Source organism: Rhopalosiphum maidis, chromosome 3 (genome assembly GCF_003676215.2).
Source record: "Rhopalosiphum maidis isolate BTI-1 chromosome 3, ASM367621v3, whole genome shotgun sequence".
NCBI lineage: Eukaryota > Metazoa > Arthropoda > Insecta > Hemiptera > Aphididae > Rhopalosiphum > Rhopalosiphum maidis.
Window position 1 is genome coordinate 35341071 of NC_040879.1, and position 257746 is coordinate 35598816.

Sequence of the window (257746 nt, forward strand, 5' to 3'; positions counted from 1 at the left end):
TCATATTGTAGCGTAAATAGTGTGTTGTGTTAAATAGCGGCAATATTATTTTTTCATATCACAACAATAAATCAAATAATTTCTATTAACTGCAATAATAGGTACCAATACTTGTATAATAACTGGCAGTTACAATAACATTATATTTATCATTATACTTTTATGTTCTGATTCAATTATAATAATATGTGTACTACGATAATGCGCACATTACACACATTCGTCAGAAATAATTTATCGCGAATCAATGTACAATTTAGCTTCATTAATTATAATTTATAGTAACGCATAATATGATTGTCTTTTGTAATTATAATGTAATATGTTAAATAATAAATATACAAAAATACACAAAAAAAATTAACAGGCATATAAAAATATATAGGTGGGAAATAGCTATATTATATAATATTACTCTGAATATAATTATTGTAAATAAAAGTTATAACTTAAAAGAAAACGATCATGATTTATAATATACCTGATAGGTATGTATTAAAATAAAAACTGATACAAAAAATTTATTAGTACGTATAAAGATTTCATTCGATAGTATTTTATTTTAGAGACAACTGTTGAATCTTATCGTGTCAGTAAAAAAGATATATAAGGTACCTATACAATATTACAATATAACAATTATGATAATTATATAATTTGTAACAATTATTAAATTTTTCATGACATTATCACTAATTCAGTATCAATTAAAATGACTGCAATGAAGTATTTTAGAAAAATTATTATAATACTGCATAAAAACTTACCTATTATTTTTTTATTTTAAACAACTTAAAACTTTTTCTTCGTATAATTCATTTAAAAGTGGATAGTTTAAGCAGGTCATCGAAGTTGACAAAATATTTTATTGCAACAAGCCGTATAATTTAGTAACTAGGTACGTATACAAAAAAGACAATGTAATAAAAATAAAAAGTCTAACCTTAATATCCAAAATATACTTAATGATTATTGAAATTTCATTAAATATTCATTATACTACTGGAAAGGCTTCAAAATCATGTATTCAGTTTCGATTAAGGTCACTCAAAGATATTCCTATTGATGTGTTAAATTGTGCAAACTTTTTTTATTTTAAATGTAAATTTACTTTCTTGTTCTCCGAAAAAGTGTTATCTTACTAGAAAAGAAATCTAATATGCATTAACCATTACTTATACAAAGTTATTCACCAAGCATACTCAACCACTATCATTTCCTTTAATTATACATTTATATACAAATTTTGATTTTTTAAATTGCTAAATACTTGTTGCTAAATAGGAACTTGAAAAGTTGAGAACATTTTTTTAAAATATTAACTACCCTATTTATACCTAGATTTTTAGATGCTAATATTTTAACGATTTTTATGTACCTACTTACATATAGGTCTTTGGATAAATTTAAATTTGAACGAGAAGTATCTGAGTTATTAAAGCTTATGGTCTATATGGATATACAAGATAATAGTATGATTACTATAATCATTATAGGTTTAGAAAATATATAAAGGCCATATAATATGATTTGAACAATAGGTGAGCATACTTGGTGAATCATTGAATCGCTCTGTACATATATTACTCAATTATGTACTTTTTCACAAGAAATTTTAAATGTGTGCTGTACCAAGCAACATAGCAGAATTAAACTAAAAATATATAGGGCATAATAATATATGCTTATTATATAGGTATAGAAATAATGAATAATATTTTCAAACCATTATTATCCCTAATTCAATTTATTCTATAGAATTAATTAGGTAATCATAGTATATCAGTATATGTGTATTGTATAGTAAAATTATTGGTATAAAAACTTAAACTATATTTATAAATATCGAAAGAGTATTTCTTTATAACCGGATGCTTTCATTATTAGTTCAGTAATAACCAAAGTCCATATATTTTTATTTTTAAAATTCAAACAATCGGATGTGGGAATAATATTTTCTATTCAAATAACAGTGTGGGAATAAAAATGTCTGATAAGAAAATAAACTAATAATTAGCATAGTTATACTACAAATATATGAATGTAAATAAAGAGAAAAATATTTTAAGTTAATTTTTGTACTAAATTTATTTATACCAACAGTAGAATAATATAGAAGTTTAAACTTATTGAAGTTAAAAAGAACATAATTGAACATAATGTATAAATTAGAACATAACTATATTTTATTTTTAAGGACATAAACTGATTAATAAATACGCAGCCTTTAACGACTTACAAAAATGCTGTAATTATAAATAATTACCATATCGATTAACGACTACTCACGACTCACGAGTAATATGTCGTAAACTCATAACGAATCGTCATAATATACAAAACAATACGTGTTGAATGTTGATGATACATGACTCTACCTTTAACTGCAGATAAATACTAATTTCTATTAACTCTCATCAACGTACGGGGTTATTGTTTTTTACGTCAAAACGATCAAAACGGTTGTATATATACCTATTTATTTATTTATTTATCAATTTTATAATTTATTTTTTTCATGACGTATATAACACTATAACTGCAGTATATACCAGTTGGCAGTTATACGCATAGAAGATGACGTATAATTTGCACTGTTGCACTATGATTTTTCATATAACATTGTAAATTGAAACCTAATATAAGTAAGATGTAAGTAAGTATATACAATATTATATTAGTAATACGTTACCACGGTACAGGCGCGGTTAAAAACGAGTATATAATAATACGACGGACATCTGTAATAAACTCGGGTTTATTGCGTTTTCATTACATAACAACAATTAGGAATACGTCATAATATTACATTGGTAGGTATATATTGTTATGAGTGAGTACGCGCGTGTGTGTGCTTATGAGATTTCACGGAGTTATTACTCGGTATATATAACTATTTTAATATTATATTGTTGTATTATGCAGCGCTGTGTGTTGACGGGTCGTCTTCGTCGTCAGTAAACGCCGCCGACGGTACGCTATATACTATGTAGTCTATATTCAATAGTATATATAAGCATAGCACGTAGACGAGATGGTGCGCGCGCAACAATAATAATTAATAGTAATTGGTATGTATATATATATATATATATATATATGTATAGAAATGGAAAGCCATCGCGCGCGCCGGTGGCGGTGATTTATTGTAATATATGTAATGCGCGCCGTTGTCGACGACGACCGTAACGGGGCGGCGCAGCGGTCTCTCGGGGGTTCCATCATCATCCGAATCTGTGCGCGCGGGGCCGGGGGAAACGACTCCCCTCGCCGCGCGACCGACCCATTTTCCAAAGCGGCCGCGGGCCCCGCGGTCGAGTACACAGCCGACCGGGTAGCTATCCGCCACCGCCGCCGCTCCGACGATAATAATTAATTCATCACCGTCCCCGTCACCCCCTCCCCATTACCGCACCCGACGTCAAATACCCCTCCGCGTCATCCCCCTGCAGCTGTGGAACAGATTGGAGAGATCAAAATAATAATACTACTACTACGCGCCACCGCCACCGCCGCCGTTTACTATATCATATATATATATACACGCGTATATACACATAATAATATACCCGCAGTCGCCGTTTATGCGCCACTAATCATTATCATCGGCGGCGGCGGCGGTGGCCTGAGATTTTCATCGAGTGTGGGAGGCGGCGGGGTGGCCCACCCGTTTCCACCCATTTGTCGGCTCGTCGGATATCGCGCATCCCTAGGCGGGTCGTCGCTCGGCCACGGCGGTACACGTGCGTATGTATTGCGTGTACATATATAAATGTGTGTGTGCGAGCACCGGACGGCTGTCGAGCGAGCTTTGGCAAATAAACGCGACGGCGGTCGCCACTTTAGGGATTTACAGTTGTTGTACTTATTGTTGTAGTATTATATATGTATATAGCTTTTGTTCATTATTTTTTTGTATATATAATTATATCTATGTACCTTATATATACCGCGGACGAACCTAAGTTTTATTGTTTCTCTCTCTTTCTCTGCAGTATACACACATATATTTATATATTAAATGTAATGGGGAAAAAAGGCAAAACGTTGCGGCCCGCCCAGCTATATTTCATAGATCGCGGTATACCGTACACACATCAAGCAATTGTTACAATGTACGTAGGTATGCACATATTATGTTTAGAACACGGTATAACGTGATTATAATAATATAAGAAGTACATAGCGTTATAATTTATACCTATTAGGTATATTATAGTACTATTATAATTAGTCAGTATATAAATATTTCTAAATATATTAGGTATATAAATGAAAAACCCCCGTTGTAATTGATTGTAATGATTTGTCGTTATTGTCAGTGATTTGATTTCCCGCATTTCCGCTACGTTTTGGCACGTGAAACCGAGAAAACAGCACCACTTTGATTCGTTCTGTATATTAATTGTATATCTAGTCGTAGAGTCAACTCATAATGAATTATAGGTGGTTTAGATATGTCAAAAGTATGTTCCGAAAATCCACTAAAAGTATTCAAATATAGGCCCTAAACACTTGCCTACCTGGCTACATATAGATAAAAGTTGAGATATTTCCTCGGAATTTTGAAAATATATATGATACGCGTATATTTCGTATGTTTGATAAAAACAACTGTTCACGGTAAGCTTTCAAAAATAATTTTATACGGCCTTAGGCAAACATTTTAATTTTAAATCTGACGTTTTATACCTAAACCATAACATATATATATATATATAGATTAAACCTAAACTTATTATAGATTTAATACTCAATAATGATATGTTATGTTTTAATACATAAGTTTATTTTTAATATATTTTTAAACAAATAAATAGTTTCAGCTTTCTAAAGATATTTTTAATTATGACGACAGCTTATATAAGCTAACTATAATGCCCAATGCGTGACTATAACCCGATTGGCAATTATAATCAATTTCTCAATATGAAGAGTAAAGAGAATGATACGTATTTGTATACATGCAATACACTAAACTATTCTATGGATGTATTGATTTTATATAATCTGCATAACTGACTAATGACGGTTAAAAATTTCAAAACATATATGAAATACAACAAAATATGTTCAAAGTTATATCGTTGTTTCCCCACGACACGCGTGGTGTGCAGCAGATGTCCGCACGACAACAGCGTGATTTGTAATAATTATTTTAAACATTTATTTAATAGAGTGACGAGTACAGCGCAGTGTTTATAAAATAATTCTAAAAAGTCGGTCTCGGCAGTAGTATTTTATAACTGTCGGGGGGTAGTAGTGGTAGGGGGGGAGGCGTACAAGCAGGTGCGATACCACGTATTCGCGCGAGTTGCGTACATAAAGTCAAATTACGTGTCGTCGTTTGTGTGTATGTGTGTGTATATGCAACCATTGACCGGAACCGGCGACGTCCACCTCGACCACTTCCACGTCCGTTATTGCCGCGACATATGGACTGCCGGTGTCCGAGAATTACGAATAACAAATCATCGTGACTGGTAACAATTATGGAAAAATTAAAAAGTCAACAACGCGTCAAGTCCGAGTTTAAAGGTCGGCGGTGACGGGAGGACCAACGTTACGTGTTTAGGCTGCAAATTATTGTATATATATATACATTATATAATATGTATACAAAAATGCAACACACACGACCCTTGTATACGTGTATATTATATTATTACCTATACGTAATACGTTTTAAAAGTTGGATCTATTCGCTGTACCTATTATATATACATATATATTTGTGTGTCATGTGCGCGTGTGTGTAGGAACTCAAGACATGTGAACTCTGTTCCTCGTCCTTCTAGAACTCAAGGCTTATGAACTACGGTGGATATCCTGCAATAGACAATAGCCATCCACGCGACGAAAGTGATAAATCGATGCATCTGGTAGCGTATAATTTTAATAAATGACCTATTACCTCAGGTATAGTGTAACGAACAGTTATAATATTGCATTTGTTCGCTTTTTTTTTTAGTTAATTCTTAAAATAAAGTTTGACGCCACTGTTATATATAATATTATATATTAGTATATATAGTTATAAATATTATATATATTTATATATATATATGTGTTATATACATCAAGCACAAACTTATAGAGAAAGAGAATTCGCTTTAATAAGAAAAATATTATCGTTCGAGGACGGCGAGTCGCGTAGTAGCCGTCATAAACTGTTCTCCCTTTGTGTGCTTCGACGTATGCGACCACTATACACGTCGGTCAACACGGCGGCACGTAAAAACAATAAATACTGCCTCGCGTATTTGTTGTCGTCGTATATAATATTATATATATACTATAACGTCCCCTAAATATCGGTCTTTTATTAATATATACACGTAGGTGTATATATATATATATACAATATACTGTCGTTCTCTAAGGGTGACCACCACAAAACCCCCGCCACCATCAGTTGCCGGCAATTTCGAGTGGCCGCCGACGGTGTCGGCGGCAGCGGTTTATTATTATTATTTATTATTATTTTTTAACCGCATGTGTCTTTTTTCAACGACCCATACGCTCCACCGTACACATAATATACGTAAACGTATACACTATGTGTAGTACTGTATATATATATATTAATATACGCACTCATCACACACAAACACAGGCATATCCTAAAAAACCATGCCATATATACACAGCACTCGTGCTCACATTATATACAATAGGTGTACCTAACACGTACGTTGCACGACGTATATATATATATCGTAGATATTTAAATATATATATATAAACACTCGCACATATAATACCGCACATCGATGTATATAATATAATACATAATATTCGAATATAATAATATGTACGCGCGAACACACCGTTCACCGTTGATGATGCGTATGTATAGCTGCCGGGTCGCACGGTCGTTCTCGTCGTGGGTCTCGGGAAACGACTACGCGACGACGACGGAGCGGTTTATTATTATTTATCTACCCATTTAACCCAACCCTGTTTTCCTCCGTGCGAGCGTTTTTTTTTCCTGTTTTGTTTCCACGAACTGTTTGAACAACAACAACGCGCACATAGTCGTACCTATATACGTAGGTTATATATATATATATACGTGACGGCGAGTGAGTGGTGCGAGCGAGAGTGTGTGCGCGGTGCAGTTTCTACCTGGGCCGCCGCCGTCGCTGACAATCTCTCTTCTTTTTGTCTTTATACCCGCCGCCACGCCGTCACCTGCTTCAAAAAAATAAAAACCCATCCCATCACCCATCGGCCATCGCGAGTGCCGTACCCACCACCACACCGCAACCCACTGCGCACGCCCAATATCGCATTATTATATACCGCCACCACACAGGTTTATACGTATATATTATATTATATACACCTATAGGTACGCGCGATGACGAACACGACGACGCACTTTGTTTGCTCGCCGTGTGATCATGATATTTCCTGTTTGCCGGTGGTTTTTTTCTCTCAAAACTATTATATTTTAGTGTGTGTAGAGATATGAAGACGGCGATGACGGTGACGACGACGATGAACATCACTAAAACGTAGGTACCTACCTAATGTATACTATTATACAGCCCGCCACCTATGGTTGTTGACAAAACGGCGGCGGGACCGTGTGAGGTCTGCGGCAGCCACTCCTTTAGATCGCGGCGGCGGCCTACACGATGACTATATATAATACCTATATAATGTATAGTATATCTGTACATTGAATGGTATATACGCGTATGTATGGCGTACATACGGTGAACGATGGTATATTTTTTTAAATATTTTAGAGAGTGAGAACATAATGGTGTATTGGTGTATGTATAGTATATAAGCGTATATTATGTTTTATGTATATTTGACCAACGCGACAATGACAATCCCTCCACCGCACGGGTATACATTGGTACCTACCTGAGATATTATATGATAATTTAATGATGTATAATAACAAAATAATATTACATTATTACATTATACAGTTACAATGGCTGCAGTAGCGTTAAACGGATTGTGTGACGGTGACACAAGACAACTCGCGTCGCGGCATAACAATATACCTATATATACATATACGCACACACACACACTCGCACACACATGTGACGTGTTTAATAATATACTCTATATATGTATAATATAAGAGGCTACGGAGACGGTATTGTTTAAATCGAGAGCGCACGCGGCGCGTATTACACACGTATATAACAATAATACGTCGTATAATAATAATAGGCTTATCTCGGGGACATATGAGAGCGCTCGGCGTCTTGTTTTCGTTTATCGCGCTGCTCTACGGTTTCGTCGGTGTGTGTGTGTGTGTGTGTGTGTGTGTGTGTGTGTGTGTGTGTGTGTGTGTGTGTGTGTGTGTGTGTGTGTATTTGCATTTTGTATCTGAGAGCACGCCGAGAAGTTCCGCCGGCAACAGATAAAACCCCCGCCGCCTTCGTAAGTTTTCGTTGCCGCTTCGATACACGTATAGTATAGCGATGGCGCGGCGGTGACGGGTAAAACGTGAATCGCGAAACTTTCAAATGCCTCTGCCACTCGGTGCGGTTGTAACCGAATCGTCGTCGTTATCCTTTGTTCGCCCCCATTCTATACCGCCGCCGTTATAATCGTCGAACAATACAATCGCGCTGATACGATTTCAGTGCCCGCAACTATATTATAATATATAAAATACATTACACAATACACGAAACTTTTACAGGAGCATATTATTTTCCTCTGATTCACGAGTAGGTATATATTATAAACCAGCCTTTTTAGTTTTCTTAACTTGCGGACTACATTCCAAACAAATTTATATTTATACTGCGGACCGTGTATTATATACTTCACGGTTTTATTTTGTACATTTTGATAAAATGTACAATATATATATAATAGTGTTTTTATTCACTTATCGAATTTATGGCTCTAATCGTGCGTGTTTAAAGTACTGAATACTTCCACGCTAGTCGCTAATTTGTTTTCGTCATTAAAAATTGGCAATTGCAAGTTCACATTACATTTTGTTTGCAAAAAATACTAAATTAAATTTTAATTCTTCAAATGTTTCAAAATAAAAAGCACAAACTTGTTACTGAATATCGTGTTATCAATGATAATTTGTAATTTTTAAAAGCTTATTATAATTATTTTTATTTTTATTTATAACTATAAAAATTTCTAATTTTTATAAAATTGTCATGGTCGATTAAAATACTTTTACGGGCTACCGGTTAGGCACGCCTGGTACATTTTCCAATATACCCGTATTCAACCAAAATCATTTGATTAACCAACCTAAACAATTCCTATATGGAAACTAAATTATTATAATTTATAAAATTTCTATTTGAAATTTTATCGAGTCAGATTTTTATTGATTTATTCACGGAAATACAATAACTTATAGGATTTTCCGTACAGAAATGAATATTTCAAGTTTTTTGTTTCTTCAGTCCGGTTATATAGGCAATAATGATATTGCTATTGCCTATATATAATTCCTAATACTGTGGGTATAATATTCTTATAATTATTATTGTAAATATTTTAATCAAGTTAAAACGATGACCAATTAACATGGGACAATACTGTAGTGTATAAAAATGCCCATCAGCTATAGATCAACGTCATTTGATCGCACTATAGGTACTGTAGACAGTGTAGACATGTAGTCGTCCAGGTCCAGTTTGATTTCATTTGACTGTCATTTATAGTTAATACACACACACATATATATATAATCACTAGTGATTATAAACAAAATAGACGAGTAGTTAAAAATCTCTTATAGTTGTACGATAGATTTTAATAATATCGACCGACGAAATACCTACCTAGTACAAATTTCGTATGGCGTATACCATCTTATATTCAAAAAAATAAAAAAACTCATCGAATTAAATACTTGAAAAACATCTCATATCACCATATATATATATATATATATATAATTTATATATATTTGTATTCTATATTAAACGGCTAGACCTTATACTACCTTAGTATATAGTATACACGCGTGCACGGGTGGTGTAGGCTTAGCGGCTATAGTATAGCCGATACAGATATTATAGCTATTATATATCCTATATAGGTACACGCACGTTTGATGCTCTAAAAAAACATAATCGGCTAGTTGCAATAATAAAAAAAAATCATGTACGCGTGCATCGTTCACGCAATTCGTTTTTCGCGTGTCTATTATTGTTTATAAAATGTTATTTAATTTTCGCGCGCACGCGAATTTACAACGACGACGACGGCAAACGCGCGCGTGCGCATTTTATTTGTATTTTAAGCCGCGCGTAATATATATGTAACGACTGCGACGACGGCGCTCATCGGCCGTTGCATATTTGTTTAACGAGATTGCCACCACCGCCGGCAACAGATCACCACCGCCAAAGGATAAAAAAGGGGTTAGGTTTACGGCGGCCTTTTTTTTCAATTACATCCGGGATTCATCGTCACCATCACATATATCATCGTCGTGTCCACGCCACCTCATCATGTGAACTTGTGGATGTGCATGTATACGCAGGGAGGTATTCTGCAGATTTAAGGGTTGTTGGAGAAATGCACTGTATAGTAGTGGTGTTGTTTTAACGCGATCGTGATCGTAGTGGGTCCACCACGACGGCCGGCGGCTGCGCACGCGCCTCCTGCGAGTAGGATTACAGCCGTTTAACCATCGTCGTTATTATTATTATTATTATTATGCACGTGGCGGCGGGTTTCGCAAAAAATTGTATTCTCCCTCATTACATCGCTTGTTGATAGTGAAGAAAAAGAAAGATAATATTCATAAAAAATAAAATTTGTATAAATATAACGTCACATAATATGACACATCGTGATCAAGATCGGACTTATTGCTGTATTTAGTTTTTAGTTATTAAGTATATACTAAAAAAAATTATCAATCTATCGCGACAGATACTCAACAAAACCGTAAAATCGTGAATATTCTACATTACTTCTTTATACCTAGTATAGTTGGTACATAATATTATTAATATTATATCATATACAATATCAATAGTAGAAATGTATAACCATGAAAGCCAATATAGTGCAAGTATTCAGAATTTGTTGAAGTATTTTATCCCAAATACCTTTAAATACTAATTATCACTTGAAAAAAATGTATTCATTATGCTTCGATCAATTTGTTATTAAGTAAAACAAAAAGTACGGTTTTATAATATAGATGTATACAATGCTTAGTGTTTACTGTTTGTCGTTGTCTTAAAAATATAAATAATATAAAGTTAATTTTAATTAATCATGTAAGATAAATCAATTATCCTTTGAACTGTTAAAGAAAAAAATAACAATATTGATATTTCCAAATATACACAAACTACAAGGAACTGTTTAAACCATTATCTATAAATTTATATTCGATTAACCATAATATATTTTAAACATCTATTCTTAAAATAATAATAGATAATATTTTAAAAAAAATTCGCAATACTTGTTCCTTATACTCTTTTGATACGATACCTATTCCAAATAATTAAATTATGTATTTATGTACGATATAAATGATTTATAAATCATAAATAATATTTTGCTACATTTGAATATGAAGTTTAAAAAAAACTGTTCATTGAATTCAGAAATAAAATCATTATTGTATATAGTTAAATATTTACATTCGATTTCGCTTATTAATAAAATATTAATTTTTTTATATCCAAATAATAATAGTTTTGTATAATCAAATTTATATTTTACAACATTATTATATATTTATATTATTAATAGTGACTGTTTTATAATAAAATTTAATATTAAACGGTCAACAGCCACTACGTTTGAAATGCAAATATAATATAGAAGAATAAGTATATGTCCAGATTAATAAATAATATTATTATCACCGGTTCCAAAAACAACACTCTTCAAGTAAACATTTATCAATAAACTCATTTTTAAAATGTCTGCATTATAAAATAAAAATAATTTCCATACACAAACGTACAATATTGAATGTCACGTTGGTATATAATATGTAAATGCCGGCGATGCGGCGGCGTAGCAAAATACGAGGTGTTCAAGGGTTCCATCCCCTCTCACCCACAGTAGTATTTTTTTTTATTATTATTGATGAGTATTTGTTTTCTTATCATTTTAATTTTATTACGCATAAAAAAGTGAAAATAATATTGATAATATATTATATTATATAAGATTATGTATAGGTAGGTACAGTACCGTGTCCAACAGGGGACAAAGAGGGCAATTGACCCCGGCGTCAACTATTTTTAATACCAATAACTTATTATTTGAAAAATGTATTTTGCCCCCGGCGTCTTTAACTCTTAACCCGGCGCTGGGTAGGTACTTTTTACTACAATATTATGTTTTATTTTATATTTGCTCTTTTACAATAAATTAATTAAAATCACCCATCCATTACTTCATTAATTCCTCACTTTACCGTAGGTACAAAATAAATTATTGTACATTATAGAGTTGAACGTGTATACTGTATAGTAGGTATATAGAAGATATTGTCTACTTTTTCCATTCTGATTTCCAATAAAGCTCAAAACCTCGAGGGCATCATAATATACCTTTTAATCGTCAGAGAATAATGTGTAGTTATAAGTGCGTTATCGCAATTCAACTCGCGGCATACCAATAATTCAGACGACATGTACTGCGGAAAAACTTCGCAAACCCAATAACTCCTCTAGCTCAGCTACGAGTGTCGAGTAAAGCTATAAATTATAATATTTATTCGATATAGACATACAGTAGAATATAATATAATCAGTCGCGCGCTATTAATATACGATGACAGAACTCCGCTGAAAATGTATAGTAAATTGTATTATTAAGGATATAGTACGATTGTATAATAACAATAAATACACGATAATACAATATGTATATTGCACTCACACACACACACACACACACACTACAATTATAATACGGCCATATTATTATGTACACTATATAAATATATATTATAATATACAACAGAGGTGGACATGTGTACACCGCCGCGGGCGCGTGTGTAATTAAACGTTTTATTGTTATACGCGCCGCCGCCGCTGACGACTACGAGACATGTTGTTAATAAGCCGGCGGGGCCGCTTTAGCGGCGGCAGCGGTTGATTGACAGGCGCGGCCGCCGACGCGCGAGTACGAACGGGCGGCGGCCGCGTAAAACGGCGCTGGCTGTGCGCGTATATACATATATGCACGGCCGGTGGAGGCGGGAAAACTCAATAAACAGCAGTTTAAAGGGATTTTCGGGACGGGGGGAGGGTAATAACGAATACACAATGTGGGTGCGTGCGTGTGTGTGTGTGTGTGTGCCGATGCTGGTGTTTAAGGGGTATTATATGTGTGAGTGTATGTGGGTGTGAGTGTGTGTGTGTGTGTGTGTGTGTGTGTGTGTGTGTGTGTGTAAAGTCCCTACGCGGTATACTTGCTGTTTGTGCGGATGCGGAGGCGGCGACGAGTCGCCGCCATCTGGCAGGCCGCGGCCGCGCATATTATATATCGCGTGCGCGAAAGAGCGAGTGAGCAAGTGGCGTCAGCGGCGGTGCTCCGCGCGCGCGTTTTAAGCTTCTGCTGCTGCCGCCGCCGCCGTTCGAGGACGCGACCTGCAGGACCAGTGGGTAGAGACTCACTTTTCATCCCCGCGGGGTGACCTTGTTTTATATTGTGTGCCCGGCGAGCAAGCGGCCGCGCGCGCGTGTGTGTGTGGAGATTCATGTGTGCAATGTATATATACAATAATAAACTGCGAGCACGGTGGTTGAACTGCTGCTGCATTCAGTATCTCGTCGCGCGATATAAACTCTCCTCTTCGTCCTAGGGCTATAATATTCTCCGCACCGAACACAATAGTATAAAACAGCATCAACTAGTATGACGGGTATTATTATATTATATTATATACTATATACAAACGTATATTAATAATATAGGGATAAACACATTATTCAAACGCCGGTGTTTGATTCTAAATTCTTCTAAATATTATAGTATACATACATACTTTAATTTTCTCGAGGCACCCAACTTCGATTATAGGGTCTCAGTCGCTTGTGCGAAAATCACATGTTGAGTGGTAGTAGTGGTACGAAAAACCGGATATTATTATAATATATAATATATAGGTACGTATTTAGTAATAATATATTATATTGTGACGAAATTAAATAACAGGTGTTTTCGGAGGAGCGAATGTTGATTTAAATGTATTATGTATTAGTATGATGATCAAATTAGGTAGGTTATACGGCAAGAAGTATTTAGGCTATGGTATATTTGCGATATTGATATGTATACAAAATTATCAGCTCGTTATATATTTTGTTTACATATTATATTAAATCTCTGGAATTAGGTATTTTATTTATTTATACTGCATTACTGCAAGAACCAGGAAGTAATATGAATAGTATCTATGTATAACGTTTTATTAGTGTAGTAATCTATTTATTCAATAGTATATTTTTATGAAAGAAAGAAAGAAGCATTTAAATTTGCTAATGATAGCATAAAATTGAAAAGTGGATAGTTTTTCTAATAATAAGTGACAGTTTTATACATTATACATTACGACACATATGTATAATGGAACGAATTAAAGAGTAGGAAAATAAAGAACTTCACAAAGAATATATAAATATAATAAAGAAGGAGAGTGAAGCTTTCCACTTAATAGTTCTTTTGAGAATTAAGATAATCAACAGTCTGTATCAACTATCAAGGTATACTAAAGTATAAATGAATGGTGTCACATAGTAGAATTATTTAAATATTATCAAATTTTATTTATTAGTTATATAAATACGCAGCATAATTTCTCCAATCATTAGTGATGAGTACATTTTGGTATACTAAGTAAAAAGTCATAACCGGAATAATGGAATTTTGCTAAGTAAACCATTGTAAATTTGTAAATAATTAATAGCGTACTGGTACTTAGTACGGATATCAACATCAAAATAATCTAATGAAATATAAAAGTTTAAAATAAAATATTGAATAGTCCCTTATATTCATTAGATATATTACTATAAGGTTACTATAAGTAGGTATTTAAGTATTTTACTAAAATAAAGCTACCAAACATTAATAAACATAAAAATTAGTTTTTCTCAAAATGACATGAAACTTTAATTTCAACTTTCTTTTTTAGTAGGGCACAATAATTGTCATTGTATATACATTATAAATATATATATATGTATACTTGATATACTAAACGAATATTTTATCGAACAACACTCACAATAATTTCAAAATCTATTTATGTTTTGTTTTTTTATAATTTTAAATCGAAACAAATAATATTTACTAAAACAAATATTATATTTAAATTATTTTGTATTGTTAGATATCATTTTTTAAGTTTTTACTTTTTTGAATAAAAACATAAGTTTATAATTTCATATTCTGAAACAGAATATTTTTCGGAGTATTTCGATACATATACAAATTCAGACGAATATGATTTATAATTTATAAGTATTTAAAGTTTAGAGTGAGTGGATGAGTAGTAGAACATTTTGCGGGGTACCTTGTACCCTATACAACTCTACTCCAATCATCTAAGCTTTAAACATTTATAGCTTATAAACTACTCGCCCAAATTTCGATTTTATGTATCAAAATCACTCTAAAAAATATTCTGCTTTAGAATAAAAAATAAAAATATATATTGTCGTTTAAAAAAGTAAAATTCTTAGAGAATTATTACAAAAAATATATTTATTTAATAAAAAATGACGTTTTATTTTCACTGGATAATTATTAAATTATATAAAAAATATTTTCAAAAACATTGATAAATTTTGAAATAATAAATGTTTTTTGATAAAATAACTACCCTGTGTATTTATTATGTGGCTAGTGAAAAATAAATTTACTGTCCTAATTATTGAAATAATAAAATCAGGACTCACTTTATTAAATAATAATAAAAATTACGTATTTATTTTTGAAAAAAACAACCACAATATTCCTAATATCAATTACTACTCCATGACTTTTATTGTAATGTTTGTAAAATGTTGTTTAACTAATAATATGTGCCTTTATTGAATGCTCATATAATACTATACTGTTAATTTAAATTAACTATAGGTGTAAAAAAGTGAATCATTTCCCGCATATATCTCACGATCTATAAAGGTATTTTGTCCAATTAATTTTAATAAAATACATTTTAAAAAGAACTTAAGCTAACGTAATAATATAGTATATTTACACTATAATAACATTTCTTAAATGTGCAATCAATTATAAGTAAATTCTAAATTAATTAATGTAACAATACTATGTAAATAACTAACTATAAATAAACTGCTTAAATAAATAAAAAAAAAAAATTAACTACATTATTCAACTTCAGATTAGGTACTTGATGCATCCTTATAGGTATTTATGTACTTAATACATTTAATTCATAATATAACAGGTATATTTATAATATTATGACTTAGTATGAGTGAAGTAAACATTTCCCAATGTTGACGAATTTGTATTTTAAAAAAATACAAACATAATTTTTATAATCAATTAACATTTGTTCAAACAGAAAACTTGCTTTGTTGACAAGCAATACAAAATTATCATTTCTGCGTGTAATGAAACTTCAATAGCTTGTTTGCGAGATCATAAAAATATTATATTATGTAATATATATGCATTATGAAAATTTCTGAAGATAATAATTGTACAAATATGACAAATAGTTAAATGAGCATTAACTAGTTTGAAGTTAAAACTTTAATTTATTTTTAACCTTTCAACTTCACTACCTATATATTAGATAATTTTCTAATTGATAACTTAGTTGGCTATCTAGTTAAAGTATCCATATTAAAAACTTAATTTTTTCATGTTATAATTTAATATATTACACATTAAAATCATGTTTGTAGATATCTATAAGTTATAAAAACTGATTAATAAATAAATTACGTTTTTGTTTAATGACACTATAATACTTACTTTATTTAAATAAACAAATAAATATGCCTTGATTGAATAATTATCTGACTCTTTTATTTTTCTAAGCCACTATAGCTTTTATAGTACAGCAAATAAGAAGGAATAATAGATATAGGGTGCATTTTATAATACATTAAAAGAAATCGAATTATTAATTAAAAATGTTAAATTGTCACAATCGTTATGTGTAACAATTGAGAAAAACTTCTTTTTAATTCATTTAATAATATACTCGTCGTAATATTTTTATCAATACTAATTTTAGAGTAAAATTCAACTGCTAGTTAACTAATAACTTATAACGATGGCTTTATAAATTTATTTTATTTTTACTATTTGAAGATTAATTTTATTAATTAGATATTTACATGAAAATTATATTTTCCACGAATCAAACTTTTCATAGAATTTATTAGCTCAAATTGTCTATATGTATTCACCATAATACTAATAGCTAATAAGATTAATACACGAGATACTTTCTTTAATATTATAATAATTAATCATTTAATTCACCGTACTGAAATATATTTTTAAGTATAATATCAAATATTAAAGTACATATTAAAAACCAACTTGATAACAATTATTTTTTTGGTTAATCTTTACATCGAATATATTAAAACAATAAAACATAAGTCAATAATAATAACAATATCAAATATTTAATGGAATGATATATTGTATTAATATTTATTTATTTATTTATTATTTTTTAATACTAATTTCCACACGGCTTTGTTTACAATAACTGCATTAATATTAATATAAAATTCGTTTTTAGCATAGAAATATGATTTTACTAAAATTTACTATCACGTTTATAGTAGAAAAATTTAAAATGATTAATGATTACAATTTCTATAATTAATTCAGAATTCAAACGTATAATTCAAATTTATTAATAAAAAATATGTTCTCATACAATTGTATACTATATCTAAAATTATAATTATTAAACCATGGAAATAGTATTATATTTATAAAATAATTATACTTAATTATAATTATTATTTATATTGACAAATAATTTAAAAAAATTAAGCTTTAAATAAAAACCAAACAAGAATTTTTTTTTTTTAAATAACACTAAACAATTATTATTTTTACTTAAATTGTTGACCATAAAAAAAGGTTAAAATTATATACACAGTCGATACCTTTCATTTTTTAAATAATTTGTCATTTTATTTCCACAGCCCATAGGTATCTTTAATATTTATTTATTATTTGTTTTGCCATTTCCAATAATATTAATTATTAACAAAACACGTATTATTCCAATTTATATACCTATATATTTGTTGAAAATACCTTGAAAATCCTAAAAATAATTTAAAGCATTATTATGATGATTAACGTAATCGAAGACCGATTTTTGAACAAAATTCCATTCAAACAATTGTCGTCTAATCATTTATTATAGGTTATATAATCAGCTGTACTCTGTACTGTTACATTATCTTCAAAACGTTTTGACGGTTGTCAGTAATTTTTTATTATCTATACGTTTTATCCAACTAATGTGGAAATTGAAAATTATTCTATCGTAATAACACCTACACAATATATTCACGATATTTAAAGTTGCTATATAAAACTTTATAGCCATATAGGTATAGATATACTCAGAATCCAAACTTAATGATAACATCAAGTCATGTATCGATTAATGTTTTTGTTTGATTACATAAAAAATGTTACATTATAATATGATATAAACATTAATGCAGCTCAGTACAACTACAACCGTAATGGATTATTGTTACCCAAATTGATACAAAAGTATTTGATAGTAGATGTGTATGTGCATACAAATGCGAATATATAATTAACATGTTTATGTTATTAATAATTACTATAGAATATGTCTATATAAGCTGTGCATAAATAAATAACCTGAACTATGCTTTGTAGTTTCGATACACCATCGGTCTGACACAATTCACAAAATCGTATCTATCTATAATATATTCATATATATATATATATAACACACATATATATAACTATAATATTATTATGTTTCATAATAATTATTAGTGATATATTATTATTATGATCATTATGGCACACTTCACGCAAGACGATAGCAATGATGACGGACACCGTGGTCACCGCCAACGTACAGTCGCTATTAAGTGTAGAACCTTCGCAGCAAAGGATTGGAAAAGGGCTCATGTGTAAACACTAAAGCACACCACTGCACAAACAGTCCCTAACAAGAAGTTACACGCACATGACAATGTATATATAATATATAGGGGATAACGCAAAACTCGGCGACGACGACGACATGCAGGTCTTATGTATAATATATATATATATACTTATATTATATATGTTATCTTCACTTGCATACCGTAAGATTCTTTGTATAAGTGGTCAGCTGTATAAAGCAGAGCGGAAACTGCAGTTAATTCCATCGGACTTTGCATGTGTACCCGACATGGATGGCACGAATAACGCCTATATATTTAGGTATAACTCGTATATATAATATAAATACACTCACACCTACAGCACAACTTGACACATACAGTGTACATATAATATATATATATAATTACAGTGGCGTGATTGTATCAATAGGATATAAGTTCCCCTCTAAATTTTAGCGATAGCGTAAAGATATCTTTTTGCCATCCTTAAAGGTTATATGATTTCGATTTTGGTGAATAAATTATTTTACTCAACTACTCCCCTCTCCCCCTACTAGTTGTTTTACCAAGTTATCCTGCTGTATATTATAATATATATAATATATACACCATAAATACGTACATACACATATAATATATATGTATATATATATATTGTATATACGTACTTGCAACTTTGCAAGCATACACACACGCACACATATATACACACACACACTAGCTGGGGCTCGCGCGCGCGCTCCAACCAAGTACCTACGTGGACCGCGGTCGATAAAAGCACACGCGAAATCGCGCGCGACGACGACTACGCCGCCGCCGCTGTGCCGCGTCCAGTCGGCGAAACTGGTGCGGCTCGATTATTATTCGTTGTCATACAACGTAGCTGTCGTCCCAAACCTTTTATTCGTTCATATAAAATATTACGCATAAGACTATTATATTTGTCAATATCCGTATAGTTGGTCGTCCGTCGGCGGACGTCATCAGCGCGCGGCACCTGTGGTTTTACAACGCGGCGCGTGTTAAGAGACGTGGACCGACCGGACCACACACCGCCGCCGAACGTGTATAATATTATATTACTATTATATTTGTATATTATCATTATTGTACACCGAAAATCATAATATGACTCCGGCAATTAGTGTTTGTGTATATATTAGCCGCGCGCCCGTACGCGCCACAGCTTATCGGGTGGTTTTATTGATGTGTGAATGAATTTTATGACTGTGCGTGGTATATATACATGCGTATAGATAGGTACATTACACATATTATTTTATAGGTATATATAAATAATATAATTGTGTACCCGCCGCCGGTTGTCTCCGGCACTCGCCTACTTGACGTGTGCGTGCAACAAATTGACGGCGACACTGTGTTATGATGCAGTTCACGCGACGCACTGTACTACACGGCGAATGCACCGCGTAATGACATAGCGTCTGCCAGATGTTAACGCGGGGGGCCAAGATGTAAGCTTCCCTGCATCCTCCTCGAACACATCGTACCTATATAGAATGAAATGATTGCAAGCGACTTTAATATGATTCGCTTCGGTATGTGTAGGAGTATTTATTTTATTTTTTCATATTTTACTAACTCCTATAAATATATTTTTAGTATATCATATAATGTACATACAATATATTTTTATAATGTTTGTTTATCCCTATAAATAGGCAAGTGGAAATCAAATACTGTAATTTTAATTAACTATTTTAATTTTGTTGTTTTTATTTTTGATTATAAGTCTATACTGATGATAGTATCACTCAGGGAAACTGATTTCACAATTGTTATTGACTTTCCAAAATCTCAATGTTAATTAATTATAAAAAGTATAAATGTTAATAAGAAAGAATTTACTAAGAGTGTAGTTGGTGTAGTATCTTAGCGATATTTATTGTTAATTGCTACCTATACGTAGACAGTTTATTAAATATTAATATATTATAAAAATGTGGCGTAAAAAAGCAATTAAACTTTTAAAATTACAAATCATTTCTGTCCAATACCTATTGCAAACTATTACAAAAATTATATGTTTGCAATAAAAATGTTCAACTATTTTATCTTTATTTGTATGTAAAAATGTAACATTGTTATTAATATTTGTATATTGAAAAGTGTTTGTTTCTATTTTGAAAAGAAAGATATAAACAATATTGTATATTAGCATAATGCATAAACCATTTACGAGATCATCTGATTGTGATTTACCTCGTGAGCATTTTGTAATATCGTAATATTATTGTTGTTATAGAATACCTTCCTACTAAAAATTAAATGTTTTGATTTCTAGGAAGAGTCATTGTACAGTTAATTGTTTACACGTAGAAATTAAAAAGCTAGTTTAATGGGACGTTTTATATTCTATTGATGTTTATAATTGTAAATAAATATTGCATTTTATAATGTACAATCGGTCTTTTTTTTTTTAAGGGCGAGGGCGCAAAGGACTTTTATTTACCTAGGGTGACAAATTACAATATATATAATAATATATTAATCCTGGTACGATCACACCATTAACATTAGGAATCCACCTGTTATTTACAGAGAGGAAATAGTGCAACGAAATGGACATTTAGACAATCAGACATGGTCTGTACGATGAACGATATTCACGGGAGTTTCGGGGACGTTAATGTAAAGTCTGCAGTGTCGTGGGGGGGGGCTCAAAAATGATTATTACACTGTGTCTAAATCTAGAGAAGATTGTATGCAGGCGTACACGCGAATACAACACGGTTTGCCGGTAGTGTGTATTATGACATACGTTTTATTATTATTATTATTATTATTAATCTCAACAACCGTGCTTGCAGTGCCTACCTAATATTATAATATATTACATTGGACAAAAGTGAAATTACACGCCTATATATCGCACGGCTGCTGCTCTGCGAGTGAACAGTATAATATTAGACAATAACGGACGACTTAAACAGTGTGCCTCGCGAGGGGAGAGAGGTGCCGCCGCTTCGGCCTTGTATATAATATATACGATATAATAATATTAATAATACAGTTAATTCGGAGGCTCCGCGCGATAATAGGTGACGATTGAATAATAATAATATAATGATAAACGGCTGCTGCAGCCGCCACCATAACTGATTCGTACATAATAATATAATATAATGTGTGTATATACATACATATTATGGTGTTTTGGTGGGCCGCGCGTAACAAATATGTTTTGAGCGCTCGTCGTGGGGCGGTTTATTTGGGGGGACGGCCCGGGTGGCTAATAGAGCGAGCGATAGAGAGGAGGCCGGTGACGGCGGCGCTGCATCGTAATAATAATAATATAAAGCGCAGTGCTATATGATGTTATAAAGCGGCGGCAGAGATTATAATTTGTACGACGGGTCTCGTTCGGGGGAACAATAACTGCCCCGTGGACGACAAATCTATTTGGCCGCGATACTACGACGAGCCCCGTGCGTAGTTTTGGGGGTGGCGAGCGAATAACTAACGAGCGGGTGGTAAACGCGGCGGGTGCTGATGGCGGTGGCGGCAGTGTCGGAGGATTAGTCGATACACGGCGGCGGCGGAGCCGGCTTCGACGAGGACGACTACGACGACGACGACGGCGACAACACTATACTACTACTACTATGGTAGTAGTAACTATAATACTACAACTCTATGCTATATACGACTGCGATGTATATATATATGTATAATAGGGGAAAACAACAGTTAATAATCAATTGTATGTGTGTCTGCTCACAATGGGATCAATGTCAAACGGGTGGGTGCGCTAAATCGACGGTCAAAGACTATAATAAAGACTATAAATAAACGGCAACAAACGCATGGTACACATCATCGGTCGGCGACGGCGGCGGCGGTATTGTAATAACGTTTTGTCGAATCCAATTTAGCGCGTTTTGATTTTTTCGCCCCCCTCGCTCGCTTCCTCCCTCAGCCCCATCGTCGGCCCCGATTGCGAGCGCGGATTTGTTTTTTGTTCGCGCGGCGTTTTTTTCTTCTGCTCACGCGCTAATCACACGCGCCCGCAGACGGATTCGCGTTTGCCGTGCAGTGCGCGTAATATGCGCGCAGTTGTATTATATACAATAATAATCGTGAACGCGACGACGGCAACGACGCGCGTAACGCAGACACGCCGTGTTTTGATTTAATTAATCACACATTGTAATATATTGTTGTGCGCCGCTGTACCGTGATAACGACAATATTAATTCATCAACGCGATACATAACAACAACAACAACAACAACAACAACTCGATAATATATGCGTCGTGTACATGTATACGATTTACACATCAGCGTTCGATTGCCGTTGGCGATTTATTTTAACGACTGTAGTAGTCCGTCGCATACCGCCGCGCCGTGATATGCTGCGGCACGGCGGGCGACGGCGCGGCGGACCGACGCAATAAAACCGTAGTGGACGCACGTCGGACCGTACTCGCGGACTAATCCGTTGAACTCGTGTCGCGGCACGGTCAGCCGCCGCCGCGGATTTATATAGGCACTGCTGACCAGCGTGCCCCGCAGGGATTCAATTTTCATTTCGTCTAAAAATCGCACGGCTATACACAATCCGTCTCGAGTCCGAGCCGATTAAATCGCGGCGTGTTCGAGTTATATATGTGCAGTGTATATGTATAACTTTGTCGCGTTCAGCGCTTTCATCAAGCTTACACAGCGGCTTAACAAATAGTACATCGATACGTGTAGTACACTACTGCACTGTGTGTATGACGTGTTAACTACACACTATATTCTGATGGTGCTCGTATATTATACGCGTAATGACCTTAGGGCGTGCGCGCAAACCTCTCGGGCGTGGAGAATAGAAATATAATGACTAACACAATCCGTGGTCAACTATATTGTAGGCATTTTTTAAATATAATTTAAGGATATTATATAAGATTGCCCAACGTCGTTCATGTACCTACCTACTAAATTTGGAAAAAAAAAATTAGCCCACAGCACGCCTATGTCTATAATACTTATAATAATATGATCTAACTAGTTGTATATTATATAGGTAATATTATTATATATTATTATATATCAGGGGTGGCGAACCTTTTTGGGGTCAAATGCCAAATTTTCCTAATTAAAGTTTTGAAAATTTTTCACGTGCCCAAAAGAAATTAAATTTTCTAAGTTTAAAAATAAAGTTATTGATGTATTATACATTATTTTATTAAATAAGCACATCTTTTTTTTTGTTATTATTATTTTGAAAATGTATATAATTTGTTTCTTTGAATTTCTTATAACAGTTATAATCAAAACATAGCATAATTTTTAATAGTTTAAATTTTTCACGTGCCACTAAAATTTGGTCAGCGTGCCACCTTAGGCACAGGTGCCGTAGGTTCGCCACCCCTATATAATATATATGATTAAAAGAGTTTACATTTATTTTTCACGACCTACTGAATTATAAATTTTTTTTTTTTTTGTTATTGATATATAGTTTGATACGTATCACATATGTATCGGTGGCCTAACAAAAAAATATGGTATCTATACCGGCCGGAGGTGTGCAATGTGTGCTGCACGTCGTGTAACAATATTTCTGTATTGTGTTCGTTGTGTATGCCAAATAAGTTTTTAGCAAAAAAAATAACACTGACATTGCACAAAATTATTTTAAAGTGTAATTTTTTTACTGTAGCAAGTACTATAATATAATATATATATGACTGAAATGACGTAATTCAAGATTAGATTAAAATATAATGAGAAAATTACGATAATACTATTGTGACAGAATATTATACTAATATAATATAATTTAGAGGTGCTTATATATATATATTTAATATTATATTAAACGACAATTTTTTTTTATTTACCTTACCTCTATTTAAAACCACATGGCTTGACAATATAGTGTTGTTAATCACTAAATCACATAATCAAACTAAATTGTTATAGGAAATATATATATAAGTATAATTAAGTTGGTTTCGTTGAATTAATATTTACCAACATATTATAGCGTACCTATTATAAAATATTAAAATGATCTGCATATAATTTCATCAAATACGTTGATTGTATTATCTATTAAAACAGAAATTGAAATAACTCTTGGAGTTGGTTGGGATTTTTAAACATTAAATTTAATAATTATAGTTTTTTTCTGAAAAAAAAAACCGTTTGTTATAATATTTAAGTCGATTTCATAAACGCAATTTAATTTTATATAAATACGATACCTAATATCCCAGGTGTATATATTACTTAATAATATAAATTCGGTGTTCATTACCGCGTAAATAAACCCTTGTGTATACGCGGTAGGATTATTCGGTAAATTGAATTATACCACCCACTTGACCCACTATCGTTTACCGTAGGTACTTGTATATAATATTCCTAACGCGACTTTAGGCAATTGTTAATTACTATCATCTCAAATGCATTTATAATTCGATATATCTATAGAAAACTTATGTCCCTTTTTAATTTTTTAATTTCAAACGTACGGAGTGCTCAACATTTATAACTATATTAAAATAGTATACATAATAATACATACGCATAATGTTATACTTTCTTGTTAATAAATATATTATATGCCAGTCTTTAAAAACATATATATTATACAATACGAAAATTTAAATCTTGAAAAAATTGTATTCGTACATATTAAATTATTGTACTTCTTCCAAAGAAATGGAATTAAATTTCCGATAAAACACTAATTATAAAAATTTTCAATAACGTTCAAATAGAACAGTATATATTAGACTATAATATTACGCATTGACGTATAATATAAATAAATATATTTATATAATGTATACGTATTGTATAATTTAAATCATAACTATAATTTTTAACATTATTTATTAAAATGTATATATTTATATGTTTGCATCATGTTTACTTGTACCTATCTATCTTTGTAATTTATTTAAATAAAACACGCTTGTTTTTTGTGAATAAAACATTTTTTCAAAAATGAATAATACGTCTATTTTAGTAGGGAATAGTGAGACTGTATACATTTTCTTAACGCATCAAAGGGGTATTATATTATATTATGCATATATAAATATATATTTATTTATTTATGTATTATATTATTTTAATTTTATACTTACTTGAATATTTCTGTAAAAATAATTTACATTTATTTTACCACTTGAAAAATACATAAATTTCATTTATACATATTTTTTCTTTTTGTTAATGGAAAATTATAGATTCAGCAAGACTGCTTACGTGTATAGTGCTATAAGTACAATATATAGTAATCAAATTTTAAATTAAGTTATATTAATTCGATTTTATTAAAGCATGAGAGAAGAAAGAGAGGATTCGTCATTGGTTTACTGATTCTCCTTAATAAAATATATCGATATACATTCATATTACAACTGTACAAATTGTATTCTACATTTTATTGTAACTTATAATATTCATTTAAAAAATTATAACTTGATGAAATTGCTAGATTATTTATCTAGATTATTACTCAAGTTTAATAATATAAAGATGAGATGATTTATTTTTTTAAATTGTATTCTGTTTGTCTACGAATGTCTATTAATTTTTTTTTCATTTTGATAATCCGTTAGTTTAGTAGTCAATATATATTGATATTGAATATGTACCTACTTAAATTATTTAATATTTATTTTATTAATCGTGGTATTAGGTACATTATGATATGTCTGTTCTATGCTCTATATAGATACCTATTATATGTATAATAGTATTTATGTGTCTTTCATTTATAAGCTACTTTTTTTTTATATACAATATTTGTAAATTTCCTACGGAAGTATGTACAATCAGAAAAAATGCTTTCCTATTACTATCTGACATCTGTGTACAATACTCTGATTTAGTTTCTTATTGTTATATTACAATTATTGTAGTATACATGAACTAAGAATCTTAGTTCATGGTAGTATATTACGAATATAAAAATCTTATCGATTTGGAATGACTAATATCCTGGCGTTTTTATAAACATTAATACATAGCAGTTTTAAAATAGCATTATAATAATTTACAGAAAATTTTGTAGGTCTGCAGACCTTTAGACTTTGCGATCAATACGGGCGCTCTAATGATGTGTTGACGTGTGATTCCTATACCTTTTGTACATTATACAATGAACGCCTAACCTTTGATCGATGACAATAGGTTGACAATTGAATGTTGATTGTTGATAACGGAATATTCACCGGTCTTCATCAGTCTTCATGCGATCGCATGACACGCGTATATGTTTACGCGATTAGGTATATTTCAGTTATTTGACCAAAATAAACGAAGACCGTCATTGAACCAAATAAGTCGATAACAAAAAAATGAATCATCAATGTGAACCGTCCGGTGACAATAAAATAGAAAACGTAAATGCCGTACAAAATCGGTCAATTGCGTTTTCCTCTGCTGGTTTTTTTTCGTATTTTATAGATTCCTATAAACATGCACTATATTGTCTATGTTATAGTTAAAGAACCAGTCATTGGTGCAAAAAACTTGCGTTTATCCCTCATCATTAACGAACTTATTTTATTTTGTTAATGATTGTACAGTGTGGATATAGGAATATATATTATAATTAGTATCGAAAACTAACAAAATGTATGTACTTAGTTTTATTATTTCTCGAACGCATATTACTATAGTAAATATATATATATATTAGTAAAATATTATTGTACGATTAATATTACGTATATTACAATATATTATTATTATTTGAAATTTTGAACATTTATCATAGGTAATTGGTAATTAAATGAAGTTTTTTCTTAAAATTTGTTATTTTGTAGTTATTTGTAATATCTAAGCAAGAAGAATATGAATTTATACATTTACCCATATTCATATAGTAAAAGTAATAAGTATACTGTATAATATAACTGTAGCGTATGTCGTTTAACCAGCAATCGCAATACAGTTTGACCACCACCCTTGTTGTCTTCATAGGTAAATGTTGTTTTCGTAAATGCGAAAAGATAAATCATAATTCACTATATGAGAGGCCTAATATATATGAGAGTGCTTCTCATTTAGTAATTAGCGCATCGCCGCATCGGATAGGTCAACACGAATTTGCAAAGCAAATCAATATTTCTTTTATGATTAGCAATTTTTAATAAAATCCTTGATATAATATAACATAGGTATATAATTAAATTATTTTCTATTATATTCGTGATATATTAATGGAGATATTATGTTACACGACTACTAACGTAGTAACGTGTTGTTTTGCCGAAAACCCTATAGGGTTATAGCTATAGCTCGTTATTTGAATCGTGTTAGTTTGTATTGTTTCTAATAAATAAGTTTGAAGAATAATTCATTTATCTGTGATATAATAAATATTAAATAGTGTGAGTATAAAGTGCATTGTATTATATTCAAACTATAGATACCTATCTATACACCTAGTATAGTACTCTATAACTTTACAAGCTTTTTCCACAGCAAATATTTTTTTGTAAAACGTTCGTTAAATTACTAATTAATGATTATGTATCCCATGGTATTTATTCTAAACAAACTGCCGTATTTAAATGTTCATATTCTAATGTGTACATAATAGGTGCTTTATAATTTATAATATAATTTGATATATACATATTTAAATTGTACCACTAATAAACTGTTAAATCAACCACGAGTGTTTACGTAGAGGCAAATATCAAAGCATTCAGATATACTAATATAACATATGTATCTAGTAAATACATTGTGTAAATGTTAAATATTATAAAATACAGGTATGTATGTGTTATTTACTATACGCGCATGTAGTTATATAGTAAATATTAAACGCAAATTTTCAGGACTAAGAGTAAAATGTTGGTCTACTAAATGAGGTTTATTCGAATATCAGCACAAAATAAACCCCCCTATATGTGTATTTATCCCTATTTTGTAGTCTTAAGTTTTGATAAAAATTAGAAATTGCACAGTTTGTGATGAATATAACCTATGTATATTTTTTTAAATAAAATGTATTAATATACTTTGAAATAATTAATAAGCATGACGGAATATTTAAAACATCTAAGACTTAAAGTATTTTAAAGATTATTTTTTAGAATTTGTGAAAAACTAACAAAATACACCAAAACAGTAAAGTTTAACTAAATTTAATTTAATCACATCATATTATTAAATTATAAATTGTATACAATATTGTATCTACCTTCAATAATTTTTATCGTAATAATTATGATGATTTAACATTTTTATTAGTATGGTTATAGATTAAATAATATCTAATATCTAATTATTTATTAGTATATTAGCTATTGATATATGACGTGAAAAAACCATGACAAATATCCGGTTATTACTCGGATGTGTTTTTCAAAAAAAAAAAAAAAACTATTATTCAATTTTAATGAAAAATTCTTGGAATTATTATCATCTGATACTCTTACAACTAAATTACATTAATTAAAAAAATAAAGTAATGAAATAGTAAGTTTATTATATTATTAATATGGCTAATGCCACATAGTATATAATAATATATTATACACGCATATAATATAATATAAAACATAATAAATTAAGCGAGTCAGTAAATTGACACGAATTTCTATAATTATATATAAACATTATTAACAGGAACGTAAATTTAATGTTAAGATTATTTTCATAGAATAAAAATTAAATAAATAGATAATATAGGTAAATAATGTTAAAATATTTATTTTTCAGAGAAAAAAAGTTCTGATAAGTTTTTGTGTATTAATACATTTATAATACCTATTATAATAAAATGTGCTCAAAACGTTCATCAAAAATACGAACATGTTCACGTTCACGTACATGCAAGTTTTTTTAATGAACAAGGTCACTTTGCGTTCTTTAAAAAAATAAACGCATTAATTTGATCGTTCATCATCATTACAATAAATTACATGTATTTGTTTCTCACTCGATACAAAGCATTATATCAACATTATTATCTATATATTAATATGAGAAGGTTTGATTAGTTCTATGCACATAATTCTTGAAGCTATAATATTTAAATGTATATAATATATAACATATACATTTAAATATTATGTAAAAAAAAACAATTTGTTATCTACTAGTTATTTTAAATTTTTAAATTTTAACAATCATTATAATAATATCCAGTTTTTAATAATTTGTAAGTTTATCCAATAAAATAACCTGTCCTTTTTTTCTTTGTTTAATAATTATCATTAATTTTGGTACATATATAGGGACTTGATTAGAATGAATAATTATGTAAATAATAGTTTAATAAACAATAATTAAAAATAATGTGAAATATAGTGAAAATGTAACATATGTTCCACTGTCACAGTGACAATGTACATGATTTTGATGGTTCGATATCACTCAAATATTAAGCTGATTGTAAAATAATATTTGTCTCATTTAAATAGTTAAAAATGTATAGGTACATATATTTAACATTCATTAACTAATAGTTTAGTTTAATTTATAATTTAGTTTATTTTTGTTATCATTCACGAAGTTATGCTAACAAATAAAACAATAATATAAGAAAGGTGAAGGGGGTTAAGAAGATAGTGAAAATAATATTTAAATAATGTATTGACGTATTATATTGGTATTTATTTTTTTGTTTTAAAACTTTTTTTTTAATTGTTGTGCAAAATAGAATTACCTAATGAAAATTAATTTTAAAACATTTAAAAACTGCGTTCAAATTTTATTATATTAATTTCGTACACAAGTTCACGTTTTCTTTGATGAAAAATTGGTAACATTCATGGTTCTTTCGCCAATACAAAAGTTAATGCATTGAACGCTTTCTTAACACATGGTATTTTAATATTTTAAATAATCAGCCGAAATCAATATAATATAGTACAATTTAAATAACTATAGCTGTTTAATAATAATCCAACTTCGTCCGCGGAAAAAATGAATAAATATAAAACACAGCGCTTTATTGATATGTATACATAATACATATAAAGATTTAACGTTCACGGGTAAATTAGCGGTGTGCCTCGTTCTGTGAACTAATTCGACAGAGAGTGGCAATTCATTTATATTAGATTGGATATATGCCTATAGAACTAGCACATATATTTTGGAACGTGGTTTAAACTATTCTTTAAACTTTTCTAATACTTCTAAGAACAATCTTTGAAACTTTCGTCAAAATCGATCGATTAGTTTTCGTGGCTTTGTGTCTATTATATATATATATATAAGCTTCACAAACACAAGGACATTGCCTTTTTTTGTGTACGGGAACAACAAGCAAACTTATACGTGTATAGTAAATCAGCATGACGATAGTGATGCGTACACATATTATATATTATTATATTAGACTATAAAAGGAAAACGATATGGCACTGATTTTGTTGCAGACATATTTTTTCGATCGATTGAGCACGTTTGTATAACCCACTGCAAGTCTGTATAACTTACAATATAAGATACAAGGCGAGCATAGCATTATTATATTTAATTGTAAAGTCAGTTTATGTACGGTTTGTGTAGCAACTATAACGCAAAGGTTAATAATGATTCGCATATAATAATATAATATAGAACTTCGCTGCTGACAAAAACCGATCAATACAAACATAAATATACACTCTTCGAAAATAAATAATCCTTTTTCGAATGTTTCCCGTGTCCCAAGCATACACAATAATATTGCCTATATATTTAACATGTCGTATAGGCGCTTATACATAGGAGGTGCCTATTATCATGTACGATGGTCCGTCCGCGAAAGCTCTAACTACGCCGGCGGGCGAATACCCGTCATGTACATATAGTATATACGTATTTTATTATTTAATCTAATACATTTCACGATCCACATATAATACTTAATATATTATATGGCATGTACAATAATGTATACAATCAATAATACATCACTGCACGTTACACGCATTATACGTGTTGTACAATGTGTGTGCGTGTGTGGCTGTCGTGTGCAAAAATGTTTGCGAGGCCCATCGTCGTCGTAATCTTGTCGAGTACATGCCAAACCACGTCGCCCGACGTTTGTCATAATGTTTGAAAAAAAAAATAAATAATATATAACAACAACGGCTGCTGCACATAATATTGTTACATTATGGATTATTGTGTGCGCGTACGTTCGCCACGTAATCCGTTTGAAGATGCGCGTTATTGCAGCGACAAAAAAAGAAGAAAAAAAAAAAAGGCTGCGCGACGTAAGCATATACACATTGTTGTGGAAAATTTCACGGACACACACACACACACACACACACACACACACACACACACGTCACACGTTCGCGATACGTTAGTCCGTGTGTCACGCGTCTATATAATATGAAAAGAGTAATAATAATAATAATAATAACAATAATAGTAATAATCATAATAATAAAAACGTCGTATACCACCCAAGTCGTGGCGGTGGCGGCGACCGTCATCGCTTATACGCCGGGCGGCGGCGCAACGCTATATACATACGCGTCGCTGACAGGTGGTAACCGCAGTGTTTCCCTAGGCGCGCGTAGTAAGGGCTGTTTGACAATTTCAAGTGGCGCACTCGACGCGTTTTGTCCCCGCGGCGGCGGCGGGGCAGCAGCAACCACTGCCGCCGATATATTTATATATATATATATATATATATTATACGCGCGTATATATACGTACAATAATATAATATGATATGATCGACGACGACGACGACGACGATTCCCGTACTTGTTGTTTTCATTATTACTATTATTAATACATATATATATATATATATACTCCACACACACACACACCGCTTCACCCGAAGGCCCGCCGACCGGCCGGCACGCACGCACGTTCCTGCTCCCGCTCCGCACACCGCCTGCACCGCGGCCACTCGAACGTCCCACAACCATATATACACGTATATAATATAATATTATAATATTATATACGTCGTCAGCCAGCTCGCGCGCTCTTATGATCGGGAGCGCGCGCGCGCTTGTGTGTGTGTGTGTGTGTGTGTGTGTGTGTGTGGAAAAAAAAAGTTCGAGTGGATTATTTGAACGGTTCGAAAAACGGTCGGACGTCTTGTTGTGCTGCCGCCATATAACATCGCTCGAGAAAGTGAAAATCCCTTCTCGCATAAAATATTATACGCGTACCATTATATCATATTATTATTATATATATATAGTATTACAATAGGCGATCTGCCGCTGAGTTCCGCGCCCGTTTAATATATATATATATACATGGGTACGTATCGGTCCTGGTGTGTGGGTAGTGCGCGGTTTATTTATTTATTTTTTTTTTCTCATATTATTTCGACTATAAGCGGTGGCGTTTGCAGTACATATAGAGCAGCTCTCCCGCCGGCGACGTATAATATATAATATACACTCGTAATCCTCCTCCACGCGCACGTTATCCCATATATATATACATGTACACACCACACACGTACACACATAAAATATCGCATACCACCGGCGCGGGTTCTTTTCACTGCGCACAGCATAATATTAAACACGAGCATTATAATAATACGAGTAATATGACGTAAACTATATCGTCTCTCGCCGATGCAGTAGTGCGAGCGCCCAAGACCGCGCGCGACGGGCTCTTTTCCGCCCCGTGTCTCGAAACCGCACGTACGTCGTATACAATAATATTACGCACACCGATGTGCCTACGTACATTATCATATGGCATAATATTCCATAATCTATATTATTATGATATATGCAGGTATTTTCAAGGTATATACACGCACCGTCGGGGCGGTTTCGCAGTCGGTGGAAAAAACAAAAACACGCGCGCATCCGTCGGTATGTGCTATCATACCTATATATTTCAATGTACGTGCCGCGATTACCCGATACACACACACACATATATATATATATAGTTTTATATGCGGTGTGTGTGTCCGTCCCGTGAGGATTTACTGATTTAAAACGGTGTGTGTGTGTGTGTATACGGAGTGTTTATGTGAAAACAAATCGCGTTTAAATCGCGCGCGATTCGACGCGATACAGTTATTACACACACACACACACACACACACACACACACACACGAGCGCGCGCGCGCGCGCACGCCATAATAATGTTATACTGTATTTGTTGTAGAGCTATATCGTTATTTGTCCAATAACGATTCGATAATATTTACAAGCTTCAGTGTATATACGCGCGCATTACAAATATATATATTATATACACTATACACGTATTTATATATATATACACATAATATGTGTGTATCGGCTGTATAGGAACAAGACTATACAGTGGCGTATATGTATATATATATATATATAGTGCGCGCGGAATTAAATATTTATACGGGGAGGGGTTATTAACCGTTAGCGGCGGCAATTAAACGTCTGCTAGGTATTATGTATACTTGTGCATTTGTTTTGTTATACACATTAAATAGGGTATAATATTTTAATAAATAAACGCTCGTTTATATATATTATATTATATTAGTGAGCGTGATCCTTGTATGCCAGCGCGCGCGCACGCGCGCGCGCGTGTGTGTGTATGTGTGTTATAAATATTTGTCAGTCAACACCGCGACGGTGGACACGGTGACGGTGGCGGAGTAAGTTGAATTTACTCGCGAGTAATGTGATTATCCGACAAAAACAAACAGCAGTGGCTGCGGTGGCGCAAACATAAACTCACCTCCACAACACTGATGATTATCAAATAAATATTTATTGTTAAATATTATTATTATTATTATTGTTATTATTATTATTATTATTATTATTATTATATTGTGTGCGGCGTTGTGGTGCCATGTCGCACTGGGTCGTTGTTTAGAAAGAGTAAACGACCGAGCGATAAATACTACAATGGTATTTACCGCGGATGGTGGATAGGGTGGCGAGAGGGGCGGTCGGTTGATGACCGGGGTTTGCGTGATTTGATTTCCGCTGGGAAAAAACGACAACCGAACGCGATTCGCCGCGCCGCACAATCAAATAATTTGACTACAACGACGAACACGTCGATGAATCTTCAACGAATGTCACAAAGTACAAATAGTAAAATTAAAACTAATTGGACGATCACAGCAAATCGCGGGACGCAATGATTATAATAATTAGACGACGTGTTTTTAATATAATAATTATTATAGTATACGTTATAGTATAGCCAAATATACATATAACATATAAGTACTAAAGTACGGCCTAAACGGAACAAGACTCTCGGCGGTGCAAAGACGCGACGAGCAGCCATGGAAACGGCGGCGACGACGGCGGCGAAGGCAAAGGCAAAGGCGAAGGCGTACGACTATAATAGTCGACGACTGCTGCTGTAGGGAGGGGTGTAGGTACACTTGAAAATCGCAATCTCGACGACCGTCGTCGTAGTCGTCGTTGTCGAAAACGCGTCCCTTAAGCCCAACGGCAAACATAACCGCGCCCGGTCCCTGCTGCTGCCGCCGCCGATCCGCACGCATATAGTTTGGCGGCATCCGGCCCGCAGGCACTTTTTCCCCTACTCCTCCTCTACGACGTTTCCCGCGTTTGGGGTACTCTCTATAGCACACAATCAAAACACCCCCGACCCACTACCCGCACTCTTCCAAAACCCCTAGCCCCCTAGCCCCACCCGACGGCATAACGTCGCCGACGAATCGCCCCGCAGACGACCCGTTTTTGAACGACGTCGATGATCGCCCGTCGTCATCGCCGCCACGACGACGTCCTCCCTGCAGAGCTCGTCATGCGTCCTGTATAGTCCGTCATCCTATCCTCCGCTCGGAATCGCAGTATATATATATATATATGCGCACACAAAAACGAAGGGCCCGAGGACGAATTGGCGAACCCGTGCCGCTGTGATTCGAGCGTAATACGCGTGAAATATTACTATATATATATATATATGTATATATATGATATGGTGGCCGGGCGTCACGACGTCTAATTTCGTACGGTTCCCGGCGTGCAATTTGCAGCACCGCTGCAGTGATGGGTCGTGGATGGGAAAAAGGGAGCACGCGCCCCTTCATAAATCTCGGTTTTATATTTTTCACATGTATATATATTATGTTACTACATAGGTATAATATATTATACAACAACAGCAAAAAAAGTTACAATGTTATACGTATAGGTACCTATAATATTATGATTTATTGTAATTTAGTTTTTATAAATTCGTAAAATCATTTTAGAGTACGTAGGTTCATACATAATATTTATAACAATTCCTAACAATATGTTATTATATTACAAGTACTTAAATTATTTATTATACGTGACGATGAACAGTTATAAATTATTATGCCCACCCATCCACCGTGGATTCGAATAAAGAACAAAACAAAATATGGTAACGTTTACTGTAAATAATTGTTAAATGCGCACAATACATCCCACAAACGTGTATATACTGTGTATATGGCGTAATCGATTAAAATATACATTTTAATACGCGCGCCATATTTACGTCTCGCGGCGGTGGCGTCGGTGGTGGCAGGCGGCACGTGGCGGGCCGCTCGATAAAAGATGCGCGTGCGATATCATCGCACACTATATTACTACTCGTCTCTCGCGCGAGTCGACGGTTATTCATATTTTTTCGGTTATATCGACCGAATATTGAAAATATGAAATAATTTGAAAATGTTGTTGAATTTGGACAAAATATAAACTTTAAACGCAAAATAATCGTGTCTATGTATTTAAAAAAAATTTAATTTCTATAATATCTTACATAGATTTTTATATTAAACTTTCAAGCTTTTTTACTAAGCATAAACATTTTTATCAACAATTCAAAGTAAAAAAAATTAAAAAATTAAAATATTTAAATTTTAAATTGCCTTTAAATAGCTTTAAATGTGTATAAATATTTTGAAGATTTCACTGTGTACAAAGTTATAATTTAACTGATGTTGGTATATTTCAAATTTCTACAATCAATATTTTTCGAATAATAAATTAATTGCAAAAATCCATTGAAAATAAATCGTAAAAAAATGATAATCCAATGTTCTCAAAATGAGAACCTTAGTTGCTCATAATTTTTTTTGTGAATTAACTAAGTTTTGATTCTATATGCGAAGCGAATGTATTGATTTTACTATGATGTACCTAAGTGTAACCTATATGTTTCTTGCTTTCATTTAAATCCATTGGTTTTTATATTAAAATAATTTAACTTTATAACTAGTTAAATAAAATATCAATAACTATAAATTCCCCAATTTCGTAATTTGATCTTTTTTTAAATGAACATTTAAATTTTTATATTATATAGATATTATGGATTAACAATGTATTCCAACTTATAATTAAAAATTGTAAATTTGTAATTTATTATTTTTAACTTTTGTATATATATTTATGAGTTTAAATTTTTGTAGTAACCAATACTACATACAAAAAAATTATATGATTATAATGATTTATCATTGATTTCAAATTTTTTAATAGTATTAAAACACTAAATATGATATATTTTTTTATCTTGAGTCTGATACACAATATTTTATAGATATAATATAGATATTACAATTCTACTTTATATTTTATATTTTTAATAATAATTATATAAGAATAATATTCTAATTTTTTATTATTTCCAATTTATAAACATATTTTAGATTTTGACTTTTAAAGTCAAAGAATTATATATTTATATATAATAAGATTGCGAAAAAAAAAACTCGCTGTAAGGTACACACAACTGGCATGACCAGTTATTATTGATTATTAAACTTATCGTTATTAACTGAGACGAATCCCAAACATCCGGTGTTTGTATCTGTCAGCCTTTTTTCATTGAGTTTTTATCAAGAAATAATTGCAACTCGATAACCATTACAGCTATTTAATGACAAAGGAAACAAAATATACTGTTATAGACTTACAGTAAATACGCAAACATTTAAACATCAAACATTGATTAATATAATTTTATAATTGGAGCGCGAAGGTTAAAATGTTAAGTAGATTGATAATACAAATATATTATACCTTCATTGTTAATAAAATAAAAAGTATTTACCTTTAAGTTAATATGACCTACAACACAGAGAAGTCAGGAAACATAAAAATAAGTATGTATACACAGACAAGTTTAAGATAAAGCATACAGTGAATTTATAATTTATATGATCCTTATGAATTCATTATTTTATTTTAGTTAAAACGATTTATATTCTACTTCGTGTATATAATAATAACCAGTTTTAATCATTTTATCAAATGTCTAGATATATATACTCATCGTTATCTAAACAAGGATACATTTCCGTGTTGTTGATATTATATTATAAAATAAAAAATGTAAATTTTATAAACAAATAAAATAGTCGTTCTTTATTTAAGACTGCCAGTTATAAATAGATAATAGATCTTTTACTACTTCTAGGGTACAGTCTTTCCATAAAATAATAATAATAAAATAAAAACAACACATACGACATACCTATCATTGTAAAATCAATACTAAATACGTTCTTAATTCCATTCATGATCTAAAAATCATTTTTGGGTAATTTAAATGTTATTATAAAAAAATTAATCATTCAAAATATAAATTAAATAGTTTCTCATTTTTTTGAATAATTCTGTTGACGATCACTAAGGTAAAAAATTATATGTATAAATATTTTTTGTATATCTATTTATATATTATAATAATAATTAAATTTTTTCACAAAAAATACATTGATATTTGTATTATTTAAATTCGCTACAAAACGTAGGTTATACCGGGATTTAAATCTTATTTTTAACCATTCGTCAGTCTTGTATACGATTAATTTATTGTACATACTCGTACACTGTATACGCACAGGTGTATAATGTTTATGTATATATATATTTTGTACATAAATTCGCGTGTAAAATGATAATATATAATATACACATTATGTATAAATTGATATTCAATTTTTTATTATAACTTGGTATAGTAAAATAAGTTTAAGAAATTGTTGTCCGCGTTAACAATATAACAATAATATTTAATATATTATTACCTGTATGTATATGTGCGTGGCTGCTATACATTAATATAAATATATTGTTATGTAAACTATAAAGAAACGTTAACACTGTTGGCATAAGCGGTTTAGATAATAAACACATCATCGTTTTTGTATAAAAAGGCGTTGTAAACGTTATGTAATATTGTATCGTGGAAAAAGTTATTATTATGAGCGTAGGCTTCCGCCGTCATTTCGACATTTACACACCCTCTGTATCGTACACATACAGTGTCGAAGACGTGTGAAAACGTCCCCCGTGCATAATGTATACGTGGTTGATATATAAAAATAAAAACGAAAAGGCAATATTATATATTATACGGAAAAAAATTACCGTCGCGCACCCGCGCCACCGCTTAGATAATATAGGTATACATATTATATAGTATCATTATTATACTGACTACCGGTTTCGTCGATTTCACGCAGTGGATCCGACCATCACACATTGTATATTCATACACACATTACCTACAAACACGCACACGCACACAATACGTAGGTATATATTCGTACAATAAATCGCGGTGCCTATATAGTCGGGCTATTTATCGCGATGAAGGGTAAAACCACGAAGAAAAAATTACCGTTTTTTTGCCGTATCGGTTTTGTTTGTATGTGCCGTGAGAATATTTTATTTTATTATTATTATTATTATTATATTTTTTTCATAACCCACGCAAAAAAAAAGATCAATAAAATGTGTACCCGTGAACCACCTTATCGTATATATGTTTAGTATACAATAAACATGTATGGTAGTAGGTATAGTCCGACAATGTACACGGCTGTAGACCGGCGACGGCATGATCTGACCATATTGATATTATTGTGTCCAACAATAATCAACAGCCGCGTATATGTATACCGTTGGCCCGCAAAATGCATCTATTTATGTGTATATATATATATTAGGTATATTTACATAACTGATAGGTAGTTTAATTCGTATTTTAGTATAGCTTTGAATATAAGGATGATAATCTGCCCCCAATCTCCTATTATTCGCCAACGACTTTGTATACGGCTTGTAATACTGCATGCTTTTAAAGGCAGTGATATAAAACATCATCTTTTGTTTTTTCAATCGGGCAATTTAATATATTTTGTAATATTAGTCGTATTATATTTCTGCTATCATATTATGTTATTGAGACCAAGTCTGCCCCCTCGACTAGTTATTAATGTTACTCACGTTATTGAAAATTTACTTTTGCAGTATCCTGCATGACTGTTTAGTTTATATATACTGATAGGACCTCCGAGTCTATATCCAATCTATATCTATATTCTATATTATGAATCATAGATATGTCAAATAACAGTTGAGTAATGAGTGGCCTTAGCTCAATATTTCTTAAAAATAAATACACCTAGGTATATCAAATTAAAATATATATTTATAGCATTGTAAATGCAATAAATTATGAAGTATATATAAGATCGAGTGTTTAAAATTTTAATTTTCATAATAAAATGTACTTACATAATGTTTGCAGGTTGCAGGTATATAGGTACATTGTATAAAATATAAAACACATAGTTCTATAATAGATATATTAGCTATCTATATAAATTTTATATTGTTATAATGTTTTAATTAATTGTCAAGTTTACTACAGATAAATTCATAATAAACATTTTACAGTACAAATTATTAGATTCCGTTGGTTCTAGCCTCATAACGGCAAGCTACTTTATCAAATTAACATATATTTAATACATACATGTATGGAAACTATTATGAAGTTTTTTTAGGATGCGCGTGTATTGGTGATACATTTTTAATTTATTACATAGAAGAAAAAAGAAATTGAAAGTTTTATATATAGGTCATTAAACCTCGTGATTTAAAATAATCCACAATATACTAACTACTACTACATAATTTGGTATACAGATTTCGATATTTATAATATAATGAACATGTTTAAGAGAAGACGTACCTACTCTTATGTAAACAAAAATATTTTATTACAAAACATTGTCCTTGTGCAAGCTAGTGTATGAAATAATATGTAATAACTAATAATACACTTTTTCCTTAGTATAAATAACGCCACTTATATAGTATGTCCTCGGAGACTAATAGAAGCAAGATTCTACGAAACCAGTAAAACTAGAGCAGCTTCAACCCTATGGCTTTCAACTGTACATCATTACGGATGATGAAATATATACTCGTCAACCACATCGCCACAAATGTTCATTCTATTTCTGTATCTGTTTTATTTTACTTATTTTATATACCTTATTACTAAGTAGGTACTAACTTTGCGTTTAACTTAATAAACATATACCAACATTATTAACCTGCAGTACATCAGTATTTATGCTCCTAATAAGTCCTACATGTGCGGTAACCAATGCACCTTAGGAAAATAACGGTAGAGATCAATGCTCACATAGAAATGAGTTAAATTTATTTTACACAAGGATATCTTAGAATTCACTCCTGTATTTTAGTACAACTAATTAACAACTATTTGATTTACTCGGTATATATTAAATACCCTAATAAATGTAAGTATATTCTGTAAATATTTAAATTGTCCAAAGATATTATAGTGATGTTTCCATACGTGTAAATTCTAATATCATATAAATACAAATATACAAATAACAATTATAAGAAAACGATTTAATCCTTGTACATTTATATGTACATTATGTACTTATAATAAGTTCGTTTAAACACACCCACAATAAATTTAGCTCTTAGATACTTTTATTATGTCATTAAAACATAAAACTGCATTGGAATCGTAAAATCAGTTAAGTAGTAATTTTATCAACATTTTCGTATTTACGTACAGATATTAAAAACAAGTATAGATACATATATATATATATTAGGAACGTTTTACAAAAAATTATTAATAATCCGTGGTCCTCTCAGACTCATATTAAAGTATTGTAATCTAATTTATTATCAAGTATATTGTATGCTATGTGTATACAAACTGTTGTTTTATAATCAGTTTTCAATACTATTATATATACTATTATTTTTTATTTCAAATTATTTAGCAAGACTTAAACCGATCATGTACTCTACACTTTAATATCAAATATTGCAGGGGTGGCGAACCTACGGCACGCGTGCAAAGGTGGCACGCTGACCAAATTTCAATGGCACGTGAAAAAATTTAAACTATTGAAAATTATGCTATTTATTATGTTTTGATTATAACTGTTATAAGAAATTCAAAGAAACAAATTATATACATTTTCAAAATTATAATAACAAAAAAAAGGTGGGCTTACTTAATAAAATAATATATAATACATTAGTAACTTTATTTTTAAACTTAAAAAATTTAATTTCTTTTGGGCACGTGAAAAATTTTCAAAACTTTAATTGGGAAAATTTGGCATTTGACCCCAAAAAGGTTCGCCATCCCTGAAATATTGGTATATAAATACAGATTTATTAGTTTTTATTAGTTATAATACTATTAATTATGGGGCTATAATTAAGAAAGATATCTATATATGAATTTGAAAGTGCCCATGCAGTCCTATGATTTATTTATTTTACATAAAAGAAATTTAATTATAATGTTTAACTTAAATTAATAATTACAATCGAGATAGAAACACAATTATTGTATAAAAGATACTATAGGTAGACATATTTAGTTTTAATTATCACTTATTAATCTTTATCTGTACCTACAATACCTAACTATATTTTATTCAGATTAAAAGCTATAGTCATCTTCATAATCTAAATTCATTACTCGTTTTATAATTATTTATCAAAACTCCATAAAACATGTAGCAAATTCAATTATGAATAATAAATATTTAAAACAATAACTTGTTCCATTTTTTCTTCATTTTATTTCCTATTAAGAAGTTTGAATTAATTTTATTACAATTAAAAACAATCTAACTTTAGTTAAAACTTAAAAATATTTAGTTTTTTTAAACTATTATTAAGGTTGTTTAATAGACTGACTTTAAAAACAATATACTCGTATTGTAGGGAAAATCAGTAATTTTAACCATAATAGTAATATATATTTAGCATAAAACACATGTTTAGAAAAATAAAAATATTTCTTATCTGGATGCATATTATTATATAACGTAAAAGTTTAAATACGAATTCAAGTAGTTACATTCCAATAATACAAAGTAAATTAAACGCAAATTATAAAGCATTTTTTAGTAAAAAAATTAAAAAAATATATTTGTGTGGAAAAGAAGAAACTATACGATGGTCTCAAAGAACGATATATTAAAATAATATATGTTTCTTATAGGAAATTTGAAAAAACACGTAAATGGCATAGAGTTTTTGTATACTGCATTATCGATATTTGTATTTTGTACGTCCTGTAGATTGATATTATTATAAATTATATATTTTATTACACCTGCATTATTATCACTCTCCTGGTTTTATGTACAGGTCCCTGTCACGTCGTAAAGTTTACATTGCAATAAACACAGATAGGTTAGGCACCTAATTTGAGTATACTTTTTGACTCTACGTCCCCCAATTTTCTTTTATCTTTCTGGTTTTAACAGTGCAGTAAACAATTTATATCTCTGCAATCAACAAAATGACACTTATTTGTCATATAAATTATAAGTACTCATAACACTTACATTTCTCGCGTTCAGTATAATGTCGTTCTGTTATATATGGGAACGTCATTATAATTTCACCATTTTGCTTTTGTAAGATATTTTACTTGATTAATGCTTTTACAAGTACCTAAGTATTCTGTAAATATAAAAAAATAATTTCCATTTTAAAGTGTATGCAAACTGCCTAAGTTTTCAACTAGTTATTCAAAGTATTATATATTTATATTATACTATTTAACTATAGTATACGGTTTATATGTGTAAGCTGTGCGTTGGCACTTATATTTATTATTATTTACTAGTATTTATATTCCATACCCAAACTAGTAAACTGTAATCAATTAATTCTTCTTTTATACAAAAATTACCAATTAAATGACTAATTATTGACAATAGAAGTCTATAATATACAATAATTACCGTGTATAGTTGCAATAAACTGTTTTTAATCACATGTTAAATACTAATAAATTATTAGGCATAATTATTATTTATATACTCTAATAAACATAATGAAGTTTAGTATTAAATAAATAATATACATTTAATTGAATAACGTTTGATATACGTTTATACAAGTGAACTAGTCGGTCTAGACATACTGAAATGTTCAAAGAAGCGTGCACAATCTATTACGTATTAAGCAAAATGTAGAACTAATAAACTATAATAACCGATAATATCTTTGTACATAAATGAGGCATATACATAGTTTATATACTCAACCTAGTTTTTAATCGTCTATTTCAATAATTATTTATATAGGGTATAGGTATTTCAATCGATTTTGAGTCTATACCTATCGATAACCATGATAAATCATACCATTGCAATTTTCAATCCAGGGAAATAAACTCGACCATAGTATTTTTTGGTAGAAAGATCTTCGTAATCTCTACACGAGTATCGATTAATATTATACGCATAAAAATCGGATTTCCTCGAAGTCCCCATATTTACAATAGAAAACATACATTTTCGGTATGAATATGGAAACGACGCCGGGGTACACACGTAACACGTTTGTCTGTGAAATAATAACTATAGGTAGATAGACTACGCGCAAAAAAGCTGTTAGATAGGTTTACCCATACGGCTGCACAAACCAAATATCTACTTGTATTCCTGCAAACATAAATGTGCAGCATGACGCGTAAAGAAATAAACGTGTACAAAACTCTATACATCGTTATATACGCGCTGTTGCCGAGAAAAATGTGGTTGTAATGTCATGATACACGTACCTATACATAGGTTATAAATAATAATTTGTGTTTAATTTGCGCTCGTATGTGTACACCGTAAATCATGTGAAAATGTCTGTACACACGATAACCTGCACACGCTCGACCGACACACACACACACACACACACACACACACACACACACATGCGCGCGCGCGCGCCATCACGAGGACTTAAAGCTTATGACCCGGTTTTTTGACAAACGTATATAAAATTGACGCAATTTCATACTATTGTCACCATCATATGTGATCGACGTGAACTCAAATACACATTATATTACTTAAGTATTATTGTTGCTGTATATACATGCGCGCTGCAGTATATAGTATATACATTAATATACAGGTATATTAGGCGCGGGAGAGATATGTATATATATATATTTGTTTTTCAGTTATTGTGCGTGTGTGTATATTTGTATTTATGTGTATGTAATGTATATATAGATGTATATATTTGCGCGGTTACAATACGAGACGGTTTCAACAACCCTCTTAAAGTAGTGGGCTTATATTCGTTGGCTTAACGGTAGACTTGATGTATCGTCGTTAATTTGTTCGATTGGTCGTATAATGTAATATAATAACCGTTTGTGTATAATATCCCGCATTTACGTTTGTTGTGGCATTTACGAAATAATCCAATAACGCTGTTACTGACTGACAGATACCGTAACGTATTTTGACAAAACAGTGTCGAACCGACAACCTGTTCAAATATATATATATAAATATTATATATTATATACACGTCGGTGTCATGCGGCCAGGTAACCTGCATATAAATATAAATCTATATACAACTATAAGTATATAGTAATGTGCAGTACATGGTTTATGCCATGCCATCACCAAAGCGCACAGGTCTCCGGCAGAAGCACATAGTGCGTATTATATTATGTTATTATTATATTGAATATGACGTATAAATAAAATAATATAGCCCCGGCAATTCTTGTGCAGCGGTTGTATTGTACTGTATATTATATGCGTATATAGGTACACACATCACATATTCCGTCTCGGTCTCGCGGTCTATTGTCGAATCGTTTTCATTCATCATTACACAATTATTTTCATCTGCAACCGAAGTCGAGTACGTCGCCGCTATATTATTTTCTTTCTACATCTGCCGCGTTTTACGTATTTTTTTTTTTTTTTTTTATTATTACGTTTTAGCATGAACGCACAAACACTTGACCGCCACGAAGTGATTTTTGATGTTGGCTATTCAATTTTAAATAATAATTACGAAAATAAAACCTATTAAAAGTCATATATATATTATAATATTAATATATATGTATATTCTACACTAGAAATTATGATCGTGCATTTACAGGTTGAGCTGCAGGATATTTCGAACACAACAATTATAAATATTTTTAGTATATGAGTATAGATGCGTTACATTTATGGCGACAATAGGTCAATATTATTACGTGACACAGTTCTTTCTCTATAAATATGCATGTACATTTATATTATTATATTATTAATTGCTACAAACGTGTAATGGACTTTTTAAATATAATAATAAATTGGTTTAGTTATATAAAACGCATAATACTATGTTATAGAAAAACATAACGGAAAGAAACGCTGATGCATTTTAAATTTCATATAGTTGGTTCGTCGCCCCTTTATCTCGTTTATTTCCGTGAATATATTTATATATATATACGATGTATATATAATATGTGTATAATAATAGCCTCCCAATACAGACCGTGTGTCGGCCTATTTGATTTGGCCATGGCTGCTAAAAGGGGGCAGGTAAAAAGCTTTCATACATAGTGGTGATGGTGGACGGTGGTGGTAGTGCGAGAGACCTCTGTGTAAACAGGAATTTAATATAGTATAAGAAAACAAGGGGACAGAGTTAAGGGTAAATTTACCTCCGGGGAATATAGAGTAATAAACATGAGCACAATATTGCAAGAGCATAATATTATCGGTTTGGATATAATGTATATATGTATATACAGAATATACATAAATATATTATATGGTCAAATATATCCCGATGAAATACAAACAATGAATGATTTTTCATTCGATTTTTAGGAAGAATAAAAAAAATATTTATATATTACACGAATAGTGTAATTCGTATATTCGACTTTACACAGTTAATATAATAATATATTTATACATATAGATTATGGGTACTGTATAAAACTACGAGATAAATAAGAATAAAATGATAACGTTTCCAGAACATGATGTGATGCAGTATTATTGGCATTGCTACAGCGATCGTATGCGCTAACATTAAAATTGCATTGAAGTATACGTACATAAATATTAGGTTAAAAAAACGGGGTTTTTTTTAATAATACAAAACAAACGTTTTATTTGTTTATAAAAGGTTGTTTTTTGTTCTAAACGTTTTAATTAAAGTTTTTTTTTTTTGTAATGTATTAAATTATTTATAAAAAAATGTTTTTAATTTATAACAATTATGCTTTGTTTCAAGTGTGATGAATAGGTAGTTACATTATAAAGTAACATCATTCTTAAATTATCTAGACCCTGATGGTTGTAAATATATACCATGATCTACAAACAAAATATATATTTTATAGAAAAAACGAATTTTATAAAATTGATTTTATGATTTTTTTTTTTTAAAAAAAGTTTAATTAAACATTTTCAAAACATGTTTAACATATTTGTTTAAATTCATTTCAATCATGCATATATAAGAGGATGTCTATAACCCATTGTCTTCATATTCTACAAACACAGTAAATTTACGTCCAGTTGTTGGTACCAACTGTATTGTGTAATTAGCTTTAATAACATTATAGAATTGAAATATTATCAATAATGAAGGTAAGAATATTATCTAAGACAACTTACAAATAGGTTTTTATTGATGTATTTTAATTTTAAAGTGAGTTACTAATAAGGAACAGGTTATAAATTATTAGTTACAACTATATAAAATATAACAAATAACAATATTGAAATACTCATAATTCATTATAAAATTAAAATATCAATAAAACATATATACCATTTGCCCTAGATAATCAATTAATTGATTTATTATTTAAATTATTCCAATACAATACCAAAGCTAACAAGTAATTTGCAATAACAAATTTGATATGTTGTATAGGTTTGTAAGACGCGAAGACAACACTGGACACGTAATGCGAGTTCGGTGTCCTCGTAAGGGGTTGTAATAAAATAATAATATAGCAAAAATTATGAATGGACAAACAAAAGTTCAACGGTTATTTGTTTTTGGTTTATAATGATCAATAGGCACAAACAACGCAATACTATAAAATCCATCGAGGGCTGCATACCTATGTATAATGTCTAAAAATATATATATAGAATGTGTATTGTACATTATTTTACAGTATTATACGTAGGTACAAATATTAATATAGGAAAAAATTCATATCTATCATAAGATTACAATTTATTATTATATTACCTATACATTGTTACTGTAAACACAAGCAATTTATTCTCTATATACATTTTCATATTTTTTATTATATGCAATTTGAATTTAAATATTTTGTTTTTATTGTACATACATATATATACACTTTTAAACCTCAAAATATAATTGTACGATTTGTACGGCCACCTTGATAAATAATAATATTAATAAAATGATTATATTAGGTAAGTATACATAGATTTTTAATAGGACGTTTTATAGTTAAATATTACTATATTATATAATCTCATAATATTTTATTGATATCATTATGTCATTTAATTTGTTTACTGGAGACATTCAATTTATCAAGAGGCGCGTATATTATGCATTATTAATACTTATAATTACATGTGTATACATCATAATATTTGATAAAGAAATAATAATATTGTGACTTGAGAGCTGCGCTGGCGAAAATCGTATATATGAATCAGACTTTAACAAAATATGCACATAACAAATAAGCGACCGTATTTTTATTAAATGTTCTAATGATAATTTAATGATTATATCTTTTGTGTGCGGGACAAGACCGAAAACGACAAAAATCATAAAACGAACATTGTTAGATCTGATGCAGTTTAATCCCACGCCATCATGCTGGGGCGTCCCTAGTAAGGACCAATGGCACTTACTTGCGCGCGCACTCTAGTGTATATCAGCATTAAAATATTGATCTTTAAATTTGTGCCCGTGTACCAGGGACTACAGGTTCTTTTCGTGTACAAACACACAGACACGCGCGTTAATATTATATCAAACAAAAGTATAAAATATTACTTTACTATACAATGTATACAAATAGGTAGATATATAGCGCACCGCGCACGATAGTCATGTATATATACATCATTTACGCATATTACAGACATGGTAAATACCTCTATACGAAATAAAATTGTACATTTTATTAGTTATTCATTTTTTTTTTTTTTTATCATTGATTATTATTATTCAAAAACGAATTTATTATTAATATTTTTATATTTGATATGTTGTACCTATTACCTTTACTAAAATAGACAAAGATAGACAAAAGTTATTGCAAATCTTTTAATTTATACCGCAAAGTTGTAATGCTTTAACGTAAAATAATATAAAACTCTGTATTAGTCATTACTCAATAGACAATAAACATGTTTATTTTAGTAATTTACTTTTACCAGTTATACCTATCTACTTTATGTACGTAAAAATGATAATGTTTGTTATAGCCATCACGGTGATGATATAATATATTGTACACGTGTAGGCATTTAGATTGTAGTAATACGTATTAAATATATACTGGGTGAATCATTTAATATAAAACACTCGTTCTTTTAAAAACTATTAAAGCTTTTGGAAATATTCTTTACACAATTTTAAATTATTAAAAACAAAATTTTTCTAAAATTCTGGTAAGCGGTCATTTTATACGGTCCATTGTTTAAATTTCATAACGCGGACACTTTGTACTATTATATACATAAAGTACATATTAATGTATATACTAATATACCTAAGTGTTATGTGTATATAATTTAAATTATTAAAATGTAAAAATTAAATATAAAAGTAAATTTATTAAGAACGTTATAAAATATACTATATTAATTTATAGGTACTACCTATTAGTCAAAATAATCAGTTTAAATCAATTAAAAACGTGTACAATATAAACAATTAAACATATGTCAAAAACGAGAAATAATGTTAAAACCAACATATATAATACATGGAATTTAAAAATTCAAAATTATTTCTTTGTTTCGGCGCTGGTTACATAAAGTTAAAATCTTATTATTTTCACCAGAATTAGATTTTTGTTTCTATTATGTAGCCTATTGACACATTCGTCCAATTATATTGCCCGCAAAACTGTCCAGAAACTCGAAGAATGTATAAAATACTTAGATTTAGCAAATAATATTTAATCTTATAACAATTTTAATAAAATTGTATATGTAATATATACATATGTATAATGTATATACTTTATGTATATAATAGTACAAAGTGTCCGCGTTCTGCAATGTACTTTTTTACCAGACCGTACAAAGTGACCTAGAACCTAAAAATCTATTACTTTACTATTTTTTATTGTCATAATTTATTTCACTTTTACTTTTTTAATAACAATATTTATTTTAAATTCCTCATTTCATGTTTTTAGTATCTACTTCAATATATAAACATCGAATTTTGAACGAGTAGTTTATAAGTTATAACATAAATATTTAAAATAAAAACGAGCGGAGTGGAGTGGTACAGCGTAAAATATTGGTCCGCTATAGTATACTCTCTTTCTAAAAAACTTTAAATACTTACCTATATAATTAATAAACTGATATTATACGAAATTTGATTTTTATAAATCTAAATTCCTCGAATAATATTTCGCTTTACCTTGAATAAGTATAATATGAAATTAAAATTATAAATATGTTACAGACGTTACACAGTCCTTTAAAAGAATACAAATCTTAAAAAATGATAATGATAAAAATAATCAAAAATGTATTAGTTATGACTTAAAACTATGCAAAACAAATATTTTGGAAAACGTTAATTTATATTATAATATAACGAGTGTCCTTAAATGAATCACTCTGTAGTATATAAGTATAAATTGTGTGCTTTAAATAAATCAATATGGTGTCAAATAAGTAATTTAATAAGCAGGACTTATAATAAAAATGGTTTGGTTATATTTTAATATATGAGTACATTGTACATTGTACGTTGTACATGTATTATTATACATAAAGCGTATAATATGTAGTGCGTTTTATTCGGGATTGCAATTATATAATTATTTATTTATATGTATATTGTATAGGTGTATTATAATTATAATAGGTAAATTATTATTTATCTTATGTTTATTCCATACAGATCCATATATATATAGGTATCATTTTGTACTCAGGGATAAGTATAATATTATAGTATTATATACTATACATTTATGATATATGTAAGTACTAAAGGAGGTACCTATGCAGGCATCACGTTTTGATCTCGTCTGTACTCTGTATATAATATGTATAACATGCAGCTATACGTAGGAAATCGACAAGTCGTGTATAGGTTAAAATGTTAAAATTAATGTCCAGCTATATTATTACCGCCGACAAAAGTAACAATATATATTAAGTCTAAATAAATACTTATATTATATATATATATATATATATATTATAAGTTAGCTTGTATTGTTTTGTCGGAACAAATAAATCATTTCCGCCGTATCGGAATTCGACCATTTACACTGTAATTATCATTGTAGAGACATCACGGTGTGTGCACAGAGCGATATATTATGTATTTGGGTAGGTACTACAAATCAAAAGAACGTGAGAGCTAAAAGATAAATTTGCCACTTATTTTATAAAATATAGCTGTAGGTGGTATATATTGGATTTCGTTACAGTATAGTCCACAAATATAATATTGTTTTAATAAACCGTATGTGATGTCCTTATGATATTATTGTTTGTTTTTCTTCTCGTTCGTACTTCGGTTTATGCCTTTAAATATCTAATCGCTACTATTTTTCGTTATTTATGACTTAAAATAATACCGTCACCGATCTCGGTTAAATTGACCGAGTTCACAACGTTATCGCATTTACCTATAAAATATTATACAAGTCACGAGTCGGCGGCACAGTAGTTGTCGCCGCTATGGCGGACGGTCTGTTTTCAATGTTTACACTGCCGCGAAGTGTATAGGTGCAACAGCGGGTCGGGCTTTTTGCGACTTACGCCTGTTCTCATAACACGACGCATACGATAAATTTCCTTTACCTGTGTGTAATCGAGGTCATTCATGTGCGCCGTCAAACGTTATTTATCACCAAAAATGTAAAATATATTATATAATACATAAATGGAATATGTACGATGTTGTGCACGCATCGAGACTGCTGCAGTAGTGACGGTAACATGCTCATTGTCCAGATTTAATAATATTGTTATGGGTATTAAGTACTCGTATAATAACTAGTAATCGTCGATGGATCAAGCCACTTGTCGACATATTATATGAAATATGCATGTATAAACTTACTTCTTAATTTCTTATCCTTACTATTAAAAACACCCATAAAATACGGGATATTTTGAATTTTTTTTTAGATTTAAAAAATAGTTTGCGCTGTAAAAGTTCAAAATCATTAAGGCATATTTTTAATAATTCAGTTATTTAATTGATAAGAATGATGTACTTATACCCATCAATCAAAGGCACCAAGTTTTAAAAAATTAATGGGTGCCTTGGTATCATAAACATAAATGTACAATTTGGCCCTCAATCAATATAATGTCCACGTAAAATTCAATATTCTAATGCAGTGTTTCTCAAACTGTGGTATGCGTACCCCTTGGGGGTACTCGAAATTATACCTAAACTATGAAAAAAAAATAATATGATATGTAGTATTAATATTGGTTATTATAAAAAAAAATATACGTACCTTTTTAACTACTTAAGTAATATTTTCATAAGTATTATATCAGTATTTAAAATATTCAATTATAATATTTAAAAATGTAAAATGTTTGTGTTTTATTTTAATTATTATTGAATCATCGATTAATTTTCCATAATATGTAGATTTACTTAATAAATGGTGATATTACTGATATTATTCCTTAACGGAGAGTATGTAGTTAAATATAACTTTATAGGTTATGCGTATGCCAATGTACTCAATATTATATTAATGTCCAAACAGATGTAAAAAAACGGAACTGTTTATTTTTTCATTTGCACGGATCTATAATCTGCAAGTATTTGTTTTTTGACCCCCTAAAGGTCGTAAATCGTAATCCGTACTTGAGTACCTATAGGCATTGCTTAGTATAAAAACTATTAATTACTAAATTGTAAAATATCTGCTATATAATTCATCGGTTCTCGAGTTTTTCAATTAATCGAAAAATACGGCACCCACATGCGAAACAGGAACGTACATTTTAAACTAAAAAAATAAAAACGAGAAATATCATGATAACCATCACAGTTTACAATATTTATGATATTGAATTTGTTTTTACATGAATGTATTCACGCCCTATGAACCTATGAACACCTAGATCACTCTAGCTGAACCCTACAAATCCACGGAGCACAATTTAGGATCCACTGTATTAATGTATCATTGTATAAAGCCTTATATAACCCTCATGCAGAGAAAACATAAAAATTTAAATTTACTATGCTACTCGTTGGCAACGATTAATGATCGTAAAATAGAAACTACCGTGGATTATTAAACGCCTGCAGTATAGGTTATAGATATACAATATATATTGGCGTATTGGCATATTGGTACACCAATAATCCATCTATCTACGTAATAAATATTAATACTTAATATTATATTATATTATACTGTTGTGTAGCAGTGTAGGATTATAATATTTAATTTGAAATTCCGGAAATCTAATCGTGATTTATTATGTAGGTACCTACTTCATTTCTTTACATATCAGCGAGTTTGTGAGCGTGTTTATTGCTGATAAATATGAAACTCTGATAAAATATAGCATTTTTTTTATACACATTGTTGTATTGTATGTTGGTACAAGCAACATACAAAGTACAATAGTTCTAAAACTAACAATATTCCTATAAAACTTTAACTATGTTGTTTACTGTATAATTAATATGTTAATTATTGTGTTTAGTGCAGGTATAAGTACATATTATTTTTTCATAACTTTAAAAAAATTATATTACTGCTATAATACTGCCTACTATATTACTATTATAACAATAAAATAAATAATTGTATTAATTGAAAGTTACATACTGTAATATACTACAATTATTTATTTAATACAAATATTTGTATTCAATTTCGAACATTTAATTCAACTGTTTGGAACATACAAATGGTACGAACCTTCTATAGTATATACCAGTGTTTCCCAACTGGTGTTCCGCGGAACCTAAGGGTTCCATCAGCCGGCACCAAGGGTTTCGTGAGAAATCTGAAAAAATATAAATTAATTAACAATATTTTTGATTTGAATTATGATTTTAGCATAGAATAACTCCAACAATTATATGGGGGTTCCACAAAACGTTCAAGCTCCTATAAAGATTCCGCGAGTAAAAGAAGTTGGGAAACACTGGTATATACCATATATGTATACGATAGATACATATAGTCGTAAAAATACCAAATAGTATGTACCTTGTACCTATCTACCTATATACATAGCTGATAAGTGATGTATTATGGTAATTCAATTTATTCGCCATTCGGTCCGTACAATATATAATACAGGTATCAAATATAGGTAGTCAAATTATTTATGTTAAATGTTTAACAACTATCTGTAGTTAATAGTTATAGTTATAGACGAGTATAGAGGTAAAACTTAATACCTACTGTGCATTAAAATATTATATAACACGTTTAAAACAATAGATAGTTTATAGGTATATACAATGATTTTTTTTTAGATATCGGAGTTGTCATCGAGCATTGAGCAATAATAATAATGTGCCTATTGGTATATAACATAAACTCGGGGATACACTGCTGTTTCCTAACGTAATTTTTAACGAGTGAAGTATAACCATATTATTTAAAATACATTTGTAGGGTACATAGGTAAGCCATACACGATGGAATTTAAATCGTTGACAGCATTTCATTAGACTCTTTTGTATACACTTGAATCAACAAACTTCTAATATACTTGCCAGATGTAATCATCACACCTGTATTTGTTCTTCTACTATCCCTCCCGTCTAAATTATCTGACTACTGACTATTCATCAATTTTTAAACAATAATTTGGGGTTTTTTTATGTTAGTGTGTGGTGTGTATGTGTTTGTGTGTGTGTGTGTGTGTGTGTGTGTGTGTGTGTGTGTGTGTGTGTGTGTGTGTGTGTGTGTGTGTGTGTGTGTGTGTGTGTGTGTGTGTGTGTGTGTGTATGTCTCATTACGCACTGTTTATTATATCTAGGTTAAGTCACCGTATACGCCCGTACAATATGTTTAGGTACAAGTGATATAATATGTAGGCATGTATGTATAGATAGGTACATAATATTATATGCACTGTTAAACACTGCTGCATAATATAATATACTTACAATAACTAGTCTATTGTCGCGAACGTACAATAATAATTGTTAATTCAATTCGTACAATATGACACGCAGTTTAAGCATCAACGTTAAATTAATGGGTATAATAGTTAGAGGAGTATTATACCAATTATACAGCGTCGTAAATAATATATATAACAACCATAAGCGGCACAATAATATACATATATTATATAGTCACATAAATGGACCTTGTGTAGTTGTGTGAAGTCTGGTGGTGGGGAACCATTGGTCCGCCCAAAATGTTAGGATGAATATATTATAATAAATGTTTATAATATGTACCTATACGTTGCGGCAACGTAATACATTGGCTAGTCTATGTAAGTACTTATACATTGCCCGGATCTTAAGAAACTCATTAAAATACCATTTTCCTACGTAGGATAATGCGTAGTCCAGTCAAAGAATAATTTTTCTATAGCAAATTGGGCGTTGTAACTTTATAATACATTTTAAATTTAAATGAAAAAAACATACTTATTGCACACAAATGGGCAAGTACTATAATACCGATGAATGTATATTAAATATTAATCCTAATTACCCGATAATCTACTTTTACTGTAACAAAATATTATAATACACTATATTCTTTGAAAAGTAAAATTACATATTCTATATACATAATTTACTACTATAGAGTAAAAGTCTACTTTCATGTATAGTTTCACTTAATGTAAAGACTTTAATGAGTAATGACTGATAACATATTAATGCAGGTTATTTTGATATTTTGATACTATTAATCAGTTGATTTCATAAAATACCTTTGTTTAAATTATATTTTATCGTATACTTATAAATTAAAAAATTCAGCAAGTAAGTTACCACTCTAATGTATACCTAGTATAGGTTTCGAGTTTACCTCGGCATTGAGTAGGATGAGTGGCTTGCTATAATATACGTGTAAATTTGAATTTAATGATACATCCAAATCATCCAATGATATACGATAACTGATGAGAAAAGAATCTGATCGAAGACAGACTAATTGATTGGTAAGTTCGAGGTTACTAATCAATTATTTTAATAATATTATTAAAAATTTGTTAAATTTTTGATATTTTTTCTTTGATTATTTAAAGTATTAAGATTTTGATTGTCTCATACAGATCCAATTTTATATATTAGAAATCTCTAGTCTAAATTATTTTTATTAGACAGTGTCTTAACACGCAAAAATAAATGAATAAAAAACACAGGGATTATCGTACAATTAATAATACATTCTTTGTTCATATCTGAATTAGTATAGGTATATACATTTAAAGATACCTCATGAATTATTATATATTATTGATGAAAAAAATGTACAATAAAGAAAAGTCAGTTATTGATTATGTGCATAAAAACATCATCAGATATTAATTTTCTGTGTATCAGCTTATAAAATCACATTATCACGTTAAATTTAATCAATTCTAATTTTAACTACAAACTATAGGTAGTTATAGATCCATTCAGAGCCGTGCCGTGGGGGCCTAGGGGGCATGCGCCCCGGGAGCATGGTTTAAAGGGGCGCCAAAAAAATTGAAATGCATAATGATTAATAAAATAGGGGGCGAATATTTTTAATTTTGCCCCGGGCGCCAAATCTTAACGGCATAATGCACGGCTCTGGATCCATTCAACTATTAAAGTTGTTATGACGACGATTCAACTATCCAGTGCACAGTGATTCAAATAAAAATTACATTTTACGATAAAACGAGTGTGAATAGTTTATTTAAGTATTTTTTGATTCAATAAATGGCTGATTCGATAATCTAGTGGTCACGTTAAGCTGAGCTCACTGTATCACGTTTGCGAAATGACAATAGTATTATCATTCACTGCAATGTATATATACATATATATATATATATATATATATGTTGTCGTCAGACAACACGCTGTTGTGGACACAACTCGGAACTCGGTGTATAAATATGTACGGATAAAGTACAACAACAATCGTCTATTTATTCTCAGTGGTTTGTGATTTGTTTTTTATCAACTTTTGCAGACACTATATTAACATTAAATGCTAATACAGTGACAAAGTCCAAATAAATGTTTATTCGGTCGGTACCTATATCAACTTGTGCGCGCGTGTACCTATACCTAATATAATATTTGATTTGGAATCAAACATAATTATTAAGCCCGAAACGATAGGTAATTATTATTACTATTATTATTATTATTATTATTATTATTGTTAATAGTCCGACACGATTTCGTTAATTTATACAAACACGCGTCTATTTAATATTTTCATCCTACGTACAAGATAATGCGATGTATTTAATTGGGCTTAATTATATGATAACCATATAGGTACATATATTATTGTAAAAGTGTATTATATATACAAACGATCGGGCGTTGGCTGTTTGAAAATCCTATTTACCCACACCCTTAAACGACGGCGCTGTATGTGTGCATGTATGATATGTATTATTCACATTAATAATACATATTATGTACACACACACACACACACACACACATATATATTTATATATATACATACACACAACGTTTATATTTTGTTTTCGATGCAAACACACTTAATAATAACATTGATTCGGTAAATTTGGGTATATATACCTACCGCCGCGCGTCGATATATTACTGCAGTGACATTGCGGCCAAGGGGAATATTATATATATAGGTAACCGTCTTGGTGTTTTGTGTACTTGTGCCGTTGTACTTTTCAAATGGATGTTCTTTGCCAAACATCAATATTTGTCCGTAATAAACCAAAAACGAACCGCCGCCGCCGCCGCTGCCCAGGCCAAGTGCATGCGACGCGAGAAGAATGCGCGCGACTGTGGCGCGGCGTCGACGCTAGATTGCCGTACTTACACCAGACATACCGCGGTACACGACCGTCGTGGTCCACAACCCACACGCTATGAAGCGGCGCCGGGATCATCGTGAATTCATAATAATCCGATACGGCGAACGGTGGAGATAAGCTTGGGATAAAATAGCCAAAAGGTGATGCCTGATCTTAGCTTGCCTGGTACGACGATTGCAGCCTCGGCGATTGCCGGTCCACTGCCATCACCACACAATAAAACTTCCATAATAATCTGACTGCATTGGATACGTGAGTGGGATATAAATACAGCGTAATTGAATATACGTTGCAACAGTGCATCACCGCAGGCACGCCGGAGAAGATTTCACCACCCTCCCCCGACATATTTTGCAACGCAGTACTTTGTTAATAAAATAATTTATAATATATTTATTTTTATTTCTATTTTATTAATCTAGATAATAAATTCTTATTAACTATATTAATATAATGTGATATTTTAAAGCAAGTATATATATATATATATAAATATATCTTTAAATTTTGTATATAAATAAATGTAATAACTTGTGTAATAAACTGAAACTCCCTCATCCCCTCAAAAAGTCTGGTTATACACCACTATACGTTACGATACACAGAGTTGAAAATTCTATTCTTAACTTTGCAGATTGCACTAGCACTATACATTATTTATACCAAAAGCGGCTAAACTTTTTGGATGAAAATCTAAGGAGGATATTATATGTATTATAAAATCGACTTTGAAATGGTTTGAGGCCACTGTCGACCGTTTGGTCGCCCTTCATATATAGATATGGAGATGTTATTTACTATAATATGATTTTTACTTTGAAAGATGCTCGTATGGTCTCTGAAGAAATTTAAATGTATATTATATGATAATACTATTATATGCGATATCATCATTAACATAATTATTTATCGACAGCATGTATTTCTATATATATAAATATGGAAAATGAAAATATTTGTCACGCATGTTCTCTGAAACAACTCATCCGATAATCTTGATGTTTTTTAAATGAAAGAATATATTACGGAACAGGTTTTAAGCCTATTTTGGAATCTTTTAAATAACTGGTGGCAAATACGCACAAAAAGATATTTTTTTTCATTCATGTTACTAATTATGAGTTGTTATTAGAAATAAGTATTTTAGTGAATAATTGATATATAGTATAACATACTATAACATACATTTCATTGTTTTTGGTTCACACTATTGAAACTTTATGAGCTATTGGTTTTTGGTTCAAAATAAAAATAAAATAAAATTCGGGTCGTTCAACAAAAAAAAAAAAGAAAGAAGAAAAACAATTTTTTAAAAATGCTGCTTTTAAATTGTCATCATAAAAAAGCAACACTGGGCGGGATATCTATACAAAGTTGATATGTCAAAAATATCATCTATTATATACGCTAAAAATATTATTTATCCACACGCATCACACTAAATGTTAGCAAAAAAAAAAAAATTTACCAAATTAAACACGGATGTATTTTGTATATAGGATATAGCCATATATATAAAAACCTACTGGACGGAAGAATATTTTATTTTCTCGATCCAGCGTATTGGACGCACGCATGCGATGTATATATACGTATATAATATGATACAACATATATATTATTTTCTTTGTGTGTACGCAGTGTGTAATGTCGTCGTTACAAAAAAAGGTCTCGTGGAGAAAAAAAAGGCGAGAAAAACGTATACAAATATAAAACGATCGATTCGTATACGACGACTGTATAAGCGAGGTTTTTGTTTTTTAATGAAAACTCAAACAGTCAAACAGCGCGCAATGTACAAATATTATATAAAAGCACAACAGCGTACAATAACATATATAAATATATATGTTATATATTACAGTATTACATACAGTTGTAGACTCTACGGTGTAGTGTGCCATTTACATGCATATAGTGAAAAATTTATCGAGTATTTTCGTTGGTATTTTAAAATGCGAACTCGGCTTTGACAATTTTTGTTAAGAAAAAACGGGAAACCATGATATTCCATTCATATACACTATAAAGTATATACATTATACATACTATATATCGTATCTTTTTTAGTAAAAATCTAAAATTCTAAAATATCGTAATAATCGAGAGAAATAATGTAATAATAATTAGATTTAATATTTGGTCAACGTAATAAATAGTACATTCAATGCCATAACTTATAAAAAATATCGTGCCGAGGATGAAAAATGATAAAATAAATAAAATAATTATAAAAAACTATATAATAATAAATAATATATTTTAAATTTTTATTTTTTATTTTGTATTTTATTCAAATTTAATATAAAACGGGTTTAAGACCCAAAACAATAATAAAAATACAATGGTAAATAACTATAGGTAATTATATGTTCATGTATAGTTCCATATCATCAGCCAACACTAGTATTCTTACTTAAATAAATACAGAGGATGCAATATTTACCAACAGAGAAAAAAGATTTTCCGAAAATAAGAAGCTAAGACAGGCAATAATATTCATCAGGTTAAATAGAAAATCACTTGCAGTAAAAAATCGGCACAATTATCAACAATGTATATTTATTTTTTGTTTTTTTCTGATTATTTTGAAAAATACTATACATATAGGAAATTTTTATATTTCCTATAACAATCTAGACTCAACTTGCAGAAACCAGTAGTCTAATATTAAAGATTTTTACTGTTCTTAAAAGTGTGGTCAAACACAAAACTAGATAAATAGAAAATAAACAAATACAAATCATTGTAAAACCAATGGACGTATTCATCGCTACGCTCAGATTCTAAAACATTAATATTTATCGAGGTGATTTTTATTAAAAGAATCATAAATCATTCTGGATATTTTATCAATAATAATTTATCATTATCACTATACCCTGACAAACTGGCCTTGTTTGCATGTAGATGTCGTAACTATTACATAGCAGTGGCGTAGCCAGGGAGAGGGCTGAGGGAACTGCGGCCCCCCTGAAATATCAAGAAAATTAAAAAATTATTTTAATTTTTAATGGTCTATGAAAATCGTTACAAAAATCTTAAATTATATTTTACAAAAATTGATCCCTCCCCGAAAAAAAAATCCTGGCTATGCCACTGTTACATTTAGAAACGTTTTTCAACGCACAATTATCACAAATAGGTATAATATATTTTATATTATCTCAATAAATTTCAGTTTATGGACTCTACAGTATATCGTACACAACGTAATCCGTTGGGAATATTGTACTAAGTATAACACTGGTAATAGAGTGTTTAATAATGTTTACTCACGTCACTGTTAAATATATATTATATATAATTGACTATTTAATATTTGTGAAGCCTAATCTTTTTCTACAATAGGCCACACTAAAACGTTTCTTTCGTACAGGTCTCCATTAATAGGATTATTTAAAATATTACATATAGAAATACATAGAATATATTTTATATTATGTTTTGTGTCAACCTAAAAATATTCCTATGACCACCTTTAATTTAAACTTTCCTGGTCTAGGGTTAGACATCTACTGTTTATATATGTGATCACACTGTAAGAAATTAAACGTATAAACTATAGTCGTTAAAAAATTTTAGTAATATTTTGTTGTTAAATTATGTAAAATCCATAAAATTTTGTAGGTTTATCTACCTATTATATTTCTAATGCAAAGTGTGCAGACGAGCAGCTAATAAAAAGTAAATTTACTATTTGAGATTAAGATAACTTTAACATTTCGTAGGACAATTAACTTAAATACAAAAATATTTTAGGTATCTACAACTTTTATTTCTTAAAATTATGTTTTGTCACATAAACACATAAAATAAAAAAATATAATATTTATGAGGTTATTCATTTCCCCATCGACCTATATTCGTCGTTTGTTTGACCCAGCTTTACTTGAGTACATAATACTTAATGTTAAAGTAACCCAGTAAACGTAGATAGAACCATTTAGAATTCTAGAAGGGGAGGTTAGATAAAGAGTTGCGGCTATAGAACTCAATATTTTTAGAGATTCGGCCAATATAAATAATAATAAAGTTTATATTTCTCTTAATTGTAATTGTTTTTCGATGGTTTTTATATAAATATATAATTACAAAAATATATTAATAGTATATTACACGTATAATACATATTTATTAATATTAAAAAGTTGAATTTTTAGTATACATTTACTATGATCTGTTATCCACATATTTTTATTTTAGAATGTACCTATACATCAATTTAAAATGGTCAATATAATACTATATAAATCGAATCTACAGGTAAAACAATTATTATTGAATTTTTTAAATATAAAATTATTAGGTAATATTCTATAATCTTTTTAATCAATCATATAAACGCTCTGTAGAATTATTGGTAATATACTACATTATAATATGTACATTAAATATTTATATAATTATACTTAATCTTAACATTAAGCAATGAAAAAGTTTTATTTAAAAATAATGAAGAAATTATGTTACTGCGAATTTGCATTTGGGTTAAAACATATTAATTTTGAAAATTAGTTTTGATAATAATTAAAATCAAAAGATTAAAGTGATTGAATCATTTGACGCAAAGTATATAACTAACTTGGTATAATTAAGTTGTTTGATATCGTACTGAAACTTAAATACTAACAAGTTAATAAATAATGCAAATATATACGGAGATAGAACTGATTTATGTAATATCATATGTGTGTCTTATTTATGAGTTTTATCCAATCGAGTTAATTCCACGCTAGATTAGCGACTACATCAAAACAAATATCTTATAAATTCGATATTTGAAAAATGTTGATTTGAACTCTTCGTTTTCCAACCACTAAGTCTTGTCAAAATAAATCAGTCACAAAAAAAGTAAGCTCCGAGCCTAAATAATTTACCTACCTACTATATACAATACCAATATATATTATTGTTCTCTATCTGCGCAATAAGGGGATCCCGTACGGGATGGAAAGTAAAATTTTGTTAACAAAATTACTAGACGTGCTTGATAAATAATAATAATAATATATAAATTGAAAATCTCCGTTATCGAAATAACGTACACCATATATATAATATTATCGATTTGTCGTGTTTTGTTGTCTTTGTGACTCAATATATAAGAACGACATGACAAAACACACACACACACACAAACAGACCGCTGCTCGACACAGCTGTCTTGAAGCGTCGGCGATCACCACCCCTGCACACCCCCTCAACGCCCAAAACACATAAACACACACACACACACCGTTGATAACGGTGTCTCGGCTGGAGGGCAGGGGCAGGACACGATACTCGCTATGTTATTATTACGGCGCAAACGTCCAATATCCGACGACTCTCCTCTCCTGTGTACTTATACACACACACACACACATATTATACATATATATCATCGTACTTGTACGTACAATTTGCAGAGAGCCCCGCATTACGCCCCGCACTCGGGCCAGGAGGGTCGTCAAGTTCGCGTACTGCAGGCCAAACGCGACCGTATATATAGCGCGGCGGCGGCGGCGACGACGACGTTTATACAAGTCATATAGGGGTCGTGACGGGGAGTGTTTGCAAACATTCACAATCGCCCTACACGCACTAACGTGTATTATATATGTGTAGGTATACATGCACACACGTCGTCGTCGCCTCTCACTCGCACAGTCGCACTCGTCTGTTTCTCCGCTCTCTCGCGGTCTCTCGCACACACGGCGAACGCGCCCATGTATAATATCCTGCTTTTCTTACGCACGCACATGCTATACATGTATATAATACATAATATAATAAATAAATACGTGTATACATACTTCCGCCGTGCGTCTCTTCCTATTGTACACGCCCGACACCCATCACCTGGATTGTGCGCGCGGGAACGTCGCTGGACATCAGAATAATATCACGCCCTATATAAATACAACAATTTTAAATTCGTTAAACATATATTATATTTATATTATTGTTGTCGTTGTTGTCGTTACATTTAATACGTTTTTGTCAAAACCCTGACGCCGATCGACCCGACTGCTATACGGTATAATATAATGTGTGTCGCAATAATGTGCTTATATGCCTGTGTACAACAAAATAAACACAGTGACTTGTTACGACCCGGGACAATAATTTACTCATCTATTAAATCGAACCCGTAACGTGTGTTTTGGCACATTATATATTATATCATAAAATATTTAATTGAAATTTTAAATCCCCGAGATCGCACTTATTTATTTTATATTAATAATAATAATAATAATAATAATAATAATAAATAATAATGTTATAGCAATAATAAATCATAATAATTAGTGATAAACTGATAAACGTAATCAAATTCGGTAATTCGGTTAATAAATATAGTAAATATGAATATTACAAGTGTTTAAGCGTTTTCTTAGACCAAACTACCTTATAGCCATACCAGTAGTATTGGCACTTTAAAAATACCTATAAATGTATATAAATATTAAATTTATATTTTTATAATTATTATTATATAAATACAATTTGGTATGATACCTTTAGCAGCAGTGACTATTGAGATTTCGGAGCATGCAAAGGGTATGCAAAAGAGACAAGAGTTAGCAGCATCCATGCCTGTTAACTATGTGGGTTAGAGCAGACACTTTTTTTAGCGTGTAATATGTAAGCAAAGTACCGAAATAACTCAAATAACACGTTTAAGAAAAAAATAATGTAGCCAATGTAGGTAGGTATAATTATAATTTATAATCAATATATACATGGCTTAATTATGTGACGAGAATTATGAATAATAAAATATTTTTTAAATAAATGTTTTTATTTTTCAACACAAAAAAATATTGTTTTTCCTAACAAGAAGTAGAATATTATAGTAATAATAAATAGTTCTAACAATAGCGTGAGCATTTATTTAGGGGCATCTGAAATTTTGGAGAACACATTTTATCAGTCACATATCCTGTGACCAAAGTCTACGTCTATGTTTGGGACTTTGGCCGTGATTCGCAACTCACACATATTTATATTTACACATGGATTACATAATATACTATAAACAAAGCACGCATATAACACGATGAAAACGACTTAACATAATAAAATGGTCAGTTAAGAGATACTATTGTAATATAATATAGTCTATAGTTTGTTTGTGAGTAAATCGACACTGGTAATGGACTTAATGGCGGCGAAGATATAGAGTCTCACTATATTCTATAATCCTTAAATTACTGAATGCTCAACGATGTATTAGTGCCATTTTCAGATATAAGTAGGCACTACAAAATATTAAAGTTGGAAAATGGTATACAGAAACAATGCTCAATTATAATTGATAACATTATTCTATTTAATAACCTTAGTTTTTACGTAAACAATTATAATTTATAATAATTGTATTACAAAACTACATCTCATCTCATAATCAACTATAATAATGTTGTTATAATATAATGTCAAGAAATTAAATATTAATTTAATCAAACGTCGTGGAAAAAACAGTACAATTAATAATATAATTAAGAAACAGCTACAGTAGTAACTGCTAACTGTTTATTCAACGACTCGGTGAATGCTGAAAAAAAAATAATGGTTTTAACAGATACGCAGTCATTGTTGTTTGTTAACATATAATTTTACATTGTTATAAAGCTACACAATGATGCATGTATATATCTGTATACATGTATACTGTATACTAATATAATAATAAAAATAGTTATATTTTATATACACTAAGACTTATGAATATGTTTATAACATCACGATTTTAAAGTTTTAAACTTAATATAGGTATTAGTTTGCATTGCTATATTAATAGATAGGTAGACAGGTAGGTAATAAAATAATACGAGTGGTTTAATTATAAAGTGAATTAGATTATACTTTATAGTTTTGTTTACAATAATTTTACACTATTTACTTATCAACTACATCTTGGATACATAGATCGTTTTCATAATTACCATTCACCAGTAAGGTACATTTAATATTATTTACATTTATCAAAACATGACAGTTTATACAATTTTAATGTTTGATTTTACCTTAATAGATATTAAGTGCTCAAAATTAATGACACCTATATATAGTAATCATTACTGAATGAATTCGCCAAGAATAAATACAAACAAAGGTACATAGAAAATCAACTAATAATATAATATTTTCCACAAATAAATACACAAGTACGCTATATACACTTACCCACATAGTTAAACTATATGCTTGTAATGTATCTATAATTTATTATACTATTATATACATCAACTAGCAATTATTCGTAGTTCGTTATGCGTTAAGAAGTTAATCGCTCACATTGAGTATTTTATGTCTATATATTAAAAACATAAGAATAAATAATTACAATATTTAAAATAAAAATACGCATTGATATTATATTGACATATAGAAAATATAATATTTGTCTACAAACTAGTACATATTACACATACAAATTGACAATGGTTGTTAAGTATAAAATATTAACTCAAACAATAATTTGTAATGCTTTGTTTGCAATTAAAATGGTGTGTATTATACTTTAAACACACAATTCTAACAAATCTATATTGCTTTGTTAAAAATTATAATTGAAACTATACGTATACATTATGCCTTGATTAAATGTTGTTGTGACAATATTATTATGTACGTTATGTGAATAACTGTATGAAATATCGAAACATATATTTCTATGTTTATACAGGTTTAAACCTATATATTAGATATACTCTTTTCCGTAAGAAATCAGCAGTTTTCCAATGTGATTTATTAAATGTAAAAACTAAGCTAATTACTTTTTTTAGGAAAAAACAAACGTATTCAACGTATAATAAATACGTGTGTCTTTAATACTTTTTAACTATTTTTTATTTGCAGTAGGTAACTGCAAGCCTATAACTTTAATACGGTAATTTGTGGCTGGTATACGAACGGTATACCTAATCTATTTAATAAACAATATATGTATATATATATATATAGTACTTATAAACTGTTTTAGGTTAACTTTAATTATTTAAATAAAAATTAGTTTTGACCTTAAAATGTATTTGTTAATAGTTAATCAGTGAAACTGTGGAGACCAAAGTCATCTTTTTATCGTTAAAATTTAATATTTTATAAAGAGACCTTATCCATTTACATAGGATCAAAGTTTCTACGATTCTTATTGTTACTACGTTTACACAAAACAGCATCTTCAGAAGTTTACAATGTGTACTCAATCTTTGTCCATGCATAGACGATAATACGATATTAACAAAACTATATTTACATTTTAAATATAATGTAGATGAAACATAAATCATTTATACTATGATAAAACTTACAAAAAAATTAATTTGATGAGTACGAATAGATAGGTACACATCATTTAGTTCATCATTAAGGTAATTCATTTAATTTTAACTATAGGAGAATCTTGTACAAATGATTGATATTTTCGTTTTAATTTATTGACTAAAATGTTTACCTATAAGTGCATAACCATGATTCACTGTGTATAAAATAATAAAACACATTAGAGCTGACTTAATAAAACCAGCATTGTAATAATTTTGTTACCTTTGGGTAATACGTGTAAATGTGTAATATATATGCACATAATCTCCTTTTATAGGGATTATTTGTTCGCGGTCATTGTATTGGTGGTTATCTAATCCCTCACGTTAGCACCTTTTAATGTATATGGTATTTTGATCCTATTAAAAAGCTGCTGGAAAATTATCGCGGATATTAAGAATCCCACTTTTAGTTTTAAATTATTACGATATTTAGAACATAAATGGTGATTTTTTTTTTAATTAACTTGTATGAGCTTTTTTAGGCTCGCAGGATTCAGTATAATGGTTATTATAACAATATAATGAGATTATTGCAACAAAAAATTATGATTGTGTATAGAAAACTACAAATTAATATACCAAAAGGCAAAATATGGGATTTAAAAACTAGCAGTTGCCCAACAAAAATATATAGTATTAGGAAAAAGTTACCATTAAAAAATTACAGTTAGCCCATTATTATAGGAAAAAAAACCCGGAAAAATATTTAATTGAATAAATTCCAAAAAAATAAACACACTCCAGAAAAACATTCCGTGGAAATAAATGTCCATGCGAGTTTCATCATACGATTTTTTTAGCCGCAACTACATAGGTAAAAATTGAGATACTTTTACTGATCTGAATAAGGTAGTTAAGTTCACTTAATTTATATTGTTAGACATCAGTAATGGAATCAATGGCATCATATTATATATAAGCCATTACCAGTGGCGCAACTAGCACTAAATCTTTGGGGGGGGGGAAGGGTACATCCCTACCTCAATATTAAACCAAAGTTAACCTGTGGAGACTTAACCCCCCCACCCCTCAAATATCTTAAAATTTAAATACCACAGAAATATCAACATTTATTTTAAATTATAGTATGTAACATAATAGTCGTTAGCATGTTATTCAAGATTTATTTTTCTTTTATTAGCGCAATAGTATCAATATTTATTATTGAAATATAATTCTTGATTTCTTTATTAAAAAGGTACCTAGGCAAGTGGACAGTGGCCAAGTGGGTACTCTGCTATACATTATTAGGTGTCGAATGGTTCACAATTGTGGGTGTGTTGAATTTTGAATTTAATGATATAACATTGTATATACGAAAAACGTTGCTGAGCAAATTGTCTCGAAACAGTTTGTCAACTCATATCACTAATTATATTTCCTAAAGTATATTTTTGCTACATATTGCTATAGACATAATTTACATAAAGTAGGTTGATATAGTTTTTTTTCAAAATATTTTATTTATTATATTATTAGTATTTAACTCAAAATGTAATTTCATCTTTCTATAAATACTGTGAAACAGTAAAAATAGGTTCACAGTATAAATAGAAAATATCATTGTAGCATATAATACATTTCATAGTTCTATAATATATAGGTACGTAAAAGTTTTAAGTTCCCACGAAAATGTTTTTAAATTATAACACATGAAGTTCCGTCGCTATATGAATTATTCCCTTGAGAATTATCGATTTGTGCCAAAATAAAAAGGATATGTTTTCTTCTGACAGCCTAATTGCGCCAAATTTACCTGCGTTAACATTTTATAATAATGCCTTGATGTAATACATATTTATTTTAAAGACACAACATCGTTCAAATTTGATTTTGAAAAAAAAATAAAGATATTATCAAAATTTACATTTTAATGATTATCAATTTTTATTTATATTTTTAAAATTATATAATAGTTATAATAGTGTAAAATTTAAATAAACGTTATTTTTAAAATAAAAATAATATAATAACAATATTCTTTTGTTCAAAAAATCTTAATTTTTACTGCAATTAAACGCAAATATTTGTACACATTAATAACATGTTAATTTCATGTTTTTATAATTTATTATCGATTGCTTTTATAATTTTTTTTTTAATCTTGCTAATCTGTAAATATTTTGTAATGTTAGGAATATTTTTAAGACTACTTATAATATACATAAATATTTGTTTGGACTATCTATTGTGATTAAAATTTATAAAAATGTAAAAAATATTAGAATGTGAATTATGGAATTGTTCATTAAAATCAGCATGAAAAAATTCATAATTATTGTTAGTTCAATAGTTAAATCAGCTGCAAATGTCAACCAAATGTTTGGAGGAAAATTGACATTTTTTACAATGTTTAGTTATTAGTTAAGTACATGTACTAAATAATTTATACATTCTCGACATTTTGAATCATCAGGAATTTTCGAAATTAAATCATCAACTAAACAATCTGAAACTTCATTTGGAAAAAATTAAGCCAAGTGTATATATTATAACCAATTTTATAAGCTGATATTAACTCTAGTGCTTGAATTTTTCTGTACCAATAAGCTTATTGAGACAAATAAAAACGATAGCCTATAATAATTACTGATAGATAATAGCCATACCGTTTTTATAGCATAATGTCGTATGGCTAGTTTGAAATCAATAATGACATAGTTTGGTTTCAAAATTAAACTGAAATTTCGCATTCCTTTATTTTTAACATATATGAAGCAAGTTCATATGTTTCCGATGATTTATCATTTAAAATACAAAATTCCAAAGGTACATAATATTCGTTGATAAATCCACGAATTACAAATAACAACAGATAATAATAGTTTCCAATACTTACATAAAAATTGTAAATATTCGTTACAAGTAAATATGCCTAAAATTATAATAGATAATTCGTCGTTAATCAATAAAAAATCTTCGTTTTTAGAAGCAATAAAATCTATTTAATTTAATACTTTATGAACATCAGACACCGATTTAGGATTTAAAGGAAAACATTTTTTCGCGAGCATGCTAAATACTTTTTTTGTATTGCAGTGACTGTGACTTCAGATATAGTAAAATTTGAATTAATACTCATTTCTGATAAAATAATTTTCCTAGAAAGAATATTTATGTTTTCGAAAGCCATATGCTTATTGCATGGTGTATACTGTAATTATATTTTGTCTTACAATCGTTTTACACAATTCGTGATCATGTGCATTTATAAAATTAAAATCATTCATGATTTGACAGCATAAAATTTGAGTAAATTTTGTTACTATTATCAGAGTAGTACCAAAATAATACATAAAATTTAAATTGAATATTGTGAAAACAGTTTATTTGTTTTGTATATTAGGTAGGTATATTAATATTTATTATTTATTATTTATATATAATTTTATATTTACATATTTCATAAAATAAAAGTAAATGTTTGCAACATACCATGCCTTTAATAATATGTTTCCATCTTGAATAAATATCTTTTCTGAGCATATTTTATTTGAACAACGACACCGTTCAACATTTTTAGAAGAAGTATACGCCGCAAATATATACTTGTGATTATTTTTACAACCATTTTTTCCCTTTTATGCTTGTCAAAAACTCCATTCTAATAATTTATAATTTAAATAATTAAATTAAAAAAAAACAAATTACAGACGAAAATATTGTTAAATTATGTTTAATATGTAACGTAATAACGAATGTCTAATAAAATCATGATTTGATGAATAACGTTATACGATAATGTAATTGCATCGTACAACATAATAAAACACTAATACAAAACGTGTTTTTAATCTGTCTACTCAATTATGTACAAAACTTTAAAATCTATAGATTTTATAAAAATAATTTTATTAAACGTATGTCGTGTGTTTTAAACATGAAATACACCAAGTCGTTATTGTACCTACAATGTTTGACGCAGGTGAATTTGGTACAAATGGATGACTGTACCAGAAAAAACATACCATTTGTATTTTTAATATAAATGATCAAAGCTACTTCACTCAGATATGCACGTCACTATTGCCCATCCATTAATTATTCTTATTGTTAAAGAATATTTGATTACAAATTGTATACATTTTTAATAAAAAAAAATTATAATAAAATTAACATTGTTATTTTATTGTATAAATAACTGAATAAGTAATTTCATCTAAAATTGAACTTAAAATGTCTATAAAAAATAATTGCTTATATATTTTTAGATTTTACGGCAAGAATAAGTACTTATGAGGAATCTTGTAGGTATTACATTTTTAAAACTTGGGTATAAAAGAAAAGTTCTTATGAATTCTAAATACTAAACAGTTTGCAATTTTTGCAATATTGACGAATTTTATCTAAGTTCTCACTATTAATAAAATACATTTTATATAAACTATTATATTTTTAATATGTTTATGTAGATATAAGAATATAACTTATATTGGATCTTGTATTAAAATTTGAAGAATTTTAATTCAACGAATAATTTTATAGACATTTATAGAAAAAAAAAAACTAAAAGTACTAAACATTTTTTTAATTTTGACTTCTCCAAAATACAAACTAGATCCAATTTCGCATCCCCAGAGGTGATAATCTAAGCATCGTTTTATCCACTACTTATCGTATACACATACACAAACAAAAAAAAAAAATAAATAAATAAATAAAAACACACATAATTATAAAATCAATACATTCGTCGCCTGACTAGACTCGGAGTCTAAAAACCATATTATTCAAAAAAATTAATATTCATAATAAACCGCATATCACCTATACGTAGGTACATTATTGTGATAGACACCCGCAGCGCCTATATCCTATATAATATGATCGATGCGATATCGTATATACATAGTCGCATAAAATATAATATTGTCACAGTGATATTTCAAGTAATATATTATATATTAAATCATTATATTATTAATAAAGAACGTTTTATTTCTTTTTTTTTGTTATTATTATTATTATTTTCAAAAACGTTATCTGCGGCGGTGCTCTGCCGCTATATTATCATTATAGACCGTATAATATAATATAATATAATATACGCTGCGTATGCACTACTACGGCCGTGCGACGTGTGTGCGGGTGTGCACGCGCGCCCGCGCGTTCGTTTGTATGTGTGTGTGTGTGTGTGTGTGTGTGTGGGTGAGCTGACGAGATAATGTGAATCATTGGGTAAACACCGGGCGGCACCCCATGCGACTACGACGACGGTGGCGTCGCCGACGTCGGCCGGCGGGCGGGGTTGCGGGAGTGTTGATGATGGATGAGTGAGGGAGAGACCGCGAACGAGAAGGCGACCGACGGAGATAGAGATAGCACTGCCGACGCGTTATCAACGATTATTATGACCCGACTTTCCGAACGCGTTGTATTTACGCGGTGATTAGCTCTTATCATCCGCGCGCCTCACCTATTATACAGGGCCATTGTTGGTGGCGGCGGATAACGCGCGGTTGACGGATGTCGTTTGTTAAAACCGTCGCATGACTACGAAACGCTTCAGAAGATTAGTTAACCCTACGAACGCACACAAACGCACGCACGCCGACTTGTGTATACGCGGTATCGCACGCACACACACACACACACGCGCGCGCGCGCGCACACATAAATTATACACGATATACCTATATCCATGTGTTTACTTATGTAAATACGCCACTCGGATATATATATACATATACACCTAGATATATATTATAATATACGGTAACTGGCGATTTTTAAACAGGTATATATGCGTTATGTAATAAACTGCAGACATACCTATGCGGTCGGTTATCTAACACCTCTCGTGTGTGTGTGTGTGTGTGTGTGCACCGTTTAATATCATCGCTGACATTATATCATAATATAATATACAAAATAATAAGTAGGTATACGCGTTTGTCTGTAATCTTATATACGGTTTTCCAAACGATTACAACACATAATAATATGTACATACGATATCGTACATATACGAGTATATATATATATATATATATATATATGGATATGCGTGACGCGGTACACATACCTATACGCATATCGCCTAACGACCGTGTCATGCGGGGACTTACGTGGAACTGTGAAAGTGTGTAACACGCGACGTAATACACGAGTGTGCAATGCATTTGTTTCAAAATAAAACCGAAATTTCAGAGTTACCGATTATGAGTTATAACTCAATAATATTATAACAATTTACAACCGCGACCAAACAATCACATTCTGTAATGGTATAATTATACTGTCGAAACAGATGGTAGTTGATAAGCAGCCCTAAACTAAAGTCGGTGCGACATTTTATATAAAAACAGAACACAATTAACCAATTAAGAATAATAGTGAGCTCTATTAAACTATTATTTTAAAGGACTAGTCTATACTCTCTTGATTTATCCTAGTGTAGTAATAAACAGTTCAATAGCTATAAGTGTACCGTGCTCTTTTTAACGGTATTTTTCATTCTCTTTTTGGCGTAAATTTCAAAAAGTAGTATTACGTGCGTTTTCAAGTGACCATAAGTAAATGACCGTAAACAAAATCAATAATCACATGTTAGGGCGCATGTAAATTCCATCGGTACCTATACACTTATTCTTTATATACCTATCTAGTTTTTAATAGCTTGGATGGTTTATTAACCAATGCCTTTGCAGGTCTGAAAAAATTGTACACAAACACTTCAACGCATTCAAATAAAACTCCATCGCGATAAATCCAATGTATCAAAAAATGTTCACACACGGAATCTAAATAACCGAAGTTAATTCGTAAATATTGTGTTGAATAAATACAAATATTTATATAACGATAATATATTTACCGATGTTAAGTCCTCAAATACTATAACGTAATTTTATGTGTAGTTAGCTGAGGTATCCACTGATATTAATAGACATCGTCACGTGCACGCATCATCTAGTAAATAATACAAATTAAATTAACAAAATTATAAAATTTATGCAAATTTTTATTTCAATCTTACGGTTTTATTTATTTTTATTTTTATTATTTCTCCGAACATCGTATACGGCTATTATTGTGGTTTAATGCATCCGTTTACTTTTGTATCTCCGGTATTTCAAACACGGCTGACAGGAATTTATGATCTCATTGTGCTCTCTTTGCATCCGGCATTGTCATTACTTATACATATTGTATGTCCAACATGTATTATTATTATTATTACTATTGCGGGGTTTCGCGTACAAAAGTAGGGTGGCGATCTACAATTGGCCGTAAAATTTGTACCCATTGTGTCGCTAAGCTGCGTTTATAATCGGCGTACATGTAATAGGCTAGTTATATCAGTTTAGCAACAAGAAGTCATCTCCACGCGTCGTTATACTGACACATTATTATATAACAATATCAAACGGGAAACGCACACCGTTCCATTATTTGTCATTTGACTACAATAATACATTATTGCTACCCGTGTTTTGTAACCAGATTAACTTTAGCGTGCATGTTGAAAATCCGACTATACATCATATTGACAGAAAAATACAACAGGAACAAAACTGATGCACATAAAAAGTGTTGGTCTTACATACAACATACCAGGTGTTTTCTTTTAAACGCAATATACATAAATAACATTATAATAACGTTTATTATTTTTCAAAAACCTACAATAACGAAAGAAAAGATACATATATTTTCAGTAGGTAAATACCCTATACGGCTATACGTCCTACGAATAATATGATGGATACCGTATTGTGTTTATGGTATACCCATATGAGGTATTCTTAATAATTAGGTACCTAATTCATTTTTTAAAGGGTAATAATTCTTATAATCTATATTACAATATAGTATACTTACATAATATTTTATTTGTTTACAATCAGATCATTAGTTCATTACTTTTAGGATTTAGTTTAAATATATTATAACTGTGTATTTCCTATATTCAGTATATAATCTGGGAAATCAAATCACTATAATAATGGACATTTTAAATCACAAATAAACATAAACATACACATTTATATTATTTATTATAGATTATTATGATTTAATTTCATTATATTTATGATGATTAGTGATTACCTAAAACAATAAATACAAATTTATCACATTTTCAGCCTAGTGGTTATATTTTATACATAGAAATAGTTTTAAAGGTATCTACTACCTATTAAATTATTTCAAATTGATTTGAATTTTTATCATTTAAATTTTATTACACAATATAAAATTTAAAAATATAAAACTAATCATAGTAAAATCATAAATTATATATACAGAACAAGTTTTGTTTAATTTAATTGATTCAATTATCATATCGCTCTTATTAGTTCTACCATTGATCTACTATAGTAGTATTTCATAGTTTCATACTAACCATTGATTGTATTTATTGTGTAAGTCATAATTAAATATTATAGTATAGATATACAGTTTATGTTGAACAACTTAATGCATTTCAATATAATCATCACTTTACATTATTTAATATTTTTTATGGTATATTTGCGTTGTTATTTGGTTTATTCTTTAAAATTGTTTATTTAATGAGTGATTTAAAAAGAACGTTAACTAAACATTCGTGATAAGTGCTATACTGTGATTAATAATAACTAATGACTGGTATTATATGTTTATTTATTTTATTCAAATTATTCTTATATCTTTTCTATTAAACAATATGTTTCATACGATTCACACAATTACATATATACTTATTAAGATTATTTAACGTGTCAGTTTTATGTTAATAATTATTTTTTGACAATTTTGTTATATAATTGAATTCGTTGAATTTGCATTTTTGCCAAAAATGTTACCTAACCTATAATAATTCCTATTAAGTATACTAAATTAAATTTATAATGACATTGAAATTAAAATGTATAATTATTTCAATTAAATATTTCAAACATACTTTTAGTATATTCTTTATAACTTACAAGTGTCGTATTCGTATAATTCAAAATATCTTTAACTTATATGAGTAGTAATAAAGAAATATGTAATAATCATATAAATGCATACATTTAATCAGAGTTTTTGATCATGTTTATTTCTCTTGATTTATATATCTAATTATCTAAATATCTTTAGAGATTATCTAAGTTTTTTTTTTTGCTTATACTAATTAGTAATATTTTATTTTAAAAGGTAACCGGTACCTACAAACTTTAAATAATAATTGTCTTTTTAAATAATTATTTAGATTTTTAATTTCGTATATGGTCATCAAGTGCTGAAGTATATATTATATAGTATACACAGTTAATATTGCTATATAGTAGATTGTATATATATATGCGTGTGTGTGTGTGTGTGTGTTGGCATGCTACAACAGTATCATACTTTTATTTTTATAATCAAATGTAGACGTAGACTCGACGAGAACACAAACCATATACGGAAAATCTGGATTGACCATTCATTGATAATTTTTTCTGTTTTTTCTATTTATCGTTCAGGCTCGATCGTTATTTTTTTTCCACATCCAGTCTGTATCTAACGTAATTTTTACTTACAATCGAGTACATGAATTCAAGAGCGCTGAATTTATATTGGTTTATAATGAAAAAATGTCATAAACAAATCAAGCGGATGATACTTAGCAAAATGTTGCGTATAGTATACCTACAAAAAGTTTGAATATATTTATAACATTAGGTTCATAGAAATATAGAATATAAGCATTTAACATTTTTTTAATATTTCTAATGTTTCTAATCATACATAAAAAACTAGGCAATGATGGACCCATATCATTGACCAGTTAAATTATTCTAACAATAAAATGTTTGTTTAAATGGTTATAATTGCTAATAAAAATACAAATTGCGAAAAGGTTTCTTGGATAAAAAACTGTGATTTTAAATTTAACTTTATATAACAAAACATGATCATCGAGTTTGATATTAATAATTTAAAAGAGAGGATAATTAATTGTTGAAAATAAAATATAATGACGTAGGTATAATAACTATAATCTTTTATTTATTTTATAATGGGTACCAAAACAGAATACTACCTAACGAATTGTATATATTATTATTATTATATTCCTAAATAAATATCAACGTTGAGTATTACTTATAATAATTAGTTCGTATATTATGTACTTTCCTTTTTTTTTAAATAAAATTCAGAATATTCCACTGGTTATTGTGAAAATTTGTATTTTATGTAGTATGTACCTATATAAATTCTAAGTTATTAGTTCTAAAACTGTTCTCATTTTACTAAATGTCTCTCTATTTGACCTCGGAAAGGATATTTCTATTGTTTATACTAGAAACTAAAAGCAAATTATTTGTAATTAATTTCATTCTTAAAGTGTTATCTTTTTTTAATGAATATTATTAAAGAAAAACAATTAAATAAATGCGTATATAATTATATAATAAATATAATTATTTATAACTGCATTGTCCCAAGTTTAAATAAATACCAGATAGGTATTTTAACCTTTAGTTATCAGGTATTGACAACCATTATTTTAAATATAATTGTCATTGAGTTCTAATTAATTTTAAAACTAAAGGTGAACATTAATATTGACCGTTGATACGAACAATGTGTACCTAGTGTCTACACTCTAATAACCGGCAAGCATAATTTTCATTATTTAAATGTTAAAATGTTATATTATTATATTTCAAAAATTGTACACAAGTTATATTTATAAAATGATTTTTTCTAAAGTTGAAACTATGCAATTTAATTTTTTTTTAATCCAACATTACGATTGAAATTTATTATTGTAGCTCATTTCAGCATAAAACATATTACCTACTTGAAAACAAAAACGAAAAATGCTTTTGAAAATTTATCTTGAAGGTATGAGCTAAAAATATAAGTATATTGAACGTATAGGCACACTAGCTAATAGTATCAGTAGATAACCAATATGTTTCAAAATTTCAATATTAATAAAAACTTATTTTAACATAGGTTTTATACATCAGTAATAAATAAGACAAATCCAATTATAGTATTATTGATTTAAAAAAAATGTCTAATTTAATTTTTTAAATATCTTTTTTAACCTACCTATTTAAAAAATTTTATTGAAATTGTAATTTCAAGAATAATAGTTGTTACTTATTATAGTAAAAACTAAAAGTCTGCATTTTTTTAAGTTAATCTTGTTTTTATAACGTCTATCTTATTATGAATTATATGATACTTATTAAAGTTAATACAAATATATTTATATATTAATATGGGTCTATTTTAGTGTAATTTAAACTAAATAGATTTTTTTTTAATTCGCCCATCACATTAACTCGAAAATAAAAATTTCCCTATGTATTTTTATAAAATCATATAAGTGTATGACAGTTAACTGTTTAAATAAAGTTTATTTTTTATATTCTCATTTAAAAGCATTTCTGCCATTTTCTTAAAATATATTATATTTGTGATTTAAAAAAGTTTAAACACGTACACGATTTATGTAGAGAGCATTACTATGACTAATTTAATCAATAGGTTATTGATACAGAAACAGAATACTAATTAAACTATTGTTTACACTGTAATGCACGATATGAACCAAATTTTAGAATTTATATAATAGATATGTACCTATTATAATTCCTAGAAAGTACAATCAATACCATTGTAATTGAACTGGTGCTGTACCTACTTATAACTTTATTGGTTATCAAATATACCAAAACATAGGTTCCTATACTAATATATCTCAATTATCAAAACGTTTTTATAAGAGTTTACACTTTGCTTATAGATAAATATAAAAATAATTATAAGTATCCAATAGTCGCGTTTTTTAATTTCTCAAGTTGATTTAAATGAAACGGTATCTATTATTTAATGGTTTTTTCTTATTTTATAATTATGTCTGTATAATAAATTACTAATTATTATTAGTAATAAGTTATATCTGTTAATCGTTATAGTGGTATGTTTACTGAAGATATATTCGATTTTGTTTATGTATATATTAATATTTGTATAGTGTATAACTACTACATAAGCGATTTTAGGATAATTTCCACAGATGAATGCATTACTAAAAATGTATATTTTACTGAATAAAGTAGCTTAATTATATTAAAAATAATCAGTCATTAGTTAGTAATAGAATATCAAAAAATAATAATATTCAATATATTTTAGAATAATGTTTGTACGTAAAAAAATGTTAAGTTATAGTAATTGAAGGTTTATGCAATATGATTATATTAATAAAGTATCTATTATTTTATGCAAACTGTATAGGGTGGATTCAATAGCGTGGTGGCATTGGGTCACGTGTCAGTCACGTGCATTTGCGTAAGTACCGGATATTAAAAAGTATAAAATGCCCACTAGTCTCATAAATGTCACATAGTGTTATTGTTAGTGAACAATTACGTTTGTATATAATATTTATCATTAATCAATAAAAGAAATATGGTTTACCTTCTAAATTAAAACAGAAACATATTATAAATTTATACTTACAGGTATTAATTTCTATCCGAATTATTTTAAGTGTTAATGAAAATAAATAGGAATTAGAAATATTACATTTTGGCATATGTATGCAATAAATCACTAATAAAACATATGAACGTGGCAATTAAATTAATAAAATCGCTATAAAAGAAAACTACTTATTTGAGCTACGCATTTTGTATAAAGAATTTTGAAAACAAATATTATAAGTTAGTTAAGAAAAAATGTAATCTTAAATAGATAATTATTTATTGTACCTAAGTGATTTCCAAAATAAGAGATAAATTAAACTTTTGTATATATATTAATATAAGTTAAATATTTTTCTGTATTTAATTTACATATTCTTAGACTACACTTGCAATGAAATAATTTAGTATGTTATGGGGGATATTTCCTTATTTATCTCATTTTTATCGGTTTTTGCCATTCAATTGACAACCGTTAGGTATTTTTTTTTTTATAATTTTAAGGAAACAAAATAATGTGTAGTACTGGTAAATTATTGACGCAATGATAATAAATTAATAGTTGAACAGATAGTTACACAGACGCGTGAGCCTGTCATTATAAGATGTGTAGGTATGTAAGAAGTGGCGTGAGTGTGAGAGAACATACATTATTATTATATATATTTGTATTTTTAAGTGCGTGCTATTATTGTTTATTCTTATCTATCGAATGGAAAAACGCTGATGCTTGTATTCATATGCAGGTGATTGACCAAGTATTTATGATCATCCTCATTTTTCTTTTAATAATAATTTTGATATTTGGAATATTAATATATTTAAGGACCATAATATATCTAAATATACTTATGGTTTTTTGTATACCATTTGACTATTTAAGGAATGTCCAGTGCGATACAAACTTATTTTTCCCAAATAAAATTAAAATATAATATGATAAAATACCTATATACGGTACAATTTAATTTTGGTTATGTAATTAATTAAAATATAGATACAAACTATTAAAAAATCTAAAAATTGTTATTATTTTATTTATAAATGCCATCGAAATGTATTAAAAGTTGTGAATACATACTATTGTTCAATTAGCACAAGCATGTCTATAACAATGACTTAAACTACATTCAAAAAGAGTCCAATATTTTATCAATTAAATAACGACAGTAGACAGTAGCTAAATTGTATTATAATTAAATGAATTATAATTTTGAGTGTTTTCATTTTCTTATATGCTTCTGTAGATAGGTATATAAATTGAATATACGCCTTATATTTACACTCTAACGTTCTTTATATATTAAATGACGATGACTATAATATATTTACATATTATTTATGTGCTTATATATATATATATATATAAGGGCTATAGAAATACAGAGAAATTTCTTTCTTGAGACATGAATATTTTTTTTCAAATGTCATCGAAAAGGTGGGAGAGCTCTGAGACGTTAATTCAGGTACACGTTATAAAAACTATGAATGAAATAGGTTTATAATGGTTCGCCTTATATATTATATTATTATTATTATTATCATTATACATGAACGGACTGAATCCAAGAAGCCGGCGCAACGTCGTGTGAGGTCCCAGGTGCCTAGTCCGAGGATGTGGTTTTGTTTGGACACTCGGGCACTCAAAAATTATTTACACAGTCACTCTACACTTCTCTATACCTCACTAATAACAATAAAACTCGAAACGGGACACCCCTTCCTTAGTACTTTATGCTTTTTATTAAATTATGACCGTTGGCGCGCATCACACGATTTTTCAGTTGTATTAATTCATATCTATACTATCTGCACGCCCAACACCGAAAGCACTTTGTTCTTAAAAATTCCTTTTTTATATATATATATATGTTTATCGAGTTACCTATTTTAACATTGATATTATAATAAATATTTCGAATTAAATAAATGCCTTGAAATAAAAATCTAAAAAACATTTATAATATATATATATAGATAGAGGAAAAGAGTTTGTCAATAACGTGGTACTCTATTTGCAAGCTTTTATCTTCTACATACATTGAAAAAGGGTCATTCATAATACAACTAATATATAATCGACCACGCCAATAGCCAATCAAACAGAAACCTGGTAATATTTACTTACTTGCAAAGCGGATAATAGTAGCCATTTCCGTTTCGTATGAAAAACAAAGATGGGAGTTCGGTATCATGTTTCCGTCTAGTCGAGTACACATAAAAGACTCGTCCTTCGTTTGCTAATGGATATGTCGGTTAAGCGAAAACGAAAATAAAGTAACTTCAGACGTTCACAACTACCCCTTGGAAGTATATTTAGAATGTTTTACTATATACCTACTACCTATCTTTTAATTAAATAATCTGTATTGTTTACCATTATTAATTTCCACCTCATATTGTTTACACATGATATACGCGACGTACACCTTTTTGTTATTTTGTGTTATTATTAATATAATGTATATATTTATATAGTATTAAAATATTGTTTTAAATAGGTATTAAATACCTATATGGCTATATAATAATGTTCGTACGCATATCTATTAATAAAAAATGAATTATGATACTTCAAAATTGAACTTACATAGAGTGTAGGGCGTATATCTCTAAAAACGCATTAAAAATATTATATCCGTATATTTTCTGATTATATGATATGTTTACTCGTAACTCATATACCATCATAAGTACACATTTATATTTAATTAATTGTATCAATCCATACAGAATAGGTTAAATAATAATTTAACACCATATTTTTAATCAAAAAAAAAAAAAAATACAACATAAATACACGACAAAATATTATTATTAATTGTATATATAATCAAACAAACACGGTCTCATTTGCATATTACAAATAGACAATAGACAATAGTAATGAATTATGACTAATGAATGTGTAATAAATATTAATAAATATTGTTGTATCGATATCTGTGAGTAGGTACCTACCTACTGAACGCATTGAATATTACATTAATTCTTATAGACGATAATAATTACAAAACTTGAAAGTAGAGAGTTGAGACAATAATATAATACATACATAACAAATCTTAAACAACTCTACTTACATTCAATAGACAATAGATGATATTGACAACAACAAAAAAATAGGAAAATTAACGTAATTTAGTAAATAGTAGGTATATACTATAGGTATAGTACCTATCTATAAGCAATTCAATTCAAATGTCAAGTTACTAAAATGGATGTTTGAAAGCTTCAAAACTATAAAAACATTTGCTCAAATAGTCAGATACCTGATAGAAAAGGCGAGTTAAGAGGACGCCATACCCGCATGTGTTGTCGTTGTTTTACTAACGTACATCATAACAAATTTTCGTTCAGCAAAATATATTTTGTGATGTTAGACAATGACATATACTTTTATTAATATTATTATTTTAAAATGAGTTATACCTATGTAAAAAATTACAACTTTAAAATGATAGTATCAATAAAAGCATATGTCATTGTCTAAATAATATTCTTACCTTTAAATTTGATAATAGGTAAATTTACTCTAATATTGAAGCTAAAATCACAAAATGTATTCTGCTAAACAAAAATTTGTTATGATTTACATTAGTAAGACAGAGATAACACATGCGGGTATGGCGTCCTCTTAAGAATTAGTAATAAACTAATAAAAGAATTATACAAGTAAGACTTTATTTTAAATTCTCGGGTAAATGATGATTGCATTGTTTTAACAATAATTTCTTTTTTTAAATTAATTTCCTTTAACTAGCGGATAAATACAAAATTACGAAAAATGGGAATAGGTTTAAGTATATAATAATATTTACAAAACACTTGTTTTCGATAAAATTGTTTTTTTTTTTATTATTATTCAAAAAATGAATTAACATGTAGTTTCGAATTTTATGCTAAATATTTATAAAAATTATTTTCTAGTTATACCAATTTTCAAAATATTTTAGTTTTTTTATGATTTATATAGATATTTGAAATTTTTGAACTTTTTTGATTTATGTTGACAATTTTTTTATCTTAAGTTCAAAAAGGTTGAAATTTAGTCAAGGTTCACTAATTACTATACCAAGCGTAATACGTAAAACAAGTTTCTAATAAATTTTACATAATTAATTTTAAAAAAAATTTAGCTTAAAGCCACATTATATTTTTATGAGCATCTAAAATAATTTTGATATATTTGAAAATGTGTAGGAAAAATGAGGACTTCTTAGTTATTTTTATGAAGTTTAAAAAAAATATGAAACATGGAAACTTGAAATATTCTATTTCTACTTAAATTATCAGTTGCTTTCATTATTCAATAACATACTTAAAATGCTAATGTATCTATTTATACTTAAAATTTTCAAATGCGCGAATTTTTTGAAGTATTGAAATTTTATTTAAAAACCCATATAAATTGCTTTATAGCAATTTTAAAATCGGAAATACAAAAACAGTTCTTTTTACAAGCGTAAAAATTTTGAATTTTCTTCACATTAAAAGTAACATTTTTATCATAACTGTAAGTCATATTAAAAAAAAAAAATCATATAACATATTAAAATATTATTATGTATTAAATAAAAAAAGAATTTCCTAACATAAAGAATTCATGAAATCGCGCATTAATATATGCCTATCTTTTTAAATACCTATCTATACAAATTCTAACATTTCGTGTTTCATTTAAAAACACAAAAAAAACATGCTCTTCTGAATTGGTCCACACTCATTAATTATTATTTTTTTTTTTTTATGTTATTAATTTACAATACCTAAAAAATAAGTGAGTTCTTACCAACAAATAGATAGCGCATAGTAAAGAATAAAGATTATGCTATTTAATATTTATAGAAATAAAACTATTTCTTTACATTAACTACGCCTTTAACTGCTCCGGATAGGCATTATATACTATTTGTATTTTGTATGGTAGTACAAATAAATAAAAATTGGTTTTACTTGGTTTTGTTTATATAACTATATTATTTATACATGTTACATATGTCTACTTTTATTGATATAATATTTTATGTCTGTCATTGAGGTTATAAAAATGCTAAAAAAAGGTTTAATGTAGTTATAGGTACTTTTGTTACATATGAAAAATTTTATAGAAATTAAACATTATTTCAATTTCTAAATAGTTTGAAAAATCATAAAACATTGTATAATTTGTATAGAAAATATATAAGCAAACAAGTTATATGTTATAACTAAACTTTGATGAACAACAATTTATTGCAAAGCCGAGCTTTTCTTTAAATTATTTTTTAAATGTTACGATTTATGATTAACATTTGAATGTTAAGAGGATTTCAGCATAGTATTTGTTATCTCTCTCTCTAACCCACACGCAATATAGAAAATTTTATGTTCACAAAAATGACTATAACCATATTAATTTCTCAATAAGAGTGAAATGACCTATAAAAAATGTAAAGTTAAGAACATTATCTAGGGAATCTTATAAGCATTTTATTATATTTTTATTTAAAGTAAGTTTTGAGTTTTTTAAGATGTATAAGCAATTTACAATTTTAAAATACTCATAACTTGTTTTAAAATAAAAATATAATAAAACGTTTATGAGATTCCCTAGATAATGTTCTTAACTTTACATTTTTTATAGGTCATTTCACTCTTTATTGAGAAATTAATATGGTTATAGTCATTTTTGTGAACATAAAATTTGCTATGTTGCGCGTGGGTTAAAGATAGATAACAACTACTAACAACTAACTTAAGAGGATGCTACGCTGGAATCCTCTTAGGTGTGTATATCAACTATAGATATTTAAAAAAATTCAACTTTTTACCTTTATTATTTTAGACTTTTAGTTGCTAAATAAATTATTAAAAAAATTATCAAGACATATTGATATAATTTAAATACACAGACTATGTTAACTTATGATTAATATATATAATATACATTATAAACCTGTAATAATTATTTTTAAATCAAACAATTAAGAAAGAATCTTAGTAACTTATACATTTTAAAAATAAGGATCTAATTAAACAAGTTGTCTAAAGAAGTTATAAGGTAATTAATTATGAATTCAATTTTTATATTTTATGCAGAATAAAGAAATAGTGAAAACTAGTACTAAGTTACATGGTTTTAAGATAATTGTGATCCATCACTTAACATATTTTTATGTAATAAACACAGACTGTATCTAATTTTCTTAGTTTTAAACCTAAAAAAATACAAATCAATTACTGAATGCTATACTATATGTTGGTAAACAAATTTAAATAATTCAAAACCAAACATTATATTATTAAGAAGTTATAAACATTTTTTCAAAAAATTATACTACTTTGTTTTGGTTGAATATTTTTAAAAATCCAAAATTTCCTAACCAGTGGCAGTTCTAACGTATGGGCAAGGTGGGCAGCTGCCCATACCAAAATGTCTGATGCCGCTTATTTAAAAAATGTAATTTTTATTATACAAAAATAAGATGCTTTATTATTTGACCTAACCTTACACAGTTTTTCCACCATGCACTGTGTTGATATATATTTAATAAGCAGCCTTACACTATTATCAATTGATACAGAAAACTCAGACAAATTATTAAGAGATCCAACATGCTGCCCCTGAAGTATTTACAAGCATGAAAAACAAAAAAATCCAATTTCAAATTTAGCTTTTACTATTTTTTTTAAAAATTAGTCTAAATTATTTTTTTGTCAGTTAAATTTAAATATATTTAAATAAATATAATTATGCTTAATTACTTAAGAACTAAGGATTACTCTATTTTTATATTTAAAATATTTATTACCTACCTATTATTATTAATATAAAGATTTTAAGCTACATACTATAATGTATCTACTGCTAATATATAAGGTATTTGTGAAAGCTATAAGCATAAATATTTTATTAAAAAAAATTTGTGGAGAGGGGGAAGAAATGAGGAATATTATTTGCAGTTACAACCTAATTATCAATCTACTGTTTCCCATACAAAAACGTAATCCTAAAACCGCACCTGTTCCCATCTTAAAATTTTCAAATAAAATAAAGCATCTTCATATTTCTTGAAAAAATAACACATTTATATAGTTAATTAAAAATATCAGAAAAGTTTTAATGCAAAAAATATAAATGGTAAAAATTATTTTATTAATATCTAGTAATAAACAAAACAAATTTAAAAAGTGAGTATAACAAAGAAATAATTTTGATTTTTGACTATGGTGAAATTAATATAAATACATTTTTTGATATTTTTAATAAATAACAACAATAACATTTAGTTTTACATAATGTATCAAACATTTAATATCATCCTACAAACTTAGTATGTGAACCTTGAGCTAAGATAACATTATCATCTTTCCTTAACAATGTCACTTTTAAAAATGCTAAAGTTCTTCCAAGTTTAACAGTTTCAGAATTAATTACTACTCGGTCACCAATTTTTGCTGAATTTAAATACCTAAAAACAAAAAATAATAAAATTAATAAAAGTTATGTAATATAAATTATAACTTATTTATAATTAAAAGCTTATAATAAATTAAATTATTAAGGAGCGGATGTTTATGAATTTATCATATTTTTTAATAACATCTAAATTAATACGGAGTAAGATAAAAATTTGTTTAATCACTCAAAGAATTCAAACTTATCAATTTAATTTTGCATATTTTTGCACTATTTGTTCAATTTTTACTTGTTTGATCATATTTCTATATTCATCATGCTTTTAGTGCATATTTGAGGTTTTTCGTATTATACTAACGAACTTGGCACAACTAATATTAATAGATCAAAACCTGCCACGGCTGTAGATCTATATGTAATATTCACGCCAACCGGGAATAGCCAGTTTTTGCTCTTATCGGTATTTGGTTTCTAAAATATACCCATAATCCATATATATTATTTTCAGATTAACAAATAATTCAACAACAGTTTGCAAACATATTTTTTAATTTTAATAATAATAAATTTTATTTTATTTTTTAAATTATTAATAGTTCATTATTTTTAATTTTTAATAAATAAATATTAGGTATTGATGCATATTTTTAATAAATTCTAAGCATATTTTTATACTTTATAGTGCATAATTGCATGCATATTTTTAAATTTTTAGGGCATAAACATCTGCTCCCTAGTTATTATATTGATTAAAAGCAAAAATGTAATAGTTTCAAACAATTTAATTATGATTTTATGTATTATTTTTTGTCACTCCCACAAGAAGATAATGGAAGCTTCACTGAACAAGCTTGTACAAGGGCACTAATATATACTAATATTTATAAATATATATTGATCATGGTTCAAACACCAAAAAAAAAATAAGACTTATAAACTTAGAATAAATTATATTTATTTTTACTTTAAATATATTAAAAGAATAAATTGTAACATTAAGAGTATACATACGAAATATGAATATCAACTGAAACACCACTGTTAGGTGCCGAATCAATGTCTTCAACAACTCGTGGATGAGTCAATACAGCAATACTAGACAAAACATCTACAACGGTAGCTGTAAAACCTCCATGAAGTGTACCATATGAATTGGTATGTTGTTTTTCAACAACCATCTCAGCAATACATTTGCCATTTTCAGCTGATATTATATTCACCTTTATAAGTATAGAATAAATTTAATTTATCTTTAGTTTATTATTTTATTTTGAATTTAACTAATGCCATTAAATATAGGTACCTACATCTATAATTAAGGAAACCATGTATACCTTATTAATATTAATATTTTTTACATCCAATAAAATTAGATGTTTCAATTAATCGATTACTATTAAGAAATAGTTGGATATTATCTTATACATTTTATAATTGGATAATATATATACATGTTAAAATTATATTGATAATTTAAAATAGCTCATTTTTTTGAGTGTTGAAAGGTTGTTAAAAACTTACAGTGAAAAACACAAGGGTAGTTATGAGGGCTGAATGAAATGATGCTTTACTCTTTGAATTTCAAAAAAAAAAAATTTATTTTTATTTGATAGTAGATACCTAGTTCATTTACTGAAATATATAATGGGCACTTTATAGTTTCTAAAGTAAATGCTTACAATACTTATTAGTTATTATGTTTATAGTTTATGGCTCATACATTTTTGAAACTATAAGTTTTTATTTTCAAATCTGTGATACGAAAATGCCCGCTAGGACCTGTGAGTCTATTTACCTATCCTTTGAGCCGGACCTGGATGTATGTAAATAAATAGGTACATATTTTATGTCCAAAATTATCATTCAAAGATCCAACCTTCAAGTACCTACAGTTTCACTATGAAATAGATATTAAATACTTAATACATAAAGTACATATATTTATTTATTATACCTCCTATCACAGTCAAAATTAAAATAATATTAATATATTAACAAGTTAAAATATTTAATTTTACTCAATGTATTATAGATAATAATATAACATACAATAATTAATAAGAAAGTTAGTCATTAATAAATAATTATTTAACAAAATTAATCATACCTTATCTAAAATTCTATCATGTCCATTACGTTTGATTGAAAAATTCAAAAATTTTCGTACTAATTCTAATACTTTGTTGTTGTTCATTATGATTTATATATATATATATATATATATGCGCATTCAATAATAAATTCTGATTAAAATTTTATACATAACATTGTTACAAAGAAGGGCTTAAACAAATGCCAAACATTAAATATTTTTAACGATTTAGAGAGTTATGTTTAAAAATTTTAATCTTTCGCAGTTCGTTGATTTTCTAACTTACTGTAGTCATTAATCAATATTCATTAATAACACCATGACAAATTCATTGAACTCTACGATTATCATATATTAATATCAATATTATTTATTATCATAAATTAGATCTAATTTGTTATGGATAACACATGAATATGATAAGTAATCGTATTTATCACAGCATAAAAACACCGTGTTCTACGCATGTTACGATAGTAAGAGACTATGAAGGCTAATGATAATAGGGCAAACTCTGCAACCTATTGCACGAAAAGTAGTCACTACTCACTAGTCACACTTCCCAGATTGGAGTCCATGACTTTTATACTAATTTAATGTATAATGTATGTATAATATTATACTCTATACTTTATCCAATTATCCCATAATATATGATTTATTATTGTTAATGGTAATTTTAGGTAGTCTATCAATTCATAGACGTGCGTACAGGACGAATTTTTACGGACCGAAGCATGCAATATGTCCATCAAATTGCCCTTATATTGATTTATAAATAAACTTAAATAACCAATCAATTTTAGATTATAATTGTACAGCAAATTTGAAAAATTAGAATAATTCACTGTGTGCACTCTGTAGTTGAAAGTTTGTATACAGTAATCGTATGATCGTGTAATGGATAATATTATATAATAAAAATTGTTATGAGCTATTTGTGATTGTGCATTGAGAAACCAATTGTTCAGTGGTTTATTTGAGAGTTGTGATTATCTATTATTGACAACATTATTTATATTTTTTTCTTTGTGGATTGTATATTAACTTTAATGTCAATCCGCCACGACTTAGTAACTAGTAAAGATAGTTCTTTAAAACGATGTTTGATGTGTGCAACTTGTATTTTTCTGTTAGGTACATTAAAAATTAAAACCACATTAAGTTCAAATAAGTACAATACTTTTAATAATATACCTATTATAATAAAATATTATTAATATATATGGGCACCACACCACTGTCACCACTACTAACTTTTAGTTTTCTCACGCCAATGAATAAAACAAATTACCTACGAGTTACAATTGAATATTTAAAAAACTGTAATATTTAAACTAAGGTATTTTTCCAAAAGGTAAAAAGCCAAGAAACAATAATTAGGTACAAACAGTTTAACAGTAAAGTTCAAAGAATACTACTTCGACATGGTCTATTACTGAGAGGTAAGAGTAAACAAAATACTGATATTTCCCGATGGATTGTTAAATGAATTACATTTTCTTACCTATTTAATATTTTCTATCAGCCTAGTATTTTTTATAAGCTTCTAAATGGTTGTTGAATTAGAATATTTTTAGTTTCCATGATTTAAAACAATATATTTGATGAATGAGTTATCAACAAATAATAATTGTAGTATTCACATATCTATTAGCCATTAACCACTTTACCCATTTATGATACTAGTATACTTGCTACCTACCCTTTGTTAAAATCTAAAAGTATTAAAAAGTGGGCAAATAGCTATCGTTGTGCTGAACTGCTGACGTGCTGTTCAGTCGTAGGTGTCGAGTGGACTTTGTCATTGAGTAGATCACTGCGTAGATGGTCTAGATGTGTTTAATTTGAATTCAATGATAAATTATCTTAAGTGGAGATGATCAGTCAACCTATATTACTAAGTATGTATTTGTATTAGGTATACAATTATATCGCTATTATAGTAATTTATTTTACTATTATAAAATGGACTAATTTTTCCGAAAACATAAGATCTATTATTTGATATTTATAAATTACTAAAATTAGTAATATAAAGTATTATTTCTAATTTACATCATATATTATCATGGTTATTATCCAACTTTTAACCGAGACGGCAAGACTTACCATAGAATGGTGTGAAAATATTCGTAGTAATAGCCGTATAGCTGTATAGGTACTTACAACTTTATAAGCAATACCTAAATACTTTGAAAATATCATTGTGATTGTGCATTTAGTAAATTATAATAATAACGTTTAAATTGAGTATCCAGAAATAATATTATTAAATTAAGCAGAGATAACTAAAATCATAATTCTTTATTTTAAAAGATCTTTTTTAAGTTTATTTAAATTTCAAATGTCTATAAAAAAACTAGGTTTAAAAATTCTGAAGATTTTTAGGTTTCAAAAGGGTCTATACTACTGAAAAACCTCCTATTAATTTATCTAGCTTAGCTATAAAAACTGAAAATTGTATACAATTTAAATTTAATTTAACTAATTTTCACTATAATTAACCAATTTTATTCAAAAATATGATATTGACAGATCGTAAAATTACGTTAATAAAAATAATAAAATGCAAAAAATGCACTAATATGTTGACAAATTTTAAATACCTAAGTACTTTTCTAAAAATATTAGGTACCAAATATGTAAAAATATGCAGTCAAACTTTGTATTTAATTTTAACAAATAACATTTCATAAAACAAATTTACCTATATCTTGCCAATTATATCTCATTTACGAACACCATAAAAACATAGGTGGACATTTAGTTTATGTTTTAAATGGACTCTAATAATCCAATGTAAGGTGACCCGCGGGGGCCTCGTCCCGGCACCCCTTTTCTATACACAAGTATATCTAACATATTGGGTAGGTATCTTCGATTTTCTGGGGTCTATTGAAATATTTCAAAAATATGTAAATACAAGATGGGCCAAATCCTAAATAATAAAACATGATACATTTTAAATAACAAAATTGTTGGCATGTAAAACAATAAAAATGCAAATTACAAACCAAGAGTACGATAACACAGATTAGAATAAGGATTTACGAACATTTTTTTGATTACCTATTGTTATGTGGATAGGTATAATTATTTTTTTTGGTTACGAGTTTACGACATCAGTATGGCCGTCCACCTGTTACCACTTAATTGGCATTTGGCACTTATACTTATAAGTTATTACCAAACAATTTTTATCTTTAATCGTTTTCGTTTATCTTCAAGTAGGCAGGAATTGTTGTCTAAAAAAACAACATTCAAAACTCAAAATGGTCTTAGCACCTTATCAGTTATCATATATTATCAACTATCATTATCGTTATCATTATCGGTACGCGGCATATATTAATGAATTATGCAATTATAGGAGGCTTAGAGGCGACAGCCGAATTTCAGTAACATTTTAAATTAAAACTAGTTGAAAACCATTTTTTATTGCTCATAGATATTATTACAATAGTTTTACATTAAGTTTCAAAATAACTGCATTACTAACGTTTACATTTTCCATGTTCATTATTAAAATTAATTATTATTTATTATGCATTTAAAAATGTATTTTTATGTTATTTGTAATTTATATTTAATTTTTAACATAAGTTGAGTTCAGATTTAAGTATGGGAGAAAGAAAATTCACCAAAGGCTTAGGGCGGCCAGGAATGGCAGCTCAACTTCGAGAAACTGTATCTCAAGTTGTCCGTGATAGTTCAAATAACGTAAGTCTTAATGAGTAAATCTATTTCATTTTTGTAAAATATATTTTTTTAATTTCTTGGTATACAAAATATTTTTTTAAATTAATTAATGCTAATTTAGTTATGGAACTAATTTTTGATCAATTATTGCTGAATCTATTAGGTTATTTTATTTAATGACTTTAGACATATTGTATAATATTGCTTTTTATTCAATATTTTGAATATACTTTTGACAAGACTTTTTAATATTAATAATATAAGTATTAAAGGTAATTATTCCTTAACTTCACCTCTTTATTACATAATAGAATATAAAATAATTAAACTGTTAAATAAAAATTTCTCTACCCCGGGCCATAACTGTCCTAATTTTACATATTATTATATCATTAATTTCTATTTATCTAATACAATTATTTTTTCTACAGATATTTTATGATAGCTGTACAATGGTTAATTAAACATACAATTAAAATATAAAATTCTGATTTTGTATTTGAAAATAATTCAAGTAATTTCAAAAGTTTAGGTTAAAAAGTTCAGTTTTAGAGTTTACTTTTGATTTGTTTACTTTTAGATTAGAAAATAAAATGTGTACCTAATCAAACAAATTCTAACAAATTCTTATCTATTAAAATTATTAATAAAATAAAATAAATATGTAATTTATATTGTTATTTTATAGTTATTTTTTTAAAAATTGTTATAAATTTTAATTATTTTATTTATAAATAATGTATAAATAATATTATTTTATTTTTGACAGCAAAAATGTTTTCAAGTAGATCCATTAGACTTTGAAGACTATATTGCTAAGAATCATACAGTTTTTCAAAATGATCCTCAAAGAGAATTATTACTTTATCCTTCTGACGATGTTTCAGTAAGTCTAAAACTAAATCAAATATTTCAAATTTAAATTACATTAATTAATTATGTAATATTTGTTTGATTGTTAATATATATTTTTTTAATAAAACGAAACTTTTTTTTATATAGCAAGTGGTTTTACCAAGAAGATATCGTACTATGGATCCCAGTATTCCTTCTAACGCAGACACAACAAATTGCTCACTTTTAACAAAAAGATGTATAGAAAGTTACTTAGCTAACTGGAATGTTATACACTATAAATATAGTGCATATTCAGGATCATATATTCAATTTCCATCAGAGTAATTATGTTTATATAATTGTTTCGTATAAATTTAAATAGTATTTATCACTCGTGCATACTCAATACTTATTCAAATTTTTTAGGGTATTCAAAAATGACGATTTCAAAGAAGAAATTTATGAGATTGATACAGACCTAGATGGATTAGATAAAGTAATACAATTATTGTTATGTGGTATAATATTATTATATTGTATAAACTATTAAACTAATTTTTATTCAAAAGGAATGGAAAACAATAAAAAATGATAGTGCTTTATTCAAACAAGGGTATTTATATAAAGGTCCTGATGGTGGTGGTGGTGCTTCAGAACGAATGTTTGCTAATTTAGCTGGTTCAAAATCATTCAAACGACGTTTTTGTATATTGAAGTAAATTTATATACATCATAACTAGGTTTTTTTTAAGTAATACTGTTTTAACTAAAACTAAAATATTTTTTAACTGCTATAAATATAAATATATAATTTATTTGCTTATAATCTATTATTTATTTTTAGACAACAAGTGGATGGAACATATATATTAGAGGTTTATAAGGATGATAAAAAAGGTGATACTAAAGCAACAATTGTTATGGATTTGTGCGACAAAGTAATTCGGGTAAATATTTTTGATTATTTACTTTATATTTTACTTATACATGATAGTGTTTTTATAGTATAATGTCTTTACATTTTTAGAATAGTAAAAAAGGCCGATTTTGTTTTGAATTACGGATGGCTGATACCGATAAAAGCTATTGTTTAGCTACAGATACAGAGCCTGAACTTATGGATTGGATGATCAAATTACAATTAGCATTGCAGCACAATAGTGACAAACGAGAAGACAAAATAACAGAAAATAATAGTAAGAAAACTTTAATTTAATCATTAAGAAGATGTAGTACTCACATGTGTTGTTTCCGTCTTACACACGTACAACATAGCAAATTTTTGTTCACCAGTTTCAATATTGCGCTGTTATTTTTGATATTTGAGTGAACTGACCTATTATAAAATTTAAAGGTTTATCCAGAGTCCCGTGGAAGCTTTTTATTGATATTATTATTCTTAAATAAGTTATGATCTTTTTGAAACTGCACATTTTAAAATGATCATAATTTATTTAAAAATAATCATATCAATAAAAGGCTTCTGTGGGGCCCTGGATAATAATCTTACCTTTAAATGTTATAACAGGTCAGTTCACACTAATATCAAAACTAACAGTACAATATTAAAACTGGTGAATGAAAATTTGTTATGTTGTACATGTGTAAGTCAGAAAAGTTTAATTTATATGTTTAAGAGGATGTTATACCCACATGTGTTGTCTCTGTCTTACTAATGTAGATCATAGCAAATTTTTATTCAGCAGAACACATTTGGTGATGTTACCTTTAATATTAGAGTCAATTTACTTATTATCAAACTTATAGGTAATAATTTTATCTGAGGCATCTCATAGGCTTTTATTGGTATTCAATTTTTAAGTGAGTTACAAGCATTTTAAAGTTTTAATATTTTACATAACTATAACTCACTTAAAAATTAAGATATCAATAAAAGCCTTTGAGATGCCCTAGATATTATTTTTACTTTTAAATTTGATAATAGGTTTTAGGTAAATTTACTCTAATATTAAAGCTAACATCACAAAATGTGTTCTGCTGAACGAAAATTTGTTATGATCTTCATTAGTAAGACAGAGACAACACATGTGAGTGTAATGTCCTCTTAAACTTTAAAACAGTATAATTATGTTATTTTAAGATATCAGACAGTGGTGCTATTTCTGGGGGATCTTGCACTTATACCCTTTGTAATTTTTATCCATAATTTGTCTTACTCTTAAATATTAATCGAGACTTTGGCCTTGCTATTTCAGGCTTAAATGTTATTTTATGTATATTGCATATTAATATATATCATATATCTCTACTATTTAGCTTTGCCTGATTCTGACTATTTTTTTTTTTCATACTGTTAATAATATTTATAATTAGATATTAGGCATAATTTGAATGCATTCCTGTTTTGTTTTAAACATAGGTATAAATACCTTAAATTTCAAAAAAAAAAATGTTAATTAAAAACATGGGCATTTCTTACTATGCAATTTTTTTGATAAAATGGTTGCAATCCTTACACAATAGTATAATACTGAAATGGAATCTCTGATATTAAGATTAAATGAAATTTTTAAACTTTCTGCTTTTAGCTCTAAACTATACTATACATTTTCAAAAATGTACATTACATTTTCAGTATTGTAATTTAGAATTTTAAAATAAGAAAGATAAAAATATAGTTTAATTTTAAAGCAAACATTAATAATTTGATTGTTACAATAACATCAAACTTTTTATAAACAATACATTTTATATCAAAATCAGATAGAAAAAGCTATGAATGCTTACATTTTATTCAGAAGTTGATTTACCTTATTTAGTAGAAAATACAGTAAACTCTCAATTATCTGTAGAATAATGTGGTGCAGCAACCATGGATAAGCAAATTCCCACATCGGGAGTCAAAAACTTGACAAAAAAAGTATTTCTATTTTCTGATTTTATAACCCCTGGGTAGGATGGGGCATCGTTATCAGAATTACAGCTTTTCAGGGTTAGTTTTGAATAGTTTTCTAATGATTTATTTTATTATATACACATAAACATAATTCTTTGGTTCAGTGAAAGGTGACGGATAATTGAGAGTAGATTGTATCACCTACGGTCCAAGGGCGCATTATATTTAATTAGAATTTTAAAAATAGCATTTTTTTGAATGTGGACTGCAGAATCATAATTTTTTCTATCTTAGTCTGGTTAAAAACAAAACCAATGGTCCAGGTATAAAATAATGAAGCTAACCGGGAACGTATATTATTGTATTCACACATTTCTAACAGTGATTAGGTGTTTTGATTTAATTCATGTTTGAAATTTGTTGAAAAGTATTAGTTATAAATATATATTTTATGAATTCATTATTTTATATTTTGAAATTAATTTTAGTTGCTTTATTTTATACCATGTTTTCCATATATATTTGAATACTTTCCAATTAAAAATATCTTTCTTAATATTAAGTAGGCACCTCACTAAATATATTTTATAATGTAATATGTATTGACTTTACATTACTGAATTATTTAGAAGAAATCACTCCTAGTGACAAGAACATATCGAGTATACCATCTAATGATAGTTTTGGTACATTAAAAGGCTTAGAACATAGTGTAAATCCTCAATTGATGAGATACGCTAGAGAAACTGATTCGTTAAATGCACATGCACGTCAAGAAAATAGAAGAAGACTTTTTGCTGTTTATCCATTTTTACAACAAGTAAATAATATTTTTATTATATATCAGAAATTTTTATTCACGTTTTTAAAATCTTTTAATTTTTTAGCCTAGTAGTTATATTAGACAAGATGTTTTAAATCAACCAGCTGATAGTATATCAGAGCCATACAAAGAAAAGTTTGGTCAGAGAGTTCTAATTGAATGCCAAGCATTGAGCTTTCGATTACAAATAAACAATGAGGAAAACGATGGTTCAAATCAAGTAATAATTGTTTTTTATTATAAAATAGTTGCATACAATCATTTCTGACTTATTTTAGTGTAGAAATTTATTTAAAAAATATTTTTTTAAGTACCCAGTAAAAAATTTAAAATGTGTCATTTAGCATAGTTTTAACATATATAATCTTAAATTGAAAATTGAATACTAATCGTACATATAAGTAATAATTTTTTGAAATTACTTATAGTTTGTTTTTTAAAATAAATAAACAATTTTAATTAAATACTAATAGATCTTATAATTTTGTATCTTAAGCTTCCAAATTTAATTGAACTAAATAAATAAAAAATTAGACAAAAATATTAATCATGAACAATATTGGTAATATAATAATTATAATATTGTACTTTACATTTTTAAGCAACAATTCTCAATAAAATGTAGATACTTATTTCTTTGTTACTATTTTCTATAATATATTCCTTTAAAGTATGTAAATACTATGTAAATATTTAAATAATATACAATTGCATCCCTTATCAATCATTATTTATAAAGGTATTATTAATGTTATTTACAATAACTTTTTAATTTAGTTTTTTTTCTTTTGTTTAGGTTGAACCATATTTTACAACAATGGCATTATTTGATATACGCGCTGGTAAAAAAATATCGGAGGATTTCCATTTTGATATTAACCACGACAGTATGAAAAATCTACTTAATCATGATAATCAAATTGATGGTCATAAGTTTATCGAGATATCAAAAAATTGTAAAGTGACGAAGAATTGGTTATTTAAGCAAAAACAAGTAATTATTGTATATAACTACAAACACCTAAACCTCTAAGGTTAATGCAGAGTAATTTCTTTATAATGATAAAAAATCAGTACTTATCGTTTTATGGTTTTTCAATTTTTATTTGAATTGCTGTTCTGGAATTACTGGTTCATTAAAAATAAATCTTCTTTAGGTAATATAACTATAATATATATTGATACAATTGAAATTTAATTTAGTTTTTGGTAAGGGTAATTAAACAATCCCATTATATTAGGTCAAATTTATGGTATGCATTGTTTCAGATATTACAAAAATATAAATGATAAATAATTACATTTAAATTAAATGTTTTTTCATAGAATGAATAATGGATGAATATATAATATTAAACAAATTGTTAATGAATTACCACTTATTTATTCATACTATTATAATATATATATATATATATATATATATATATATATATATATATATACATTATTTAAAAGAATTTTTATTTTATTTTTAGGCAATAATGTGTATATCAAAACCCCATTCAGATATATTCTTAGTTTTAAGAATAGATAAAGTACTTCAGGGTGGTATAGTACGTGTTTCTGAACCATATATTAAAGCAACAACAAATAATAAAGATAATGGTTTAAAAGTATTCAAAGCCGTTAAAAATATTTGTCATAGGTAAGCCAAAAAAAAAAAAAAAAATGGTGAATCTAAGTATAGTTAAAATAAAAATAAATTATTAATTTGTTTTTATTTTTTTAGGTTAAGTAATTACCGAATGCCATTCGCTTGGTCTGCTCGACCTTTGTTTCGATTATATAGTTGTGAACTAGATATATCCTCCGATTACATGACCTTGTATAGGCAGGAACTTTCTAAGCTAGGAGATGATGATATGGTGAAAATACTAATGGAATATCGCAAGTAAGTTTAGTTTATTATAGTTTTGTTTTTGTTTTTTGATGTTTTTATAAAAAAAACTTTTTAGACCTGAAAAAATGAACAAATGTGTTATAATTCCTGGTCATGTCCAAATAAAAATTCAACAGTTGACCAGTACTCCAGAAAGTAAGAATCAATAATTAATCATATATATTTTTTTTAACACATAATTATTGGCATCTTTTAAAGTTTAAGGTATGTAAGATAGGTGGTGGTAGACATTTATTATGTCTTTGATTTTTACTTTTTATCTATAATTTTTATATGATTATTAAACAAATTTGCATATAATATTTTGATATTATAATATCTAATGGTGTGTTAATAAAAATACTATATAATTATTTAACAAAATTCATCATTACAATGGCTGATTTAATAAATTTTATAAATTCTCATCTGGTTTTATTTTATGTTTGCTCTTATATTATTTGTACTAATTATTTTGTATTGTTTAGATGTATTGACTACATGTTGGACTGCAGTTAAACCTTTTCCTATTCCTCCTAGTCGAGATCATCCAATCATTGAAATTACAGAGTTATATCCAGATGCACATCCTCAAACAACTTATATTAATCACATATATGTGTATCCGCTGTCTTTGGCATTCGATACACAAAAGCATATTCCTCGAGCTCGAAACATTACGTGTATGGTTCAACTATTTGATAGTGATAATATTGACTCTAAGCCTATTAAGGTAATTTTAAATTTAAGATGTTTCTCTCAAAGTTAATTTATAAATTGTTTTTAAATATTACTTCAAAATATTATAGTGCATTTATGGGACACATGGTCAATTATTGAGTTCTATGTGTACTAATGTTTTATACCATAGTACAAACCCAATTTGGTATGATGAAATTAAAATAAGATTACCAGTGCACATAACTCCAAAACACCATCTATTGTTTACTTTTAAGCATATTTCGGTAGATGGTTCACGTAAAAAACAATCAAATATTTCAGTAGAAACAATAGTAGGATACTCATGGCTACCTCTTATCTTCAAATCCAAGTAATAATAAATTTATTAAATTAATTAATATATTTATTAGTATTTTAAATTGTCTCATAATCTCAATTATATTTAATTTATTTAGAATCAACGTGGATGCCAAATTTTTACCTGTATCTGTAGGTTTACCAGCAGGGTATTTATCAGTACAGCCATTTGGTCTTGGAAAAGGAGTAAGCCATTTATTTTCTTTAATACAGTTAATTGTTATTTGTACATATTATAATGTAACTTGAATAATGAATGTCTTACCTTAAAGGCTTAAATCAATCACTCTGTTATAGGTATATGTAATTAATAATTACATATTAATAATTAGTAATATGATAAAATACATTTAATATAAACATTTGAATGAATACTTAATTATTTATTTATTTATACCGTTGCCTATTATTTATTAAGTATCTTTTTCATTTAATTATATAATAATTAAATAGTTGTTATTTATGTCAAGGCACATTTTTTCACTGTATGTAATCGAAAAACAGTTAACAGTTGATAGTTTTCCATTCTAAACATTAATATAATTTTAAGTTATGTTATTATCTTCTTTATTTAATAATTGTAACTAAATGTATACATAATTAAAATATTATAAATTATGTTTTTTTAATTTTTTTAAAAAATGTTTTAATTCATTTAGTATTGTGGACCGGAAGTGTGTTGGATAGACGGACAAAAGCCTTTATTTTCATTCAAGTGCCATTTGTTATCCAGTATATATTCATCAGATAACCATATGCAAAACCTTTTTGCACATGCAGAACGTCTAGAACATAGTAAAATAACCACCATTATACCTCCTGAAACAGAAACATGTAAAATATTAAAAGTAATATATACTTCTATTAAAATTAAATACGTGCAACTGGAACTGATGACAATGCCTATAAAAGAAAGTAAATTATATCACTGTACTTGTTATTATTTCCTAACGATATCCGACAATGATGATTCACATTACACAGTAAAATTATATATTTAAAACAGGCAGAAAAAAATATTTAAATATAATATAAAAACTGTTAGCTTAATTTATTGTTTTAAATATTTCAATTTAATTTGTGTATGTTATACACAAATACCGAAATGAATTAGTATAAATATTAGTGTCATATTTACATACCTTGTATAAATCATTGTTGATTTCTGTTAAAACCGCTAATACATTTTTCCATAAGCACGATCGGTATTAGGAATACTCAGATACTGTAATATTCTCACACTAAATTTATTTTTGAACCTATTTTTTCTAAATTTTGTGCAGATGATTGGTATATATATATATATATATATATATTAAATATATTATATTTTCGTTATTAACTAAACAAAAATGTTAATTATAGTTATTTTTAAATATTAAACTAATAAACTTTTTTTAATCAAATTCTAAGTCACAAATACACAATGAACACCATTTTCTTCGGTTTTTTTCATGTTTTGATTTTAAAATACATTTAATATCTTTCTCTAATTGCAAAAAGCCAACTTCATCTATCGTTTATTATTGATGCTAAACTTAAACAAACTGGATAATTGAACATAGGACGGACCAATAAAACTCATAAATTTAAGTGATAGTTATGCAGAAATTAGTAGCTCAGTAGCTAAGTATAGGTAATCATTACAGAATATTTATTTTTTTAGTATACATTTTTAAATTAAAAGTAGAACAATTCCTAGGCTTTCTTAGACCTAATTCTTTTTTTGGAATTGTCATCATTTCCTAAACTGTCAACATTTCTAGTAACATATTTAAGTTATTTTTATATTGTATTTCATAGGCATCGCATGCAATTGATTTGATTTCTGTAATCAACTTTTTACCAACATTATTCAATCAGTTATTTAATTTGCTGGCATTTACGTCTTGCACTAATATTGCAAGCAATATAATTAGGTTATTGGTTCATATAGTAGATTCAATTCAAGAATCTGGTAGATGTGACACATTAAACATTTACATTAAGGTATGTGATTTATTACTTTATTTATATTATTTTATCAATTATTGTTAGACAATAAATGATATGATTCATTTAATGTATATAATAAATTATCTCTCTATTATATAAAAACAACATCTGTGTTACAGCTTAAATTGAATTATATAATTAAATTCTTAGTAAATTTTATAAATCGATAATTTTAAATAAATTATGTTTTTAATTGTACAAGTATTACATAAATTTAGGCTTACTAAGATGTATCCTTGTTAGTGTATCTATTGATCCATAAACTAGTTTATAGAAAGTAAAATTAAATTAGACACTTCTTAATAAACAAAATGTATGAGTTAAATACAGTATTTCTTTTAATTTTTAAAAATATTTAAAATGTATTAGTAATCATTTATATAAAACTACATATTTTATTTCAATTGGAAATCTTAGCTTTTTGAAATATGTTATAAAAATGCTAAAATTAAAATAAATTTTAGATTTTATAAGGTATAGAATTTTTGAGAAGTTTTATAGATTTAACCATTTAACTAGAAGTTTTAGAGAAAATTGCAAAAAAATGTAATCAATAATATATAATTAATATATCATAGTCCATGAAAAAATTATATTATAATAATTTCTTGTTTTCCTAACATTTCAGGAATACTTTATAAAATATATTTAAAGTTAAAATGTTAAATGTTAGTTAAATAGTTTATAAGATAATTGTTTTAACTGATAATTATACTGTGTAATAATAATGTAAATCTTTGTTATTTAAATTTTTCTTATGTATTTCAGTATGTTTTTACTACTCCAGCCACAAATACACCTAATAACACTGTGCATGATCAACTCCTTGCTCATTTACCAAGTTTACTTAACCCAGATAACACAGATTTTTTATTAATCAATAAATTTCTAATCAACTCAAACTTTTTCTTTCAAATTGTGATAAAGAGTATGGGACAATATTTATTGACATCAAACAGAATTAAGGTACAATTATTATTTTATTAAAAATAGTTTTTTTTTTCAAATTCCTCTATCCTTAGAGTATGACAGTATGTTAATATTGTTTAAGAAGAATAACAAAATAAACAAGAAACTTAAATTTAAATAATTGAACAATGTACATACATGATTAATAATTAAAAATGACTGTTTCATGAAAAGTCACTATATTTAAAATTATTATTATGATTGTTTAAGTGGTTACTACATAATGATTCTTCTATTATTATAATAATAATAACACATTAATACTTTATACTTATGGTACTTATTTTACCAATTTTTATTCACAAATAACATAGTAATATATAACTCATATGTATTTAATAGTTTATGTTGTGTACAAGTACAATATTTTTCAATCAAATTGCTTCTAACCTGTATATTTTTCTTCAAATTAGATTAAAAAACTTATCAGAAAGGTTTTACTTAAATTTTTTTTAGATTTTTTTACTTCTACAGATGCTTTATTAAGTAACCTAGACTTCAGCCCTTCTTCCTCATAAATCTTAAACATTTCTTTTTAGAATTTTTCCTTAGTAATCTTAATATTTACAAACCAACTGGTCCAACTGTGATAAAATTGTTATAATTTAAAAATTATAAACAGAAAAAAATTATTCTCTTATAAATAAAATAAATATTTTCTTAACTTTAAAAAAAAAAGTATACTTAAAAGTGTAATACCAATATAACTGTATAATCTTTAAAATTGCAAAAATATTTTTCACAGATGCGTCGTAATGAAAGGTTTTCTTCAGAATATCAGTCTCGTGTTCATCATATGTTAATAGACGTTCTATTGCCGTATGTCACGCTTAAACACAAAGAAATGCCATCACAAGTCGCCAAGTTGAATATGGCTGCAGCTCATTTCTTAAAGAAATGTCTGACGTTTATGGACCGAGGATTCGTATTTCGACTAATAAATTTATATATTAACAGCTTGTCGACTTGTGATTCAACTTTTGTTAGAAGTGCAAAATTATTATTCATGAAGATAGTTATATCACATGAACATTACGTCTCATTTAATTTACCTGTCCAAAACGGACAAACGCCACAAGGATGGTCACCACATTCTCAATACTATATGTCGGATGAATATTGTCGTCATCATTTCTTGACAGCAATATTGTTGCGTGAAGTTTCAAATTCGTTTTGCTTGCCGTACGAATACCGTCATTCAGCTATCGCGTGTTTTCGTGATTTACTTGCCAAACATGAACTTGATGATCGATATCAATCGAAGGTATGTAGTAAAATTCTTGTATTTTTTTATTATTTTAAAATTATTTGTACTAGTTATTTGTTAGCTTCATGAAAGACACATATAATGAGTATTATAATACATTTTTTTTTTTTTTAGATTTGAGTCTAAATATATTGATTTTAAATTAAATATGGTTATTAAAATATATTTATAGATCACGAGCAGTGTATTTAGAGTATGATGTCACTTATTATATTTTTTTCAATCTGACACTCATATTGAAGAAAAAATAAAATATTGAATAGAGACCAATGCACACACAGATAATGTTCTACATTTTAAGTTTGACAATTTGTCAATTAACTTTAATATTAGATCTTATTGTTAGTGTATGCAGGATTTTAGCAGGGTTGTTCTTACCTAAGATTATCCACTGATCTGTGACTTCACTCTCATAAGTTTAAATTAGTACTTTGACTTTGTTATATCATCTTTAAACTAGAACCATATTTTTAAAAATTATTTACAATATATTGTGTTCAATTAAAAAATGATAAATTTATAAATAATTTGTTATTTATATTCATTTAATGTTTATTTAATATTTATAATCATTATTTCCTATTATTTTTGATGTGAAACATCTAATAGCGCAGTACGGTAGTGAGACCGACTGTTGTGTGGCGACTCCCCACTCATGGCTCGTCAGCTCAATTTGACGAAGCTTGGCAAAAAATTAATAATAATAATAATTAAAAAAAAAAATAATAATAATTTTCAACATTATAACAAAAAGAAAATTGTTGATGTTTTACATCTGCTAGGCGTCCCGCGACGGTTCAGTTTTATGTTATTATAATTCTTAGTAAAATGATTGATTAATAGTATATTATTTATTTTATAGGGACAAATGGCCCGAATCGCGTCACTATATTTACCCTGGCTTGGAGTTGTTATAGAAAACATTGGACGTTTAGATTATAGAAAACGAATAATTAATCAGGTCAAACGTCCTGTACATTTATCTTCACCAAGGTATTTTAAGAAATAATTTGATTAACATATTTATATTTATATATACAATTACATAATTGATTACAATAATTTTAAAATTTGAATTTTAGACCCAAAAACCTTACTAATGATATTGGTCCAAGAATGTCTTTGAACTTGAGAGATTCTACATACTTTGCAGCTATTGCTAGTCACTGTAAGTTTTGCTTATTATAATTTTAAATATATTAGAAATATTAAAAAACATTTAAAAAAAGTGTTTTAAATAGGAATAAGTATACAATAATTTAATTAAATATGGCTTTAAATAATAATCATGTGGTATACTTAATGTATTAAAAAAAAAAAATTATAAATATATATACATTATTTTGTATATTTGTTTAAAGTATTAAGTTTCTATCATAACTCAATATTATATAATTACAGTGTAACTATAATAGGTATAAGTTTTTTCATTAATCATATTTTTTGCTATAACATATAAAAATTAAAATTAAAACATATTTTTGTTATTTAAATATTATTTATATTACTATACATTATATTACAGTAATGTGGAAAATCTAAGCATTCTATACATTACCCAATGCCTGAGTATGTTATAAAATACCTGGAATTTTTGAAGAATTATTTAAAAAAAATTTTAGTGCCTGGATATCTTAATATAATACCCAATAATTTAAAGAATGTTTGTTATATTATAGGAAATATAAGTTTTAAAAATTATTTATAATTTCCATACAGGTACTATATTATAGGTATTTTATTTAGTGTATTACTGCATATAATAAGTATTTGTCCAAATAAATTATATTGTTGAATTGAACAAAATTATCGGAACAATGGAACTACAATTTATGTATTATTTCCAATGTATTTCTTATTAATAATATTATAGGTACCTACTGCACATTTATATTATAAAGCTAGATGATTTTATAAATTTATAAATGTCTTAAAAGTAATCTATGTTACAATAAAAAATTATAATATTTAATATCATTCTATAAAAAATAATAATAATATAGGTGTTAGTGGTGTTACTTTCAACAATTTTTTTCTTTAGTTTGTAATTATACAGAACTAGAAATAAAATTTCATATTTTAAATTGTTTTCTGGATCTTGGTCATTATATACAATTCCTGGGCCATATGTGATAATTTTTACATTTCTCACCTACATTGAGCAATGGTCATCCTACTTCTAGACATGTTTTTATAAAATTCCAAGTTTTCTATTTTGCTTGTAATGTATATTTTATATCTATATAGGTAGGATGAATAGTAATAATGTATTATTATTTTTTTAGTAACGCCGTCTAAAAAGTTAATCAACCTGGATCATCAGCAACAAGATAAACTGATTAAAACAGATTCTAATTTAAGTATAAATTCCTGTGCTTCCAATTTATCTTCTCCTGATCGAACAAATTCTTTGTCAATGTTTTCACAAGAAACGGCTGTTAGAAGAAATTCTTATGTGTCTGAATCGGATGTTCCAAATAGAAATCGTCATTCTAGATCTGTTAGTGGCACACAGACGTTTCACATTACTACAGACACTTCAGTAAATGTAGTAAGCAAATTGGAACCCGCCGAAGTCAAAGATGTCCTTGTGTGTTTTTTGTTTGTTTTAAAATATTCATCCCAAGATCAATTAATATCCTGGTGGCGTTACTGTACGGAACAAGAGATTGTGGCATTTTTTAAAATTATTGAGTAAGTGAAACTTACAATTTATAAGTTTTGACTTGATTAATATTTTACATGGTACATGTCTGCTTAATTTTTATTATATAAGATGTTTTTTAAATGTTTTGGAATATAAAACGCATATTTTTCATTTTTTACGGCTTACTGTTTTATATAAAATTAAATGATATGATTTTGAAAATTAGTGGTTAAAAACTCAATTCATATTATTATTTTAAGAGGATGCTACCACCTATAATATGTATTCACCTATGTGTACTCTATTTTTCGTCTTACAAACATATAACAAATTTGTATGAGTGGTCGACTGATAGGTGCAATGGATGCTGCTCACACAATACCCAATGAAAACCATTTATTAATGAGGTTTTATCTTAACGTAATTGGAATATAATAGTTTAACTAATTTTAAATGTTATATAATCTGTCCTACAACAATAAAATGCTTGACAAGTAAGAGATTGGCATGTAAACTTTCTTGTTTTTCAATTTTTAGAAATTTATTAATTGTATGCAATATGTATGTATAATGTATTTTATTTTCATTTTCATTTAGTGAGATAGACCTCTGAAACCAGAGAATAGATTTTATTGTTTGAGGTCTTGTTAGATTTACATTGGCTAGGAGAATTGCAGTGAAAATTTTCAGAACTTTATCTTTTATAGTTAATTCATTATAGAGCTTCAAGAAAAATTAAAACACATTTTATTGGGTGTTTTTTTATGTTTTTCAGCTTTATAGCTTTGTAGTGAGTTAACAATTGAAGATAAAGTTCTGAAAATCTTCACAGCACTTCTTCTAGCCAATGTGACTAACAAGACGCCAAATAACAAAATTCGTTCTCTAGTTTCGGTAATCTACCACGCTAAATGAAAATCTAGTAAAAAATAACTATTATTTTAACTGTGAAAAATTAAATTATTTTTTTTTGAAAATTTTTAATCCCACATTTTGTATCTACTTAATAATCCCTTTTAATGAGCTATCAACCAACTTTTTAGCTATAATAGTTTTGGAGAAAAGTTAATAAATAGAAATTTTGTGATTGTTTACGCCGACGTTTTTGTGGATTCAAATCGTTATACCGCTTGGGTGTGATATCGAATCTTTTTCATTAATATTTTATATTAAAGCTAGCTTAATTATCCACCTACTTATTACAACTGAGTTACATTTTTATCATTTTCCTATTTAATAAAAATTCTTGAAGTTTTAAAAATTCAGACTTTTTCATTTCAATAACCATATTTACTTGATTAAAAATCAAGAAAGTAAAACACTACTCAAAATTACACAATAATACGTAATATACTGTAAGGGGTATATATTTATATTATTAAATTATAAGTAAGTATAAGACATATAAATTTATAATAATGTATGTTTTAATGTATAGGTTAAGTTTACAAGAGTTTCGGTATATGGGACGTCGATACATAATGGAAGAAACATTAGCTGCAAATAACCGAGATAATGCACAACCAACTTCTACTACTACTACAAAGAAATCTATGACATTACCTGCCCGAATGCAACCACCATCTGAATTTAATGTGGATTCAACAGCTAATTTAAATTGCCAAACACAAATATCTCAATTAACACCTCCCATATTAAGTAGCAATGGTACAGGCAGCATTGGTAGAGTGGAAAATTCAAAAAAAGGTTCTTATTATTATATATTTAATTTTTTTTTTATCTAATCAGTTTAAACTTTTTAGTTAAGTATTTATAAAATATTTATGTTAATATTTGAGAACCCTTTAAATCACCTTATAATATTATTAGATACCTACCTCCTAGGTATTTATGTTAGTTATTATATTTATAATTTATATACCTTATGAAATTATTATTTTTTGAGCATATAAGTACATAATTATTTCATATATATATATATAATGTTTATATTTTTTTAGATAACTCGACTAGTGATGATAACATGGCATTTCGAGTACAGAGTGAAGCCAATCTTACTGCAGAAGTGGGTTTAGTTGTCCTTGATGCTCTTTCATCTTATTGTGTACATTTTAAGGATACTTTAATGGCGTACAATGGTGAAAATGACATAATGGAGAGTGTTTTTTCCACTCTCATAGCGTTTTTATGCATTCCACAATCTACATTAGTCTGTGGACATGTGTTTGCTACTCTAAGATCGTTCATTAATAACTTTTCTTGTGTATTGTTTAAAGGTAATCAAAAGTGATAATTTATCTAACTAATTTAAAACTATTATAAATTGTATTCGTAACTATTATATGTTAAGGTACTGCTCATTTAGTTGGCAAACTTTGCTCCCAATTATTAAATGGATGTAATAGTCGGTCTTCTAAAGTACGACAAGAATCCTGTGCTGCTCTTTATCTATTAATGCGAAGTAATTTTGAACTTTCTTCATCAAACATTACCAGAGTTCATTTGCAAACTGTCATTGCCGTGTCACAGTTGTTAGGCGACTTGACGTCTGCAGGTCTCAATAACTCACGTTTTCAAGAAAGTCTTTCATTAATCAACAGCTACGCCAATAGTGATAAAGTAATGAAAAATACTGGTAAGTACAAATTAATAGTTTTAATAAAAATAAAATAAAAAATTGTGTTTTTTTTCTATAAAAAACACTTACAATCTTAGAAATTAAATTTTTAAGCTTTAAATAATATTTGAATGTTTAGTTCAATAATATTATAATTAATCAAATTATTATTTTTTTTGAAAATTGGTCCAAAACTAGATTTTTAAGTCAGCAATTACTTAGGTTATTTCACGCTTAATTTATTATTTAAGAGGATATTAGCGCAATATTCGTTTTTTTTCTATGTAAAAAAAAAATTCATAAAAACGCACTTATATAAAATCATTATCTATGATTTTTGAGTAATCTAATAATAAAATCACCTATTTTAATAATTGTAGAGGATATTTTATTTTTAAGGTTTGACATATCGGTTATATATGTTATAGTTTATTATTATTATTTGTTGAACATAAAATATATAAATTTAAATGGATATTAAATTGTCTTCAGACAATATTTAGACAAATCAATCATCCTTTAAAAAGTATTATTTCCTATAATTTTGTAATGGGTGATTTTATTATTAGATTACTTAAAAACAAATGACTGGGTGAACACTTTGCCAGTATTGTGCGTAATCCAGAAAGAGAAACAAACAATGTATTAACATCTTTCTTTGACAATTTTTTAATTATAAACTTAAAAATAATTCTTATTTATATTATTTTATTTTATAAGAGTACCTTATTATGAAATATTATTTGTATATTATAATACATTTAATTTTAACTAGGCCTGTAAATAGGACCTAGCCAAGGTGCCAGGTGGTCAATTTCCAAGGGGTGTGGGTCCTGATGGAAATTTCGGGGCAGTAATATGAGATATTTTTGTGTTTTTACCTATATAATATAGCATAATGTAAATTTGAGATTACGAGCAGAGCGATAAATGTATTGATTTTACAATGATGTGTGCCTGTGTAAATAAGTAGTTGAAAATATATGCTTCGATCTTTAACATTCACGGTGGTTTATAATAGCAAATTGGATCTAGTATTCTAGTATATACATTTGAGAGAGATCAAAATAAAAAAATTCCAATAGTTTTCAAAATAATCGGAAAAAACAAACAAAAACTTTAGGAAAACAGGAATATTTACGTAAAACTAGTTTTTGATAAATTGAAAAATTAATAACCATAATTATTCAACATTTTCACAAAACATTTATAAAAACATTTTCTTACATAGTACAGTTTTCAAAAAATGTTGACTGAGATATTTTTATACATAAGTTTTTAGTTTTGTTTCTACGAAATATATTTATTTCTAGTATAAATGTTTTCGCTCAGCCAAAAAGATTGAAAGTATTTAAAAAAAGATCTCAAATAAGTTATTTTAGCTATAAAAAATATTTAAAATAGATAGGTCCAATTTATTTTTAAAAGCATTTAAAGTTAAAAAATTTTTTAAATCACGAATATTTATAAAATGTTTGATTTTATAATTAAGGTTTATAAATTTAATACAAATGTTGACTTAAGCATTTCATTTCAAAGTAAAAAATCTAATAAATAGGTATATGAGTAAAACTTTTTTTATACATTTTTAATACAAATTTGAATAATTAATATAACAATTATTTTGTTTTAATTCATATCACATTATTCATGGGAACTTACAACTTGACATTTATTATGAATTTTACTACTTACACAATGATATTTTCAAAATATGTAGATTCATTTTAAGCCGTTTATACTATAAACATGAACCTATTCACATTATTTTACGGTAAGGTGGTATTGACTTAAAATTTGATATGAATAATATTATAATAATCATACATCAATAATATAAGTGCCATGTTTTCAGCAAAAATTAAATAAATATACCGTAATACTAATAGTTAAATAAATATATGTATGTTTTCGTTTTGTAGATTTTTAAGTAGAAATTTAAAAAATAAGTAAAATATTTATATCATTGTTAAAAGTGGTAAGAGTAAGCAAATGTATGCAAATGTTACCATTATATTATGATTATTATAAAGGCAGAGAATTTTATACGTCTTATTAACTTATTTTTAAATACCTATGTATAGTTGCAGTTATGCCAAACTCAGAGGCACAATTTCAATGAAAAAACTGAGGATGCTGAATCTCCTCTATATTTTTTTATTATGTTATCTTGGGTTATGGATACCTGTTACTATTAAAATCTAAACTAACATGAAACAATTTGCTGGTGCTAATTTCAAAATTGGGGGTTCTGAGCACACCCAAACCCCCTCAAATTGCGCTTATGGCCAAATTACCATCAAATGACTTGTACAATTTGTAAATTCTAATAGGTATATTTTAAATTTTCGTTAAGTTTGAAACCCAGTAGGTATTTAAAAATAAATTTACTTATAAAATATTTCACATTTTTTGATTACTTCAAAGCTACTTGTTAGCTTCTTATTTGATGTTTTTAAACAATTCAATAAGTACAAATCAACGCTTTTCAAAATATTTTTTTGTGAATGAAATAGGTTTTAAGTTCTTTGAAACCGTCTTTGAAATTTTTAATGCTCCCCTGAATGCCTACAATCCATGGACCACACAAGCTTGTCTGCTCATATTTAAAACATTTTAAGCAATTATTATTTATTTTATTTTTACGATTAGTTGAATTATAAAATAGAACACTTAAATACAACTGTACTTAAAAAAAATATTAAAAATTCAAAAATATGCTAAATAAATTTTATATAAAGAGTTGTAAGATCTTAGATCATAGAATACGTTTTGGAAAAAACATATTTTTTTCCAAATAATATAAAAGATGCAAAACTTTATGTTAAATATTTGTCCTAATTATTATTTCTATAGGTATAATTTACAATTTACATTCATAAGTCTAGGTTTGGCTGCGAATAATAGACTATATCAGTTTTGAATAATATAGCGTATTGGTATCTTAATAAAGTGTTTCGGAACGGTCAACGGTCAATTATACCAAAATTAAACTTCAATAAGTATTAATTATTTTTTTAACATTTTGTTTTATTAAACATTGCTTGTAGAAAAACAATATTGAAATAATAAATTATAATATGAACAAGTTGAGTAGATATTTCTTGATTGACGAATTGTATTTTAAAATTATTTTTCAATTGCATTATGTATTTATATTAAAATACGTATGTTTATTAAAACTTTTTAAAAGTATATTCATGTATACCTTTTTACTAGTAACTGTAATCAGACGAGTTTGGGTCTTTAGGGTTTCCAATGCAAGTGAAGGACTTAACAAGACGCGTGAGGACTGTGTTGATGGCGACTGCTCGTATGAAAGACCTGAACCACGACCCCGAAATGTTGGCCGATCTCCAACACAGTTTGGCGAACTCGTATGCGTCAACGCCCGAATTGCGTTTAACTTGGTTACAAACCATGGCTCGAAATCATGATGACAACGGAGACTTTTCAGAGGTTCGATCACAGTAATAACGATTAATAGTATTCAGGATTTTTAACATTTTCGTATTACTTATAACGACGGTAATGTTGATAAATACTTGTATTTTTTTCAATCATTTTTTAACCATATTATTTTAATAATTACTAATTACTAATTAGGTTTGGTTTATAGTGCTTTTATATAAATTATTACCAAACCCCGCTTATAATAATATAATATAAGCAGTAGAATGTATTTACTGTGAATTGTTTTCAGGCCGCCTGTTGTAGGCTCCACATCGCAGCGCTCGTAGCGCAGTACCGGAAACTAAAGGGAACGCAGGGATGGGGTGCCGAAGCGTTCGGGAAAATATCGTCGAATATTGCCAGGGACGAGACTGGCCTGCAGTTGGACTCCGGCGGAGGCAGTGTGGCGGCAAATGACACGCTGTACGGTGAGCAGGCCTTGCTGGAGCGGCTGGAAGCGTGCGCTATCAGTCTACGCCGGGCCGAGCTGTACGAGTGTTTCGGGGAGCTGTACAAGCTGGTCATACCTGTGTACGAGCACCGCAAAGACTACCATGCGCTGGCTGACTGTTATCGGACCGTCGGTAATGCGTACGACACGGCCGTGTCAGCCCGCCAGTCGGGCCGCCGGATGCTTGGCCGTTACTATAGGGTCACGCTTTTCGGACAGGTATATAGATTATAGACTATCGAATAAATGTAAATGTACATTCCGTGTTACCGAAATATAATGCGACTTTATTAATAGTATAAAGCAGGATGATTCACTGTTTAATATGCTTTATTTTTATACATTTAATAAAATATTTTGGTTTTGAATATAGATATTAGGTATTATCTATGTACTAAACAATTTAAAATAAATGCATTATTATTATGCAACATAATTGGACGTGAGTAATGAGCTTAAGCTTGCTAGATTGATCATACGGTTATGAATTATATGATTCACCATAATTATAGAAAAAATAGGGGAATCTAGGCTACTTCAACTAAATTTAAATTACCTAGTTCTGAAAATAATAATTTAATTATTAAAATTGTATTCTTTGAATTGAAAAATTAATATGTAAAAACATTTTTTTTTTTAGTCAAAGTCGATTTCAAATTCGTAAGAATTATCGAAAATCTATTTTTATCAAAATAAAGAATTAGGTACCAATATTCTTAATATTATATTTTAATATTTTATAAACTTAAAATAACTAAAACCAAACCAATTATTTATATAGGTATATTATTTTATTAATATTTATATATTAACGAGCTTATTTAGTTATTCTTTACTTCTTTAGTTTTTCAGACATTCAGTTATTCTAATAGGCAATATAGCTATTATTATTATTTATTAAGTAAATAACAGCTAGAGATTATAAACATCTACGCCTTTCCATATGTATATCATATAAAATATAATATAATATGTATTATCTATTTATATTTCACGAAGTTCAATATCATATTATTGTCATTGTACTGAGTACAGAAGTATAAAAAAACTTATTTCTTTTTTGCTTACATTTTTTTGTTAAGGCATACTTTGGTGACCAACACGGCGTTGAATTCGTGTACAAGGAACCAAAACTAACACCTTTATCAGACATATCTGAACGTTTACTGTGTCAATACGGTGACAAATTTGGCCGGGACAATGTACGCATAATTATGGATTCAAGTACCGTAAGTATTATACAAAAAAATCTTTCAACATAAGTATAACATTTAGGTTTAATAGACGATAATTCGAATAGTTTTGGTATTGAATTCATTTGATTTCTCTGTTTTTGTTTTATATTATTACTATAAAAAAATATAATAATACTTGTCTATATAGATTTCCATATCTGACTTGGACGCGAAATTTGCTTATATACAAATTACTCATGTTGTGCCATACCACGGAGAAAAATACATGGAAATCGATAACGATTCAGTTTCTGAGTTTGAACGCAATCATGACATTGATAGTTTTGTTTTTGAAACACCGTTTACACTTGGCGGCGGTCAATCTCAAAGTGGTCCGCGCGATCAATGGAAACGACAGACTATTATAAAAAGTAATATTTCAATATGCATTATTTTATAAAAAAAAAATTAAACAAAAATAGAGCAAAACAATTTATCATCCAAAATTATTATTCTTTAGCTGAGTATAAATTTCCATATGTCAAGAAACGTTTACGGGTATGTGCTAGACGTGAAATAGAACAATGTCCTATACAAGTGGCCATCGATGAAATGTGTCAGCGAGTTCGTGAATTGAGACAAACTGTATCTGCTCAGCCAACGGATGTAAAAAAATTGCAGCTACGCTTACAAGTACACATTTTTATTAATAATATGTTAATAAATAATATATAATTGAATTAAAAACATATTAATTAAATAATACTAAGTAGGTTCTTACATACAAAGGTTTTTGTTATATTTGTTGGTTTCAGATAAATTTAAACACTAATATTAATGAAAAATAACGTGTATATATATAAACAAGATAGAAAGTGTTATGATATTGCAGTTAATAACAGTATTAATTATGTTGGCTTATAAGTTTTTATACAACTTACATTTTTACCATTATTCAATTTACAAATATTACATTTATACAATATTTATAAATATATTATCCATCACTCCTCGATGGCTCAATGATATAATATGTATAACAAAGTAGTTACCTATTTCCCCCTCGTTTTTGTTGTTGTTTTTCCCATATATTTTTCAAAGTAATGAATATTTTAAATTTTAGTCTCCCATAATTACCATCCAGCACTAATTTTCTATCAGAAATCATTTTCTAAAGTTGAATATTAAAATTTATTTTCTACTATAATTTGTGTTAAAATAAAAATCAATGCATTCATCACTCTACTCAGATTACCTAAAATATTTGTGCATGCGTGAGTTTTATTTTTATTGCACAGGTAGGCACATACTTATGTTTAAACTATACTGTAATACACTTAAACAAAAATTATGTAATACTTATTTTATATTCACAATTAATTAATATTTAATAGCACATGTGGTATATTAAATGTTTTGTTAAAAAACATATGTTTAAACCTAATTCTTTCAGTCATTTACCACATCTACCTAACTATTTATAAAATTAATATAATAGTTTTATACATTGTGGAAATATATTAGTTAAAAGTATTTGTCTTAGATATTATAGATATGGGCATATTAAACAATGTCATAATAGATTTGTTTTTAAGAGATTCAAGGCATTTTTATGATACTCCTTAGCTACTTTATGTATTGTTTTTATAGTGTTTAAATATTTTAGTATAACAAATTATGTATATAACTATACAATTTTCAATGATTTGTCACATTACAGGGAAGTGTTTGTGTTCAAGTCAATGCTGGTCCTTTGGCATATGCTAGAGCGTTTTTGGAACCACAAGCTGTTCTTGAATTGCAGGCCGACAAAGTTCAAGACCTCAAAGATACATTTAGGTGAGCTTATAAAATACCCATACCTAAGCAACACACGTGTATAATAAATAATATAATATGATATATTCAAATATATTCTATAACGATACTATATAAAAGGTACAAGAATAAATGTATAAATTATTCTGATCCAAAGGCAGAAGGAGTTCACGTGGATATATGATGCGCCAAACCATATTTTATTTTAAGCAAGTTGTTTTCTTCACGTGAAGTGAACGTTTTGCTGTAAAAGACGTAGTCGAAATTGTGATTATTGACATTTGTAATTTTATAATTTATTTTTTAATTATCAAACTCAATAGAAGACACTAGCTGTGAGTATATAGGTCAAATTATATAGGTAAATGATGATGAAATTAACTGCAGCTAGTAGTCGGAGCACAAACTGCACAAATGTTTACTTCAAACAATTATTAAAACTTAAAATCTGAAAGTTAAAGATATTTTCAAAAATAACTATAAAATCAATACAATTACTTACCTCTAACGATGATTATAGTTATCACCTGTAATATATAATATCACTTCCGACTTATTAACAGCCATTTATTTTTGTTCTCAACCGTTTAGTTTTTACATTTTACTTAACATCAAGCACCAACATTTTTCAGTTTGTTTAAAAATAAATATATTATTATAATTTTTAATTGTTATTTATTTTTTTATTTTTTAAATTTAGAGAATTTATCAGCGCATGTTTTGATGCGTTGAAGTTGAATCGAATGTTAGTGTCTTCCGATCAAATTGAATATCAAGATGTGATGCAAGAAAACTTTTTGAAAATGTGTCGAGAACTTTCCGAGTGCATTGAAAGTGATTCATTGTGGAGAGACGTGTTGCAATCTTGTACATCTCCCGGTAATGATAGTCGGACACTATTTACTGCAATTAGTGGTGCAAGTCAAGATTCATCAAATGCATAACACTTATAATAAAGTTCTAATTTAAACAAAGTATAATTTTTATTCTTCAAATTGTTACTAACCTAACCTAATTTAAATTATTTCATGTTATTATTATTATAATTATTACAATATGACTATTATTATTATTATTATTATTATTATCACTACCGCCATTGTATAACTATCGCCTCTCCAACTTTTGCCATTGAGGCTTTGTTATTATTTTAAGTATATAATATAGATAATCTATTTTACCTGTAATTTGTAAGTTGTAAATTATTTAGACTTCTCAAAGTTAGATTAGGCTTATTAAGTTTAAATATTTTGTTCGACCATATTGAGTTAATCAAAGTTATGGATGCAAGTATCCTTCTGCACTAAGTTTACAATTTTTATCAAATTTAAATATTTTAGAATAAGATCAATTAAAATTAATTTTTATATTGTATTGTAGATATATTATAGACATTTTAATATATATAACATTTGTATTTTGTATGCTTTTTTTTTTAGATTGCATTAATAATTATTGTTATATAATAGTTTTAATGATAAAATATTGAAATTTATAACTTATTAAGAAGGAATACGTTTGTTGAAAAATAAATAAAACATAAATTGTTAGATACAAATTTGATATTTTTCATGACTTTTAAGTCATAAATTATGACTCATAAAGATACCTATCTAGATATTTAACTATATTTTGTACTTGTCCGTTAATAATAACACTTTGATTTAAATTTTGTTCAATTTATTGTTTGATACTCTGTGTAATTGATGTTCATAACTTTAAAAAAATAAAATAGAGTATCTTATAATTTATATTCAAATAATGAAATGCATATGATTTAGTAATAAATTAAAAATATTAATTTGTAATTGTAGCAGTAGAAGAAAGTCAGACATTTACCTGTCCATGGCGGCAAGTTTATGTCGAGATTAAAATCGTTAACCAAGATGTTCATAAAATTACGTATAAAAAAACAACAGATCTGTAATCTAACAAATCCAAGCAATAATAGTTGTACAAATATGACATGAAATGGATGGTTTTGACCAAATGTAAAATGCAGATCTAAAATGTATCTATCATAGCTAATGGTAACCCTCTTTAAACACAATATTAATCGCTTGATATGAGCCAAAAATCATCAAACTGCAAACCCATGGCGAGTTCCTCCATAAAAATGAGAATTCATCTAAATCCTTTATTGATACGCACTTACATTATGAAACAAAGGTACTGTCAAGATTCAAATCACTACCTATTATAGTTTTGGCTATATACTCTAAGCAGTGGTTTTCAACCTGGGGGTCACCAAAAATAATAGGCGATATGATTTTTCCAAATTATTTAAAAATAAAATAAAGTAATAATTTTTATTTTATGCTACATCTATAATCATATAACAAATATTGGACAAAATTAAATGTAGAATCCGACTTAAGACTTAAGAGTAGCAGTCTCTATTATAAAAACTAATATTATGGAATCAATAATATTAAAAGTTCAAGCTCAAGTATCCCATTAACATGTGAATAACAAGTTAAATTGTATTTATATATTTTTCTTATATTTAAATGTATTATGAATGCTTAATAATACGTTTTAAAATAATGTTGTATTATAAATTAATTACATTTTTATGTGTAAATTAATTAAAATTGTGTACCATATAAATAAATATATAAATATTTTATCAGTAATTAAATTAAATTTTTGTTAAATAAAACAACTTTTTTTTTAAAGAGGTTGCATTACAAAAAAATAAAAATGGAGGAATGCGATCCAAAAAAAAATTGAAAACCACAGCTCTATAGTTAGTAAAAACAAATTTGAATACAAGAATTTGCTTTAAGTATTTCCATTAATTAACTGCTTATATCAATCAATTAAATTTATTTTAGTTAAATTATATAGATAATTCACATCAATTCTCTGGGACTGATTTTTCTAGTTGTGCCATAATGTTGTAAGAAGTTTAAAAAAAATTTCATTTGCTGGTAATATTATGTTCATAGTTTAAATTTTATTAATTAAAGACTGTTCATTAATATACATGAATAAATAATACACAATAAATTACATTTTCTTGATCAAGATTAATTTATTTAAAAAAAATTATAATTAGTATAAAATTGTTTTTGGAAATCATTTTTCAAGCGGCGCATAATTGAGAAGTTTTTCAATTAAATCAACATGACCAAGTAACATACGTCTACAACAATATCGCTTAAGTCCAAGTGCATCCAAAGCATCACTGAAAAAATAAAAATAAAATTTATAGGTAAATCAAAATACATTAATAACTATAATCAAAATAAAGTATACTCATAATTAAACAAATTTTAAATTGTTCATATTACAAAAAAAAAGCATAATTACACAATTTTTGAATGTTTGAAATTATTGCAAATCTTCACGTGTTTAATTAATGGTTACTTGAGTATGTAAACGCATAAAATAATGTATAAAGGATGTATAATATCTATATATCTATATAAGAAAAGAAAGATAATCGGGAAATAAAAAACTTACCCAATGCCCACCAAATAGACCAATTTATTAATATTTAATGACAGACCTTTTTTTAATATTATTAAAAGTAAGTTACTTTACAAGGAGTTAAGATATTAAGTGCTGGATGTTTTGAAATAAATATTAATCATAGAATTAAATTGTTAAACATTATGCATTGCATTGCTTTTTTAAACTATGATATTTTAAGTGTTAAATTAATTTATGACTGATAGACAAATTTGTACCTATTGCATTTATTACTTAATGATCGAAGGCTAGAATAACTATAGAATGATTATTGGTAAACATTAACATAAGCACTGAAAAACATAAAAAAAAAAAAAGATAAGAAAAAAACTATTATAGACTACTTAAATTTTCTAGACCGTAAAATATCAACAATCCACTCCTGCATAATATGCATTATAAATAATGTATAAATTATCAAAAAAAGAATAACATAAGCATAATAATGGTTGACGGAAACATGTAAACAATGAACTCATCATTAATTGTCATCATCAAGCTGGGAAAATACTTTTGAAATAGATTTTATCAGTCAATCAAATAATCGACTTGATTATTTTATCGATTATTAAAATAATATTATCTACTATAAGACAAAATGTTAACATAAATTATTAAAGTTTGATTCAAAAAAAAATTCACTGTACCGAAACACTTTTCTGGACAAAGGGCACTATAGCAAGACCGGCATAGTTCCAAATAAGCCAGGATGTATGACATCACTTCATTATCTCATAATTGATTTATTAAATTTTCAGCAGTTATCAATGTTAATGTGTTAATGCTTTCCTTAAAATAAATAAACGCAGGTCCCAAGATCTTCAAAATTTGTTTAGTATCAAAAGATTATTACAAATATGAGATGAACAAGACCAGTTAAATAATATAATACATTCACTTATATACAAGAAAGAATTAAAATTGTATACCTATATTCTATGAGTTATTATATTTTCATATTCAGTAAGTGCTTATTAAACAAAAAATTAATATTGATGTCGGGGCTCCAACGTGAAGTTAGCTCTTTCCTAAACTAACACACATTCATTACAAATCTAACTATCCAACCAATATTCATACAAAACATTAGGCATTTTAGTATAAAATAATACATATTATACACTCACCCTTCTGTGTATTCGGCTTGTAGTAAGCCCAGATAACTCTCCCATTTGTTTGCTATAACTTTTCCACACGTAAAGCACCGGATCGGAATGATCATTTTGTTTGATTTACAGCAAAAGTTTTTTCAAATTTGTTACACGAAATGAATAAACACAAAATATACAACCGTAAAATATTACAGATGTTAATATCGTTATTCGTTATCTACGAACTAGTCGAACTACAAGTGCGGGTTATAGATGTAATCAGGAGAATATGTACAATGCTACGACCGATACGTTCCGTTTCAAACAACAGTGCGGTGTATCGATAAAAACGTGGTTTATTGGTTTACGAACACGCACGCAAGCGCACTTCAACAACTAACGTGCCGACACAAGCCTCCAAGCCTATTGCGCATCAAATAATAATAATAATAACTATTTCCCTATCACGTGCGCCCCTCCACAGATCACACGAGAAGCCGTGAGCACAGTGTTTATTTCATCTACCGACCGTCGGCGGCGGAATACGAGTTTTTAAATAATTGGGCGAATCAAGACTCGTCAGTCCGTTCGGTATTTCCATCGGTCGGCCATTTTAACGGACAAGAATAAGTGTCGACAACTACATCATTTACATTTCATGTTTTTCGCGTCCATCGGTACGATACAATCCGCTGTGCTGCCAAACGCTACGTAAAATATCCTATTTGAGTACCGTAACCGGCTATTATTTATTTTTGTCGTTGATCGCGTTACAATATTAACACTTGAACTGCATAATCCGGTCGGACAAACACCAGTATTACATGAGCGCATTTCCGGTCCTGTCCGGCCGGTGATATAAATGGAAGACATATCGTTCGCCGCATTTGCAGCTGCAGAAGCGTCCACATTCGCAGCAACCGCGGCCAGAGAAGCAGCAGCCGCTGCCACTGTAGCAGCCAACGCCGCCACATTAGCTGAAGCCGCGGACGCGTCGAAAGCGGCCAATATATCGGCCTCGATAGCGGTAACCGCAGCCGCCACAGCAGCAGCTGCCGCCGAAGCGTTAGCGGAAATCGTGGCTGAAGCAATACTGATTGAAGAAGAGCTGTTGTCCGATCGCACAGCAGCTGCCGCATAATCCAGACCCTTACATCCGTCTCCTTCGTCTTTCCGTCTAGTGCACCAGGTATTCAACTAATTAAAATTCTTAATTGTGTTCACCTACATAGCCAGTGTCCCGTCCATTTTAATTTTAATTATGTGTTTGTTTTATATCTAGTGGCAGAAAGTAGAACGAGGACTACTATAAAATCAAACATGATTATCAACACGCCCGTAAGTATTATAATGTGCCCGTCCTCAACCAACATCTAACACAAGTTCTGGTTCTCGATGATTAAACCTTACTTGCATGATTTGTTCATTTAGGTCTATTCTATTTTGGAAAATGTCTCTTTGGATGAAAACAATGAGGAATTTACTACCGCCCCTTCAGTGTATGAACCAGCTGAAGATACCTTTCTGATGTTGGATGTTTTGGAACTAGATCTGGAGCAAGTGATAAATACCCGATTGTCAAAAAATAACACAGTTGTTGGTTCGACTACCAAGTGTGGGCCACTGCTGGTCGTTGAATTGGGTAGTGGTTTTGGCATCCTTACTGCCGCTATATCAATGGCTTTAAATAATACTCTTTCATCAATTGCTGTTGGGTCTCACTGTATAGCTGTAGACATGAACCCAATTGCTTGTCGCAAAACCGTTATGACATGCAAACATAATGATGTTGAAGTGAGTGTATAGTTATATAACTATAAGTATTTTTTATTGTGACTCACCTATATTTTTATATCCAGGTGGATGCAATACGCGGTGATCTACTCACATGGATGCGACAACCTGAAAAAACAAATGCCAATAATGACTCCAACAAAGAAGTGTATGGTCCTATTGATATACTTTTATTTAATCCGCCCTATGTTCGAGGCCCAGAGGGTGAACAAGCACCAACTCCTAGAATAGCAAAAATTGATACTAAAGATCAGGTAGCTCATGATCGACAACTAGCAATAATGGCAGATGCTGCTTGGCTGGGTGGTGGTCCAGATGGTGTAGATGTGCTTAAAAGGTTAGTATAACTATTATAATGTTCTTAATAACTTATCAATATCTAACCTTTTTTATTTATTTAATGTAGAGCCCTGCATCAGGCAGCTGATCTTCTTTCAGAGTTTGGAGTATTTTATGCACTGATGATTGATTACAATTATAATGCGCTGGTGCGAGATGAGATGCAAGCCCGGCGTGACCGAGCTGATCAAAATATTTACTATGATGACTTAAATAATATAGAGTTGACAACTTTTGGAAGCACCCCTGCTAGCAGACCTTTGATATGCACCCGTATCTTGTCCCGAAACGTTCCTGGTGAACGCTTGGCTGTATACCGAATTTATAGGCCTATTGATTTTAATTGATTTTTTTATTCCAATTTATGTCAGACAGACTACTAACATAGTTATTGATTTTATTAACATTCCTTTATATTTATGTTTCTTTTATTTTATTTGGCATATTATTATAATTTTATTTCATTATGGGCACTTACTATGTCCCATTCAAGTTATTTCTGTAATACCATGTATTATACAAGTCAGTTCAATTAAATTATTTTAATTCAGAGTTTATTTAATACTTGCATAAGTAAATATTATTTTATACAATATTGTAAAATAAAGTGCAAAAACACAATAAAACACATCATTCATTAAACTTTTTAACTTATTTGTGTTTTATATTTTTTAATCTCACTTATTTTGTAGTTTTTATCAATTTTATTATTTATTAAATACTGTGTTAAACTTTGAATCCAATTGATTAATGAACATATTATTATTATTTATATTCATTTATACTCTAAACATTTTTAATTACTTATTTTATATTCATTTATACTCTAAACATTTTTAATTATTTATTTTATATTAAAAATATAAACATTTAGTTTTCGAGAAATTATTTGAAAATCCAAGTGGGGTAGCTACATTTTATTTCCAATGAAAATTAAATGTATTTTAGTTAGTACGAATTATAATTTTGTCAAATACCAATAGGTATTATTTTTTTTTTTCATCTTGAAAGTTGAAATATTTTTGTGGTATATTTTATACTTTGTTAAGTAATTAAAATATTTTTTACTGCATTTCACTGTTTTAAGATATATTTCAAATTACAATAACCTTTAAGTACTTAGTACGTTTGTTTTTTAAGTGAACAACTATCTATAATAATATATTATGTATATTAATAAATTACTTTGAAAAAATGGTGATTATTTGATTAATTAATTTGATAAAAATTTCAACTCCTTATATCTATTTAAAAAGCACTCATATCACTGACTATTGTAATAAAAATTCAAGTTCATTTTAAATACTTGTTCATAAGAGAGTAAGATTTTATTATGGAATACATGTATTAAATAGATCAATCAATAAAAATGTAATGTATGTAGATTAATTCCTCTGTGTATCTACTAAGCCTTTATTTGGAATTGAAATATTAATATTGTTTAATAATTTATTACAATCTTTCTAACTTTTTACATCTCTAATTTTTTTTACCCGTGTTAAATAGTTTTTGATAGTCATAGTTTTGTTTCTATTAATATTTTAATGATTAAAATTACATATTGTTGTTAATTTTTGCTCTCGTTAATTCGTTAGTATACATTTCAATATTTCAGGTTTGACATTGGAAATTAAAGTTTAACTTCTTATATGAGATAAACCTTAAATATAATATTGTATAATTTCTATCCCAATTGTATTTTTAATCGTGGTTTTTAATTGGGTCAGATTTATTTATCAATATGCATATTTTTTTTTGATTTTTGATGAAATAGTTTTTGTATTTTAATATAATAATTTTGTACAAAAATTAATACTTAAAATATGAACAAATATTTCAAATTTAAGTGGAGTAGAAAAAATGTAGTTATAAAATTAAGATATTTTTTAATTATTTTGAATTGCTAATATTATATGAAAATTTACTGAGCTATAAATATTATTTTATTTCCTTAATACCAGAAGGTAAGCATTAGCTAATAGACTACATTAAATCATTTCTGAGGATGTTTCTCCTGGTTTCCATTTAACTACATTTCTTAGGGGCGAAGAAGTAGGTTAAGTTGTGTGATTGTAAATCGTTGATATAACTTTATTAAGCCCTCTTTCAAATCTTAATTCCTACTGTTAATTAGTTTATTTTTTTTAGCTTAAAGTTCTGTTTGTGTAATTCATTGTATTTCATTCATTAATCTAAACACAATGTTATAATAACTGTGTAAGTTATTAAATGTAATGTTCCATTATCAGGTTCATTTAACAAATTATACTTTTTACTTTTTGAATGATAATATATTAGTTTCTTGTTTTAAAGAAAATAATTTATGGAATGTTTCGATATATAATAATCAAAATTTGGAAAAGTAGTTTATGAATTATAGGTATTATAAGTATTTAAAATTTGTATGAGCAGAATAATGAAATCCTAAAAAATGTTATATTTCGCTTACTAAAACTAAATACTTATAACTTAAAAACTACTTGTCCGAATTTTAATTAGTATGTATCGAAATATTCCAAAAATATTCTGCTAAGAATAAAAAATAAAAAAAATTATTTTATTAACATTTATAAATTTTAAAATAAAATTATGAAATTAAGTTATCTGTTTATATTTTTACATTTTTAGAGTATATTCTTTTGTTTATAGAGGCATAAAAAATGCGTAATATTTAAAAATTTTTAATTCTATAAATTTCAAATCTTGCTGATGATTGATTAAAACTATGATATGCAAGTACTAGACACAGTACAAGGTGAATGAGCGAACCTGAATTATATCCATGTTTAAATTATTTATACATATACCAAATTTATTGACATTAGACTAATTACTGCACCAAGTGGTAAGATTAACCATTCATCACAGTGCCTACATTTTATTAATATTTATATATATATATTTATTTTTCATTGCAATATATAATGTTATTACCAGTATAGATCAATATTTATATATATTACCATTTATCAAACTTTATCACATTCAATATTTTTGTATTTTGTTTCTGTTATATTTATTTTTACCTACACAAGCTAAGCTACTCATTAAATCAAGCATTTTTTTTTTATTTATAAATCAAATATATAAATACAATACCAATGTATACATTATATATCTATATGCATACAAATAAACTTATTTTATGGGTAGTTTTTGATTAATTAAAAATTAAAAGTTGTTAAATAATGCAGGTTATTTTTTTCGTATTTTAAAGTTAAAATAGTTTTGGAAGTATTTATACTTTGTTAAGTAGGTAATGCAAAATATGTTTAATATATAATTTAATAAATTGTGTCGCTAAATATATTACCCTACGGGGTACTACGGTGACGATAATATACGTCCGACTTTCCGTATTTCAACTTTGTTTTGCATTGTTCCGAAAAAAATTATACAGGACGCATTTTATCTAGTATTTACAAGTCCCCTATTAATCCCGTTTTCCTATTCCATAACTTTTGAAATTTATTTTATAAAAAAATAGTTTTTTCTACGATATGTTTGTATGACAGTTATATTCAATAAAAAAATATTATAATTATTTGAATTTAACTTCTCAATGGTATTTTTGGATTCTTGTTAAGACCTTGATAAAGAATTATCACGGTCTTGACTTTTGACTATAATTATTCACGGACTGACGGACTAAATATGTTAATTATTAGACAAAATATATTTACGAATTTTCAAACAGTGTCATCATGTGTCAGTATTTGTGTTCTCGTGGTTGTGAAAATATCTTTATATTTTATATTTTTTAAATTAAATTGATTAGAAATTAAAAACATTAATTGTATATTATTCAAAAATTATTTAGAATTTAATTTTAATTTTAATCATTAATATAATTTAAAATTTTTCTTATTACATATTTTGGCCATTTTATTACATATATATTTACATAGTTTTGGTTTTTTTATTACATAATATAAATCCCTAGCCCTACTTATTAGATTATAGTAGTTGTATCTACTACCTATACCGGCTATACCTATGACATATCATCGTGATCGTCGTCATAGAGTAATATTAATATATTATTACTCTATGTTATAGGGTCAAAGCCCCGCTGATAATAACTTCATTATTGTGAACTGTTATCATTTATCACAATATCATAGTAATCAGACGATTTGACAGAAACGCTGGTCGTGTACACACGTTCGGCGATACACTAATATAATTACTGTGTTTAATATTAACTATAACTTCGTTTTACTACTTATTGCCACGCCTTGTGTAAACGTTCGCAATACGAGTTTAGCTTAGCTCTAATATCTGTATTATATCCCGTAAGTATAAGCATAAATTATCATGTAATTGATTATTTAAATACGTAATTTAACACGTTTGGAGTACACGTTTCGACCCTGTTAACTTAATAGTCATACCTGATCCAACCCGAATCTGTGCAGTCCATGGATAACGAAATATCCACTGCCGGTTCCATCGGTACCACTGTTCTGGACTTGCCATTGAACCGATCGGAGACAGTCACAACGGACTACTCGCCAGATGACGAGGATCTGGACGGAGCAGCAGCCGCTGCCGCCGCCGCGTCAGAGGCAACTCGTGACACTCTGGCTGATGGCCTGGTTGCCAGTTTGCTCAGACCATGTGTTGATCGATTGGATGCATCTGTCCAGTGCACTAGGTAAAATATATGATGATGATGTTTTTATTCTACACTAATGTATAACTAACAAGAATAGACTACTGTAAATACTAATCTTGACTTAATAATTTTTATAGTACAATTCATTACTGTTTCTACTATTTATGTTAATGTTAGACTGAGCCAACTTGATTTGAAACTACAGCTTGACTCGTTAGCTACAGAGCTCAAGCGCCTGTCGTTAGCACAGCAAGACTACTTGTTTGCTACAACATCGATATCATCATCACAGTTGCCAATCTCTGCTGACAAGACCATTTCATCTACAGTGACTGCTACAACAAAGACCACTACTGACACATGTGTCCTACTAGATGGGTATGCTCGTAGATTGTGTGATGCACGTGCCAAGATAGCCGTTGTGGGAAATATACTCGAGTCTACACAGGTATTATTGCTGCTGCTAGTAGTTTTATATCTAATATTTCTAGTTTACCATATACTGTAACTATACTATTATTGTCTTAGTGATGTGGGAACTATGTATAACTAATGTGACCATAATTTTTTTTACTCAAAGCGGTACACTTGTAAATTTTAATAAGATAAACCAAAATATTATTTGTGTAAAATAATAACACTAGAGATATAGTAAAATACAATGTGTTTTATTAGAAAAAAAACATTAATTTTTTTTATAAAAATGATAAAACATAAACACAGACAAATATTATTTTAGTTTAAATTATTTGGATAGTTTTTTTATATTTTTTGTATCGGCAAATCCAAAATAACCAGGGTTGGACTGGCCCGGACCACAGGTCCGCGATCACGGACTAGGCCTCTGGTTAGTTTGGGCCCTCAGATTTCATGTTCATATTTTAAAATTAAATATATTAGGTACCATTGATTTAGTAATGTAGTAATATTCCAGCCTGCATTCCCCACTATTATTATTATTATTATTATTTTTAATATATAGTTAGTTCAGTTCAGTAGTGTGCGTGTGACCGATGCATATGATCGGCGTCGTCGCAAATTGTTTTACTGTCTCAAATTTAAATTGTTAAATCATATAAAATAATAAATTTTATATATAAATCATATCAAAAATAAACTGGGCATGAAACGGGATATGGTATTACACCGATTGATGACTGATAGCTAGACACTCAATTTTCAAAATTTTACACCGAATGATAAATAATAACTGATAAGTTCTAAAAAAACTGTTAACTCGCAAATACAGTAATTGATTTTATTATATTTTTAGTGACCAATTTCTAGACACCCGATCACCATTCCCTACCGATTCACTCAACTACCTTGAAGGCGGTTTCTACACACCAGAATTGAGTTTCACCAGCCCCTATTTTCAAAATTTTATCTATGGATTATAGACTATTGCCTATGATTATGAAGGTTTATACTGTTTACAGTATAAAATGTATATGTATATCAATGTACAGTATATGTAATACGATATATCTACTAACATAATGTTTTCAGGTTGTGACTTTTTTTCAAAGTGAGACTTCTTTGGGGACAGCAGGACACAAAGCTCAAAGCGGAACTTATAGTCATGTTACATAAAACAGTGCTTCCTAAACTAGGGACCATGGCTATATGACTAGTAGTGGTAGGCTGTAAATAGTATATACTTAACCTAATCCTAGTAAGCCGTTGAATAATTAATGATTTTGATTAAGGGGGCCTTGAAAGTTTCACATTAAATTTAGAGAGCCCATGACAAAAAAGTTTGAAAAGCACTGATGTATAACACATTTTGAGAATGTACTTTAAATTGTATTACCTTTTAAGGAAGCTGAATCTAGCACATATACTGCTTATTACAGTTTTTTCTTAGGTATATGTATTTCACTTGAATTATCAGTAAAATTGATGTTTAGTGGTGGTCAAGCAATACCATCTTTCTTCTCTACAGAGTCATCTTGTATACCAGATGCCTGTCATATAATGAAACTATGTTCATATGCCAGATTTGACCACTATTTTGTATTATTTTTAAGTTAAATGACATAGATTTATTAATTTTATTATGAAAATGGCTATCTCGTAAAAGGCATAAAATATGTATTATAATTTATATTATTTATTACTGTTATTTAATTTTTTTTTTTTGCCTATTCTAATACCTTTTAGTTATTACAGTATATATATAAATAATATCTGTAATTATGTAGAACACTTAGTGCATTAAACTTACAGTTAAGTTGTATACTTCCAGACAAAATTATTTATTTATGTATTTTTGTTTGTTTACATTATTAATACTACAGGAACGCTTACGAGCACTCTCTCATCGAATAGGTCGCGAGCACAATAATCGGCGATCACTCTTAGAGCCTCAAGCTGTAGTAATTGGTGTGGAAAATGAACTGGAATTGGAAGAAGAAAATGATAAAAATAATGATGTAAAAGAGGAAATAAACGACAATAATGAGGAAGATCAACCAAATAAGCATTTCACAAATTCCAACGATGATAATAAAGAGGAAGAACAACCTGGGGAAGATGCTACAGTGATTACAATATCACCAGCAGCATCAGAAATACCAAAAAAGTCATGATGAATCATTAGTCATGCTGGCTCAATAGTGTCCAGGTGTGTGTGTATGATTTTCCTTTAATTTTATAAATAGAAAAATGTATTTGTGTATTATGCATAGGGAGATATAGTGCTTTGTGACCTGCTGATGTTGATGTGGCAGCTTGAATTTATCGCTGCTATCATTCTATCAGAAACCATCATTCTAAATATATCATGAATTGTTAATAATAATTTCGTTTGGTGGAAGCTCTGTGAGCAGGTTCTTAGCGTGGTGCTAGCTCTTGGACCATAACACTCCATCCACCGGATTAATTAGCCATCTACCAGGTGAACCAGCATCTAGAACTGCACAGATATATTGCAGTACATGTTTTATTATCATTCCAATATGTATAATTGTTATTAACATAAATCATAATATCAGAATATGTAAAATATAATTCATTACAAACATAGTATATTGTTGTACTATGTGCACAAATAACATATTAAATTTTACTTGGATATATTTTTTTTTAAATATATTTGTTATTATATAAACTTGTTTATTCAACTATAACATCATTGAGTTTGATTTATTGAATACAATTTGGTCTGAATTGGTCTCCGCTACATTTGAAACCTTGGCTTGTATTTATATTAGATTCAAAATGTATTTATTTATTCCTTCATTGACCAAATTTGTGTCTTATAAAGTACCATACTTACATTGATATTGACAATGTAGAGTTTTTATTCTATCTAAGATTTAGCATCAACAGTTGAAACTATTAATTAGTTAAGGCTATTGGGCTAAAGAGAAAACAGAAGATTACAATTATAAATAATAATCCTGTCTTAGTTACCTCCCATATTTTAAATTATAATATTATGTGACTAATCATACTTGTATTTTTACTACTTTGCTGTGTTATTGATTTTATTTTATATATTTATTAGTTAATTGTTTACTTAATATTCCGAACAACTACTCAATTTTATACTGACCTATCAATCATATTAAATATAGTTATTTGTATATTTCTATCAGAGTTATTCATATATATATTTTTAAATATAGTTCTGAACTCATATAATATTTTAGTGTTAGTAAAGATAACAATTTTTTTATGATGAATAAATCATATGATTATTATTATATGTATGAACCACCATTTATACCCACTACTGATTACTATTCAGGTTTGGTAATTTGTTGTTGTCATATCATTATTTAATAGCAATAACTTATATATTTTTAAAAATCTGAAACAACAATATAACAATTAAAATAATTATAAGTTCAATTACACTGAACACTCAATCAATAAGTCATAAAATTACTTAATTCTATTGAAGAGAAGCATGGCAGTGAATTGGTAAACATAAATAATAAATAAGTTTTACAATTTTAAGGTTTTACCTAACCTTTTATTAGATAGTTTGGTATCTATTTTCATTATAATAACTTGAAAATATAGAATGTTACATTGAAATCTAATTAAATAATGTACATAAAATTAATTGATTCTGGAAATTCAAAAAAAAAAAAATGATTGTTTAAATCAAGTTAATGCAGATTGCCAAATTATATCTAGTTAATTTATCTAATTATCTTATTATCTGGTAAACATTAATATACAAGTATACAAGGACTAGATAATCCATCATCTATTACTATTTTTATACTAATAAAAATTACTAACTGTTGATTAAGTATAAGCGTATTTAAATAAAAGTCCAACTAAATTTATGCTAAAATATTTAAAACAATGGAATTATCATATGTATTTGTAAAAAACATTATTTTGTTTTTAAAAAGCAATACGAATTTAGGCTAGCACTAGACCAAGAAATGTAGTAAATCATTACAGTTTAGAAGGTAATAATAAAAATTAAGAATTTAAGTCAGATTTATGTACATCAAAAAGGCTTAAATCAATAATAAAATACAATTTCAATGAAATTCTTTTATTTTATTATAACAGTTTGCAATATAATATGAAAGTTATATTTATAAATATATATATATGCTATGTTAAAGCAGTTTTTATTTTCAAAACAATATTTATTGAAGCAAACACAAAAATTAGGTATCTAGACACTTAATAATAAAACAAACAACACTATACTTACTTTAAACTAAATTTCTGTAATATTTTATTTTAGAATTAAGATACTTTCATATATTTGTATTTTCATGTTTATTTTTTTTTTTTTTACATGCGTTTGACGTGAACGGATACTAAGCCCGAATTAAGGATCGATTAGGTCCTCAAGACACCATAAACTTAGTGGGCCTCCTTAAAACTTTAACTTCAAAAAAATTGTATCACTACATTTTAAAGACAGTATATTATCGTATAATTTCGTACTATACAAAAAAAAAATATATAAGGCTACATAAATTAATAATTATGTAATAATTTATTATACTTTCACATATTATACATATAAAAAACGCTGTATTTGTTACTAAAAAATTATAACTTACATTTTTTCCTTGCTTTTTCTTTTGGAAATTGTTGTATAGTTTCATTAAAATCAATCAATTGCAAAATATCATTTTCTAAATACAATATCATTAATGATGTTAATTTTTCTTAAGTTTGTCTTGTTCTATATTTATTTTTTATTCTTGTTAACTTGGAAAATACTTTTAGGCCGAACGATAAGCTTTGTTGTGCTGAGAAATTATCCCTACGGCCTACATTTTATGATTGAAGAATTTAGTATTGGCAGAGGTAGATTTCGCATTAGGCATTATAGGCAACTGCCTAGGACAGCAAAATTCGGGGATGAGGCGGCCAGGGCCGTCCCGATGATTTGCGGGGCTTGGGGCAGAGTAAAGTTGCGGGGCCTAATGCCTAAAATGTCTAAAATATCACTACTGCGTGTCAGTTGCATATTACATATACAGGGTGATTCTTTTATTATTAAACACTTATTATATCAAAATGTGTTAACTTTTTTCTATTTTTTTTCAAAATTTTTAGTTTTGTGCTTTTCTAAAACCATAAAATACCATTTTTATTTTTTTCAGCCTTATATTAAATAGTGAAATCATTATCAACTTTTGATTTTTAAATGGCAACCTATATTTAAAATGTCATAAAATAGTAGGGCTATTTTTTTTTATAAATTTTAACGTTAAAATTATTATTTTTCATTTAACCGTGACTTATAGTTATTCATTTGTAAATATTTAAACTTTTAATGCTTATAAACAAAAATTGTGAATAACGATTTTTGATTTTTTTTACTACGACAAGTACAACTTATAATAAACCTTGTATTAAATTTTAAAATTTTTTTGGAAAGCTAAATTTTTTTTATCGGCATTTCAAGAAAAACAATTTACAAAAATCGGAAATTTCAATGGCTTATAAATAGTTTTAAGTTCAGGGTTTTTCCCGATGCTTTTGAAAATTACTGGAAATTTTTTACTTTTGACCCCCCAAAGTACCAACTAGATGAATTTTTCTTTTCAAAGAAGGGCTGAAGTCAAAAATTAAAGCATTATTACTACTCCAAAACATGACGACAGACACAAAATAAATAAATAAAAAACACACATCATTATAAAATCAATACATTCATCACTCCGTTCAGAATCTAAAATAAGTCAAGAGAATTATAATAGTAAAGTTGAATAATATTTTTTATTGAATATCAAAAACTAAGTAAGAGAAATTAGACATAGCGATTAATGAAGAAGTAGGTACAGGTAAAAGTATAAAAATAAAAAGAGAAAAAATTAATTGACAAGTCATAATGGTTTATACGGCTGAATTATAGAAGACTGTTACTTTATTTACATCAAATAGTGACTGACCCAATGGTTGATACCTATATTTTATATGTAAACAAATATCCGAATATTATATTATGCGTAACGTATCTATATATACGCATAACATTCGTATAGATCAGCGGTTCCTAAACTGTGCACCTGCGAGCACTTTCTAAGTCACCGTGGTCTACGTAAAATTGGTTATCAATGAGTATTTTTTTTTGTTCTGTCTTTCGTGTTATTCACAGCAGGGCACCGTGGCTAAATTGGGTCCAAAAAAAGGCACCGCGGAAAAGAAGTTTGGAAATCGCTGGTATAGATTATACGTATTTATAATATATCATAATCAAACGATGACTATTTCCCTTGAAACACTGATTTAAGGTAGCTCCATATTAAAAATAAAATAAAAATAATGCCTACCATTTGAAATAAAAATTAGCAGTCTTATAACCACAATTTAGAATATGTAGATACAATTTAACTACATTGTGAGTCATGAACATTCCATATTTTCCTAGTGATAATAGTTCATCCTTCATAATGATTACTAATAAATATAGAACATAATTAATTAACAAATTTTATTAGTTACCAAAATTATTACTCGTATAACATTTACCTTTAAAATTAACCGTTTACATATGGACATTGGACACATTTTTATGTAGTGTTTTGGGTGGGGAAAGGGTGGAAAAATTGAAATTTTACGTAAAAATATTTGAAAAAAACGATTTACATCATTGGCTTATTACCTTATTTCCACTAAATTTTTATATTGGCATTTTCTATGCAGACGAATTGATAATATTTAAAATTTTAATTATTTTGACATTTTTGATTTTTTTTTCCTAAAATGTTCAATTAAAAAATGTTCGATCAATCAATAATTATCTTTAGATAATTTTAAAATCTATCGACAAAAATATATTTTACATAATATATTGTTATGTGTGAATGATTGTTGTTGATAATGGCCAATCGGCAAAATCATGTATAATGTTCAGTGGTAAAACATTGTATAAATTCCACGAAAAACGACGAATATCGATTATCACGATTCACGAGTAGTTAGCGGTTTGTGTTTATATTACTATAATATGTTTAATAAGTATTTGATAAGAGCAGTGCGCTCTACACGGACTGTAGTCACAATTGAGAACTGGTTAATGGCGACATACGTTTCCGCCAGAGTGCGATGACGTTCGAGAGAAAAATGAGCCTGCGCTCTCACATGTCATCGCGGGAATCGTCTTGCTATGTATATAAGCAACTGAACCTGAGTTTAGAGAATGCGAGGACGCTCGTGGTAGTCGCCGTCAGCTCAGCCGTAAGGCAGACCTGTGCTTTGCGCAGTGTTTTTCACAGTCCGTTCACAAAAATTAATACATTATTCTAATAACACCATTGCTCCATTGTGCGTCGCGGCCAACACCGGGCGACACAGGAGTAGTTTAAACGTGTATCGACTAACCACAATCGTAACCGGCCTCGCCAAAAATTTTGCGCCGATTTTTTGATGTATTTTTTTCCATCTTCCATAGCTGCTATTACTGTAAAAGAGTAATCGTATTCAACTTCAATTAATACTCATACATTATGATTGTCATTATTATTTATTGCGTTATAGTTAGATAATTATCATTGACATTTGTCATTAGATTATCGTTTTGAATACTTAAATTATTATGCAATGATACAATTTTCTTCGAGTTAAGTACCTAAATAACCATTAGTATACGTAAGGAATAAATTTAATATATTATTCAGTTATAGGAACTAGGAAGAAACACTTATAAGTTAGGTATTCTCGAAGAGGACGCCACACATCTATATTTCTAGTGTAAAAACACGTTTCGCGGGGACAGATACCATTCAAAGTGGAATGTTCAAGCATTCACAGTTTCCTAATCAATGAGAATTTTATCTATAATGTAGTGTTCGTACTTTTAATAAATTATTTTATGCGTCAATATACAACTTTGTAAAAATTTTATTTTCAGATGCTCATAAAAATATTTATTTTATTTTTCTCAATTATTTTTAAAATACTGGAAATTTTCAATTTTGATCTTTCGAAGTACCAACTAGATCTAATTAGCTATCAGCATCTACCAATCAAGTTAAAGCATTTTTGCTACTGTGAATTTCCTACGCACTAAATAGATATACATACAAAAAAACAATTAAAAAACGCAAGTATAACTAAGTAATATACCTACTTGCCATCATCTAGTCACTAGATTCTAATGTAACTAAATAACATCAGTAAACAGTTGTAATTTTTTTTTAATATTTACAATAGTCAATGATATACTTGTATGTATTATTAGTTATTAGACTAGTACTCTAATAGTTGTATGCGTACAGCTATACTGCAGCTATGAATAAATGTGGAAATCGACATCACTGAAGACTAAAGTAGTGGGCATTATTATAATTTTATATTTCTACTAAATAAAGACAAATTATCAAAAACATATTAGTTATTTTTGTATACAAGTATATTATTTTAGCTCACACACTATAGGTAGTTATTTGTTATTAGTCCACAGTATCTATTTTGCATTAATCAGTGTAACGACTAACGTGTTGTCTGTTATCATCTTATAGAATTTACCTAATTATCATTGAGTGAATATATTTTATACTATTTAGTGATTATATATAGACATTAAAATTTGTAATTTTGTTAATTATTTAAAATGGTTTCAAAGAAGCAGAAATCTTTAGAGGAAAGAAGAAAAGTAGGTATAAAATCTCTTAGGTACGAATGAAAAATTTACAAAAGTGTAAGTATTGCTCATTATAATATTATTACCTATTTGAATAAGTGAATATAAATATAAGAGCTTTTAACTATATAATATATAAATGTCTTGTAATATAAAATTATTTAGAAACCTAACATAAACTAGTGCGGAAAATAGTTTTTTACCTCAACGTAATGCAATTATTGATGACACAAATAATACTGAGTAAATTTTTATGCTTTTTTTATTTAAATAATTTAAAAAATAATTTGATTCAACACTTATGGTTTATGAACTATTTAGGGATTTTTCTCCATCAATAACGTGTACCTCACTCCTAATATTAACCCAGAACAAAAAAATGATTTTGGTATTAATGAATGCGATTAATCAAGTATTTTAAACCATAGTTTATACACTGAGGAATACATTTTAGACGATACATTTGTTGAATCAAAGTAATTATTATTTTCATGAAAATTAATAATAATAATATTATATGTTATATTATTATACAATTGTTTATAAACATATTATAGATCTCTCGAAGGCTGAAGAATTGTCGACATACAAGATTTATTTAAACAAATTCAAATTAGTCGGCACGATCGTTTCGGTTGTTCTTTTTTAGATATGGAATTCATAAGTGAAATTAGAAGAGGATACAGTTCAATATTTAAATATAATCGTAAAATGTGTGGTACAAAATTAAATATATCATAAATTGGAAAGTATAAACTCTAACAAAACTTATTTGCCATTAAATTAAGCATTAGTAAACGGCAGTATAGCAATTGGTAAGAACAGCGAATATTTAGAACATTATATTATTTTAATTTAGTATTTTAAATATTAATTCTAATTAAATTATAATGGGATATTTAAATAAATAAATAACTTAATATATAGATGAATAATAATTTATCTGCATATATATGCACCTATATATAGAATCGATTTTATTTTTTTAATCTAACTCAAAAACGAATGCATTTACTAGAGCACGGATTTCATTTTAATAATAAATAAAATGTATAATACCTTTTTTACACTATTTAAATATAAGTGCCAATATTAATATTAATATTAATATTGTAAAAAATTGTCATATAAATAATTAAAATTTTCTTGCATATTTTTACGATTTTTACGATTTTGACTGTATATTTTATGACATATTTTGATACTTTTTAGTGCATAAAAATCCACGCTCTACTTATAATCTAAATGACACAATTTACGATTATGAAATGTTGAACACTATGAGCGAACTTTCTTCATCAGCTGAGCTTCCATTTTTATCTTCCACTGCAGCATACTTGAAACATTTATCAATTGTTAATGATGCTATTAAAGATACGGCCATTGACGAAATATTAAAAGCTGGAAATGAGTAACGGAAACTGGCCATAGAAAGTGGTAATATAGATGAAGATGGAATTCCGATGTGCACGGTAATCGCAGAAGGCCAATGGTCCAAGCGAAGATATAAAACGAAGTTTAATGCATTTTCAGGAGCAGTGAGAATTTTATTTTAACTTAATTTGAATTTTTTAATTATTATAAATTTATAAGTAGACAATTTCCAAGAAACGATAGTAAACGTTATTTTAAGTAGGACGAAATGTTTATAATAATAATCAGAATGTCATTTTAACATAATATATGCTAGTTATAGGATTTAACACAAGAAAAATTTTATTCGTGCGTATACGAAAATAATAGTTATTATTCAGTATGGCAGAGAGCTATGACAAGAAAAGAAGAGCCACCTAGTCATAAATGTTTTCTCAATTGGAAATAGTCATCCACAGGTATGGAAGCAGATGATATTCTTAAAAGCTTTTCAAATAGTATAAACATGCATGGGCTGAAGTATAACAAGCTTATTGGTAGATTATATTATTAAAATTTATTTTTATAGTATACTGTAAAATAACAATTATTAGGGTACCTATTAAATTGTTTATTTCTAGGTGATGGTGACAGTAGTGTGACCAAAAAGTTGAAGGAAGTTTTACCATATGGCAGTAATTTTCAAATTAAAAAAATAGAATGCAAGAATTATCGGTTAAGGAATTATTGTACTAAGTTGATCGCGCTTACAAAACAGAACAAATATTCAATAGTCATTCGAAAATGTATAACATCGAATATTTTACGTTTTCGTTCGGACATAACCAAGTCAATTGATTATCATATAAAAACTAATGTACCTATTCACAACAAAATTGAAGGTTAATATTTTTATTTTTAATAATATAATATAATTTATATTTTAGGTATAATATTATGAATAAACAAATTACTTAATCTTATATTAGTTCACGTCATTACATATTTTATTCCATATTATTATTACGCAATATTCCTAATATTTTATGTATTTTACAGTTTTTACAGTCAGTCAGCCTATATTTCTAAACATCATTTATTAAATATATTTTATACCTATACTGCTATAAATTATTTATTTTTCTATTACAGTAGTTTATTATAATTTTTGTTATTGTTTTAGCACTTGGAAGAGATATTTCCAATAGCATATATCATAGATTGGGACAACATAGTAATTGTGCTAAGTACTCCTGCTCTGGTTCAAAAAACGGAGAAACAAATTTGGTACCTGAAGCAGAGAGAACGGGGATGATGACTGATATGCGAAATATAGTTTATAGGCTCACAATAAACGCCAATAGTTTGATAGAAAACGTATATAATAATCCATGTGAGAAATTAACCTATTCTAATTTATAGAGAGAGTAATTGATGAAAATGCAATTGTGGAGATAAAGTGTCTATACGCGGCAAAAGATTCATTAAGGGCAGTTGAAGCGGTTCAAAATAAAATGGTATGGTAATATGTATTTATATATCATATATGTATAATAGCATGTTCAACATACTGCATTTAAAATGTATGTCTACGTTCATATAATATTACAAACATATCGATTTAGTTATTCAGTTACAATAATGCAGAGTAGATGATTTTGGTAAAATATATTTCTCAAAAAAGAACATAATTATTATTACCAAATTATGGGACAACTGAGAGTTACGGGGCGAAATGTTTGTTGCTTTGTAATTCATAGAAACTAATGGACAGATATACAAATCATTTAATTATCCATTTTGATAATGTATTTTGGGAAAGTACTATGTTTAATAAATTGAAGATGTAAGTAATAAAATATATCATAATCTAATTATTTATCAACAATGTATAATAAATATGTATTCTATTATAATCTTTTTATTTTAGATTTTATTTGGAATGTTTATTGCCCGAAATTGTAGATCCACTTTAAGGGAAAAGGATGCTAATTAGTGACATAAGAGAGCCTAAACATATTTTGGATGATCAAAAAAAAAATCAATTAAGTAAAACTACATAAATAAATTGTTGTTTATCCTTAAATATTCCTCAAAATTGACAGATATGCCGTGTAAAATATGTTTAACTTAAAAAGTAAAAACGTTTGTAGAACGATTACGGTAGTAGCATAGAAAAACAAATTTTTCAATTTAATAATTTCAATTAACATTTTAATAAACAGCACTCTTAATTAAAAATTGGTTGGTTGGCGCATGTAGATATTATGGTATAATCACAATTATAAACACGTATATTACGTACATGTTTACGCTATCAACACACCAAGACCGTTTAATAGGCACGTATACAGGGGTTCACCTCCCTCCCGAAATAATTTCGAGTATCGAGGAAAAAATTGTTTTATTATATTGCGGCACAATTTGTATTGCTAATTAACATCTAATAGCACATTCTCTCGGTCGTTATATACGTTTCGTTTTTGGTGTGACGTCCTCTTACTTCCAAAGTACATTTTAAAAACGACAACTAATATATCCAAGCATATAATTTTAATAATTATCTTGAAAATATATTTTCAAAAATACAACAATTATTATGATTGTATTTAATGAACAATCAATAAAGATAATTTTCTATACTCTAATACTTTTAATATCTCAACAGTGTGCCATGTAGAAACAATTTAACCATCATAAATAATCATTAATGAATATAAAAGTTCTAAGCTGATATAATGTCCATAAATAAGAAGGAAGAATGTGTGATTGAAAAATAACCAGCAGTTAAGTGATTAAAGGTATATATTTTTAGATTAATGTATAATATTTATTATAAAATTTTGAATAAAAGCATGGGCGTAGCGAGGGTAGGTCAGGGGGGGACAAGTGCACTCCCATTGCATATCAAACTAAATTATATTTTTTACGCCTTATAAATTGAGTTTTAATGATTTAAAATTGGCTATGCCACTGCCCACCTTGATTGAAATTCTAGCTACGCCTATGAATAAGAGTATTGTAAACTATAAATGTTTAAGTATAATAATAATTAACTAAACTATAAATATTAGCAAAAAATATTAAAAACAATCATGTAAAAGAATTACTAAAACTGAATATAATGATATAATATTAAGTATAATGATTAATAATAAACTTGACTAAAAAATAAAAATAAATTTTAGTAAACATCAATTTTTTGTACTGTAAAAAAAAAAAATGATACATTGATGTTAATTTTGTTATATATAAACTATAAACTATCATTATAATAAAATTGGAATACATTTTATTGAATAATATAATTTAAATTTTAAATAAGTTATTATAATTTAATACTTCTACATTTGGTGGTGCATACCATAATTATATTACTAGTATAGCACACATACTACATACTACTGTTTATCATGTATTATAATAGAATACTAATAATAATTACTACATTTCTAAGATTAATATTATAAATATATTTTATTTGAACTGAGTAGTAGTGATATATTATAATAAATAATAATAATAGTAAATCATGATAAAGTTTACCTATTATAATAAAAAATAAAAATTGTTTACTATAAATAATAATAATAATAATTGAGAGTTTTATTTTTGTCAAATACTATTAACTATTATAACTAATATAAATTAATATTAAAAATAAATGCTAGTTAACTAAACCAGTAATACATAACTAAAATTAAATAATTATGAACTAATAATATTATTGTGTATACCATATTTTGATAACTATAAACAATTACAGCAACTTAATACTAAAAAATTAATACTATTCAACTAAACTAATATGATTAAATGTTAATGATGTTAAACATTTAATTGATTGGCCATACAACCAGATTTTATAAAATAGTATAATTGTAAATAAAAAGTAAATATTGGACAAACTATAAATATATTATATTAAAATAATTATTAATCTTTTGGATTTAATAATAAACTATAAAACAGTATTCATTACTATTTTGTAAAGTATATTTAATCTATAATTTATGTAAGACTGAGAAAAAAAAAATCATAAAAAAACATGTGCATTAGTCATACGATAATAATACTAATACTGTTGCACATGGCTCTGGGTTAGTTGGAGAAATCAAAGTGCATATTAAGTTTACAGTAAAGAGTAAATTACGAAATAAGAATAAAATAAATTCGATAAAAAAAAAAAAAATAATTGAAGAATTAATTATGAATTGCTAGAATACACTATTATGATATCTCCAAAATCTTATCATACCTAGTGAAAGTATAATTGAATTTAAAATAAATGGTACTATGTCTAGAAGATCAATTCATATAATTATTGTTGATTTTGTTGTCTGAGTCTAGTATAATAATATCTTGTGTGCAACTGGTTTACGGCAAATAGGACATGGTTGGCCAGGGGCCATGCGATCACCACACAGTTGACAAGTTCCATGGCCGCACATAAACACCATATTCTTTAATCTATCCAAGCACACGGGGCACATATTCTTAAAAAAAAAATTATAATTAGAAAAAAAATTTCTGTAAATTATGGTTATAGGTATTAATTATATTATATTAGCATCCTATACTCGTACCATTTCCTTGAGATCACTCAACTGCTGCATGAGCTTTTCAACTAGTCCTGGCTCCTGAACATTAGGTGGGTTTGCCGCTGCCACATCCATGGGAGAGTTTTGCCGTTCTTCTTGTACTTGTGCATTTGTTAAGTTATTCTGCTTTTGTTCTAGCTCGTTAGTCCGTTTGTCTCGAGACCGGGACATAGTATTATTTATAACCGACAGATCACATGAAGTGGAAGGTTTGCTATTGTTGCTTCCACCGGCGGCTATATCCAACTGATTGCGTGTAGTTGGTTCTCTACTGTAATGGGTAGAAAGAGGATGAAGATTAACCAAAATTATAATTATACTAGTAATAATATAATGCAGTACAGGTACTGCATGATAAAAGATGTTTTTGAATTAAATTTTAAAGACGTTTTTATTTCTAAAGCATGACTCAAAATGTAATTTTGACATAACATATAATTTATATTAGGTAAAGATATTTTAAATTATGGTATTACTGCAGCAACAATTTCGGGTATAAATAATGACGTAAACCAGAATATGTATTTGAAAATTATACGTTTTTAACACTGAAATTTTACCTGTTATTACTATGGTTCTCAATCACTATACTTCCACTACCATTGGTAGTGATGCTTAAAATGCTGTCATCATCCATAAAATCTGGTTCCAAGTCATTGTTGTCGACATAATCATTCGCCTCTCTTGTTAAGTTGTTATCCACTCTTTCGCCAGTCATGCCACCCATTGGCATGGTGGCTCTGGAGGTCGAGGGCCCATCCAAAAGCACCGCTGGGGTATTATCTTCTAACAACATCATACCAGGCGCCGGAGGAGGGAGACCGATGCCCAAAAAACGATTTGCCACTGATGACGATAGTTTGAGGAATTCAGAGTCACTTCGAGTCGCAAATGTCTTGGTACATTCTTTTGGGGGGTCTGGTTCTCTCGATAGCAATGGAGCGTACGCATCGTGATATGGCGCTTTAATTGAGTAGTCAGGGGGCATGTTGTTAAGTGTCAATTGGGATTTCTGAGGCCATTCTTCTGAGAGAGTCGGTGCACTGGAACAACCATTAGTTTCTCCCACAGTGGCGGTGGTCGTGTTTTCAGCTTGGGCTATGCGAGCATGAGCAGCAGCAGCACAGCACTTGATCAGAGCGCAGCGCAAAGGCTCGTCAGCCGGGCAAAGATCCAAAGGTGTTTGTCCTCGGTTGTTGCGCAACCATAGATCAGCGCGACCTGTGCCGGCGAGCACGCAAACAACTACGGTAGCATTTGGTGGTGGCGGAATCACGTTTCCATTGATTGGGGAAGCAGGTGCAGACCGAGATACCGGACCACGCGTGGGCCGTCCGAAAATGTCTCTGCTACCTGGTCCAGAAACTGCAGTCTGAATGCGCCCTTCTCCAGCTACTTGTTGATCGGAACTTGGTCCCGGTTCACGTATGGGTCGTTCTCCAAGATCCCGACTTCTGGAACCGGAAATCGCCATGGCAGCTGCCAAGGCAGCAGCACGTGCCTCTCCGGCTAACCGAGGACCGGTTTGATCGTCGACGGTTTGCTGACGTATAGTACGCACTGGAGATTTCTTTATCCGACGACGGTTGATAACTTTTTTCGATTTATTATTTTTGATTGGAATTGGTTTGTTGTTCAGAACAGGCTGCAAAACAAAAAATTGAAAACAAATGGTTCAGTCCGTTTTGGCAAATTATATGTATAAAAATAAATATCCTTACCGGAGTAGCTGTTGTAGTAACATCGCTCGTTGTCTCTTCATCAGAATCTACGCCAACGGCACTTATGCGTAAACGTCTAAACTCTTCGGCCGCTCCAAGTAACTCGGCCATCAATCTCTGCACCGCGGACACCGGTGAAGCAAACATTTCTAAATACGCAGGACCTTTTGCCGCCCAAAGTTCTGTCGCCTGTTCAACGGGACATGGTTGACTAGTAACTGTACGGCTGACTGTTGAATAAACGTTTTCGTTGTCGTCAGATAGTTCCCGGTAGTCGCGTATGACCCTGTTACCAGCGAGAAGGTTGCGTAACGACATACCACCGCCGCCGTCTGACCGGAACTTAGTGTTGGGATCTCTAGGACTGTTTCCCAAGCCCACTCCAGGTGCGGGTGGTGTACCGACTGTCTTAAGCTGCAGTAACGTGTGATGGCGCAAAGCTTCGTGCATAGGCGTGTCGCCGTCCTTGTCAGGGATGTTTGGGTCAGCGCCATGGTTAACAAGCAGCTACAGAAAAATATTAAAAATTGAGCACATAAATATGGTAACAGTAAGTAAAACGTGCACATAAATAAATTATTGTTGTATACGAAATACCTTAACGATATCTGCGTGCTGACGTTCCACAGCCAAGTGAAGTGCTGACTGTTTATTGACATTTCGTTTATTCGGGTCGGCTCGGCCACGAACTAGCAGTAACGACGCCACACGGTGGTGATTGTTAAGAGCAGCCAAATGTAGGGCGGTATATCCGTCGTCTTTGGGCTCATCCACGACCCAATAGCGATGGCCGGCAGCGTTGTTGCCGCGGCCACCGTTTGTGGCGATCCAGTCCAACATAATAGCTGTAGCTCTGTAACAATATAAGACAGATTGTTAACAATTATTTGAAAATACTGATGATGACAAGATACTTATATAAAATTGAGATTAGCACGGAGATTAAATAATGTTATATGTAATATGTATATAGGCTGAGGAATGAGGAGCCACCGCATTTTCTTATTTTCCGTGTTAAGTTCGTGGGAAAACGTGGTGGACCCCCTGGTTCGCTATAATAAATCAAAATGTATTAGAATCGATGTCAATAAAGCGCGGGGGGTGAGGTGTTAACGCCGAATTTGCGACGGTGTGTATTGGAAGTTATTGCGCAGAATATACGATGCACGCGAATTTGAAGGGTTCGGCAGAGCCTTTGACATCATCTACGAGAGCTTTATTAATGTATACATAATCCTTGACATAAATATACATATTTATAGCATAAGTGGTATGCACACACGGTTATATATACCAAAAGCAATCTTCAAAATGTATACATAGTCCGTCTCAATTCAAAACTCTTAAATGTTTGTTCTCAAATACTTTTAAAATAATGTAAATATTACTGATTTTACAGCAAATTCAACAAAAGTTTAAAAGAAACTGCATGTTGTGAGTACGTCACAGAATATACAGAATAATACATTTGTTTATTATATTTTGATTTTAGCAATATGTTTTTATTCTTTTAGGTGACTTATAATAGGTACATTGCATTACATTTTACATTGCATTGAAGTGGTATATTATTATTTGTTAACTCCTCGATATTTCATAATGCATATTTATAATAAAAAAATAACAATGCATAATAACATAAAAATCGGTTTTATATTTCCGTAGAAGTTAAAAATATAATCTTTATGAGTATTAATAATTATTATACACGTAGTGTATACAGAATTAACAAAAAATCAAAATACTAAAGAAACTATTTATGTATATTTTCCAATGTTATTAAACATAAATAGTTAATAAATATTACATATATGTAATGGGATATCAATATATAGGTTATAATGGTATTATATTAGATGTATAAAATAATATAGCAAAAGTCGAGTAGATGCGATGTATGAGAAGATGTATGTGAGTAGATGAGGTCATTTTGGGATGACTCCGAAGTTATGTAACCATTGACCATTGACGTTATTGTTGTGACCCTAAAATATGTATTGTACACATTTGTTTTATTCTGTGGCATAATGGCCGGGAATACATATACGATATGCCACTCAATAGTTAAAGGTACGTTAATAGCATAGTGATATATAGCGTACTAATATTAAATATATTAAAGCTGCTTGCGCCGCAGGTCATGCGCGCGTACATTATTATATTATACCTATATGTGGTTGCGAGAGCTTTGCAGTGTTTTCAATTTGCGCTAGATGAAAAAAAAGAAACACGATGCGTGGGGGGGGGGAGCGATCACATATGGCAGGGGTTATCGTCACCACTAGCAGTAGAGTACCGAAGCACACAAATCGTATTTTTTTAAATTAATAAAATATATACAGGGTGATTCGACATTTATGTTACAATTATTTTATTATACATATTATACAGTTTATTCATAACAGAGAACAATTTTCTATTAGGAAACTTTTTTGTATTTAGAACTACCAAAAATGATAAGTAATTTTTATATTTTTTTTTTACAATATTTTAATGAGAGTTTTGCGGGGTTAACTTAAGAAATTCAAATGAGAACCTAGGATCACGAGGAGAACTTTTTCAACGTCTTTCAATACATAAAAATTGAAATTCAGACGAGTAGTTTTTGAGAAATAAGTATTTAAAGTTTAGGTGAGTGGAGTAGTAGAATAACATTTTGCGGGGTAATCCTGTACTATTAGTACTATACAATACCACTCCGTTCAACTAAACTTTAAATACACTTAAATGTACTTATAATTCATAAACTACTCGCCTCAATTTCAATTACGAAATATTCCAAAAAAATTATTTACATTAAAATAGCAAAAAAAGTATAGGTTCCTATTTGAATTTTTAAGTTGACCTCAAAAACCTTCCTAAAATATTGTAACATATTTTATACTAGTAATAATATAAAAATTACTTATCATTTTAGATATTTAATTTTCGTAAAAAAATATGTTTTTTACGAAATTTTTTTTGATAACTTGATAAAATAGCGGTAACATATTGAACCACCCTGTACACACACACACACACACACACACATATTTTTTTTATCGAAACGTTTATTGAATCCGAGTAATCCTTCCTACCCCCTCGGGGTTATCGTTTTCTTTATGTCAATATATAAATACGAGTATACTATTATTTATGTGTACACATGATACATGTTGTACGTGCAATATTGTATAATAAAACGTATCGTAATCATAAATTGCACCACCGCCATCACCGGATCGACGCGTACGACACATGTATATAGCATATTATCATCACATCATACGTGTATTATATTATGCATATTATAATTGGCTTTTATATAATATATATATTATTCGTTTGATGTTTTGGGCTTTTGAGAAGAGACCCTCTCCCGCAGATGGATTAGGACAGAGGCCTTTATGCGTGCGGACATTACTATTAATTACTATTTATTTTATACACGCGCAGTACCACAACCTTCCGTATTCGACGTACCTATATATATATATATATATATATATATATTTATTTAATATGAGCCAAAGCAATATAGGATACTTACTTAAAGGTGATGAGTTTAAACCATCTAAAATGATATGAGGGTAGATGGGTAAAAAATAATATGTTAACGGTGAAATGAATATTATAGTATTCATACTATATTATACTATATACATTATAATTACTAAAATTTAAAGTTTTGAAAATTAAAAAGATGAAAACTTAAATTGGGCAATAAGAATTTCCAAAAGTGCAGTTGACCTATTGGATATGAGCAATTAAAATAAAATAATAATAAAAGCATAACATATTTCGTTATTTCATTCAAAAATATTAAAAATTAAATATATATGTTTATTTAAAACCAATGGGTAATGATAAATAAAGGAACAATAATCATATCAAAAATTTAGGAAGGCGGGTATGAAAGCTAGGTTATTAATTATAAAATGGACATAAAATAAAAATACTCTTATAGATATTTGAAATATTTTTGAAAACCTCACTATCTTTTATTCTTGATTAGATAGTAAAAAAAAAAGATTACTAAAATGATATTAAAATGTTGGCATATAAGTAACCAGAAAAATATATATAACGCCACCCTGATTCATTAAGGTTATGTGTTAATATTATTTTAGCATTTATCGTTATTTCGGGTTTATTGATTCCGACGAAACATCCTGTTTCCGAAATAATTACGAGTATGTATCAATTCTGGAGACTATTTATACCAACAACTACAATTTATAATATTTATCTACTGCGATTCTACTGATCTTTAAATTAATAAAAACAGTAGAAAGGCAGCCATACGTTTTAAAGTATATTAAACAATTTTAACACAAGTAACGTTTTTAAGTTACTATTTTCTAATCTCGACAATGAGTCGAAAGTCATAATTTTGAACTTAAAGGTCAATTTATAATATAAATTAAACTGTAGGCGGCTTTCTAATTTTTTTATGCATTTAAAGCTCAGGTAAACCAAACGGCGGACTCGATACAAAATTGGCGAAATCGATATACCCCGTTCGTGGGTCACACGCGATTAGGAGCGAGCAATGGTGGGTTTAAGTTAGAACCCAACCATTTTTTTTAATAAAACTCAGCGTCTATGTACCTATTGTATTTATACGTTTTTACTTTGCTTGTGTGTACAAGATATCGTCTCGGACTGAAAAGAAGACACATTTCCTGCAGTACGACCAATGTATCATATATATATGAATGTATGACTGTATATATATATATATATATCGCCGCGCGCACGGGACTTTATACAAAAATAAGCTGACAGCAGAGATAGGGGTAATGACCGCGGTGCGTGACGGATTCGGCGACGGTATCAAGTTACCGACTCATCATCGTTGTCGTCCTATCGACCTACGAGGATCCTGTTCCCAAAAAGGAACTGAAAATACTCGCCGGAAACATTGTAATAATAAAGTTAGAATAACACGAGTATTATATTAAACGTGTCACTAAGTGCGTTGCAGGTAGCTTCAGATAAATTATAGATAATAATATACAAACTATACGATTATTATTTTAAAATAATTAAAAATAAAATAAATAGACGGTGTAATAATTATTAATATACAGGAATTCAGTATTGTAATATACTATTTGCATGAACAATTCTTAATCACTGCAGTTACGCACCATTTTTTTTTAATGCAGTTGCATTAGTCGCGTATAATTTAAATGTATTATTAACGTCAAATTCAGGCAATTCGGTAACCAAATGAGAATTATTATACCTTCAATACGATAATTTTGTATAATTAAAATAAAGTAGACTATAAAAGGTTTTTGTATATTGAAGTTAAAAGTTTTATAGCGAATCATTCTTATGATCCTTGAATTTTGCCCTACATGTATATGAGTGTGCTGACTGCTGAAGAACACTAAATTTTATTTCTCAGTCACATATTCAGATTATGTTAGATTATTACTGTAATCGGACTTTTTTAATAAGATAGTTGAAACATTATATATTATTCATAAAAAAATTTAAAATTTCTTCGATTTTATACGTTTTTTTTTTTTTATTTTATCACTGACTTAGAAACTATCCACAAGTTGTTAATTAAAGCTTATCAAAATACGATAAGTAAAATAAAAGTAATACGAACGTAAAACAGCAAATTTGCGTTAAGCGGAATACATTTTATGCTGTTAATTTTAATGTTAGAGTAAATTTACCTACTATCAAACTTAAGGTAATAATATTATCTAGGGCATCTCAAAAGCTTTTATTGATATTTCAATTTTAAAGTGAGTGACGAGTATTTTAAAGTTTCAATATTTTACATAACTATAATTCAAGCAAATTAAAATATGAGATTCCCTAGATAATGTGATTACCTTAAGTTTGATAATAGGTAAATTGACTCTAATATTAAAGCTAACAACATAAAATGGCTTCCGCTGAACGCAATTTGCCATGTTTATATTCGTAAAACTCCCGTCTTCTTAAAGCTGATCAAAATAAGTTTCAATTAACAACTTGTGGATAGTTTCTAAGCCCGTAATAAAATAAATTAGTAAACGTAAACAATGAGCAAAAATAAAAGTAAATTGATCCCAGAATTGTAATTAAACCAGAAACTAAGTGGTTAACAAATTTACAACGATAATGGTAAGTTTGATTTTATAGATTTTCAGTCTATCTGAAGATGATTTCAATTTTTAAGTAATTTTTTCGTCATTCGAGGTGGTATTACAATATAATTGTATATATAAATAAGTGTGCATTTTGATAAATTTTATAACTCAAGATCTACCAAACCGATTTCGATAAAAATTTTAGGGCATATTAAGATTGATATGTAGATGGTTTCTGTGAAGTTTGTACGCTGCTAAACGCACAGGGGTCGGCTTGTTCCATATACAATGAAATGTTCAAAATATTTAGACTTACTTTAAGATAACGTAACTTTAGACCTATATTTTAACCGTTTTTTAGCTTATAGAGTTAATAACAATATAATATTAAATGTATCATAATAAAATATTTTAATAATTATTATATTATAATTTATAACATATGCGATGTTTTTGACATGAATTAATTTAACGTACCCTAATAGTATAATAAATTATAAAATATCCTTAAAAACAGAGACTGTCTCAAACACACCAATACACCGTTATATACGCTCAGAATTGGTTTTTCTTATGCAATGATTTATCATTGAATTCAAATTTAACATATTCATTACAGTAGTTATCTAATCAATGACAAGATAAATCTATTACACAATACAAAGATGAGTTTTTTGAATTTTTTTTTTTGTTATTTAACTATAAAAGATAAAAAATAATTTATTTTGGATTCTGAGTAGAACAGTGATGAGCCGACGAAAAATGTATTAATTTTCAATTATTTTTTTTATCTTATACTTACAGTAAAATTACTTGGATTTTTAACTTATGGGGGGGGGGGTTAATTTCTCTGGTAGAGAATTGGAACTGGTTGGTACTTTGAGGAGTTGGAGGGTAAAGGTAAAATCCTCGGTACTTTTCTTAATAATTAAGAAAAACAAAAAAAGAAATTAAGGACAAATGCAAATTTTTACGCTAAACTAGTTATTGACAATATTGATTTCTTCACATTTGTTACAATTAAAAAATGAGTAACTGTAGAAACTTGAAATTATTTCCAAATATTTATATTATCATTTTCTACAATTGGAATTAAATGTTTTGATTCTTTGGGCTATTTATAAACAATACAATTTTTTTTTTGTATTTTTTTTTCGATCAGTTTGAAAATATGTTGGTTTTTGGTAAAAATGAAATCCACTACTCTACCATAATACTAATAGTAAAATAAAAAAAAATGTTGTATACAACAGAACGGTTTTCAAATGATTTTTTTTATTAATAACAATTATGAGATATTTTATAAGAAAAACTAAACATGACATAATAATGATAAAAATAAATAGAAATCCTGAAAATTAGTAAGTTTGGAGATAGGAAATAATATTATCTACAATTTTTATACATTGTAGGTATATAATGTATACATGTATTAATTTAAAAATGTTCTAATTATTTTATAAAAAATTTAATTTAAAAAAAATGGTTTTATATTTAAAAATATAGAAGGAACTTTATAAAACGAACATCGGAACATACTATACAATATGGTGACAATGACGCGGTCACCACTGCAGTATAAAATATCGTCTAGTCTAGTTTATATAGTCTGTGGGCTAACCAGCTAGATATAGGACATTATAACGGTCAAAAAGGATTTGGTTGGATCAAAACCGCAGCCGAGATGAGGTGACCGCGGATTGTTGGATATACAGCAGTAGTATAGGGAAGGTGGGAAACTTGCAGTGACGGCGGTTTGTTCCGTCGAATAACTTACCATATTAGCGAATCGATTTTACACAACCACCAGCCGAATTTGAGTTTTTTGGTAAAGAGGGGGGGGGGAGATAATAACTTTTGACAAATAGTCCCTATAAACTCTAGTGACGTGTTGCCAATAGCAAATATATAAACTAAAATCGAAAATCCAAAGCCGTACCTCATACTAAATCGTCACGAATATACTTTGATTTATTTCGCGAGCAATGTCAGTAAAAAAGATTCTTTAAAAGTTCCACGCCACGTGCTAAAAGATCTCTCTACATAACGTAAAATATGGCGTTAAATTTTGTTTTCTTTGTAATAAGCCACGACATTTAAATTTAAGAAACAAAAAATTAATATATTTTTGCTCCTCCATCGTAAACCGTCAATTCAGGGATGTTTAATTCATTTTATATGTATCACCGAGGCAAGATAAAAATTTTTTTTTTACAGGAATCCGGCTACATAATATTATTATAGTACACTATTCGAAACACAGCCAACAACATCACTAATTTAAGCGTACGACGATTAAAATATTATAAACACGCGAAGGCGGCAGTGATTTTATATATCCAACGTGTTATACATGTGTGGTGCGTGCAGCGTGGAGTTATAGCGTTAAACAAGTTCAAATACAAATACTTTATGGAGTGTTCGCTCGTTAGGATTTTTAGTTTATATTTATATACAAATCGTTTGAAGTATTCTTAAAAACGATTTTACGGCGTTTTTAACACAAATAAAACACTCCATATTTTGTTTGATTTACTTGTAACTTTTACATTGTTTTAAAATTAAAGTCAAGTATTGAAAAAGAAAAGCAAAAAATATAGAATTCTAATAATATTTGGCTGTTTCAGTACATAAAAAGATTTTTATGGAAATAGATGTTTTTTTTTAATTTGTTTTTTTCCAATCAAGAGAGATTTATTCGAGTATTGTTTGATTATTCGATTACATCGCATTTATGCCAACAATAATGCCCAATCAGTTTATTTTAAATACTTAACGTATACTTGAGTTTTGTTTATACTTCAATATTTTCTACAATATAATCTTTGCAAGAAATACCACACCGGTGATTTAGGTACCAACGGCTGTGCGTTACGTATATATTGTCAACAGCTGCAAGAGACAAAGGAAAACTATTAGTATCATTTGGCCTGCAAGATGCTATTTTCAAAAGTGAGAAACATTATTTCCTATAAAAGTCTAAAAGTCTTTCCAGTTCCAATTTCAAAAAGAGTATAAAGATTACTATTTTTTCACATCTGTTATAAAAGTTAGATCATATACTAGTTAATGCAAGTTTTTCTTTTAAATATATAAAATTACAAAAACACGATTTGAAACTATTAAGTATAGAAATAAATAGAAGTAATTTTAAACGGCATTACTATATGCAATTAATTGAAGACTACTAGAAACTTAATATATTCAAATCAATAGCGAAAAGTAAAAAAATAAATACCTATAGGTAATTATTGAAAATGAAAATTTTTTACTGTGGAGTCTACACACCAAATTAATAATCATTAACGTTATTAAATAAAATTAAAGAGTTTAAAATAAATGAGATTAAAAAATCAAAACATACTGAATGAATAATTTTGAGAGTACATGAATAATTTATAGTTTTTGCGATCAGAATTTTTCCAGAGAAAATAATATTGCATATTCTTGACTTTTCAAAGTATTTACTGGTAGTTATTACATGTAACATATTATTACTTATTACTGCAGCCAACAATTATAATCAAAATATTCAAAATATAATATAATAATTAATAATACACAGTTATAAAATATTTAAGTGTTATAACAATAACATTGCTATTCAAAATCACTGATGTTAGATTTAATTAATAAATTAGAAATATCTTCTACGTCATAATATATAGTGAGAATTTCATATCAAAAAGTAAATTGTACACTAATAGACGCTGGTTAACAATTTAAAAAAAAATTAGACGTTCACTTTAAACATAATAATATTATGAATTACTTTAATATATATATTTCTATATTACACACTCTATAGTTAAAATCGTATCGTATCGTTATACATAAATGAGATAATAAATTCTTTATAAAAATAACTCATTGAAAAACGTGCTTTTTTTTAAAAAAAAAAAATGTATTTTAAAAATGTTTTAAGTTCAGTCAGGCTTAAATTGTGTGTACTTTAATTTTATATTTATTTTAGATAAAATTTTGTGGACGCGACCGTAGAAAAAATTATTTCTATAATTAAAAACTACTCCGACATAAACGTATAAACAATACCTATATTATTACAGTGAAATACAAATATGAAATAAATATCAATATCAAGTGCCAGTATTATCGTGACCGTACGTACACGTGATATTATTACTACTACAGTAAAGCGGTTAGAAATTAAGCAAAAAATCAATATTTTTACATTTAAAAATTGCGTGAGGTCGAAAAACATTGCTTCTTTTAACAAAAAAAAACCCAGTACAAAGAGATTTGTCGATGATACTTACATATTATAATGTTTATTAAATATTTTTATTTGTATTATATCGAACTAAATGTTAATAAATGACTTTTTTTTACATTTCAGTAATCGTGATGATGTACTTCCAGGTGTATTGGATTACTGATATTTCACTCAGTGTATATTAAATTCTAAGCCGATATCGTTGGTAACCAAAATATTTTTAATTGCACTGAACGATACATCGGCAATGGTGTTATTAGTAAACGATAAATAGAGAGTGGATTTATATATGCAAATGCATTTTTAATTTTTTATTAGAAGCCATTGGATAAAAATATGATTTCGTTGTACGTAAACAATAAACAGGTTGTGCAATTTAATTATAGAATATCATACACAGAATATTTTAATAAAATTAAATATATTTTCAAAATATTCCTAGTTGTTTTAAAATCGGATTCGGGATTACTTTATTTCAAAATAAATTAATACCTTTACATTGTACCAGGATAATATTTATAGATCCTAAACATTTCTTTACATATCGCAATACAATTTACTACATACCTACCTTATTAGTGTAATTTATAAAATAAATAACCTAAACACACGAAAACATATTGATAAATTAATAATGATTCTTAATGTATTTTTTTATGCCGATCTCGTAAAAATAGTATAATATTATCTGTATAGTAAGTCGATTTACTATAGGTTATTTTAATAATATTGATGAGCGCTACATTATACATAATTTAGCGCGCGTATTTATTGCGACATTTTAAATGTATAGATATATGAACATATATCTTAAAAGCACATAAATCTACTGCTTAATAATGATATCCGATGGTTGTAAAAAGAAAATAAAATCCCAAGTTTCGTCCCTTTTATACGATGACTATATACTCGTACGATATGGGATCGGCGAATCGCCATCGTTTGTGTGCAAGTGTGCGAGCGAGTACACGCACGCATGTGTGTGTATGATGCGAGTAAGTATGTGTTTGTGTGGTACGTTTGCTTCACGAAACTTTGGCGGGTTGACAATAATATTCGTCTCGGTCCGACTGTCATCGTGGCCGTAAAATGTTTAAAACTTTCAGTTTTGTCGATTTTGTATTGAACATAATATATACATGGTAAAAAAACGCACATTTCCGAAACCCCGGACTGGTGCAACCAACAGCGACATAACGCTCTGCACACGTAGTAACGACGACCAGACGACGTGAGGTAGCGGTGTGCGCGCGACCAACCATCGGCGGTGGTGTTGAATTTCACCGTTGCTGCTGCTACGCGCAGACACACGTATACACACACACGCGAGCCCGCGAGCGTGCCTCCCCCGCTACCCATCGCCGACGGTTCCTCTCACCCCATGCCAATCGTCACACCTCGTTCGGTGATGCGTCTACGGGCGTTTTAAATATACACACACTCGGGACAAGGGTGATAATAATACAGTAACGCACACGTACAGTGCCGGTAATTCGACTTATGCGCGGGAGTCTGGTGCACCGGCGGTGGTTATTTTTAGAAACTCTGTACGCAAGCGGGTTACGTATACAGCCGTCCGATCGTACATATATAATATATTACATATACTTGCGGACTCTTCTTGAACAGCTTCGGAGAGATGACCGTAAATGGCGAACGGCGGGAGGGATACGCGACGGTGCGGGAGGGATCTACGGTGCGGGGTACACGAACGAACGACGACGTTCCGCAGCTGCAGTAACCGCCGCCACCGCTGCTCGGGAAAACGACCAACGCAGAGGACCCCCCCCCCCGTTCGCGCCGATGTTTTTGAGATCGCGGGTGTGGAAGGGGCACCGGCACAGGAGTTTTTATTATAGAACGGGACCGGTGGCTGCAGCGGGAGAACACGCCACCACCGGTGCGACACACACGTGTGCCATGTGTGTACCGCGCTTATTATAAACATACAGACGTCGCATTCCTGCCGCACGCATTCAGGCTAGTGTTTATGTATATATAGAAAGAGAGAGAGAGAGAGAGAGAATGAGAGAAACAGTTAACGTATGTATCGTGGTAGAAGCGGCAACGGTGGAGGTCCGTTCTTTACGGAGTGGGGTAGAAGATGAGGGACGACGGCCGTACGGGCAGGCGAGCAACAGCAGCAGATTCGAGAACCTGGTGCGTGTGCCAATAGTCGGGCGGACCGCTCGTATAAGTTCAACGGCAGGCCGGCTTTTGGCGTCAGTCGAACATCAGCAGCGACCGGAGAGGCAAAACGGACACCTTTGGCCACGGTAAACACGGTCACTGGACAGACGACGGACGGCGGGATCGGCCAACACGACGACGACGACGGACGCAAAGACAAGATCAGGCAACAACGGCGACCTCGACCACAATAAGTAATATCATCTCTTCGACCATTAACAATGTATGTTCCAATGAGTGTAACTATAGTTTACTATTACTTTTCCCAAATCGTTAATCTCGAGTTAGTTAACAGAATTTTTTTTTTTTAATTTCGATCTCTATACCTAATAAATACCTCTATACTATAATATAATATAATATAAATATAAACGCTGTAACGCAGCCGAATTGTATAATAGAACACAATGTAATCGATTAGGTATAACAAAGTCGGTCGGACGCTGCTGTACGCGGCGCGCCGCAGTATATAGTCTCACCGGAATCATATATAGTACTATCGTCATCACACAGTCGCACACACACACACACAACGCATATACTATGTAATGCCATGTAAGCACACACACGCGTACAAATAACGCAATTTCGAATCGTGATTATACGTGTCGTCGTCGTCGTCGTCACACAAATGGATACACGACGGCGCGTAGTCGATTCGATTATTCGGTACACGGAGCACACACACACACACACCCACCCACGCACACACACGCACGAGGAGTTTAGCCCGGTGACTATAGCGGCGGCGGCCCGAATTTACAGCACCCCCGACACGATTATAATATTATCGTAATATTATATTCGATACGAATAATACCTGTGTAACGATAATTAATACGTTTCCCGGTTTATACGCGAATCGAGCGTGATATTATCGCCGTTACATTACCATAATGTACCGACAAATAATCTATATTATGTATATGTATATGTACACGCCGTTTGTATTGCGGGCATTACGATTTACAATGCATTATAGATAGAACCACAACTCACTGTATAGATGCAATTAAAAATACACACGTACACGCAACGCTGCCACTGGATCGTACGTTATAAATAGATAATGGGCGATGTGGCGCGGATTTGGCGAGCTACGCGGCGGCGGCGGCGGTGGCGGCCGTGGCGCCGACGGGGTAAACGGGAACGGCGGACGATCGAGGAAGAGGGGGGGAGACGGGACCGTTCTGGTGGTCGGTCTAATAATAGCGACAGCGAGCTGCCGCATTATTTTTAGCGACGATCCGCGGCCGTTGGCACCGCGCCGTGCACTCGGACGCGCGTAAGCGTCGAATAGGAAGCGGTGTGGCCCCAGCCGTCGCATGAAGGGCTCTACATAGAACTGCGGCGGAGCTTAAATGCGAAATATGACAATAATTATAAAAATACATGGCGAGTATAGTGCTGCGGTACACGAAATCACGAGACACGACGGTTGCGATTCATCACCCGGCGGCGGACCGGAACCACAGCACCACTCCGCGACATCCCCGGCACCAGAGTTCCGTACTTCTTGTATGTTCGCATAGTGTGCACGAGCCGTTTGGCCGAATTTAACGACGTATGGAATGTAAAGAAGTATGGAGCGACGGGCCGGGCGACACATCACCGGCCACCCACCAGCGACCGTTGTATAATATTATAATGTGTAATAATACTAAAATTTTGTGTACCTATATATGATCCGGATATTGTTGTAATCTATGTCTGTATATAATATACCGTGTGAAATGTCTAAACGTTATATCAAACTATTATATTAATAGGTATCGCGGTGTAAACGACAAGGTGGTACATGTAACGCGACGTGTGTTCCGGGGTATCTGTAATAACGCGATCAGTGGCGCCGAACTAATTTTTTCAGGTGAGGGCGTGGCAATGGACATTAATTTATATCCACCTACCTCTTCACGGTATGAAACCTAAGCCGTGGGGGGGAATAGCCCCACACACCCCCTAGTCCATACTAATTTTTTAAGGGTCAAAATATTTTTTTCACAAATAAATTGTATTATTTACTGAATTTTTGCATTATTTAATACTTAAATTTTTAATTAGTATAGAAATTAGTTATATGATCATCAGAAAAGAATATTGATAAAGAAACTGATTTAGATTATATATTTTTACTTAGATCATATTATTTTGGTAATTTATCAATTAAAATATAGTTATCTCATTATCTACTTTTTCTAATGCAACCATAAGGTAGCGTGGTGTACGCTACGACGCTCTATGAATAGATAAGTTCACGATGTTTTATTTATAGAGGTATAAAAGGTACTTGTGATATAATAACATATTATACGAACGCGACCCCGGGCCACCGAAAACGCGCGGTTTCGACTGTGCGTTTATAATGTTGCGTGTGTCCCTTTAATAATATTATAATGATATATTGTATTGTGTAATATGTCATGAATAACCGGTGTTTCTTTTGCACTTGGCAGGTATACGCGCGAGGGCGTGTAACAATTTTTTTCAAAAAATAGATTTATTAAATGTTTGTGAATATACTATTATATTACTCGCGTGATTAAAGCTTGTAATTTATTATTATTACGAAACAATTGTTGTACGGTATTTACCACGATTATTATTTATAGACGTACTTTTAATACCAGACAATAATTTTCGGATGGTTGGCACGTGAAACAAGCGACGCTGTCATCGCGTATAACGTTACTACGATTATAATTATTGTGTTATTATTAACTCCCGTCACCGGTAGATGCGCGCGGGAGCCAAAATTGACACACAGTTACTAGCTACCGCGAGCTAGCTATGTTTGTATATGCACACTTCAGAGATTCGTATTGTTATTATGCTTTCTACTGTTCAGCTTACACCGAGTACGCATTACGTGTAAATAATACGGGTATTTACACGTTTACAGGCGTATAACGTATTCGGCGTAGTATTGACTGTGCGTACATACATGACGGCTATAAACTACATCACAGTAAACGAACTGACTCGGTGATTATGATCAATTTATCGGTCGGCAAACAGACACGCAGGCGAGTACGATATAATATTGTACATACATATTATAAATAAACTAATCGAATATAATTATTATTTGTAAACGATTTATTAGTATTATAGTAGTACATGTATACATAAGAGCTATGGAGTTTTACGCTAACCACCAGAAATGATGGCGCATGAACGTCAACTGTTTGTGGATGCGTACTACTGTGTATATACTATTATATATAACATTCTCGGTTCCTCTCTTTATGTCTATAATGTAATATACGCGCGCGAGTGTGTGTGTGTGTTGTAGTTTATTGAAGAATTCTGTGATACGGATAAGGCGTGCCGGAGTTGGCGGCGGAAGTATTTATAACCACGCGCGTCTTCGCAGTATACGCGTACGGCGCGCGCGTTCCAAGGGCAGAGAATTAGTGGGAGGGGGTGTCGTGGAGAAGGGACGGCGGCACGATAAATGCGGAACAGCGGGAGCGATCCGTTCCGTGCGCGAAAATCGACCGTGGCGGTGGCGGCGCATCGTTAACGCCACAAAGCTTATACACATCTCCTTCGTCGTCGTCGACTACCCACCTCCCTCCGTCACCACGTACACACATGAGGAGAGCGCGCGCGCAGTTATAGGAGTTAGGACGGTTCACGACGGTGTTACGCGCGCGCACCAAGGCCCATCCCATAGAGCGACGACGGCATCGACGACGGCATCGACGACGACACCACCAACGGTGGTATCGATTGCACGGTGGCGGCGGCAGTAAACGGTCGTCGACGCGGGCCGACTAGCTGGCTGGCGGTGGAAGAGGATGGAGCGGCGAGGCGGGTGAGAGAGCTGGCGCGAGCGTAACAGCGATGCGTAGTGTCGGCGGCCCGGGCCCGTGTAAGCTATAACACTATATGTGGGTGGAGAGAAACTCGAGCGGCGTCGGGGTTTGAAGCTTGAGGCGAATAACCGTCGTATTGTTTCAACACCGCCGCGTGACGAGAAGAGCACATAGCAGCGACGGTGTCCGTCGTTTTTTCGCGCCATCGCGCCGATAAATAAATATTTATGAATAACGGGGTCGTCAGACTATAACATAATAAATAATATGATCTTTATTCTTGACTACCGATTGCCCAGTGGGGCCCCGGTGTCCCTAGCAACCAGGCACGATGGGACTCGTTGTATCACAATACAAACTTCAAAACGTAAACATGACATATTATTATATACGACGTTTGTGATAACATTTCGTTCTTTTAAGTCCGGCCCCACCAATCCTCGTGTATTCGAAGAATATATTATAATGTCCTTTCAAACTACACCTACTCGTTGTATATATTTTACATCGATCTCTACAGTCACGCATCTTTGATGGCTGAGTACTTGTCAATACTCAGGTGGCATACGTATAACCTAAAATAATTTCTAACAAGTTTTTAGGGGCTTGGAAATAAAACTAAAACCCAATTTTCATCATTATTATGGTAATTTTCAGTTGTTCATTTCAAACACAAAACTTAGTAAATTAAATACAATTCATTAAATCAGTTAAATAATATGTACAGTATAATCATAAATATTCGCTATGAAACCCAATTTTAAGTATACACCAGAAAAATGAAAATAGAGGGATATATTAATATGTCATATTAATATTTACATAAATATTATTACAACATTGTCTATTAAAAATTGGTAAACATTCTATATGACCAATAAAATGCGTTTATTTTGCTCCATTATGACATATATATATATATCAACTGCGGATTGAAATAAATAATAAAAAGCTATATATTAGTACTTATTATATTGGATTTATGAATGTCTATGCCTACTCTGGTCACAAATATTTTTTTATAAATATATATATATATATATATATATTTATCACGTGAATATAATATACCCTGGCACGCACAATTATTAATGTCTAGACAATTGTAACTGATGACTACTGTCCCTATTTTTTTAACACGATATGAATTAATCATTTTTTTAACAGTGTCAGTTTCAAGTGTAATTACTCATTTATTATTTCTTTATGCGATACAGTTCTGACAAGAAAGTAATAAATGTTTAAATGTATTAATACTTCTTTATTTTACTCTATTTTTTCACAATCTAATAACTAAACAAATTATTTTTAACACTTATATAATATATTGTAGTTACTTTGTGAAATCTATCTTTTCATTAAATGGGCACGTATTTTACACACTTCGTAAAATACTAATATTTTATGAAACTATTATTTTTTCATGAAATAGTCACTCCAATTTGAAATTGTGTATTTTTTTTTCATAATATGGTCATTCATTTAGTGAAATAAATAACATTTATCTCATAAAAATAATCTTATTATTATTTATTTATGTCTCATATTTAATACCGTGTAATTATGTAAGATCTTTTACATCAAATTTAAATCTAAATTGTACAGTAAAACTTTCAATTAACGGTCACTAGAGAGACCATAAATTATGACCGTTATTTAGAGGTGACAATACATGGCATAAAACTTTATGGGACCAAAAAACCTAACCGTTACATAGAGGTGATTGTTAACGGAAATTTTTCTGTATTTATAAAAATAATAGTTATTCATAATAATATTCATAAATATTTAAGTCATATTAATACATAAAAAAAAGAAAAAAAGAAGTAATTATATGTTAGAGATAATTAACAATTTATATAGGTTAGTAGTTACTATTAATTACGCGACGCCAAGAGAACGATACGAAATAATACATTCGCTGCAATACACGATCAACTAAGAACTGATTTTTAATTCTTTGTACAATATAGAATCTAGGAGATATTACAATTTCCGATAACAATCTATATATATATATACACTTCTTACATGCAAAGATAATTCATTTTGGTAAATTGTTTAAAACGTTAACATACAACGAAATCGATCAACTCTACTACATTTATAAAAAGGGGAAAGTAAGTAATCGCTATTATCTATAATATAATAGGTGTCGAGTGTAGTTCGTCAATGAGTAAGTTACTGTTATGTATGTGTTAAATTTGAATTCTATGATAAATCATTGCATACAAAAAAATAGTTTGAATTAATTTTTACCGAAAACATACCATTTAAAAATTACATTGTGTATATAATAATATACAATAAAAATTTCAACCCTAACTTAAATTCTTACTCTTCGTTTATACATCTAATTTTTTGCAAAATTTGAACTTTAAATATCTATAAAAAATTGTATTTACTTATGTTTTAGATTTTTTGATTCCAGTATAGGTACATTCCAAGTGTATATATAGTGTATAATCTACGTACATCCAAAGCATTTACTTCTTTATTTGCTTTAATTTCCTTCTTTTCTGGTCGTTAATATTAATATTATGAAATAATTTTAAATTAATTATTAATAATACAATATTTTTAAAACAAATTAACCTAAAATAATGCAACATAAAGCGAAATAGAAATAAAAAAAGTAAATAAGTATAAATTAATAAACATAGGATAGATCAATTGTCCTTTATAGCATCAAATCCAACCACGTAGGTTTAAATTTATATAATATTTTATATATACAATAAATTATTATTAGCGCACCAATGACGATTTCCGTATAGAAAAATACACCCACACACATAATATCATGTGTGACGATGATGATGTCGTCTACGCATGGATGACGAGGGAATGAAATAATATCGTTAGCTAAGGAAAAAAGAAAATCAAAAATTTCTATTGATATTGTGTGTTTGATTGTTTCTATAATATAACTGTAACCTCAATTTCAAGATCAATAATTATATTTTGCAAGAGGGAATAAAAACACATAGACATTCTCGTTACTAAAATACATACATCGTTTGCAAATTATTTACACAATTAATAATATTGTTTACAAAGTTTATGAAAGATGTGATATTGACGATGTCGTTCATTGCATACGTACGAGCTAGGTAAGATGTGTTCAAAATTTTTAAACGAACAGTATTTAATAATATCACGCGACAACTGTAAATATACGTCATTACTGCACGCATAATATGTATATATTGTACATATATACTAATACTATAAGCATATCATCAAAGGGATCGCTTGCTATTGCCTCCATATGAAAATTGAATCTATACATACTAGTTGGGCACCGTGTTTTTCTACACCTAGTTGACTTGTAAAATACGAAAATAAAATGACCCACCAGTAACCTTGTACATTAGTAGTGTATATAGTCAGTAGACCCGAAAAGCCACAGCCGCAATAGATGAAAGGGCGCGCAACGCAAGTATACTAATATATTGACGGCGGCGTTTAAAAACGCTCGATAGACGACAGTCATAGAAGTTTTTGCGCTAAATTAAATGAAAATTCAAAAATGTTAAAGTTTTGTTTTCAGTTATTATAATTTACAACTATATAAATACCCTGATGACCTAGTAGTTTAAATATTATTTAATACTATTATAATAAACCTTAGGTATAAAATATTTAGTGTAAGTAAGTCATCTAAGTATATTCTATACATAGTATATATATATATATATATACAAGTACATAACATATATATATATATATAAGTAGATAGTGCGTTCGTCACGTAAGGTATGACTTTATTATATATAGTAAGCGATTTGCGATTACGCTTTTACCATTATTTCAAAATTATATGGAAAATTCATGACTTTCGTCCCATCAAATAGAGCGTGTTTTACGTTATACGATAAATAGCTTTTATCACGTATATAGAAATCAAAATACCCATATAAACCAAATTATATAGCTTTTATATACATATAATATGTAGAGTTCAAATATTTGCAATTTGAAAACCACTCGATCACACGATCGTTCATATCGCACAAATCATAATCGGCACGGGGTGTGGGACAGTATTACCTTTATTTTATCGTGGTTGCAACATACAGATATAGATGAAGCGTAGAAAAACCTCCACGAGTCCAGGTCATCGATATAGCTATTGTACCGTGAAAGATACGATATAAAACTACTTTGAATCTAATGGAAAAAAAATTCTATACCAAGCAGCTATATATATATATATATATGTTATATAGAGTATGGTAATATCAAACTTTAAACGCTCATGAAATTATAATACAAAAAGCAATTTTCTTGGACATTTATAGTTTCGATATTATAATGTATAATATAAATTACAAGTCGAGAATCAAATTTTAAACTCTTTTATATTAAATATTTATGAATGTACATGATGATTTTTATAAATAATAATAATAAAAACTGGAATATTTTCAAGAATAATAAATATTTGTGTAGGAGCTCATAAGTTATAATTTGTTTCTTTGTATAGTGCATACAAATTAGAATTTTGTTTTTTAAAACACATAACTGTATTTTAATAAAATATTACCTCAATTGAAATTAAAAATGTAATAATTTTTAATTATAATTAATAATATTGATTATTTACGATTTTTTTTTCATAATTCTAATAAATCAACATATTTTAATTGTTTTTAATAATTTTAGATTCGGATAAAAATACAGTTGCATGTATGAAGATTTATTGGAACGATAAAAATACTCGAACATTTCATAAAAGGTATTTTTAAATTTAAATTTAAAAATAGTATACACGTCGTAAAATCTTATACTTGATCAGTTTTTAATTATATTTTACTGTTTAACGAGTAATTAAAAATTCAAAAAGTAAAAGAAATAATAATTTAACAATTTAATTGAAGTAAATGAGTCTAGGATTTATATACAATTTTTTAATAATTATTTAAATTTTGTGCATTATATAAACATATTGCGGTTTTATGATATATCTAATAACACATAATTATAATTATTACAGCAATGTTTAAGCAATTTTTATGGACATTAATAATATAATATCTATCATAAATTAATATTATGCCGTTATGTATATATTATAACGATAGCCTTAAATATTAAAAATCATGTGATACAATCCAATCTAAAAGCCAAATCAGATATATTATTATTGAACTTATATTGTTCTTTGATAGGCATGGTGTTAATTCGACAATCAATTTATAAACAATTTCAATAAAATTCTGAGTATTTTAAGTAGTTCCTATCAATATAATGTAGCTCTAAATTAAATACATAAGATAGTAATTTAACTTTAATTTTGTGTAAAAATGTAAGTATTAAACCTACAAAAGTTACAAATTAAATTAAAAATATAAAATGGAGATATGTTTTGCTGTGCATTAAGTTTCTCGACTGTTTCAATTATATTTCGTACTGCACTTAAGTCACTACAAAGTATGTGTTCAATTTTATAAGCCATTGCATACGAAAAATGATTCCGAGTGGAGACAATGCAGTGTCAACTTCTATTTAATACACTCTGTATTGTTATTTGTTATTAATTTATATAAGTGAATGCCACATATTGTAAAATGGTTTGAATAAGTTCGTGGAGAATAGCTCAAAATAATAAAATTATAACAATTGTTTGAGAATACCTATAAATTATAATTTATTATATTATGATACGTTTGAATATCGTTCCATTATCAAAAAAATTTGAGCTTCAAACGAACAAAACAAATAAACGAATTAATGTTGCTTTACACTAAACTATTTTTTTTTTAATTTAGATACCTACTTAAATAACACTCGCTACAGTTATAACACATTTTCTAGTAACTTCTTGTATTCTTACATATAAAACAAAAATTAAATATATTTTTAAACTAAAAAAAATAGTGTTAACATAATTTAGTTTTTGTGAATTTCGATAAAATTTGATCTACAAACAGTTCATAAAAAACAAAAAAAAAAACAAAAATAATTCGAAATAAATGTAAATAGAACAAAAAAATCAAATAATATTTTGAAAATCATTTTTGAATTAAAATAAACACAATTTTATCAAAAACTACGTTCTCTTAAATATTTTTGTTTTTCCAAAGTTTTTTTCCAATTATTTTGAAGGTGCTGGGAATTTTTTACTTTTGATCCAATTTATTACCAAAAAAAACTCTCAAGTTTAGTGAGGACAAACACAAAACAAAATAAAAAGCAACAGACGTCATTGTAAAAGTATATCACTCATCAGAATTTAAAACCATCTTCATTAAATTAAAATATGTGCTATTTTAAAACTTTAAATTCTATTTAAAAATTTAGCTATTTTATAATTATTATAGTCAGTATAAAATGGTGAATAATTAATCCGTATTCATAAATATATCTGTAAACGTATATATTAAAACACTCTAAACTTCGAATTTAAATAATTTTAAACTATTGTTGAAACTTTTAATATACCCTGTATATACTTTGTACTGCATTTTTAGGTCTTATAGTAATAAAAAATGTAAAGAAAATAATAATCGTTATGTTATTATGTGTATAATCTCTAATATTAATTCAAAGCTTTCAAATAGCAAAAACGCACTCAAGATTAGGTTAATCCAATTTTCAGTACTCTTTAGTATGGTACTTATTTTTTTATATAATGAATACTACAATATAAAACCACAAAAAATCTCAAGAATTCAAATATATACCTACTAATATACTATACAGATGACAACTAAAGAAATATAATTATTAACTACGGACAACAGGAATCATTTATAAAAACCATACAGGAATATTTCAGTTTGGTAACACTATAATGTATAGTATAGTAGTATTAATTTGTAATAAACAATAACGGTTGCTCGTTAATAATAGTTTAAATAAAATGTTCAGATACGATATGAATCGTTGCAAAATATCAAGAAATTTAATGTTATTTCTAGGAAGATTTAAATGATAATAAACGCACATATTATTAATTGTGAAAAAAAAATCATGTTACGCTTTGTTTTTTAAATATTTACATCACAATATACTAGAATAAAAATTACCTAAATTTTAATTCAAATGTGTAAATTCAATAAATGAGTTTTATACTTTTCGCGATTAGTATCATAATATTATGTTATAAATTACAACTATAATAAAATACCTAATTACTGCGATAAATTAATTTTCGATTGATTTTATTTCAACAAAAGTTCGACGTCCCAAAATTAAGATAAACGATGCACAACCCTGCAATGTCTAAATAATAATTTTCCAAATTGAATACTGTCATACTACACATTTATAATCAGGGATGGATATATATGGCCACCGGAAAACTATGATATACAATTAGTTGAAAGGAATCGTGATTAAATACTACCATACACACACACACACACACACAAATATATAAATTATTAAATTATAAAATGTTAGTTACACAACTATGTTTAGTAGGTACATAATATTATAACTACAAGTACCAGTTTGTACAGATATATTTTTAAAAGTTTTAAATAAAGACAGTTCAAATGTATAATATTGTTATGTTAAAATGGTTTATGAATAGATCCTATTCTATACTCACGTATGGATTTATAAAATTGTTTTACCCTTTCCGAATTCTAAACTCGTATACCAAAATCAGGGAAAAGTAAAAAAATTGTTTTTAATGTTTATTTAGAATACTGATTTTCCGTAGGTACAAAGTAAATATTAACGAACAATAATAAATGTATAACGAAAGAAACTTTTTAGTAAAAAACCAAATTAGTCTAGAATCAAACTGGTAGACGGGGTTTTTTATTTTACATTTCCTGTTAATTGAATTCCGTAGCATGCGCGGCTGCTGCACCACAGCATTTATATACATTAGGCGTCGACGTGTAGTGAATGCAGTAATGGCAAATGGAAATATCGTTTTAAAAGGGACTGGCTGTATAGGGGGGTTGTAAGTTCAATGTCCAATTATAATAACCATAATAATAACATTATATTTATGTGACACGCGGTAATTGGCGGGTGCGCAATTAATATATATAATATTATTATATTAATAATTGGTGCGTTGGATATACGTGTGTAGACATAGTCGTGGTGGCTGCGGAGGTAGTGGTGATGTAACGACGATAATAATATATAATACACAACCATAACAATAATAACGTCGTGTATTATATCGAGAAAGTCACTGGTAGCGGGGGACGTGGTCGTTTGCAACGCAGAAAACGAGTTCAGTGAGAATATAGTGGCTGGCGGCGGCAAAGGCCGTCACTGGAAAGCGGAGACCGCGCGATTTATTATTATTATTCGCGCCTCGTCTCACCCGTCTAACCCGCCAGCCCGACGGTCGGTCGTCTGCCGCCGAGAGCCGCCGGTGATGCGCAAAACACCCTGCCTCCACTAAACCATAACGGCGGCAGTATAACGGGACGAGATTGCAAACTATATACGCTTGACGTGAACGCTACACACACACACACACACACACACACACACACACACACACACACACACACGCATACGCATATAAATATATATGTTGCCTCACTGCAGATAAAAAGGCATCCGCGGAGGGGGTAGTTACGACCAGATGGCTGACGGAGGGGAGGACAGTTTCTGCTCTCGTCGTGACGGGCAGAGAAGAGGCAGCCGCCGCTATTATCACCCCTCGCATCGTTGAGCGAGCTGGTGGCACGGCGCTTAAATACCACCGCCGTCGCTCACCCGGCCAAACGCCCTCCCCACCCACTACTCATCACCAAATAACCAGCTTCCGCCCCCCCCTCCGCGACTGTCACCCCCCGATCAGAGACTATAGCCGGGCAAAAAGTGTACCACGTACACAGAGACGGTGGCGACAATTGTTGTTGTCGTTGTGTGCTGCGGAACCGAACAGAGGTGCAGTGGAAACAACGGATACGGTGAAGCGGGGGAATAGGGCTGCAACCGCGCGCGGGCCACACCCTCGTCGCACCAAAACACCGCTCCGGCGTCACGCTACGCGGCGAGAGGCCGCGCGAAGGTTCGCTCGCAGGCTGCCAGCTCCGCGGCGACGGCGGCGGTCGACCGACTGGCCCGGGGGCCCGGGCTCAGGCCGCAGCCGAATAGCCGCCGCTGCAGCCCCGCGCCCCGCGCCAACGCAAGCCGGCGACCGAGTCCCGGGGATATTTTCGACGGCACGAGTGCCGCGGCCGCTGCGCAGACGCCGCTCAGCGACGACGCTCCTCCTAATATACGCTGACAGTATTTTACACAGCGGCGGTAGTACGCTGCACCAGTTACACCCACCCCCGTCCACCCGCGCATAACGCTAGCTAGCTGGTTAGCGTACCGCCACCGCCGCCGAGCTGCTGCTTGGCTGCTGGCTGCTGCTACTGCCAGAGGTTCCGCCGTAGTCCGTTCAGTCCGCGGCCGGCCATCGCGACGACCGTGCACTCGTGCCGCGTACATTAAAATTATAACATAGTCGATAGTTAATAGATAATAGTATATGTGTGTATGAGCACTCGGTCTTAGTACATTTTTTTTTCATAGTAATAAAACGCGCGCGTAGACTCAGCCCTTCCGTCCTATGACGAAACGGCGTCAATTCAATTTTTAAGTTTTTATTTTTTATATTTTTTATTACCACAAACACACGATCCCGTGATGATGGAGCACCGCCACTAAATACGTACGAGGGGGCAACACAGAGGTTAATCTATCGAATCTACACTGTATAATGGTCTGAATATTGTTGTAATCGTCGTAATGTCCGTAGTATACAATATAATAATTATAATAAAATTATATTACTTATAAGTTGTATAAGTAGTTTTAAGTATGAAATGTGTCTGCTGTGATTTGTTTATTACTAAAAATATGTACATCGTTGTAAGTGTCTTTTGCATTATAACACGTAAATAAATTGTTGGCACGGGTATTACGACGACAGTAATAGTTATAGTTAGTAGGTAGCTATATTGTTGTATAAATAGATCGCCTACGACGACAACAACGGTGGTTATTGCTATGACCAAAATATTGTATTTTTTTTCATATATATGATATTTTTGTATATAAATATCATACACATCCTTATTATTGTTGCTCTAATGGTCCATTTTAATTAGTTAAGTTCAATAGAATTACGTTTGTCATTAAAGCGGTACATTTGCAGCATCTTTATGGAGACAATCACTTTTCAGCGTCGAGATACTAAACTACTACTACTACTTCAACTGAGAAACGCGTGTAGCTGTAGCTGGTTGGATCTGGGCCAAATACACATATATTAATTGAATTGTGTGCGGTAACGGCAGCGTGCGTAAAGACAAATACAAAGTTTTCTATATGGTTCACTTCGTTCCCGATTATCATGTGTATTCTCACACATAATTTTCTGGAACTGTGATTGCGATGCTTTGCTGTTACTGCCGCAATTACATTTGGTCCCCTTCAACCAGCTGTAGCCAGCACGCGAAAAACTACAATTTCCACCAAAAATCATCTTATCTCAATAACGTGCTTTACTTATTTAAGATTAAATTGAATTTACCTATGTATTATAATTCAAACCCTTTAATATGTTAATATTATCCTTTAATATTTGTAAATTAATGAATATTATGTATTATAAATTATATATTATTATTAGGTATGTTGTATAATACACGCATATACTTATAATAATTTATAAAAACGATTATATGTGCATTTAATTTTAATGTATATCAACCGCAGTTTTATGTATTGTAATTTTTAATTTATAGATGTACATAAACTGTTTATACCTCCGTCAATATATACGATGGTGTTTAGCGGTAGTTTTTTTATACACATAGAACGCGCAGAACGAGGCCACCCTTAAACAATATCTTAAGGTGTGCAGGATTCGCGCAACCTAAAATTCCCAACACGCGAAACAACCCACAATATTCCTTTTCTCGGACGCTACATCACGTGACTAGTTTGAAATAATAAATAATAATGGAGTTGAATTTGTATATCGTTACTCACAACTCGAAAGAAATATTTGTTTCGTTTCAATTCGACTAGCATTTTTAATCTGTAGTAGTAACACGCAATATGCGCTAACACGTACATGTAAAATGTTAGCGCGTATTGTAAAACTTTAGTCGTGAGATCCATAATAATTTTAAATGACGATAAAACGTAAATATATTTGCGATTCAAGGCGTATACGCGTCAAAATCTTGATATACTGCGTGTGTAATAGACATTTTCGAAATTCCAAACTCCAAACACACAAATGATAACGTAAAAGATCCTTTTTTTTTGCTTTTAGCTTATTTCACTCATATTATTCGCAACAATGCAGTGTGTATCGAGAGTATAATTCAATTTGATTTTTATCGTTGCGCATAAATGGTCATAAAATTATATAACCTAACTCCAATTTAATTAAAATAAAAAAATTAAGCTGTGTTGATAAGTAGTACATAGTATCGGAAATTCGGAATGACAATTGGCGTACAGTTATGACATTATTGATAGGGAGGTATGCTAAACGGTAACGTATGTATCACAATGGTCCGGTAAAGCCTCCCCCTATACTCCTCAACCACTATACAAAAGGGGATGATTATAGAGTCGGCGCTTCCGTCCAATACTGGTGCAATGCGATGGCGGCTGAAAGTAGCATACGATGTCCGAGGGGCCCCTTTTTCTGGTTTTGTCCCGTTTTGGGACACACTACCACAAGTCATGGGTACTCCAACCACTGCATCCATTCACGAACAATGCCATCACATCATATGTGCACGATCACCGAGTTCCCCACGACCACACCCATGACCACATCGGCAGTGCGATCGAACAAACTGCTGCTGACCATAGTCTGTACACAATTGATAGAAGTGAAATACCAGGCTATATTACCACCAGCCATATAATCTTCCCCGTTACCGTTGAATTTTTTTAATTTTTATTCTTTGCTACCAACTATTTGCTCCTAATGTCCCACTTGTGTGTATATATATACACAGTGGCGTATTTACAGTAGAGAAGAGTGTTCCCGGGTTCAAACCCCCCCCCCCCTTCAGAACAAAAAAACATGGATCTATGCACCAACGCGCCGTAAGTTTTTAAGTAAAATATTATTTACGGAGTTATCGATAAACAAATTATAAAAATATTTTCCACAATCCACATAAACCATAATAGTTGAGCGCCGGTGACCGATGACGACCGTAGTCGACCGGGCAGAAATTCATTACGGCGATACGGTAACGGCACGGCAACATTTTTTCAGTTATAAATTAATATTGTTTGTATTCATTTTATTTCTTTACACCTAGTTTCAAAATAAGATGAAACAAATAATCTTTATCATATGATTTTTTTTAAATTTAACCCCCCCCCCCCCCAAGAAGTTATTGAAAATACGCCACTGTGCATACATATAATGAAGTTGATGTGAGGAGGGTCTAATTATAAATATATACTTGATAACCATACAAATTATAATCCAAATCTAATAAAAAGTACTAATTTTAAACATATTTAAACTGCTTAGTCGATAATATGATTTGCAGATAAAAAAAAGTAAATTTGGAAAACAACTTACTTATTTTGTTCGTTAAGTGGACAGAAAACCAATAAAACTTAACATATTGTAAAAAAAATACTTTTTATAGTACTTATTTTATCCAGAACTTTAAAAAAATCAATATTTTTTGTCAGTATAATAAATTTAATTTTCATTACAATCAAATTTCTAAATTCAAAACGTTTGATCATTAATCAAGATTTAAGTTTTTAATTTATAAGCTTAAGTTTAACTAGGATAGCTCCTATGATGCATTAAAATATACTCAATTTCTAAAAATATTTTTGAACCCATCACTTTAATTAAATAACAAAAAAGTCAGATAGAGAATAGTCAGAAATACTCTTAGACAGTCAGTGACATTATGTTGATATCTGATAGCATTGGAAAAACAATTTATTATTGTTTGGTTAAAAAATAACTAGCTTGGAAAAATAAAATCAATCGATTCATGATTATTCCAACTACAACTAAAAATCCCTATTGCAGATAACGGATTAATATTCAATATGCCAAAACTTGTTTAATCCAACATAAGATCCACAAAATATATAAAAATCTATATTATCTAATATATAATATTAATTAATTGTTTGCCACTTGGTCAAAAATCATGAATACTTGAAACATATAAACATGAATTATTCAAAATTATAGGAAGTCGACTATTATATAATAAATTTACAATGTTAAATAGTTTTATCAGAGTTTAAACAAGGTACAAAAAAAAATAATAAATGGTCAAATCACATGGATTGTACCACTACCATTTATAAGATGATTTTATGAAGACAACTTCTTTATGTAAATTGTATATTAGACCCCTATTACCCTATTGCAAAATCTACAGAGTTTATTTAACAACATAAATTAAATGCAATTCTTTAAGTGTTTCACTTATTCTGCTCTAACTCAATTCTTAATGTAAAAATTAACCATAAAAGTTTAAGCTAGTAGTATAAATGTATTTATCACTCACCCTGGATTACCACGTAGTGCTGCATGTTGCAACGGGTTGAAACCATTAGTGTTAACTACCATAAGATCAGCTGATGGTGATCCTATAGCAGGAAATCCGAGTTCTGTAGCAGTAGTAACTTGATTTTCAACTGCTGCTACAGCATTTTCACTTGTTTCTATGGATTTTGCAGTTTCCCCAGAAGAGCATGCAGTGACAGTAGAACATCCAGCAGCACCCTCTTCTTGATTACTAATTATAGAAGATATACTTTTTTCATTTTGCACTTCGGTCATAGCAGCATTTGCAACATTATCGTCCTTAGGTGTTGCACAAGCATTGGCAGCAACATTGGTTGTTAAGATAGTATCTGATACGTTTGAATTATCCCTCAAGGCAGAACTTGTCATAGCTCGACCTATAGACAATGGCACAGGCGGTAAGCGGTCGTATGCACGTTCGCATCCACTCAAAACATTGGCAGCAACAGCACTCGAAGGTATATTACTAGTGACAATGCTTCCACCTCCTCCTTCCATTAACATGGCTACGATATCATCTCGTCTACGGGATATGGCATCATGTAGTGGTGTATCACCCTCGTTGTCCTTTTAACATAACAGAAATAAACATAGTTAATAAAAATATATCATTGTGAAGTCTTGGTTTTCATTTAATAAACAATAACGAATTATAATTTCCACATTATTGAATAGACAATAGACAATTTAAAGAATACTACACTAAGATTTATCATAAATGTCTATTCTAAAGGGCAATATAAAAAATATTTTCTGTATTTCTGGAGGATTAAGCAATGTTTTATCTAATTGCGGAAAATTAATTGAATCTAAACTACAGTTTTTTTCATATTTTAGTTTTAAAATGAAATGTTTATCAATAGGTCTCTATACCATAGAGGGTACAAACAGGGCCGGATTGGTCTGGCGAGCTACCAAGGAAAACTCGACGGGCCGCTTAAAATATGGACTGGTACCGAGTTTTGGTCTTATTTATTTTTTATTTTTGTGATAAATTAGTATAAACATTCGTAGAAAATATAATTGATTTGAGTTATTATAACCGTACAGTAGGTGTAGCTGTAATGAAACGTTAGAAATTACTAAAACTCGGAAGGCCAATAGCTTGTCAATCCGGTGGTGTGTACAAGTAATGAAACTAACTAAATCATATACTATGTGTGACAAGATTATCATTTAAAATTACTGTAATATTAATTAATTTAAACATATTTATTTAACTTTAAAATAAACATATTATTTTATGGCTATTATAAAAGCTCATTCCTTTTAAAGTAAGTTAATCTTTTAATTTATTATCCATACAAATATAAAATAGCTGTTAATTCTATAATATTAAAATCAATTAATAATAACCTGCAAGTTTGGTAAGCAATTGAGACGTAACAGGATACGGCATACATCAGCATACCCACGGTTGACAGCAATGTGCAGAGGAGTTTGTCCTCGTTTATTGCGCGCATTTATATCAGCATCAAAAGCAACACACAGTACATGCACCACTTGTGGCTGGTTGCCGAACGCAGCATGATGAATAGCACGATCACCATCTTTATCCTGCAAAAAATTTAAATACAATATGTTATGTATTATGGAAGAATATTTTAGTTGCTAAAATTAATTAACAATTAAATCATTTCTGTACCTGAAATTCAACATCAGCATTAAACTCTCCTATTAACACTCGGCAAACATTGACATGGCCGTTTTGAGCAGCAGCCTGCAGAGACGTATGCCCACTACTCACAAAATTTGTCAGTATCAACTCCTCAGCAGTGGGTGGACGTGTGTAATTACAACACATTGCAGCTTGTCTTGGCGTGAGAACATAACTAACTGTCATTGGCTCTTCAGATGGTTTTTGGTTCATTTGACTCATTTTTATTTGTCTTTCTTTCTCCAAAATTCTACGACAATTTTGAGCATCACCATTGGCTGCTGATGTCACCAGCTCACGTCCTATTACATCCCTTTCACGAGCTAATCTAAGCCGTCTATCGTTTTGAGTTTCGTCTCGATTCCCTAATTAAAATATTAAATAATAACAAAACTTTTTAAATAAAAATATATGAATAATTTAACTAAATTAAGTTTTCAATTACAGTTCAAAACTGTTACTATTTAATAAGAAGAGAAGCACACATTTTTAGATTGATGTAAAATACAATTACTAATTGCAATAATACTAATTAAATACTAATCATTATTATACAAAAATAAAAAATAAAATTCAAGCTTCTACACCAAAATTATGTAATCAATGCCAACTATAGTCTGTCCAGCGAGAGAATGCGCATTCCTAAATGATATCCAGCTATAAGCGAATCAGTATTGATAGCATGGTGACTTGGGGGGTTGCTCAGAATGCATCCTCTTGCTGGATAGACTATAATGATCCTATTTTTTGATAAATAAATATATTTTATCAGAAAAAAGTATAGGTTTGAAAGCAATTATCAATCATCTCAAGTTTAACTTAAAAAGTATCCAAACCATAAAATTAATAATTTTAATATTTCACATTTTACCTGTCATATAACAATTAATTAATATTTTTTATTTTTCTTTAATCTTTCAAAAAATAAAATACAATTCATATGTATTGTAAATTATATTATAATTAGTTTATATTTTTTTATATCATAATAACCTACAGCTAATAGTTAAATAAACTAGATAATATTATTTAACAATAATTTTATTATGGTTTATTCCAACTTTAATGCATTAGGAATATTAGTTACAAAGTACTTATTTAGTTTATTTCGTTTAATCCCCATATTTATAATTTTTTTTATAGTATTCATGTTTATTAAAATGTATCATAAACTATTTTTATTGTATTTTGGTTAAATTTTTATTATTTGGTTTTGCACTATATATTTTAAATTTATCAATTCCATCATCACACACACCTTCAGCTCCATTATTATTTGTACTTAGTAGGGTAACTGCTCGTGGATTATAAGTCCAAGATGTATTGCATACAACTATCTTCAGATCACCATCATCATATACTTGTTGCACATAGCCAATTTCACCCAAAGTCTAAAAAATAAAACAATTATTTTATATTATGTTAAACAAAAAAAAATATTAATATTAGATGACATATTCAACAAAGTATCATAAAATAAATAAGTTAATTTAAATAAATACAGAATTTACTACATTACTAAATCTTACCATAGACATAGCATCAGCCCATTCACCGTGACCTTTTTGCAAACGACGCACATATTCCACATCACTAGAAATCTTTACAGTTGATCCTACTCTAATAATCTGTCCATCATGTGATGTACTTTCAGCTGAATTTGAACTGCCTGCCACTGGATCACCAAGTCCTGCCACTTTTGTAAGTACAGCCGCATTAAATGTCCACCTGTTGCCACTTGGATATAAAACAACAACGTCATGATCTTCATCAATACCAACCACTGACCCAATAGAAGCATTTTCTAAAACTCCGCCTCCCAAACATTCATCATACATGCCATCTGTCCATCCTCCATGATCTTGTTGCATAGCTCGTACAACGTCCAATTCCAAATCCACTCTTACCTGATACAAACAATTTATTATAACTTATTATAATAAAATGAACTTTTTTGTACATTAATCAAGTACAGAAGAAAAAAAATTACTAAAAAAGAAAGGTGGAAAAAATTATTCTTACCCTATCACCGATCTCTAATTGTTGATATTGTAGATGATTGTGTAGATGATTTAAACTTAACACTCCTTGCTTATGCTGGTCATTCCGCTGTTGGTGCTGGTGTTGACCTAACAATGGCAGATGGTCTCGATATACGGTTGTTGATCCTTTAGATGGAGATACACATTTCAAGTCAGACTAATGAACAAAAACATGAAATATATGAATTTATCAAAATATTGTTTATAAAACAGATACAATTTTATGATGTGTAATTAACTAATAATTACATACCATTCCTTCAAATCCAACGCGATACAAGTTCTTGACACACCCAGCTGTATTACCATTAATATCCCACTGGACATAGGCGGCTGAGCGAACACTACCCGTTACAGCAGACCAGTCTTGAATTTCACACACTTTACCACGTTTAACAATTGTTTGTGAGACAGCATTGTTCAAACCTCTTTGGTTAACAGATCCTCCATCTTGATCGTCCCATTGCCAGTCGACACCACGCACAACCCGTGAACCAGGAAATATACCACGCAATGTTATTTTTTTAGATTTTTTTCTTTGATCTAATATAACCGGATTTTCACCAAGACTACGGGGGTCTTTTAATAATTCTTTTGGCACAGGCTGTTGGATCAATATAAATCTATGTCTAACATTGTGTTTATCACTATGATAACACATAAAGCACAAATCAACAGAACTATCACTTGAAACTTCATTTCCAGGACAGTTCATGCATTTCCAACGATGTCCAATGATAGGTGACTGTTTACATGAATTGCAAACAACTCCTTCATGTTTACTGTGTCCTATGAATAATGAAAAATTCAAAACCGTGAATATTTTTGGTACAATAATAAAAAACAAAAACAAAATAGAAACAGAAATTGTAAGCAAAATTTAGTTTTTAAATATATGTTCCAGATAACTATTACACCTTAATGAAGTTAGTTTAAACTTTGTTTCATTTTCTAACTAAAATATTCAGATTAAATAAATTAACCAATTAAAAAATGAATAAGGAAATGTTAAACTAATACCATACATACGTTTTTTCATATATAAATTATTAATTCATTAAATTTTATTATTATAAAACCTAAAAATACTAAATAAATAAAGATGCTGAAAGAGTCTAACCAAAAACATATGATTAGCATCTATGTACAACCTGAAAATTTAGCTATAAAATAAGCTATGTAGTTATTTTGATATACTATATTATAATGAATGATTCTTTTACCAAACAACACTCATTATTTCAAAATCTAAAAACGCTTTTGAAAATATTTTATTAAAATTTAGGTAAACAAAGTCGTAAACCAACATTTTGCAGAAATTTTAGTGAAATTACGCCTCTTATCTAAGCTATAAATAATTATAACCAAAGTTCAGGATTTATAGCATTTGCATATCCATCATAAATGTAGTAAAACCAGTGCTGGACTTGGCAAAATTAAAATAGGGGGACTCTGTTTACTTTTAAAAAACGCATCCCTATTACTTATTTAACGTTATTGAGCCTTGGGGGCTATGCCCCACAACTCCTAATGCTTCTGTTTAAATCATAAAAAATATTTGTAAAAAGGTAATCAATTAGAAAAAACAATAAGTTTATTATAAAGCATAGGCAATTAGTAATTATTGTACTTGTTATATATATTATATTAAGAAATAAAAACTAACTCAAAAGGATACTAAAAGTAAATAAATAAAAAAAACATAGATTTTTAACTATTTATTTTTATAGATGCACAATTTTGAAATAACCCATAAGAAAAATTATGATAGTATTTCGTGCATTTTGATAAAAAAGAAAAATGATGAAGCGTCCCGTGCTTTTCCCTTAAAAATAATAGTAGGGATACACTAAAATTACTGAAAAATTAGTGGGGGTACTCTATCCCTTTGCGTACCTCACCAAGTCGAGGCACTGAGTAAAATATAACAGGGTGATGTACAAATACATTTTAGAGTAGGGATAATTCAAATATAAAATTTTATTTTGCACATTTTTAAATTTTTTGCTATATTGACACAATGATTATTTATTATTATTTATGTTCAATGATTATTAACAGTTTATGGAAAATATTATTGCTCAAAATATATTAAAAATGTTGAACTATTAATTACAAAATTTTTGTTTTGAGCATTATTATGATTATTTGTTTATCTGTTGCAATAATATTGTACAATTACATAATTTATAAGTACTCAGCAAAAGCAATTCAAATGTTCAAACACATACACATCCTAGTTATTTGAGGTGGATTATTGAAAGACGTAAGATATGCGTACTTATCAACAGGCTACATTCGTTAACGCTCGGGAAGTAAAGACAATAATCTAATTTATTGTGTGATCAATAAACAGCACTAGTACGTCACAATTGTTGCCACAATCATTGTTTGTTGTCATTATTTAAGAGTTCAGTTCATAGTGTGTCTGTGCGTTTCATTGTTTTAATTTTAAAATTGAATAATAAAAATTTCAAAGGAAAAACAATGAGTATGTAGTCATTTAAAATTGTTATAACAAAATTTGGTTCTAATACTTTATTTTTTAAGTGCATATTTTAAGTTTATCGAGTCATATGTAAGTACATATTTTAGTATTTATAGTGCTAGAAGTCCAAAACTCTACTAATAACTTATCAACTACTCATCCAAATTTTGATTTTCATATATCAAAATACTCCCAAAAATATTCTGAACATGAAATAAAAAATGTATGTTGTTATTAAAAACAGTAAAATATTTAAAAAGTATAATGATAAAAATATGTTTTTCAAAAAATTATTTATTAGTTGTTTTATTTTGACAGGAAATTATATAAAAAATATTAATAGATTTTGAAATAATGAGCATTGATCAATAAAAAAAAAATCATCCTATATTAGACACAAATAACAAATAATTTTATTTTTAAAATAGTATGAGAATATAAGAAGGTTTATAGAAGGTCTATTTCATTAGAAAAGTCTAATGAAATAAATCAATATCTAAGTTAAAACAATTTAAATATAACTTTTCTAAAACTGAAAATTTCTTATATACATATATATTATTATTAGTTTGATAGCAAGTTTGTTTTAATTTATTAAATTGTATTACTTCTACAATATTAGTTAATAATAACAATTACTTAAAATTTACATACCTAAGTAATGATATTATCACAAAAAATGTAAACCTATCTTTTACCTAAATCAAACTGAATATTATCAATATTAATATTGATTATTTCTAACAGATATTAATGACTAAAAAGCAAGCAGATATTTGAAATTTAAGGTATACTTAATAAACACAATGTCTTACCGGTTGGTCCACTGTCGTAAACACGCAAATCATATTGACCGGAACATCTGTAATTGGCTGCTATTCCATTGTCCCAGACTACAACAACTTCTTCATGAGATTCAAAACTCCTGACTGTTCCTAAAAAGCCTTCTCCTCCATCCTAATATAAGCAATACAACAATAATATTAAATTGTAAAACCTTATCGTTACTGCCACCCATCCATATGACAACCTTTATTATAATCGAATAATAAGCAAATTAGCGAAAATTCGAAATTACCTGCTTGTTCCATTTCCAGCTGGGACCACGTATGACACGAGATCCTACGAGATTCAACAATGTCGGGCACACTACCGACATCGCACAAGTCCAAATTAGACACCACAGTGAATGTCGTAATTGTCCGCTACGTCCAAGTCACCATGCTACTTTACTGTAGCAGTTCAACACCAAACGAATGTTCGACAAATTTTCAATAAGCGAACGGTAGTCCACTAATCATGGGTTATATGCAAATCAATAGATACCACAACAACGATCTAACACTAAACAGTAAACGAGATGGAAATCGCCGTCGTTTGATAGAACACCTGTCGCCGCTGTCGAATGACGACTACGATGATTGCCTTCGCTTCATAGATCAATAGACGTTTTGATGAGAAAAACACACACACACACACCCATATACGCACACGCACACGCACACAAACACGCGCGCGCAAAACAAAAACTTATGCTGAGTAGAGTCGATCGCGCACGCACAGACGCGTATTATTCTGTATATAAGTCAAAACTATGGAACGGCGGACGGCGACGTATACGTTATCTATAGCCTTTGCACCTCCATAGCCAACCAACACAAGAAAAATATTGGGTTATAGTAATATATCGAATATAATATAATACTGTTGCTGTTTGAACACGGGCTCGTATCATCATACTGTTGTCGCCGTTGTCGGTATCAGTGTTCACCATAACAGTGTCAACAACAGATGGTTGTCCGCAGTGATACCCTAGTTCTACTGAAGTAATGAAAGATGAAAATATATAAAAAAAAAAAAAATCAAATTCAGAAATTTTCAAATTCCTAATTAGGTATCAAATGAAATAAGAAAAAAAAATACCACCAATCTAACTTCAATACTAAAATATGTCCGGTAAAATAACCGAATTAAAAATTGTCAATTATCTTGATTGTTGATATTAAATAATAAATATTCACAGATATAGATAATAAACTTATTAAATAAATATTTAAGTTTATAAGTTTAATATTTAGTTATCTAAACTTTTAATAATACAAATTATCATTATTTTAACTTATGCGTACCACCTTAGGCGGAAATTGGATGGGCTTGAGGGGATTAAGCCTCTCCAGAAATTTAAAGTACAGGTCTAAGCATTATATAGGTGTAATGAGCATATATTATATTGCTCAGCCCCCCCCCCCGCCAGTAATTTCACAAAATTTCCGCTTGTACGTACCACATTGATTATCCTACGATTATCAGTCCCAAAACTAAAAAAAGTGTTAAAATTGATCTCTATAACAAATTACTAGTGTTTGTGTTAGATTTATCTAAAACATTAAATTTTAGATTTTTGAAACGTCATTCCACGTAAGAATTTTTAAAAACCAAAATCTTCGTTTTCAACATTTATAAAAATATATAAACCAATAAAATTTCTGCTATAGATTACTAACCTTACACAACTTGATCTCAGCAATAAGTGATTGTTTAGTATCGGATACCAATAGTTGAATAGTACCATCAGCTACCCAAAAAAATATGATATAAAATGGAACAGACTTCTATTATATCAATACTTTATAATGACAACTCTTTTATAACGTTCAATACGTTTTGGTCATAATATAGTCAATGACTTGAAGGCCCCTTTGTTATAGTAATTTTTTACCAAAGCTTGTAATTTTCTGAAGCCTGTAGCAAGCAAATTCTATACGTGTGTCTCCTAAACTAAATTATTTTTTAATTTTTTAAAACCATAAATATTGAAAGTTTATAAGTTAGGACTTGGGATAATATTAAGTAATCAAAAATATATAAGTATAATATTTTCCATGTATTATAAAATATGTATTTACTTATATTAAGGTTAAGATCATGATTAAATAATTATTTAGTTTATTTAGTCATGGTTAAGATTATATCCAAATATTCTGTCTAGAATTATTTTTAAGTTTTACTCTTCATGTCAACATTGTAACTTTTTTGGACAGACATGACAAAAAAATATTTTTATTACATTTATGTTACTTGAAATTTGAAAACAATTCTTACAAAGTACCTAATGTTGTGGTTGTTGTACATAGATACCTACATTGCCATAATGCAAACTCGTACCGTTACATTATTATATCTATTTATAACATAATTGTAAAAATAAAGCCAATGTAGACATAATTATAACCATTTTAGTTTACATTTTTTTCAGTTTTCACCAAGTGTCTTGGAATCAGAAGATCCAAGTATAATAGTCACTCATATAAGAATACAAATCAATTATGAAGTATGAATGTATGATTATAGGTACATTTATAATATTTGCTTATGTATAAAAATTAAATTTTATACTTTATTTCATAGCAAACAAATTATTTTATAAAATTTGAAATTGTGAATTATTTGTTATAAAATAACATAAATACAAATGATTTTTTTATTTAGGTAAGTATTAATTTAACTTGTTAAGAAGAAGTCATACAGTGTTAATGTGTAAAAACAAAATAAAATTTAAAAATATATTTTACAAATAGAAAATTAAAAAATTAAAGTTTTAAAGTTTTTAAAATTAATAATAAGTGAGTGTAATACCTGTATGTGTTGTTTTACAAACTTACAATAAAATAAAATCTAAATTTAAATTGTGCATAGTTAGAATTAGTATAAATTGAAATGTCAATAAAAGTCTATATAAATGATCTAGATAATATCCTAACATTTATGTTTACAGAAGAAAAATTAACAATAATCTTAATGTTAACAACACTAAATTTTTTTGGGTAAAAATTTATTTATATTACTTTTAATAATTGAGTGTTTAATTAAAGACTATACTAAAATTTTTTTGAATATTATAAGACATAAAAAATACAACTAACAAGATAAAAATAGAATTAAATTATTTTTTTACATCATTCATTAAATGATTTACAAATTGAGGATTATGGAATGCTGCAGACAATGTTAAAAAAATCTTTTACAATATAATATTTTTTAATAAAATGTCATGCCATACTTTGTGAGAGTACGAATATCACCATTTATTATAATTATTAATCCCATGATAACACAGTGTTAAAACTGTTTTTTAGGTTTGCTCTATTAGCATAAAAACATTTTAAGTTAGAGCTATAATTATACTAGATATATTTATACATCAACTTTTATACAAACAGCATTAATAGGCTTTCTTGTTGTAAAAATTTTATCTTTTCCTTGTTAATATCTAAAGATTTTCAGTTCAATACATATTGGAACTAATTTAAGTTGTAAAAGATAATATAAAATTATAATATTATACATATGAAATTATGCTGGGAATCTTCCAATATTTTGGCCAAATTTATGAACAATAATAAATAAAAATAATTTTTATATGAATTAAATTTTAGCAATATCCAATGACTTTAATATAAATATATATTATAAACATTATTTATAATAATGTATAATATGATACACATTAATTTTACAAAATAATTGATATCCACATATTTAAGTATAAAAATAAAATGCAAGTAACTAAACTTAAGTACTTATTGTCAATAATTAAAGTTTTAACTATGAAGTAGCGCTTTTATTTTAAGTGTAAAATATATTTTTTATTGAAAATAAACAGACCATGAAATATGAATACATACAATTCTTATTTTTTTTTTAGGTTATTTAATTATACATTTATATATTAACCATAAATCATTTTCTAAATGTAGGTGTACTTGTATGTCATAAGATACAGTATGATTTATAAACATAAAATAACAAAAACAATAAAACATTTTAAATTTTGTTAGATAAAGAGTTACATAACATTATGGAACACTAGGTAAAACAATCACAGATATGTAACAAAAACAATTTAATTTTAACATTTCTAAAGAAAACTATAATGGAATACATTTTGAATATAATGAAAGACTAAAAACAGCTAGATGTAACAATAGAATAGACTTAAAATAATTTTTGTTGTTCTCAGTAAGTAACTAAATCAGACTCAATTTCAAAAACTGCAGCATCGTGATCCATTAAACGTTTCACAAATTGTGTATTACGGAATGCAGAAGCCGGTGTTAAAACTCCCCTATACAACATAATATTTTAATAATATTTGAATCTCTGTCATTAAAAAAATATTGTATACCCTACCCTTTAGGAATATTAATTTGATCTTTTATTATAGTTATAGCTCCCAAGATAACAGCTTTACTAGTAAATCCATAACCTGGGTTTTTAGCTTTGACCTATAAACATAAAAAATTTAAACATAAGTCTATCAAAATTGTTATTAATTATTAATGATTTATCCATGATATATCAAATTCATAGTGAGCAATTAGTAATAATAAAAATTACCTTAATAACAGTTTGTCTTGTGGAAGTATTATGTTTATATGTTATTTTCTTAAGATTTACAGTAGGATGCTTGACAGATGTTGTTCCTTGACCAATCAAAGTTAATGACATGCGTGAATTTTCCAAGAGTTTTTCATTTGGGCCTGTTTTTGTAGCAATCCCGAATGAAAACCATTTTGGATACTATAATTTTGTATAAATAACATTCATTGATTTTATAAAATACTACTATTAATTATTAAAGCAGTCTTAAGGCATGATCACGGAAATTCTAAGGAAATCTAAGAAATTCCAATTTATTAAGTAATATTATCAATTAAATTTTTAATTTTATAGAACTGATAAATTTAAATTACAAACTACACCACTTCAATATATAAATAAGCAATTTATCTTCAATTTAATAGAAGTATAATATTTAATTAACTTAATGGAGGTAAATTAATTTTTAATCAACCCGATATTGTTTTTTTATTAAATTATAAATGATCAACTAATAACAATCTATTCAGAATATTAATAATATATTTATAGTCTATGTAGAATAGCAAGGATTTTTGGTCTATTGCCTGGGTTGATTCTTATTCCTAACAGGGTATTCATATTTAAGTAATGTTAAAATATATTTAATCATTTAATTATTGTTTTTAATTGACTGTAGACTAACTTTATACTAATTATATCAGTGATTTATAAGCTGCTAACCCCAATAAACGTTTTAGTACCTTTATAACATGGTAGATAGGCCACATTAAATTAACCTCCTAACTTTATTATGAGTAAATATATATTTTTAAATCCCCGCCCTACCAATTGAGTTTTTTTTTTTTTTATGCTTAAGTTTTTAAATTACTCAACTACATTTTAAAAATTTTGGCGCCACTGCAGTACATTAATTTTATGTAACTCGTTTTAAAATTATTTAAAATAATAGATTTTCATAGAACATAAAAGTTTAACAATTTTTAATATATTATGTATTATACTTTTTGTTAAAAAAAAACTACCATAAGTATTTAATTATAACTAGGTAATATAAATAAAAAGATTCTCAAAAGTTAATTATTATCTAATAGTTTAGTATTAAATAGCTAATAGAATATTAATTAGTATAATATAAATAAGTGTTAAGAAATAAAGATATCAAAATTGTATATTGTAGTTGAAGGCCAAGAAATATTTAAGATTTACAAAACCTTTAGACTGCTTTGCCAATAATGACTGGATTATCCTACCCGAACAAGGAGAATTCTAATTGGTTCAAATGCAGCCATGATTGATAACAGTACAAATATGAATAAACCAATAATAGCTGATATTAAACTACCAAAAACCATATAGTTTCGAACATTAAAATTATACGGTAAATTATCTATAGTTTTGGCGTGATGCACTGATCTAGCAATAACAGCTTGATCTGGTTCTGGGAAAGCCAAACACCATTCTTTGGTATCAACTTGCATACTGATTTGCCGTCTATGTAATATCCTAAAATTTAAAATGAATTAGTTTTTAAATATAATAAGTTTAAATTTATTATTCAATAATTATTCTCATATAAAGAGAACATAATATTTTCACAGTTGATTGAGACAATGCATATTTCTATGATAGTGTTAAAAAAGTATCACAACTTTGAATGATTATATTTTACAATAGTCAATGTACCATCACAAAGGGAAATTTTTAATATGTTATACACCTGAATGACACATTGTTTTCATATTACAAACACTCAACAAAATACATTTTACATTCAGAATAATATATTTAACTATTACTTTTAACATATATTGATTGATCTATTATAAAATTAAATGATAAGAATATGAACAAAGACCACACTTGGATACAATATAATACAAATATTACCTAAGTTAATAGTTATATTAAAATATATTTTGTATATTCTACTGTTTTTTAAAAAACATTTAAAAATGTAAAAAAAAATTCATTTTTATATTTTTGATGTATGAAAATAATGTTATGCTAGAATAATTAACTAGAACCTAGATGCATTTCTTTTTTAATTTAGTGATGTAATTTTAAAACAAATGTGTTATAGTATAATACATACTTGGAAACATTTGGTTTTACTCTAGTTATTCCCATTAACTCATCTAATAGATTTCGGTAGTATAATCGTTGGTTTTTAGTAGCCATATGTAATATAGCACTTATCCAAGTACCATCATGTATCAATGCGCTCTAAAATACAATCATAGGTTATTAGGGTTTGGAATAAAATAATCAATATATTATATAACTATATAAGCGTTTATCTTTATTTTAAAAGTTATATAATAAAATAACATGCCAATGACTAAAATTTCTAATTAAAAAATAAAAATGTACATATACAATCTTAGTATATTGATCTTGATAAATCTTTAAGTTATATTTTAAGTAATAAAACATATACAATAGTATTATTTATCAATAATTATTACTAAATGTATCAATATTTTTTAATTATTGTGCCATATATCATCTGTTTAATTGATTCATACTATACTCAAATATTAATATTATATCACACAGATGTACACAGTATTTTGTCATTTTTCACACCTTCAAAACGTATAGTGTCATTTTCTAGCACTTGTGTATACTAATAACCACAAGAGAACAACCATTGATTACCACTGAGCACAGATTCCTTTACATATCTTTCTACACATGGGAAATAAACTGGTCAAAACAACCATTGAGATGAAAAGTTAATATTTGTACAGGAATAAAACTTTGGTAGGAGAAAAATAGCCTGCCAATACTTACGATTGTCATTATTGCTGACTATTCGATTCATGGAATATGGTTATTCTCTTATGGGCTATAGTATAATTAAAATCACCATCATAATATGGAGATTGTATTATCTATTAGTCTGGTCATACTAGTCATACTAATCATTTATACAACTTGTGTATTCCAGTGTACACTAATACAATCAGATAGAAAAAGCTAATACATTAAAAATGACAATAATGTTGACAGCGCTTCATAAAAAATTAGTTATTATAATAATATACAAATAAAAATATATTACTCACATTAGTTAATACATACAAACTGCTATAAAGTTTCATGTATATGTCAACATTCTTCAATTCACCTGAAATAAAACATAATTAATTCAAGCACCTATATTATTTACTCAATATCTATTAACTATTGAAATACCATTAAAATTTTTGTATAAAAATTCTACACCGAGGTCAGCAGGCACGCTCTCCATACCAAGTGCACTAACAATTATTGAATTGTTTTCTTCAGCTTGTCTATTATAAATATATGCCATTTTCTCCATAAACTATAATTAGAAATGTGTTGTATAATTGAGTAGATATCAAAATAATAACATTTTCTAAGCATAATTTCATTATATTTGTCATTTCTCAATCATACAATAATAATATAACAAAAATGTAATAAATCTGTAACTAATATAAATATTTAACATGCTTTTTAAAATACTATGATATAATGTGTTTGTAGATTCTTAAAGATTCCGAAATAAAAACATCAATTAATCTAAATTATAACAACCTATATATCACTTACTAATGATTCACCAGTTACATCTACATAATGAGTAGATGTCAAAACACAAGATTTGACTACAACTTCTCCATAGATATAGTACGGTCCAGTACAATTTATAACCACGGAAGTTGTTTGAGACATTCTCATTATAGTTTTAATATCTTGTACATCGGCATAAATAATATCAATTTTATTATCTTCATAACCATCTATATAATATTTGATAAATATATTAAAAGTTTCTAAAGATAAGTATTAATACCTATAGTTCTTTCTATAGCCTATTGTTTATCATTAATCTTACTTTGAACAATAAAATATTATATATAAATTAAAAATAGAATACAATTGAATTTTATTCTCTAAGACATTAAAATAACTTTATTGCTGAAGACAGTGCTTAACATCATTTATAGAAACGAAAAACACCATTGTTGTTTTAAAAGTTAAGAATTTAAACATATACACAATGGTTTTTAACGTTCCTTAAAAAATGAAAGCTGTTATCTGTTGATTCTAAATTAATTAATTATTTTACAGTAATTATTATAGTAAAACAAAGAACTTACCATTAGTTTTATACAATTTATCTAATACATCTTGTAATTTATCAGTGTTACGCCCAGCAATAGCCCAAGTCAAATTGTAGATTTGAGAAAAGCGACCCATTTCCATAACAACAAATTGTCCAGTGAATCCTGAGGCGCCAAAAACAATTATATCGTATTTGCGTTTTGATTTTAAATTAGCAATTTGTTCATTGGCCAGATTGTGTTCAACAATGGTTTCCTGGTTGAGTATTTTACCTTCCATTTTTGCTACTAAGTTCTATGATGGTAATCTAAATATATATATATTAATTATTATTTAGATTAACGATTTTATAAGCAGATACTGAGATTCCGATAATAGTTGGGTACTGGTTTGTTATAGCCTCGCTGTAGTGAGTGAAAACTTTATAACTCCACCAGTTAGGTTTTTTATCTACCCGTCGTCCATAATAATAATGAATAGATGGGTTTAAATATAATCAATTTAATCATGGGTACAATTTCGTGGACCCTAACTCAAGAGCTCCCACACAAAATGTAGAGAGAATGTGGGATTCAACCAAATAGGACAATAAAAACATAGAGGAACAGATAGGCATATTTTACTCATACATGGTAGAATTTATGAAGCGATCAAAACAATTAATAGTGATCTGTTTGATATGATTTTAAAAGAAGTAGCAGAATTTTGGGAATCACTGAAAACAAGCATTTTTATACATTTTTTAATTTATTATTAGATTATTAGAACTATTAGATTAATATATATTACTAAATAAAGTCATTATTTTGTAATTATACGATAGCAAAGAGATAAAATCTAAGTGGCAGGACAATAAAGTTTTAACTTACTGCGGTGGGGCTATAACAAACCACTACCAATAGTTAAATATAAAGGTTTAAGGTACTTTATTGCTACCTACAATGTTAACAATATGATTAACATGTTAGTAGACGTATTACTATAATAAACCAAATTATTTAAATTATTTAACTATTTCAATGTGTAACTACGTAGTTGTTAATTATCAGTAAAATCAATTTATTTAAACAATATTTATATAATTTAATGGATAGTAAGACATAGATCACATAGACTAAATAGAAGGGATAGTGAATAATACCACTAATAACTGTACAAATGACATCTAATTACAACAATTGCACAAGCAGATGAGAAAGAGGTGATTGCTACGAATTTTATCACCCACACTTAGCACGAGTCCAAAAACAAAAAGTAATCTATTTATCATTACTTCGTCATTTTGGATATATTATTCGAGAACATCATGGATCTCTTTATGTGAATAATAGTCACGCACAGAGACTGGACGCTCTTGATAAACCGTGTATGATGACCTACCTATTCGTATCTTAACAGAACAACTCATTTTAAGCGGCTAATGTCTAATCATGTGGTACTCACCTTAAATGCTAAGTTAGAAAAACAACTATCATAGAACGTATCTGCATCGATACAATACTTAGGGGAAATCGATCGAAATTGAAATGTCAAACAAAACTACGAAAGCGGCACGTTAAAAAATGAAAAAACACGCGGAAAAACTACAAGTTGTTGAGTAGCGCATATTGCGCATGTTGTTTTTGACGGAAATGACGCTAGTTGGCGTCCCCCTTCCCGATCACTAACACCAATCGGCGAGCATAAAAAATAATAATAATAATAATAATAACCAACTAATCTGTTATCAAGTACTATAGATGATAATACAAGAAACTTATGGAGGTAGTTATATCAGAAAGTATAATTTAAAATTTGAATTGAATTTGACTAATTTTAATTTTAATGAACTATGGTCTATGCCCTATGAACTATAGATTATTTTAAGTATTATTAATAACTTTAATTTATAATTTATTATTAATTATGGTAGTATAATTAAAAATCATTTGCATGATCATTGATCAACAATTAAGCTCAGAAATACAAAATTTATTGAAATTATAAATAATAGATCACTAAAAATTGGTATCAAACAAAAAATTAAGTATGCCATGTTTTAAAAAAAAAATTAAAACGTTTTGAATAAAGGACCAGTTTTTCAAAAATACAATATCACACAATTATATATTAAAGATGCAATCAAGGTTTAGCCAGGTGAAAAATAAAAATTTAAGCTACATTATTTTAAGGAAAACAAAAAAACATTTATTATTATTTTATATTATGTCCACAAAAATTATATAAACTATGTATAAATGGTATGTCCGTTTAGTTCTATCCGGTTTTGTAATTGTAAATAATTATTTATATTAATATCTTTAGGTTCATTCAAGTTCATCATTTCATTAACAATTTATACATTATATATTTACATTTATGTAAATTTTGGAAATAACTCAATCATAAATTATTAAATGATTATCATTGCACTATATGTATACGATAAACAGAGACGGTCTATCAGTCATGCTTATCGGCTCGGCTTTCATCATAAATTTATATTTGTCTAAATTTAAACTTAATAAGTAATCATAAAAAATATTTGAGGAATTACACTAATTTGTTTTCAAATCGTGGTATGAATATTAAAAATGGTAAGAAATTTGACTACAAAATATTTTGAAAATTGTTTGATGAGAAAATTTTTAGGACACAAGATAGAAGTAGATAATATTTGTATTGAATAGTTCGTAAACATTTTTTATTTAAAATCTGACGTAAGTTATTCAACAATTTTCATAATTTGTATTGTTCTCTTCGATAATTTTATTTATTATAAGCACCGTAAACCGTTTTAATAGTATTTAATATATTCTATTAATTTATACAATTTTTTACTAAATCGTCTAAACCAGTATCGATAGGCTTAATTTTTTTTTGTAAAATATACTGTTTCGCGTTGTGCTATTGTTTCTTTTAGAGAGTACAAAACTCTAATTTATATTTATTTTCGAACACCCACTTATTAGTAAATTTTGACATAGAATCATTAAAACTTAATTTACTCATCATTTATTGTTTCTTTCAATAAGTATGATTGAATTTATGTTCATTGATCGATCATATTTAGGTGGTACTTCAACGTTTTATGAGCTCATTTGAGAATTAAAATGTTGACCTATATGCTGGGTGTTTTTGTCGGAAAAAAAAAAGTCAAAAAGTCTATGCAGTTTTTACTTTTATTTAATATCAATGGGCATTGATTAAATATAGTCAATATAGTTAAATATTTAATAAATGATAAAGCAATTTAATGGTTTACTGAAAAGGTAAAATGATCTACGTTTACTATATAATGATGAATCGATAATATTATGTGCTCGTTAGGCAGTTAGCATTTGGACTTAATATTCATTGATATTCGATTGACATATCGTCAGCAGAAGCAGAGAACAGGTAGCATTACTTTAGATGGGCAGACGCAAATATTTCAGCACAATAACTATTTTAACCACTGAAAACGTTTAAACAAACACTTTCTGTAACTTTTCTTCCATAATAGTTTTTAATTTCGAAATCACAAACGTAAACATTGATTACGACCATAGAGTAATAACTAATAGGTATGATCACGATCATAGAAAATAGATAAATCACGACGTGTCATTTGTCATTACAGCTGATTCCATGTTGACGTCTTATCGCTACGATAACAACACGGTCGTTGCATAGATAATAGCATAATAGTATGATCTCTTTTCTATGAGTATAATACATTAGATGCTATTGATTGATATTTATTATTCAATACTATTTATTAGACAATTACTATTTGGTTTTCTCGGAGATTCGCCTAAACTTAGCGTAATATATTATACAATATATTTATACAGACTATATGAAAATAGTTAATTTTTTATATTACTTTTAACGGTCCATAGATTAATGGTGGATCACTTTATTAACTTATTACCTATACTATTCTAGTTCTCTACCTAAAAAACACCCTATGGTGTTATATGTTTTTAACGTACTTCTGAATAAACAGGATTCCAATATTCATGAGAAATTTAATCAAATGGAACTTCATCACATTGTGACTGTATTCTATAGCAGGAAAATAATTTTATTAATCATTCTAATCTAAATCTCAACTACATAATCAAACCTTATATACTCTGGTGTATTTACATCAATTGTTATTTGAGTAATTTGGATTTTTGACAACAAAATGTGGCAACAACAAGCTTTTGTTTTGGATTCCAAATTTAACGCCTATAGAACTTCAAATCACCCAAACTTTAGTAAGTTTAGCATTATAATTAAATAAATTGAATAAGGTATAATGAAATAAAATTTGATCAATTCACTTTTAAGCTCTAGCAATAAATTTAGTAATCATGAATATTTTTTACATAATTTAAAATCATATTATTTGTATAATTACAAGGACAACGCATACTTATGTTATAACAATTGATAAAGAATATAAAAATATTACTTTGATAAAAATTTAATTAAATGTTAGGTTATTCAATGTAGCTAACTTAAAAATGATTTCACATTACCTATGAGGTGTTGTAATAAAATAGTTTTGCATAAAAGAGAACCACTTATGATTTAGTTAAATAAAAAGAACTAAATTTGTACAACATACAGGAGATAATATTTACCGTGTTATAGTGTTTTTATTTTATTTATATTATTTATACAAAAATGTTACTATTCTTTTAAAACTCATTGTTTTCATGTTTTTTTTAACAAATACATTTTCATATAATCGATAACAAAAATAAAACTGCCATGATACAATAGTGCAATACATATAAATATGGTTCCTTAAATATGATTAAACCATAAGAAGTTCTTTTTATGCAAAATGGTTTTACCAAAAAATAATCTAATAATTATATACCAATAATGATATAGCCATGAAATTACTTGTAAGTTACTCTAAATAAATTTGGTTCTCCAAATATGACTGTAACCTAAATTGTTCTTATTTGAACAAAACAATTTTCACAAATAGTTTACTTTTATGTAAATATGTATTAATAAAATATGTATTTATTAAATTTATAAAAATTCTTTTGCAAAATATAGTAGCCATGACATCTATATTTAAATCATAAAAATTATTCAAGAAATAATAACATTAATATTCTATGAATATTACTTTAAATACCTTAAGTTATTAGTATTAACTAAGGTTCGGAGGTTAATGACCTAAAATAGTTTAAAGAATGGCCAAAAATTGTAAATATGACATTAAATCGACAAAATGTGACCTAAAAAAAGCTTTCAAAAAACCAAATTTATTACATTGTACTATTAGAGTATATTTTATGTTGCAAAAATTAAATGAACCATGATTATCAAATAGTAAATATTTATACTTAGAAAAACTTTTTTTTGCGTCTACTGAAGTGATTGGAGCAAATTTTAAATGAGCCAAATCTTCAGCGTTGAAGTCATCAGAAAACTATTAACTTAAAGCTTCTTCACCATTTAGAATTTTCAAAATTGTTAATATCATTTGAAATTCATTTTTTTTTTAATTACAGTCTTTAATTTAACAAAAAAAAAAATGTATCAATTTTTTTTTCTCTAGTAAAAACCTTTATTTTTTTAACTTATTACTGTATTATCTATTTTAAATAATAATGTTATACCTGATAAATTTTATCAAGTACGAAATAATAAAAAAAATTTTAATCTTAATGTGCCATTTTTGTTTAGGAACACTTTACATTAGAAGAAGAAGTCAACTCCTCAGAGAAAAATCTAAACAAGATGTAAGTTTTAATATTAATAGTATAGTTTTGAGTACCAAGTTTAAGTACATATCTATTTATGATTTTTCTTTTTAAGGATATGATTCCAGGTATGAGAAGAAGGTATTTACGTATTAGATCAGCAATTTTACAAAACAGATACAATATAAATTTTGATATGCAGTCTAACAGTGCCTGTAGTCAAAGTACTAGTTTGGTAAATACACAAATATAGACACAATATATTGGTTTGACAATGAAATGTAATATAGCATTTTAAGGTAGTAAAAGAATACAACAAATTTCATGATGCGCTTCAATAAATTGAAAGTTAAACACAATTGGGGCATTTTTTATAGTTAATATTTTTAGGTTTAGAGTATAGTTTATATCAATTTTGTAGTTTATATGAAACTCATAATCTATTGAAGCGTTTTCTAAATTGTGGTCTCCAAGTATATCTGAAGAGGTCAGTAAATTAATCTTGATATATTTAAATAATAATTTCAAATAACTTACTAAATGTGGTGATTAAGATATTGTTATATTTAAAAATTGAAATATAAATTATAATACCAATGCAGGACTGTATTGTGATGTGGTGGCATCCTTGGTGAACCATTGCATTTTTGCTCCCCCCCCCCCCGCAGTAAAAAATATGCATTTGAAAAGCCATGTACATTTTGTATAAATACAGTTATGCTATAAATACATACACGCCTGCCTATTTTACGAGAATATTACCACACATATCAATTATACGCATCATATATAGATATTAAGATATTTCATGCATAATGAATTGTCAATATTTAAAATTTTGTGCTCCAACAGCCTTAAATATAAATAATTTTTATACAATAAAAATAGAGAAAGACTACTGTAGTAAGTTATTATAATAAATATATATTATATATATATGAAAAAATTATTACATACTGAAGAAAAACTTATAACTACTATTGTAATTTGTGCCATGTAAAATATGTGTAAATATGTGACCCATACCCTCTTGCCCTGCTCTGGATACGGCCCTGTACAATATAATATTTGTATTTCTAAGTAGTCTCTTAGTGGATATGTTTAGGATATACTAATATATAAAATACATTTCAAATTAATTGAACTATTTAAATTATTACTTAGTTTTAACTTTTAACAGATGAGTTTAAATAAAGACAAGCAATTAGAAATAGATTTATTACCTCGAAAATATGATTTTTTATCATCACCTATTCCAACCACTCATGCTCAAGCTTCCAAAGCTATTGTTGGAAATAGTACTATGGAAGAAAATTATGCATTTAATAATGTTCATCACATCTATGATCAGGTACATATCCCATTTTATAAAATTTGTTTATATTTATTATTTTCTTGTTGATTTAGCATTCAGATGCAGTAACAATGTTGAAGTTTGCTAATAATGATAAATCAAAATTATGTTGTGCATCAAATGATGGAACTCTTAGTATTTGTGATGTTTTGACTTCACCACCATGTATAAAAGCTATACTAAGATGTCATACGGGCCCAGTAACTGGTAAGACATATAATATTATGCATTTATTATAATTAGAGTTAGAATTTTAATGACCATCAATTTAATAAAATACGCCTTTAAAAATGTTTTAATTTGCAATTATATGCCTTCAAATCAAATGTATTAAATATAATTTATGATAATTGATTATTTTTCTACAAGTCTATGTAAAAAAAAAGGATAAATATCATTTTAAACTCAAAATAATGTATTATTTAGATTAAAATTATATAAATAAAAATATAAAATTTATAATAAATTAAAATGGGAAAAGTATGTTGTTTAACTAAAATGCATTTATTTTACTCATCATACCTACTTAATAATCGGTAAAACCTGCTGGGCTGTGTATATGTCTTAAAATATAAATATAAATTTGCAAAACTGATTTATACGTTAAATGATAATAATATTATCATTAATTTTTCTTGTAAATGTTTAAAGTAATAATGATAAAATTAAACAATTTTAATTATTTCTAATTTTAAAATAAGAAATATTGTATTAAATCTAAAAATAATCACCTTATGTAAAATAAGTAATTCAATTTGAAATTTAGATTTAATGAATAAAATTTAAGTCAAATTTTGGTATAATTCTTATTACTCTAAAAAAAATAGGTATAATATCATAAAAATTTGAGCTCTAATAATTATGTACTCTATATAATAGAAAAAAATAAGACAAATAGATAAAAAAGTAGAAGTAATCCAAAACTTAATTTTTAGGAGGTATTGAAGTTTTAAACAAAGTATAAATTTAAAAAAAATTATAAGTTATTATACCAGTACATCAGTACATATATTCTGACATACGAAGACAGAAGCAAACCTAAGTAACAAAATTGGATCTAACAGAAAACAATAAAGACATGGGATTAGTAATTAATGAAATCAAACAAAGTTCATAATATCATTGAAAATACACTTACAAAAAAATGAAATTAATAGTAGGAGAAATGAGATTTAACAGGGTGGTATCTGCAGTTGGTTTATAACCAGTAGTGTAAATGAGGATATGTAAAGAAGATTAAATGCAGAAAATGTTTTGAGAACATTGACTTCACTTTTCTATTTATATAAAATTGTATTATTTAAAAGTAAATAGAAATTTAGAATTTAGAATTGTATTATTTTTTTAAAATATCTAAAATAACAATTCATGAAAATCTTTTCAAACCTATTGCATTTTATTCCCGTAAAACATGGTCTTAAACAAAAGCCAATAAAAAAAATAGTAAAATGCTTCGACAAAGATTTGGCTATAAAAGCTAAAAAGTATAAGTTAAAAACCAATGGTGATCATTGACCTCAGGTTATACAATCAATCAGATAAAGTCAGTGGCATGTTTAGGGAATGGGCCTGGTAGGCAAGTGCTCACCCACATTTTTATATAAGTACTAGACTAGTATAAGTTCGATGCTCAATGAAAAATGAAAATATAATTTATAGTTAGAAAAAAAATTAGTTTTGATTAGATTAGGTATTTCAATAAAAATAAAAGATTTGAATATTTAAAGAGTTTATGTTTTAATAAAAGGTAAACTACTATTTATTATAAAAATATAAAAATTAGTCATTTAGAATAAAAATATTAAAACTTAATTAGATCAAATTATAATATGAGGAGGGAGTAAAACCATTCTGAACTTAACTTTTGTGGCCCATCCATAAAAAAAGTTCTGGACATGCCACTGGATATAATGGTAATAATGAAGAGTAAATTAATTAAATAGACAATAAGCAGGACATGTCTGGTCAAAAGTAGATGTTGTAATTTTGCATATTAAACCTAATATATACTTATATTTATTTATGACAATTTCCAATTTCAAATATGTTCAATATGAATATTTTAGGTTGTGATTGGTCTGCTTCGGATGAATTAATTGCTAGTTGTTCTACTGATGCAACTATTTGCTTTTGGGATGCAATTCGACATTGTTGTCTAAGATGTGTTAGCGATCCTTTTTATTCATCTGTCTTGGTCTGTTTATTTAATCCTATCAACAACAATATTCTCATTGTATGGTATTTATATATTTATTATTAGATATGAGTTATATACTATAATTTAATTTATAACTGTAGACTGGCAACAAAGCGGGATTTGTGTGTGTATTAAATGTATCTACGGGTATGTACCCAAAAGGCGGAAAACACAAAATTGGAGGTCAAATTTTATCTCTTGCAGTTAATAATAGTGGACAAATAATATGGGTTGGAAATGACAAGGTAATAATATTCATAAAAGTATATTACTATTTGATTAAGTAAATAATAATATTAATTTAATCTACATATAGAGTGAAATTGTGTCTCTCAAATTAAGTAGCAGTGATAGTAGTATTCTTACTAAGTGTCATCGAATTTTAATATCACCAAATCGTGGTGCAATTACATGTTTGAGTTGGAGATCATGGATTAGCCGAGAAGCTAGAGATCCAATGTTGCTGGCAAATTGTGCAAATAATATATTATGTCTTTACAAGTTTGTCTTATAAAATTAATTTGAAATTAATTAAATATTAATATTATCATTATGTTATAGAGTTTCTGAAAATGATGGTGGTTCGTTATTTTTAAAAAGGAAGTTTTTGGTTCATCATGCTCTTAGTAATAACTTATTACGTTCAACATTCTGTCCTATTATGTCATTTAGACAGGGTGCTTGTGTTGGTATGTGTTAGTTTTCATATTATATTATCAGAATTTAGTAATTTAATACTTTAATTTTACAGTTACAAGCAGTGAAGATTCTTGCGTTTATTTTGTAGACGTAGAAAGGGAATCTAATTATGCAGTCAATAAATTGCAAGGGCATGCTTGTGTGACTTTAGGCGTTACATTTAATTATGATGAGACTATATTAGCGACTAGTGATGTACAAGGCATAATTATTATCTGGTCTCGACAATGTCAAAAGCAACAACAACCATTGTAATAATTTTGAACAATATTATATACTTATTTTTATTTTTATTTTAAATTCAACAATTAGAAACTAATTTAACAGTATGAAAAAGTTTATAATTAATAATAACAGTATTTTTGTAAAGTATGTTTTTATTCTTTTTTTCAGTCTTCCTCTATCTCTCTTTCCTACTGTATTAATTTATATAGCTATCCTCTAGTGTCCAAGTCACCTTCTATAATAACATGAGTGAACCATCTTAGCCTATTCCCTTCATTTTGTCCTTTCTTATTTTTTCCTTCCCATCAGTTCACACGTTCACCTTATCATTCTCATCTCTGTGCTACAATGAACCTGTGCTATTTTATCATTTACTACACAATTTTCAAATGTATCATGTGTATAATATAACTAGTCTCACAACTAATTTATAAATTCTACTTTAATCTCTATAGCATCTTTTTGTACTAAAAAATGTGCTTCTCTTCACTTTATCCATTTACACATAATTATTTTTGATTATTATTAATATATATATATATATATATATAGTTTTAAAACATAAAATATAAAAAATGTTAAACCATAATTAATTTTCTAAAGTAAAAGTCTACAAATTCAATAATAATTATTGAAAATAAAAATTTTTACTCATATATAATTGATACATAAACTTAATAAATATTAAGTGGTAGTACTTTTAAAACAGTATATCAATGACAGATAAATACCAAGAATAACCATGAAATACGTGAGTATTTACTATTTTAATTTGATAAGACACTAATTATGTTAATAAAGAAATACAATTTTATGTATATTGAAATATTTACTCATGCTCAATAAATCAATTGTAATATAAAATGAAGGAAAAAAATTTAAACTTCAAAATAACTAGGAGTTTAAAGAAAGAAGTTGGACATTTTGTAGAATTTATTTTTAAGTAATTTCATTTAAAGCAAAATATTTATGTACAATAAATATCAATATAGGATATAAAAGAATAATATTTCATTCAAATATTTTGTTGTACTATATATTTAAGTGCTTTTTCTTCTATTCATTAAATATACAATTTATTTTGGCTAGATATTTTTAATAATTTAAATAATAGTATCATGTCACATCATATTTGAGTTTTAATAATACAAATCTAATATTTTAATAAATTAAAAACACAAGCATGAACAATTTATCAGATAGAAAAATCTATTAACATATTATAAAAGTAATAAATAAATATGTATGCATGAAGTCTCTTTAATGTTTTAAATAGAAGTAAATATCAATTTAGAAAGAAATTCAAATTTCAAACATTTTAAAATCTAAAACAGCTTTTAACCCAATTAATTAAGAATAAGCTTTTAATCCAATTAGTTAAGAATATTAACTAATTTTTAAAAAAATATAAATTTTAAAAATTAAAAAAAAATTTATATTACAAATATATTTTCCATACAGAAGATGCAATTTCAAGTCTAGTTAATTATTATATAATATAGGTAGCAGATTATATACAATATTACCAGTATTCTAAAATGTTAACTTCTAATAAAACTGTTCCATTTTACAAATATTAAAATTAATTAAATGTTGTATCAAGAATAAATGACCACAACAGCATTTTGATTTGTTAGTCATATTTTACTTTAAGAAAAGATTAAATGCATAAAATGTATTAAAATTATTCTTAAAAAATGAAAATTATAAAACCTCATTAAATAAATACTTTATATGGTCAACTAAAGACTATAATATACTCGTATAATTAAGTAAAAACACTATTAATATTTTACAAGATTAACGAATTGATAAATTAAAATTAAAATATTAGTTACTATTTTATGTATATAAAACATAATTTTCATACTAATTTAGTAAAAATCAAGCATTTATTAATTTAAATTGACATGTTTAGCACTTCATTAAGTCTTAATTAAAATTTAAGCTAACTCAATAATTAGTATTTACTAATTATTACAAATTTGGCATTACATTAAAGCACCAACATTTTATTAAAATTATTAGCTGTCAGATTTTAAGAAAAATATTAATAATAGAATAATACTTTAATGTTTTATACATGATTTAACAAATATATAACTAAAACATAGTAATCAAATAAAACGTATAAAAAAACTTAATTATATAATACTAGATATTATTATTATAAATATAAAACAAAAGGTTTTGTTGATTATAATTATAAAGCTGTTCCTATGAATTTAAAATAATCCTTTAAAAAAATTATTTGACAATACTGAATATTAACAATTAAAAACTATGATTAATTTTTAAGATAAAAAAAACAAGCAAATTTCTTAAAAAATAGTATATTTTTGGCGGATAACCAAAAATGTATTAAACAATTATAATATAATATAAAAGTTATTGAAATCATCTGAAATATATGCTTTATAAAATAAAACATCTATTGCATATTTTATATTTTATACTAAAGTAAAATTGAATGGATTAAAGAGATATATTCATGTAGAAGGAATGTTTAGCTAAAATCTTCTTGTATTTAAATTGATTACTTTCATAAAAATCTTGAATGCCTTTGAAACGTTTCCCAACGGGCATCATCAGATTCATGTGTTAAAAATCGAGTACCATTTCCTGTTGATTTTTCGAGTTCTCTTAAATCACACCATGTTTGATAATCCTAAATAAATAAATAAAAATGTGTAAATTAAGAATCATATTAATTTGAACAATAATACCATTGTAATTAAGGTTAATATAACTATTTCTGAACGTCAAAATAATTTATTTACACAAATAATACATTTAAAGTCGTTCTAACTGCTAACTATTAAATTCTTTTAATTTTAAATATAATTTTAATAATACATGCTAAGAATTTTTAAGGTCCAAAAAATTAAAAATATGTATCACAATACTATCAAAAAAATAAAGCGTTGTGTAAAAAAATATAAAATATATGTATACTAAAACGATCAAGAAAATGGGAAAGTGGATACTATACTCCGCAGTACAGTAGGTGTTGAAAGTCAATATAATGGATATTTAAAATGTTAATTCAATGATATCATTACTAGTTGTATTTAAGTATTAATATTTATACCCACATATTATATTTATATTATAATTTTACCAATATCTTTATAATATTTTTATATAGTTAAAAGAACAACTAATGTGGGATCATACATTTTTCAAACTTTTTAATTAGGCTTAACATTTTTTATTAACATTAAAGTAACAATATAATTTCTACAATTAATACTTTTAAAATTACAACTAAAATGTAAAAGCCTAAACATTTATTTTTGATCTCTTATAACTACCAACTAAATCCAATTTTTCACCAATAACCAATTATAAAGTTGAAATCAAAAATTATTTTTCTAGTATAAAATATGTACATACAAATGACATACTATTGTAAAATCAATCACTCAAAATTTAAAATGTCAACTGAATAATTATTTATTATTTATAATATTTTTCTTTTTAAATAGTAATAGTGTATAGCTTCAAAAACAAAGCCGTACAATTTTATAAAAACAAAAAATTAAATTATAAATCAATGCATAAAAATTTTCATCAATAGGAGTAACTTAACACACAAAGAGTACACATACTTATATAATTCTGGTAAAATATAGGTATTTGAATTATTAGATTACATTTTTATGAACACTTTTTTTTATTAATAAAAAAACGCTAAAAAATATGCAAAAATAGTGTCTAGTTACTAATAAGGCAAAACATATACCTTATATCCCAAGTAGTTTTTTTATTACACTATCCAAAAGCAATACGCAAATATTATAAGTTTCTAAGCTAATAAATGTACATATAATAATATGTAAATTCAAATAATAATTGCTGACAAAATATCACAAAAAAATGAATTGCATTATTTTATAAACAAAATGTTAAAAGTATTATGAATGTACTAGTAAAATAAAAAAACATTATGTAAAATATTTACCTGTAACCAAACGTGTACTAATGATTTGTCAACAGTAAATCGTTTTCTTTGCTTTACTTGTAACAAATTAGTTATAAGATCAATTGCTGGAAAATTAAAATAGATTTTAGTTATATTAAAATAGCAAAAAACAAAAGAAAATTATTACATCAATATATAACTTATACTAAATTATAAATAATAATACCGTCATGTGAAATTTCTTTCCATGGATTTCTTGGATACATAAAAGCAGCATTTTGTATTTGATCATTAATATCTTCATCTTCATTAAAAGGAAACGTTCCACTTAGGCTGACATAAACTATAACTCCAACACTCCACATATCTAAAGATCTATTATATCCTTTATTTCGTAAAACTTCAGGTGCTGAAATCATATTATTCATACATAAAAAAGGTACAAGTTGAAACTTATACTAAAGAACTTATACTAACCAAGATAAGCAGGAGTTCCAACTACTGATCGACGAAATGATTTTTCACCAATTATTCGAGCAAATCCAAAATCACATAACTTAACTTGTGGGAAATCAGAATTTGAACTAAGAAGAACATTCTCTGGTTTTAGATCACAATGAACTATGTTTTTGCTATGTAAATGCTTAAGTGCTATCAATATCTAAAAAACAAAATTGCATCAATGTTCTATTATTTGGACAAAATGAATAGTGTTTTTGGAAGATATTTGATAATTAAATTAATAGTTTTAATTTTTTTTAACAATAAGTTTATTATTTTATTAATAAAACCTGATTATGCAATATGTATAACAAAAAAATAGAAAACGTATGTTATGAATTTTTTAAAACTACATAATTCATTATTTTTAGAAGTAGTTTTCTAAATATATTTTTTATTTATACAATCACTATTTAAATAATAATAAGATGTATTTATATAATAATTTAACTCACTTGGGTAATCAAAAACTTGGTAATACGTTCTGATAATCGTCTGCGTTCACTGGATAATATCATTTCCAACATATCTCCTCTCAATTTTTCCATGACTACAAAAATACGCTCTGTTGTCTCAAACATACAATCAAGGTTTACCACACCAGGGTGTTCTAATTTTCCAAGAATGGCTACTTCATTTTTTAAAGCAGCTTCTTGTTTAGTAGGAAATCTTAGTTTATCTATTACTTTAATAGCAACAGTTTTACCTGATTTTCTATGTTTACCTGAAATAATTCAATGAAATACATCAAAATATCTTTAAATTATATTAAACAATGTTAATATTCTATATGTAGAATATAGAAATGATCAAGGACATACCTCCATACACAATTCCAAATTGACCGGAACCCAACACTTCGTCAGGGAATATTTGATACAATTGGCTCATATCTGTCACACTTTGTTGTTGCTCATTAGTCTCATTAACTGAACGTGACACTATATTAATATATATATATTATTTAAAAGTTCAATTACAATTACAAATCCCACAAACTTCTCTTTAATGATTATAATTATAAAATACATTTATAAAAATAATTAAGTTTAACTAATATAAGTATGTTTAATTTATTATCTAATATAATCTACTATCAAATGTACCAATATTATGTTTGTGTGTGTGTTATATTTTAGTTATAATAGTAAAGATTTTATTTAAATCAACATTAATATTGGTTATATTTTAATTTAACAACTTGAAAACCTATACAAAATAAATACTTTCGTTATTCAAACACAAATATAACTTACAAGTCCAAAATAAATTTTCATCAAGCAGCACAGATAATTTTTTGGATGTTGTGTTCTATTTGAAATACTATATAATTTTTTTTTTTTTGCTAGAAAAAAATGATAATACATTTTAGTTTATGTTTAATTCAACAAGGTATTTTTAGATATCTATAATTTATAATCGTATGCACAATTAATTCAATTTTCAAATACATAATTATGATTTAATAAAACTTCTTTTAGAAAAAAAATTAAAAATAAGCCTTAATTTAAGGTATTAGGTATATTTAAATAAAAATTAAACTAAATGCATATATGTGTTTATCTCAATAAGAATTAACTTTTTAAAAAAAAAAGTAAATTAAGTAGCTGAATGATGGTGAAAAAGTATAAAACATGCTTATTTGACAAACATATTCATCACTAAATACATAACAATTATAGAAATATTAATATAAATGAACAGCATTATGAAATAACTTTCAAACATTTAAACTATAAAGTTAAGTTATTTTGACTATAAATGTTCCATAATATAATGTATATATACAAGGCAATAGAGTATCTAGAGGTGGATGAATAGGAGTTATATCCCCCCCGCATAAGTGTTAACAATATTTTAATAAAAATATATTAAATTTATAATATTCAGAAATACAAAAACTGATACCATGCAGTTTGAAAACTTGCATAATACAGGCAGTTAGGTAAACATTATTTTTTAACAGTTCATTCCACTTTTGTCATTTCTGAATATGATATTAGTATGAGGTTTTCTACAATTATCAGTTTTGAAAAACAAAAAGGGTAAAACACAAATTACTACTAGTCAAAAAACTGAATAATTTATATAAATAGTGCTAGTAGCTTTATTCTTCTTCTTCGGCCTCTCTGGGCTATCCCATTTCCTGGTGGTTTTATTATCCATCATAGTTAATAACACATAAAATAAATATATTTTAACATGATAATAATTATAAAACTTAACTACATTTTGTTGTCATGAAAGTATCAGTTAACAGTGAGGTCAATTATAACTTTACCGTATGTTATAAATCTAACTTCTTTTAAGTATTATAAGTTAATTATCATTATACTATTAACAATATTGATAAAATATATTAAGTAGATTAAAAACTATTATATTATGTAAGCTAATTGATATAAAAAATATTGTGACAAAATATTTTTTTTGCTTAGTTTTTTCTACATGTAGTTCTATTTTTATATAAAATGTTTATGACATATACATAAATTAGTAAATAAGTAATGATTAGTTTAAAATAAATCTTTTTTTTAGAAAAAAAGGTAATATACAGTTGATATTATGATGTGTTCATTTAAGCACATTCATGCGTTTGTGTAAAAATACAGTGGCATACCAACAGTGTTATAATACAGTGTTAGAATTAAAAGTGTAATTAAAATATAACAGGTTTTGAGTAAATCGTTTCTAAATAATATACAGTTCATTTTATTGATTTTATATACACAAGTGCAGCTTATTATGTTATTATTGTTTATTATTACTATAAAATGTAACACAAAACACACAAACATAATGATATGAGAACACAAGCTAAGTAGTTTTATAAACAAATAATACTTTCGGGGCAGTTACTAAACTATAAACAAGTTAAGACATTGCACATTGGTGGTACAATTCAAGGAATAAAACAAAACATTATTTTTAATTAATATTACATTTCTTAGAGTAATTGTTAATTAGAGAGAAAAATTGTTAGGTTTGAGCAAAAATATGGCAAGTAGCTTAGCGAACAGCCCTGGTTAATTATAAGACTACTAACTTGTAGAGTTGGATGGTACAGGCATTAATGCCTGTTGAATTATACTCTCCCAGTCTTTCTCTCCCTTGGTCCAAGTATCACTACAATTATCTTCGACATTTGTTCCTCCAGATAAGTTTTGTTCTTCACCACCAACATAATACTCAAGGTTAGTAGTTTTAAGTTCAAAACAATGCATTGGACCTGAAACAATTATTTTAAATAAAAATCAAATATATAATTGAATACATTTGAATATTACCAGGAGCTCGAGGAACAATTGCACTATCAATGTAAAGTATTTCGGACAAAGGAATTTCTTTGTAATACTTTGATGTTTTGTCATTAACAAATAGTGTAATAGCTTTTGAATCCAACCTCCAATAATGACTTTTTCTCTATGGGAAGAAAGATTTATGCTTATCATATAAATATTATATTTAGTTATATTTATTAAGATACACATACCTGTTTGTCTTTGTTAGTAAAATGAACTAACCAACCTTCTTTTATGACTTTTGAACCACATCGTCTCTTAGTATGTTTGATAGATTGAACTATTCGCATCAATGGAATATTATTACTAGATGTAGAACTGAAAAAATAAAATTTTGTTTACAATTATAACATTATTAATTTAATTAATAATTATAGATTAGTAAAAAAAAATAAGGTTAATACTTTACCCAACATAATTTAAATCATCTTGAGGAGTATGATTTATATTATCTGTAAAATGTCCAACAGTCTCCTAAGACAATAATAATTCACACTGAATAAATATATCTATGTATATAACAAAAATTAATTTATGAAGAAATCAGTAGAAATAATCTATTTCTCTTACCAGATTACAAGAACTTTGTCCGTTTTGAGAATTAGTTACCATTGTTGGAACAACATAAGGAGGTGATGGTGTATTATTTTCACCATCACTATCGTCTTCACCTTTGCTGCCAGACCCTTCATGCTCGGATTCACTGCCTACACCACTTTCTAAATAATTAATGTTATATTATTATTTAGATAAAAATACTTAAAAATTAAAAAATTAAATTAAATTTTAAAATTTTATCTTAATCAATTATAAAGTGAATAATAATTAAAATAAATAAGTGAATACTATATAATATAATTTATACTGTTCTAGTAGATTTTGTTAATTATATCAAAATAGCTATAATCTAAAATGTATTACATTTATTACATAAATTTAAAATTATTAGGGATATCTTGATAAGTTACTCATAATAATTTTTATATCATTAAAGATAAAGAGTATGAGTCATAGATAACAAAGAAATATTCTTATTGTTTTGATTATTTTATGTGTATTAATTGGTTTTTCATTTAATTTATTTGAATATGTATATATATTTACTGATAAGTGATTATCTAAGTCAATTCCAACCTAAAATTATTTTAATGATATACATTTAAGTAAAGTATAACACTTTTCTTATTTTAGCAATAAATAATAAGTTAAATAGTGAAATTTAAATTAATATATTAATCATATTATATGCAAAAAGTTTATAAATATTTTTAACAATATAATTCATTTTACATAATAAGTTTTGAAGAAATATTGTGTGAGCATCACATTTATTAGTTGTATAGATACTACAGTTATTTAACAATATTGGATCATGCTATCAAGGTATAGTCACATTTTTTTTAAATTATAGATTTTTGTTAGACTAAAATTTTTAACTCAAATTATTAATAAAATTAGTTAGATAAAATGAACAAAATGATAGTTATACAAAAATAAATTAATCAAACAATGTTTATAATTTTTTAAATATGAATAACCTTATACCGTGTCCGCATAAAAATAGAGTAAATATTTTTCAATTTTGTTATATAGCAATATTATATTAAACTAAACTGATAGAGCCAATTCGGGGTTTAGAATACAAATTGATAGAAAAATCACTTGAAAAAATTGATTAATTTCGAATCGGAAATGACAATCAAATAAGGTTTGCCATTAAAAAAAAATAAAAGTTGTGTTGTGTTGTACAAAATGCATGGGTTAAATAAATTGTGAAGTTAAAGGAATTTATAATCCCCCAGTCTAGTTTAACATTCCACAAACAGAATTGAAAAATATTTACAGGTTAATGAGTGATAAAATTTACTGTTCCTGTAGACACGTGGTATATTAAAATTCTGAGTAGAGTAATAAATTAGGTATAGAAACAAATAAAACTGTGTTTATAATTTTACAAGAATTTTCTAAATTTAAACACCCAAGGATTAAATGTAAAAAATATTGAAAACAATAGTTGTTTAACTATATTCTATACTAGATATAATTAAATAATAATATTGAATCAAATTAATTATTTTTAGAATTGGAGCAAAACACCTGTTAATGTTTCAAAATTATTTTTTTTTATTTATTACTTTTATTTTTTTTCTTCATATATCTCAATTTATTCTGTTTTCTATTTCATCTCTCACATATTTTTTTGATGTAATTTATTCTAGTTTATACTTTATTTGATATTCTTATATTTGTTTATGTAATATTTATTTTATTATTAATTAGTAATTGATAACTCCCTATCTCCAACACAAGCTAAGCTTAAAGGAGATAAATCAATCATAAATTGTAATTTAATAATATCTATTTTGTAATATGTTTGATCTTCTTAAAAAAAAAAGTTACAAATAATAAATCAATTTTGTACACTGAGTATACTCTTATTACCCAACAATATAAACTAAGTAAACTGTACTTTTTTTAAACCAATCAAAATGTTAAAATTATAACCAATTGTTGGGTAATAAAATTGCAACTTATTGAAAAGTATATTATACTCGATTCAAATGAATATTTCATTAATAAAAAAAAAAAATGTAGGTACTGTCAAACTAGTGTACACGTCTTGGTAGTTTGGAATTTACAATACTTCTGAAGTTTAAAATTTGTCTATATTACAGTATAGTTTATTATTTTGGGTTATTTTTTTTTTATTTAAGAACTACAATTAATTTTAAATAAATTATAAAACCTTAACCCACATTTTTTGTTTTTATTTAAAAAAAAAAAAATTACGAATAGAAATGCTTAATTGAAATTCCAAGTGTATATTGTTCATAAAAGTATGTACTTAACATTTTTAAATTCGATTATAAAAAAAATTATACTGGTATAAATAATAGTGGTCGCTACTAACCATTTAAATCAATTGGATAATCACTAATGCAATCTTTTGGCACATCGTCCATACACTTTTTATGCACATTATAATGGCAATCTTTGCACTGTACTCCTTGTTTATAAATTCCTTTAAGCAATTTTTTACAATGTTGACAAATTGTAGGTCTAGTATATGAATGTATAACAAATGTGTGTGGTATTTTGACAGGAGAGGGTGATCGGCTTTTGCTTTTCATAGGTACATTCAATAAATTTCCACTAATTCCCTAAAAATGAAAAAGAAATTAAATATAATAACAGAAGATTTTAAGAATAGTTATAAAATTAATTGAACTTATTAAGTTTAACATACTGATTCATCTGATACTGCAGATATCAATGAAACATTTGATGGACTACGAGTTGAAACACTTAAATTAGAAGAACTTGTTTTATGTCTATTTTTATGTCTGCTACCACCTCCGCAATCATTGAGCAGTTTAACAACACATCTTTTGTGGTAATTTAAATTACAACCTAATAACAGTAATAACAATTAAAAAAATATGTTTAAGTGTATTTAATATATTTATAACAACAAAACATGGAAATTAGTATATACGTATACAATTATGGAGCACAAACTTAATAAATTAAAATTTATTTTTTATTACTTGCTCTATTAATTGTCTGAGTTGAATCAATTATTTTTGTATGTTAAATACCTGAACATTTTAAACCTTGACGTACTATCCCAAATAGCATTTGACCACAATAATCACAAAATGTCGGAGTTTTATATGAATGTACTGCTAAAGAATGTGGTTTAATAACTGAGCTCTCATATTCCTCGGATAATGATTGACCTAAATATAATTTAAATAAATATTTATTAATACAAGTACAAAATTACAAAAGTATACTAATGTATAAATTGTTGAATACATATAAACATATTATAGAACCATAATAAATGTATAATTACCTGACAGAATTATTTCAATTATAGTTTCATCACTTATATCAATAACATTATTGACAGGTACAAGAATTTGATCACATGAATAATTATGACGGAACAGTAAAATCCTCTCTGCTAATCGAGTGAGGCTATGATCAGGACACTATGAATAAATAACAAATCAAAAAGTTTAAACAAAACAACATTATTGACATTATTAATAATTATCTAGGTGAACATAATTTCAATTTTTTATAATTTACAAAAAAAGAGATAAGATATAAAATATGAATCATACTAGTTTAATAAATATAAAATTATTGAATTGATAGACAATTTCAAATACTTGATTCATTTTTAAAGAATCATTAATATTTTATAAATTGTTAATGTCTTTATAATTTTTATAAAATTTTAAATAACTACATAAAATCTTACCCACCTAAATAATAATATGGGTAAAACTATTAGTTAATAGAACTAATGCTACATCAAAAGTTTTGAGTTTTTTTTATTGCTCAGATGTTTTGTTCATAATAAAAATTGCATAAATATAAAACAAACTCTATTGTGCTCATAACTTACTATTTAAATCAATTGTGATTTGATTTACAACAATGCTTTATATTTATTATACTATCTGAAATCTAGGTAATAGATTCTAGAATAATCCACTAAAATGTAATAGAGAAAAAAGTAAAGAGAGAGAAAAAACAAATTAAAGAAAACATTAAAGATGTCTAACATCCAATTCTTTTTAATATAATATTAAATAGTTTTACACACATAATACTATTCAAAAATGTTTTCTATGTAGTGGGATATTAAAATAATTTAACATTATTAAGTACTGTAATAAACATTGTTACTACTTACTTTTATGTTCACAAAATCACATGCTGCTTCTTTTAAAGTTCTTAAAGTAAAAGAAGATGCATTCAATGTTACAGAGTCACGAATTAACCCAAGTTGCAAAATGAATGTTACATCTTTTTCTTCCATGTCACTGAATGTTTATTAAATAGTTCTAACATTAAAACTGAAAGAAATTGCACATATCAGATATCATTTTATTTATTTAAATAATGGGCAAATAATAATCATTAAATTAAATTAATAGAATCAATATTGTATGATTATTATTTATTTTCACTTTTAAACATAAATTAAGACTAAAAATAGCAATAATAAAATTAATTGAATAAACATATTAATTTTATATCATAAATTATTTTTAATTTTCATCACAAGTATGCAGTATTATTACTAAGCACGCATAACAAATAAAAATATATGGACAATTTACAAAACATTATTTCACTGCCTATTATATAGATATATTACTGACACTTATTAAAAATTGGATATTATTTATTGTCAGTAACTTAATGTTAATGTTAATGACCAAAAAACATTGGTTAGGTACTGTATGATTCTTTTATCAAACAACACTCATTATTTCAAAATCTATTAATGTTTTTGAAAATATTTTTTACATAATTTTCAGTCAAAATAAAAAAAATTAAAAAAATTATAAAAAATATGTCGAAATAAAAAAAAACAATCTACATTACATAAATGATATGTAAATGTGTAATTTATGATTTAAATAAATATCATATAAGCAAAATGTTAGTTTCTATTTTTTCAAGTAACTTTTATTACACAAGCCAATTATTTTATTAAACAAATTTTTATTTCAAAATCTAAATAAACAAATTAAATATTTAAAGTAGACAAATATAGTTGAACGGAATGGTAAAATATGTGCATACTCGGTCAAATGTTAGTCTACTACTCCATATACCTAAACTTTAATTTCTCATAAGTCATAGGCTACTTATCCGAAGTTTGATTTTAATTTATTGAAAAACTCCAAAAAATATTTTCTTTAGAATATGAAATTAAAAATATATGTTGTCATTCAAAAAAAGTAATAACTTAGAAATTATAATGATAAAAAATATTAAATTTATTTTAAAAAATATTAATAGAATTCAAAATAATCTGTATTATTTAATAAAACAATTGCATGTTCTGTACCTATAATAAAAGTTACTAGTTTTGAAAAAATAGGAACCAATATTTTGGTTACATCAACATTTATTTTAATGATAATTATACATTAACGTATATCATAATGAATATAATAATAAAAATTAGTGATCAACATTAAGTATGTACAATAACAATAAGAAATAAACATAAATATCATAAAATATGGATTTTTTTTTATTTTAATTTTTAATAAATTTCTCTTCATTTTTACCAACAAACTGACTAAACCAATTTAAAATAAAAACAGTGATACATCAATCGTATTATCTAAATTATTATTCCCTACATAATTAAATTATATCAAATGAATAACTAATAAATTATACACTATCGCGAAAAAATAATTATTTTATTAATAAGCCATAGTAATTAGACATTTGATCAATTTTGTCATTTTATTTTAATCACTATTACTATATATATTAACATTAAAATGGTAGGAAAATATTCCGGACTAACATATTTTAGTTACTTTATCAATGCTAATGTAATAGCCAATGTTGCTTTATTGATTTCCACTGAAATTTTAAACTCCTAAATTAAAAGCAAATTAACCAACAACCAAAGATTAAAATAAAAATTCAAATAATAAACTTCAAATTTGTATATTGTGATTAAGAAAATGAGAAGTACCTATGACTATCTTGTCATATATGCTCTACCACAGATTACAGTCTACCTACAATTATGGAACACTTGTCATATGCGCTCTACTATCCAATTTATATCTTTATTATGAACAAATTTAACAAATTTCTAAGAGACATGGCACAAGTATTTTAATATTTATAATTATTAATGATAATGAAATGAATGACACATAATAATAATATAAAATTATTTTTAATAATATATTAATTATTTATAAGAACTGGTGTTTGCCATTAAAACCACTTTTACATTGCCCATTTATTACAAGAATATATTATTGTCTAAAATCTAAATATAGTTGTTGAATGGTAATGATAAAATACGATAGAGCACATACTACAGTCGCAATGTTGCCAGTAGAGCGCATACGACAAGATAGTTGTACTTATGTAAAATATGTTTTATAGTTTTTAATATTTGACAAATATTTAAGATATGTATGTGTATAATAAATTGTACTAATAGGTATCAATTATTTAGCTGTTGCCAATGAAATACATTTTCTAGTCTTTATTTTTTAAATTGCGAATAATCTAAATATGCAAATAAATATAAATCAGTTTTAATAAAATACATATTACCATTTATTAAAAAATTAATATTAATTATAAAAGATTTTTCCAATAAATACTTTTTTTATATGACATTTTTAAAAAATTACATAAATGTATACATTTATATTTCTATCAATGATTTAATTGTCTTGAGATAGGTATCTACTAACCTAAGATTATCTTTATAGTTTATTTTGAAAAGACATTTTATAATGTAGATTTTACCAATGTTTTAAATTTAATTTATGTTTGACCTACTGACTAATATTTGCTTGTGACTTAAAATGCAAAATGTAATTTAGTAAGTGAACATATTAATTTACTTTTAGAAAAAATGATACAAAAATTGTACAAAAAAAAAAAAAGCTGAATGCTGAATGCATTGAATTGTTAACAATATTTCTTATAAATTACATTTGAATAAGACAAATTAATTTATTAATAAAAATTATCATTAATCATTTTTATAGCTTCTGTTGCATACTGGTAATACAAGGTAAAATGTGTACCCAGTACCTAATGTGTTAAAAAAAGTAAATAAAATCAATGACGATTAGATAGGTAATAGGTATTTATTAATGTATCCATTTTCAATTTGACAAAATTTCAAAAACCAAGAAGAAAATACTTATATAATTCTTGTTCTTATAGTTAACGTACCTGGTTAGCCACAATCTTAATGTATAGTGTCACTACGATTATTCACAAACACAATAATTACAACGTAAACTGTATTTTACTCGTTTCGCCATATTTCTTACAGAGAAATAGAAGTATTAAGGACAACTTTCACCCAAGTATGAATCAATTTCAATCGAAACAAATGATAAGGACAAATATCATCTTATCACTTGGTCTTTTTATCTTCTATATCTATATACTGTACGTCTGTACATAATGGGAAGAGATGACGTCGTCCCAGGACGGCCGTAAAGTCAAATTTATTCTTGACCATCTGAATTTGCTATTTGTTGGGGCAGAATGATTTCAAAAGACATCGTCGTCTATGTTTCTATTCGGGACTAATTTTAGCAATTCCCAGTCGCCCGATGCAACTGGATAAAAATTACGTACAATCGAAGACGAGGACGCTATAAACGATACATCGATATCGTAATTATATCGTGTCGATAATATTTTAGTCCTGCAACGATTTTCAAATCTTAATATTTAAACATTTTCCCATTATTAAACGTAGATTACAAATGGAAATGTCCAATAACTATTAACTGTGATGCTCATGGTGGACGCCCGACTCAATCAAACACGTCACGGTACTATTTTAAAATTTAAAACCAACGTTTTTAAATGAATCCACATTCATAATTTCCAGTCTGTCACGGCGGCGCAAGTGTTGTTTAATACGTTTAAATATATACATATATGACGTTTATCCGTAGATACCGACACGGTAATTTATTCATCGATTTATCGTATAAATTTCGTGCGTCAGACAATTATTATTGTAGAACAGAAGCGCGGCGTATGGCCATTGAGAAAATGTTGAGAAATTTGTGATTATATAACATGCAGGTGGATAAAATATAATGATTGCTTAGCTGTATGCGAGAGATTTTTGATCAGTGTAACTATTGCGCCCTACCGAATATCTAAATTCGAATTTTTAAATGTTAACTACATTTATATAGATACCTATGCGTACGCGTCAATACCCTATTTAACCAACTGTTGACTGCGTGTCTGCGTCGAAATTTAAACAAACAATTAAATGCATTGGTATTATATTTCAATATATTTGCTACCTAACTGCATTTTTCGATTTGCACCACCAAAAATATACTAATAGGTATGTAATATTTTTTTTGTTAGATTAAAAATATAATTATATTATCTAATAATAACCGTATGTAAATAATATATTTTGGTAAATTGTAATTTTATTTTAGGTCATATCTATAAACTAAGGAAACAAACCTAAGAAAATTTAATTTATAAATATAAATGCACAACTTGTAAACGTATTTTGTCGTTAACAAACCATAAAAATAACAAATATATATTTAATAAATGATATTAAGATATTTTAGTAAGGAACCGTGTTGAAAATCGAGATTCGTGCTCTTTTTCACTAAAAATCAACTATTTCTCGAAGGTGTATTAGATTATTTAATATAACATATAGTGTTGTGGCTTCGAAACTAAGTCTAACCAAATTTTGACATCACCACCGTTTTCTGTATATTTAGCTAAATGTTTCAGAAAAAAAATGGCCATAAAAAGAGTAGGTGTTCAATAATATATAAATATACCACTTTTTTAGCTTCAGTCGCAGATAGGACAGAGCCACAGAGGTGTATGTACAATTAATAAAATTATATCTATTTTTCTATAATAGTATTATAGTTTAGTATACTACTAATCTAGTATATTTAATATTGATACTAATATATGTAAATAAATATTTTTTCAAATTGCAACGAAATTAATTAGTTATACGAAATAACGAATGTTCATAACATTACATAATTTTTACCAACAAGGTTAACCATAATAATTAAAATTATAAGTAGATATATGTTTTTGTTAATATTATTAATTAATAAAATTGAATTGATTAAAATAGGTGACTCATAAATATTTTAATAATAATGCCTATGCTAATAAATAAAAAAGGCGAAAATTTAATATTATAAACAATAACACAGAAATTCAAATGTTTATTGGTTTTAGCGATACTGCAGTAGCTAGTAGATTAATAGAAGTACCTATATTCTTAATACCTACTTAATTAGTTATGAAACATATATAACTGATTAATTTAACATAATTTACAGTTCGTTTTCGAAAAATGATTAATTTACATTTATGCAAAGCTATACCTATATTATTTCTTAAAAAATTTGGTTTGGTTAATCTTTATAAAAATATCGTAAATAATACCGAAGTACTATTAGACGTTTCTATTTTTTACTACTTTTCACCTATTTACATGTATAACGGTACTTAGTCGATTGGCATACATATGGCGGCTATAATAGGACATATAAACGTATATTATTAATATAACTATACTATAAGTAACACAATAAATAATTCCTTAATCGTGTGTATAAGTGCGATTGCATAAATAATCATATAAAATATATATTTTAAACGTAAGTAGGTACTGAGAATGCAGTATTTGATGATTAATGACTTTAATGTTTTTTTTTCGTCATAAATAAAAACAACAATTTATATGAAAAATAATAGAGTCAATATTATTACGTTCCAAAGTTTTTTCGGTCGGTTTTACAAAAATATAATTGACCCTAAATCGATCCATTATCTCCTATAATAATAAATACATTTTTATTTTATTATATAAATATAAGGTTAATTGAGTTTCTACACCAAATTTTATCTACCATATCTACGAACTACTACTTACCCGTTTATTATTAGGCCATAGCAAATATCTAAAACATTTGAATGTCGAAAAAATTGGTTTTACATATTTTTGGCTGATGACAAAATTATTCTATAATATTATAACAATCGTTATTTTAGTAAATTATCTTTAAAATCCATCCTTTTAATAAATTAATTATTTTTTTGGAAAAATAAAGATATTGAAGATACTGCGTTTTTGATGATCAAAAATGATTACAATTATTATTTTAAAAGGCAGTATTTATCATACACATATTTTCATATCAATTCTGACTAATCAAGACTGTACTCGATCAAAGTTTAGAACAACCTCATTGAAAACTATATATTTTATTGAATTATAAAACTTTAAACTAAAATAATTAAAAAAATATTGTCATTCAATTTTAAATCAGTTAATCTAGGGTTACTAGATAAATAATGCCATAATTACACAACGTATATGTACTGTGTTTTCTTGTAAGATATATAATTTACTGCTTATTTGTATTCAGCGTGATATTTTAGTAGGTATCTATAGATACTAAATGTTCAAAGCTCCTTTTGACTATCAAATAAAATTATATTTTACTACTCTTTAACCTAAAAAAACAATGTAAAAGTAAAATGATCCAATAAATAATATTTTGCAATATAATAGTTAAAAAAATTTCAATTATTTTTATTTTAATATTATTAAATGTAATACGTATAAATATTAACATATTTTTAATAAAATATGACATAATAGCTAAATATACAAATTTTATTTTTATTTTCATGGCTTTTTTTCTGTTTCTTGTTTTTTTATATTTTGGTTTTTATTTTTGTGTTTATTTCCCGTGATTAGTTTTGTTACCACACAACAACAGAAATTACCTACCAAATAATTCACCTTGAGGAAATAGTGGTAACTTAAATCAAAAAGTTAATAATCGACAATGGATCATAGCCGATAGGTACCTTGAATGAAGATAATATTATATCAAGAAAATATCCGAGTGACTGAATAGGTACTATATTTTCTTTTATATCTCTGACACACGCATCATAACAAATAAATATATGTTCAACTGAACCAATTTTGTATTGTAAGCTTTAATATTAGAGTGAATTGACCTATATCAAACTTCGAGATAAGAATGGTAACTGTGTTTATACGTTATATTTTTAGAACTTTTCTATCGCAAATAAATGTACGATATAATGATTATTTTTAAATTGTAATGTTTTACATACCTCATAAGTCATAGTTAGCATAAAAATTGAAATATCGAAAGAAAGTCAACGTACAAACATAGATAATACTCGTACCTTATATAGTTATATGTTTAATATGTGTCAATTAACTGTAATATTAAAGCTGACAACAGAAAATTGGTTTTGAAGAACTCAAATTTACCTTGTTAGTATATTACGCGTGATTCAAAGAAAAAACTTTAAACGCTAAATATTTAATAGATAACCATGATATGTTCATATATATATATTCATAAGATCACAAACGCTGTAATTTATAGTTGATTAGGTTTTAGCGACAATGTCAAAAAATAATTCTTTTCAATTTAATCAAAATCATATTTGTGTATATTTTATAAACTATTAGGTGAAACATAAATATAATAAACAACTGCAGAGACTAAATTAATTATTTTTGAGATATTCCCCTAGCTCCACATTTGTGCTTATGATTAAATTGATTGTACAACTTCATTTGTTTTTTTTTTTTAATAACTATACCTAACCATTTCGTATTAATTCAATCAAATATTCCTTTTTCTTATAGTATGTAACCCACTGTATGATGGTTTAAGCAAAATTAAAAGTTTATGCCTACTAAATTATTGAATCAAACATGTTTTATTTGTTTACTTATTTTGTTTAAAATATTTTTTCACAAAAAAGTGTTTTATGTAATTCCAATTATAGTAAGGTATCAATTGTTACACCTAGATTTGTTTTATTTAAATATTTTAATATTTAAGTTAGGATGTACCTATATAATATAATAATAACCTATTATTTTTAAATTAACTGAACAAAACAAAGTTATTATAATAAACAGTTATGTTTTATTTAATAACTAACTTACTAGTTAGGTTTAAAGCTTAAAAAATTTAACTTTTTAACTATTTTTAATGACCATTTTTTCTAATAGATTTACTTCCAGTTAAACATATTATAATGCGGATTAGTAAATAGGAAAATAGCTGAATTGTAGTACCTACTTGTTATTTATTATATTTTCACTAATTTTATAATTCTGCAAGATGTTATGGACCGATCTTTAATACATTCACGTATATAGGTATATTATTGGTAAATTATATGAGGGGTATAAGGGCGTCACCTTCACTCCCACTATACTTTCAGTCGATAACTAAAAAATGTTATTCATATTTTGCTCCCTCCCCCAAAAAATAAAATAACTCCAAATTACGCTACTGCCCCTCCATACTGAAAATGTTCGTATACGCCAATGGTATGTGTGGTGTGGCATTGGTTATATAACATACGACGTTAGGTATAGGTATTATAATTTTAGCTATATAGTAGGTAATAATAAATAATAAGATGCCACCAGCCTGTTCGTTCCGAGTAAACTGTATGTATTATTATTAAATGTATTTAATATAGCTAATTTTGTAATTGATATTTAGTAATTCTAATTTACATAGAAATAGGTAAAGCCGCGAGTTTTAACTTGTCAGTTGTTATAACTCGTAATGACAAATGACAAAAATATAATTTAAATATACATTAATGCAATAACCGCGCGTATATAATATAATATTATCTATAGACTATTTAATAGGTACTATATACATTTACAGATATACGTTATTGTATAATATATATATCTGTGTGACTGTGTATACAATAGACCGCAGTGTACCAAACGGACGACTGACGTAGTTGACATCGGGACAGATTGCTGCACGTCTTAGTTTCCCCGCTATTCCGCTGCTACTGTTGGTTCCTTGGACTGGGTGGTGCACTCGCCGATGTTCCGGGGAATGGGTATACAAAACGTTTTTCTTTCGGACGATGTTCAGAAATATTCCCGTTCGTCTTGATAATTAACATTTATTATTTTATTACACATTCTGGCGATTCTACAATTTTTTTTGGTTCTTTTTTTTTTGAGAGAAAAAATTTTGAAAAAAATTACTCTATCCCGTAGTTCAACGTATGAATCAGTCTGCAGTTATCAGAATCAAATTGCACTTGCAAATAATAATGATAGTATGAAAATTGCGGAGAAGTATATTATACCGAATAAATGTTATTAACACGGTACACTAGCGTTTTGCGTTTTACAGTTTAATGACCTTATTGATATCTATTTTCAATTTGTTTTTTTTTTATGATAACTATGTTCTATTATTTTTTTTGTTTTTCTAATATTTACCGTGGTGTGTATCGAGTTTTGAGTATAGAGTAGTCATTAATTACTTATCCCCGCATTATTCTTATCGCTCAATTTATCATTTTAATAGAGGGTTTTTCTTAATTTTGTGTTTGTTACATCTTTCATTAACTATTAATTGTTATTTCGTGATTGGAGTGACATCGAAGAAGCATCAAACCACTAAAAACTGAAAAAAGCTGGTAAGCTACCCATATCTGTTGTTAAAATGGACATTTTTATTGACAGCATTTGTAAATGTTAACAAGATTTTTCATTAAAAATTACTAAATTATTTATATTAATGTATTCGATTTTATTGATTTTTACTAGTAAATCATGCGATTTTATGAAATTTAACATAACAATTTTCTTATATCTTTATATAATTTGACATATCCATAAAAAAAGTAAATAAATTAGCAATAATGAATTATCTGTAAAATAGGTGTGCAAATATATTAGATAATTAATTTTTAATATTCTTTGAAATTTTTTCTTTTAAATGTAATTTCATTAAATTCTAAAAATGTCTATAATTACAATAAATTTATACATATTATTAAAGGTTACTATTAGAACTAAAGATATTAAGTATTTATGTTCTTTAGTTCTTTGTACATATTAAATCACAATTAAAATATTATATAGGTATCATATAAGATTTTATTAAAATATATTTAGTAAACCTTAGAATGTTTTTAATAGTTGAATCAATTATATTTATAATTTATAAGTATTCATTTAATTAATTTAACCAATAATTATTGTATAATACACTAAATTTAAAAGCCTGAATGTTAGAACTATTACATCATATCATTAATATTAATAGCTGTACTTATTTTAATTAATACACTTATTTCTTAAATGATATAATTGATAGTAAATTATAATTTTATTTTCCAATCAAACATCAGAAAACTATTTATTTACTTATATTTTTGAAATATAACTCGAATCAAATTCCATGTGTATTTTACAGAAACATTAATTTTTAAATTTTTAAGTATCGTGTGTGAATATTTTAATAACCAGTTATTCAATTTGTTTTTAATAACCTTGCATTATTTTTCTTATTTCTAAATTGTAAGTATATTACCGCATACTAAAACATGACAGGAGAATGTATGAAATATTGAAATATTCATAATGAAGATAACTTTACATATTTGTCTTTATTTTGAATGTTTAATGGAATATTGTTAGCGGTGATTATTGTAAAGTTTAGTTGATTAAACAATAATTAATTCTTTAAAAGTTCTAAGCCTACTCAATCTTAAAAATTAATTAAATATAATATTTTCAATAATGTAAAATAATAAAATATAGAAATAGTAGAACAGTAGTTAGGTATATATTTTTTTAATTTCCCTTTTAAGATTTTTATAAATTATAAATTTATACTTATATTTCAACACTAATAGAACAAAGGTATGAATATTTTAGACATTTATTAACTTTCCTTAGTAAACTTAGTATATAAAAATTAAAAATGTGTACATTATTAAAATTTGTGTCTTATAAAATTACTTAGATATAAATGTATATACAAAAATTTAATATTGTATAGCTTTTTGAATGAAATATTTTACAGCAAATTATATATGGATACTTGTATGAAAATGAAAGTTATTAGTTCTTAAAAATAATATCTGAATTATCTATCTTGACATTTTTTTGAATTATAAACACATAATATCAGCATTTTTGTTCAACATTTTGTAATGTTTAGGATAGTTTTTAAGCTGTTTTCATTTTAAATTGGATACAGCTAATAATACATTTTTATTTTATTAAAAACATTTAAATAACATGAACTTTTTAGTTTAAAAAAAATTATCTTATAAGAAGTATAAGATATTAAATTTTATTCATGATATCAAGTAGATATATTTTTGAATTATATAATTAAATTAATTTTATGAATAAATGTGGTTATTAGAAATATTTATCACAGTTAATCAGTAGATAAACATTTATTGTTGGTGTTCAAAAGAAAAATCAAATAAAACAGAATAAATAACTTTAGTTAGATTTGAAATTGTACTACAATGAAATTAAAATATTTTAACACCTTAAAAATATTGTAAATGTATATTGATGATTAATATATATTATTCTTTAAAATTAATCATTAAATTTGTATTAAAATCAAATTTTTAAAGTTAATAAAACCATTTATCTTATTTTGTCCAATTATAATCAATTACCTATTAAAATAACAATTGACTAAAATATTACAAATTGAAGAAATTTATGTATGATTTATAATTTAGTAGTGAAAAGGGTATGTTTTTAATATTATATTTGTAAATACAGTAATTTTTCTAAACCATCACAATCTTAATTATAACAGTACTTGTGTATTATATAAACTATTCATTACTGTTTTAATAATTTATATTTCTACTAATATGATAATATAAATAAATAACTAATAAATGCACTTAACATTTTTAATCACTTTACAAAGTTTAATTGTTTTTCCCTTTATAAATATAATTCATTATTTAACAATTATAAAATTAAACAAACCTCATTAGTATTGTCAAAAAAAGTTTATTTTAAATTTGGCATTATTTTTTGTAAGAAAAATAATTTCATTTTCAAATAAATTAATTTATAAACACAATTTAGTTAATTATTTAGAGAAATCTGGTTAAATTTGCAGGTATTTATCATAAGATGTATCTATAACAACAGATTTAGGGATGCTGAAGAAATTAAAAGTTTTTTTATTATTATTTAAGTTGCTTTCCAAGAGGTGTTAGTGGCATAACCAATAACTTATTATTATATACATTGTTCAATATATGTGTTATTAATATCAATGTATCAATTAATTATTGTATAGAAAACTACCTTTGTAGAAAAACTAGTATTTTTTATTTTAAGGTTAAAATTGTACTAATTTAATATTTTACCCTCTATTAAATAGATAGTTAATACATATTTTACAAGATGGATCAGATATATTATCTATTTATGATGTTAATAGACAGAATTTAGATGTAAGATGCATCAATGTAAAATAGTTATAAACCATTGATTAAGTATACACTACACAGTATATATTTAATCAAAGTATCTAGCATAATGTTGACACAGCTGATAAATTATAGTTTGTGTAATAATATGTTGATTGGTAAAACACATTATTTGTATGGTAAACAGAACTTCTATAAAAAAGATAACAGATTTCAAGGCTTGTTGTAAAATGAGAAGAAAAATTGCAGACATGTGAATACTAATATTTGTTTCTTGTTAAAACCTTTAAATGTTTTAATATACTATTGTAACTAGAAAAATGATATAATTAATTATTATAAAATGATTAAATATGATTTTGTTACATTTAAATACAAACAAATAATTGTATATTACAGTTTTTAAACTATGAACTATTTGTTGCTGATATTAGAAACTGCTATTTCTTTATATCTCATATTATACAAAAATTTTATTTGCTAGGTATACATTACACACATTTTTATTATTAGTACCTAGTAAGCTTTTTAAGCTGTGATATAAATATTTATTACTGGTAGTAGTACAACACATACATTTTTATGAAATATTGTTAATACAACGTAAGATATCTTTGAAAATTAAATTATCTTAATGATAATTTTTATTATATACAAGGTGGGCCATCCTGTTTTATTTATTGACTTAATAGGAATATATAGTTGATAATTTTTATATTATTTTTTTGTTTTTTTAATAATCATTTTAATATAATTTTTGTATACATTGTAATAAACATTCTTAAAAGATAAACCAAACTTCTGAATGATAATTGACAAAAAAGGGTTTTATCTTAATCTATTTTCTTATATCATCATCGAAGAATCATATGTTATATCTAAAACTACAAATACATGTATTAAGTCATTTTTCTTCCATATTCCTGATTATTACTCTCAAGTATAAAATCATGGTTGTATTATATTTCATATCTTATTAAATATTTGCTTGAAGTAAGTGTTTCCAAATAAAGATTTTTTTTAAATACTGTACACATTAACAATCTAATATTGATAAGCTAACTGTTATTTAACTATTAAACAAAATTTATTACATTATTAATGAAGATAATATGAGAATTTTATGATTTGACATCTTTAAAAATCTTTTTAAATATATATTTTAGTAATCATAAAAGATTAGAAAAAAAATATGTATTTGCTGTGTAATAATATTATGTATTATCTCAAACTTAAGTTAATCTTTAGGAATAATTATTATTTAATTGCTAAAGGTTTCACCGTTTTGTAAAGTATTTGAATATCAGTATTCAAAAAATGTCTTTAGTATTATGTAACTGTATTGAATACTCCCTTAAATAAATTTTTTTAAACTTAATTTAAAATATTTAAAATTGTAAAAATTAATAACCACCACCAGTCCTAATTTATATACACTACTAATATAACTTACTAATGTTTAACAATGTTTTTGAAATATAACAAACATTAATTATATTGTAAAATTGATATTATGATATGTAATAATTTTAATTCATCTTAAATAATAAAACTTTCTTAAATAAAATATGCTCAAATTGATAATCATTTTAAATTTGATTGTATAACTTATAATGTAAGATTATTCTAAATAATTAATAATTTTATTTAATTACTATTTTGTAAATAATTTAAGTTTTGTTGTTAAAAAAAAAAGTTTCAAATAAAGCTTAATTGATATCTATAATTAGGAAATAATAACAAAATCTATTTGTATTTTTATAACTTACTAATTAATGAAATAATTTACAACTTATGTGTTTTTAAAAGTATTTGAATAATATTTAAAATTTAGATTTAATACAAAAAATTTATTTTTTTTACAGCACTGAAGGTAGGTTTTGTCATAATATGATTTTTAATTGCCGATTAATGCAATGAAGGTATTGGTATAAGTGATATCTTAAACAGTTTTACATTATTTTTTAGTTAATCTTTATCTCTTTTTTTTTTGTTTAAATGAATAGTATGAACTATTCATATTTATTTTTCAATGCCTTAATTTATCCATCAATCATTTCAAAATAAAATCTTATCAGAGTAAGGTTAATGTAACTAAATTCGATGTCATAAATCTTTGCTCAAGTGGTTGGTATATCAAAAATATATATTTGCCTAATTAGTTTTCTAATATGATAATTTACCATTGCAATGAGGTTATTAATTAATCTAATACATATTAATATGAGAGGCAAGAGCTATGTAACTATGCAAGGCAAATTCTTATGATTCATTAGTCCATAAACTACAGTCTTTCTTTTCATTTCAAAAAGTAAATTAAATAAATTATTTTACCGTTAAAATTGTATAGAATTCATTTTTGTAATATTTTTACACATTTAATACCTTTAGCAGTCTTGTCCCCTTCATTACATTTTTAATTTATTTATTTTAATTACATAAATTCATTTTTATATTATTTAACATATTTATTTTTGAGATTGATTTCCACCAATATTATTAGGAATCTATATTGTTGTTTAAACATTTTACATTATAATACTAGTATAATATTAGATATTCTATTTCTATATGTAGCCAATGTTTTTTTATTTAAGTTATAATTTGTAATTCCTATATGTTGATATCTATCATTATTTTATACTATTTACTATTTAGTTTGGTCTTTACGATCAATATGATTGGGTTTTGATATAAGCCATTTGCCTATTTAATAAAAGGTTAATAAGTAAATGTATATTTTAATTTTAAAAATTATCTTATCTACTCGGGATATAATCAATTAGGCTTGGAATAAATTGATACATTTAATAATATTAAAAATACATAATTTTATTTATAATTAGGATATTAAAATGTAAATATATGTATACTAAGTATAGACACATATCAATGAAAAAAGAATGATCCTTTTTATATCATTTTATAAATATAACACAGTATAAAACATTTTTATAACTCTGTTATTGTACAATATGCTATGATTATTATTTATTTCAATCAATTTAATATTTTTGTGCATTAATAATTATCTATATTTGCATGTTTGTTTTTTATGATATTTCAATTTTTATCATGTATTTTTAAATCCTAATATTTTATACAGTCATAACTTAGATACAAATTGGAATATTGTAAAACAAGCTAATGTGCCTATACATATAGTTTTCTTTTACCTCAGTTTGATTGTCGTTTATATTTATACTAATAACACAAGATTGGTTCAAATAAAAGTAAAATTTGTCATGTTACATATAGGTCAGAAAATTAATAATAATAAGTTTATATCTTTTTGATAATTAATATAGACAAATATGTAAAAATAAAATTTTAATTTATGAATGATTTATTTAAATCAAAATCAGTGGTGCCAAAATATATATTTACCTATGACAATAAATTGTTATAAGTGAATTTAATTGGTAGGGGATCACCTTTGTCATTAAGTGTACAAATTTACATTAACCTAACCTAGGCAGATATCAACATTTTATGTAGAGGTTTCTAATGTCATAGGTAAAATGTTAGACTTCGGTGCCACTGATCAAAATATTCAATCAATAATAAGTAAATATATATTTAATTTTTCAGGTTTCTACCTTTGTATTTATAGGGTTATGGTAGATTAAAATATTTTGTCAGGTTGTTCTCAAACCAGACATTTTTGAGAATATCAATGCGGCCCACAACTGAGGACAATATGAACTCATTAGCACCACAACAATATTGTTTACGGTGGAAGTATCATCACTCAAATTTACAAGCAATGTTTTCCCAACTTTTAGAACGGGAGAGTTATTGTGATGTTACATTGGCTTGCGAGGGAAAAACCCTTAGAGCTCATAAGGTATGTATTATATAGAATTTACTTAACATTTCTATATTAATTATACTTATATATATTTTCAGGTTATGCTTTCTGCTTGTAGTACTTACTTTGATACTATATTATCACAGCATGATGAGAATAAAGCAATAGTTATTCTCAAAGATGTTAAGTTTTCTGATATTCAAGCCCTAGTCAGTTTTATGTATAAAGGAGAAATTAATGTTGAAAATGTAAGTATTGAGGCTTACATTTTATCATAAATATTAGTCATATTTTATATTACTTATTTGTCTTTCAGACTGAGCTTTCTTCTTTGTTAAAAACTGCAGAAGAACTTAAGATTAAAGGCTTGGCTGAAGTATCCTGGCGATCAGATCAAGAACAACAAAATCAAAGTTTTAATGTAACTGCTGATGAATCAAATATTAGCAAGAAGAGAAAATTAGATTCAACATTAGCAACTACTGCTAATATAAAAAAAGAATTTACAGATAAACACCAAGTAAATGTTATTAGGATAGGAATATTTAATATTGTTATTTAATTATAATTATAATTTTTAGGAAAATGATGATATGGATGGAGCAGATGTAGAAGATGAGTCTGAACCTGATCAATCCATCTGGGAACCAGAAATGCAACATGTTGTTGATACTGATAACGTAGAATTACCTAAACCAACAGTGAGTAAATGTCTTGTTTAAAACTCTTTTCAGCATGATTTTAATTTTAGTCTGGAAAAAAATGTACTTCAATAGAATATTCTACAGATTAAAAAAAAAATTACATTAAAAATTTAGAAGTTATAAGAAAAAAATTATTGTGTACCATATTTGACGCATACATTATCAACCATTAATATGATTTTTGTAACACATTTTTTAAAAAATTTAAATTAATTTATATTATAATTATATAGATACCAATAATAAATACAGGACAAAATTAATTTTTACTTAAGATAGAAAAATAACTGAGTATTTTGAATACTAGATATAACACAATTTATGTATCTTAAAGGCATGATTTCCCTAATTGGTACTTAAAACAAATTTTATTGTATCTTAACAAATATTTGATTATGTACTTTCCATAAGTATATAGACCATGGAATTTTGAATGAATTGCCATTTTTTTAAAGAAATTCGTACGTTTAAAAATGACTTATCATTGTTTGAAATCAACAACATAACTGATAACATCATGATAATTCCTTTATCAATATAATAATTTGTAATAACGCGCGCCTTTTTAATCTTAGAGCGCAGCACCTTGCATAGTTTTTATATACCTCTTCGTGCCAAATCTGGCCATACATGCAGTTTAAAAATATCCAATTTATTAGTTTCGAGTATTTCAACATATAATAAAACTTCCGTATGTGTCACATACAGTACAATATGTAGTAAAAGGTTAATATTTTTTTTAATAAAAAAATACAATTTTGTGTTTGATATCAATATGAATATAATAAAAATTGTAAATGTTTATATATACATGTATAACACATATAAAATATAATAGCACCTAAAATGTATGACTTTTTAAGACTGGTACAGTAAATGTAACAACTTTTCCATCTGAAGAAGAAAGAGCAAGTAGTGTCACCAATGTTAGCCAAGGATTCAGTGAACAACCAGCACATGTTCCTGGTATAATCCACAATTATAATTGTTGTTACACTATTTATATTTATATTTAATTATTTCTATGTTAATAGATTTAAGCCAATTTTCTGATGTTATGAAAATGAATGACTATCTAGAATCAGGTGGACGCCGTCCACAATTTTGGGAAGAACCTTTTACTAAAAGACTTATGGAAGCAATAAAAAATAAAGAGCTAGAAATGAAAGTGGCCGCAGAGTTAATGGGAGTATCTTATGGAACCCTTTATGGTAGATATCGAGATGCTTATGGCTGCTTAAAACATCCGTACAGGTATAGTAGTAATATTATTCTTTTATTTAAAATCATTGAATGGAATAATATTTTACAGAGTTCGAGATTTTTGGTTGGAACAAGGTCCAGCCGATGTATTAGCTAAATTGCAAAGAAAAGAATTAACTCTATTCCGAGCAGCAGAAATACTAAATGTCACAGTAACCACATTGGCAAACTACTTGTCAACAATGAGACAAGGAGATAATTCACTTACTGTTGCCAATGCTACTGTAAGTGCTACTGATAAATCAACATTTAGAGTTGATGTTCTATCTGAAAGTGATAGAGAAGAAGGTTCTGATGAAGATGAAGATGATAATGATGAAATTGATAATATTATAACAAGTAGTACCACTCAATCTCAACAAAATAAACCAGACATCACTTTTGTAACATCGCCAGGTTCAATATCTAAAGTGAACAATTTAAATGGTAACTAGCGCTACACCTAAATAAATTATTGGTTAGGAAGTAGAAATCCTTAAACTTGTTCTAAATTATAATTATAACGGCGGTTCTATTGACAATTTTTTCTTTATTTTTGTTTTTGTTTTGTTTTGTTTGTTTTATTTTATTATTTTTATTTTTATTATTTATCTATTGTTTTTATTCATAAATACTTAGATACACATGATTAGTTTATTTATTTTCTTAACATTCGGACCGCTGTTAGAAAATATTTACTCTAAATTAACTGATAATAGTACTGTTGTTACTGAAAATAAGTTACAATATTACTCAAATTGGTGCTAATCTATAATGCATTCTTCCATTTAGCTCTCTAGTGTCAAACTTTTCTATTAAAATTAATTTTTTTTTTAAATTTTTATTATTAAATATTTTATTTATGTTGTTCACCTATAAAAATGTTTAAGTTTGTAGAAATATCAATTTTATTCCTTATTTTCTTTATTTTCTAAAAACTAGTTTTTAATGTCTGGTGGGTGATTTGCCAATCACGATTATAATTCAATCCTTACAATTTTTAGTCATATTCACGAATGTTATTATAGTAAACATATTATTGTTTGTGTAATTAAATAAAAAGATTGGAGTGTAAGAGTAATATTTTAAGTTTGAACAAATAGCTATTAGATAGTAGTTATTATATTAACTAAAATCTTTATAAATATGCAATTATAAATTTGATATTATTGATATTAATATTATTATATATATATTGTGATTTTATTGGGTGTTTATTATAGAACTAAATGAAATGTGTTAGTTTTTTTTATATATATGTATCATTTATGTTCTGATATAAATAATTCAAGTATTCAATAAGAAATTAAAATATACATAGATACATCCTAGATAAAATATTTTCGAACTATGTTTATAACATTATTATTATTTTTTTTACACTACAATTAATATTGATCAAACACGGAAATAACATTTAAGATGTTTCATTAGAAACTAGTTAACGTATATAATGTAACGTGGGCTTTAGTGTTTATAATTGTAAAAATTAATTATTTATTTATTATTTATAATTAATTTTAAAATCAATACTCCTAATAAAATCAAGTATATTTAAAAAATACTGGAATATATAGTTTATAAAACTATAAATGAATATATATTTTATGTATTTATTGGTAAGAAGATATATTGTTTATGTTATTGAATGAATGATATGAAATTCTCGGTTTTGAATTATAATATCATAATATTTTGTTTTAATATTTTAATAATTTATATTAATATGTTAAATATATATGGTAATTTACATTGAAAAAATTGATATGTCGTGTTATTTTCTGCATTTAATGTTAATTTAACACATATTAATTATTTTTCTTTTTTACTGTTCTATACACGAAACATTTATTTATTGCAAAACTAATCCTTAGTTAACCTTAGATATTGCTTTTAATTGTGCAATTATTAACACTAAAATATTTTCAAATTTGTACATAAAAATTTATAAAGCTATTTTAAAATAATTTAATAGATTGTATTTATGCTAATATTGTTTCATCATTTTGATTTTATCATTGTGATGTCCAATAAAAATTTTTTTAAAAAAATCAATTAAATTTTTTTATGTAATGTTAATTTATAGTGAATATATCAATGCCGAGAATTTTATACATGTAACTTAATAGAAAAGAACATAATATTAATGGACAAAAATACTCTAGGAATTTTATTGTGCAATATCAATCATAGTCCTAAATAATAGTTATTAAGTCTGATCAAGAATATATAAATATATTATATACATATTAGCGAGAATATTAATATATGTTTTTTATAATTATAATAATTATTATTATTACAATTATTACTGTAAATATATTATGTATTACAATTATAATTATTACCGTAATATTAACAGTATCAGTGTTTATTATCGTAAAATACTATATTTAATATTAATTAAAATATATGTAATTTAAAAAATATATATATCTTATTGAAGACTTGAAACCCCAAGACTAGCTGAAAATGTACTATCTAGATATCTATATTTATACACTAATTTATTTACTTATTTTATTGGTACTGTTCCATGGTACAATGGTACTATAAAATACATATTTAAGCAATTTAAATATATTGTGTATATATATTTACTTATTTATAATAGACTTTGGGTTCACCTAAATTTGTTATAAATAATCATACTACATAATTTAACAATGCCTTTTACTTTTTGCACTTTTATTTTTAATTAATCACAACCATATTTGCAACATTATACACAATACATGCATATAAAGATTTTTTTTTATTGTTTTACGCGTTCCTAGAATTTAATTATTATTATTTTGTTAAAATAAACTTATTGTGGAATAATTAACTATGTGGCTGAATATAATCATATTTTCACACTAAATAAATAATCTATTTTCATAAAACTATGCAAATTTTATCAGACTATTACTTAATATTTATTATATCAAGAAAAAAGATTTTATTCAGCTGCATTCTTTAGTTAACTTATTTATGTTTTATATTGTTTCAAAAATATTGTTATTTAAGGTGTGATTTTTTTTTTACTATTTATTTTTATTTTATTATTATTTATTCTTTTTTTTTTTAAACTGACAAGTAAATCGTAAGACAGCACTAAGCAACTTTTGTAAGTGTCAGGTATGTTTTAATCATTTTTTCTTTATTTATTTAAAAATATTTAATTTCAATAATTGGGTTATTTTATATTAATTTTCAATAAATAATAATAATTACTTTTTTCAGTGGAATAGTCTGAACATCTAATTTTATATGTACCTATGTTATAATTGTTTATATTTTAAATGTATTCAAATATTTGTTTATATTTGTCATGTCTATAATTCACTACTTATAAAATAGATATTTTGGTTATTATTATTTTTTTTAATGATGTTATTTCAAAGCTATACATTACCATATTCATAAATTAATTTATATGACATTATAAAATTATAATTTACCAACAACTTATTCTATTACGCACATCTTCAACAGAAATAATTGAAATAAAAAAATTATAATACAATTATTGTATCTGTATTATACAGATTCATTATATATTTGAATACTGCATAATATATCTAAGTTATAATTCAATATTTGCAACTTCATTTAATGATATTGTATAAGAATTTTTTTGTACCTATAAATTAAAATGTTATGTGAAACTCGTTTTCAACTGTAACTTGTATGCAAGATATTTATAATTTTATAAATCTATTGATATGTTCTTATGAAGTTAAAAAATAAACGGAATTAAATTATAATTTAATAGTAGTATATGCTGGTTGATTCTATCGACCAAATCAAATTACTCCAAAAATAGTTTATAATAATATTTGAATATTAGTTGATTATTTTTCAACTAGGTATGGTAGAATCTTACATTGTCTAAATAAGCATTAAGCATCCTGAGAAACGGTAAACTATTGTAGGCATTATATAACTACTCTTAGCCATAGTGCTATGTATAAAAAAAATTCTATAACAATTTTTATTCATTATTATCAGATAGGTATTCCCCTACTGATTTTTAGCACTAACATTTGATTGTAATTACAGCTGCTATCTGGTTTAATAATTTGATTAAATTATATTTTTCAATAATACTTGTACTTATTTATGATGATCACAAAAAAAAAAAAATTATGACCAATCATTCACAATTGGCTTCTATATTAAACCACCCACTGAGATTTTCTAGGTTGATTTTGCCTATCTAATCTGGGCTTGTACACACATTTATTTAAAATAAAAATTAAGTGTACAAATCAAGAAATAATAGTTGAACCAATCATGGATAACAGATTTAATTTAGGACTTAAAATAAATTCTAAATTTATTGATTTTCTGCTCTAGCTATGCATTGAATAAAATATAATAACATATATTTACACATACAAAAGAGTAGATATGCAATTTTCATAATAATATAAATATTATATAATTATTATACAATTCAGGATTAAAAAATGTTGAATTATTTTTATGTGAAGCAGTTCTGAACTATCTACAGTCAACATAATATTATTTAAGAAATAAAAAATGATGAATGGTATCATAATATTGTTTGTTCAAATCATATAGCTTCTGGTCTCAACTATGAAATGTGATGTATTTCTGACAGTGCATGGTGAGTCGGTAACTATCAAACGATAGATTTTAGTGATAAATTTTACAATACACTTAAAACCATATGTATACGTCGACATAACACATTAATTGTTTTCCATATTTGTTCAAATATATCATTACACATAAATCATTTAAATTATAATACACAATAAAATATAAATAATGAGTATGTTCTCAAAATTATTTCATATTGTTACTATTGTACTAATTAGAGACTTAATATTCTTTGTAAAATATTTTTTACATCTTCAATATAAATTTTACAATGAAATATATAGCTCTATATCTTGTTTATGTTTTTTTTAAACTATACACACGGTTGTTGAAATAAATCCAACTATAATAATAATAAGAATAACATTATGATAAAACATTTTGAGATATCCAGTTTAAATTTTGAACTACATTATGCAACAGAGAATGAATTTTAATAAAAAGTCTATATTTATTAAATTGACACCAATATTCTTAAAACTAAAAATGATGTACATATTTTTAATATATTTTGTTTTATTACTCGAGGATAGAAAATGTGATCAACTCATTAAAACGAGTTGTTGCAATTGCAAAAATAAAAAAATTGTTTATGATTAGTAAATAAACCACAATTAATTCTAATACCAACCAACCTAAAACAAACTAAGATCTTGGTCTGTTGTCTATGTATATCTAACCTAACCTTGTAAAGGTAATTGTCAATTTGATGATCTGATAAAAGGCAAATCACTGAAGACTATTGACATCAAAAAATTAAATTTCTTATAAAAGTTAATACTTAAAACAAATAAAACTGTATTTATAACTTAAAATATAGTAAAAAATAAAGATTGAAACTAATGTACTAATGCTGTTTTAATTAGTACATAAGTATTATATAACTGCTTAAAATGTAGGCAAAATATAAAATATTTTATGAAGTACAAAGGTTCTCTTAGAACTTCTCCAGTCAATCTGAATTTCAAATTAATTTCATATAACCAATAGATTTTTAAATTATTCTACAGATAAAAAAAAATTGTTGTCACTCAACTATGTCATTCATATAGCCCATGAATGAACACAATACTAAAGCGTTAAAAAAGATTAGTTAGTGCTAAAATGATTTATTCTACTCAACTCATTTAATATACCACACACTTGTTAAAATTAACTGTTTATTATCACAAGTAAAAAAAAAACAATTGTTTTCTTATGAATCTATTTTTTGAATACTGAAGTTTACTTAGTAAGTATTCTTTAAAACTTATTATGCTAAAATAAAACTTACATCAATAATCAAAATGTATTTTAAACTTATACAAGTTTTTCTTTTGGACTTCAATTAAGTTAATTGGTCAATTTTAATATTTTTTGTGAAAATACAAATATGAAATTTAAATAGTTACAATGTATGTATAAAGTGTAAACATTATGAAATAAATCAGTAATTTCACATAATTTTAGTTTTTATGAATCAGATATTAATATAAAAATAATATTGAATCTGATATACAAACAAGAAAAAAAATATTAATATTCAATTCTAAATTAATGCATAGATCAAAAGATATTATAAACTCAATAAGAAGTACTGTACATTTTCTAATAGTAATAGTAATTTATGAAACACTTCTATTTTTTGATTTGAACTTGAGTAAAAGTGTGCGTCGAGCGCGTTCTCGTTTTGCTTCTATTTCAGCCGGTGTGCAATATCTGGTAGTAGTTGTAGCTTTGACATTACCACTACTATCACTAAAATATATATAAAAAAAAACAATATGAAAAAATTTATTTAAGCCAAATGAACATAAAGTTATTACCTAGAATTATTTGTTGTTCCAATAACACCGCTGAATTGTCTAGGTTGTTGTATACAATTTTGTTGCTTGTTAACAATTGATGATGTTGAAGTAGATCTACGCCAAAGTACAGAGCTGGAACTTAAATAACTGGTAGAAGCACGATTGTTTATAGCTAAAAAAAAAACATGAGATTGTTTACAATTTATATAATACATTAATATATTTAAAAAAATTAAAATTGAACTATTCATATTCGTTCTAAATGGGATAACATTCAAGTTAATCACTATAAACTTGATATGCACTAACTAATTAGCTTCCAAACTCAAACTCTAAATTTTAACTACTTTTGATTAATTTTCAGCATGCATCCAAGTTTTATTCATCTTGGTTACTAATAGAGGTACTTTAATAACATTCAATAGGGCAAAGCTAGGTAAGTCAGTTTGTATTAAACTTAAAATACTAACTAGCCAACAAAAATATAACAATCAAGTTTTTAATTAATAACATGGCTTAAGTTATTGTTTATATTTGAATTTAAGAATTGATTCAAAACCTTAAATTAAAAATATATGATGGTTAGTAATAATTTGTATAATAAACATTATACCTGGTTTATTTTCCAATTGTTTATCAACATTTTTGTTTGGCTGCTTATAACAATTCTGAGTTGCTGGTATAGTAGTTTCTTTTTTAGTATCAGCCATAATTTGTTGCTCGATTTCCAAAAAATCAATACCCATAAAAAATTCATCGTCATTGGCAAAATTATCTAAGAGTGATGATGAGGAATCATCTTTCTTACAATTCGTAACAGATGTAGAAGCCAAAGATGAACAATTATTTTCTGATTTACTTGCTGTACTTGAAGTTATTGTGTGACACGGTGATTTACGTGATTTATATTTGTCTTCCTGTTCTTCGCCAAATAGTTTGCTCTGTACTGGTTTGAACTTTTTGGAAGCATGGTAATATACATTATTATTTGTTGAGTTGTTGGAATCTTTCAATGGACTTATACCATTAATTGACAAAGAATTTGTTGCAATTAATTTAGTAGGTTTATTTATAGTACTATTACTAATACTAGCATCAGCTGCTATTTTTTGTTCAAAAGCTTGACTACACAACATCATCATTTCGTCATCAGCAGAGTCATCTAATAAACAACCAATATTATTATTTTCTGTTGAACTATTTGCAGAAGAACTAGCTTCCATTTTAGCTTTCATTAACTGTCGATTTTTCTTTTTGGCACCTATAATACAACATAATCAGAATTTGTATTGTATATTATTTACTGTTTAATACAATTTTAAAAATTAAAAAAAAAAACCTGTTCAGACAAAATGTAAAACTTAATGAGTGACCTTATTACTTACTAAGACAATTCAATATACACTCAAGATAATTATTCAACTCTTCGTGAAGAGCAGTATTATTTGGACTTGCGCAACTCCTTGGAGAAGGTGAATCAGCGGTTGAATTAAAGTTATTTGTTCTAAAGAAAGACCGATGATGGCGTTCAGAGAATAATCGACTTTTTTTCCTCCTTCTTGACCTCCTTTCATTAACTAAACAATCAAATTAGATTTAAAATAAAAATAATATAATTCCTTTAAAATAAAAAAAGTAAATTATTAATAGATAGCATTTCAAAAAATGTTTTGAAATTTAAAATAATAATATTATGTTATATTATCGTTAATTGAAGTTGTTATAATATTAACTCTAGCTTTATCACATGTTATGCTTAAATATGGTAGGTATAAATTTAAAATGTATTGTATTTATTTATGATTGAATGTGTACAAACTGATGTTTGATTTAATATTACTAAACTTAACTTACATCAGTATCAAATTCGCATATTCTGTTTTTATATTAACACTTATGTGTAATAACTTAATAAATATTATTATTATTTTTATTCTATCATTAAATGTAATTTAAGTTTCAAAAAGAATAAGTTGAGGATTGTTTATAGACTATAACACTGTTTATATCTACAAGTTATTTTAAATTAGATATTACCTATATATTATTCTTACCATAATCGTAGTCTTGAAAACAAGGACTGCCAAATCCGTCGTCCCAACCAATGCGCACACCTCCCAAATCATATTCATCAGGAGTCCTCCTATAAATTGGGATAAGATGTGGAAATTTAGGGCTTTCCATTTCATCTGATTCATCGTCATCACTGTAAAATGTTGATCGGACTGGTGTCCTTGGACTGGGTAAGGCTAATCAACACAGCAAATTAAAAGGCATATGTTAGATAAAAGTGCAATAAATAAAATAAAAGACTATCTTAGTCATCTGACATCAGACATAAAATAGCAATAAAATATTATCTTGTAGTGTTCAGAAATCAGTCATTGTGTACCAATGCACAATTGGCACTGGGTGAAGTGCAGCGCCGGATTGGTAAGATATCACCCTACAGAGTTTTAGAATTTTTAACGTTTTATTACAGCTACAGCTACTGTGTACGGTTTAAATAACTCAAATCAATTATATTTTCTACCAAAGTTTATACTAATTTATCACAAAAATAAAAAAAATATATGTCCAAACACTCAAAACCGGCCCATATTTTGAGCGGCCCACCGATTTTACTCGGTAGCTCGCCAGACCCATCCGGTCCTGGTGAAGTTGGACCTCGAGTTATAAAGAAACTTGTATATTTGTTTTAAATTCAGGGAAAAAAATTTTAAGTATTATTAATTTTTTTTCGTTAATAATTAGTCTGTAAAAAAAGTATGCATTTCTAGAAATATAATATTTGAATTTTTGTCTCGCAAGACTGGTTGGTGTGAACAGAGATGACAAAAAAGGACATTGCCTTCAGTAATATGCGTTCAGAACATACCTCTCTGTGGGCTAGAAGTTGTAGCCTCATTTTTTTCGTCTACGTCGAGCGACGGCTGCGACTTTTTCGGTGTCTCCATTTCTTATTTGTAAGTGCGTTACGTTTATACCGAAAAACCAGAAATAACAATACTTTAATAATAGAAACAACGACTCTTTCAATCTATAGGATTTGAAAGAAAAAAATTCCGTTGAAACTTTAATTCATAAAGTACTAAACAAACGAACAAGTAACAAGAAAAACGTGTTTGACGGATCGACCGCCATAACAATATGGTAACCTACAGACAGTACAGACTACGCCGGCTGGCGACTACGGTCCGTTACAAAACTGAGCAGTGAGCGTATAAAAAATATGTTGGTGAGGACGCGCGTGTGCGTGCATAGGTGGGATGTAGGTACCGCTAACGCTCGTTCAGCGATGCGGCGATACGCGGTGGTCGAATACTCCACACGTGCATCTACCTCCACGCATGTGTAGGGTCGTTTACATAATGCTCTTTTACACAAGCAATAATTATCAAGCATCACACTTATCTGCTGGTAAAAATGAATAGTGTATACCACATTAAAGATATGTCTTTAATCATAGTACCTATGTACAAGAGCTAGTAATTTAGTATATTATTTTATCGGTGTGCTAGCCGCTAGGGCATGCTATATTTTAAATATATTTTTATTCACTGGTTCATGTCACGTAGTTGCTCCGTTATTTCGCTATCTTCGTGTATATATTTAAATTACATTTTACTAGTTGCACGAATTGTTATAGCAATCTTAATTCGTGCTAGTAGCACGTAAGTGATCTTAGAATTTAGAGGCAATCATTGTAGAAAGTGAGAACCGTACGCCCACGCACAAGCCACTGTATGAGCTGCTACTGTTTAAAACGTAACGCGAAAACTAATTTTCAACGTACCGTTTAATCTGATCTAGTGAAGCAATAAGAATTCTGAAAACAATTTGAATTCGGCGTCAAGAGATCGACTTTACTACATTTTTGTTTTTTTACTTTAACTTCTCCAAAAATTGAAATATGTCAATTTTTTAATTACTCTTTTTTTAATAAAAGGTTTTTTTGGATTTTGTAGGGATAAAATCAAAAATGTAGGAAATCCGATTTCAGGTAGACTTGACGATGATAAATTCGAATATGTTTTCAGAACTATTATATCAATCGGTAGGTATACATTGGAAATAGAACACGTCTAAAATTCTATGTTGCGCGCGAGTTAGACAAAGACAGAAAATCACCGCTTCCGTACCCCTTAATCAGCGAATGCCAACTGGCAACTATTAACTAAACTGGCATCTGGCAAGTGTGCTGTGCGTTTCCTGAAGTGCTAAACTGCTGACTGCCGAGTGCCCGTGTACGCTACAATATTATTATGCGCGCGCGCGCGATCATTATGGTACGCTCAGGCGATTATTATTGTACGGTCGTACTACTATCGGAGGGAATCGGGTAGGGCACGCAGATGCGGGAATACGCGCAAAACGTCGGTGTCCCGTGGTGGGTGTGGGCGGAGGGGTAGATGGAGCGGTGAAAGGACAGCGACGATACCGCCACGCCGACCGTACGCTGTACGACACTGGCCAGCGGGCGTGGGAACTGGGAATGTGGGATACTGGGATAATATTGAACGAAGACGGTGGTGGTGGCGGCGGCGGCGGCGGCGGCGACGACGGCGGCCGAATATTGATGCGCGTCCGCGGCGCATGGCGATAAACCGCCGACGCCGTACGCCGCCGCCACCGACGGCTGGAGGCGGCGCACGCGCCAGACGGCCGCCCGTGATTTATGAGCTTAGCGCGGGAGGCACCAGCCACCAGCCAGTACGATTGGGCGACGACCGACCGTTGTAGTGTTTCGCTATACCCACAGACGGGCGCCGGACGGAAAGTTTTACATCTCTCGCACACGCAAATACTGTCAAATCGTTTCGGCGGTCCGTACGTTTTAGTACCCATCTCTGTCGTACTCACTACACTCAAGTCTACTCGGCTCGGCCAGCAGTCAGTGGTGGTGTCGCAGCGGGAAGACAGATAACTACGTCGTCGTCGTCGCCGTCGTAGGTAACTGAACTTTGTGCAGAAACATTTCGCAGATTTTAAATAATTGATTCGGCCAAGCGCCTCGTCCATTCTCGCGATGCACACGCATTGACATTATAATGTGTAGATTTGATTCGCGTCCCGCGTGAAGCGAACGTCGCGGTTCCAGCGCTTTTAAAAAAATCTTTTAGGGCCTTTTACACGTCAACCCGTCCTTAATACTATGTATTTACGTGCAATGCTTGTGTTGTGCATTTATCATATAATACATCGGAACCCTACCGCGAACAGGTTGTACCGCTGGCACACCGCCGTGCGTTCCGCGGTTCGCGGTAGAATGTTGCCATCACTAATAAGTATCGAAATATTGCTGCGTTAGCGTAGGTATCGTCTATCCGTGTGCGCGGGGACGGAATGTAAACATAATATCAATAACGATGCGTGTTATTTCAGGGCTTTCGTATTTTAGGCGTTCCGTTTTTCGAGTTTCGTTTTTTCCGCGTTCTCGTGTTCGTAATTATAATCAAATTGTTGTATAATATTACGCGCCGTTTACACCACAATACCTATATTGTATCGTACGATATACCTACGCAATTGCCAATTGTACCTAATTGTACGGACCGTTAATTGCGTCGAGTCTGTAAAAAATATATATTGTGTATTATAATATGCGACAGCGATGGTTTTTAATGTTTTATTCGGTGTACACGTGCGTCCTGTACTGTGGTGTACAGAGTGTACGTTTTTACGATTATAGTCGTTACAGTAGTAATATTATTTCATATTTGTTTATTTATAAAAATTATTGTCGAACCCTTTAAATACACTCTGTAGCATGTATCACCGTCGCCGAAACGTCCTGTATACGATAATATTATATTATTATCATTGTTATTATTAATTTTATACATCTGGTGCGCGTAGGCAGCAGTCCGTGGACGGAAATTTCGTATACTGTTCATTGTTTCTTTTGTTGTTCTATTCCCGTTCCTCGGTTAATACTGCATTATCTCGATGGCGGGCGAAACGTGCCATATACGTAGATACCGAACAAATTATTCTTTCGATTACGTGCCACCGTCGCGTTTATATAAATTACCAGATAGATACGCATAGCGTAAACTGTGATGAATTTCTCCGTGCGATGTAAATTGTAGGTATATTATAATAATATTAAATACCGAATACAAATTAAACAGGTAATGAGAAAGTATAATATTGATAACATATTGTTATAAACTTAAGACGTAACCGCCATCCAGCGTGTACATGGTATTCATATTACACACGCATAATACGTACATCTTCTAAAAATGTCATTAGTAGCAGCAGACTCAATGGCTATTCACTAGCCACTAGAGTTTCGCGTTTTTGTGAATCCGAACGAACAAATTTTATTTCTCTCATAGGCGTATAATATAATATAAATAGAAAACTTCACCAATATCTTTATCTTCGTCTTCAGAATCCAGATCTTTGTGCCTTGTTAGGCTATTGGACACGTTATAAACGCCCGTTGTTCAGCCAATTCTCATAATTAATTTAGGTTTATACATTTTAATTAGCGCTGCCGCATAGCTAATCGCTCCCGCGTGCGATTTATTTACTGAAGACGTTATATTTTAAAATTGTATAATAAACATACCCACTGTATTATTATATTGTCCGTTTAGTTTTTAATATAGATTAGAATGATATTTAAATGTTATTAAACACCAATACTGATGTCACATTGTGCATACATTTATTATCTTGAATTTATTCATGTTTATAAACAAACGATTAAATTAGATATATGTACTTACTTTTTTAGTTTTACTTTTACTGCTTATAATGCTGTCATAAGTACAAATTATAATGATGACAATTACAAATATCTTAAATGGTATATTATTGAGTTTTTTAATTGTAATTGTAATTTTTTATTTACTTAATTATCTGATATAAGTAGTTAGATATGTACAATATGCGTATACTTAACATGATACTCAAATAATTATAGTTTAAAAATGTTTTGTGAATAATATAAACATACTACTAATATGCATTAGATAAATAGTTTTTTGTAGTTTCACTGGTATTTTGCCAATATTAATACAACTTTATCTAAATATTTTTCTCCGATTTCACTATCATTTGAGTTAAATCGTCAAACTGTAAAGTATTCATATTATTACTATATTATGCGTATAACTGCGTGGATATTCTACTCATCCGGAAATTTTGAAGATAAAGCTGCTATAATTAATCATTGTTCATTATTACATCGGAGTAGGCGTCTGTATTAATTATCGTGAATGTCTCTCAATTTGTTTTCGTTTATATTTCCCGTTTTCATTATCCAGACGACGTAGTGCAACAATAACGTGCAATATAGATACTTACAAACATAGAAGGGTGCGGCGACGATTATGGGTCAAGGTTGCGCGACGCCCCCGCCACCACCACCACTTAGTGTACACCGTAGATATACCTCGCACACCGACCATTTATAATAGCTTTATCAAGGGACTAAGCTACTGTAAGAAGATCGGAATCGATCACGCTAATAAAACATTTTCTTGTACTTAAACTAGGTACTGTGACGTTTTTGTAATACGGCAAAAGCTCGGATCTAATATTATTTTGTTTTTAAAGTGGGCCGATATTTTTGCAATTTTATTTATTCTTCCACCCTCCTTTTTCTCTATTTAAATACGATGAGTTCTTCCCGACAGTAAAGTACCTACTCGAATTATAGAGGTAGGTATCTATAAAATAATTGATTTAAAATTTAATACATCAATATACTTTTATCCTATCCCTATGCTCATCTGTTCGAGTAGTTAATTACCTAATCGAATTATCAAAGTATTCAAATATTCAAATAATTAAATAGATTTTTAGTCATGTAAAAATTTCAAATAAAGTTTGTTTTGCTGATAATAATATAACTTTACCTACGTCTTATAGTATATAATGTTACGATATATAATATATATTATATACCTATTAAAATCACAATTGCTATAATATGGCTATCGATTATAAAAACGGCTAAAAAATTAGTTTATTTCGGAATGAATGTTATTCATAAATCATAACGAATAGAACGAAATATTTTTTGGCGTTCTAAGCTGAACAATGTGTGCGAGTGTTAACCTTCAACTATTATAATGTTATATGACCAGAACAAATGTTACTTTTTTGGAGGGGACAAACAGATACAATAATTCAGCACAGATTTTTTTACCAAATATTTGTTTAGTACGATTTTGCAAATCAACCTTCGAGTTTATATTTTTTATTTATATTCTTAAAACACGAAACAAATTTTTGTTTCGTTTATTGTCTACAGATATGTTTAATAGGTACTATTAATTCGAATACCATGATAGTTAAAATTAATTGTATACTTAAACTTTAATTCAATTAAGTTTTATTTGTAGCCTCGTAGGTATTTTTATTGGAGTATTTATTCGTAAGCAATTCTTACACTGCATACGTATATTTTAACTGAGAATGAGGTCTATCTTATTTCACTTTGGTATTCTTACGTAGTTACATAGTTTTTAAATGAAAGTAATTGGAAACATGCGTTTTATATTTAATATTTACGTACTAACTTTCTATAATTCCCCACATAATGTTATAAGTAACTTATAACTATAAATCATATAAATTATAGAATTGTATAAATCTAAAACATCGATTTTTTTCTACATTTCGATTATTTTATTTACATTTTATTACAAACAATACGAACCATGTAAACTGGAATTAATATTTTCATTATACAAATTTATTAATTGAAAATTATTATTCGTTAATCGGTTATATCGTTATCATACAATAGTGGTATCAGCGATACTGCGATAGCTATCATACTAGGTAGGTAGTTATCCTATTTTTTTTTGTGTGTGTATTGAGACTGTGTTGATTGAGTGGTTGTGTCAGAACACAGAATAATGGCCGTGTTTATTCGATGACGTTTCCATTATTGATGTATTAATATTAATTAATAATTACTAAATTACTTCAGTGTTTATTTACCAACTAGAAATTTAATGGCGGTAATTAAAATATTTAAATGGTGACATTTATACATTTATCAATACATTTTATTATTTAAAAAAATCACAATGAATCCAATTGTACTAATTCACCAATTACCTTGTAGTTTGGGAAATAATTTAGATATTTAATATAATATACTCATTTAATTTTATTTATTATGAAACTATCAATTGTATTTAAAATAAAAAGTAGCATGACAAAATGTATTGTATGTTTTTATAAAGCTGAAGCAAAACTAAAAAGAAGTATCTCATAAAAAATTCAACCATGCCTGCTCCAACAAAATCAAACGCAGCGATGTCACCAGATGGTGGAGCACCACAACCTGCTGTACCAAAAACTGAACTTCAAGAACTGCAAATGAAAGCTGGCGAAGTAACAGATGAAGTGAGTTAAGTTTTCCTTAATCTATTCCTAAGTCTAATATCATTAGAAATATACTTAAATAATTTTTTTTTTTACCATTTATAACTTTAGTCACTTGAAAGTACCAGGAGAATGTTAGCTCTATGTGAAGAGGTAAGATATTATTTAAAAAATATTCAGTATAATATATTTAATGAACCTTTATTTTAACTTAATAACTATTTAAAATATATATTGTGCATTAATCATTATTTTATTCTTAATTCTAACTTGTGGGAACCTAAAAAATTCAGAAGTGTAAATATTTATATTGAATTATAATGCTTAATTGTCCAAGACAAAAATATTTACTATTTTTGAATTTTATAGTACTGCAATAAAATATATTTTAATAATAAACAATATGTTGACTAAATTACGAGGGTAATATGATAAATATTATTCTCGTATATTTTCTTTCATTAAATCCGATTTTAACATAATTATAAATAAAATTATGTTTATAGGTGTGAGTGTAAAATATAACATATATTATATTATTGTATAATAATAAAGCTACTGGTGCTGCTTACTGCTGCTGCTGCTGCATGTCGGTGTGTGTTTGTCTTGTGCATTATTTGCTTGTTACATTCTCAAATTAAAAATTGATAAGATTCGTTCTTCAATTTTCAAACACATGTGAATTATTTGTTTATAAAACAATAATATTCAGTAAAATACAAGTTCACAAAATGCCAACTCATACAAATACATACCAATATATAAAATGTAAAATAATATTACTTCAAAAGTTTATTGAAACAAACATATATTTCTCAACAAGTATAATACAAAGTTTCAATAACTCAGAAGTCTACAGAAAAAAAATTTGCACATTTTTGGATAAAATATAAAAACATTTTTGTAAACTCTTTATGAATTAATCATTAAATAATTTAAATAATTTCATATTCAAGTACATTTATTTATTTAATTTTTTATTTGTCTTTACAAGTTACATTGATCAATTTATTATTTTGAAAAATAATTTATAACAAGTGTCTTTCGGTTGAAATACAATTTAAAATATCTTCGATGTATGGTAAAAGTTCTGTACAACAGGTACCAAAAAACGAAAAATAGCAGCTTTTAAATAGTGACTTCTCTTCAGCAGCAATTATTAATTGTATAACACTTGACAAGACTAATAAGTGACCACTATGTTAGCACTTTATGTCGGCAATCTGAGTTATTGATACTTGACTGACACCTGTGTATATATATAGTATAACATCATTTATTTAGATACTTTATACAGTGTCATATAATAAACATTGTTGCAAAGATAAATAAATTAAAATAAATGTATTCTTAAAATTTATGTATAAAAAAAAATAATTTTAGTTTGTACTTATAAATTTAATATTTTGTTTCTAATATGATTGCACACAAAAATAATATTTTTATCATATATGTTTATCTAAGTTATAATGTTCATTATATACTGTTTTATGTATATTTATAAGAAAAATAAGTATCAACTTTCCATTTTGGACTATTTAGTTTTCTAAACTATCAATTAGCGAGTATGAATACAGATATTTACTGTAAGAACCAATTTACACACATTATTTAACAGAAATAAACTAATAAAAACTTAATTATACACAAGCAAATAAAAAGTATATGAATATACTTTTAAAATTTTAAATATTATTAAAAATAATACACACCAGAATTGATGTATACATAAATCAATAGGTTACACTATCTCTCATATAATGTTATTATTATTGGTTTTTTTTCTGTCACACGCACACCACACGATCACCACCACCTACCACCACCATCACTACTACCACTCTTCTACTTTCAAATACTACAATCATAGAGCAAGGAGGCTGGAATAAGGACATTAGTTGCACTCGATGACCAGGGAGGTGAGTTGATGTTCTTGTTGCTGCTGCCGTTGCCGTTACTACGGAATCTTGTCTACTTTTAAAGGACACACACTCATATACTCACATACATATATACATATAATATAAACACCCATACACCTAAATATACAGTGTACACATACATATATCATAATGGTTCACTCCAAAGTGCACGCGCGCTACTCACATTGTGTGTCAACTTGTTTTTATTTTTAAGTTATTAAAAATAAACTTATTGATGATAAATAATTATGAGCATTACCGGCGGTGGTAATTTTTGTCTATCCACCGTCCGTGTTTCACTAAGCACAAAAATCACAGATTCACAGATATTAATAAAATAACATAACTAATATATTTATAATTGTTAATATATATATATATATATATATATATCATTAATCACAACATCACTACACAAACACTAATAAGTAATAACACCAATATATGAAAAGAAGAAAGGAGAAATGTTGCATTCATGGGCTTTTAATCTGTTACAAAAGCAGGGGCGCTGATCAGTGATTTTTTTGTATAGTTCAATACAATGTGTATTTGCTTAATAAAGTTACCTTTTATAATTATGTCTTACAAGCTTGATTTTATTAGATACAAAATAATTTTTGTTTTAATAGATACTATGGTAATATTTATGTTATTTGGTGATTAATAATTATTGATAGTAATAGACATTAAAAATGGTCATTTATTTGTTGCTATAACATTTTTTTATTTTGCTTCTATACACTACTATTAATTTTTATTTTATTTCACAATATTTATTTAGCACTGATAATTATTATTTTGATTTTTATATTTTATTTGTAGAGTGTAGATGTTGGCACAAAAACCGTAGAAACTTTGCACATACAAGGCGGTAAGACATGTTGCCTAAGGTTATTTTATTAAATTGCTTTTAATTTTATCCTGCATAAACTCCCCTAATTGTGACATAGTTTATAGAATATATTCAATATGCCTTAAAGGCAAATAATACTTTGATAGCATTTGTAATTTAAAAATAAAAATATTATTCGGGGATTTTTAAATCATTTTATAATAAATCTAAGTTATGTATTTAACTGTTTGTAGAAGTTTGAACTACAAACAACTATTTTTAATATTTCACCACTGTATATTTCATTCCTTAAATTTTAAATATTTAACGTTTTTCCTCGTTTTGCATAGCATATCATAGTAGTAATTAAGTTGTTGTGTTGTTATTATTGTTGACTTGTTGTTGTTGTATGAATTTGGCATAATTAATTTTGTTTGTTTATAAAACCTTAACTGTTTAATTTTGATTATTATTTGTCCTGTTATAGTTAAATTACCTATTTCATATTGTATATCATTTAATTCAATCGTCTTAGACATAATATTATAAAAAAAATAGATAGATATAAATCCCTGTAGAAGTTTAAAATACATTTAATATTTATACATATTTTTTATATATATATTTAGATAGAAGACATTAAATATAAAATATACATCGACACACTATCTTGATCATTACGACAAAGGCTTTGTTGTCGGTGATTATTGTTGTTGTTGTTTTTTTTTTTTGTGTAGAGCCATGAAGTCGGGATGAAATCTCTTGTGATGTTGGATGAACAAGGGGGTAAGAGCTATGAAATAAAAAAAAAACGAGTTACAAACAAATTATAAAAACAATGATATTAATGTTAAAATCTGAAACGCGATAAATGCTATCGAGTTGGATTTTATTATTCTAAAAATATTTGTAATTTTCAATTTTTCATATTATCCTTAAATATAATTAAATATAGCCGATGGAATAAAAATAATAAACAATTTTAGTTTATGATCCACTTTAATAAATAGTTAATTGCTAATATCTAATAGAACATTTAAGGCTATTTACATTTCACTACTAGATTTCATTACTTTAATGAGAATTAAATGTATAATAGCTTTAATTTAATTTTTTCAGTGGCGTATTAGGACCTATGATATGGGTATATTTTGGAAATTGCTAAAAATAATTTAGAATTAATTAATCTAAAGCATGATTTGCAATTTATATTATTTATAACTTAAAAACAGTACTTTTATTATGTTTAAATATTAAATAAAAAAAATTAACAAAAATATTTTGAAGGTTATTAATGTTTTTTGTTGAAAATCGATAAAATAAAATTTATTAAATTAAACATCACGTACGTCACTGAGCTACTACTATAATCTATTGATGTCAAAAATTAACGAAACAACAACATAATTTGTACGAAATAAAAAAAAATGTATTAACTAAATACAAATGCAAATCTGAGGAAACGTTTTAAATGCAAAATTAAAACAAAATAATAATTATCTAATGATATGATACTGCCGGTAATGTTCTTTAATATGAACATTCTATTTTTTATAACCAATTATTATTTATTCATAAATTTTAATAACAATTTCAACTTAATATTCTTTAACATTTTATTTATGTAAGCATTGCGCGTTTAGTTCAGAGTCTTATTATCACATTTATAGGAGAAATCACTACACACAAAAACAATAAATATATACACTTTTGTACAACTCTATTAATCAAATTAAAAATTATGTTTTGTATCTAATATATTTTTTTATTTGTGTGTGTGTGCTACGCATGTATGTATGTGTGTGTGAAAATTTCAAAAACCATAGAACAATTGGACAGGATTGAAGAAGGTATGGATCAGATTAATGCTGACATGAAAGAGGCAGAAAAGAACCTGACTGGCATGGAAAAATGTTGTGGAATATGTGTGCTGCCTTGTAACAAGTATGTTAAACAATTACATTTCATATTTTTGTGTATATTGACTTATTTATATAATCATATCAATGTATACTTTAAAGATCAGCTTCATTTAAAGAAGATGAAGGTACGTGGCGAGGTAATGATGATGGTAAAGTGGTTAACAACCAACCACAGCGTGTAATGGATGAACGTAATGGAATGGGTGCCCAAGGAGGTTATATAGCAAAGTATGTTCTTTTATAATATTGGAGGAAATTATTAAAAAAAATTTTAAGTTTTAATTTGTTTACTAGCACAATTACTTTAGTTAAACCATAAAGTTATAATACACTAGCTTGTTGTTAATAAATGTAAACATGTTTAGTTTAAAATGTAATAAATAAATTACCAATGGCTGTAACTAGGCTGGAATGTTGTATTAAATATTTTATATGTTTCTATGGTCTATAGAATAACAAATGATGCTCGAGAAAATGAAATGGAAGAAAATATGGGTCAAGTTAATACTATGATTGGAAATCTTCGTAATATGGCATTGGATATGGGCAGCGAATTGGAGAATCAGAATAGACAAGTTTCACGAATAAACATGAAGGTATTTTTTTGGTTTTTATTATTCGGAATTAAAATAATTTTTAAACTAAAAATTACTGGAAGTCTGGAAATATTTGTACACATTCATTATTCATATTGAATATTAAATTGAATTAATATGAAATTACTTAATGCTTAGAAAAAATTATTTTTAACATTAGATTTTATTATTGATACATGTTAGAAAACTACTATAGAATAATTTATAAATTATTAAGATACAATTATTAAATTTCTTTCTTCAAAATTGTCCAAACTAATACAATTTATTTATAAATAAAATTATATAAAGTATTCATGTTGTTAATATTTTATTTTATTTTTACAATTTGTATTTGTTTAGGCTGGATCTAACGAAACAAGAATTTCAGTGGCAAATCAACGAGCACATGAACTGCTCAAATAATTTGATATGCAAAATATGGCTAGGGCAACAGCTATTATACTACTACGGCTATTTGTTTTAATTTATTGCTACAGCTATCAGAAATATAACTTTTTTTTTATTATTATTATTTGATAATTCTTTAAATTGTATTTATAAAAAATATATATAATTTATTTATCGTGAATTATTGTTATGTATTATTATAGCTATAAATATTTTACATACATTTTTATGTCTTATTGATAAATATAAAATTAGTTAGTTTAATAATTTTTAGCTTTTTTTTACTATTGTTAATATTGTTTAAGAATAAAAGGCTGGCAGCAAATTTGGTAACAGAGATAAATAGCTGTGTTATGTGGTCCAACAATTAAATTTTCATTTACTGTTAAATTTTTTTTAGTTTAACCATCATTGATATTAATATTATTATTAGGATTAAATACAGCAATAATATTTAGAAAGATCCAAAATACCTTGGTAATTCTCATTAAACTTATCATCATATTATATGTAAACATTTAAAGTTTTAAGGTATTAAAACAATTAACCAAAATATTATTATTTTTTATTAATTATATTTATAAATTTAATATTTAATATTGTTGATTCTTGAAGCAAATATCAAACCATTAATTCATAGTGTGATATAAAATTAATTTGTGAGAAAAACAGTAATATTTGTTGCTTATTCTCTACATAATATAATACATAATTATACACCAAATTATTATTGATATATTATTAAAACAATGAAATATTTTTTTCGCATATTTATATTATATAACATTTTTGTGTATTTTATTACTAAAATAATACATATAGTATAATATTTAATGTTTACATTAGACTGCATAATGAAAGTGCACTTGCGTATCATCGTTATAACTATTACCTTAGAAAAGTGCAATACTTGTTTTATATTTTTGTCATAGCTCAAAATATTACCACATTGTGCTTAATGTGTATTATTATTAAAATTAATTCTTAGTTCAATAATTATTGAGATTTGGGTTATTGGTGTGAGCGATTGTTATAACACAGTTATGATATGGTTTAAAACATTGTTATTTTGTATAAATAATATTTAGTTAGATTTGATAATTGTTAGTGTAATTTTTCTTTATAATAAAAGTGATAATAAATTAGACTAAATTTAATTTTTTTTATTGTTGAACCTATTAATTAATTTCCATTAAATTAATTATTGATTTTTACAAACTTTTCTCTTAAATTATTTCATCTACAATATATGTATTATTAAAAATGTTGATTATATTTTATGAAAACTGATTATTATAATTTTTAAGAATAAACATTTAATATGCATCAAATTCTTTATAAAATATATTCATGAACATATCTTCATTTACATGAAATTAATGTCTATTAGTTAAAAAAAAAAAAGTCATTTCAATAATATGTATTACTACTTCTTCGTTATTTGTACTGTTATTTAATTTTGTTTTTAATATTAGTATATATTAAGTGCAGTGTACATTTTACCCCCTAATTTCAAAATATTAGTGTAAAAATAAAGTTAATAAGCTTAAAATATTTCCCCATGTATTATTGATATTAAATACTAGGTACCTAGTAGTTGTTGTACCTTACACTCAACATGCTTTGTTGTACTGTTATACGTTAAAGTCTTTTAATATTTTTGTTAGTATTTATTTTTAAATTATTATATATATATATTTCACTTATAAAAACTTAAAATAATATCATATTTAAAAATATTTATTCATGTCTTAAGTGGTAATGCAACTTATTAAAAATCTGAGTATACTTAAATGCGTATCAATTACATTTTACAAAAACAACTTATAGTTTCAAAAGTAGGTATTTATTAGTTCTGTTAGAAAAATAAAGTTATTGATACTTGTGGTGAATGTAGACTAAAACTTATAATATTAAAATTCTGGTACAAGTCCTGAATGTATAACTATTATGTACACAATTTTTCTTCTACTGGTATTTAAAAGTTATAATTTCACAAATAATTTCATAAAATGAGTTGATTGCATTAAAGTTTAAATAAATAGTATTTAGTCTTATTTGCATTGTTGTTGTATACCTATTGTTTACAAATGTAATTTAATATTATATTAAGTATACATATACTTACTTATATCAAGAGAATATTTAATTTCACACATTATTATATAATTTTCATCATCAATGTTAGGGCACTGATATGTTTGATTGTATTTTTGAATAAGTATTTATTATAATATAAATATTATTATAATCTTTTTATCTAAATACACCTGTAAAATATTATTTAAAACAATTATTATTAGATGTGTAATATTATAATATTATATTATTATGAAACTTTCATTTGTAAACTATATACTAATATCTATTATCTATTTATCTTTGAGTGTGTAATAACTTCAATATCTTATATTCATTATCTACCTAAACTATGCAGTATGCATGTAATCTAAAATTAATTACATTATTTTATTGTGTTATAAATTTTAATTTGTTGGTTTTTTTATAAAAAAATTACACAATTAATAAATTAACATATTTCCATGAACCCATATAGTATGCATGAATAAAAATGTAGGTAATATTTCATCATTATTATAATTATAAAGCAATCTGTTTATATAGCATTTATATATTTTTCTTTAGCTTGTGCTATTGTTTAAAAATTGAAGTGTATAATACGTTTTTGCCGTTTTTGAGACGGGCCTACGGGAGGCAGATTTGGGTGGCATAAAAATGTTACCTATTCATAATCAATAGGTACCTTAAGAGTATAAATATTTCCTCTCTTCTTCCAGTGACAACTAATTATTGCAACTAAACCTTGGTATATCATTATTCATTATCATAATTAATGTGATCAAGTTAAATTGAAAGTTTTATTGAGCAGAGCGTTGAATGTATTGGTTTGAGAATGATGTACCTATTTTTTTTTCTGTTTTTTGTACACCTTAGTAAAAATGCTTCAACTTCGAGGATAGTTTTTAGTAGCAATTTAGATCTAGACATTTAATTGTTATTTTCAAAAATCATAAAAAAAAAGGGGGTGAAAGTATATTAGGTTCAGCTGTACAATGGGCAGTGCAGCTCGTGCATATGTGCGATGGTGCGGTCGCACTCCCTACAGAAATGAAAAATGTATAGTACAAATATATTTACTAAATAAATAGGTACATATTTTAGTATATACTATATAGTATATTATACATTAACAAATTAACAATTAAATATATTTTTAATTATTATTAAAATTATTTTCATAGTTTATTATAATATCGTTACGAACTCACGATGTTATTATACGCCATACAGGTATATGGATAGCTATATATACGCCTATGCAACGCCGCAGCTTGTGCGACATTGTGAATCGCACATAAAAATACCGGTTTCCCTTATAAACTGTAGATTTAATAATATTATACGAGGAATAATATCATTGCGGCGGCTGTAGAAGCTTATGATGTGCGGCGAATTCTGTCACTCAAATCGGACGGCAACGATAACGACGGGTTTAATTTTGTATTATTATTTTATCATTTTAATTTTTTGTACGATGTATTAGTTCTTTAATTTTTTCATCGCACTCCTATGCTAAACTACTACGAGCCGCCACTGACAATAGGTATTAAATGACATATAAAATTAATTTAGTAGATCATCATATATTTTATAAGGTTGTGCGTCAATGTAGGTAATATGATCTCACTAAAATCTAGACTTGATGTATTCTTTGTGACTTGTGTATAAACCATAGAATGGATAATATGGAAATATTGACTATTATCAGCCTATAAAAGAACAAATAGTGTAATTGAGGAATGAGGATAATGCATTAAAATCTGAAACAAATAATACAATATAGGCAATTTAACAAATAAAGGATAATTAAAACCAATTGACGTTTCTTATATTTTTAACATAAATAAAATAGGCAGGAATAAAAAAAAATTGTATAAACTTCGAGCATTTTTTTATTAATTTCTAATAACTGAAACATTTATAAAAAAATTTAAAAATACAATTTAGGAGAAAATGAGCAGCTAAGGTGATTTTATAAAAAAAAAAAAATTAAAAACAAATATATCTTTTGAAGGGACAGAAGAGTCTGCCTAAACTTTGTATGATAATAATGAAATAAATGTATTTAATTATGTAAAATGGACTGATTTAGAAAAAAAACTAGAAACTGAATTGAAAAAATTCACAAATCGATTAAATATTCGAAAGTTATTACTAAATAAAAACGTACAAACAATAAATCGCGAGGTAGAATTCTTGTGTAAAAGACTAAATTCTTTAATGCCTACTCCTATCATTAATCATTATTGAAACTTACAATAATTATGAAAGGCCTAAAATCAAATATCATATTAAACACACCTATATTTTGTGGAAGAGGAGGAGGGCAGATAATCCAGGTTTCAACCATTGCGAGGAGCCTTTGGACACGGCAGAGCATACTTTGCTTATTTGCCCGTTCTGAACGGATGCTAGGCGGGAGATGGAGCAAGCCATCGGTCGACAGTTACGGGTTGAGGATGTTACAGATATCATTATAGGGCCGGAGCGAGAGTTTCTCCTGGACGATATGACAAGTAGGCGACGGCGGAAAGATTGAGGCTGGTGTTTGGCAGGATGGTGGAGACGATACTTGGGCAGAAAGAGGCTGCAGAGCGTGCCAGGCAAACAAGAGAAGGACGTAGTGCCGGGTTAAGGGGGGGCAAAGGGGGCAGTTGCCCCCGGCGGCAATTTTTTAACGGCCATGATGAAGGTTTTTAAGATTTCTAATATATTCTAATTTTTAGGAAGAATTATTATTAATCATTGAAAAATGTGGGAACAAAATAATAATAATTGTAATATAATATAATATTATATTACGACTTACGAGTGTATTGTCAATCAATAAGTTATCACGTCGAGACCGTACTATTAGAAAGCTCGGATGACCGACTCATTTCTATTTTCGTCCTTATTATCGTATTATTTTTTATTTTAATTTGTACACGATATGTTTACAACAGTACACACTAATACATTGACACATAATCAACACATTAATGTGTTTGTATTTGTATACTTGTATTATACATTTATAACCAACAGATTATTATATTTAGTATTAATAGTTTCGAATGATTTAT

At 27.9% G+C, this 257746-nt stretch overlaps 14 protein-coding genes across 29 annotated transcripts; 8 read left to right on the forward strand and 6 right to left on the reverse strand.

The window, feature by feature from the left end:
- Positions 1-87287: 87287 nt before the first annotated feature.
- LOC113558281 (acyl-coenzyme A thioesterase 13-like) lies at positions 87288-89957 on the reverse strand. Its single transcript, XM_026963754.1, has 3 exons — positions 89618-89957; positions 88522-88730; positions 87288-87562 (listed from the first exon to the last, which is right to left on the reverse strand). The coding sequence occupies exons 1-3, from the start codon at positions 89702-89704 to the stop codon at positions 87409-87411; spliced, it is 450 nt and encodes a 149-aa protein (XP_026819555.1). The 5' UTR covers positions 89705-89957; the 3' UTR covers positions 87288-87408.
- A 1479-nt stretch (positions 89958-91436) lies between these two features.
- Positions 91437-118479, forward strand: LOC113555726 (dedicator of cytokinesis protein 9). Of its 2 annotated transcripts, XM_026960247.1 has the most exons (34): positions 91437-91506; positions 93209-93325; positions 94074-94190; positions 94307-94482; positions 94568-94637; positions 94711-94856; positions 94986-95088; positions 95169-95337; positions 97628-97818; positions 97886-98041; positions 98618-98815; positions 99300-99469; positions 99554-99715; positions 99780-99859; positions 100192-100436; positions 100513-100754; positions 100840-100927; positions 101401-101589; positions 102545-102730; positions 103505-103702; positions 104451-104969; positions 105835-105965; positions 106055-106140; positions 107258-107666; positions 109058-109326; positions 109581-109856; positions 109931-110215; positions 113448-113656; positions 113901-114320; positions 115184-115330; positions 115485-115707; positions 115797-115969; positions 116997-117115; positions 117795-118479. In XM_026960247.1, the coding sequence occupies exons 2-34, from the start codon at positions 93227-93229 to the stop codon at positions 118036-118038; spliced, it is 6495 nt and encodes a 2164-aa protein (XP_026816048.1). In that variant the 5' UTR covers positions 91437-91506; positions 93209-93226; the 3' UTR covers positions 118039-118479. The 2 variants fall into 2 exon arrangements, with proteins under 2 accessions (XP_026816048.1, XP_026816049.1); XM_026960248.1 differs by lacking the exons at positions 91437-91506; positions 117795-118479 and adding an exon at positions 117252-117731 and having other exon boundaries at positions 92990-93325.
- Positions 118480-120106: 1627 nt separating this feature from the next.
- On the reverse strand, positions 120107-121989 carry LOC113556036 (DNA-directed RNA polymerases I, II, and III subunit RPABC5). Its single transcript, XM_026960737.1, has 2 exons — positions 121699-121989; positions 120107-120284 (listed from the first exon to the last, which is right to left on the reverse strand). Exons 1-2 carry the CDS (start codon positions 121791-121793, stop codon positions 120176-120178), a joined length of 204 nt encoding a protein of 67 aa, XP_026816538.1. The 5' UTR covers positions 121794-121989; the 3' UTR covers positions 120107-120175.
- A 522-nt stretch (positions 121990-122511) lies between these two features.
- Positions 122512-124424, forward strand: LOC113556035 (methyltransferase N6AMT1). Its single transcript, XM_026960735.1, has 5 exons — positions 122512-122851; positions 122945-123000; positions 123094-123456; positions 123522-123793; positions 123863-124424. Exons 2-5 carry the CDS (start codon positions 122983-122985, stop codon positions 124140-124142), a joined length of 933 nt encoding a protein of 310 aa, XP_026816536.1. The 5' UTR covers positions 122512-122851; positions 122945-122982; the 3' UTR covers positions 124143-124424.
- LOC113558009 (antifreeze protein Maxi-like) lies at positions 122525-122803 on the forward strand. Its single transcript, XM_026963539.1, has one exon. The coding sequence runs from the start codon at positions 122525-122527 to the stop codon at positions 122801-122803; it is 279 nt and encodes a 92-aa protein (XP_026819340.1).
- Positions 124425-127910: 3486 nt separating the features above from the next.
- LOC113556598 lies at positions 127911-131967 on the forward strand. 2 transcript variants are annotated; one of them, XM_026961644.1, is made up of 5 exons: positions 127911-128090; positions 128214-128452; positions 128591-128861; positions 130714-131039; positions 131104-131967. In XM_026961644.1, the coding sequence occupies exons 2-4, from the start codon at positions 128217-128219 to the stop codon at positions 131002-131004; spliced, it is 798 nt and encodes a 265-aa protein (XP_026817445.1). In that variant the 5' UTR covers positions 127911-128090; positions 128214-128216; the 3' UTR covers positions 131005-131039; positions 131104-131967. The 2 variants fall into 2 exon arrangements, with proteins under 2 accessions (XP_026817445.1, XP_026817444.1); XM_026961643.1 differs by having other exon boundaries at positions 127912-128090; positions 128184-128452; positions 131104-131966.
- Positions 131968-139371: 7404 nt separating this feature from the next.
- Positions 139372-140841, forward strand: LOC113558010. Its single transcript, XM_026963540.1, has 4 exons — positions 139372-139402; positions 139487-139747; positions 140029-140222; positions 140776-140841. Exons 1-4 carry the CDS (start codon positions 139372-139374, stop codon positions 140839-140841), a joined length of 552 nt encoding a protein of 183 aa, XP_026819341.1.
- Positions 140842-142805: 1964 nt separating this feature from the next.
- Positions 142806-182413, reverse strand: LOC113559411 (E3 ubiquitin-protein ligase mind-bomb-like). 2 transcript variants are annotated; one of them, XM_026965219.1, is made up of 15 exons: positions 182277-182413; positions 182014-182155; positions 178964-179499; positions 178691-178867; positions 178457-178575; positions 178198-178396; positions 177927-178059; positions 176657-177033; positions 176368-176568; positions 174992-175578; positions 145765-146020; positions 145168-145674; positions 144007-145091; positions 143432-143717; positions 142806-143341 (listed from the first exon to the last, which is right to left on the reverse strand). In XM_026965219.1, exons 1-15 carry the CDS (start codon positions 182355-182357, stop codon positions 143192-143194), a joined length of 4836 nt encoding a protein of 1611 aa, XP_026821020.1. In that variant the 5' UTR covers positions 182358-182413; the 3' UTR covers positions 142806-143191. The 2 variants fall into 2 exon arrangements, with proteins under 2 accessions (XP_026821020.1, XP_026821018.1); XM_026965217.1 differs by having other exon boundaries at positions 178198-178575.
- A 3525-nt stretch (positions 182414-185938) lies between these two features.
- LOC113556463 (saccharopine dehydrogenase-like oxidoreductase) lies at positions 185939-190954 on the reverse strand. The gene is made up of 9 exons (XM_026961419.1): positions 190711-190954; positions 190160-190350; positions 189779-189908; positions 189649-189710; positions 188673-188803; positions 187831-188083; positions 186596-186778; positions 186389-186483; positions 185939-186323 (listed from the first exon to the last, which is right to left on the reverse strand). The coding sequence occupies exons 1-9, from the start codon at positions 190952-190954 to the stop codon at positions 186215-186217; spliced, it is 1398 nt and encodes a 465-aa protein (XP_026817220.1). The 3' UTR covers positions 185939-186214.
- A 3392-nt stretch (positions 190955-194346) lies between these two features.
- Positions 194347-200975, forward strand: LOC113556614 (WD repeat-containing protein 13-like). 4 transcript variants are annotated; one of them, XM_026961672.2, is made up of 10 exons: positions 194347-194901; positions 196337-196392; positions 196469-196588; positions 197534-197704; positions 197761-197914; positions 199774-199940; positions 200006-200149; positions 200221-200405; positions 200466-200593; positions 200656-200975. In XM_026961672.2, exons 1-10 carry the CDS (start codon positions 194829-194831, stop codon positions 200856-200858), a joined length of 1401 nt encoding a protein of 466 aa, XP_026817473.1. In that variant the 5' UTR covers positions 194347-194828; the 3' UTR covers positions 200859-200975. The 4 variants fall into 4 exon arrangements, with proteins under 4 accessions (XP_026817473.1, XP_026817474.1, XP_026817475.1 ...); XM_026961673.2 differs by having other exon boundaries at positions 194874-194901; positions 196469-196494; XM_026961674.2 differs by lacking the exon at positions 194347-194901 and having other exon boundaries at positions 196469-196481.
- A 2241-nt stretch (positions 200976-203216) lies between these two features.
- Positions 203217-216453, reverse strand: LOC113556123 (serine/threonine-protein kinase D1). Of its 2 annotated transcripts, XM_026960888.1 has the most exons (17): positions 216315-216453; positions 213268-213430; positions 212416-212554; positions 212156-212296; positions 211804-211967; positions 211468-211717; positions 209127-209275; positions 208966-209030; positions 208748-208874; positions 208542-208677; positions 208301-208483; positions 206076-206195; positions 205710-205978; positions 205231-205414; positions 204980-205162; positions 204793-204878; positions 203371-203496 (listed from the first exon to the last, which is right to left on the reverse strand). In XM_026960888.1, exons 2-17 carry the CDS (start codon positions 213391-213393, stop codon positions 203371-203373), a joined length of 2448 nt encoding a protein of 815 aa, XP_026816689.1. In that variant the 5' UTR covers positions 213394-213430; positions 216315-216453. The 2 variants fall into 2 exon arrangements, with proteins under 2 accessions (XP_026816690.1, XP_026816689.1); XM_026960889.1 differs by lacking the exon at positions 216315-216453 and having other exon boundaries at positions 203217-203496; positions 213268-213393.
- Positions 216454-217438: 985 nt separating this feature from the next.
- LOC113556403 (modifier of mdg4-like) lies at positions 217439-232309 on the forward strand. Of its 5 annotated transcripts, none has more exons than XM_026961318.1 (8): positions 217439-217461; positions 229017-229272; positions 229335-229484; positions 229553-229756; positions 229818-229937; positions 230804-230906; positions 230975-231194; positions 231253-232309. In XM_026961318.1, exons 2-8 carry the CDS (start codon positions 229102-229104, stop codon positions 231635-231637), a joined length of 1353 nt encoding a protein of 450 aa, XP_026817119.1. In that variant the 5' UTR covers positions 217439-217461; positions 229017-229101; the 3' UTR covers positions 231638-232309. The 5 variants fall into 5 exon arrangements, with proteins under 5 accessions (XP_026817119.1, XP_026817121.1, XP_026817118.1 ...); XM_026961320.1 differs by lacking the exon at positions 217439-217461 and adding an exon at positions 221611-221631; XM_026961317.1 differs by lacking the exon at positions 217439-217461 and adding an exon at positions 222024-222323.
- A 4944-nt stretch (positions 232310-237253) lies between these two features.
- On the reverse strand, positions 237254-241126 carry LOC113557131. Its single transcript, XM_026962457.1, has 6 exons — positions 240459-241126; positions 239635-239829; positions 238966-239157; positions 238194-238841; positions 237599-237752; positions 237254-237530 (listed from the first exon to the last, which is right to left on the reverse strand). The coding sequence occupies exons 1-6, from the start codon at positions 240535-240537 to the stop codon at positions 237398-237400; spliced, it is 1401 nt and encodes a 466-aa protein (XP_026818258.1). The 5' UTR covers positions 240538-241126; the 3' UTR covers positions 237254-237397.
- Positions 241127-242279: 1153 nt separating this feature from the next.
- Positions 242280-252780, forward strand: LOC113556407 (synaptosomal-associated protein 25). Of its 5 annotated transcripts, none has more exons than XM_026961331.1 (8): positions 242280-242533; positions 246796-246958; positions 247049-247090; positions 250429-250477; positions 251518-251635; positions 251713-251841; positions 252065-252209; positions 252552-252780. In XM_026961331.1, exons 2-8 carry the CDS (start codon positions 246839-246841, stop codon positions 252612-252614), a joined length of 666 nt encoding a protein of 221 aa, XP_026817132.1. In that variant the 5' UTR covers positions 242280-242533; positions 246796-246838; the 3' UTR covers positions 252615-252780. The 5 variants fall into 5 exon arrangements, with proteins under 5 accessions (XP_026817132.1, XP_026817131.1, XP_026817128.1 ...); XM_026961330.1 differs by lacking the exon at positions 250429-250477 and adding an exon at positions 249682-249730 and having other exon boundaries at positions 242281-242533; XM_026961327.1 differs by lacking the exon at positions 250429-250477 and adding an exon at positions 248808-248856 and having other exon boundaries at positions 242282-242533.
- Positions 252781-257746: the final 4966 nt, after the last annotated feature.

Coding starts and splice junctions, on each gene's coding strand:
- LOC113558281 (XM_026963754.1), bottom strand. CDS start 89,704: ATGAACAACAACAAAGTATTAGAATTAGTACGAAAATTTTTGAATTTT. Junction 88,731..89,617: donor ATGATAGAATTTTAGATAAG/GTATGATTAATT, acceptor ATACTTATAAAG/GTGAATATAATATCAGCTGA. Junction 87,563..88,521: donor TCAGTTGATATTCATATTTC/GTATGTATACTC, acceptor TTTTGTTTTTAG/GTATTTAAATTCAGCAAAAA.
- LOC113555726 (XM_026960247.1), top strand. CDS start 93,227: ATGGGAGAAAGAAAATTCACCAAAGGCTTAGGGCGGCCAGGAATGGCA. Junction 98,816..99,299: donor GGTTATTTAAGCAAAAACAA/GTAATTATTGTA, acceptor TTTTATTTTTAG/GCAATAATGTGTATATCAAA. Junction 109,857..109,930: donor TTCTTGTGTATTGTTTAAAG/GTAATCAAAAGT, acceptor TTATATGTTAAG/GTACTGCTCATTTAGTTGGC.
- LOC113556036 (XM_026960737.1), bottom strand. CDS start 121,793: ATGATCATTCCGATCCGGTGCTTTACGTGTGGAAAAGTTATAGCAAAC. Junction 120,285..121,698: donor CAAGCCGAATACACAGAAGG/GTGAGTGTATAA, acceptor TTATTTTTTCAG/TGATGCTTTGGATGCACTTG.
- LOC113558009 (XM_026963539.1), top strand. CDS start 122,525: ATGGAAGACATATCGTTCGCCGCATTTGCAGCTGCAGAAGCGTCCACA.
- LOC113556035 (XM_026960735.1), top strand. Junction 123,457..123,521: donor GCAAACATAATGATGTTGAA/GTGAGTGTATAG, acceptor TTTTATATCCAG/GTGGATGCAATACGCGGTGA. Junction 123,794..123,862: donor GGTGTAGATGTGCTTAAAAG/GTTAGTATAACT, acceptor TATTTAATGTAG/AGCCCTGCATCAGGCAGCTG.
- LOC113556598 (XM_026961644.1), top strand. CDS start 128,217: ATGGATAACGAAATATCCACTGCCGGTTCCATCGGTACCACTGTTCTG. Junction 128,453..128,590: donor GCATCTGTCCAGTGCACTAG/GTAAAATATATG, acceptor TGTTAATGTTAG/ACTGAGCCAACTTGATTTGA. Junction 128,862..130,713: donor ATATACTCGAGTCTACACAG/GTATTATTGCTG, acceptor TTAATACTACAG/GAACGCTTACGAGCACTCTC.
- LOC113558010 (XM_026963540.1), top strand. CDS start 139,372: ATGCATGGGCTGAAGTATAACAAGCTTATTG. Junction 139,403..139,486: donor GAAGTATAACAAGCTTATTG/GTAGATTATATT, acceptor GTTTATTTCTAG/GTGATGGTGACAGTAGTGTG. Junction 139,748..140,028: donor TATTCACAACAAAATTGAAG/GTTAATATTTTT, acceptor TTATTGTTTTAG/CACTTGGAAGAGATATTTCC.
- LOC113559411 (XM_026965217.1), bottom strand. CDS start 182,357: ATGTCGGTAGTGTGCCCGACATTGTTGAATCTCGTAGGATCTCGTGTC. Junction 179,500..182,013: donor TTACGACAGTGGACCAACCG/GTAAGACATTGT, acceptor CATTATTCATAG/GACACAGTAAACATGAAGGA. Junction 143,718..144,006: donor GAGAACCATAGTAATAACAG/GTAAAATTTCAG, acceptor TACCCATTACAG/TAGAGAACCAACTACACGCA.
- LOC113556463 (XM_026961419.1), bottom strand. CDS start 190,954: ATGGAAGGTAAAATACTCAACCAGGAAACCATTGTTGAACACAATCTG. Junction 189,909..190,159: donor ATGTAACTGGTGAATCATTA/GTAAGTGATATA, acceptor TTCTAATTATAG/TTTATGGAGAAAATGGCATA. Junction 188,804..189,648: donor GTTTGTATGTATTAACTAAT/GTGAGTAATATA, acceptor ATTGTATTTTAG/AGCGCATTGATACATGATGG.
- LOC113556614 (XM_026961672.2), top strand. CDS start 194,829: ATGTGGCAACAACAAGCTTTTGTTTTGGATTCCAAATTTAACGCCTAT. Junction 196,393..196,468: donor GAGAAAAATCTAAACAAGAT/GTAAGTTTTAAT, acceptor TTTCTTTTTAAG/GATATGATTCCAGGTATGAG. Junction 200,150..200,220: donor TATGGGTTGGAAATGACAAG/GTAATAATATTC, acceptor ATCTACATATAG/AGTGAAATTGTGTCTCTCAA.
- LOC113556123 (XM_026960889.1), bottom strand. CDS start 213,393: ATGGAAGAAAAAGATGTAACATTCATTTTGCAACTTGGGTTAATTCGT. Junction 212,555..213,267: donor GTGATTTTGTGAACATAAAA/GTAAGTAGTAAC, acceptor ATTTATTCATAG/TGTCCTGATCATAGCCTCAC. Junction 205,163..205,230: donor TGGAACTCCTGCTTATCTTG/GTTAGTATAAGT, acceptor ATATGATTTCAG/CACCTGAAGTTTTACGAAAT.
- LOC113556403 (XM_026961318.1), top strand. CDS start 229,102: ATGCGGCCCACAACTGAGGACAATATGAACTCATTAGCACCACAACAA. Junction 229,273..229,334: donor AAACCCTTAGAGCTCATAAG/GTATGTATTATA, acceptor ATATATTTTCAG/GTTATGCTTTCTGCTTGTAG. Junction 230,907..230,974: donor ACAACCAGCACATGTTCCTG/GTATAATCCACA, acceptor CTATGTTAATAG/ATTTAAGCCAATTTTCTGAT.
- LOC113557131 (XM_026962457.1), bottom strand. CDS start 240,537: ATGGAGACACCGAAAAAGTCGCAGCCGTCGCTCGACGTAGACGAAAAA. Junction 238,842..238,965: donor GTGTATATTGAATTGTCTTA/GTAAGTAATAAG, acceptor GTTGTATTATAG/GTGCCAAAAAGAAAAATCGA. Junction 237,753..238,193: donor ACAATTGGAAAATAAACCAG/GTATAATGTTTA, acceptor TTTTTTTTTTAG/CTATAAACAATCGTGCTTCT.
- LOC113556407 (XM_026961331.1), top strand. CDS start 246,839: ATGCCTGCTCCAACAAAATCAAACGCAGCGATGTCACCAGATGGTGGA. Junction 246,959..247,048: donor CTGGCGAAGTAACAGATGAA/GTGAGTTAAGTT, acceptor TTATAACTTTAG/TCACTTGAAAGTACCAGGAG. Junction 247,091..250,428: donor TGTTAGCTCTATGTGAAGAG/GTAAGATATTAT, acceptor TTTTTTGTGTAG/AGCCATGAAGTCGGGATGAA.